General features: G+C 40.8%; 1 protein-coding gene across 2 annotated transcripts; it reads left to right on the top strand.

The window, feature by feature from the left end:
• Nucleotides 1-223: 223 nt before the first annotated feature.
• On the top strand, nt 224-206,983 carry sorcs3 (sortilin related VPS10 domain containing receptor 3). Of its 2 annotated transcripts, XM_035146300.2 has the most exons (28): nt 224-1,124; nt 85,313-85,380; nt 109,791-109,890; nt 119,398-119,556; nt 145,804-145,877; nt 147,066-147,130; nt 148,716-148,834; nt 151,884-151,973; nt 152,416-152,595; nt 160,116-160,262; nt 162,616-162,718; nt 165,407-165,483; nt 166,453-166,544; nt 167,801-167,908; nt 168,860-168,977; nt 169,083-169,216; nt 173,040-173,153; nt 173,842-173,862; nt 175,098-175,269; nt 183,787-183,973; nt 187,718-187,851; nt 189,119-189,242; nt 189,765-189,877; nt 198,238-198,369; nt 198,455-198,554; nt 199,964-200,069; nt 200,874-201,034; nt 203,125-206,983. In XM_035146300.2, the coding sequence occupies exons 1-28, from the start codon at nt 444-446 to the stop codon at nt 203,181-203,183; spliced, it is 3,738 nt and encodes a 1,245-aa protein (XP_035002191.1). In that variant the 5' UTR covers nt 224-443; the 3' UTR covers nt 203,184-206,983. The 2 variants fall into 2 exon arrangements, with proteins under 2 accessions (XP_035002191.1, XP_035002201.1); XM_035146310.2 differs by lacking the exon at nt 173,842-173,862.
• The last annotated feature ends 36,810 nt before the right edge of the window (nt 206,984-243,793 follow it).

The following is a 243,793-nucleotide window of genomic DNA, read 5'->3' as shown; positions in this document are numbered from 1 at the left end:
ATGACAAAAAAAAGAGAATTTTTAAGTTTGGGATTTATGTGCCCTACATAAAGATGTAAACTTCTAACAGTGAGAACGGGAGAAGATCAGCACCACGGACAGCGTCTCTCTCTCTCTCTCTCTCTCTCTCTCTCTCTCTCTTCTCTCTAACTCTCTCACTTCCATCTCACACACTCTCTCTCTCTCTCTGTCTCTCTCTCCCTCTCTTCCGGGCGCACACTCGGCAGCTGGCTGTGATGCAGCTCCTCCCTCCTGTGTGGTGGCTTTCCCGACCAAAGATCCTTGGACGTGAACAGTTTCGCTGAGGAGCACTTTTTCTCCCCTCCCAAACAACCAGACGGACAATCGAGGCGCCACTGATTCCAAATCGAACTGAGAGAAGGGAGTTTAGGTGTCGGATAAGGTCTCTAACGGTCCTTCACTCCCCAAAATCTCTGTCAGCGATGGAGACTTGGGCTGGCTTCTGCCCAGGATTGCACTTATCTCTAGGTATCTGGGTGATGATAGCCGCTCTTACCCTGCAAAATGCCAAAGCGGAGATAACTTGCGCATCTTGCCCGTCGCCAGTTCAACTTCACCTGGAGAAATTACAGACGGGAATGCGCACTGACCCGACAGAGGAGCCGAGCGACTTAGAGTTGAAGGAACTCGGGGTTTCCGGACAAAATGCTGGAGTGGACGACGACCATGAGACAGACATTTCTGTCGAGGATGTCCCCATGTTCCCCCAACATGTCAGTTTGGATGGAGTAAGAACAAAGGGAGAAACACCAGGGCATAGTGGAGAAAGTCATCGCGGCAGGGTTAATGACAGGGAGCCCGAGTTGGGTGAGGATGCTGCGCTCCGGAGAGCGAGGAGAAGCGGTCCTGAGTTTGCCGAGTTCAGTGAGAGCAGGTGGACCGGCCGGACCGGCCGGACCGGCGTGGACGCGGGCGCACCGGAGGATCGAGGCTCGTTGTTTGACGGACAGAAGCAGGGCAGGTCCGACTTCGGCTGGAACAGGAACGACGGGAGAGGAAATACCCGGCAGGATGAGCCCAAGATCACCAGCAGCACTTTCGCTCTGACGGGAGACTCTGCGCACAACCACGCGGTGGTTTACTGGTCAGGACAGAACAGCAGCGTGAGTAAACCTTGGCTTATCAGAATTGTTGCTCTGCGTGTTTGGCTGCTCTCCACGACTCCGCGTTCTACACGGACTCTTCCCCCGAGAGTGGGTTGTTTTCCCAGCAGCTGAGTGAACAAACTCCGTGACGCACGGAGCAGGGACTCTGCGCCGTGGCGTGCCGGCTGAGTTGTGGTTCACTGTTAACAGGTGCACTGGAAGCTACAGATGCGCACCGACGCGCTGCTCTGTGTAAATGTCAGACTTCGTGTGGCGTTTGTGAATCGTATTAGCGCGCCACCTGTGATCTCTCGTATTACGCACGAAATCCTCTCTCCCTGTTGGAGCATCTTTTGTCTCTTTATCCAAACCCGTGTCACTTTCCCGTGTCAGTGGAAGCTCCGTGTTCAATATTTAGTTAACCGTGATTTATGGTCTTGGTGTGAACGCTATTTATGATTTATTTGCAGCGATTTGGAGATGTGCTAATGCATGATTCATTCCTCCCCACTGATGCGAGGTTTTCATCCAAATTAATTGACTGGGGAAGGAGGGAGTCATAAAATATTGCTCAGTCTCTGATAAGCCCTTGACTTCTGTAGATTATGAATTTCTCCTCTGTCTGACTCCTCGTGCTTCCCTGGAATTTTTTGAGTTGGCTGAACCCAGCACCTTATTGACTTTTTAGGAGCTATTTCATCTTTAAACATCGTAGGTGGCCGCCACTGGTGTGTGATACTGTTATTATATTGCACATAAAAAGATGCATTACCACAGCCTTTCCAACGGGGTGTGCAGTGTTTGGAGGTTCAGTCTTTCCCCATCGGCATTATCATCAGAGAGGAGATGCCTCCCAGAAATAATCGTGCCAAATGACATGGACCCAGGGAAACGCTAGAGTAAACTGCAGAGATTGTGACAGCACTGACATAAAATATAAACTGAGGCAAAATATTTCCTTGAATGCTCGATGCTCCATTTAAGACACGGTGAGAGTATACATAATTGAATAGGTTCTCTCTGTGGATAGAGTAGGGCAACATGCAGTTCTTTGAGTATCACAGCATCACTGCACAGGTCCAAGACAAGGGGAAACCTGCTGCTGAAACATCTGTAAATCTTTGCAACATCAGTAGCTCTCAGACACAGACCACATTCAGGCCCGTTCTGCTCGTGAATTGGATGGAAATCCTGCTCCTCTTACACAAAAGGGCCCTCATAGGAAGAGAATAATGAGACAAAATGAATCAAAGTCATTTACACAACCATGTAAGCTCACAGGGAGCCGCTGGGCTCTCTTTGTGGTTTCACAAGCTTAATTTGTTGTTGTGGCTGCTCCACTCGCTTTATTCCATTTGAAAAAAATGAATAAAAAAAATCCCACATATTCAGTCTTGTCTGAGCAGATTATGACATGGTGCATGAACTTGTTTTTTAACCTGCAGTGAAGACTGAGGCGCTGCGAGTGGAACATGCTTGTGTGTGCGTGCATGTGTGTGTAACTGCGTGAGTGTGCACTGGATGGAGAGGGTGAGTGGGGTATTGTGTGCCGCTGCCCCTCAGCTTTAAATCTTTAATAATTATCTTGACAACTGAGCCCTTTATTTCAAAGTCTTTTCTTCTTCCTCGGCAAAAATGAAGGAAATCAGGCATGGCCTCCAGATCGTCCTCCAGAGAGGAGATCTTCGACTTAATCTTCAGTTTGCCGTTGGTGCTTGTTGTTGTGATGAATGGGCTGGTAGGGCGAGAGGATTGAGGATGAAGTCTGCTAATTTAACTGCAGCAGTAGTTAAGTTAGAGTTAGAGTAAGTGGCTGGCTAACAGAATAACTAGCTGATTGGATGGATGACCATCTTGGCTCAGCTACCCTAATCTTATCTGCCTATTGTACACTTGGTGGGTTCCTTCACTTTCAATCCGACTGTGCTGAGCCTGTCCTCACCAGATAAATAAGAACATTGCTTGTTTGGTTAGAGACTTACCAAAAACACATGAGACATGACCGATGTTACATTTGACCTATGTTATATTTGACAGCACATTAGCTGCGTGTTGTAATTAATGACTGTTGCCTTCTATGAGGCAAACGAGGCAGACACATCTTAGGAAGAAAGTCAGGATGGTTGGGTAAGCAAAGCCTCTGACAAGGACTCTGGACATCTGTTCCACCCCCTTGTCTTACTAACAAACAGTGTTGGCTTAAACCTTGATCAGGGGTTAACGTAGGCTGTGATGATCAGAAACTTTAATTATTTTTTTTAAATTAATAACGAGTCAAGAGAGTTCATTCTCCATGCTCTGCAGCCAGATGTTCCTTCCATCTGATGTCATCCAGATACTGTCACCTGATGGCCCCACACGTACTTTCAAAATAAAACATTTTCCTGTATTCATCCATAGTGGTCCTATGGTTGCTGGCTAAGGTTGGAGAAATGGCAATATACATTTATTTATTTTTTTACTTTAATTGAGGCAAAGAGCTGAGGTAAAACACTTGAGTTTGGACTGGAATTCACTGGATGGAGGTAGCCATGGTCAGTCAGGGTTGGTTAAGTTGTGGTATATGCATGCACTCAGCATAGGACAGGCATGCATTTTATGGTCCACCCTCTCAGCATCGCAGCAGATTTGTCACTGTTCGGCAATCTCGAGAGCTCTGGGACTTGATCGACAGTCAGTTGGCATCATTTTTTTTTACAAGATGTAACAAGACCTTCCTATTGATAATGCAGTCTGATGTTTTGCCGTGCTTTTATAAAAGCTTTGAAATTAGGATGTCATTTTGCAAATGCTGTTGTTAGCAGCGAGAAACATGCAGCAGTTAAAGTTATTGTCATATTTTATCATTCTTGTAATTTAACCCTCTGTTTGTTTTTTTTTACCATGACCACAATTTTACCTAAACCCTGAACATAAATCAGCTCCATAAACTTAACTCAGTTGTTCTTTTAGCTGTAATCATGATCAGTTCTTAACCTCCTGAACTTGGCCTTAGCCTCTGGTATCAAACAAGTTGTGGGTGTCATCCTGTCTTCTACACACAGTCTACATTGCTTTCTCCTAACTATAAGCACATTTCCCCAAACTTGACCATGTATTCCTTTTTTTTAACAATTGCTGTGATCATTTACTGACATTAATCAATGCCTCTAGGCTATTGATAACATCTAATTTCCTTCCAGCAGTCTTCAGTTCTTTCTTTTCACTATGACCACTTGTCTTTATTTCCTCAATTAGTCCTATCCTTAACCAAGTCATTTTAATTGACTTAAACTAAATGATGATCGTACAGGTGGTAGATCACAAAAAGCTCATATGAATCATTTTTATTTCTGCGTTTCAAACAAAGCAATGATGTGCAATATTGTTCAGAGGGTTACCAAGGAAACACTAACGTGTGACCTGCTTTGTCCTTTAGGCTGGAGGATTTGGAATATGACATTTTATTTTGGTGGAGAATGACTTATCTGGAGGGTCTGTCACACTGATTGGATGGATGGCCACGTGCCCTCTTTCACTGACCTTTCGCCAAGAAACTGAATTCCTATCTGCTGAACCATTTCAGTTCATGTGGACCACATGCCTAAAATATAAATGTAAATTAATCTTGGTTGGCTTTCTGGTATGCGTTTTGGTTGGCTGCCCTCAACATCAACCATAAATTCACAACCTCTTTGGTCTGGAGACTTTCTCTGTCTCATTTCAGCCAGATTGGTCGGCTGTGTCTTGTACTGCTACAACCTCCGGGAGGGCTTGCCGCTGCGGTGGGTTCCCTGGGGGAGAATGGTGTGTCCTTTGAGGCGTGTACACAAGGCTAATACACTCTCACTGTCTCCCTGTACCTGTCCAACTTGCTGTCTCTACCCCTGAAGCCAGCCCTACCTCTCTCTCTCTCTCTCTCTCTCTCTCTCTGTGTCTTTGTATGGGTCTCAATGTCCCTGCACTAGGCTTATGCAGGTTATGTCGAAATCTTAACCTTAGATAGTAAATGGGAATGTAGAGTTAGCAATGTGTGGACTAACTGTGATTTATCATATTCATGGGCATAATTCCAGTGAAGCATCCCTACAGCAACGTGATATGTTCTTTCCTGAAGTATTTTTGAGGCTGTGGAACCCCTCCACCCTCACCAGTGATGAACTTAATGGCATTGTGACTGACAGCTGGAATACAAAATGAACAGCTTGAGCACTGCCTCTTTAAGTGTGATCTTGAAACATTCATCTGGTAAAGGGAACCTTGAGATATCCTCCCAACAGCGTAATGGCAATGAATATGCTCCTTTAAGAAGATTGTGACCATGAATATATATATATATATATTTAGTCGATAGCACAGGGCAGCTTTCCGGCTGACCACCACATTTTACCCCCTTGATGTTCTCTTCATGTACCATGGCACATCGCGCTGTCTTTGTAGTCCTCCATCCATTGGGTGGGGGCAAAATTAGCATAAGACTGTGGTCTTTAATGTCTTGAGAACTCACGCAGAGGCAGGTCAGCCGAATCTGGCAAGTCATCAATGGAGCTGACTGGGTGTGTTCGCAATTCCCAAATCCCCCCTGAGAACCGGAGGAACACATGCAGACTCTCATGAGCTGAAAATGTCATGCAGCAAAACAGCAGACACAGGTTCAGGCAGGAACCGGACCAATACAATATTCACATTTGTTTCCCACGATGTTGATCAGGATCATTTATTGACTCCTTTATGAAAATAATCTGTAGTCCTATGAAAAATGTTTTAGTTGAATACTTTCTCAACCTGACTGGCTGCATGTTGTAGTCATCATATGCACCATCTCTAGTATAGAAAGACCCCAGAGACCCACAAACACGGATAGAGCCGTGTGCAGCATTCCCCACCATGGTCTTTGCAGAGAGGGGATGTCATTTATTATATAGCTGCAGGTCGTCCTCTTGCTCTTTTTCCATCAACCCATCTCACCATTCAGCCTTAAGTACTGATGGTAATACATTGTAAAGTTGTTTCTTTTCTTCTCTCTCCCACTACCATGGTGGCCCTCTGCTCTGGAGGAAGATAGATAGGGAAAAAAAAAAAAATGGGATATCATAAATAATGTAAACCTTCCAGCGGGCCTTATCTCCCTTATCCCTCAATCTCTCCTCCCTCCCTCCTCCTCTAATTAGTGTCTACAAAATTGTTTCCCATCCCTTGTTGTTTTGCAGTGAAAGTATGATGTCATGGCAAAAAGCCATGTGCCACAAAACATGAATGGAAAATCCGTCTTGACTGGCCTCCAGAGCTAAACTCTTGGCTGCAGTTACTGGACAGTTGGGGTTGGGCTGTGGCTTGCTCTTGACCTTCCGATATCACGCAGTGTGGTTTTAAAAGCATGTTATATCACTTCATGCTTGCACTCTATGGCCAAGCGAAGTGTCCATGTGCATGATGAGTCACATCATGTAGGCTAGAGGTCACTTTTCATTTCTGGACACTTCCAATGTGTTCCAAAGATTTTAGGCGAGCACTTTAAAAAGCAGAATTTGCTCAGATAGGTTTTGTGTGGGGAAAGGAGTACAGCCTTTGCCCTATTTGCTGGTTAGATTTCAAAGCATGAAAAATCAGCCGAACACATACAGCTGTCAAGATCATCTAACCCATATGACAGCATACACAAAATCCAGCCCTTATCCTAACGTAACTAGGTCAGCACATTTATAGGTTGCATTTTATTACTTCACTTAAAGGTCACTGGATGCACTTAGAAGTGTCGCATAATGTTAAAACTCTCCCTTGTGCTCAGCACAGCAACGCCACCACATCAAGGAAGCTATTCAGGAAGCCATCCAATCAGGGTGCATTGCACCTGCTGCTGCAGCACGCCACAGATCTCGGATCACATCAAGCCGTTAAAAGCTTTGAAGTTATGAGCACGCATGTAGCAGGAACCGAGCCAGTCAGACGAGGGGCTTTAAGGCAGCGTTCCCCAAATCTAATGGCCTCATTATGTTTCCTGTGTGATTGCCACGGTGGCTGAGGCCCTGATGGAAGCCACCTCGCTTCGACTTCAGAGAGTATAATCATACGCTTGGCCACAGATCCTGTTTGGCACAAGTGTGTTGACATTATCTGTGCGAGGGAAAGAGTGTGAGGTAGAAGAGAGAAGTCTGTGTGAAAGTATATGTGCGTTAATTAGATTGGTACAACCAAGTGTCAGATTTAATTTGGTTTCAAATGCCTTTTCCCCATCTGGGAGAAACCAGGCGGCATATCTTTGTCCTACTCTCTTGCTGTGCACAGTTTGAACTTCTATGGATTGACTTAAGGAATATCAAGCTTTGAGGGTTTGTGCCTGTGGGACTTCCACGTCCCGGAGGCACAGTGCATCTTGACCCAAGATGCGTTTTTTGTCCCGATCCAAGTGTGATACCTTGTAATGTTGATGTCCCTTGCCATTTCCAGAACACGGGAAAGCCGGGGAGAGCGGCCAGGCGAGGAGCACGTAATAATGTCAGACCACAGTGAAGCGATCGCACGCTGTGTCGCTCTCTCACTCTTTCTGTCTTCCTCTCTCTGCCTCAGCCTCTTTTTGCTTCTACTCTCTTCCTGACTCTCCTCCCTCCCACACATTAATATATATTCACAAGGTCACAAATTCACAAAATTGCCGGCATTCAGAGACATATTTGTTCACATGCAAGCAGACAGACACGAACTTGCACGCATGGACAGAAAAAAAACATGGGCATAGACACGCAGACACACACACACCCTCAGTGATTCTCAGTTTCTTGTCTCACTCTCGGTCGGAGTGAATGGTGTCGTGTCTGGAGGAGTTTGTCATTGATGGAGACTAATGTTGACACATCACACCCCAGGACCTGCAGTCAATTAACACATTGTCTAATTAAAGTGATCTACTGGTTTATCTATGAGAGATTGAAAGTGGCTGTAAAATGGGTCCACGCTGCATTAATTTTACAATCAGGTCTGCTTCTTAATTTCCATTTGTATTTTAATGGTAATAACCTGCTTAAACATCCCCCCCATTACTAAACAGATTGTGCAAGCATCTTTCATTGATGCCAGCGGGAGATAGACGCTCCTGATTTGGGATTTCTATTTTCTGTTGATCCTGTCTCAAGCAGCGTAAAATACTCCGGCAGCCGCACGTACGTGACTGAACTTCTGACTGTCCGTAGCATCTGGCGACGAACTCTGCTTGAAAAGAGCCCTTTAAAGAAATCATCCTGTCATTTTCATCCCGTCATGTCATCTTTTTTTTTTTTACAAGTCATTTTCCTCCCGCCAAGGTTTGCACTTACTTTCTTTGAATGGAAACCGCATTATATTTTTCTATCAAGCGCAGTAATAGTCTCTTACCCAGCTCCCATGCCGAGATGCTTTTTAAATTTTGAATGATGCCGTAAGAGTTGTTTGGACTGCTTGATGGGTACGCTACTAATAGACGTCTGCCTCATAACCGAGAGTGTGAGTGTTCATGGACGACATTCAATTAATAATCCTGATGCTATTTTATAGGTTTGGTTTGCCGTGAGGGTGAAGAATTCAGTGGAACAGAAAGTAGAATGGCTTCTCATAATCCTGCTGTGAGTTATACTGTAACCTACACAGAGTATGATTGGCCAATGGAAATGTTTAGTTATTATCAATCCATTTGGTTGTTCAGTTAGTGGTGACCCTACAGCCCAATTCATGCTTTTGTGTCGAATCTTTGCCGTAGCTCCAGAGTAGCCTACGTATAGAAGTACACCCTATGCAGAACCCTATGCAGAACCCTGACGTGCATCTTCCCAAAAATGTAACTACATGTGGAGGTGACTCAGACCGCAAGAGCTGTGATTGGTCCGCTTGGTAGCATTGTATTTCCAGCAGACAGTATTTCTGCTTTGCCTCACTCCGTTTAGTGGTCGTGCAGACCATCTCCTCCGACGTCTTTCTTTTCCTGTTTCAGTTCTTCCAGAAAAAGTAATTGCTTCAACATCTCTTAGCGCCAACTCCAACATGATCCGCTTTTTAACACTCGCCATTGTTCTGAAGTAAACAGAGACGCTAGAAAATGTGTAAATAATTGGTGAGTAACCGATGGCGTAGCTTTGACGCAGAACCACGAATCGGCTGGAAAAGACTATTACTTTCAATTCCTCCTGAGAACCCATTATATGCTGCAGGGCGTTCAGAAGGTTGTCTGTATCTTGGCCTTTCAAAGATAACAGTTTTCTTGTCATAAAAGGAATACAATATTATTGAGCTTCAAATTCAAACAACAAACTGAGAAATGCAACAACACATCAATAGAAGTAGTCTTGTCCCCACAATCAATGACCACACAGTAAATGAAACAATCAGCTATTACGCCTCTGAACTACACACCCCTGACCTTGATACCGACCAGACACTGATTATAAGCTATTGCACCATTAGTTCAGACTGGTTTTATCAAAGGGGAAATATTTCTCAGAAAACATATGAAGACTATTCAATTAAATTCATCAAAAAAGATACAAAGATAATCTGCCATTATTTTGAGTCCAAATGTTCTTCTCCAACAATTGGATTTGGATGCCTTCAGCATCTACCGTCACCGCAGATAATGGAAAAAAAAATATCTAGATCATTAAATATAAGCAGAGGTAGGGGTGCCCATTATCACCAGTACATTGGCACTTTTCAGAGAACTGCTCTCCTCAGCCATAAGACAGGGATTACTGCAATTCCGACAACTCAAACTGTCATAAAATCAGTGTATATGCCCATGACATCTTGTTATATCTAACAAATCCCTCAACCTGCCTCCCGTCAGACCGCAATATGATTAACAGCTTTGGCAAGGTTTCCAGCTATTCCATTAACTGGTCTAAGTCTGAGATTCTGCCTCAAAGCCATTTTGACTGGGATGCTGAGGTTGGGGACCCGTCCTATAATTACACTACTCAATCAATTTTAACACCTCAGGATCCATGTTTCAACAAACCAGGATGATATATTCAAAGACAATTTTGCCTCATTAATACATAACATCAAAAGAGACCTGGAAAGACAGAATAAAAGCTCCCTGCTCTTTAATTGGCCACATTTCCACCGTCAAAATAAATGATTCATTTGCCGTGACCTCTGTTAATCTATCCCTGGGCTGCTCCAATACATTTTAAAGTAAGGGCAAAAGGCCCAGGACCAAAATCGCTACACTCTTAAAACCCAAACATTATGACAGGCTCAATGCACCTGAGTTTTTACCACATTTCCCTCCCCCGCAGGCTCACTATTCCCAACACTGAACCAACACATATTGTAGTTAAAGATAAATCAGTTAAGACCAGGGGTGAAAGTAGATTGAAGTTCTTGCTGCCACTGCTACCTCAACGTTCAGTGTTTCATCTCGTCGTCCCGCACCCAGCCTCATGAATCCCTGAACACACACATTCTAATGCCTCTATGGAAAGAAAGGGGAAACACTTGACATCATGTAGAGCAAATTATTTATTAAAAAAAAATTTTTTAAAAATCATTGTGCAACAGAATAAATTGTGAATTTTGACAAAACTCTCTCAAAATATTTTTTTTTTATAAATTGAAGAAAATTCAACAAATTCATTGAAATCAGGTAAATAGTTCATTCATCATTCCTCCTTGATTCGTGCCAATGACATCGATAAAGTTCGAGATTTTTTGATGACATGAATCCAAAGTAGGGCTGAAGGCACAATAAGTTAAAACGCTCCCTTTGAAGTACTGTTTGTTCAGGAAGTAAAGTTGCGCAGGTTATCATGCCAGACTCATAGGACAATATGTGGAATCTGTGCAGCTTGTTTACTGTCCATGCTGTTGACATGAAACTGAGCATCAGGAAAGGCCACAACCTTAAAATCAAGGTTTTGAGATCATTTTGATGGTAAAGAATAATATGATACGAAGAATAGTATTTCTGCCATTGTCCCGGTTTCATGTCCAAAAGTGACTGTCTACCAGAAATTGATTGAGCACTGATACACTTTATATGCATCTACAACTGCTTTATCAAACTGTCATAACTGGGACTCACACAATTAACTTTATGTCCCTGGGAATCTTTGTATTTGTGAAATTCTAACGTTTCTTATAATCAAATAATCACATTTGTGGCCAAAGAAATGTTTGCAGTTTAGTCATTTTTTCACTGAGCTTCAATCCCTTTCTGGTGGACAATCCCTTTTCATCACGACACTGGCACTGGTATGTTATGAAGAAGCAGAAAGTACTACTTACTTTCACCCTTGGTTAAGAACCACGGTTGCTTCAAAGTAAACACTGTATAGACAACTCCCAGTGCCTGGTGGAAAGCAAATGGCACACTTAACCTCGAACTGTCTCCTTCTACTCTCACTCAAATCTGCTCTAGCGTGATGTTATGTTTAGAATCAGTAAGAAATCCATCGGCTTTCCTGGATACAAACAGTGAGGAGTATCCAGCCTGGGCCACCTGTTCAATGGCAGCTCTCTCATGACCTGTATCCTTCTCACACCAACAAAAAACTTCCGCAACACTGTTAATTACCAGTAGACTCAGTTGAAAGAGACCATTAAAGACATCCACTATATGTACAACTTCAGTCCTCTGTTAAGTCTGTGATCCCAAAAATTAAATATCACGTTGGGGATCATCTTCCAACATGATAATGACCCCAAGTGCTTCGGGGACGACTCTGTCACAAGGCCTAGACCAGCCAGACTCCTGACAACCTACACGTGTGGAGAGACCTGATAATGGGTGACACCCACTGTCAGACTCTGTAATCACTGTGTAAGGTGCTTCAACCAAGAGCAAATGTTTTTCCTTTTAAATTGCAAAATGTTCCTAACTTAATTAATGGTTTTATTATCAGAATCAGCTTTATTAGCCATGTATGTGTACATAAACAAGGAATATACGAAGACCGTTCACATTTGAACGGATACCGGTGCCGGTGCCGGTACCTTGAATTCGGTACCCAAGCAACTAAGCAGTTGGTTACTATAAATAATTGTGTAGCCTCTGTGAGATAGTCCCAGAACTTGAGGGAAATGTAACAGTGCTCACACACACACCCTGACTTTGCTGCTCTCTCTCTCTCTCTCTCTCTCTGACTCGGTTGACGTGATTTGTTTGAAAGGACGCCACAATATCAACACTGATCGTCACACAATGATCGATACTTTTCTTCAATGACTCAAATCTTTCTTCAGAGCTGCGCATTCAGTCATAATTGAGCTTATCTCTTGTACTGACACACACTCACACACACAAACAGTGTGATTGGACACAATGTGAAAACTCAGATTGGGTAAAAACAACAGACTTTGTAAACTTAGTCAATGTAAGGAGAGCAGGAGGAGATGGCGGTGAGCGCTCGGTTTGGCTCGACCCGGTTGGCAGTGTGCAGTGCGAATGATAGGGACACTGAGAGGAGCAGTAAATTACTGACACAGCTGCTAAAAGCTGTAAAAAAAATTACTATTTTATGGTCCAAACATAGAAAGACTCACTCAGGCACTCTCACAGTCACTGGGTGTCTGCGCCATTGAGTCGCCATTGTTCTGACTCTGTGTGCTCTGATCAGAAATTAGCTCGGCTTGATCACGTTCCAGGGGCGAGTCACATGGTCTTGCTGCCTCTCTCTTTATCTAACGCATTCTCTCTCTTTCACTCTCACTGAAGTATACATACTTTCTTTTCCAAGTGTGTAACTTTCGATAAAAATGAATAACACAGTCTTCCCTCCGAAATGAGAAGCTGTGATAGTAAATACAAAGGCTACAATCTTGCTCAGTTAAACACATCCAGTAGCTTTTGCAGCCACAGCTTTAGGTGGTCTAGACGGAGGCTGCTGTGTAACTGGAATGACTGAGTCAGTTTGCTGGCTTTTGGGCTTTTCTCTAGTTTTGCTAATGTTACAGTATGATTCAGTAAGTAGCTTACTATTATCACAATATAGTCAGCAATTGCTGCGTCGGCTTGCTTTAAGCCAACATGGATGAGGAGTCCTGAAAGTGGTTCACGCTTCTGCTGATGAAAACTGTATGATACAGGGAAAAAAAAAAAATCCACAACAAGCAACTAAATGTAGCTTGAGTAGAGAATTTTTCGACATAAAAAATGATGTTTAACAAAAATAGATATAGACCTGTCCAGGGTGTCAGCTGGGATTGGCTCCAGCTCCCCCGCAGCCCTCAAAGGAGAAGCAGTATAGATGATGGAGGGATGGAAAACTGGTTATAAATGTATTAATATTACTGTTGCAGCTGATTGCATTACAGACACTTTTCCTGGCCACTCTGTTGAAGAACAGTCAGCGTATCTGCCAAATGCTGTGTGATTCAGTACAGTGCGTTGTTTCAGCTGATAATTGCTCTCGAGGATCTTTGAGAGTTGGCACCTGGATCCAACAGACGACAAACTGTTGCCACCTGTAATCAAGTTTGTTTACCCAGTGCACAGAGGAAGCGAGGCTGTCGCTTTCTCCTGCTCGTCGCCGTCCGTCCGGTTTCAGATGAGAGGGGGGGGGCTGCGTTCGTGCGCCGCTCCCGTTCGCTGCCAGGTATCACTGCAGAGAGCCGGGGGAGAGAGTCGACTGCAGTCGCCTCACGCTGTCACATTTGTGGTGATAAATGGCTGAGATGTGCGAAAGTGGGTGTTTGTGTGTGTTGGTGTAGGGGATGTGTGTGCACTTATCTATGCATACTTTATGTGTGTGTGTGTGTGACTGTGCAGAAATGCTGCTTTATGTGTTAATGTGTGTCGCTGCTGATGGCTGCGAGCTGCCAGTAACACATAACAACCTAATGAAACAGGCTGATTAAGACCTGTCAGTTTTGGATTATTTAACTGACAACACAAGCTTCAGAGCCCGAGATCATAAAGTTCTGTCTTTATTCATTTTACCCTAGTGGGTGTTTTTGTTTCCGTCACCTAAATGAAAGCAAAACTACATCACCGTAGCAAAAACATGCTATAAATGGATATATAATCAAACATAGAATAGCCATAATGAAAGAGACAGCACTGGTGTCTCCTCTACTTTACATTAATCTCAACAGTGAAACATAATCTGTCTTTTCTTGCTGCTGTAATGGAGTCATCCTCAAGTGGCCCCACTTCGACCCTCGTCGCTTGTTTTTCCAATTACTCTGTTCTTTCACGCACTTTATTCACGCCGCCGAGGTTGCACTGAACACAAGGAGTATCACACTTTTTACACGCCACAGTTTGCAAGTCTGTTTTTGCCTGCGTCAACAGCACAGTGATTTTCTGCAGTGTGGCACGTCGTGCTGAGAGCAGCACATAAAAGCCGGCGTCAATGAGGGCTTGTGTTGTTGATTTTTTGTGTGTTTTTTTTATTTTATGTAAAGCTTTATCACTTTTTCTCTTGTAGAATTTGTAAAGAAGAGAACCCCTTGAATAGTCACTCATCCTACTGTGTGCCATTTATTGATGGAAGGTTCATTTAGTCCAGCTAAACCTGGCAAACTCCGAGAGCATTTCTTTCCCCAAAGTAGAAGCTTAAACCTCCTAAATCCCAATAATTCTCAGTGCGGTTAGCCACAGTGCTGCCCCAGTCCTGTCATAGAGACTGATAGTGGGCCTTTACAATCAATGGTGCTCAGTATCAGTCCTGGTGTGTCATATACCTTCAGGCTACAGTGAAAATAAGGCGAATAACTATTCAGCCACAGTGAGACTTTTGGCTGCTCCACATCTTTGTGGATTCGAGACAGTATAAACCTACATTTATCAATATTTCTGACATGAACAATGTATCAACTGACGGGAACGTCGACAGGGGTCAGGTGTGGGGCCGAAATCCTGGTGAAGGAACTAACACTCAACTCTGTACAGAGTTTTTTTCATAGCTTCTTTTTGTTTTGGTTCACAGCCCACTTTTAGTAGATGGTCCAATGTCACTGCCAGCCACAGGGAAAGAAAGAAAGGGAAAGAAGTTCTCCGTCACCATGACAGAGTTCTGTCAGTTAGATCCCAGACAGCCCATGTATGAGAGGACTGAAGTTAAAAATACGATGTTACCGTTAGAGGACAAAACCCAGAACCGGCTTCCCAGCACGTTAATCCTCTCGTTCGTCTCATGTCATGTCACGCCTGTGTTATATCAGTAGGTGGCGGTAATTATCTCTTTCATTTATATCTGAAACAACAGAAACGCGGCACAAACAGTTGATTTGAGTTTGTTAAATGATAAAAGGAAAATAACAATATGTCGGCTATTCAACAGGGTATTTGCTAGATTTCCTTGGAGCATTGGCTAGTAAGCCTGCGGTGAATATGTTTCAGTGTTGTGTTGGCTATGTGTCGGCTACATATTGTTTCTTTGTAAATTAAATGAGGCACAATCAGTTTAAACGGCTTTAGTGACGGCTCATTAGGTCAGTTGTGTTTTATTTATAATTTTCATGAACCAAGTGCAGGGGATTTGAAAATTGTCAATTTACCATCTTGTTGCGTGTTCTGTTGTGTTCATTGTGTTTATCTTATAAAGTAGAGTAAGAACCCGCCAGGATATTTGTGTTATTTGTGCAGAAAGTCTGTTATTAATACTGAACACTGAGTACAGAGCTGAGAAATGTTTGCATGGTCAGTATGTAATGATCTATCGTGTGAACATGCAGCGGTTAATGTGTAAGCTAACTGGGATTTGGGGCTTGTATGAGAGTGTGCTGCGTCTGCTAGGGACAGAACTTAACTAATAACGAAATGAAAAAAACCTTAATCTTCGAATACTTTGTTTCCTGATGGATGCATCCTCATCCACAATGGCATCTATTTCTCTTTTTATCCTCCACAAGACCCAACTATCTCCCATTAACTACCACAGCATGCTAGTGAAAGTAACCATATGCCTTTTAATTATCACAAATGATCCCAGAGGTGTCACAGTACGAGCAGCAGCGATAGCTCAGGCTTGACCTTTTCATCAGGGAGTTGATGAAGAACCATGACTTTTCTTTTTTTTTAAATGGACAAAATTGGGATAATCTTTGTTGGCAAACACCTGGATTCAGTACTTAACAAAGGCAGTGGTAATCTGGTGATTTGGCACAAGACTTCACTGCACGTCTCCTACAAAATAAACGGGAGGCCATTCCCTTCCATCCATCATGTCTGGTCCCTCAGCACCACAATGCCTGTTTAGTCTGTGTTGACCATAGCTCTCCCTTTAACAATGAATATGTTATTGTGTAATCATCAAAAGTAAGTCGGTTACATAAAATGAAATGAATTATGAATAATGCCCCATTTTCACCGTGTGGCCTGCAGAGACTCCGGCTGTATCAATTATCTTGAAGGCGATGGATCTCGTTCCAGTTCCTGTCTGAATTTCACCATGTCAGTGTAAAGACATAATGGAATTTAAATGAGACCACTCAAATGGCAGCAATGACTTAATGTATGGAGAGTGCTCTGTGGCAACTTTATTTAATGAAATCTATTCAGTCCAGTGCTCTGAATGTGTGACTCACCTTTTCATTTGTTCTGTCCATGTCGCTCCGCAGTGAGCTACAATATTCATGTATCTATGCAGTCAGCTGGATGCTTATTGGCCTAATCTTCTCTGTTCTGAACACATGGACACGGAATCTGATATAATAACTGACGGATTATTAAAGCAGCAGACCTGGTTGTTTTCTTGCTCACAGCGTTTATCATCTGAAGACGATATCCCACTGATAAGTGCTGGGAATGCAGATAGGACAGCGGAGGCTGTGTATGATTATTAACATTCACCGAGGTAGGGCCACGAGTGAAGGCATCGCTACATCATCCCGACCAGTGAGATGGATGAGGGGAGCGGGTGCTGAGGGGAAAACTAGGCCTTGTTGGGAGCCCACAGAGTATCATGCAGCTCTGGAGAAACACAGCCCAGGTGATTATCATGTTGTGCCACTTAAATACAAATTAACATGCTTTTTCACAGCGAAGAGCAGCTTAATCAAGTGCCCGGGTGTGTGTGTATGTGTATGTGCATGTGTATGTGTGTTTTCTGTCTGCCTGGTCCTGCATGCCTCTTGTTTTATTTGTGTGCCTTCAGCACTTAAGCACACCACATTTCCTGAAACAGAGCGATAACAATAAGGCTGGCCATTTTGATGCGGAAGCGGCTGCTTTTGTGCGTTCTCGTCAAACAAGTGTTCCCGTCAGTCCACCGCTGTGTTTCCCACCGGCAGCCTGGCACAGCATCCAGCCTGCAGCGAGGGAGGCTGGCTCTTCCTGCCATTCCCCTGGTCCCACATTTGCCGCCTGTCTGCCTGCTGGCTGCTCCTTAGGCAGTGCCTTTGTCCATCACTAGAGGGAGTGGGTAGCCTAAAGAATAATGAAGTGTAATATGAGCTGCACGACCGGGGGACAGAGGGAGAAGTGTGTTGGGCCCATGCAGCTCCACTGCACATAGATGCATCCTGCTTACAGTATGTTGTGTATGACGAGTGCGACTGGACGGATGCCTTTGGACAAATGTCATGCTGTTTGGCAGCTGAGAAGACTCTGTGATTGTGATTGAACGTAATAGATCCAGTGTTTACTACGTGTCTGTCTGCCCGTGTTTGTGTGTGATGAGAGTGAGCAGGAGGGAGGCTCACGCAGTCAGACAGACACACTCTGAGTGATAAAGAGACAGCCTTGGACTCACAAAGCAGCTAGTTTGTCGAATGCTAAATATTGCAGCGCATCTCCTGCAGCATCTCAAATCCGCTCCCTCCTCCGTTCCTCTGAAGTAGATCAGGCCGTGCGCGTCTCTCCCCGCTGCAGCCTGAGCCTGTTTGCTGCCCTTTCACAGCTCACTTGCCACACACGAAAATGTTTACGTGGCCCTAATTGAATTTAGAGCTACACGGTTTACCAGATAGAAAAGCATTTGTTGAGCAGGCTGCTACAAGAGAGATAATCCTGATCGCGGAGATTCTTTTCGCTTCTGCGGCCTATCTCTGCATTTAAGGAGCTTTGGTTTTAGTTGTCGCTGGGAGAGGGAATTTGGCAACACTGTCCCTCAGGGTGCAGTGGTCACGACTGTCGTTTCATTTCTTTCCCTGAAAGAGAGAGGTGTGTCAGCTCACGTTTTATCCCCGCTCATCATGTCGTTGTTGGTTAGTCCGTCCATCTGTCTGTGAATGTGTCTGCACAAAGCCAGCACAGCCCACAACATCCCCACAGATGGATGTAAAGCTGTTCATGATCTAGAGCTGCAGCCAGTGATTATTTTCCATAGTTAATTGATTTTTGGAGGAAATAATTGTTGGATTAACTTTTAATTGTTTTGGATATACAATGCAAGAAAACAATTTGAAAAAGTACTTGTTTTCAAATGTTTACACAAGCCAAGTCTTGTTTTGTCCAAAACCCAAAAGCCAAAAAACAAATCCTCACAGAGAGAGCATGATTGTAGTTTCTGATTGATGAATGACTGAACAATTTAATTAGCAGATTAAATGTCTGTGTTCCATCAAGAGCTTTTGATTTTAGTTGATCTGAAATAATTATTATTTACCTAATAAATTAGTCAAGTGGCAACTATTTTTAAAACTGATAACTTTTGTAATTTATCCACTTAAAATGGCAAACATTGTTGTCTACTATACTCAAAAGAAAGGATTGAAGGCTTTGCTGTATTTTCATTATAAATTGACTTCTTTGAAGTTAAAAGCAGAAATAGGAAGATGTCACTTTGGGGTTCAGGAAATTGAAACGGACATTTCCATAATTTACAGACATTTTATACTTCTACTTGATGATTAATGAAGTGAGAAGCAGCGTTTTGTTGTTGATTAGTTGCGGCCCCTCTTCTCAGGGCCACTTATCAAACTTTTTGCTACATAGGCAGACACAGCGGCCACGCAGCAGAAAAAAAGTTCTGGTGTGATTCCGACCTTGATCAGTGGGGCCCCAGATGTGGAATTTACCACTTGACTATCTCTGGGCTGTTATATTTTGAAATGTGTATTTTAAGATCTCGGTGCTTTGCTTGGTAGCGCACGGCAAAGATTGACAGGGAAGGAGAGAAAGGGAGGGGACGATGAGGCCGAGGTCTGATTTGACATTCAAACACAATCATCACTCACTTGTGTCCCTGCAGCAATGAGCTCATCACATACAGTAGATTGCAGATGTGTTGCTGTGGAAAGGTTGGCGTATGCAGAACAGTTGATGTTATCGCAACATGCAATAGTGCTGAATTCTATATATACAGTGATAAATTAATGATCAAAGCAGAGCAATATTGGCATATTTTGCATACAGTCGGCTGTGTCATATTTCCCTGTAGATAGAATGTCAATGCAATATGGGGGGGGGGGGTCTTCTAGTGGATTCCTGTGATATTACTCCTCATGTCATTGCCATGCAAACCAAGACACACCTGAACCTTGCAACTTGACACCGCTGATTTGTCAGTGTGTTCACCCCCTGTCCACCTGCACCTGTAGCACTGAAGTACTAATTGAAGGGGAGGGGTCAAACCAATCACTCACACACACGGAGGGGAGAGTCTAGACCTAGTAGAAGTAAAGCAGTTTAATAAATGATTCTGTAAATTTGTGCAAGCACTGCAACCTAGTTGCGAATGGAAATTTAGAAAGATCTAAATTAAAATCTTCTCTGTTATTCTGCTTGGTAATAGAGCAATTTCATTTCTCAGCACATTTAACATGTAATTTCATTCTTTCCACCGATGGTAATATCCTCCAATGATCTGAATTGACAACAGCGCATCCATAAACATGTTCTGAGCAGGGACTAAATGAGGTTCAAACGCTGCCAAAACAAATGCACATCCTGGCATTTTCAGTCAAATTAACATGCAGTTAGTTGCCTATGAAGAATTCAGAAGTCATGCTAGTTAAGATACAAATTCATTGTCTCTTTCCACTCCTGTGCATATACATGACACGCTGTGTCACACAAATCTATTAAAAGATCCTCGGCATAATTGATATTTTCTTATCAGTAGGATATCAAAGAGCCTTGATCCATAGCAGGCCATATTCCTGACATTGCTCGGGTGTGCAGCCTGATGGGTGGGGGTGCGGGGTGGTCGGGTAAGGAAGCCATTGGAAAGAATCTGAATACATGGGAGTCTGGGGAGCATCATTTTTTGCTCTGCTGCATCGAGTCATCATCGAGTGGGTAATTCAGCCGAGTGGAAAGAGTTCTATCAGGAGGCAGACACAGAGCGTGCCAACATGCCAAGCTCCCACTCATACTCAAACCTTAGATGCAACATTGAGATGAGATTATAGATAATTACAGCAGGAGTGGGAGTGGAGGCACTCTAGAATAACTGCAAAGGCAATAGAGTAATTTCCAGTACCTTTTGTTGTCTACAGCATACAATCAACTCCATCTTCTTTATGTGAAGTTTTCCATTTCTCTGTGTATGGGCGAAACATCATTTTCCCTGCAAGACTCTGAGCGTGTGTGAGCGTGTGTAGGTGTGTGTGTGCACATGTATGTGTGGTCGGCGTAGATAGCATGCTCCGTTTCTGTGTGATAGAGAGTGACATGCAGTGTGGGTGGATTCACAATTTGGACCATATCTGCTCCTCGGGCTCTGATGCTCATGGTGGTGGCTGGGACTGAAATTGCTGAAAGAGCCCACTCCACATTTTTCTTTGCTCGCCCCCTGGGGCTGCCACAGTGGGGGAAAAAAAACTTCTCTCTCTGCTGTGTGGTGTGTTGCAGTACGATACAATTAAGACTCGGAGCAAGTGTGGAGAGTGAACGGCGAGCCCGATGCTGCTGACGCTGATCGCCGCGGCGGCCGGGTGTGAATAATCAGCATTAAGATGTTGCGGCTATTGAGGCTAGTGAGCAGAGGACAGTGCTTAGCTGCGCCAGAGCCGCTGGGAAATGTGTTTATGTTGTTCCACCCCTGTATCACGCCTCCAACCAGCAACACAAACAAACACTAATGCCTTTATTATCTCCTTTCACTTTGCTTTAAGGTGTGTTTGTGTATTGTGTTTGAGGCTTTCCATTTCCTGCTCCTGTATACAAGGGGATTGTGGGGTCTTAGGAAGTCTAAACAAGTCTAAACAAGTCTGAAGTCAATCATCTGAAGAGTCTGAAGTATAGGGGCGTGGAATTTAACATCTCTTCATTTTCTGCATGAACAACGTGAGGTGACATGGTTGAATTACCTCCAATACCCTGATGAGCATGCAACTCCACAGGTTGAACAATCTGTATAAACGGTTCAGATAGAATTAAGAGATAAAATCACAAGAAGCATTTTCTGGAAGAAGTGTTGTTTTCCAAGGATACAGATATCAGGCCAACATGGAACTAATAACTGATAACCTACAAACACCCTGGTCAGAATTTATCTCAGTGCGCTCTGCTCAGCTGTGGGAAAAAACTATGGATCCCTACTATCTCTGCCGGTAGTTTGAAAGATAACGTTTTGTTATGAGGCTTTATTCTCTATTTTGTTACCTCACTTTATCTTCAATTATGTGGAAGTGTCCGTATTGCCGGGACTCTGATATTCCTTCATATCTGTCGTGCTTGACATGGGCCCTGGATTCTTAAACATCTTAAATGTAACTTGCTGAAACCTGCACAGACCATATTCATGTTTCACTACATTACAGCAGGAAACATTCTGCTTTGTTCTCCACATTATTTATGTGACAGCTTTTAAAATATGATGCATTGTTACTGATCCAAATCTCCACCTCTAATGCATTAAAGTATCTACTAGTATACGGATACAACACATGTTTTACCTCAGGCTTGAGTCTTCATTGATAGCTTTTCATTAAATATAAGCAATGGTTTTCAATAAAATCCTACACTACAGGAACATTTCGGTTGTTACCAAAGACATAAGGAGGTTAGATATCTAATGCATACATACTGAGGCCAGGTAATGACAGTATACAGTTACAGTATCTATCTTGATTCTTCATTTACAGCTGTTCTTTAATATGAGCATTTTTGTCTAGAATCTGCAAAACCTTATGCTTCAGGCATATTTCAGTTGTCGCCAAAGACACAAGAAGGTTAGATCCTCCATACATTAGCTGCAGCTGTTTTAACTTTTCTATTAACAATGGATCAAGTGGTAACTGTTGTCACTTGTACTGTTGAACCCAGGAAGAATAATCAGTTCCCTGAGCTCCTTGGAGCATTGCTGTGCATTTCACATCATCATTTTGCTTTTACACTCGCCAGCTTCCCTTTTTTTGTTTCACTTTCACCACTCTCAATTCAATTCAACTCAGGTGTACTTGCATAGTGCCAAATCATAACATACATTATCTCAAGCCACTTTACATATAAGGTTGAGACCTAACGCTATTATAGAGGAACTCAATAGATCCCACAATGAGCAGAGACTGGAGGAAACCTTGAACAGACCCAGACTCAATGTGGGCTCATCTCATCGACCTTGTTTCCTCCATTCTCATCAGTCTCCTTCCAGATATCTGATGACAATAGTAAAGTGTTTAGCAGGTCACCGGAGGTAATTCTGCTTTTACATATGAACTACGAGATATGAGTGCTTCTATCCCCACTGCCTCCTGGTATAATAACCCCCGGAACAGATAAGGATTTGGCTCAGTAATGCTATATGACTTTAATTTGCTTTATCCCCAGACACAAAAACAAAGGGCACTTTTCAGTCATGGATTATATGCACTCTGTTCGAGGTCTGAACTATAATATGCAAAATTCAATAGTTCTTAGTGTCTTGGGCAATAACAGAGAGTGTGAATAAATGACATGAGATTAAGAGAAGCATGGTCAGGAGAGTGTTATGTGTAAATAAGATTATTTATGCCTAATCTAGTCAACCAGCTAATGTCCACCATAACAACCAATTTCTGCCATGTGGACAGATTCCAAAAGGCCTAAACGGTGGCATATGTTTCTCCAAATTAAAGGCCTGTTAGAGCGTGTGAATTGGCTGCGCTCTCAGTGACTCCCCAGATGGATGGAGATTTCCCCAAGGACAAGAACTCAAACCATCTCCTCGGCTCCTCCACCTCCTTCTCTCCTCCAAGGGGCCTTCTGTCCTTCTCCCTCTGTGACCTTCAGAGGATATTTCTTCCTCCACTCCAATGCGTACGATATTCCATTCCATCCGACGTAGAAAGGTGCCAGATGCACCATGGGGAATTTGACATTTCAAAATCAGTCTGTAGAGGTACATTTAGCTCAATCAGATCATTTCCCACCAGAGTGAGAAATCACCTCTTCCCTCAACAGGGACTTACAAGAAATTACCTTTTTTTCAAACCACTGACATCAAACATGCAGTTGAATTGAATCCGCAGCCTTACCTCTGGCACTTTGGGACAATGACTTCTCACCATCAAGACTGAGAATATAAATCTCCCCAGGAGACAGGTTATTCAGCGATTAAAAACAAGGCATTTGTTGCCTATGCTGTGGTCTAATATTAAACCCCGGGAGGTAAAACCATGGTTTATATTTGTTTCAGCACTGTGGGAAGCAATTAGAGCACGACTCCTGGTTTAGATTCATGGTCATCCACGTGCACTCATGAGTGATTTATTGACATACACAAACTAACAGTGTAAATCTTGATTAGTAAACAGCCTGTGTGGCGATGGCGTCTGGAGCCTCCCAGTGTGGATGGCTGATGGCAGAGCTCCTCCGGCCATTTCTCTCTAGGTCTGGCAGCCCCGAGTCTCCGTAAATCCAGTGTGGATGAGGGAAGAATTTTGATCAATTAGAGTACTGCATTAAAGGGGTCAGGCTCAGAGAAGATGGCTGCCATGCCTCCCTGGCACAGCTATGAAGCCAAGATTGAATGAGAATGTGAGCTCTGCTGCCATTTGACTTTCCCCCTGGAATAAAATCTCAATTTAAGTATTGAACCAAGAATTTGTCATAGTAGATTGATTCATGAAAAATAACAGTACAATGAGTTTGAATATACATATATATATATATATATATAAAAAAAGTGGAAAAAGGAGCTGGTTGTGGAGGTATTTTCAAAAAAGTTATTAATTCATTCAGTTTCATATTGTCTGAATGACACTTTATGTTGCGGCTTCGACCATCAATTTGAATTATGTCAAATTTGTTGAGAAATCTGAGATTTCCATTTTGGTATAGCAAACTACAATATCCATGACCATCATGCTGGGTTAAAAGTGCAGTAACTTCAACATTTTTCAAATGTTTAAAAAGCTGGACCAGAAAGAGATTTTTTAAAAAGATGTTTACACTTCAGTTTTGCTACCAAACAGATACAATGTGTCAACTTGTGAACTCTATAGGGGCTGCTGTGCAGATTTAGTTTTTCCAGTCTTTCATATTGAGCATAACATGAAAATATTTTTCTCCGTTAACTCGGCTAGAAAGTAAGATACAACATTCAAGAGGTTTAGTTCAGGATCTTTAGCTTGTGCTCGATGTGAGGAGTAGCCTGAAAATTGACCTGCAATGCCATTTGATTTCAATTTAATCATATGCTGTTTCTTCATTCTAATGGCAGAAGAAAGCTGTGTGCAGTGGTTTACAGGTCTGCAATCAGGCTATGCAACACACACAACATTAGTTCAATCTTGGCAACTGAATATTTTCCCCAGAAATGCTTCTTGGGATTTTTTTCCTTATTTCTATCTGAACCTTTTGTACAAATTAGTCAACCTGTGGAGTTTCATTCTCATCAGAGTATTGGAAGTAATCCATTCAGGTCACCTCACGTTGTTCATGCAGAAAATGATGAGATGTTGAATTCCACGCCCCCCCCCCACAGCTGAAATAATTTTATCTTGTAGAGTTTTTGTATTGACATCAGTTTATATTGCCACATTTATTTTTCTGTGCCAACCCCTCATTGCTACTGAGCAGTATACCGTATGTATAGTACACATACAGAATAAAATCCTGTCTCCAGTTGGGTTTGGTGTGGGTTCAGAGGGTTTCTGGAGCTGGTCCACTCTGTGTTTGCAAGTAGTTCTTTGTCATGTTTGACCTGAGCCTGGGACATGACTGAACGAGTGATGGCAGGGATGAGTGGGGTCAGCTGTAATCTCCTTCCTTTGTTTTGCAGAAGTTACCCCAGGGTAGAGGACAGGTGGGAGCCACTGGGCCCCTCTGCTAATACGCCTCCTTTTTTCTGCTTCACCACAGAGAAAAGGAAAAAAATACCATGAAAAATGACCAAGCAGCTGGTTCCGATTATTTTTGAAAGCATCGGGTTGATGAGACACAGAGTTCCTCAAACACTTAAAGATTCAAACAAATGGTCACGTCAAGATCCAGAATGACCAAAAGAACCAAGTAAACATGTGCTACTTTGATAGTAAAGACATTAGTGCCTCAGTATTGTACACAGCAATCCTCCAGGGACTGATAATGCATCTTACAAACAGCACGTTTCCATCAGAGTATCAAGTAAATCACTATGTAACCTGACACAATGATGATACAGCCTCATGAGAGCTAATTGCAGGGTGAGAGTCTGGGCTAGTCAGGGGTGATGATGAGGATGCGACGCAGAAACGCGGCCCCCGAGCCTGATGAAGGGGCTGCCATGTGGCTGAGGGTTTTATGGGAGGGGAGGGACCCAGCGGGAGGGAGAGAGGGGGAGAGAGATTGTTTTGAACTGTAGCAGTAATTAACAGCCCTCTCGCCGAATGAAGCCCCTCTCGGAGCTTGTCTAATCAAAGTCGCACCCTCCCCCTCCTGTCTCCCTCATGATGTCTCTCTCTTCTGACTGGCTCAGTCATTTGCTCAAGGTCTTTACCTTTATTTGTTCACTTTCACTTTTTAAAGGGCCAGGGCCAAACGAGGGATATGAGGCATCGGCTTTAATTAATAGCATCAATTTAACTGGGCGATTTGACAAGCTGTTATAGTTTGTTCTAACACATACTGTATATCTTAACATCTCCCAAAGTCCCACAACACAGTTGCATAACTATACATTGTGTAAGATATTATTATTTTATACATTTTGTGATTACCATATTGAGTTGAAACACAGATATGTGCTGGGAATGGGGTTTACTTCAGGTGTCCAAGGCTGTGGAAGTAAATGTGATGTTTTGATATATATATATATATATTTTTTTTTTTATTAACTGCGACTTCCAAGGCAACTGTTTAGCACTGTTGCCTCACAGCAAGAAGGTTGCTGGTTCGATTCCCGGGGTCTTTCTGTGTGGAGTTTGCTGGTTTTCTCTGGGTCTGCATGGGTTTTCTCTGGGTACTTCGGCTTTCCTCACTGTCCAAAGACGTGTAGATTGGGATAAGGTTGATTAGAGACTGTATGATTGTGAGTGTGAATGTGTCTCTGCTATAGATGGATGGAATGGAAATATATACATGTGTGTATATGTATCTATAGTTATCCAGCTTCAAATTCGGCTACACGTATAACTTACAACCAACAAAGCTAAAGATTAGACTTGTTAGACGTCTAATAAAACATTTTTAGGTTTATTGCACAGGTTCCCTGAACAATCAGTTCACCGTCAGGGTTTGGTTCGATTTCAGATGAATTCAGCCCGGTCTTTTTTTTCTCCCTTGTAACATTCACAATGGACAAAACATTTTCCACAGTCTCAGGCTGTGTCAAAGCCTCACGCTGCTCGAACCAAAGTGCTTTTCGGCTTGTCTAACGACTTCTGAAACCCCCTTAATAACACCAGAATTTGGGGCTTGTGTCTGACAATTTCTGTAACTCAGACAATCCATCAATCACACCCACTTCACGCAGCGATTGGCCAGGTGAGCGGGGGTGTGGGAGGAGGCCAGAGTTTGGACTGGAGCTCTCTTTTTCATTTTTCACACGACTGTAATGAGTCCCAGCATAACAGGATATTGATCCTGCATGTGACGTGAGACTCTTCCAAAGGGTATTCCCATGTGTAGGATTCACAACTTGTTGAAAGATAATAACTGTGGATAAAGTAATTAGTGTGGATATTGTTAACATAAAGTGATGAACAGGGCCTTGACATAGTGTTTCCAGGGATATCGATTTATTTTTCAACACCACTGATGTAGTAGCCAACTTCACTGCAAACTTTGTCGATTGTCTGTGTCCCCCTGCAAACACCTCTGTTGTCTTCTGTGCTTGTCTTTACAGTTTATTTTTTGGGTTACATGCATTCATGTTTTTTGAATTTGCCTGGTTCTTTTTAATTTGTATGTGTTTTCTTAAATTAGATGCATTACAGGCTACTTATACAAGCTTGCCAGGTAGTGGGATGTGTGATGGTGTGTATGTATCAATCTTTAAGGCTGCAGATTTTCATTTGTCATTTCAATATATGACAAAAGCTGCCACTACACTCATGGAACAGCTTGTATAAAACATAATAATTCATTACATTATGTGCATCACCATTTAATCACATTATAGTCAGTTTATCATCAGATTTTTAATGCAAAAGTTTTCCACCGACATGGAGCACAGAGGAAGTGTGATGTAGCCAGATGGAGGCTGCAGGAGCACGTCCCTTGAACCCCATGCACTGTGAAGAATTCTGAGACGTTCATTGGAGTATCAGAGCCACCTGAAACCACGCTTACAGTGATTGAGGACGTCAACATTATAGGTTCAGTGTGTAGAATTTAGTGACGTCTAGAGGTGAAGTGTCATGTTGCAGTTGAAGACCCCTCACCTCACCCTCACCTTCCAAACATGAGAGAAAACCTGTGGTAGATAAAAAAGGCTGCACACCATTTTTCCACTACACTTTTTTGATGCATTTTAGGCCCTACCTCTTACTTTGTGTGATTTCAACCAAATAAAAAAAAGGCTTTTGCTATTTCGTAACTTTTGTTATATGTGAGCCCCAAATGTCATAATATGATGCATGTAAAAGATAGTTGCAATGATGAATATTCACATCTTCATTCCCGTCTTTGATTCAACAGAAAGGAACTGAAAGTAGAAGAAAACAGATCAAGAATTTAATATTCTTTAATCCTTCTTAAATCCATTATCAAAATTCTTGACTGATCCACAATTATGTTCCCTCTACAATGGAAATGAAACATTGTTTGGAAAGTTTGTTGCAATAGTTGCAGAAGGTCCTGCGAATGTGTTGCACTTGTGTATTGTGGCTCATTATCTTGAAATAGGATAAACACCTGTCTACCTTTTACTTTTTCTCTTCCTTCCGATAGAAACATACAGTATTACTGAACTGTACGAGATGGAGGGTTGTATAAGTCATCGCCACTTCCAAGGCTTCATGTACATCTATTGCTGCAGGAAAGCTGTACTTAGTAGTAATCAATATCTTTGTTTAACCTCGGGCAGTTGGCAGCATATCTTGATAGAATTTAAGGTTATTCACTAAAGGTAAACTTCTGAAATCTCAACAAAACAGGAAATATTTTCTAAAACTTTGGACCAATAGTGTTCCTTTACAACTTTACAGGCTTATCTGCTGACTGCACACTGCAGATTTTTATAGCCAGGTGTCAATAGCCAATATTTATTTTTCACCTAGGTCGAGTATAGCCAATGTATTCAGAACACCCAGGTTTTAGGCTGGGAAATAGAAAATGTTGCATTACTAAGTCTAAAAATATATCAACATTAACTTTCAACAACCTCACCTGACTTCATTCAACATGGCGTTCATAAAGTGACTCACGGCAGCAGGCGTTCAGAATGGCACCTGGTGTATGGTGCATAGTAAGTGGCACGTTGCAAGAATTTGCAAAACAACACGCAATAGGTGGTTGTGATGCAACAATGCTTTGTGTTCGAAGCTGTTTCAAAACAAAAGTCGACACATGAAAATGAACATCAAACGACACAATACACACAATGGTAAAATCCCAGGCTGCGGCCCAGCAGAACCAGCAGTCCCCACACTGGAAGCCTCTCTTCTGATCCCGACACAGGAGATTTTCAAAGAACCTCAATCCACCGGCCAGGTACACCTCATCGATGACTGATCGGTTAACCAGGGTGGAGCTAGAGGAGACACAAGAGAAAAAACAGGGACACAGTACAGGGACACTGCAGCCGTAACAACTGTAAACTCTTATGTCCCTCTCAGATCCATGAATAGTAATTCTGGCTTTCCAAATAGCTGCTGTGTGTCAGGCATTATGCTAAACCTTCTATACAATGACTGTGTTTCATCATCATAGTCCAAATACATTTGTTTGATTTTTCTTCTCGGTTTCCTCTCATCATACTGTTTATAATTTATGCGCTGCCTCGCTTTGGGAACAGCTGAAATAACCATAGCATAATGTGTAAACAAAGCCTCTGTGCTAATTCATTAATTCTACATTGTGCTTATGGTGTTTTTGTTTTCTCTGCCCAGCATCGGCTTAACTGCTCATGGCTGACTTGATCCACTGGCAGACTTGGCAATTCAGATTATTTTCTGAGTGTGCTTAGTTCTTTCAAGTAAAACGTCAGGGGGGGGGGCTCACAATGCCTCTGCCTGGGTAATGTTCCCGGATTGAAGCTGCACTTGACAGAACTTTTTAATGGTTAGAAAGTATAAGGATGTGAAGCTCAGCTCTTGCCCTGTCATGGCCGTGACTGTTACACTAAGAAGAACTAGTTATCACATCCACAAACAGTATCAGTATCCAAGACCATTGAATAATCTCTTCCCACTTATAGTGAGGAGCCCAATTTTTAACCACTAATCTACAAAAGGTAACGCAAATAAGTATGCATGTACATCCTCTGCTAGGGAGTTCTTTATATCAACACAAACAGCTTGTGATCTCTCTTCAAGTGCCTTTGTTTTGGAGGTTTGATCCCTGGCTCCGTCAGTTCGCATGTTGAAGTGTCCTTGGGCAAGACACGCACCTTACATTGTCCTTGACAGCTGTGTGGTGTGTGAATGGGATGTCTGAAAGAGAAGGGCGGTATGAATGGGAGAACATGACTCATAAGACGCTTTGATCACTAAGATTGTGGTCTTTCAGATTAGAAAAACTGCTGTACAGTACATGTGATCTATTAATGGTTGCAACAAGTTGTTGTAAATAAAAGAAGCCAATCATGTTTACATTGTTTGTCTTTGTTTGAAGTTAAGCAAATGGGTGTAGGACACATGGTGGAAATATGTGTGTTATTTGTTATTGTTTTACATATTCATTTGATGATCGGTCTCCTCAGTGTTCCACAGGTACTTTTATGTTTATGTATCCCCTAAGTCACATTGTGATTAGATTTTGTTTATCAATACGCTAACTTTTCCACCTCAGCCAAGCACCAACCTTTTGGCATATTTCTTCTTCTTAGAATTATTAGATGCATATGCATTTTGGACTTTCCTACAGTAGAAGTAGGGGAATAAAAAATCGGTTCCAGGATCACCAAGTTTTGTGTGAAATTAGTATAACAATATCTTCACTAGTTTAAAATACCATCCCATTTCAAATATATTCAAATGAAGTGTCCTGGCACTAAAATTCAACCCCCACATTTCATGTCTGAGTCATTCTGGGCTGTTGAGACAAATCAGAAACTGCTCTTTACTTTTACAGTTAGAAAAATACAGCTGGACATTACTTGTGATGCAACCTGTCTACCTGTGCAGCCATGCATACGCTAGACAACACCTACTCCCCAGTAAATACAAATGCAACTTTTTTGTTTATGCACAACATGAATGAAAATGTCACTATTATACGCTTTTGGAGTGGCCACCCAAGATACTCCATAAATTAGACAGTGCATCCATGTTTCCCCATCTTCTCTTGCTCCGCTGCGGGTTCAGTGTGTCACTTTCAATTTGCCGTCCTCTCTAACCATTGGCCTATTTCTGCCTTGTTTCTCCCACTCACTGCCGTGGCCCCCAGCATCGAACTGACCCAGTAACCCCCCACAACACCTGGCCTGTGGCCCTCTGGGAGCTGGACAAGGGGTGAGACCTCAAACAAATATTAGAAAATAGCGCTATGCCCATGTTACGTCTGAGAGAAATGGGGAATTTTACTTTTATTTTATTTAGATTTTAAGCAAAAGGGGAAAAGTACATTTTGCCCAAGACTATATTGCAATATGTGCGAGAAACTGTTCTCTAAATGTTTATTTCTAACAGAAAATATGCATAAAGCAGAGGGGATTTTGTTTTTAAGACCAGTAAGTTATTCCAGCTTAGATGCTTTTCATCATCAAATCATGATTCTGGTCTGTTCTCCAATCTGTTTCAGGCGTCATGCTGCTTTGTTCATCGTGTGCATGGCACGCTGCAAGTGGATTTGTTGAGACTGTGTTTTCCTCTCTCAAAGACAAACACAACCACAGTAATACAAATGTAGACTTGCATTGTACGGTTTGGCTAATTCTAAAATTTGGATCCTAGAGCATTTTGGCACAGAGAGGGTTTGGTATCCTGATGGGTAATTTGACTACTTAGCTCAGTCAGGTGCTGGATTTGTTTTAAGAAGGCTGCTCTAAATGAGCCACTTGTAAAGGTGCAGGGTATCACGCCCGGGCCAGAAAAAAGACCTATCACTCTGTGACTAGTTCCCCTACCTTGAATCCTAACCTTATCACCCTGTAATCTCTTCATGCCGTGTTCCAATTTTGTCATGTCAACCCCTTCCACTCTCTTCATGCTTGCTTTCCGAGGAAGTTCACATGCTCGCTGAGAACTCATTTACACCGTGTGAAAAAGGTCATGGTTTTTTTTTCCAAAGCGGTGCGTTGACGCAGACTTGTTGTATTCACAATCAGAGCGGTGGGGGGGGAAGAAGGGAGCCATTATGCTGTGAGATGTGAGAAGCGTCAGTACTTGGACAAGCCCCTTCGTTTAGCACGACCTTCCGCACGGCAATATCAGCGCTCGGCAGCACTCTGGGATATAAATGGGCAAGGGCACGCTGGGAATGAGCTCTCAGTACAGTCAGAGGGCATGTTATGTCACCAGATTAATTGACGAGACTAATTGATGACATAATGTAATGATGGCTGTCTTCCACGCCGGTTCATCACCTCTGGGTTGTGAGGTGAGCAGTTGGGATGGAGGGCGTGCGCACCTACACCTCAGAGAGAGAGGAAGTGAGTCTGTCACCCACACTGGGCCTAAACGTACACTCACCGTACATCGTCCATCAGCTTCTCTTGTGTTTGCTGAGAGTTGTTCTTCTGTGTGGCCATTGCTTAATAAACCCACTGAAATCATTACTAGCCAGCACATTATGGAGACTTTAAAGCAAAATTAAACCTCAGACAAGGAATTCCAGCTGATTGTCATTCCAAACAATAACCATAGCCGGCTTCTGTTAAACATAGCACTTTGCCTTTGGGCTTTTTTTTGTCTCGTCTTGTAATTTAATTAAATCTATAAACATTCAGTCACAAAATTCCCTCACCACGCTTAAAGCCTCTCCGTCAACAATGCAAACTTGAGGCTTTGTGTGCTTAAAGCTTGAGGGCTTCTGTGGCAGCTTTTAATTTTTCTCTTTGTTATGTAGACCAAACAAAATGAATGCTCCTTAGAGAGCCTTGGCAGAGACAGGATGTGACACCCCGGGCCCTGAATCCTAATGACTTGGAAATAAATATATAATGTCATCACTTCATTAATTGCACCACGGATCCCGCAGTGAGAGTGTTTCCTCTCACATCATGTCACCCTGTCTGTATCTGCGTGGGGCCTAATGTGAGACGGAAGGCGCGGATCTGGGTGTGTACTACTTCTGGAAGAAAAAAGCAACTCATAAAGTTAGTAGCTTCTTCACTTAAAATCTGTTGTATTAGACTGTTGTATAGCTTCCATCACTTTATCATCAGTTGCAATAATTGCAATACTGTTTGGGACATCAAAGGAAAATAAATGTAATCATGGTTCTTATCACTGGGGATAAAGTATTTGAGTCAACAGTCTATGTGGGACGCACACTGCCTATGAATTAATACTTGTCTCACATACTATATGTGATAGTTGTACACATCACACATAGATACTAAATGGCTTGATTATGGACTGTTTCCATGTTTTTGCCAGGGATGGACAGCCTTTAAATAGCCCAATTAGCATTCTTGGCTTGAAGGCGAGACAATGCTGGCAACGTCTGTCCCTCAGTCTGGAAAAGCGCTCCTCCACTCTGAGGATACAGCCTGGGTCTCATGCTTCAACGGCACAGCAGACTGTACACACACACACACACACACACACTCAGATAAAAGTGGCGATGTGAAGAATTCCTTCACGGAGGGCTGCGGGAGGATTTAATTCAGCCTGATCCAGGGGTATTACACTTGAGGAACTTTGCCATTGTCATTTAGCTCAACTTGATTTTCAGGTATTTAACAGTCTTAGGAGAGAATCTGCATATTTTTTTTTTACGCAATCAGAGAATGTTGCTGTGATACATCCTCTAGAAATAAATGATTGCAACATTAGCATGGATGAATTTAGTTCCAGTAGAGCCGGTTTTCATTTAGGCAGATTCACTCTAGCAATCAGCTGTGATGCTCTCATATTCCAACTGTGGAAAGTGGAAATGCCCTTGCAAGGATTTTAGAAATACTAAGGTTCTGCAGAGCAACTCCTTAAAACAATAAGTCTGCAATTCCGTTTATATTTGTTGGAGTTTTTCTGGAATGAAGGTCTAAATGCTGTTTCAAAATATGCTGATTAAACCTAATGGCCACCTAATGAATACAAATAAATTATTTCCCCCACTTTTATCTCTGCTTTGTTATCCACCACCTCCTGCAGGAAATGACCAGAGAACAATAGTCTTGAGCCAGAAAACTAAAACAAGGAGCTGAAAGACGCCAAAACGTACCATTGTAAAGATGCATTACTCAATCCTGAGTGGTGCAGCTTTTGAGTCAGGAAATAACAGAATCAGCCACTTAAATACCCAGAATGTACATTTATTTTAAACAGTATGATTAAAACACAACCCAAGTTTCTACAACCCCATAGTTCACTGTAAAAATGATGACCTCATGACAGCAGTGCAATAAGTGGTATATATAATCATGATTAATGTTGTTGTCATACAGTGTCACAAAGCCTTGTTGGACTGACTGAAGATCAATTAGAGCCATGTGGAAGGTTTAAGCTTCTATATGTTAAGTTTTCCTGCAAATTAACTTGGTGTCTCGTCGGGAGCAGGTGGTGGTGATGGTCGCTTGTCGCGTGCTTCAGCCATTGTGTTTATATCTGTGCATTCACGTGATACTAACAATGTCCCAGTCCTCGAGTTGTAAAGTCGTTGTTCCATCGCCAGTGTGTTCACGTGCTACGTCTGAATGTGGAAAAAACATCCACCCTGTAAAAAGGATGAGTGCTTAATTAACCCCTTGACACGTCTTTCTAATATATGCATACTAATGAAGAGCAAAGCAAAAGGATCAGATGTAACAGGCATGTAAATGATTGAAAATGTGCACATTAATCATAAAAACACATGTATTGGCTAAACAATATGGTGTTAGGGGTTTGTGAGAGATGGACATGCAGTTCGCAAATGACCAAACTGATCATTTGTCAAGAGGACATAAGAGCTATTTAGAGCTGATTGTAAAATTATGTAAATGAGTTTCTAAGAGCTAGCTCTGCAGCTCTTGTACCAAAAGTTACGCTGATTTACCAAATTGTTCTTCTTGTGAATTTTTCCAGTTTGGAACACATTTTTCAGATTAATCCCACACCACATGAATGCACAATAAAACAAGAGGTTATACTGCACCCTCCGAGTAGCACTACTTTTGGGGCAGACTGGATGCAACAGATGTCAGTTGGACAATTTCGCCATCACCAGGTTTCAGGCATGTTCACCATCAAGAGCCAAAGCAACTTGTACATGTGTGAGTGCTGCTTGAGTGACGAGATGGGGCAGCCGGGCTTGGGCTAGTTGGTCACTATGCTAACCTCAGTAGAATCTAAGAAGTGATACAATTAACACAAGAGTTAACACTGGCATCGCTGTCCACTCCTGGAGACTATTCTTGTTGAGCAACAGAATGAAGTTTGATGCTGACCTCATACTGTTTCTGCCAGGTTAGTAAATAAACAGCTGATGATGTTAACCGTGGCTATGTAGCTATAGCTAAATCTTACATGTAGCCCCCTGGTTTTTTCTGCCTTTTTCTTGGTCACTGATTTTAACACAGAAATGGACTCCTTTATCAAATTAGAAGCCTAGGAACTCAAAAGACAGTAATAAATGAGGAGGAAGCTCTGAAACAATTCAGAACCATCTATATTAAGGCTTCAATACTTTTACAGTGGAGGAAGAAGTTTCAGGTTGAATGTTTCACAGGTAACTCACTTTATTATCCATACATCATCAGCCCATTCTGCTAAGCTGAAGTCATTTAGCTCCATTTGTTCCGGTCCTTTAATCTTTTCTTCTTCTTTGTTCGGTTTATTGGCGGGTGGCAACCAACATCAAGGTGCATTACCGCCACCTACTGTGCCGGTGCACCGTTCCTGGAGTAACTGTATTGCCAGGTCGATGCGTGGACCCTTTAATGATTTTAGCAGCTAGATTTGTTTTATTTAGCTGTTTTTGTTTCAAATACAGCCTCAGTAAAAACCCTCAAAAATCATAACATACCATGAGATTTGCAATCCAATAAAAAACAAAGGGTTCAAGGAATTTTGATAAATACATTAACCCTCAACTTGACAGTGTATACATACATAATTATCTTGGATGTTTATTTGAATTTAATCAGTTTGTCCTTCATAAACCATGCCTTTGTTCCAAATGTTTGTTGTAATTAGTTCTTCAGGTGAACACACATCTTTGGGGTCATGCTTAATAACCACGGCAACTCTTCACAGAGATGAAAAGTTTTTGAATCACCTCATGACTATATTTACTTTGAGGCCACGTCTTACTCCAACTGGTCATTAGTGTATGCAAAATACTGCATGTCGGCTGCCTCAAGGTTGAAACCGATGTTTCCTTTAGTTTCAGCAATCCAGCATACAATAGATGAAAAATATGAAGTGGTGATTTACAGATTTTTCATACTGCTCAATACATAATGCTAACTGGAGGATGAACAGGCTGCTGAGGCTGCCGTTGATATCCCGGTGCACACAGAAGAGCTGTGCCGACCCTGTTTGACCCTCTGGTCACCTCATTGAATTTAGGTATTTTTTCTCATCATGCATGGCAGGGCAATTGCACACAGAGGACTAACTATGAGCGTGATGACTCCCTGGGCTGAATTCTCTTAAATTGAATTCCACTGAATAATCACCCTGCAATATAAGGAGCCATTACCCATTTCCTAGAATTGTCTAATTTGTCTTCTAAAACGCCCCATTAATGTGTCCGTAATGTATTATCTTTTACCATCAAATTTAAAATCATGCATGTGTCCCTGTGCACAGTCATATGACGCAAGATCTTTAAGAAATGAATTGCAAGAGATGTCCTCATAGCTTCAAGCCTCCGTAAGCCCAGTAATCTTGAAATAACATTAACATGGAGAATTTTCCTGGCAAGGATTTATGTTCGGTCCCAATGTTCAATGCCAATGCAGAAAGCATTTAGCATTGTCTCCTAACCCTGTAAGGAATAAAAAAACATTAATAATAATAACAGTCATAGCCCACACAAATACACATCGTGGGTTAGATGAGAAGATAGATATCACTAATCTCTGTCTGTACTCTTACAACCACAGACAGAGAGTTTACAGGAGACTGAGGGAATAGCATAGCTCTTCAGTTCCTCGGTACCAAAATCCATCTACCAGCACGCGAAAAGCTCAGTGATTAACACGCTCTATCTGATTTGTTTCATCCGCATAAGAATGTGTAAAATTGGCCCAATTCATTGTGGCTGCATACAGCTACTTCCTCTTATTTTCTGGTTACTACTAATAGCAAAGAAATCATTTAGTAAACTTGTAATTTTTTGTTTCTGACCAAATTACATGTAACTCGTTTATATGTATATATTTATTTTTAACACAGAGACTGGCTGCTGGCTGTAGCGTAATCAACAGTTATAATAATAATAATTATAACTTTATTTGTAAGGCACTTATCAAAACAAGGTTACAAAGTGCTTCACAAAAATCCGTGGCAAGATGAAGAATGAATTATAATAAAAGGTATTCAATTCAGTTCAATTAAAGGCCAAATCATAATTTAATAAGGTTAAGACCTTAACATTTATAGAGAAACTCAACAGTTCCCTTTGGCGACTGTGGAGAGAAAAAACTCCCTCATTAACTGGGAGAAACCTTACGCAAAACCAGACTCAGTGTGGGCGCCCATCTGCCTCGACCGGTTAGGGTGAGCTGAGAAAATGGGGAAGAGAGCAGAGGTGGGTGGCAAAGAGGGGAGAGAAGAGAGAGAGAGACAATAATAATAATCTTCAGTTGTACCTTGCTGTCATCAGGTGTTTCAGCCTTTTAATCGAAATAACATTAAAAGCTGAACATGAGGCAAAACCTGAGGGTAAGCTGAGGCAAAAGGTTAATGTTATGACACTGGCATCTTCTAACTTAACTCTTTACCAAACATTTAAAATAATGTTTGACTTTAGCGTCAATGTTGAGTTTTAATTGCCGAACCTGAAACATACCTTAATTCTCCAGACAGAAAGATACAAAATGCTGCCACTAACATTGATGTTGGGTTTATGGAAAAATCATTTGTATCCATGGTGTTGGTTAAAGCCCAAACTTGTAATCAAATAGCAACAGGTGCTAGTCGCTATTTCTCAGCAGCCAGATTTTGTGTTCAATTAATTTCCAGGTTTAGGTTTAGGTGTATGTTACTTTCTTTCTGTAAAGTGGTCATACATTCTGTCGTGCAAAATGTAAATTGGTCCAGAAAGAAGCATTTATGTCGAAGTCCTCCTTCTTTGTGTTACCACAAAGTAAGATGAGCCCAGTTGAGTTGGATTATTTTACCATGAAAACTCTGATGCCAGGAGAGCTTTTTTACAAGCACCAGCATCCAGTGAAACACACTTTATAGATAAAGACCTACTGACAACATTTGTGCACTACTTTACATTAACAACATGTTAAATGGCTTATCCTCTTGTTGCACAACACAAGTCAATTTGCAGATGATGGGTCAATTGTTAATTTAATGCAATTTGTGATCAGTCAGCTTTGGAGGTTTTTCGCGGATCATTTTTCTCTTCTGCTCATTAATAATGATCATCCAAATTATAATAATATGAGAAACAGTATATCCCTTAATTTTAAAAGAAGGGGATTTGATAAATGGCTCATAAGTTAAGAATCTAACTGGCTATCAATGACAGTTTGTATCCTACTGTTGGAGTAGATCAACTCATTTAAAGCCCAGCATACTGTGGATCCATGTATTGGACTGTCAGTGCCACAGGGCCATGGGCACAAACTGCTGAAAAAGTTCTCCTCTCTCACCTGTGAAAGAAAGAAAGAGAATGGAGAATAAAAACATCAAAACAGAGACAAAGGCTTACTGAGAAAGATGGGGAAACAGACAGGCAGACAGAAAATCAGTCAACACGACACGCAGAACTTATACAGGTTCACAAGTTCATGGGATCAAATGCAGTTCTCTTTCTCAGACATGACAGAATCTTACAAAACTTACATTACATACTAATAATATGGAGGCAGATTTATTAGGAGATATCAGCTCCTAGCTAGAATGAATCCAACATTATTACTTTGGTTGAACGTATGTCATTTGAAAAATCAATTTTGGTTCACACTGTTTATTGTGTCATTTGAAAAGGTATTACTTCAGTTCCATAAAGAAAGGAGGAGATGAGTTTGCCAGAAAATCTCATAAAATTATATAGAAATAGAAAGCCATTATTGATAATGTATCAGCAGAATACAACAAAATCAAAAACACCGAACTGGAGAGCAAGGAGCTGCCGCACTCCTGCGTGCTGCCATCTTTCCACCTGCTATAGGTGGCCCAGGAAATCAGTTTCCATGAACTCTGACATATGACATTATTCTGTAAATTAAAACACTCATACATTTTTAAAAGCTCCGACTCACGCTGTCACATCCTGTCCTGCTGTTTAAGGTCATTCCAAGTGATGGTCTATTCCTAATGTTCCAGTCTGCCTGTGGTTTATGGAACTGCTTTCTAACTCAGACACATTTCTGTCTCCTGCTTGATGTTTGGATTCACTTCCTCTTTACCAAATCCAAAACTCAAGTAGACATTTTGATCTTTATGCTTTGTCTTTTGAAATGGATTGTAAATAAATTGAACCAGACAATATCAAATAATGCACGTATGCATTTCATTTATTATTGCAAGAAAGATGATGTCAACAGTCAAATGCAGGCAATATCATATAGGCACATCTGACGGAGACAATCAAGTAGCAGCATATGGGTGAAATCCACAATCGAGAGGCCTTGAGCGAATCCAAACCCTTATCACAGTGACAGGAACTGCATCCAATCAAATCCCTTCAAACTAAATGAAAGGCACCTCAAAGGCGTATGACTACTTACCTAAAGAAACATACATTTTATAATTCAATTTTATCGTAAAAAAAACAAAATACATGAGATTTTAATCTAAATTTTATTCTAATCTAATGGTAAAAAATAAATAAAATGAAAAATAGGTCACAATGTTCCTGATTGTTACAATCAATCCTTCATTTTGCCATGGCGTTTTGTGTGAAGCACTTTGTAACCTTGTTTAGATAAGTGCTAGAGTAAAGTTATTATTGTTATTATTATTAATCTATGAGATGAAAAAAAGTTGAAATAGGAATTTCTTTATTTCTTCCCTTTCTCCTCTTCTTCCTCCTCCTTTCCACTCCCTATACTCCTTCCCCTCTCTTTTTCCTTTTCCCTCCTTCACTCTCTGTTTCCTCTGTCTTCCACTTCTTATCTCTTTCCTTTTCTCCTCTTTCAGCAGATATGTATAAATTCTAATATCTGCCAATTTGCTGAACTTCCATTAATTTCAGAGTAATTGCATTAGCAAATAGTGATTAGTTTAATTAAAGTGGCCTTTTTTAAATGAGGTTTTCTTTTTCCCAAAATAAATTTGTTAAAAATGTTTATTTAAAAATTGGGAATTGGCAAAGTTTAAAAAAAGGGAATAAGTCTTGGTTAAATGTTTGTTTTAACAATCTCAATCATCCATTCATTTCAGTTTATTATGAGCTAATTGCAGTTTATAATTAGATTTTATAGGATGTGATATTGGCTGCTCAACTACAACTGCTTCTCCATTTAGTTTGTAGTGAGGAACTATGCTTTGGTGTTGTATCTCTTTCATGACTTTCCCCCTCCAGTGTAGGTGATAGTCATTCGGATATATAGCTAGTTTGTCGTCTGTTGGTCACTTGCAATAGAAACAGATTTTAGTTTGGAAACTTAATGACACTGAATTCAATAAAATGAATCAATAAAACAGCAACTATGATAAAACCATAGAAATCTCCCATTAGTGGTTTGGAGATGTCGATACACCTCATTAGAGGGGAGTGAATATCTAGGAGAAAGCAGAGAAACAATTTGGAGAGTAAACTGACAAGACTTCTAGAGGAACATGAAAAAGTGATCAGATAGGTTAACTAAAATATATCAAATCAAAAAAAAGAATATATCACCTAGATAAGGAACAGCTTAAACTATGAACCAAGAACCCAGGAAGTGTTAGCCTGGAGGTAACAGAGGCAAAGTAAAGTAGACAGTATGGGGTAACATATTAATAAAACAAAACAATATTGAAATAAAAGTAGGAGAAATATCATCCTGCAAATCTACAAATTAAACTAGTACCTGAGGCAGATTTGTCTGCCACCTTAAAAAAAAAGAGAAATGCCCGGGAAGTGATGGATTTAGAAATGAGTTCTCTGTGATGTTTAATTCTTTACTATCGCAACTCTGATATGCAAAGACTTTAATTGGGCTCTGGAGAACAGACAGTATGCAGATATTTGCACTCTGTAATTATAAAAAAATGAGTCAAAAGTAAAATAATTAGCACACTGTGTCTCATATTGCCCAATGTCGTTAATAAATGTAGATCTTAGGTTACTTCATTTCTTGCAAATAGTGACTTTTCATTTTAGTGGCAGCCTCATTCAGGACACATTCCTGATGGTTGTTGAATTCTAATGATCGAACAGTTCTCTTGACTAAAGTTGAACTTTACTTTGACTTGTATAGACTGAGAGTATATTCTTAAGTACACCTTCATTTGTGCTTCAATGAGATCTACAGCAGGGGTGGGAAACCTTGTCCCTACCTATTAAGAACAATTTCAGGTTTTGTAACATCCTTTGGCAGCAATATTAAATTATTGAACATATATATATATATATATATATATATATATATATATATATATATATATATATATATGTACTTGTTTTTGTGTTTCTCTCCTCATTGGTTTGTTGTTGTAGTTTTAATTACGGCTTGGTATTTTATTCTTTGGTATTTTTAATTTGGTTTTTAAGGGGTTATTATTTATTGATGTAAAGCCCTCTTTGATTTTGTATGTTTGAAACGTGCTGGACAAATCAACTATAATTACATAACTTACTATACCACACCTCTCTCACTTCTCTAATGCGGTGGCAGGAAAAGCTTCTCTTAAGTGCATGCTGTAAGATGGGAGTGATGGTGATGATCCACAATAATTTGTTGGGTGGTGTTTATTATGTCTGTTAGAAAGACTTTCCAGTGGTTTTTAATACCTTCTGCCATATCTGAAATCTGCTCTGTGACAGTTCTTTGAGACAAACCGACTCCTTGGAAACTGTTTTCCTTTGTCTGGTCCTTAGAGCTCTTCACACATTATCCCTCTGAATGAGGTGTCAGCTTCTCGGCTATCAGCTCGCTCAACACAAAAATTCCCTGCATAACATTGTCTCTGTCAGCGTGGTCTCATGGAAGCTGCTTGTTGGGAGCTCAACTGATGAAGAGCATTTATTGTAAAATCTCCCATTGAATTAAAATAGAATAAAGAATAAAATAGATTTTCAAATCTTGAATCTTACTGATATAAAGCCTCATTTTTAAATGTGTTACTCATCCCTTCTCCTTGTCTTATTGATTACTCACTCTCTCTTCTCAGGAGACTAAAGATATCTCAGCACCTCTGTGGGCAAAATAACATGCAGAGCATTTTAGCATCTCAGCCTTGATCCGGTTTACGAGTGCTTAAACAGTCATGCTGTGTCAAAAGTGGTGCACGTGCACGTTCCCATGGGGAGCCCCATTCAAGCCTCTGCCATTAATTGATTTCTGAGATAAGGAAGCCCTCCTTCACAACTTGGATGATTCAATCCCTGATCTTGTTAGGAAGCTTTTAGAGGATGGAGAGAGTCTCTGCTACTGGCCACGGTTTGGTTTTTTTGGACACCAACTAGCTTGTAATGGCTCATACCCAATAATGATCGTGGGAGGGGTGGTATTTAGTATTCTGCCTGAGCGACGTGAGAGGAAGCTGGGCATAAAGCAAGTTGATGTTGCAGATAATCTCAGCATGAAACGAACCAATGTCTTGTTGCATTGTGAGCACTCAAGCCCTCTTCCACTCCAGCTTGTATATATATATGGGTTGTTGGTGAGGCTGAAGTCATTATTTCATCAGCCAGATGAAATGCTTACACTCTCCAGGTGAGGACAATTATCGACAGGCTCTTTGAAGGGTTTCTAACCTACAGAAAAAATGTCCTAATTACATCAAAAACAAGACCGCGCTGGGTATTACAACTCCCAGCTTGAACTAATGTCCACGAACATCCAGCACTATATGGCAACGGCAGCTCAGATCACAGGACACAGGAATGGGGGGGGGGCTCCATCTGGGTCTGTACTATTTGGACGCTCTCTTCTAGCTACCTCAGCAATTATATGGGTCATTTAACATACAGTATGATGCTGTGTTCTATATGCTTCATTGGGGTGACAAGTCATGCCCTTGTTGTGAACTATTGTAGAAATGTCTTTTCTAAAGCTGTTGTAGTTAAAGTAGGCAAGATTTGCTCTGTAAGCAGAAACACAATTTAGCTTCTAAACATGTATCATTGAATCTGGAGATAGACTCAAATTAGCCATACTATGTCTTATAGTGATTCTGTATTTATTCAATATTTGATTATAGAAGATAAACTCTGTAACTGACACTTTAGCCGTGCATCTGAAGAGCTACGTACTGTATCTCTGCTCCGAATGGCACTACAAATAAATTCACTTTGTTGTTCATAACAAAGTGGCATACTTGTGTTATACTATCTTTTCATCTGCCTAATGTTAAGTCACGGGGGGGCAGTTTCTCAGGGAGTGCCGTGCACTATACAGTATGTATGGAGGAGGTTTTGTGTTTTGGTCAGTGGTGAACTTGACAGAGTTGAGGGCAGGAGAAGAGGGCACAGAGAAAAAAGGCCGCCATGATAAGTTCATCAGATATTTGGTGGTTTATAGTTAGATGGAAAAGCAGGCATCACTCAACCCAGAGAGATACACAGTGGTTCACTTTGTATGCACAACATCAGCTGACTGAAAATAATTAAATAAAAATAGCTTGAGGCTCCCGCTGGAAAAGAGGTGAGTTCAAGAGATAGACACAAAGAGTTTGCCATTTTCATCTTCCTCCGTGTGTTTTTGTGCAATCATGGGCAACATAATAATTCAGAAAAATTGCTTGAAAGAGTAACAGAAGATCACCGTCCTTGTTTCTAATATTTGTGTCTGTGATCTGCTTTAATGAGCCGTTGTCTTTCAGTTGAGTTAATTACTGTTCTGCAGGTGTCCACTGACAAAGTGTTGAGAAAATGTATGAAATTGTAAATCAGGAAAATCTTAGATCTGCACAGTGCTTCATCGCCTCAGCACCCACGTGCTCTTTTGTGCAGTGTGACTTGTAATGCAAATACAAACAGCGGATTCAGTTGACTTGGTTGGGTGGAGGCAGAAGACATTTGACATCTGTACTTTACGTTTAAATGAGCAGATGAGAGGCAAAACAGCTGAGATTACCATGTAATGGATCTGTTGTTATCACGAGTTTTATCATGTTGCGTGAAGTGGACACAATAAATCAGATGAAGACATTCACATGAATAAATTATGTAAAAGGTTTTTGTGCCTGGTAATACTACTGGAAGCCGTAAGCAGAGCTTTTGTGACAGCCACATTAACTGATTTCTTATTCAGTAACATCCAGTTTAAACTTACAGAAAACTACATTTTGTGCTACAAATCATTTTGAATAGATGATACAAAAAATATAAAAGCTTAGTTCTGTGGAGTTTTATATTATGCCTCTGTGCCGGCAGCAGCCAGTGGCCAGAGGCACTATGCTTTCCCGTTGTCCATTCATCTGTCCGTACGTCCTGAAAACGTCCTGTTCTTGTGAACGCCATATCTCAAAACTGCTTTAAGGGAATTTGTTCAAATTTGGTGATCTCAAGGATTCAAATATAAAATTTGGGTGGAGAAAGGTCGAGTCTGCTGTGATCTCACCACAACACCTGTCTCTGTGGTGCAATAGAGAGTGGTGCGTGTTCGCTTGTTATCCCAAAAGTTGGACGATTTAGCCCAGCCAGGGACGTTTGGTGTTTACAGAACAAGTTAACATAATTTAATCAGTAACGTCTTTCCACAAAATCTTGTATATAAATATGGACAAACTCCACAAGAAGAGAAAAGTGTAGATCATCCGTTGGTGGCTGGCTGCAGTATGAGTCTCTCAAAAGAGGTTTTCTTTTATTCTTAATGTATGGGCTCATGTTTCTGAGGAAGTTGGTTTTGGTAAATTTTTGTGTAATATAAAAACAGGGTAACTGTGTGTATCAGTCCTGCAAAAATAAATGTTACCTAAATTAATCCTCAGTTCTGTACAAGTTATTTATTGTGATACATTTTAAAACAACTCATATTTATCCATTCTCCATCTCCTGTCCTGATAATGGCCGAAGTGTCAATTCTCAGGACAGTGTCAGACAGACAAAATGATCATTCTTCAAATGCAAGTAATTGGTCAGTCATCAATGGCAGTTTACATGCGATATGTCTTTGCAGGCATGTTAGTGTGAATCAAGATTAAGGGGGGTTATCAAGCTCTTCCAGCGTCGTGAATCTGGCTCACTTACAATTACAATAAATAAACTTGGTAACCTGCCTAAAATCTCTTTAGAGCCTGGAAACCGATCAATCAGATCATCATTCATTACAGTTTCAGTGTCCTCACAATGATAATAAGACCTGTCATCTGAATTCCCTCTCATCATGTAATTTCTAGCAGCTAGAATCGTATGAGCGGTGCAGATGTTTCCACATGTCCACTTACTTTGTAAAATAAAATGCGCTGAACATCTGGGAACGGGTGCAACTGTGTGAATGCTCTCATTGTGTTTCCCAACATTTAAACATACAATTTGGCATTAAGCTGCCATGTCAGAGCAGTAGAAATGATATGGGCTGTTAATGCCCAGTTCAGCACGGACATGGTTAGCTTCATCCTGCGGAGAACATGGCAATGAAATGCCACAATGACAAGCTGCTGCTGCCCTCAGTAAGGAAATTAACTAATTGCAATGACTTTCGCAGTCTCACAGCCTCTTGTCCATATGTCCATTTCGAAGTCTCCCCGTGGAGCCACAATATGTAACAGCAAATTACTTTGACTATTACAACTTGACGTCACGCTGGCACATGGCTTATTGACTTAGAGGAAGTGTAACTGATGAGAACTGCGGCATGGTTTTAAATTGAATCCTTGACTGACTCACAGAGGGAGAGACAGAGGGAGGGATAGCTCTGCACAGCTTGCACAAAGGTGACAAAGGTGCATTTTTCTCTTTTAGGGATGCTCTCACAAGAGGTCATGCCAGAATGTTCACGGCCCATTTAGTCCTGAACACATCAGTTCCAATGTGCCATCTGTGTTTTTCTCTAGGAAGAGATGAAATCCCAGAAAGCACAGTAATGTGACAGGGGGAGAAATGTCCTGGCAAAGTTTTGTGAGTGCAGAGCGGAACATAATTACATTCCAGACGTCCACTGGGAGTGACCAAACACACAACTCTAATGTCATCATGACTGGGACCCTGCTGGGGCCAGTAGCGGTGTCAAGAAGCAGTTTGCAAAAAATCTCCTATATCTGTACAACACTGACGATAGTGACCATGCACTTAGTGTCCTGTTATAGGCTAAATACACATACACACAGCATCAATTGCACGTCTGACTGTCCTGAGAGAGGGATCACATGGGCTCTCTCTAAGGTTTCAAAGTTTTATTCCCATGTTAATAGTTTTTTTTTTTGGTCGTTTTTCCTTACTCTAGTCAAGTATTATGGACAGAGGATGTCACATCTTGTTAAGTCCTATGAGACAAATTGTGATTAGTGAATGTTGGCTATACAAATCAAATTTAATTGAATTTGATTGATAGCTTCTACCAACATCACCATGGGTAACTATGCTAGTCGTTTGGTTGGTTTACTGCTATTAGAAGGATTGCCATAAGTTCCCTTTAGACACTTGTGAATCCTACTGAATTTCCTTGATTAGAGAGAGGAAAAACTACCCCCCAAAAACATCTAAATTTTAGCAGGGAAAAAGACGGTAGAAACCTCAGAAAGAGCTGCCGGTGAGGGATCAGTCTCTCAGGATGGACAAAAGTGCAATTCCTGTCACATGTAGCAGAGCACATCAACAAAATAACAATATTTACAACATTCATGACAGTGTCCACATAAATGGAGAGATGTATCAATGTTTAAATGATTAATACAATAGAAAAGGTCTGACAGAGATGAAGGGAGCAGCAATGATAATTGTAATGATAGAGGTATTATACAATAATAGTAATGTATGTGAGTAGGCATATTGTATATCTAAGCAATCTAGTTGGAATCATAATTCATGAGCAGCTGCCACCATGATGATCCTCGATCCACCGTCGTGACCAATTACTTGAGCTGCACTTCAGACCTACGCTGATGGGCACCAATGGGCTAACCAGTTATGGGAAACTGTGAGGAATCTTTGCTGAAGAATACAGCAAATGATTAAAATATTTGAGTTAATGCAATGAGCGCTGAAGAACCTTGTTCAGGGTGTTTCTCCTTCCAAGCGTTTTCATTAGAATGCAGAGCGGCAGCCACAGTCTGGGGCCCAGGAAGTAACACAGGGGACAATAAAGGTAGCAAGAAGAAGAGGAAGGCAGCAATTTCTGTGGAGGATAAGGAAATGACAAAAGTGGGTGCCTGTGATGTGGTGTCAGCTGAATCAGAATTGGGAGCAAAAGACGCGAAGACGGAGAGAGAGATAAAGGCCGTCAAGGAGAAAAGCGAAGTCAGAAAGAAAGAGAAAGTTGTCACGAGTTGATGATAAAAATTTATATCGCTATATTAGCCCTGGAAATAACTCAGCATAGCAGGAGAATTAAACAATCATTTCACTGTGACTTTACAAAATGTAAAACAGGTGACGGCGGATATACCTGATGTATTTTTTTCCTCCGTATTACAAAGTTGGAAAACAATGTGTTGCACCGTATTTCACCTGAATGCATGACTGCTCACAGAGCTTCTCTTAAAAGGCTAGGAGCAACCACGGAGAACAAAGGTCTTCCCAAATGTTGTTATTGTGCTACCTCTAGGGCAGGATATTGAGACCAATTTCATCACATTTGAGTAAAAAAAAAAAAACCTTTAGTTCTGTGACATTCTGCAGCTACATGGGGTGTGATGAGTGGGGACACAAAAGGCTTTTCTGTCGATGTTATGCATTCTTTACTCTGCTGACGTTCAAGCCCAAGGCGGTGTTTAGTTGTTTCATTAAAATGGAACACAAATGGATAGCTGTGTAGCTTTTGCTTCATTAGACCCCAACTCTGCTGCTGCATTGCTACTCTGCGCTAAATATGCATTCCCTCCAGAAAATTAATTAGAGCATGTGAGATTACTCTTGGAGCAAATATATGAATAAAGGATGTCAAAATACATGAGAGTGAGATTAATTACTCCCTCCTTTGACCTTAGTTTTCTCTTCACTTTTCCTCCATGGGTGCTGAGATCACTGAAATTTTACAGTTGTTTTTCACAAGTTGTGCAAAATAAGAAAAGAGAACTTTGTCAGTCCTTATTATCTTCACAATCTGTCCCCATATCCTGTGGAGTGCAAGGTGAAACATGCAAAAACACTCACTTGCACTTATGTTGACTTTAAAGCTGCACAAATTGAGAACGTATTAACTATGAGTCCAATATTACATTTACTGACCACTGCAACTTCCAGCCTTAGTACACAGCTGCATTTCATGACAAGCTCCAATGAATGAACTGCATGCAACCTGGCAAGCATCGTGGATGGACTATGTTAGCAATTAGGTGATAACGATGAACGAGCATTCAGGTATTGAATATGTTCTATTCAATTATATTTGTATAGTGCCAAATGATAATATACATTATCTCTAGGCACTTTACATGTTAAGGTCGAGAACTTAAAAGTTATAGAGCATTCAGACAGACATTAGAACAGTTCCCACAATGAGCAATCACTTTGGCGACTGGAGAGAAAAAACTCCCTCATTAAACTGAAAGAAAGCTCGAGCAGAAGCAGACTCATCGTGGGCGGCCATCTGCCTCGACCGGATGGGCTGAGCTGAGAAAGGGGAAGAGAGAAGAGGTGGGTGGAAAAGAGGGGAGAGAGAGGAGAGAGAGGGATCAGGGGGACATACACATTCGTTCATCATGGACAGAAACACATCGTGTTTTATCAGAATCATTTTGCACGGAGATATGCACACTGAGCCTGGTCGTAGAAGATCTGCTCACTCTTCACTCCAGATGTCTGAGGTGGATCTGACTGTCTATCCTCTGTTACTAGATTGATGTTGAAAAGGTTTTCATCGGTGTCTGTATTCAACTGCCTGTTATCTTTCATGAGTTGTCTGCAAAACAAGAGCCTTATCAGGAAACTGTTTCTATTGAGCTAAATATCATATTTCTTATCATGCTGAAGTAGTGTGGCCCCACCTATTCCTTGGTGTTATCCTCAGTGGCTCAATGGAAGTCAGCTTTTGTCGGTTAGAAACTAGATGCACGACTTTGAGTTAGTTTGAGGATTTGAGTTTGTAGCTGACACTGAAATGCTTACGTGGTTTTCTTTCCCCTGCATAGTTGTTTTTTGGTGACATTCAGCAAATTTCTGTGAGGTCCCCCCCCTTTGAAAGAGTGTCAAAGGAGGGCATATGGTAGAGGCTGCTCAATATATTTGATTTAATGTGCTAGGACAGTGCAGAGTTAGAGGATACCCTCTGGTGGTTTGCAGAGGAGAACAGGAGGACTCGGCAACCAGCATGATACAAACCTTTTATCAGAGGACAGGGGAAGGCAGAAATGTGCAAAAGAAGTTCAGAAAGAGTGATAGGAAGCATTTGGTCAAGCCGTGAAAAGGCTGAGCACTCAGACCCTGACCAACATAAAACGAGCAAATGCGCCCAAAAAACAGAGCCGCGGGGTGTGCGGCACCATAAAGGTTAATGAGCAGAGAGATCCGCTGCAGGAGGCCTGATGAGAGAGGAGAGAGGAAAGATGGCTGCATACAGAATGTATCGCCGTAAGATGACTGGGGAATTCGGCCCATTGCCCCGTTCTCTATTGATTTTCAAAAATAACGTCGGCTAAAGTGACAGCCTTATCACACTCAGCCAAACAAGGTTAACACGGGTAAACGTAATCTCTAAAGAGAGTGATTTGAAAAGCAATATCAGCTTGGTTCAACAAAAAAGGGGGGAAAAAAAAGATTCAAAAATGCTATCTAAGACCTCCATTGACTTTTGACAGTACAAGACAGGAATGCACAATTTGCTCACGCCATCTTGTTCATGAAGCAGCTTCTCGGACGCGAACACACACAGATTACATTTCCTTGTCAATGCGACATTCAAGCTAAATTCAATTTTGCAGTGCTTGAACACAGCATCAGTCACAAAGAGAGTTGTTTCAGACGCGTCTGTGGCGCAACTTAAACAACCTCATTCTGTTTTTCTCCTCTGTGCATGACACAACTAAGGATTGATTTTTTTAAAATACAAGAAAGAAAGGAAGGAAAGAAATTCAGCAAAAAAAAACACAAAACAACCACACATCATGCCACCTGCCAAGATACACAACCTCTCTCACCCTCGCGCGAAGGTTTCCCAACAGAAGTAGTTGCCAGATTGCTGGAGCATGAAGCACTAACAGCTTTGCCCAAGGCTAACTTCAACCTTTTCCAGTGGAATGGAATGGAAGATGTCTGGTGAATTTCTCATTGTTTATAGTCTCATTTCATGAAAAGATTAAGAGTGAGTCTCTTGCTTGGTGAAACAAGGGAAAACCAGGGAAGCGAGAAGATCATTTACTTCTCTGACAAAATGAACTTTTCTCTTAAGTGAAGCCATGTGTGATCCAAGGCCTAGATTTATTCAGTGGTAATGTACAATACAGAGTAATTGCTCTTTACGCATTTTAGGTTTTGCCTTGTGTTATTGACAATAAGACAAGCTGCAGAGCAGATTTGCTGTTATTTTCCATAGGGCGGATCCAGGCTATATGTCACAAAACCTCTGCCTATTTGTGCTGCATCTGAGATAAAGAACCACCAGAAGAAATATGGTAAACATACAGTGGTTATTGATCTGAAAGCCTTATATGATAGAATTGTCGGTCTAAATGGGAAATGTATATTATTTTTCTTTGAAATATAAACTAGAAAGCACAATGTTTTGCCAGAAAAAGCTACATTGTCTTTCACCAAAATGACCTCATCCTCACTGATCCCTGCTCAGCTACACTGCCACTCACGCCCTGCTGCCGGCGACTTGCCTCCACCACCCCAGCCTCCACCTTTTAGCACACAGTCCAAACATGGTCGTGGTAAACGATATTCATCTTGAACAAATGAATCTTGCCTGCTACGCCCACCGGGGGGTTCTGCACATGTTCCCTGTTTTATCTTAGCATGCTGCTTGGCTAATCCAGGGAACATCCAAGGAATGGAGCCATCCGCGCCGAGCGTAACTGTATTCCCATTGTGCAATAAATGGGTAAATCAGGACAAAGTGTTCCTGACTGAGGTTGTTAAAGTTTTCATTGAATTGAAATTACTAACTTACTAAATTAAAATGATAATTTTTAATTTTAACGTCTGAAGTTTCCTTCCAAATTGCAAAGTCTCTCCTGAAAAAGTCACAACATTGTTTTCTTCCTTGAGTCCTATGGTCACCTCACATGATCTACAGGCTACACTGCCCCCCATGATTTCCTGTGGTACTGCATCTGTGTCAGTAAGCTTTCAGAAGACATGCGAAACTAAAGACGAAATGAACGCAGAATACCGACGGGTCCATTTGTTTACGTATATAAAAAAAACGCTGAGAATGGTTGAGCCAACTATGCAGACTTGGGGAAAAAAATCCCTGCCTTGTTTATTATAATTCTCCATCCAAAATATTTTTAAATACTGTTTAATATATTATTCAGAGCCCTATTACACCAAGGATATAATTAAATATGAATGTCCTATTAGCTGAGTCACACCATGCATGGAAAGGTCACCAGTTATCAGCGGACTAATTGCAGGATGGAATAGCTCTTAGTGTACGTCTGGTGACAGCCTGGGAGCCTGTGGCCTGGGTGTCTTTAATCTCAAGTAGTCTGACGGGAAGATGATCAATGCAACCGGTCAGTAAGACCAAGTGCTGGGATATCCCTTGAAGCTCTCCTGGGAGAGGTGTAAGCTTGATGGACAATTCATCTGTGCACCTCTGGCGCTGATCAAGTTGATGTATTCCGCACAGAGCCTGACCTTTACTGCGGTTAACAAGAGACAGGAAAAAACTGCGGAGGATCTGAATTTAGAGAGATTTGAGCCTGTGTTGAACCACAGAGCATCCTCACTCCAATTTAGCCTTTTACCAGATGAAAATCGAGCTTTCATCAGGCATTTGCGTCTGTTTTTAAGGTGATGAAGCTGCTTTTGAATCTCCTCAAAGGCTCTGAGCTGCTATCATATTGCCGTGTACTTGTGGAATGGGCTCTAGCCATAATGATGTGGCGTATTCCTCTTGATGTTGTTGAGTCGCAGCAAATGTTTGCACTCAGCATTGTGAGGCTCCCTGTCTGCCTGTCTCCCAAACGGGGAAGGCCGGTGTTTGTCAGCTGATGGGTCGTACTCTGCTGAGAGCACCCAGCTCATCTCTCCTCTAATGAGCTACATGAGACGGATGGTTTCTTTATCCTTCATTTGACTTTACAACAAAAGTGACTGTCTTAACAAAACTGTTTCTCTGCTGACAGGATATGTTTACCCCTCGGAGGCAGTGGAGAGACAAGTTGCCTCTACAAGGTCTTTGAAAGTATCTTAATGATTTTCCTAAATTAATGTGTTGGCAGTTCCACTGTCTGGCTGCCTGTGCGCTATTATTGCACATTTTAGTTGCTGTGTATTCAGTTTGGAGAATCAGTGGCATTTAGGTAGTGTGTGGGATATTGAGTGTAGATGTTGAAGAAACGTCAAATATTGATTGTCGCTGCTGCAGTCTGTGTCACTTTTGATAATGCCAGAACCTGAGACATGCTGAGGGGTTATCAAGGTTTTGTTAAAGTGCCATACTAACGCTATGCAGAGAAGTGTGGCCCATCATTAGAGCATAGTGGGCCTTTTACAGCAAACAACAGATGATCACATATTGTCAGCGACAGCAAATAAAGCAAGCTCTAATCTTTGCATTAAAATCGGATAAAACAACACACAACAATGACAAGTAGTGTGACTAATCCTCACACATCCCCAGGCAGGAAAATATGATGAGCGCGATACTCAACAATGCATATGTTCAGAAACACCCAGGGATGATCTTCACTAAGAAGGTTTTTCAAATCTTCGTCTTTTGAATGATAACGTGACACACGGTTAGGGATGACCTTCAGATGCAGCCTTACCAAATGCCAATTACAGTGTGTACACTGCATGTTCTAAATGCCAAAAGGTATTATATGCTTCAATTTATTCATAAAATTATTTCATTTAACAACAAATGGGAGAAGTTACAATAACGCTTTTCGCTACTCAGCCTGGCTGTGACAATGGTGTCTGTAATCCTACACCTTTAACATTTAGCTGCAGCAGAAACAAGGTTAGAAAGCCTATGATTGTAATTGCGAAACTCGCTCTCTTAGCTCTGACTTTGGTTTCTACCGACTCCTGAGGGACACATCTGGCTCTTGTGCTTCTAAATGCTCCTCCATGTAACTGTCCTTTGTTTGGTGCTGGAGTTCTGTAAAGCCCAGTGGAACTGCAGATTGTCATAGTTGAGGATAATCCCTACGCTTGACCCCTGTGCACATTGCCACATTGTTTACAAAGTGCCACTTGCATTTTATATCGTAAAAAAATTAAATATAGATCGTTGAACCCCAAAAGATATATCTTCTGTATTTAACATTGTAGATTTAGTGTGAATGAAACTTGTACCTCTCAGTCACTAGCCGGCTCATATCCCTCAGTCCCTGTGTTAAGTTAACATGACTGAGTTAAGTTAACATGACTAAGACCTGTATGTCTGCTGAACCCACAATGGTGAAAACTGTGTCAACTTGGGAAGACAATTGTTTCTCAGAACCGTACTTGCTATGTTAAATCAAAATTTGAATGGTGATTGTTAATATATTATTGTTTTTATTTAATATGTATTACAGAGAAATTTACTTGATATACTGTGATACGTTACTGTCCAATACTGCTATGCATGTGAGGAGCCTGCCTATAGACTACTCTGTAGTGTTCAGTTACAAGTTATTAATCATGAGCACACTTGTATCAATAATGCACAAAGAACTTCTTCGTTTTCTTTCCTTGTCTGGATACAAATTTCCTGTCTACTTCATTACTTTTACAGTTTATTTGTTTATTATTATTTATTTGTTTAATTCTTATTCAGAGCTTTAAACAAAATACATATGCAGCTGTTATTGCCAAACCACCAGTATCAGAAGCATCTTATTGGAGTTAAGACCAGAGCTATTGTGTACAGAACATATTCGTATGGGGAGAAAAAACTGTAATTTGAAGGTGCAACGAAAACTAAATGAAAACACAGCAGGAGGCGAGGGCAGGAAGGATCCCATTATCTTCTGTTTGTTACATCTCTGCTGTGATCTGTCGCGGCAAAACCTGCCTCTGCTTAAGTAGTTTGCTCAGTATCGTGTCTATTAATAACAAGAGGTCAAAAGAACAGGGGCACGGAGAGTTGGATGCAGAGAGGAAAAATGTATAGTTTGGGAAACCATATGGTGCACTAAGCAGCAATGGGACCTGAGGAGACTCAGCCACAGCAGAAGATGATGGATTGTATCAAGCTACGGGCAGGGAACGGTAGAAATAAGTAATAGAAAAGAAAGTGGGGGTGGGAGGTGTTTATGTGGAGGGGTCACTCACCATTTCAGTCTTTTATTCCAAGAGGTGATGGAGCCTGTTACGTTGTTGATGGCATGAGGATTTGTACAAACTCTATCGCCCCCTGGCTCCGGTAGGTGTTTTAGTGGGATATAGTTGAATTATCCATTTACTACCAGAGGGGCAGTTCACGACCTCTACCTCTCCCACTCCTCCGCTCCTCCATCAGCCGCCCACAGTGGCAGCCACGGTCAAGGTTAGCTCTGTGGCTATTCTGCATTTTCTGCACTGATGTGTGGTGCGTGAACTGAGCCAGGGAAGTCTGCCAGACAGGTTTTGCCTGAATAAACTCCAGCACAGAGCTGGATTCAGGGCAGGCTTTCATAATGCAAGCAAATGACCAAGATTTTTTTTCTGTTGCCATGGTGCCTGCACATCTCTATGTACCAGAATATCAGAAAGAGATTTTAAATTGAAAAAAACGGGAGAACGGTTTCAGCAGGAGGGCTGTGGGATTTCAACAGGAACTCAAAAGGCTAGCAATAGAGGGAGTTTATCCGGCCAATAAAGCAGATAATAACGCAGGGAAAAGCTGTGTTTTATGAGAGAACTCACAAATTAGTACCGATAATACACTGAAATGTAGAATCACATTTGGAAAACAGACTCCCCGCTGAAAAGAGATTTAAAAATAGAAAAGAGAAAAGGTAACAGTAGTGTATTATCACTACTGGGGATATAGCTTGTGTTATTAGAGTCTGGCATTCTCTGTCTTGAAATCGTACTTACAAATACGCTGCCGGCAGCTCAACTAGGTGGGATGTTGGGGAGCAAGGAGTTATAGAGGTGTCACTGTGGTATCACAACCCTCAGTGCTTCTGCGAATGGCTGAGCTTTCTTGTTGTTGAAGCCCCGTCCCCTCTCGAACAGCGTATTTGGGTCCATTTTGTGCCTGTGTGAACTCCTGTGTCTCTGCAGCAGCAAGCCACACCATCCACGGAAAACAGGATTGAGAGCTGAAAGTGTTTATACTGCACAGGGGCTGCCTCAATGACCTGGGGTTCAGTTCCCTGCCTTGGTCGTGCACTCTAATAACACTGACGGTGTGATGGTGGGTGGTAGCTGGTTGGTGGTTATGTTTTGTCTGGTATCCCCTGTGGGAAACCTTTTTCTAGTGGAACCTCTTTTTTTCAAAAATATTGTATGGATGCTAATTAAAAAATATACTATTATTGAAACACTAACCAGCCGACCACGAGTTAATGGTTTTGACAAATGGACAATAAAGTAAATCTGGTAAGTCTGTATTTATATTGCACTTTTCAAGTCTTGATGACCACTCAAAGCTCTTTACGGTACAGTTTTGCCATCCACCCATTCCCCCACACATTCACACAGGGCATCTATGTGCAGCACTTGTCTCTCACACATCTATTATACAATGCCGGCACAGGCGTCAGAGGCCATCAGAGACGGCTGTGGGGGTTCAGTATCTTGCCCAAGGACACTTCAGCCTGACATTAGCATGCGGAATGGGGAGACAAAATGCCAATCTTCTGGTTAGTGGGTGACCTGCTCTCCTGAACCACAACCCCCCCCTTCAGGCCAGCTATAGAATATAGAATAGAATAGAATACAAATACTGTGTGTATAGTTTCATTAGTCCTTAATGACGTTAGGTGAGGGACAACAATAAATCTCTTTAATAAAGGCTGTATCATGCTAATATACTCTCTATCTCAGTATGTTGAAATGTCATGTAAAGCGTGATAATATGTCCATGATTTAAGTTTCATACAATTCATACAATCCCTCAGCATGAGGATTCCAATGGTCTGTGTGCCTGTCTGTAGGAAAACATTCTTGTTAATATCAATTAGTTGCTTCTACTAGAACAAATTTAAACTAACACGCAACAAGAGCAACAGCGTTAAATTTAATGAAATGCTATTAATTTCATCAAATCATCAAATGCACAAATAGGCTTTTAGCATAGCTGTTAAATGCAGGTTAGGCTGATGGTTCTACAGAGCTCAACAAAGACCCTGAACAGAGTCTAAAGCAATAAAAAGTACTATCAACAAGAAACTCTGAGAAAGGCTTCATGGTGTTAACAGCATCTAATCAGATGAAGTTCTACCTGTAGTTATGCATAACAAAAATCCCAAAAGGTTCAAAGACTATTTAGTTTCAGCTTGGTAACAGGTGGTGCTGCAGATGCCCCCAGAATTGTTTTTAAATTTTCAACCACACAAATATTCTATGTTCTGTCATTCTTGTTCGGCAGCAGAATTAAGAAAAGCCTTGTTGTAGTCACACAGTTCTATGTTCCTCATCACCACCCCTCCTCCCCTCAACTCACACAAAAGAGAAAAGGTGTGTCGGTCCATCACTGCTACTCTCATTTAATCTGCCCCTTTCTGATCAGAGTGCAACAGCTTGGAGATAGGGGCTTTGAAAAGATGTTGCTTGCCTGCGAGCACAGATGATCTGCCATTAGCGAGCAGAATGATTGATTTCTTAAAGTGGCTGTGTGGCACTGGAAAAGAAACATTTACCCCTCAGGCAGAGAGGCAGCATTAATAAAACATTACAGGGAATGAATCGCTAGCTCCTAGAATCCAGAGTTGTTTAATGACTGTTTTCCTCTCTCTCCCTCTTTCATATGCGCTCTGCCTAAATGCTGTTCATTGAGATTTTCAACTCTGAAACTATGTCATTTGCATGAACCTCTGGGAGGAAAGTAGGTTCACTTTGCTAACTTTCACATTTAACTACAGTAATAGTTGCGATTGTCAGGCTATGTCAGTGTTTATGTTGCTCATTTTCCAGCATGATCTCCTTTCTATGAAGAAATACTTTTAATTCCAGACATTGGCACTGCCTGTATCAAATGTTTCCATTACATTTGAAATGGTAGGAAATTACTGTCAGTTTGACACATTCATTCACAGCAAGGGGCTGATATTTCAAAACTGCGGTACTGTTTACCCGACCATGATTTGAAGTTAATTAACTGCAGTAATATTCCAGTAGTAATCTCTATTCATTGTCCAAGTGGCATCTCATTTCACGATGAGAAATGCTGTGCACCTTGATGTTTTCCTGTGAAATGGTCTGTTTTTCCACACTTGATGTCACTTCATTACTCATGTTTAGATCTATTTTTTAGTGAATGAAAGTGATTAAATTATTCTTTAAGCACTTTTATTGGCTTTCCTAATTTATGATATTTAATCTGGATAATTTCTTTAAATAATTTGTTCAGAAATGTAAGAATGGTAAAATAGGGGGAACTGTTTCATTTATCTATTTTACACTTCTTATCCTGTAGTGTCGCAGCTGTAGGCTAAGCAAAGAAGCCCAGATGTCCTTCTTCCCAGTAACACCCTGCATCTCTTCTTCTGAGATCCTAAAACAATCTCCAATCATATAGGACAAGGTAATTCCTCCAATGAATTCTGGGGTCATCTCCTGGTTGGATGCAGTTGGGACTTCTTCAACAGAGAGGCATCCTGAATAGATGCAAACCTCTTCAACCCATTCCTTTAGATTGAAACATGCAGTGTTGTACTATTGTATTCATGATCTACCCCCTGTCCCCAAGTACGAGCCTTAAAGGAAACTCTTTCATGATCCCACAACACACACTCCCATGTCCCCTCTCATACTCTTGTTAGAGTAAAGAATTAGTTCACTTTTCCATAACCATGTCAGATTTCACATTGGTGAAATGTATGTTTAGCAAACTGTTGGAGTCTGCTTTCAAATACTATGAAAGGCATATGCAGGGATCTCTGGTCCCCTTTTACAAAAGTGGGAACCATCAATCCTGTCTTTTGCTATCAGTCCATAGTTACTGTCCCTGATCTCTACGCAGCAGAGCTGGGCCCATCAGCTTGTATCCTTGTATATACAGTATAAGACTGTGTATCCTTATATAGTCCTTTGAGGGCAGATCTCCTCCACCATTAGCATCTAAGGCTCTAATAGTAACCTCTGGATATAACTTATAACCAGCTCAGCAAAAACAGCATACCTTTCTCTTTGCCTCTCAACATGGACAATCCTCTGGAAAGGAGACAGTCAAATTTAGGAGTTCGGCTCCAGAAAACTATGGTCTATCTAGCCTCCTCCCACCAGAAAGTTCTACATTATTAACACCCCCATCCCATACTTGCAGTTGCTCATGGCCGAGATGATAGCGTCTCATGTTGTTTCTTTGATCAGAGCCTGTCAAGGCCAATGGGGAAAGAGCCTGTGAGCTACCCTGACTCCAGAAGGGAGTCCTGGTTTACATACTGCAGGTGAGGTCACTCTTTCTCACTCAAGCTCATCTATTGAGGTCTGTGAATCATCTGGCCCTTGAGCGTCTCTTGAGAGAACCGATCAGGAGCAATTGCCCCTGACAACACAGTTCCCAGGGTAAAGGGGATATGCAAACAATTCCACCAAGATGAGGTATCTGTGAAAGTGGAGGACAGAATCCTTATTTTCCTCGTTTTAATCCATCATATAATAAGCTTTTCATTTGCATTCATGGGATGCCTAAATTTGTGTTGTGGGGGTCAAGCCACAGTGAAGAAGATCACTACAGGTTGATCACTACATAATGAGTAAGTGCATGAGTTGGGCTGCCAGCCTTTAATAGAGGGGATTTGAGCGAAGCCTGCCATAATATAATTTGGGAAGCATATGGCTTGGTGCCACCTCCATGCATTAAATAAAGTGCACTTGTGTGCTCACTGAGTGGGTTAACAAGGCACTCTCAATTGAAGAATCAACATGCCCCAGAGAGAACAAAGGCCTTTTCATATCCAAGCCTTTCCAAAAACTCATAAAACTTCTCAAAGGGGAAAAAGTGGGAATAAAACTCGGTATAATAATCCTCTCACAGTGTTACAGTCAAACGTAGAGGTAATGAAATGGTTGTACCTCATATGCTTCTACAGCACTATCCTGTCTTTTAAGTAATAGTGGTGAAAGACTGTATCGGACAGAAAAAGAGAAACGTTTTAGCTCTCATGAGTGTTCCACTTATTGGCTACAAGGCAACGTGTCATTTTGTCCTTTACCACAAAATGGTGGCAAAATACATTTTAGAGATTGCATACTAAATGCATATGAATAATCAAGCCACATGTGTGAGACGCATCTCTTCACTACATCCTACAGTGGAGAAGACGAATCAAGCTTTTATTCAATCACTCCTGCACCCTCACGTCTGATTTCCCCTTAGACCTTGGTTATATCCTCTACAACCTTGTAGACTGTTGCAGTGACATATTTGCTTTGAGTTATCAGCATTATTTTCTCATACACATCAGAATTGTAGGAAATAGAATAAATGAAATTGACTGAAATAGGCCATTGTCTTTGTTTATACCAAGTATAAAGCCTAAAAGTCTGCTGATATCTTCGGATGAGGTGCGTTTAGGGACCTTCGGACATGCTAATGTCTGCTAGCTTAGCCACTTCTGGTGGACTTTTAGGCTTAAAACACGATGTAAATGACCTTGTTTCAAGTCGAAAATTAATGTTGGGGCTTGCAGTCACTTGGATGACATCACACGAGCAGTATGGAGGCATGTTGTGTTTTTTTTCTGTTGTTTTATTACGTCTGAAGAAGGACTCACCTTTGACTTCAATTGTATTGGATTCTGCTCTAACTCTGTTTACCCTAACTGACTAAAGTGTTTTGTGGACTCAAACACTTCACCCACACCTCCATCGGCGTACTGCTGAGTAGATAAGGAGTGAATTTTCATTTCTGGGTGAACTATCCCTTTAAATTTAACAGTATTTCACAGAGTGTCCACTAAAGAAGTTTGGACTTTGAACAATTTGGGTTGATTAATATAAAAACGAGTTCCTATAACCAATTTAAATAACATCAATACACATTTGTAGAATAGTGAATGTCAGTTAATTGAGGACAGTGAGCCCAGTGACATCTTGTAGGAAAAAAGTGTATTTGCACTATACAACTGTGAAGTTTTCCCTCATATCTGAGCCTAATTTTCATGTTTATTTGAAATGTATGAAAGTAACCTATTATGTATTAAGAATACATTTTATTTTGTGACATAAATGTCTTGAATTTGTATCCACACAACTATGGTGACTAAGATAGGGGGGAACAAAACGCTGGCCCTTTTACAGGACTGGCACATTGAATATATAGTGGCCAATGTCATAAAATGACTTGGTGTTAAAAGGGTTAAGGTTGCGAGGGTTCACCAACGCAGCTCTGACTCCTTGACACTTTTTGCCTCCCACCCTGACACCCCCTGATTCGACTTGACTGAAGAATTACTGTATTTGGTGCAATTTGATGGACTGCTGAACTGTGAATATGCTTCAGCCCCAGACAGCTGTCTTGCTCAGAGTGAAATGTGATGGATGGGTAGGAGAGCAAGGGGACATATGGAAATGACCGGGCATGGAAGGAAAGGGAAAATCTGTGCGCCTTTGTTTCACCAATCCCCCAACCACACACAGGCAATTGCTTCTTTTTCCTTTCACTGTTTCTGCCAGTAACTTGACAGTGTCGGCTGCTTTATTTCAAATTAATCGATATCTGTGTGGCGAAACGTCTGGCACCTAATCCAGACTAAAATTCCTCCAGCAAATGTTAATGTTTCCCTTTGGAGGTCACTAATATTGATCAAAAGAACTGAAGCCTGAACTCATTGGGATGCATTTATCACTCCTGTAGTGACATCTGCTGTCTCTGCAAGCGGCGTCAGGTCACAGAGGCAAGCTGGGTGGTACTGTGGTGACAACAGCTAAAGATCAGGATTGACAAAGTGGATCACCATCTCAGATAGAGTGGCAGCTAAGCATAATTTCCCAATAACTCACCATATTTGGCAACGCCTTAGTCAGCAGAAGGCCTGTGGGCCATCAATCCAATCCGAGGAGATTGATCCTGCTGAGTGTGTTCGCATGTGACTGTGGAAAAAAAGGAGGGCGAGATAGAGGAACAGTGAGGTGGAGGGAAAAAAAGAAAGCTTGCATCAGAGAGACACGTGACTTCATATATAAGGTTGGCAGCTTTGTGTGCTTTCATTGGTCGTGCATGTGAACAAACCGGTGTGTGCTTTGTTTGTTATGTACAAAGAGAGTTGTGCCGGAGCTGGTGTTTGTCGGGGAGCCTTCAGCGTCTTCACATGCCAAGGTAGAGTGGAAGAGGTGACTGGAGGCTGCCGTGTGCTGGCTGTCTGAAAGGTCACTGACTGCTCCAGTCACTGACAGACTCCTCTAGCCGAGCTGACAGACTACTCCTAGATATACACTAACTCATTTTCTCCAACAAATACAAATACTTCAAAGAGGTGCAGAGATTACATGTGAATATATTATGGTGGATAATGACCTTCACAGCGAAGAGTTGCTGGTTTGCAGAATTCACATTTATCAAAAGAATATAAAAACACGTTGAACCGTTCATGCATAAACAAATAGACAACCAAATGAACTAAGAGATCAACAAACAACACAGCTCTTAACCTCACGCTCATGTTGCACTGTACTGACTGATTTGTTGAAATAGGCTGAAACCTGCTCTGCTCTAAATCTGATTTATGGCAAGCATTCTAGGTTGAAAGCTGAAGTAGGTGATGAATTACATTTTTTTTAGAGCATAATAATACATCATATTTACTATTGAAACCCACACATGAAGGATGTTTTAACAGGTTCACTCTAGTATAATAGATTGTTTTTATTTATTGTGTATAAAACTTTCAGTATATTTCTGTTAATTCATACGCAGAGCCTGTCTAATATCCCTGTGATGTGTGATCATCAATAAATTAAAAGACTGTGGAAAATTCCACTGAGGGTTTTTCAATGGGCAACCTGCCATTTCAATCCATCAAGTGTATTATGGATTGTGGGATGTCTGCCCACCTTGAGCTAGTGGGTTTGAGGGTTTTTTAGGGAATTACCAAAGGATGTGCTGCTCCAACCGACCAAAGGTCGGAGCAAGGCACACATGTGCAAGTCACAAGCAAGCCTCACGTCCTAACCTTTAAATTTCAAGCAGGTCTGTGTTAAGTCAGGCAATACAAGTCATGTGCTCAGATCAAACAAGTCACACATCAAATAATTTGGATATCTACCTGTTTCCACGTATGAATGACATGAATGACAGGATGGGGCCTTGTTTTGTCTCGACCTCCGGACTTTTCTGTTTCCTCCAAAGTCAAGCAACAGGTGTGAAAAGTGCTTTGGACCAAGTCAGTTTGTTTGCAGAGTGAAAGCACTTTATTAGATGGTTCAGACAATCAGACTAATGCAGAAAGATGGAGACGGCATTGAACAGTAGAAGACGAAACAGAAGCAGAAAGCCTTGCTGGTCTCTAGAAACAGAGTTTACCAGTCAGAATTACTTACAGTCTTCACCTTTGACGTTGTGTTTGAATAACAAGGATGTTCATCGACAACATCAGGCTCACACCCGTCTACAGGCCAATCAATCCTCCCCCCACCTCTGTCACCTACTGTGGACTATATGGCATGCAAAAATACGTGGACATCTAAACACTGTTCATGACACCCTTGTGTCACTTGGACAAACATGGATGTGACCATGTTGATTATGGCCCATTCTGATTTCCATAAGATTCTAGAACTTAACTGCAGGGATTTTATCTTGTCAATGTCAAAGTTGTCCGATTGGAATGAAGATTTATCAATAGCATAATTATGTTGTATAGTACACGATGTAAAGAGCCCTAAAATGACATGTGCATCCTTTAGATATGGGCTTTGAAGGTTGGATACACCCAGGAGCTAATCCATTTAACACTTCATAAGTAAGCACTTTTACTAATTTTAAATTGACAACCAGTTGCCAGGTCTATTGTCTCAAAAGCACAAATGTCAATCCCAGTTGCACATCCTCTGTGCACCTCCCGGATGCAAATTGAGTTTCTTTGGTCCCGATATGCACCTATTCTCAGTCACACTGTGTTCAGAGGCAATATCTGACTGTTTTCACTTTGGTGCTGGTAAATATAATCAGGAGGTTGTGGAATGTTTTGTTCAATTAACTGTTGCCATTGGACTGAAAAGGCAATATAGAGATGCTCATGTGCCATACCAGTAAACACCACCTCGATACATGATGTGATACACTGGCTGAATTACTGAAATATGTGATTCATTTATTCTACACAGAAATCATGAAGTGAATGAATAGAGAGAAAAAAATCCCACACTTTCTGGAATATATAAAAAGCTGGTGAGCTTTGATTACAAATGCACTCAGCAGCATTGCAGAGTCAAGCTGTTCAAGCATAGTGGCAAGTAGCAAAACTGAAATCCCAGATGAAGCATTGATTTGTGGGGGAATAGCACTTGTTTCAGTTCACAGACACACATAACACTTTTCCAAACATAATGTAAGTTTAAAAATGTGCACTTCTTAGCTGTCATGGTCCAGTAGCTTTGCTTAATTGATTTTCATAATGAACATAAATTCCTGCCTCCTGGGATTCCTATGAAAACAAGCAGTGCTTCCTGTGTCCTCTATATGCAGACATGAGGATTCTGAGGTTTTTTTCCCCTCCTCTAGCTTTATTAAATGTTTTGTTTGTTTTCTCTTGAAGACAAAGCTCTCCCTTGTTTACCATAATCCATTAAAACCCCTTTGGACTGACAACCAGTAATTTAGCACTTATTTTTTAGTAGTTGAACATAAAACGGAGAAATGCATGGCAATGTCTCCTTTTTCTCAAATATGAAATCTGTGTTTTGCGGCACAGTTTGTCACATGGCAAATCATCAAATATTAATGGTGTCTTTATATAGAAGCCCTTTGTCCCAGTCACTGTTCATACATCTGTCAGAGTGTCGATGTCTGTGGTCTGCAAGGAGCTGTGTCCACCCTCAAGTTGTACGAACAAACTTCAGGTCACTTTCTAAAGATCAATGGCTTGCAACTTTGCAAAGTCACTGTTTGGTCAAAACAACTTGCAAAGTCCAAACCACATCGATTTAAAGCCCAGTTTGTGATTCTGTGAAACAAAAGCCACTATGTTTTGAATGCTGCTTTTTGTTGCTGCCTTGGTTTGTTATTGTGATGTGACCCAGCTGTGTGGACTCCCACATATGCTCCACACCCTCATCCACTTCCATTATCTAGCTCAAGGGAAAGCTGAGTGCTACATTTTAGCTCAGCTCTTTTTTTGCCAAATGGACTGAATCATGAACAAACCTCGCTGCCGTCACCCGTCAGGTGGTGTTACCAAGCTTTGTATTAATCCCAGAAAAGCCAGACCTTGTTCCCCATGTTCACAAAACTAATAGCTATCAACAACACAAGAGACACACTAATGTTGTCTGGTTATGGACCAAGTTGTTGTCTTATTGTTGAGTAGCGTTGAATGTATGGGCTTTGCTCGAATGCCACAACATCAATTCATTCATGACGTCTACCTACACATCAAGCAGCTGGGAAACCGAGTTTTTAAATCAATGTGGTTAGACTTCAGGCCTTTGCACACCAAGTCTGTATTTTTCATATCTGTTTTTTAAATCCGTCATCCAATAAAAATCGTCATGCACAAAGCTGCTCAGAGAAATTGAATGATGGTAAACATGTTTCAGAGTCAGTGTGTGACATGGGGTTGTATTTATTATAACTATTATAATTAATCCCAATCAATATTGAACAGCAGTGCACTGTGGTGTTTCTAGGGAGCCCATTTCAAATAAGTTCACCTTCTCAAAAAACAAGTTAATAAAGCACAGATCACAACACTTATAACATCACCTTGTGAAGCTGATATCTTTTAGCAAAGCTTTCCCTTTACATGGAGCGAGTTTAGCAGTCATTTGTAGTCTGTCTCAATCCTGTCCAATGCCTCTTTGAACTGAGAGGAGCTGCAGAGCTTGTAAAGAAAGAATAATTGTGCTTTTTTTCTCGACAAGCAACTCCTCTCACATCTACGTCACAATCATCGGCCTGACATTTTGTCCAAAGTAAATTACAGTAAGAGCAAAGGAAAAAGTGAATTCCTCCCAAACAACCGAAAGACATAGCACTAAAATTGTTGACATGTACAGCAACCTATGGCCATGCTATGATCATTGTGAAGTACAGTTACTTTGAGTAATCTTAATTTCACTTGTTTGCATAGTAACAGTATCACAAACATCAAATAAATCAACACTTATTTTTACCTGTTGAAGAAGTAGTACTCCCGAACTTAACAACGAGAATATTTTTTTGTTTCAAAATAATATTCTTTACACTGGTTATTGGTTATTTGTCAATTGTCCCTATGCTGTCACCTCACACAAACTGCATCATCACTCTATCCATGTTAATTCTGGCAGCCACAATGTGGCTTATGAATACAAATTGCTCTGCTAGGAACTATATTCATTGAAATCCAAGCAAAGCAGTGTCTGTGTTTCTATATTCAAGTCTGTACCCTGTTACCCAGGACTGAATTTTACGTGTAATTGACCACCCATAAGCCATCGCCATGTGCAGCCGAGGTGCCAGATTTAATTGAGAAGAGCTGTCGGCTGTTGGATTGGTAGACTCAACTCTAGTGCTCCTCAGAGTCTGGCGAGAGTCAGCGAAGTCAATGAAAGCCCTGAACTTTCAGACAGCATGAAAGAAATGAAAGCAGGCGATAGAGATAGGGGCCAGGAAAATGGCCAAGAGGGGAAAGTGAAGGAAGAGTAAAGAGACGAGAAAGCGAGAAAGAGGACGGTCAGAGCAATGGAACACGGGGTCGACATGTCCCTATTCAACTGCCAGCCGGTCTCTATGTTGCTGAATTACACCGGCTCTAAGAGGCACGGAGAGTTCCCTACTCTGTGAGAGTTAGGGCCTATAATCCTCGGAGTTGATAATAAGAGCTCAACCTCAATGATACATCAGGCCAATGGAGAACCTTAACAGCAAAGGCATCATTCTTCATTGCAAAACCCTGACACTTTTATTACCTCGCTTTTCTGAGGGCCGCTATTTATAGCATAGTATAGATACAAAGAGAACAGCAGCCAAGAGAGGCAGCTGAAGAGTATAATACTATACCACACCGCGGAGTTCCACTTTTCACATTTAGATTCGGCTCTGCGGAAAAGTGGAGGGTGCAAAGTGCGTGCTGGCTCTTTGCTCATAAAAGAAAAGCAATATCAAGCTATGTTTGTGTTTTCACAGTCATGAATAAAAATGGATGCACATGCACAAGCCATACATCTTAGTTTGCATTCAGAGGACCCGCTGTGATGCTGATCAAATGGATACTCTGCTCCTAACACATTCTTCCTGAGCTCCCTCTGTCTCTTTTTCTTCCTGTGCAACAACAACAACACGAGAAGTAGAACAACGATGCTCTGCAAGGTGCTGTTTTTTGGAAATTTTCCCCATCTCAGTGGCTTAAGAAATTACAGATGCATTGGCAGCATTAACGGAGTCTCAGCAACTGACTGAAAGAATAAATGTGCTTCTCTTTGTAACGATCACTTCAGGCCTCCACTATCTCCCTGGCACGAGGAATATAAGGGGAAAACACAAAAGCAGGCCCCTGATCGAGTCTGTTAATGAGACCTAATGGTCCTAATTCTCTTTGTCAATAGAAAATCCTTTCTGAATTCAAGGCAGCAAAGTAGATTATATACCGGTAGCAGCCAGAGGAACGGAGCAATCTTTTAGTTTCCATGCTGAGAACAAAGAAGTGAGGTCCGACTGGAGGACTCTGCAGTCTGCTGATTGTGACCTGCATAAAGAGGACGGACTATTTTAAGAAGTTACCAACCAAACAAAGGAAGAAATTCAAGGATCTGGGATTTTCTTTTACCAACAGCAAGGATCAATAATGAACTGAGGAAAAAAAACTCTTATCCGATTGGTATTTTGTATAGTTGATCAAATGTTTTCTTAATACAATATTACAGAATAATTTGTAGTTATTTGTCAGTTTCATCATTTGACACATTCCGTGTCAACATTTGATACAGAAATATCTTTGTTCTTCTTCTCTGGTGCTCACCAGAACCTTCAAGGGAAAAAAAAACTATATGGTGTCTGATTTTGACTATAATCCAATTTTTGTTAATACACTTATAGCTTCTTAAACATGAGTTCGATATACATATCCAAATAATCCTCATGTGTTATCATTATAGACAGGAGTCAGTCAGTTAGCTTTGTTCAGCATTAACAGAGTGCATGAAGTCATTGTGCCCGCCCGCTGGTTGCCTTGAATTTATCAGTGAACATGGACATCTGTCTGTGCAAGCATGAAACGTGTGAAGTGAAGTGAAACAAGTGTGAAGGCTAAACTGTAAATCAAACACACTGCTATATTACAAGCATTTTACTTTCACTTGAAACAGTGTGTGTGTGTGTGTGTGTGTGTGTGTGTGTGTGTGTGTGTGTGTGTGTGCGCTGAACCAGTTTTATTGCTACAGCGCTGGATTTTCTTTGTGCGGCTGACTCCTCTCTCCCTTGTTTTCACTGATAAGCAACTCATGTCTCATGTTGTTGTTATTCTCACAAAACTTCATTATAGATTGTGATCAATTTTCATCTTTTGGGCACACTCTGCATCACACGAACACAGCGATCTGGTTGCTTGCAATCCATTTTGATAAGTTGGCTCTTTTTTATCAGCAGCGGTGGGAGACAGAATGGAATGGTCACATGGTCTCATCTTGTCTCAGCTCCTATGTTCAGTTGAATAACTAAGTGAAAAGTGTAATGGTCAAAATTAGAGCATGAACCAATCCAATCAGGCTTTTATCTCTTTTTCTCCAAGGCTACTGGATGACCTTTTCTTCCTGTAATTGGTTTATGGAAAGTCTCTCACAGCTGCACTGAAGCTTGGCTAGATAAGTAAAGGCCGTTTCAAATGTCTTTTTTTTATTTTTTACTGTGAGAAATGAACTGGTAGCGCAATGATAAAACACAACAACTTCTTTTTCATAAACTGTAAAAAACATCGTCCATTCAAATTCATCGAGGCTAATTGATTGTTCAGCTGTACAAGAATCCCTGTCAGAATTACATGTCTTGGGGAGAAATTTCAAAAGCGGTTTTATCTGGAGCTCAATAGTAATGTGTTTTTTTCATAAATCATCTCAAGGGGACAAATTGTTCTTTTTTGCCAAGGCCGGATTATTGATCTCCTTGTGCTTCACATCCACAGGCCAGGTATGACGATACAGCAGCCCCACGAGGGGCCCCTTTCCTGGGTGTTACTACAAATATCTGGGTTGAATAATGATGCCATGTAATGCCACAAGGATCCACCATTTCTACTGCTTTCAAACTGTTCTCTACTTCATTCAGGAAAGGGATTCACCAGAGGCTGGATGGTTAAAGTGGCATTTTCGTAATACACGTAATTGTTAGTTAATTAATAGTTCAACTCTGCAAGTTAAGCACAGCACAATGTGCTAAGTGCAGAGCTGTGATTGTTACATGCCCTTATAATTTACTGTACTTATTATTGTCATCAGTTTTTTTCAGCCGCCCATGCTAGAAGAGAAGCAAATAGAGAAATGTTTAGAATCTGATGACCCTCACCATCTTCTTGTAACCCTTCATTGTATAACCATTATTATTTGAAATTGCAAAGGTCTCATTATATAGGGCGGTGCATCCTGTGGCAACTCATTACTAGATCATTAGATCCTGAGCAAACCATTTCCTTCGATAAACAGGGTTTTATTTGGGGACCTGCACAACAGAGCCGACTCTCGGAAATGACTCACTTAAAATGCTTTGGCTGTGAAGACGCTGGACGCCAGGCATGTCAGAATGGATCACGCCATGCAACACATGGCACCTCCTGTTTTGTTTCCCCGGTTATGTTGTTGGCACAAACTGATGCCCACTGCCCACGACCCGCGATGGCACAGCATGATGAGTTGAGACGTGCAGACTTTCTGTAGACAGAGACGCAGCGCGGTCTCTTAGGAACTTCTCTGCAGCAACAGTTTTTTGCTTTCTGTGGAACTATGCAGTTTGATGGGCCAATTTCACAGAAATGGACTGAGCTCTTTCTTCCACTTCAGTGCTTCTCTTGAATACAATTTCAGAAGTCCAGGAGTCAGTCTGCAAAACACAATCATAAAGCAGAACATTTAGAATTTTCACATGCATCTGTATAAGCTGCCAATTCTAATTTCCCTGCCTGAACTCAGTATTTAGATATGACAGTGAATCCTATGGTGTCATACTACTATTGCTAACAAAAATCACGTTCACCTTCACATATTATCACACAAATATGTATTTTTGCAATAGGATTTTGAAATGAGAGTGGTTCGGGTATTTTTTTTTTTGCTTTACTGGTGGTATGGCTCTAGGGACTGGGGAGTGAAATATATGTATAACTGTCATGAGGATTGCCATGCCATACAGTAAATATATCAGTGTTGCCCAGAGAGGGAAGCTCATTGACTTTGGTGCTTTTGTAATTACCACATTTTCTCTGTCATTGGGGTTTTCAGTAAGATATCGCTCAACAAAATTGGCTGCAATGCCATGAAATACTTGTCCCCCAAAGGTTAACTTGTAATTCTTTGTGAGTTCTTCCCATTTTGTTGTTTATGACCATCAACAATAAACGCCACCATCAGGCTGAACTCTACTTGTTTTTTACTGATTTATTATAAGATCGTAGAAAAGAATACCTTCTGAGCATCAACACTTGGGCATTGACATAATGATCATGTTAGCATGCTGATGTTAACACTAAGGTCAACGCACAGCCTCCTAGAGCTGCTAACATGTCAGTACTCTGAGGATGTTCATAATTAACCATTAACTTACGATAAGTGTGGCAATAGACGATGCCAGAGACGAACCATTTGCTTTTCAGCATCTTTCTTACTTACACGGAGCAGACATAAATTCAAAACTAAACTTAAAGGTTGAGTGTGTAGTTTTTGGTGACATTTAGTGGGGAAGTTGCATGTTGCAGCAACATCTGGCCCTGCTCCTGATGAGTCGGCGGAAGGTCTCCTGGGGGATCTCCTCCCAGACCTGGATCAGGGCATCAGTGAGCTCCTGGACAGTCAGTGACTGTACTTGGTGGCGTATGATACACTAATACATGACGTCCCATAGGTGCTCATTTGGATTAAGGTCAGGGGAAGGGCCTGTCAATGGAATCAATGCCTTCTTCATCCAGGAACCGCCTACACACTCTGGCCACATGAGGCCGGGCATTTACCTGCACCAGGAGGAACCCAGGGTCCACAGCACCAGCGTAAGGTCTGACAATCGCTCTGAGGATTTCATCCCGGTACCTAACAGGAGTCAGGGTACCGTTGGCTATGACATGGAGGTATATGTGACCCTCCAAAGACAAGCCTCCCCAGACAATCACAGACCATCACCTGCTGGATGATGTTACAGGCAGCATAACTTTCACCACAGCGTCTCCAGACTCGTTCACGCCTGTCCCATTCGCTCAGTGTGAACTTCTCTAATCTGTGAAGAGAACAGGGCGCCAGTGGCAGACCTTCCAATTCCGGTGTTCTCTGGCGAATGCCAATCGAGCTGCACGGTGCTGGGCTATGAGCCTGCTGGAGCACATTTTGTAGGGCTCTGGCAGTGCTCCACCTGTTCCTCCTCGCACAAAGGAGCAGATACTGGACCTTCTTGCGTACGTCCTGGAGGAGCTGGACTACCACTGCAACCTGATTGGGTTGCAGGTAGCACCTCATGCTACCAGTAGTGAAAAGGACACTAGCAGAACACAAAGCTAGAAAAGAATCCCTCAGGAGGGTTAAAGAGAGCAATTGTCTGTGGCCACCATGTGTAAACCCATCCCCTTTCTGGGGGTTATCTTGCTTTTGCCTATCTATTGCACCCGTTGTCACTTTCTTTGCACCAAAGCAGGTGAAATTGATTCACAATCGCTTGTGCTTCCTGGACAGATTGATATCCCTAACTGACCTGGTATCATACTGTGATGATTAAGTGTTCCCTTCCCTTAATCTTTTCGGAGCAATGTGTATATATATATATATATATATAGTATATCATAATGTTATTTATGCTGCTAAATTAACTCCTCAATATAATATTATTATATAATTACATATTATTTATGCTTTTGTCCCCTCCTCGTATCACCACAGCCATTGTTGGCAAACAGTTAATGGCTGGTTCAAGAACATTGGCTGACAGACAAGAGAATTGCAAATGGAACACCCTTACTGCGCACTCTGAGTTATGTTTCTCCACAAATTTTAAGTTTCAGTGACAGAACAAAGACAAGCAAAAAGTTTGCTTTTATCCATCTCATGTTTGCCAAGTTCCTTCACTGTTAATAAAGACTGTCTGCGTGATTCCCCCAGTGCGGTCGATAGGGTAGAAGGAATAACGGTAATGGATGGTACACCAGGGTTGCATCACTACCACTTTCTGGTGTCCGCTAACCCAGCATCGTCACAGCAGATGTCAGTGTAAGCAGCCGCTAAGGCCATCAGTGGACTGGCCCTTGTCAAACCAAGCCAATGGATCAAGCGTTTGATGGATAACATAATGTCCCTGAAAGGACAACCCAGTGCACTTGTTATGCTTTTAGTGTGTCTGCGGTTTCTAGCTAGATACACCTGCATTAGCTCAGGATGTATATTATAGACTGAGCAGTTCTTTAAAGTATACCCCCCCTCCCCCCAACCAATCAGCATGTAGCATCCAGAGGCAGGAGACCGCCAGAGCTAGGGAGAAACGCAATTAAGAGTTTAAGACGGAGCCTGGCGTTAATCAGCTGTCCTGCTGCCTCCGTGTCGTGTCACCTCTGAGAAGATTTGCAATGACATGCGAGTACGCCTGCAGTGAAGGCTCTCTGCCTCACTTCTCCTCGTCTCCAGCTGACACCAGGGTGGGAAACATTACCACAGCTCAGAGAGAGAGTGAGCGAGAAAAAAGAAATAACATGAAGATGAAAATGACAGTCTCCAACTAATTCCTGTCGCTAGTTCGTTGCTGAATAAACAGCAATATGTCCCTCTAATCAGAAATGATGTGCCTGTAGTAACACAAGGAGGAGGGAAAAAAGCATATTCAGACTTGCTGTGCTGGAAGATGACTCTGATTAGATTAATAGTGGCTCATGGGGGAGGATGTGTTTAGACCTTGAGCTGTCAGGCTAATTCAGGCTTTTTGAGAGTCAAAGCCATCAGTCGTCATTGTGAATACAGTACAGTGTCTCTTTCTGACTTTAATAACAGGTAGACAGGTAGAAATGTCCTTATTTGCACATGAGCTGTGGCTGGTGACACCTCCCAACCTAAATCTGACTCCATCGCTCCCTCTCTCTCCCATGTCTCCTTACATTTTAGCCAATTTTATTTTTACGCCATTTTTCAAAACCTGACCAATTTCTTACCAAAGGAAAAAAAAATATGCACAATATTTCCCACCTGTCAGGTGTCACCTGACCACCTGGCTTCTTTAGGCAAGAGGTGCATGATGTTACCATCAATATACGTCTTTTCAACTGAAACATTTATATGACAAATTCCTCTTCATGTAAAATGTACAGTACAACAAGGTAATAGATAGATAGATAGATAGATAGATAAATAGATAGATAGATAGATAGATAGATAGATAGATAGATAGATAGATTACTTTATTGATATTGAGTGAAATTAAATTGTCACAGCAACCAGGTATATCAAAATACAATAAACAAAAGGTAAAGAATACAGTTAAAATAAAATCAGTTTTTGCCTTTTGAGAGAAAGCAGAAAGGACCTTTTTCTTTTTTTCTTTTATATTTGTATTTTGGCCAAAGTATATTTAATTGTATATTGTATGTAATTACACAAGGTGCAGTGAAAGTCCAAATACACACTTAAAATGTGACATAATGAGAGATTAAATAAACAAGGTTCAAAAGAAGTGGCGTTACTGGCGTGCAAAGAATGGTGGTGATAACATACTGATGAAATGATGATAATAATAATTACTATAATAATAACAATAATAATAGTAACAATAATGGACACACGACATAAACATACAGTAATAGAAAAGCAATAACAACAATAATAATGATGATAAGCACAGCATCAATATAACAAGGGTAATAGCAGTACAAATAAAGTAAGAATAGCTTAGTATGACTAGCATGTAAGATGAATAGACATATAGGCTATACATAATTACATACATACATACATACATACATACATACAAGCATAATATATAATATCAATATTGTGTACACAATCAGATCGTTTATCTGATATTTAGAAATGTATCATCCTGTATTTTACATTGTAAATTGTTGAAAATCTTGAAAACTATGTTGTTGGCTGATTAACAAGTTTTACTGCAAAATTGTTTTCTTAATTATTTTATGATGAAAAACCTTGTCATTTGAACTAGACCATAAATATGGTGTTAGTGCCAAACATATCCGTAAAAGGGAACATATAACAAATGTATTACATTCTTCGCTGGGCGATACTTAATTATTGAACATATGTTTTGTACTTGTTACTGTATATCTTTCCTCATTTATTCGTCATGTTATATTTAAATGGTGTATTTCTTATTGCACTTTTGTATCTGTGAAAGGTGCTGTACAAATACATTTTTTATTTACTCTATCGTTCTGACCTCTCGAATGTGATGGCTTGAAGGCATCTGATGTCAGATGGTAGTGATAATGATCCTCACAGCTGGTTCTTCTTCTTTGCACAGCTTATTGGCATGTGGCAACCAACATCAAGGTGCATTACTGCCATCTACTGTGTTGGTGCACCGCCCCTGAAGGCACTGCAATACCAATACCAATAACAACTTGCTTAAACAAATCCTCACCTCCTCATACTCTATATACAGACTCAAGGTTCCCCACCCCTGACCTACAGCAAATTGCCTGGATTTTAAAGTTTGTTTTGTGCCAGACTTGTCTATTAACCTTCATAATACAGCACATGTGCACCTGTATGTGCTGAAATCTGTGACATACAACATAAACTAATCACAATGCCGAGAACAAGGTAACAAACCTTAGAAAAGGAAAAATGAAACATGCAACTGATGTCACTTTTAGTATACTACAAATTTAAAGGTTACACTATACAATATTTTATCTGTGACATTCTCTGCTTTTTCCGGGCCACAGTCCATTTTGCTACAGGAGGTATCATTTGCTTTCAGTGTTCACAGTAGTAGTCCTGTTTTTCTAATTAGTGAACATGCAGGGCTACATTCTTATAATAACAGCTCCCTCAGAGAAAATACATCTCTTTGAACATCTCCCAGATTGTCACTGTGGGCTCCCACTGAATTAACCCTACATGGAGTGAATGATAATACATACAAAAACAGATATGTAGAACAAAGAAAGCCAGAATGCTTTGTAACAGTTTTTATTTTAATTTTATCGTTAGAGATGTATTACTACAGTTTCACGTTCTCTCTTTTTCTTTTCTACAATCAGCGTTGGCTTATGAGATTGTGGGATGTCTTTAAATTTTTTTTGTGATGCGAAGCGAGTCTGTGTCTGTGTGTCGGTGAAGTTCCACAGCTTCCGTTTCTTCCTATCTGCCTCTGTGTTACAGTGTGTGTTGGAGGAAAGACAGGGAGTCCACACAGGCTTTGTCTTTATTGCTCTCTTGCTTGCACTTTGATAAGCTCTCACCCCCAGTGCAGGCTCCGCCGCTCGCCAGATAGTCTTTGCTTCGCTTGACTTCCTCTCGAGCTGGCCCGAGAGACAGATGCACCATGGGACGGAGAAATGAGGAGATAGGAGGTCACAGTGGCTGGTGTCCCGCTTGACCTTGAAAGAACAAAAATAGCCCCATGCAAATGGCGGCTATTAATAACAATGTGAAATGTTTTCCCCTCATTAACAAGAGATGCAATTTTTCGCCGTGTTTATTTAAGACAATGTAGAATTCCTTTTGAGTCTGCAAATATTTTTAGAGTTAGTTAAGCCCTAATTAGGTGTTGGAATGAGGCTGGCGTCTTACCTTACATCATGCAACAAACAACATCCTGACGGTGCTCCAAGAAAGATGAAACCATTGCCAAGAAATTCTAATCTGAAGGACTGAAGCTACTGTTTCTTTATTCCTTTATGTTTTTATGTATCATCAGGCAGGATATGAACATCGTTCAAAATGCTACAGTGTGTTACACCCATTTGCTCAGAAGGCCTATTATGTTTTGAATATAGGCACCGACATCATTGCAGAGCAGCAAAGAGTTGGGCAGCATGTCAGAGTATGTTCTGTCTTTCAGCTTCACCTGTGCCAGAATATCCCTGTTTCTGACAAATTATGAATCCTCTCTGAAGATGTGCGCAGCGGGTTTACTCCACTCTTTCAGAAACTGCGGATCCAAAATGGCTCAAGCGTTGAAGAACATTCGCAGCAGCTTTACAGACAGTTGTCTTGGTAACTGTAGTGTTTCTATCTCAAGCTGAAAAAGTTGGGGTAGGATTTAGTCTCCTCATGTGAAATGGCTGCACCTAAAAACTGTTTTTGGGTTAAAGGGACAGCACATAGCGTAATATGGCAGGTTTATCTCGGCCTGCTGGGAAGGTTATTCCTCCCACTGTCTCCACATCCAACTGCTGTGATAAAGAAGACAGGCTCACAATCTCATTCCTGCCATGCAGGCTACTTGATTGGTTTATCAATTGACCTTCCCCTCACCTTGCAGCGTCATATTGATCCCCCAGCTCTTTTCTGAATGCCATGCCACTTCCTCAAGTAGAAACCTATGTTGTACCAGTCAAGGATAAAGCAATCAAATAAAGAGCCTCTGCTCCAAAAAGGTATCAGACACAAAAGTTTGACTCAAAGAAAAAGGATTTAAGAACCTGAAGTTAAAAAAACTGATTAAATGTTAAGTCCCTTCTGCAAAAACAAATGTGTATTTGCTTATTGTTAATTCAGTTGGATGTTTGAGGTTCTCAGTGCAGAGTGATTTGTGCAGAGTTTGACCCAGTAAGGCTGTTTTTTCACACTCATCTGCTGTGGAGGGAAACGTGTCTCACGGCTCAAAGTTGTTTTTACTGTACATGTGTACGTTTGAGTTGCAACCAGTCGTGGTCCAAATGCATTAATACGAATGTGATATGGAAAAACCTGGAGGCTGTAGGGCACAAATCCTAGGAATGTTTGCATTGTATTGTTTTCAGCCCTCTCTGTGTTTATTTATGACAACTCAACAACACATTGATGGTGGGGTTATTACTTGGGAAGATATGTCCAATCTCCAGATGATTAACTCAAACGATTATATTGATCAGGAATGTACTCCTCATCATATGATGTCATACAATCATCAATGAAGTCAGAAATTTACATCGAACATAGATCAAAATGCTTTTTTCCAGATATCTCTGCATCCTGTAGGAAAATAAGACACAACCTAAAGCTTGTATAGATTAAAAAAAAGGGATGAAAATTAAAGTTGCATTAATTGATTAATTATTTGGGGCAACAGCTAAGAAGAAATTGTAAACACAGCATGTATCAAATTCCATCAACTTTAAATTTGTTTGTTTGGATGTATAAGGAAATCATACATATGAAACACATTCAGTCATTTATGTTAAAACAGAGAACAATGGTTCAAAACAGAGCTAAAGATGTTATAGAACTGATGTAAACTGCAGAGTTGGTGTGCAGATTTGTCGTAGTTTTCTGATTCCTTGTTAATATAAAGAAAATACTGATTTGGGAAGTTTCAGTGTTGCTTATCAAAAGGGTTATTTTCTCAGACTATTTAAAAATCTTTACAAAGGGGCCTCTCCAACTAACAATGTCCTCACTGTAGTTCAACATCCACATACATAAATTACTTTCATTTAGCATCTGCGTCAGGATACTACTCAAAGTTTATGCTTGTTTAATGTATTGGGTCAAAACTAAGTGGTGGGTGAAAAAGAGAAGAGGAAAACAAAACAAGGCCGACAAGTAGAAGTAAAAGAAGATGGGAGACAGGGAGAGAATATGAGAAACATCTGAAAGAATATAGATAAGAGGTAAGAAAAACCAAAGGGGAACAGTGTGGGACGAAGAAGAAGGAGACAAGCCCAGATGAAGAGAAATAAAAGGGGCTTTAGTTGGGAGGAATTCTCAGAGTGGGTAAGGTAATGGTGGGGTGAGATGTGGCTGGCAAGGGAAAAGGGGAACAAGGGAAGACGGACGCATGACTGATGGAATAAATGAGAGAGAGGACTTCACTTCAAGGGGAGGATGGGAGCGGAATCGAAGAAGGGGGGAAGTAATTCACATAGGGGAAGATGGAGACAGACCGCGTGAGAGGGAGCATGAAGGAGCAGAGTGACAGGAAGAGAGTGACAGCGGAGGAGAAGGAGGGAGCTGAAAGGGAGCGGTGGGACTGATGTCCAGAAGGGGTTCAGTGCTGCAGTCTCCTCGTCGGTGTGGCCTTCATGGGACTCTAACACAAACAACCACAGCATACCCTGGTGGACACACATAAACAACTCTTTGAACATCTTAATTCTCTTCCTTCCAACCAGCGACGGCCTTCATCTCTGAAGTGTTGCATGTATTTAATTTGCATGTGATGCTGGTGAGTTAACATTCAGAGCGTTGACTTGTGAACACAATTTTGTTCTTGTATTTTCTTTGTGGTTTGAGGCAGCCATATCCATTCAAGGCTAAAGGGAATTATTTCCCCTTGGAGCCTGTGTTGACATGTGCATAATGTCTGTGCATGGTACATGCACACATGGTGCTGATGCTGGGCATGTTGCCCTTAAGTGCACAACACGACGGAAACGGAGAAGCATTTCAACATCGTCTGTCACAGTCAGACACTAATGCGTTTCACCTAGCTCCAGTTCTCCGAGTGCAATGCTTTTCTTATTCTTAAAGTCATCACATCATTTAAAGCTGACATGGAGGCTTGACATTATCATATTTGTGGGACACCATGTACCGATGGCTCAAGGCGTAGCATGAGATGTGGAACATGATGGTTACACAGACTCCATAAAAGTGCTAAAACCCTTTCTTTCTGTTTTGGGAAATCCAGTCCTTGATTCAACCACTAAACATGATGTAATTCTAGTTTTACATTTTTAGCGCAACTATACTGTAGTGTTTCCCTATAATTACCAAGACTTTGGCAGCCCAGCCTGAACACATTGACCCTTCTGTTAGAGCTGGACTGGCTAGTGGCAGCACTAGGAGTAATTCTGCCACACTGATGGGCTGGAGAAACGTCATTAAGGCTTTAACCTTCCTCAGCAGGTGACCAGAACTGCCTGCAACAATAGGCAGGCGGTTCCTAAAAGCTGACGATAGAGCTATCGTCAGCTTTTATTGTCAGTAACTGTACACTGGGGTACACCTTTGACAGATCACCAGCGAATCAAAGGGGCCAACATACAGAGACTTACAACCATTTACATTCACATTCATACCCATGGTCAATCTAGAGTCCCCAAACATACCTAACCCCAATCTACATGTCTCTGAACTGTGACTGGAGGAAGCCAAAGGGAGAACATGCAAACTCCTCACAGAAACACCCTGGCCTGAACCACTGTGCTGCCCCCTCCATCAACTCGTGAGACCAAACATCTGGCACTGTAGCTTGTATGATGTCACACTGTCCAGCAAGTGTCAGGGACCAAGCAGTCAAAGGACAAACAAGCACAGGATTACTTCTAAAAAAAAAAGAAATACAAAGAATACACAGGGATGACGTTTTTTGCAAATTAAGTAGAAACCTGGATCAATGAAAGATTTCACCCACTCAGAACTCTATCAAAAAAACAAGCCATTCATTAAACTGACTGACTGAAAATGAGACAAAAGGGGGAACAACACAGATTGATAACTGAAACCCAACACAAAGAAGCACCATTCCCCTCATTCGGATGCAGCTCTTGGTCTGGTCCATTTGCTGGGCTTCTTAATCTTAATTCTAAAAGAGAGTGTGTCAGACCATCGTTCAGTGTACACAGCTGATGTGCTCAGAATATTGTAAACATTACAGTGCTTCCAACAAAATACAAAAAAATAATAACTATGCCTAAAATGGAGACTTTATGTATTTCATTTACATATTAGTAAATAGAGTGATTTAATCAAATAAAGTTTTACATATACATGAATATACACATAAAACACAATTTCGAGTGATTTGATGTATTCACACTAACTCAACATGATAGAAAACACGTCATCAAATGTGACCCTTTATATTGAACCTTATATAGGAAAGTTACATGGAAATTAAATATGTTATTGAAATACATAAGTGATAATTTCTTTTAACATGTGAAGTGACACAGGACGACATCTTGACAGTATGGAAATACATACAGGTGTCTCTCCATAGAATGCCTTACCGTACTCTACCCTCATGGTACTAATGGATTGCAACTGCTATGATGAAGAAAGAAAGGAATTCATATCAGTATTTAATGACGGAAAATATACCACTGGGGAAAATGACAGCAAAGAAAATTTGTCACAATGAATTACTTTGGAGCAACATGAGTAATACCAAGGAGTTTTGGGCGGCACAATGATGCAGGGGTTAGCACTGTCCCATCACAGCAGGAAGAAGTCAGTGCAGTGTTTTCATGTCTGCATGTATTCTTTCTGGGTACTGCAGTCCAAACACATGCTTATCAACCATAGGTGTGAATGTGATTATGAATGGTTGTTTGTCTCTTCATGTTGGCCCTGTGATACACTGACGACCTGTCCAGGGTGTACTCTGGCTTTAGCTCACCCCATCCCTCAAAGGATAAGCTGTATAGTTATTGGATGGATGGATGGCCTTTGGGTTGGAAGAAGAGGAAGAAGAAAAAGCCACATGAGTTGACAGATATATATGCAGACGGAAGCAACAAGGAGAAGAGAAATAAGTATGATTAAAAATTATAGCTTGGCTGAGATGAGGAAATAAGGACAGATATTACTAGAAAAGTAAGAGAAAGGAGCTATAGAAGCAATAGAAACAGAAAGAAGTAGATTATTTCAAGGATGAACAAACATGAAAAGAGCAGATGTGAACATTCCAGACCTCAGGAAACAGTGAAGCCTGTTTTTTATATCAATAAGCGAGACATGGTGCTGGATATGTTGCAGAGGAGTTCAGGGGATCAAGGATATAGGCCTATTTTAAAATGTCCATATAAACACTAGAATTGATACGAGTATTTCATGTTTTAACTGTTCTGATCCACACTCACACACAGAAGGCGGCAGTCGTGCACCTAAAAGCTGTCTGCCAACCGCCATTAAACGATTACAAGAAGAAGAAGCCACCTCTTTTGGCCAAACAAGGAAGACGGACTGACACAACCGTCTCAGTAAATGAAAGACAGAATGAAAGGAAAGACAAATGAATCCTACAATGATGACGATATAATTTAAACCAAATTATACTGTTAAAAAACCAGGTTACGTGTGTGATAATGATGTGAGAGAGTGAGACAATGAGCCTCTATTGAAATTCTATATTGAGAATGGTCAGACACAATTATTTTAATTATCTCTTATTTCTGTTGTGTGGTAGTGGATGTGGTCATCACAACCAATCAGCTGCTAACTGTATGCGTCATTTTGTGATGCTGTTCATAACTTCATCACGGCTTTTCCATTGAAAACAGTTGCCTGCTGCAGCTAGAATCATTAATGTGGAGTGTAGAGTGGAGTTTGTGGGTTAGAAAATGAAAGAAACGACTGGAAATAGGCTTAGAAAGTAGAGTGTTACTGCAGAGTTGGGTTATCTTGTTCTTATTATGTGTTTGGTTTATTGGCGGGTGGCAACCAACATCAAGGTGCATTACCGCCATCATTGATCTAGTGTATGTTATATTGAATGGCACAGCTTTATTCCTCTAAGATTAAAGGTCATCTGCCTCTGTGTTGTTCTATTACAGTGTTTTATTTGCTGTACAGCACAGGTTGACCAACCTTTGGACAAAAGTGGGGTTGCGAGAGGGAGCCGTGATCCCCCTCACCCCCTTGGGGGGTGTGAAGTAATGAAAAGGGAAAGAGAAGTTCAGCATTGGATGGCAGTGACGCACCTTGATGTTGGTTGACACCTGCCAATATACCGAACAGAGAAGAAGAAGAAAAGGAAGAAGAAGCAGTGAACCATGGACCCTATAGTTTAAGAGGAAGTTTGAAGAGGAAGAGGAGGACACAGCAGATGTTCGTAATGCACCTTGATGTTGGTTGCCAACTGCCAATAATCTGAACAAAGGAGAAGAAGAAGGACAACAAAGGCAGCAGACGACAGTTGAGCCCTGTACGTCAGATGCACGCTGTTGTTGTCACCCTCTTTATTTCAGCCCTCCATTTGTTTCCATTTACGATCCATACAATCATTGGAAATCATCACACAGTGTGTTTATCCACTTACACTTAAGTGAATGGCTTCATTTTCCTGTGCAGTCATGCCTGTTTGTGTAAAAGGTTTCAGTTTTTTTGGGGCCTGCCTTTGCATCAACTGGGGGCTCTGTCATCCCAAGTTGACATTTTATCCCATAAACAGCTCTTTCCAATTGACAAAGTAATTGCTCAGCTGTTGACATGCTACAGAGAGGCGGAGAAGCTTAATCACTTCTAGATAATGATCAGTTCCAGCTGCCATTTTGTTGTCGACTATCCTGACTCGTGTTTGCAGACTAATAAAAGCTTGTTTTCACTTCTGTGTGCGAGACTGTCAATACTGGAGTAGCAAGACATTTTGCAATCAAAGGCACAGAGAGCTCTTTTGTTCCGAACAGAGCGTAGAAAGTGGACATCTTAGAAACAGTCTGAGCCAAGATACAAAAGTGTCTGAGGAGATGTATTTGAGAAGATTCTTGTGCTTCCTGATGAGGATTCAACTTCTGAATCTTTTGTTTCACTTTGATCAGTCACTTTGATTCCACAAATGCCTTTGAATTGTGTAAAATGAATTATGAAGCAGGATTAATTGATTTGAATTCTACAAACAAGGCGCTGATCTAGTCAGTCTTTGATTTATTGTGTTTCATTTTGTTCACTGCAATAGCTTTCTTTGAAAAACCTTTGATTTAAACCATCTGTGTGGAATGCAACATGTAAATCCACAACACAATTTTTGTATATATATATATATGTCATAAGCTACTATAATGGCTTACTATACTGTGTAGTGCTCGATGTCAAAGGTGACAATTTTTTAAGGTCATGATCGCAGTGAAACTTATTTAAAGCGTATTTAAAGCGTTGGCTGTTTGACTCTGTCTTAAGGACAGGTCGGACATTTAGTCATGCAAGTAATGTTTTCACAAAAGTTGGGTAATTGCTGAGGCAACAAGGCTAATGCAAGTGCACTGTGACTGACATTTGTATTCAATAACTGCAAGTCAAATGGGGATTGAGAAGGGAGAGTGTACTTCAAATAGACACCCTGTCAAACTTTTTCCCCTTAAGTGTGCAGCAGCTTTGTCTGTCAATTACCACCACTGTCTGTTGCACAATGATCACAGACAGCTGTGACCACACATTTAAATAAACAGTGAGAGTATCGGACATGACTTAGTTGAAAAGTCCAAGGCTTTTCATTCAGTTCTGTGGCATTGATGCATCAGAAGTCAGTTTTAAGGTCAGTTGAAAAGGCACATTACTAGATTTTCTTACAAAATTTGAAAGGACAAAAGTAGTTTCTATTTTTCGTAATGTTGAATTTGAGTCTCAGAATGTCATGTTGGGATGAGATGTGTCACACACACACACACACACACACACACACACACACACACACACACACACACACACACACACACACACACACACACACACACACATTATTACTACAGTGGCATGCAAAAGTGCTCTTGCAAAGAAATATGCATCGAGATAAACACATCATCCAGTTTGTATATGTGGTACAGCCTCAGGGCAAGAATCCACTTTCTTGTTATTCAACATTACTCTCCCCACTGGCACTTCATTTCTCGCCTGCACGGCCTGACCCATACTGTACGCTAACAGTCTTAGTAGGAGAATACCATGGGCATGTGGCACATCTTCCCACAAGAGCCATCAGAGGGTCCCTGGTGTGCGGCTGGGCTTCACAGGGCTTGTGGGGATAGTGAGGCTCAGTGAGGTTGATAGGTCCTGAAAGTCCCTGGGCCTGAGAGCTTCAGGAGGACATGAGAGGTTGAGCATGGCAGGACACTGGTTCCTTTCCAATATATGCAGGGACTTGGTTTCTCCTTAGCCGTAATCGCCGATGGCTGTGTAGAGTCAAGGCCAAACCTCCTGCATCCCTTCTTAGCGAAGTGACTGAAGTCAAACTTGTCAGTATTTTTTAAACTGGCATAAGCTTTTTGCAGGGAGGGACCTGCTAAAGAGGGACATGGAGGCTAATGAGGAAGAGCAGCAGTTATTTAGACAGAGAAAGAAAACCGTACAGTTTACAACACATGGACTGATGGATGCAAATAGAAACTATTATGTAAAAGGATGTTTTATCTCTGTGACCTCAGGTCAAAAATGCGTGATGAATGCTGAATAATTGCATGTGTGCCAAAGTCGCTCTTTTTTTGTGGTTTCATTTTTGCTTGACAATTATTTTTCACATTGTGAGCCAGTCGTGGATCTTACTAGATCTCACTTGGATTGCCCCCCCTCATCACAGTGCGTCGGTGTTGTGGTGGACTGGTGGTGCTTCGTTTTCTGCCAGGCACCTCAGTGAAACCCACCTCAGAATCAGAATCAGAATCAGAATTCTTTTTATTGCCAAGTATATTTACACATACAGGAAATTGCCTTGGTGTGAGTTGCTCCTCAAGCTTTCCCAGATTAGTCAAAAGGTTCATTGTGATGAAGGTGCTATGGCCAATTTAGTGAAGTAAAAGTAGAAACTAGGCTTTAAAGTGTACTTGAGTAGAACTACAGTTTAAAAAAAATGTATGCAAAGTAATTGTATGTTTACTTGTGTATGTTACTTGTTTTGTTTTACTACCTACCCCTGGCAACAGAGTTGTGATCGTCCACTCTGGAATGGCGTATCACATCTGTTAAGGCAGACTTGGCCTTCATGTCTAGTGATTTGCTTGGAGGACTTTCACAGTGCTTATCAAAGTGCCCGCCTGCTGATTATCTCTCCAGAAGAGCAGAGACCAAAGCTGAGAACACAGAGACCGTTGGATCCAGCTTTTCCACTGGGGCAAGGATGGCAGAGTGCTCCATCAAGAGAAAAACTAAGTTACAAAGTGGCATACGACTGGCTATAGTGCTAATTATGCAACAAGCTACCTCCCAGCATGCTAATCTATTGCTGCCAAAAACCTGGTACTTTTTCTTCCTGTTGTCGGGGAGAATTCAACGTAGTTATTTTTACAGGCCTCATGGGATGTACGTTTTGTTTGAGATATAGCAAATACATAACTGAGCTTATATCATTATACTTGATGATGTGAGTCTTCTGCTTTTTACTATATATATATTCAGTTTAACAAGAATAAGGCGGGTCCTTCCATTCACTTGGATGTGCAAGGATCATCTTCATAGGGAGGCACCAAGAGGGCATTCTGATCCGATGCTTAACTTGTGATACCTGATTGAAAAGTTATGTCCTGCTCTTTCTTGGCCAGAGATATCTTATTCTTTCATCACCCAAAGCTCATGACCATAGGTGAAGGTGGAAAAGATGGGAGCTGGCTGACTAATCGGTATCGAGTACCTTTCTGACGCAACACCTGCCCATCTGTTGCTCAACTCTACCTCACTTGTGAACAGAAACCATAGATACTCAATGTCTTTAACTTTTAAACATTACATTCTGGTGCCAGGCAAGGGTCATGAGGAGCAAAAAATATATATTTTGATGTTTGATCTAAGTTCACTGTATCACTATATCTCATAAAAATATATTTTGTAATGGTTCGATTCCCTCTCTTTTCAGGTGATCCTGATTCTAACGAAGCTGTATGACTTTCATATTGGCAGCGTCACTGAGAGCACTCTTTGGAGGTGAGTACAAAGGAAATTTATATTCATTAAATATTTGTAACTAAGTGCCTTTGAGTGCGTTAATAGTGCTCAGGATGACAAAGAGTATAATAAGCCTTGCACAATGATTTGCTTGATGTTTCTGTTATTGATAGTTTAACATATTTTCGAGTGACTGAGAACAAACCGACAGCCTCCGACCTGGCCCTTGAAACAAATGCTGCCTCTGTTTTTTCCTACACATTCGCTTGTAGCTATAAACCACCAGTGTCATTCCTCACCTGTCTGCAGACACTGTATCCTGCCCTCACTCGTTCCTCTGGTGCCGTGATCAGTAGGTTCTGGTGTCATACATGGTCAGACAGGGCACGTAGAATGGAGAAGGCTATTTTCCATGCTCTTCTTCTGGTGTATTATCTGATATACCTCGCTTCCTTACCCCTCCTGGGAACAAATTAAACACACAAAAAACACACACACACACACACACACACACACACACACACACACACACACACACACACACACACACACACACACACACACACACACACCTATGAAGCAAAAACCTTGTAAAGAATAAAAAAACACAAGCAAAAAGATGGAAAACACATCCATACTGAGTTGAAACTGCATGTAACCCATTTTAAAATCTGAATAGACAGTTTAACACACATACACGTATTCCTATGTGAGACTTTCAGGAAGATCCCACACACAGGACAGCACTTTACTGAGCTATTCGACCAGTTTTCCCAGTGAGACCATGGACTATGGTGGCAACAAGTTCCTTCAGGTAATTGACCATGCTCCAAAATATACCCCCAACGCGATCATCCAGTCATAATTTAGCAACTGTAACTAAGGAAGGTAGGGTCTGTCAGGCTTTGGATTTTTGTCGACATCTTGAAGTGCAATGCATGGGGCATTAGCCATAACTCTGCATTTAAAGAGACTTTTCCAAAAAACAAAACAAAACAAAAAATGCAGGCAAAAGTGGGAGCAATTAATTAAATGTGGATATATTTCTGCTTTAACATCACTGCAATTGTTAGCATGCCCGCTTAACTAGTTTTCAACCTACATTAGTTACCCTAACCCAGCATTGCTTCAAGGCTAAGCACATCATTTACTAACCACACTAGTTTATAGGATTACACATTAAGTTGATAACAAGCCTTTAGAACTGGCACACTATTCTGGAGTCAGCCAGTTCAGTTCATGTCTGAAAGCAGCTTATAAGGTTATGTTAGAATGTGATAACTGCCTGATGATCTGTATTAATACTAGAACTAAACTGATACTGTTTCTTTCCACACTGATTAAATCAGCTGCTAAGGATGCTGTATTTTTAACAGTCAGTTTATGTGGGTTGGCAGCTGTATATATCCCTATGTGGTAATATAGTTAAAACCTTGCAACTTAAGTGGGAGTCTATAGAGTGTCCTCTCATGTTTAATAGAATAGGAAATGAAAGACAATAGAGAGGAGTCCTGCGGACAGGAGCACTTGAGGAAAGCAGTTGTTTACTTCCCAAGGACATCCGACCCCATTTGAGAAAACAGTTACTGGTTCAATCCCCAACAGCTCTATTTGAAAGGGGGGAACGGTAGTGGAGACCAGGGCTTTAAGTTTGTACTCTGGTAATGTTTTCACCACCAGAGGACACGACTTTAAGGTCAGTTCTTGGTTTTATGCATCTCTTTGGTCTGACATTATATCCTGTCTGGGGAAAGCACTCTTTAAACCTTTCTTTTTTTAAATCTTCCCCTAGTCTCTTACTAGTGCTAATGCTACTCTTGTCTTTGACTTTTGCCCTTTTCTTGCTTTAGGATGTAGCACAATATAGTATAATGGCTAATGTGGGACCTGTACTGCAGTTGAAATAGAAAGTCAGACACACCGTCACAACTGTGTGGGTTCAATCTAAATCTCAATAGCAGGTTTTTAGCGCAAACTTGGAGTTTAGGCAGTACCTTATGAGATCAGCTAACACATTTGCCGTGGCCCGCAAGCTGTGGTGTCCACCAGCCTTACTTGAAAAAGAAAAGGTCGGCAGCAAGTCGTTTAATTTTCCTAAAAAAGTAGCCCACACAATCTCAAAACACTAGAGGCAACTGGGCTTGCCAGGGCGAGTGTATTTAACAAGGAGAATGTCAAGGCTTTCTTTGACAATCTGGAGGAGGTGTTAGGCAAACATTCACTGGGACCAAGGGACTATTGGAATATAGAGTAAACTGACTGTGCTGAAATCAGACTGATTGATGGCCGGATGCATGTTTAACAGATATGGTCACCGACATCTGGTGAAAGGGGTTAGCATGTGCAGTCACAGCAATGGGGAAGGGTACCCGCGCACAGATGGACTTCCGTAATAACTTCCAATGGATCATCCAATTGACTGAAGCAAAATATTTAATGGATTTCCTCAATCATTTTGGTGAAAATGCCAAATGTTCAAAAGATAAGCCAGGCGTGCTCTCTCTGGAGCAGCTGCTATCTTTACATTGATGGACTAAATTTGACAAAGAAAAAGTCATAATTATCCTTTCCCATTTATGGCTTGCTGAAAAGACATGTTACCTTTGTGTCAGAATGCTGGAATATGCTTCCAATATATGACATCAGATGACCCCAGAACCACTGCAGCACTTCCAAGTCCTTCCACCAACCCATTCTTACCAGGCCCCAGCAATAACCCAGCCATATGAACAGCCACTAAAGAGAGACTCAGGTCTCTAAATTCTGACAACAGGTCTGAGACCTGGTTTGAGATTTGTTCGAGTGCTTGACAAGTTTCATTTGAAAGTTTGTTTGAAATGATTTGTCAAGTTGTTGTATAACTAATTTCATGGCCAAGTTCTTGATTCCTTTTTTTTCTTTACCTGAATTTAATCTTGAATTTAAATTTGGAAAATAATCTAAATACTTTTAGAAAATAACCCAAAACCCGACAATTGATATGCTCTTGTTCTATTCGCTGCAAAGTGAAGCATTACGTATCCCACCAAGTGTGACAACTTACTTGCTGATGGGGTGAAGTGTGACAAGATTCCTTGCAAAACATTTGCACTTTTCCACTTTGCTTACTCTGCCCAGCTTGAAGTGGTAGTTTGACAGTGATGAGAGGTGCCAAAGCTACTGCTAACCATTTTTGACATTCAGACAGCCACTTTATAATTTGGACCCTGGGGTGAAAAAACCTAGCAGTGTTTTGGTGTTTGAATAAGTGCAAAGAAAATGGAGTGCCCTGATGTCCTGCAGTAAAACAGGGAAGAGCTCCTTTGGCAGCAGACAATATGGATCATTAAATAAGCTGAATACACTTCTTTAATTATTGATGAACAGTTTAGCCTCTGCAATCTATATCTCTAAACTGCCTGCATGCAAGACAGGCATAACAAATAATTTCATACATCGTACCAACGTTTTAATCCTTTAAATTAAATCTTGCCCATCTTGTTTTTCACACTTACCAATGTTTTCCCCACATTTATTTACTTAAACTTTTCATGACCAAAGTGCTGAACAATAAAGTACTTGATAATTGATGTACCATGAGCTCATAACAGGATCTTACAGTGTGTAAAAGTTGAAATCTGTTCACTTTCGTGATCCCTAAAGTCCCTGTTGCATAAATACCCCCAGACATGCGTCCTCTTTCACAACCACCACAGATGGCAGCGAGATGACACACTGTAGCCTGGAGGTGAGGTGAAAAGCATCATAATGCAAACTGAATGGAGCTGGAACAAACCTTTTCAAGAATAAACTTGTGTTTTTCATAACACAATATTTATTTATCAGGAGCCAAGTTGCATTCCCCTCTTAATACTTTATAACTTCTACATTTATAGCTTTGCTCATGTTAAAAGATAGATACAACCTCCTAGGTTTAGGTTTTTGGTACACATAATGGCGAGTAAAAACCAAGACAGGTAGGTGCTGAGAATAATATTTAATGTGAATGAATAGGCTTACAGATGTTTCTGTAGGCACAGAGCACACAGACACGAAGATGATCAAAACACTAAATACTAAAAAGTGCAAAGTCCATGGCACAAGACAGAAGCACATGGTTAGACTGAAGAGAACAGATGAACTGATCAACACTACTGGGAGACTAAATACACGTAGGGGGCAGGGATAATCAGACTTAGGTGAAACACACCAGGGTGGGGGCAAAATCAGTGTAAACTACACAAAGACAGGAAGTGAAATAACAAAGAGACACATTAGGTAAGAAACGTCAAAATAAAACTGGAAATAACAACAGAGCTCAAACTCAATTTAAAAGGTCACTTACACCATGTGTTTTGCCTAATATAGAGCCCAATTCAGTCAAAGACATTTACGTCAAGGAATTTTCTAGTCATATCAACTGCTTATAGTACAAAAGCATCTGCTCTTTGCAGGAGCTCAGAAAGTACAATATATAAGCCGTGATGTGGGTATTATGTAAAAATATTAAAGGAGCTCAAACACTGAGATATTTCTGTTCACGATGGGGTTTAAATACTTGCAATAATACATGTCATCAGTCAACTGGGAATAGTGCTGCCTTCACATACAACTTGGGAGCTCTTGGTTACGATTTGAGAAGTTGTGTACTTGTACATGCTTGGCCCTCAAGTGGTAAATTTGGGAGAACACAGGTACCATAGGCAACTAATTAACTAATTAACAATTGACTTCCATAGCAAACACGTCACATTTCTGCTGATGAATTAGCCAGTGAGTGAAGCATCTGATGCCACTCATCTAATGCAATCACCTAATATGTCAGTGCTCGGCCTGAGCTAACACTGTGCTCCAATAGTGGCAGACTGCACAGGATGGTGAGTCATCCTGGGTAACGCTGCACTGTCACTGGTACTATCACTGTTTGCTCACTGCTACAGACATTTTACAGGACTGGCACCTGACTTCCTCTGTTGTTTGGAATTGTCGATCCCCCACATCAGAATGTGTGACTAGAAGAACAGAGAGAGAAAAAGAGAGAGAGAGAGAGAGAGAGAGAGAGAGAGAGAGAGAGAGAGAGGGAGAGAGAGAGAGATTTGTAATGGAGTGAGTCTGGGGGTGACCTCCAGTCAGATAGTTATTAAAGCCAGTTCAAGCAGTAAGCACAATCATGCCTTAGGTCCCTTTAGGAACAAAATAATGGTAAATGGTTTGTATTTATATAGAGCTTTTCTAGTCTCGATGACCACTTAAAGTGCTTTACAGTACAGTTTGTCATTCACCACTTCACACAGTGCATCTATTAGCGGGTCTTTTTTTTTTCTATGAGGGGCCATATGGGGGTTTAGCATCTTACCCAAAGACTGGGGCAAGATTGGGAAGACTGGGATCGAACTGCCAACCTTCTGGTTGGAGGACGACCGCTCCACCCCTCAGCCACAGCCGCCGCTTGTTACCACAAATTGTGTTTTCAATAAAATATTGGTGCTGTAATCAGATGATTAGGCTTCGGACTCTAAGCTGCCAAACATGATTCTGTAACCAGTTATTTAAGACACAAAAAAGCTAAACGAGTGCAGTTCAGATATTACTGAAAGCAGCAATTATTATAAAATACAGCTTAGTGAGTATCTATGCAAAGCACAGACTGAATATAAAGATAGACAACATGACAGTTCCCCAAAAGTGAAGCCAAAAGTGAAGCCAAAACATCTTGATCCTCGGGAGACCCCCTGGTGGCTGGCTGCAGTATAGAACATGAACCCCACCCACTCCATGTTAGCAGATGGGACATTTAGATTTAGAATATAGTACAAGATGTTGAATATCCCTTGTGCTTGTGAAGGTATTCTGCACAATTTACTGTTACCAACTACCAGTAGATGTTAGCAGGTGTTAGTGGCCACCAGCAGATGTTAGGGACATAACTTCAAGTGTTTGGGCTTTTGAATCAATGATACAGGCCGAACTTGAGGGTACGCTGAGACTAAAGGTAAATCTGACTGGCTACTGGCTGTTTCGCAGTACTATGCAAGTCATGTGGCTCGCTCAGTAGATCAGACATCATTACCTCTATGCCTTTTTAAACTGAACACCTACTGTCGTTCAGCAGACTCAAAAGCTGTCCCATTATAGAACATAGGAAAAGATGGAGAATATCCCTTGTACACTCTACCGCACTAATTGATGCCCACCGCCAGTTGATGTAATTGGATGTAAGTGACCACTCTTATAAGACTGACATCATGATTGCAGCTGAGATTAGCTCAAGATATTTAAGGCTGGTGTATCATCAAGACTTTAATAAAGTGGCTCCACACCACAATTGATACTGTGACGTATCGGGGTCGAATTTATGTCAGTAGCGCAAGATGTTAGCAACCTTGCACAGGATATTTTGGCAAGGGTTTTGTACAGTGAGAGGAAGTTTAGTCATGCTTACTACCTTTATATACTGTCACAGAAAAAAAGTATTTAATTTAAGCTAAGCCAGCAATATCAACAGCATGTCTGACCTGCTCAGCAGTATTTTTTTTTGCACACAAATAAGTGATGATTTGAATCACATAAACCCTGACACTCATCAGAGTTGAATACACCATGCAGTGAAACTCTGTAGGGGAAACATAATGAGGTGAAGTGACTTATCCATGGTGTGAGAACATAGACATCTCTATGGTTGGAGATCAGCATTATTGGCAGCACTCCCAGCTCCGTCACTCACCCACAAAACCTTCACTGAGGGGAGCAGCTGTCCACCCTGGCCTGACTTTCCACTTTCCAATTTACAGGACGTTAAGGAGAATTTGAGATAGGAATGGTAGAAGAAGATGAAGTTGAAGGAAGGTGATTTGATAACGGGGTAAAAAGAGAGAGATAAAAGGCAAACTAGCATACTACCACACATCACTGAGCAGTGCTGAGCAGCCCGACTGTCGGGTCCATGATTTCGTCTCTCTGTTGCTGGCTAATTGAGATCACAGCTCTGATAGGGTTTGACGAAGAGCAGTGAGAGAGAATCTTTATCACTTCACGGGGGAAACGTCCCGACTAGCAGCTCTAACACCAGCTTTTGTTTTTCTCTCAAAGGTCAAACCAGTGGCAACATGTCAAACGATTGCCTAGTCAGTCTGTCAATTTTAATGAACATCATGACCTTAAACAATGAAAGCTGATCAGTCAGTCTGTGCATAATTTCCAAAGGAGCCTTCATATGTGCTTGGTTGAGGGAAAAATAAATGAAGGCAAGCTCTTCATTGTTGACGATAAATCAACTCAGCACAGAAATTCTTCTTCAAAGTTGCTCAGCCTCTCTCATCTGGCCTCTGGAGTATTGTCCCTCTGTGGATGAAAATGTATCAAATATGACAAGCCTTGTACTCATTTGCAGGTATTCAGACGTGGGTAAATTAAAGCCAACAACACAGTCAGGTTGTATATCCCTCACTGTACATTTTTGACGTATCCTAAACAAAACAAGACCAGCTGCTGTTTTCTCTGCCTAATGTGGTGAGTTTATTGAAGTTGTGCTCACAGCAAGTTACTGAATTACTTAGCTGGGCATGTTGGGAATGAGAGGATTTTGATTTATTTTAGTTGCACTGCTATTTGAAGTGGCAAAAGTCCAGTCCATGTCTTTTTATTTTATGTTTCAACAACTATTTAGTTATGAAATTGGTTCAGTGCTCAAATAAACTCAGAATCCTCAAACTGAAGTGAGTGCACTGAGCCCTTAGTTTCACTCGCAGAACATGTGGCGATTAGCACACTGGCAGCCTATAGTCCACTAAGCTGCGACAAGCAGTGTTACTTCCGAATTAAAAGCCAGTTTCAAGACAACAAAACAATCACATCATACCTTTGTTGTAAATCTGTGTTTTCTGTGCTCATTTTTGGGCCTTGTTTTGAACGGAATGATGTTTAAAGGAGTAACAGGCTGAAATGAAATCATTAAACGCTGACGTCGTGGGATATTTTAAATTAAGTCATGCAACTTAACTTGAATACAAATTACCATCTTTACTAAATATGCTTTAGCTGACATTTTGTCTGAGTGTAGCATCTTCAGTAGATTTAACATGCATGCTGTGCCAACGGGTAAGTTGTGTAATTCAAAGCCTGCAACCCAAGGGCGGATCCAGGGGTGGGGCCAGGGGGCACTAGCCCTTGCTAAGTGGCCCTGTCCTGTCAGTAGCCTTCAAAACCTAGCTATTTACTAACATAACTAACATTAAATGTGACAATTTATTTTAGCTTTTTTTTTTTTTTAAAGGAACCATTTTCAATTTTACTTACACTGAAAGAATGACTTAAATAAGCACCTTACTGAATCAGGAGTTGTAAATGGATGTTGGATGTTGTCCCCTCTGTGTCAATTATGATAGCCCTATGGCCACCACTGCTGCACCCACATCTATAGGACCCATTGTAGATAAACTCAACTAGTAATCCCATATTTGAGACCTTATACCAGCATAAACTAAATATTTTTAGCCCTGCTAGTGGTGGGGCACTACCATGGGAGTATCAGTGTGTAGATTCTTCCACCACTTGCTAAAGCAAAGTGCCAACAAAATCACACTCCCCTCAATTGTACCTCAACTAATCATCAAACAGTAGCATGCTAACATGCTAAACTAAGGTGCTGAGCTTGGTATTAAACATTACACCTAGTTATCATGTTAAATCATCATTCTAAACAAAAGGCACAGACCAAGCACATATTTTTCTCCAAGCCCACATGAGCAAGATATGCTATATGAATGGCAGCAGTACAAACAGCAGGGATGTCAGGTGAGCTGTTCAGGTGCAGCAGACCTCTGTTAGTTGAAGTGCACCACTGCATAGCAAAGGGTGCATTTGCAGTAAGAGGAGCTGGTTATGTGACCAATGTTGCCAGACTGAGGAGTTTTCAGCCCAGCTGAAATTCATGGGAGGGTTACGTAAAAAAGGTTCAGGGCAGCTTCTGAAAGTCTGGGCTACTTTTTATATCACGTGGATGGTTTTTCCTCTGTGAAAAGTTTAGCTATAATTAAATGAATCAGCCTCTTCTTGGATTAGTAGCCGTGAGATGGACAGGGAGAGTTCAACAAGCTCTGCATGCAGTGACTGATATAAAAGACAAAACCAAATGACATTTAAGTTTATCACAACTTGGTAATAGGGTTTGAGGCTGTGACCGGGTCACTTTGTATCAGTCAAATCTGACAACGCTGCATGTTGGACAAGTAGTGGACTTGAATGTGTCTTGTAGGCTGGCTCACAGCTGCTTCATAAACAGTGTCACTGTCCAAATACTTAATACAACTGACAGTTATTATTGTAGATTTGTAATAGATGTGATTTTAAGAGCTTTACAGCCTATACTGCCTCACTGTCTCTGTCCGCAGAGGAAATACTGTACCTCTCAGTTTAACTAATATTATCTTTTCTCTGGTGTCTGAGATCAGTCAATATGAATGCAAATGAACAACTTTGCCCCAGTGGACCTCTAAATGATAACACCGTACCACCAGTAAACACACTGTAAATGTCTGTCTTTTTCATTTGATCCTGCAGGGAACTTTGCTGTAGTCCAAGTCAGTTCTCTGCTCTGTCATTTAGGCACATTTTAACACAAGAGGATCAGCATTTGAGTCTAATTGTTTTGATTTAATTGGTCTCATTCACGCCTTCGGCAAATTACCACTGATCTGATAAAAAAAAAAAATAGCATTCTCCTCACTCTTTTTGTCCCTTATTAACATGCTGATTGCAGTTGTAATGATGTTTGGTAGGAAGAAATGTTCATAATGAGGATAACTGCCTGAAATTAGTGTCACAGAAAATGACAGTGATTATGAAGTATTAGGCAACAGTCAGACAAGTGGTGGGAAGATTTTTGTGCTGCACTGACTTTTGTTAAAGGTGATCTTCACCAATTTTACACACAATAGTCAGTTTAGGCTACTAGGAGAGAACATCACATTCTGTGTAAAACAAAAAGTCACTCTTGAGGAGGCAATCAATTCTATAACACAAAATATTTTACAAAAATTGTTGGTCTGTTTTCACATTTCTTCTTTTTTTCCTCTAAAAATTATAATCACAATCATTTTTGAACATCTCTAAACATATCTGGATGTTCAATTAATGATTGCTCGATAGTTTTTTTGAGAAAAAGGGGAAAATAGTAAAATATTATTTTTTAACAATCAAATCTGATCTGACTGACAAAATCAGTGTAAGTGTAAGATAAGTGTACATGTAATCAATACTGATGCGAACTCTGGGTAACATGGGAAAAAGGGATATATTTACAGGTAAATCAGAGGAAGAACTTCAACACATAACATATATTGAAATCAATGATTTCTTTGAGAACAATTACATAGAATCCATTATTGTATTTATTACCATATAACACAGATAAGTTTAGTTTTTGATAATAATTAAACTCTGTTAAAAGACAATTTCTAAAGGGGAAAAATAACAACAGTGGATCTGCAGCAGCACCTCTATTTTGGGAGGGCCATCATAGCTTGAGAGGATTCCCTTGCCTAGATACAGGGGACCATCACAAAGAGAGAGTGAGAGGAAGAGGAGATGGCTCACCTGGGGGTGACCCCATCCCGGAGTGACATCCTCTCAAATTGCATCATTTTGCTGAGCATGCTCACAGGCTATGTGATATTTCACAGGTCAGTGCCTATAATAAGGGGCCGGCTCTCTCAGAGAGACCCACCTGATGTCTGTGACCTTTTCCAATTGGACTTGGGTATATTCCTCAAAACGTCATCGACCTGGTCTCACCAGAACTTTTTAAAAGCACGTCTGTGGCAGCACTGGGGGGGAGGACATGACCGATACAGCTGCTGGCTCTCCTCAAACACTGCGTATGGGGGAAAATATTGAAAAGTGAGATTAATATTAACCTTAAGTAAAAACAGCTATGTCTACCATATCTGTACGTATCAACTAGACTTTTTTGGCCAATTTGCCAAGTCATCTGATTTCAGCAAATACTTTGAATAAAATGTGAATTACAACGATAGAACGAGAAGGAGGAAGATATCCAGATAGAGACAAAAAATATTTAAGATAACAACATTACACTGATATTAATATTGTTATTAGACAATTAACACAGGGTCACAGGAATTAAAGTGGGATTTTGATTTGCATGTAATTGGGCCCTTAAACTATTGAATAAAACTTTGGTACTTTCAGATTTGAATTCAGATTAGTGCCCCCTGTGACTGTTATACTATAATAAATGGTAAATGGTCTGTATTTATATTGCGCTTTTCTAGTCTTGATGACCACTCAAAGCGCTTTACTGTACAGTTTATATTCATAAAAGGCTCCATTACTCTTATACTTTTTAATTATTTCAAAAGTACATTCCTCTTCTGTATAGATTGGAGTGGATACATTCAAGTAAGGTTCAAGGGATACTTTTAATTTATACTGTCTAGTGCATTCCATAGTTTACATATGTTACTTTATACACATTACTAGTCAGAGTCATACCCACCTACAAAGACACCTCTACACTGATGGAAGCACAGTTTTTCTTAATCAGCTGGACTGTGATGGGACCTTAAGCTAAATGCACTTTTCTAGTCGTATCCACCACTCAAAGTGTTCAACACAACAGTACAGGTTACAGACACATTCAATGCTTCTAATGGCAGGGCCTTTTCTATCAAACTCACATTCACACACTGCCAGGGGCAATTTGGGGTTCAGTATCGTGGACACTTCAAGGACACTTCCCGAAGCAGGCTGGGATCAAACCACCGACCTCCCGGTTAATAGAAGACCCGCTCTCCCTCAACATCAATTCCTGCCTTGACACTGACACTGGGGCTCCAACGTCATCAATTAACGTCGGCATTTGGGGGTAAATCATGTGTTTCAAAAAATCGGCATGAACTTCACTTCCTGTACGTCGAGTTGTGTTATCATCCAATTACAATGCTGCTCTCAGTCAGTGCTTTGCATGTTAGCATCCAATACATGCACCTCACAAGGATCACAAACCATCCGCCCAAAGCCATTAACACACAGAAATTGTCAGAAAAGAACTCGGTCGACTGGGTAAGTCATTAGCAGCTGTCAACCTGGATCAACACAAAGCCAATGCATTTGCAGGTATGACTGTGCATATCGTATATTTTGTGGTAATATAATAAAAATGACAGCACTGAATTATAGGCAGCCTGAAATAACACACCATATATATATCACATGCAAACTAATTTCACATGAATTACTGCCACCTTTTTGTTTTCCCTTTGTGCCTTTACCTTCGAGTTAACACATAAATCAAGCTCACGGTTATTAAAGAGGTCATTTAGTCTGGTCCCTTTCTCACGATATTTAAATTCGTACCTTTTTAATTACACACTCTTGGGCTTTTCTCTCATATCCTGAATTACAGTACATACTCATTTTCTTCCTGTCATAACAGCAATTGGTCGATTTCATCATGAAGCTTTTAGTCTGGAGGCAAACTGGAATTTCATGAAAATGCGATTCAAGGGCTTCTCCCCTGCTTCACCCCGATTAACACAAACTATTCTTAATGTTTAAGAATAAACTAAACGTGTTGCCCATCCACATCACTTGTATTACTCTTACTTTAAATCTAAACAAAAACCTGTCTCCTTAATGGATTCAGAAGCAAACAGAGGAGTATGAGCACACCCAGTGAATGTAAGTCAAAATGTCCTATGTTTGTCGACAGCAGTGGGTAGCCTGAGAGCTCTGACTCCACGGCTTATCTGAAATGACACAAATATTTCCACGGAGGACAGCATTCTGACATCAGTCCCCTGCAGCGTCGTGCTGGACTGTGGTGGCTGGTGATGTGGCTGGTGGCACGGGCGCCATCGCTAGGTACATGTTTTGTTTTTTGCCCATTCCAGCTGCCCGCTGCCTGCACAAGTCAACGCTGAGGCCACAGGCTCAGATCTGTTGCGATTATGGATGGGCGGCTGCCAACGCTGAGAGACGCTGCCAGGACTGTGAATGTGTGAACAGCAGCAGGAGTGGGTTGCAGCACAGGAAGAAAGTTTAGCAAAGGTTGTAAAGGAAAGTTTATTATTAATTTCCCCCCTCCTTCCCCTTACTTAGCTCAGTAAAACTTCACATTCACATGTCTGAGTTATAGGTTCCACATGATTGGCTCCGGAGCTGCTTATCAGGGAGAAGAAAGGTACCAGATAAAGGCACCGCAGAGTCGTGAAGGATAGCTCCCACTCACCCTCCACGAGAGCGGTCGCCCTCCTTCTCTTTGGAAATGGCAGCAAAAGGTGTATTTACCCTTGTGCTCAGCAACAGGAGGCGCCCTGGCAAATGAGCACGCGATCAAACAAAAGACATTTAGAGTGTGCTCAGACTTCTTACACTCCTGCCTGGCTTTTATCACTCCTCCTTTACCAAGTCTCCACCAGGGACACAGCTGGTGTTCGACTAAACACTTGCATTTGCGAGGCGTTCATCCCCGTTAAGCAGTGCTGACAGAAAAGGGGAGAATGATTTAAAACGTGGATTCTGCACAGTGCATGATGAGCATAAATCCAAAGGAGTTATGGCAGATATAAATCAAAAGTTTGTTTGTAACCTTCATATATATTGAAACAGTCAAAACAAGCATTCAAAGAGGTCCCTGTAGTCACTGAGGAACGGATTAAAAAGGGAACTTTTTATTTTTCACTGTGCGCCTCAGCACTTACAACTATTTTATAAAGAGAGCCTTTTATTTTTAGGGCAATTTAGTGAGTTAAGAGACATTAACCTATCTCCAAATACCATGGGATGAATACGTTCAAGGAAATGATGTGTGAAAGCACAGCTGACCCCCTGTCTGAGCTCTACACCTCTAACAATCTCCCTGTAGATCTGCACTGACGGAAAGTGGGACAATGGTTGAGCTTCAGCTCAGGGGAAATGTAAACTTTACTGATGGCGGTGGTTGCAATTGCAGTAATAATTGTTTTTTCGGAGGATGGAGGAACAAATCTGACAAAATACAGTGAAGGATTATTATGAGACACGAGATAATCAAGTAGATGGCATTTATTTTTCTAAATTAAAATAGGGAAACAGTGTGTTTAATGTAATTTTCTTCTACAACATCCAATAATTGATATATTCTTTATTTTCCCTATAGAACATCAAAGCATGCACTGTTCCCGTGTGCCTACATAATAATGAGATAAGTGTGTCCATGTATCTTGATACACAGACACCAGGGCTGCGTCCACTTAGGCACGACTCTTCATATCACCGAGACGCAGTAGTTTACCACTCGTCTCTGTAGAGAGCAGTAAAGTGAGATTTCACTGCGGGATCATTTCCCTTAAACACAGACGAGTCACACAGGAGTTTGTCTTTATTATCGTTTACTGTTGGCTTGCTGGCTAAAATTCTTACTTAACAGTAAAAGGTGAATACACTGAGTCTTTACAACATAGAGCAGACGGATTATTTACGGTATTAAAATGTTTAAATGTTATTTTGATTAAATAAGTTAGGTCAAACTATGCAGAGGGATGTAACAGCTCATAATTAGTGCATTTACAGAACCAACTAACTGTACAGTCGTCTCAATTTGTCCATTTATGTTCCATTTGACACAGACATTTAATTTATCTTATCAACTCATCTAATGATGGTAGAGGAGACAAATCTATTTTTAATTCAACTGGTTAAAAAAAAGTTAGGATGTTTGGATTTTTTAAAACTGCAATTAAATTGAAATTATTTCATTAACACTTTGATTTGTTTGTGTAATCAGTGAAATATTTCATTGCCATTCGCGTCTGCCGATTTTAGAGTTTCATACATTAACAAGTGAGCCACTATTTCATGTTACAGTTTTGTACACACTGTAAGCAGCTAGTGAACCACTCAAACTGTTAAGATTATTGATGTGGTTTTCCTACTTTTTATTGGAAGAGTAAACATACTTTTAATCTACCACCTTTCCCAAGTGTCTTCAAAAGCGAGTGCCCCCACCTCCCCGTTCCCTTGTTAAGCGTGGACTTCCAGTTCTTCCTGACCTCGGCACGTCACTTATTATCACTAACAACACTCTGGAGACCTTGTTGGAGCACGGAGTCGAACCTACAGCCCCTGTGGTGGGCTGCCACTCTTCACAAAGACAGTCTGTAATAATCTAACCATAGAATGTGCTGTTTTTCAGGCCTTGTCATGGCATGAATAATGAATGGAAGCCATTTCTGGGTGTTCTCTGCCCGCCAGACTTGTGCAGTTAAAAGAAGCACATGGGGCTTTCTCCCTCCGAAGCCAGCACTCTGGCTTAGATATGAATCACATACTGTAGAGTAGCATCTGTGATGGGCTGGAAGGGAAGCTGCTTGTTGGATTACCTAAGACTGGACAGAGCAGAAGAGAAAAAAAAAAAGGTTTGGTGAGATGACTAAATCATGAGATGATACAGGTCAGGTCAGCAGTCGACATTTGTGGTGGATGTGAAAAGTGCATTCATCCTTTGTAACCTAAAAAAGTCTTTCTAGACCTCATGAAAAAGTTATCGTGTCTGGGAGGATTTTTTTTTAAAGATTTATTCTATATTTAAAGATTAATTCTGGAAGAAAAGCGTTCAAGACTGTAGCGAGCAGGGACAGGCGTGAAGCAAAGATATTTGCTGTCAAGGTTGAATGGAGAACACGGGCTGTGAGTGGGATACACAGCACATGTTGTCACTGAGAGCGATCTTTGAATGTCAGCACTTCTGTCCCACTCTGGCTGTTCCTTTAAGGTATTTCCTCAACACTGCATTTGTCAGACACGGTGCAATGATGCAGTCAGGGCTATATTTGGTAAGGCCTGATGGCAACATGGGCTACTGTGAGGATTTTTTTTTCACAATTTTTATATCACCTCCTGCTCTGCTCTTTCTGTTTTGCTTGTGGTTTACAAGGATCACACCCCAGCACATGGTTGTTATGTGAAATCTACTGTTCTGCGCTGCAGGAGCGCCTCTGACTCTCGGGGCTTTTTATCAGCGGCAGCGTGGATTCCACTGCAGTTGGCAAACACATTTCCTGCTCTCTGTTTCCTTCACACATGGGTTGCTTTTATATTTCCCGTTCACTGTATGCCGCTAACACAGACACAAACATTAACACACGCACGCAGACGGATATGCACATGAACACATTTTTTCTAAATCGGCTGTAAGAAAGAAAGACTTTACAGTGCTCAGTCTTTCGAGGGTTCCATTATTTTTTCCATGCTTCACCGTACCCTGCTCTCGTGTGTGTGTTGCAGCGGCCACTCCGTGCGCTCCCGCAGAAACACCTACACCGATACACTATCTTCCAATCTCAGTGTGGCAATTCTCCAAAGTCATTTTCAATTATGCTTCAGTGGATTCTGCATTAGAGGAGAGATTTGCAGCAGTTGCCTCAGGTGAAAACATGGAAAGATGCAAGTGTGTGTGTGTGTTTGTGTGCGTGCGCTTGTGTGCCACCTTTCAGTATGTCGTTAGGTGTGTACACTTCAGTTGGGCTGCAAGTTTTCACAAGAGTGCAGCTGAGGGTTGGGTGTATATTCCGCGGATAAACTTCATGGCAGCTTGTGCATTATGACTCCCCTTGCTGAGATATATTGTACTTGCTGATGGTAGCTGTGATTATTAAATACTGCAGGATGTCTGCTGCCTCTGCTCCCGACGCTCAGATCGCATGTAATATCACCATTTTTATTCACCAGGCACACAGCAAATATCAGAATGGCTTTTCATTGTCCTGAAGCTTTTTTTCATTTCTGTCTCTTGACTCAAAACAATTCCATTAGCTGATGAAATCTGATATGCAGCCCTGCATTATGTGCTGTGTTTGGCAAGTGAGACAGTGATATCTGAGACTCCTCTGTCTACACTTTTGTGTTTTTAATGAATTCATTTTGAAGATCACATCAGCCGGCTGGACATTGTTACCATATATGTAAATAAATATGAGTTTATAAAACTCGAATGATTCAGCCACTAGTGGGAAGCATTGTCCAAATTGAATAAATCTGGCCCGTGACTTTTTGTCCACAATTGTAGTGGTAACCATTCCCAAATAGATACTTGCTCCTTTTCAGTATTAGTTTGGATGCAATGAAGCATTTTCAGGCTTGAGTTTTGTCCTCTGTGTAATTTAACCTGTAGGTTTTTTTGCTGGGCTAACACACCAGCACAGGCAGCTGGTGTTGAGACAGCCGGGGCTCAGCCACATGTGAGAAGCATCACGGTCTCAAGCTGTTCAAACCGCTGGCACAGGGTGTGTATGTGTGGCACAAGAGAGGATGGGAGACGTCTCTGAATGCCGACAATGTGGTGGTTTAGGAGTTTAGTTTCAGCTTAGATTTGAAAACGAGTGCGTCTTTCCAGATTTCCATATCTCTTCAGATATGTGGTTTTTCATGAATGTGACTTGGAATTCAAATTCAGTCTCAATTCGTTGTTCTCTGTCCAATACATTTTATGTGATGCTGCTTTTTCCCTTTTAAAGTGTAACACATAAATAATACTACTATGTCACCAAAGTGACAATTAAACAACTGAATAATAACTGAACACCTAAGACATCAATATCTCCCCAAGTTTAACCCCCTGAGCCTTTTGAATGTTTCTGCTCCTGGTGATTTCATCTATCTAATAAAACATACAAAAGCTATCAGAATCATTTGAAAAATGCTACAGATGAAAAAAATATATACATCTATATATATACATATATACTACTCATTACGAGTAGATGTCAATCTATTGCACATTAGTAGTGGTAAATAAATATAAAATTATGTTTTGTGGTTTTGTGCGCCCACTCCCCCTTTCACTGTTTGTCATTTTAGAGTGTAGTCTTGATAAACACTCAAAACACACAACAGCTATGTCATAAATTCTACCTGTATGATGCTGGTAATATAATTATTTTTTTACATTATTATCAGCAGTAGTAGTAGTAAAAGTAGTGGTAGTAGTGGTATTGAGGTCTCAGTTTTAATATACACCAGCTTGTACTACTGTTGTATATGGTCCCCATTACATTTTTCTTTATTTTGCTCCTGTTTTTTATGTGCGTAAGTGGGTTGGGACATTAGAAACACCTCTAAATATAATGTATTCTATTAATTATGACCTCACTGCTCAAACATACTCTATAACTGACAAATCACATATATGATGGTGATAAAACAGTGTCAGCATCAAAGGAGACTTAGTGGCAGAACAGATGTGCTGAAACGTTTAAGTTAACCTTGAAGTGGCCATTAAGTGTATAAAGAAATACAGCACATTTTGATATAGTACATTTTAATGAAAATTTCAATATAAACTCTAAGAAATCAAGAGGAAAGGCTTATCTGACAAATTAAGGAACTCCTCAACTTACAAATTTGTCAGCAATGGAAAAAAACAAAGTAGCTATATACTGTATGTAAAAAATCACCATTGTTTCACTTTGTGTGCTACCAAACCTAATTGGAATTAATATGTAATTGATGTTGTCTTCAGAATGTTGTCATATGTGGATAGACAACACTGAACAACAGTATCATGACTGGCTTTGCTTTCTCTCTATCCCTCTTACGGCTTTAAGGTTTTTTTTTACTAATATGAAATATGAAAAATTATTGGACAAAGAAGCTTGGAATGGATCCAATGTGCCCGAGTGAACTCCACTTGCTTCAACAGTAAACCATGTGTTTATGACTGAATGCTGTCAATAGTCCCGGTTTAGTGTAATGGATTAAAGCACGTCATAATCCATTGGCTGAATAAAGCAGCACAGGGGCTGCAGGAAACTAATTGCTGAGACCAAGCCATGCAGAGGCTCTGTGCCCGCTTTCTACTGCTCAGCCTCACAGAGAGGCTGGAACCTTCCTCTTCATGCTTCACCCGAAATAGCAGGGACACACTCCGGAGAGGTCACCAGTCGCTGCAGGGCCATCACGCAGACAAATGCATTACAATCTAGACTGCGGGCAGTTCTGACCCAGTGAACAGGGATCCTCGCTAAGTCCACATGTCTAGACGAAGAACTAGGCAACATTCAGTTCGGTTAGCCTATGAATTTAGAAACATCTAGGTGAAGTATAAGCAGAGTTTCTGTGCTCATCTGAGACTCAGTTATTACCATTGCACTCACAGCATTTAAGCTCTACAAGCAGCCGCCTGTGATTTGCCCCTGTCTTCTTGGTGGAGGCTGGTTTTTTTTGCAGCATGTTAAGATGACTACTAGAGGCTGGAAGGAACAAAAAAAAAATCAGTTTTCATCTAGAAATGTGATTCTCAAGGTTATCAACAGTAATGCAGTGCTCTGAGAAATAGAAATAAAATATGTGACTCATTGCTGACATGGAAATGCAAATTGTCCATGTATTCTGTATTTTTATTAGATAACAAATCAAAATGAGATGACTTGGTTATTGTATTATAAGGCAGAGATTTATGTTGCTTATTCTGTTTTATGTGAAAAAATATTTGCTATACTGTACATTTATATAAATATATACATTGATATTTGCTTTCAGTGTCAGCGCTCCTGTCACGGCTCGTCAATCAATCAGTGTGAGCATAAAGGTCACAAGTCCTGGCTCTGCAGGACGGCTGATTAAAATCTGCAGTTTAGTCTACATGTTTAATCAAAGCATACAGGGTCTGCACAGCTGAACGCGTCGCACCAGAATCTCCCCTAGGTGTTTTTTAAGATCATTCCTAATGACTGTGAAGGCCTTTGAAATATGTTTCACATCACCAGGATTCCTGTCAAACAATTCACCAGTTGTGGCGTGACACATGTATGTTTGTCATGTTTCTCAGTATTTTCCTCTAATTCTTTGCCCTCACTAAACTTGCATTTGCTATGTTTTCATGTGAGGTAGATGGTTATGTAACCGAGATGCTTTTTTATCACAGACAAATAAACGTCATGTGACCCACGAATGAACTACTCCGTTCTTACTGAGAAGGTTTCAAACCAGCTGAGTTTCATGGCTTTGGTGTGGGAGGACGACGGAACATCAGGAGAAAGCCCACACAAAGAGAACACCTAAACTCTTTAACCCAGGATCGTCTTGTTCTTTCAACTCTGCACTGCTTGCACATAACTATATATTACTGAATGAGTTCAAAGCAATGTAGTGTGGAGGGAGACTTTCAATGCTCAGCAAACCCTTCGCTGGGTAAATGAAGGTTAATGGGAACATTTTCAGTATGCCCAAATGTGGTCTCTCCTACTTTGTCATCAGATTCTCTGACATTTGTTCTGGCGACAGTTCTCTTTAGTTCTTTTCTTGGTCACCCAAAGTTCCCTGGATTGTATTTAGAGAGCAGGCTCGGGTCGAGGACCTGTGGCTGGAGCAGAATTGGCTTTGTCATTGCCCTAGAGTATGTCCCTGGAGCAAAAGACTGCGACAATTCAGACGATTGCAGTTGAAATGTCTGCGACGCATTCGGGCGTCAGTACCTCTGACCCCTCAGCACTGCATTGAACGCTTTCGGTTCACCGGTGTTCAGAGTGTTTTTTAAGCACGTCAGTCAGCGAGCGCTCAGTCTGGAGGCTTGATTTTGCCGCAGGGTTCCCTGCTCAGAAACCTTTCCCTCGCTGTCTCTCTCACTCTCCGAGCGTCCCTGTGTCTCGGTGCGACTCTCTTTCTGACGACAGACAATTGAGCTGTTGCCGCTTCAGTTCGACTCCAACAACCACCTGATGATGCTCTCATCTCCAGAGCCGCGATGAATATTGATTGGATTTTGTTGTGTCTCTTTGACAGTAGTCTGTATGGTACGCATGATCATGCATTCACAAACAGCTTTTGCTCAGCAGCGAGCAAGCCAACGTCAGTTCTACAGTCAGAAGCGTTAGATCGGTAACCTTTTGTTTTCCTGGAACAATATTGCTTCATTTCTCTGTAATTCCTGTATATGGTTCCGGGCGATGGGCTTTGTTTGTGTAAGCTTGACACACGAAGATGATTTGGTTGGAGTTTTCATCCCTTCCGTCTTTGAAGTGCGTGGCTTTTTCCTTCCTCCCTCCCCAGAGCATGGTCAACAGTGTTGTACACCAATGGTGAATTGTTCTGTCTTACTGGCAGCCATCTGGCAAAACTTCACAAACATCCCCTAATGCAATTTCGGTCTGCCTGTTTTCCCCCCCAATCATTTTATGCTCCCACATTGCAATGCACTGCACAGCACTCCCTCGCTGGCTCTCCATGAGAAAAGAAAAAGGAAACCTCATCTCCACACGTCTGTGTTAAACAAAATGGATTTGTTTTATTGGAAGAGGAAGTAACATTTTTGAAACGTCACACAAATGTTAATGTTAAGTCAGAGTAAAGAAGCAGCCTTTGCATGTTCTGCAATAGATTAAGTTCTTTAAACACTCCTAGAACACAGTGAGCCAAGTCCATGGTCACAGACGTACTGAGAGACTGATGCAACTCCCTGAGTCGAATCTGCCTTAATCTCTTTTGCCTACAGTCATACAAATATTTCCACCTGCTATCTTTCAACACGAGCCCGAAATAGCCAGTAATTCTACAAGTAAGCTCACAGACTGCTTGTCTCAACAGAAATGGAAACAGGTTGCTTTTTTGCAAATACACTTACTGGTGTTGGGCTTCAAACTGAAAATTGAAGCAGTATTTTCTTCCCTCCTACCCTCTTCACTTCTCCGCACATAGCGACAAGTCAAAATGAGAGGTAAACAAACGTCACATTGACCTTTGTTGCAATGACATACTGAAGAGGGGGCTCATTTCTCTGCAGACATTCCTGAAAATGTGGTTATATAACTATTACCCCAAAATTATAGTTCTGCCTTATAACCTTAGTTCCATGGATGCAGGTGGAGCTCTCAAGCTGGCATGTCCATCAGAGTAAGGCCATTCAACCAAACAGGGGATTGGTCCTTTATAATGACTACACTTTCATTACTTCTCACATTCAGGGATCCATTTCCAACCCTTTAATTGGTGATCATCTATTAGCCTCACTGTTTGTTGCAACCAACACAAATGGCAGTGACCCTCTGTTCTACAGAACTGACGTAAGGCACAGTTGGGTTGCAGACTAATTGCATAATGTTAAATAGGACGTTGTGCAAGCATCAGGAAATGTAACTCTATATGTCTGGTTTCAGTGTAACTAGTGAATATGTAGACATTGTGCTTTTAGAGAATGCTTCCTCGTGCCACAATGTGGTGGAACGTTACATTTACAGTTCTGTACGTGAGAACCAATTTGTAGTATTTCCATTTTATACCACCTCAAAATACCCTTACTCCACTACATTTAAGAAGAAATCTTGTAATTTATTATAAGCCAACACATTTATCTGACAGATACTTGTACAGATTTAGATATTGAATTAGGAAAAAGTATAATGATTTTATAAAATATTAAACATGGTTAAATATTAAACCAGTTATTTTCAGCAATTTTGGCTTGGTACATTAATAGGTACTAAACATTAGGTAGCTGGTGCTCCTGTCAAACTTCGATGTCTGTGCGCTGTCAGCAGTTCGAAAAAAAGATTTTTACTCTGTCCTGGAAAAGCACAATTCTGAACCCTTCCCTGAGATTTCTGTTATTTTGTGACCTCTTCTTAATTTGTGAGCTCGACATATTGATCAAGAAAAAACACACTAAACCACCTAACTGTTAAAAATGGTCAAACATAGATAGCAGGGGACATTGCTGTTAAACTGAGCTAGAGAATGTTAACTTGTCCAAATCAGGATAACTTCAGTTTGTTTGCCCCCGTAGGAAACAATCAAAAGTTGTCTTGTCTTATTCTTTGCTGTATGCATTTTCAATAGGACACTAGAGATTTTTGTTTTTCAAGTCACTGTAGCTGACAGCAATGTGATGTCTCAACATGCCGGTGATGTTTTCTATGCACTGTCCCTTTTCTTTTTTTGCACATAGATGCTAAATAAAAAGGGGTCCACTATAGATCCTGTAGAACACCACAACAATGAGATGTGCAAGAGGGGGCTACTCATTCCAAAATAGTTTTTTTCGGACAGCTAATTCATCATAAATGATTTTAGAAGGAATTGCAAGCAGGAAGTCCAGTATCTAACATACACACAGCTGCGTTTTCTATCTCTTTGCTTTGAAATATATTTAAGTGTGCCTATTCTATAATGTCCATTTCCCATGGAAAAACCAGTCCAAAAAATCTGATGTGTCATTCTGTCATCTCGCCTTATAAATGTTTGTCATTTTAATTTTCTTATTGACATCTTCTTGTGTAGGGTCAGAGTGTGTTTGAGGGGGCCCGGATTTAATGTTGGTCCACATCCAAGAGCTGACAGCTCCCTGCTGTATGTGCAAAATATCACCACTTGTCATTTCAGAAATCTAAGCATATGCATTACAGTGATTGGATAGGTACACCTGGCAGAAGTGTTTGCCAATGTCATGCCAGAAACAACATATGTTACGTGTTATTAATAAAATCTCATCTCTGGAGGCTCCAGTGTCTCACTGAGACCAACAGTATAGATTAACGCCCCTGCTCCACATCAGGATCATACTCCCCTCATCTTTAATATGCTGCGGATATACTGCTTTCTGTCCGACTCATTATTGTGCTTTTTAATCAGAGCAACTACTGTGTTTCTCTGAGGCGTGCAGGAATGAATTTGAATGGGAAAAATCTCTGCAATTCCTCTGAATCACTGTTCCCAAGGAACAAGGGCACACCGCGAGGTCTGACTAAAAAAGAGGAAAGAATGGATATCATCTTCACTTTCCTCATAACACCATGAAGTATGTGGAAAATCCAAATTGGAGTCATGCCACAGTCGTGCATGGGTGCTTCTGTCCCCACAGAGAGAAATATTTGAAAACCCAGGGCACAAGAATGCGGCTCTGACAGAAAAAAGACAGGAAAAACCAGCAGAGGCCTGTAAATGCTGTAATATTCTACTTGAAGGCGGATTTGGTAGTTACTAGTGATGATGGATTCATGTGGAGTTTCTGGGGACTGGGCTGGCTAACAGGCTCATTCCCACTGCTAAATTATTAAAGCCCAAGGGTTCAGGAACATCCACATGTTTTTGCACTCGTCATATTTTATTTCATAGTAGTCATGGGGAGAGAATTAATTATTTACAGTGCCAGGTCCCCAGATATTTCCGAATGGTTCATTTTGCTGGCAGCTACAGATGATTGGTTAACCTTCTCTTGTTCTAATGCCACAGGTTTCACTCCCACACAGAGTAACTGTATACAGTACATACAGTACAATACTGGCCTCTCTCTGCTTCTTTCTTTGCCGGGTGTGGTATTGCATTGTTTTTCATCACTGTGAAATATCATGTGATATGTATAGCTCAATCCTTGGTTACTCATGAGAATGTTACACAACTTTGAATGTGTTCTTTGAAAGGTTTTTCTTCTACAACATCTTTGCCTGTTTTTCACTGCTTTTCCCTTCATTTGCTCCATTCAGATCCACTGACTATGGCTCCACATATGAACGAATGAACGACAAAGTCGGATCCAAGATTGTCCTGAGTTACCTCTACGTCTGTCCAACTAACAAGAGGAAGGTGAGATGTTATGTTGAAATGTTTGGATTTCATTTCATTTACTTTCCATTTTCATGTTTCTATGCTCGTTCACCATGGTGGAAAAAAAATGAAAACAGGCTTATTTAAAAGGTGGAATTTGTCAAAGGTTCCTCTGTCGTGGAGTGTGGTTTCTAAGCAGGAGGTGGTGGTGATGTTAGACTAGAGCTTCAGCCATTGATGTGTTTCCAAGACAACAGGTTATCATACACCCTCTGAGCAATGCTTCCTCTTAGGGCAGACTTGACAATACATTAACGTTTACATCGACAGCAAATGTAGAATGTGGATAATGTAGACATGTATACACCTTGTTTGAATTATAACATCCTATTGACGTCTTCACAGCATTTTCAACATTAACATGTGTGGCAGTTGCCAGTTTTTCTATTCATGTCGATGTAACTGCAGAAGTAACTGTAAAAGCCTCAAATGACAACCTCAAATGACAAATGACCCCCCCCCCCCTTAGTAAACGTTTGAATTGGTGGTTCTAGTGTTTGCACTTCCTAACTCTGTACGAGGTGTGCAGGCAATAAGGTAAAAACTCTAGAAAATATGGTACCTGTTCACTGACTTTACTCCCAAGAAGACTTGACATTATGATGATTATATTTACTTTCTACATTATTACAATGGGATAGAAGCCTCTGAGTTTTCCATGATAAGTATTGTAAATAATTTGGTTTAACTGCTTCGACTTGGGAGTCCTACCTTTATCAGGTGAAGCCTGTGTATGGACTATCTTGTTTACATGCTAAATACTACCAAATGAAAACATGTCAAACGCATCTTATTTGGGCTTAAAGGGATAGTTCACTGAAAAATGAAAATTCACTCATTATCTTCTTACCACTATGTCGATGGAGGGGTGGGTGAAGTGTTTGAGTGCACAGAACACTTCTGGAGTCTCAGAAGTAAACTTTGTAGCAGCCGAATACGATGCTGAAATTTTAATTATGCTGGATTTATCACGTTAACATGGAATATACAGATAATGCCACAGGTAATCCCAATCCCCCTATATTTATTTATTTATCTTGCTTCAGTCATTATTTGAATGCTGATCTTTATTTAAAAATAAATGATTTTTATTTGTTGACACCATGAGCATGGTAACAGGGATAAGTCTAGAGCTGAGTTCTCTCTGTCCTGTCGGAAGTTTTTTTCAGAAACCCTGTAAAGGTTTTGTTAAAACAGGCCAAAATTGAGAAAGACAGAAGAAAAAATTAGCTTACAACCAATTGCCAGTGTCACTTATCTGCCTGACAACTATGTCAAATGAAGGAATAGGAAAAAAAACAATACAATACAATGAAATACTTTAGCACACATTTTAAAAGCTATAATGATAAAAAGCCACAATATATAGAAGAAGAAAAACAAACAATAAAGAGTGGTCAACATATTTACGAATGATATTAACAAATAAGTAAATACCTAATGTAAGTGCACATTCAACTTTTATGTTAATGGAATAAATTGTGCTAGTAACCAATCACCCTAAAGAATATGCCCATGGATCATTTGCTCTGGACTGGTTCACAACTCACTGTATTAGGCAGTAAATCTGATGTGCCCCCTTGTGGTGAACTTCACCCTTATGGTGCTCTGAGCAACAATTTGATAGACGGAAGTGGAAGTGTAGCCAAGACGTCAGAGTTCAGGAAGCAGTTCAATTAGAGTAGGAGTCTGGTCTCTATCTGTCTATCTGCAGACTAGACTGCCACAAAGCCTTTTCTGTATCAATATGTTCCTAGTCCTGTACAATAGGAAAAAAAATACTTTAGTATTGAAACATATGAATTAATCTTGGTCTCATCAACTTCCCACTGCTAATTACACTACAGTGTATGCATATGGAGAATATGAAGTTCTGTTCCTCCTCATCTGTTCCTCTGGTAAAGGCAGAGAAGTAGACATTGATTATATAGTTGTACAAAGAGCGAGACATGACAATTAGAAGCAAAAAGTCATTCAGTGAATATTTTCATTATGTCAACCATGAAGTATCTAAAGAGTCTGAGTCAGTGTAGTGTGGGCAAAGGAAACTGGTATTTCAAAGACATCATGGCCCATTAACATTATATAAAAAAAAACGTGACAATATAAACCTTATTCTTACAGTACAAGCAGATAAAGAACTAATATATGCTTTAGTATGAACACATGTACGTCTGCTTATTATTCACGTAATCAGTCAATCATGTGTGTGCAGCCTAATGCACTAAATCATAAAGATACATGGCAGAGGTTTAGGTAATGATCATGACTCCATGGACCCAACCTGCCATATGTCAACAGTACCGCCTGCTGCGGCTGCTGCTGGTGGTGGTGTAATGGTGTGGGGGATATTTCCTTGGCACACACTTAATACCAAACAATCATGGTTTGAACAGTTCATTGTTGCTGAAAACGTTCATCTCTTTATAGACACCGTTTACCATGTTCTCATGGCTAATTACAGCAATATAGTGCTCAATGTCACAAAGTCAAATTCTTCTCAGAGTGGTTTCCTTGACATGACAACGAGTTTAGTGAACTTCAGTGTCCTCCCCTGTCACCAGATGTGACTCCAGTAGAACCTTAAGGATGTGATAGACCTGGAGATTAGCAACATGACTAAGTGTTAGGAATAATGAGATGCAGTCATGTCACGGAGCAGAATCTCCAACATCTTGCAGAATTACAGCCACAAAGAACTGAGGCTGCTTATGGGAGTTAAGGGAGGAACGACCCAGTATTACAGTGGTGTTCCCAGTAAATTGCTTGAGTGAGTGCAAATGATCCGATGAGCAGTCAAACGACAACTATATAACTTAGTATGGGTCTTCTTAATAGAAATATATCTTACAAATGAAACATTCACAAATTATAAAGTGCACTCATGCTTAATTCAGTACATGCAGAGATTTTATACAGCTTTATTTGTTCTGTTACACCCAGTGCTTCGGTTTATAGTTGGTACTGTTGTCCAATGGAATCTAACATAAGACGGACACCACCGTGTGTACCACATCTCTGTGAGGTCACTGCCGTATGGACTCCTTTGCTTGGCTACAGTTCCTGTACATTTTAACAAGAGACTCACTCCAATGGTTTCATCTAAAAAAATAAATAAACTAAGAAGTAAACCTACAGTAAGTTGACAGGAGAGGATATTATCTTCTTGTGATTCCAGCATTGAGTTTTTTCTGCTGACGATGTGTCTTTTTCACTAAGCGCCTTCTTAAATGAATAAATCAATCAATAAAAAGTATCACGTTTATATACAATAACTTTATAAATGATACGATTTTCAAGTGGTTAAGTTTTTGACCATATCCAAAAGAAAAAAAAGCAGATTATATCATCAGCTGAAATGCAAACAGAATGACAAACAGACATATTTTGTTGGAAACAAGTTAAATACTGTAGCAAGGTATTAATATATATAACTATTTATAACCTTGAATATCATCCAGTACTTGGACAATCTTTACAAGTTAAAAACATCTAGCTTCCAAACACAACTGTTTAGTATCAAACTTGAGATCATCTAAGACACTTACTAATTTTAACGGTTTACAGTTTACTTAGTTACTTAAATAGACACAATCTCCAGTATATGATGATAATATAACATAATATTAAGAGGAAAATCACATGTACATTCAAGGTACTGCAGGTCTACTCAACAGAGCAACTGAGTTAACATTTATAAATATAAGGTTTGTTGGAAATCAGCATCTTTTCAAACTGTCAGCATCGGCACGCATAACCCTGCATGTTCACAAGTGCTTCACGGATTCAGAGCATTTTGTCCACTTTATGTGTCAGGTTGCCAGGCACAGCCTGGACTATTAATGTAAACACGACATGTGAACGACCTGCTAACTCCTGAAAATGTGTGTGCACATTTGCAATCGTCCTTGTGCCAGTTGCATCCTGGATCAGACCTTCTACCCTTTTATTTCTGAATGGCCGCTGGTATAATACGATTGACACATCTTTGAAATAGCACATCTAAGATGGAGGAGCCTCTGTCTGGCATCACTACATCACCAGAAAGGTATTGTCTCTACATCTGCCTCTGTGAGCAAGAGGAATTAACATAACAAGCCTACAAGGAGCAATAGCAGCTAAATACTTGAAGAGCATTGCTAGAACAATAATGGTTGTATGATCCGCCTCTCGAGTCTAGATGATTCAGGTGCTGTTGGGAAATGTATCCCTGAAGCAGTGAGGCATTGTGGCTGCCAAGAATTGTACATCCTCGCTGTGTCTATCTAGTAGGAAAGGATCCTGCTCCCTGCACCCTCAGGGACAAAGCAAATGGTTCTACAAGATCAGGCTGGAGTGCATTCAACTAAAGCATGGTCATCAATATTTGATATTTGACACACAGCTCGTGTCTCTTTTCAGGAAGGCATAATCAAGGTTCTTCACCAGCAGCATTGTTTTTCCCCATCACATAAAAGTTCCCTCTTTTCTCTGAAAGCCACAGCTTTAAACCCACTAACTAGTTTTAAATCCACGGCCTGTTTTGAAATAGCTCACCGAGCATCAGTAATGTGATATAAAGCTTATTTTGTAGTTTTTTCCATTGGTTCATGGCTCGACTGAGTCATCCATACACAGCATTAAAACCAGTTCCCTGTACCTGAGCCTCCTCAGCCTCAACAACAGTTGCTGTCATCATAAAAGCACAACTAGTTTAGCATCCCAATTAAAACATACTCATACTACTCACTAATAATTATTTTTTTCAATGCCTGCAGGAGTGACCCTGCAAATAATATTCTCCAATGAATTTAGTCCTATTTTGCTGGTAAATGCCCTGTGGTATCAGCAATAAGGAACACACAGTGACATGGGAGAATAAACTTAAAGAGAGTTGGCATGTTTTCTGTGAGAGCATAATGCAATGTCACCAACTGAGACTACTAACAAGAGTCAACATTAGCTGAGGCCGCCATTCAAATGTTTGTTGGCTGCAGCTGCTGATGTCTTGATTCATTATGGGGCTTCGTCACCTCTCTGGTATTGGGTGGTTTTCTTTAGGTCTTGTGTCAAGGAAGGGAAAAAACACATATGATCATATGGTCACAATTCAAATGTAAAGCTTTTGAACCAGGAAAGAGATTCCTCATTGTTTGGAGGGCGATGACGAACATAGGGAGCCTTGCATCCACATTCAGAGCTTGTATTTAGCTGATGATGAAAACAGTACTGCTCCAAGTTAATCGTTTATAACAATAAATAATCTGGGTTTAGTTTTCTAAAGAGATATTGTGTTGTGTGGGCTGCTGCGGCGAAAAGTGATACAGCTAGCCAATGGCCCACATCTCACTAAAAAACATAAAGAAGCAGCATCCGTGTGCCCAGTGAAAATTAAGAGGTTGTAAAAATGAAAGTTTATTTTTAGTATTTAGACTTATCTTCCTCCAATACACATTTAAAAAGGAGCAGGAAGAAGACTGAGGTATTCACAGATTGGATCTATGAAACTTTTAAACTACGGAACATCAACATAATTATGTGGTGAACAATACCACCAGACGGGTGCTGAGGTGTTTTCCTTGACAATAAGTGTTTTGTTCAGGTGAAGCTGCCTGGTCTGACACATGTTCAATAGAAAAAACAAAAAATCACTGACATGGAGGTGCTCGGGGTTCATCAGCCTCACTTGATCAAAGCCAAGCCAAGGTTCTGACCCTCAATGTGTTTGCATGGAACAGGAGAAAATAGGATTCTGCAACTAATCCACATCAGGGTGACGAGCAGAACATATAGCTGGTGGTATAGTCCATAGCAAGAGCATAGTCCCCCAGGTTCTCTTTGTTGCTGATGTGACCCTTTATATTTTATATTTTGATTATATAAGTTTAGATCAACTTGTTTTAAGACCCCAAGGAGCCAACTGATTCGACTCTACCACACAAATCACACAATATACAGGATGTACTGGAGCGGCGATGGATTAGTGGTTAGAAAAGAGGCACATCAGACGCAAAGGTCGCTGGTTCGAGGCCACGGACCTGGACAGGAGGATGGACCAGACCTGGATCTGTTCAAGTCTAAGAGGACAGATGGACTCACTGTCTAAGTGCCCCTGAGCAAGGCACCTTACTCCCCTAACATCTGCTCCCTGGGCACTTTCCATTGCTGCCCACTGCTCCGTGTGGTCACCGTGTGTGTTGTGTTCCGTGTGCTGTGTTCACACGGACGTGTTAAAAGCAGAGGGCCAATTTCCCCATTGCATGTGGTGCTTGTGTGTGCATGATTGCGGGACAATAAATTAATCTGAATCTGAATCTTAATCTAATGTAAACAACACATATGAACTTTAGGTTACACCAAAATTGTTGATATTTTCAAAATCCAATTATAGAGAAAAAACATTATTTTATTGCAGGCATATTACTGTGTGGTAATCACAGAAGAGTAGAAATCTCATGAGAATATTTCACCCTAATGCTTGACCTCTGGCTCTGCCCAGGGGCCAATTCTTTCTCTGCACCTTATCTCTGATCTAATTATTTCGATTTGCCATCCCGTAGATGGATGAAAGTTTGCCTGTATGCTGGCTACGTTCCTCCGCTCCCTCCTTGCATCTGAGTGGCCTTATTTAGCATCTGCCAGTGTTCTACCGGATAAAAAGAGCCCGGGTGCCTAATCACTCACTGTAAGATATAATCGTCTGCTGCTCTTTGAGATATTTCTTTTCAACCCCAATAAAGGAATCGTTACATATCCACTGGGGCAATTCTGGAAGCATATGTAGATTTTTTTCTCTTACAATGTGCATGAAGTAAGTCGGAGCTGTGACCTTTAACAATGTCGCATTATAGATTTGAATGATAGTAATGACATTTAGCACAAAGCATCTAAAAAATGACACCTCACATGAATCATCTTGGCTATATTTGAATGTCTCTTTTTGTTCCTGAGCAGCCTGCACTCAGGCCTGGAATGGTTTGATTGAGCGGCTGGTAGATTTGGGTTAATTTCAAGAAAATAGAGGCATGCACAGTGGAAACTCCAAAGAGGAAGCAAGACAGAGAAAACATGATCGCTAAATGTGGGTGATTAAGTCCTGATCCATGGTTAATGAGCATATTTCAGCAACAACTCTCTGCTAAAACCTCCTGTCAAAGACAGACTAAGCCCAATTGATCCGGCGCGACGTGATTCATTTGCTGCAGGGTGTCTCTTTCCCTCCGTCTCTGATCCATACCTCCACTTACCACATGATCCGACAACTACCGGCTTCTATCTCTGTGCTGCACAGCTTAACACCAGGCCGATAAAACACAAAGGTTATCCTTCCAACCTCTATCGATTTAGTATTGTTACCCTCCTCGCTGGCTGGCTTCCTCACAAGAGCTGAGTGGATGCTGTGAGGAAAACCCCCACAGATACTGGCAGATATCAGGAGGCCTTGGCATTGCAAAGTGACAGGTAATGAATGGCGAGTTCTTTGAGCCCCGGCCAATGAGAAATCCAGGTTGAAAATGTGCTGCCTCTTTATTGGTGCTTAATGAAAAACAATTAATCTAATCACCACCAGGGAGGGTTCCCCGCTAAAAGCTCCGGAAAGAGCGTGAGCATATCTGTCAGTGACAAATGTGCTACTGTTTTTCCAATTCAGACTGAATTGACGTGAGATAACAGCCACTTCGACCACAAGTGAGGGCCACTGGCCACAGTACAACCACACCATTCCTGGAGATGTGTGAGTGTTGTAGTTTAAGCCAGATTAAAGGCTCCATTCTTCAAGATGCACATTTAAATATATATTCAGTCGATTTCTTCATATTAAGAATGGAATAAATGAAAAAGTGTAATGTGAAGGAATGCACGCACAGTAAAGAAACAATAAAGGATCATCTCAGGACTATGCCGTTCCCCTCAGCTCTCTTTACTCATTATTTTTGGTCTTTGGGCCAGAAACTGCTCTAATCAGCATTGTCTCTATATTACCTTCATTTTACCTTCAAAGTGCAGACAGACAGTTGAACAAGGGTGAATATTTCAGCGACGTGTTACATCAGCATTATTTACCATGTTTAGATATTTTCAGTTTTCATCTAACATCAAAAACATGTCCCCATTCCTGTGTAATGGACAATGACGCTTTTCTAAGTTCAATTCTGCCTCTGAAAAAACTAGGAGCAGGCTACGTTGCAGTCTTCTGAGGAAAAACATGACAGAACCACACATTCCAGCAAGTGTCCCAAAATGATATATATGTTAACATTAAACTGGCAAAGCCATAGGAATTATGACGGGAGTGAAGGATTAAGTCAGGTGACAAATGTCTTGTGGAAATGGAATTTTTTTAACCACGTCCATGATTGTTGACCTCACTTGACCTTAATTACATCCGACCTGCCTATAGAGGGCATCAGATCAGACAAGGCATTGACATCATTTTGAACATGCCTATGAATTAACAATATTTTGATGAATTTTTAAAATATGTCAACATCTAGTTAGAATAATCCCTTCAAATGAGTACATGGTGTACTGTATTAAGTGATCATTTATTGTAAATTAAATAAGCCTACTAACAGCTTAACCAGGTAAATGCCTAAAATGTTTTAACCTTTAAACGTGAATAAATGTTTTCAGTAGCACTGTCTAAGTCAAAAGAATACCACATCCTTAAAATATATTACACACCTATTCAGACGCCTCTTCTTTAGTCAAGGGGGAGTTCATTTGATCATTTTATCTCCTTCCACAAAGACTCTAAATGTCATTAGCTGAAAGAAATATGCATCGTGGAATTCCTGGTCTTATTGAATTTGGTAATAACTGTGATAGCTCTGGCGGAAATATTCCAAGCATGAAATTGAAAGCTTCTACCACTGTGGCACTGTTAAATTTGAAATGAGAATTTTTGTTGCAGGGAGAAATGCAAAGAGATGACACGCTAAAGGACGGGCTGATAGAGGAAATATCGTCCTGTATATGCAGATTTATCCATGGCTGCTTAATCCTGTGTTTTTACAGCCCTTAATTGTCACTAGACTACAAGCTCTATCACCTTTCTGTTCTATATCAGGACACATGGTTTTATGGTTTCTCAGCCCACCTGTGTGCTTCGGGGGCACGCTGTGGTTTACGCACTTTTTCACTGCTTGTTTCTGTGAACAGGCTTCATCTCTTTTCGGAGAGATAAAATGCCTCCACCGCGGAGAGCGCAGACAGAGCCGTGGCTACGGAGTCGCAGTCATGAAATGAAGCTGGAAACATAGCAGAGTAGTTTGCCAAGCATTAGTCTGACGCGTGCCAAAAGCCACGACTGTTCCGCTGACACCGCTCCTGCCTCCAACGTCTTTCTTCTACCTCCTCGCATCTTCCTATCTTTCCACCTCATTACTCAAAACTCGCCCTTCGAATTCTTTCTTCTCTCATCACGAAAAACTCATACCGACCTGCCTCACGTGTGTGCACGCTCTCCTCCTCTTCCCTTCTTGTATTTCTTCTCCCCGCTCTCAGATTATGGTGTTGACAGATCCGGAGTTTGAGAGCAGCGTACTCATCAGCTCTGATGAGGGAGCCAGCTACCAGAAGTACCGTCTCACGTTCTACGTCCTCAGCCTTTTATTCCACCCCACTGAAGAGGACTGGGCCTTGGCCTACAGTCACGACCAGAAGGTGCGTTTTTTTGCTTGATGTCATCTCCTTTACTGTTCTTGCTGCAATTAGCCGCATGTACTTAGAGTCATCTCTAGCTTTGTGTTACTCAATAGAACCTGTCGTTCATTCTCGATGATTAGCTGATGGTAAGGCATTCACTCATCTTGAATATGAGATTTGTTGAAACATTGAAATTCTAAAATAGTGCTCTGATAGTGCTCTTATTATATTTGATTAGAAACCTTTTTTATCTGCTACAACCAATATATGACATTCTCCATTGTTCTACATCAAAGACAATGGATAATAAGGGTCATCACAGAAGACCGTAATATCCATTACGGTCATTTTGCTTTTTTGACCTTTGGAAACAGCTGTTTCATTACTGGGTGTTATCTGTATTAAGATTTATATATATTATTTTTTTATATATATCTGAAGCAGAGGTTTATACTATATTCGCCAAAAAAGATCAGTCCCTTCAAGTGATTCTCAGACTCCCATTTTCTTCTTCTTCATAATGGTGTCACCTTCCCTGGGGTCTGTTGCACAGTGTGAGGCTCTGCACACCCTCCTCACACAGTGCTCTGAGATTGTTCCCAGCACATCTCTGCCATTAAGGTCAACGGCGGCGACCTGTGAGCCAGCGATTGCCCTTGTCGCTCACAAAGCTTTGGAAAGGTTGTCACTGTGTGAACAGATGAGTTACAGTGTCTGCCAATGATTCAATTTATAAATCTTCTTTTTCTCCATTTAATCTAGTGCATTATATTCGGGTTATCCCATACTTCTCTCTAGATTTGCATCTACCTTCTAAATCATATTTCCACACATTAAACATTTGATCAAATTTGGTCAAAACTTTAATTTGAGCTCTGCTCCACTTGCTGCAGCATTAAAACTCAGCATGGAAATTCTGCTGCTGCTCTTTCAGACTGCGAGACTAACTGTTAAGACGAAGACGGTGGCCAAGTTCAACAAATCCAGACCTCTGTGAAGTGTGGGTCGGAATGAAGTTGAAAGAGGGAGCTGTCCTGCCGTCAGCCAAGGTTGTGGGCAAAACGTAAAATTATTCAGATGGATTGCCGGTTGTAAAAACCACTCATCAGTCACCGCTGTTGCATTATTCCAAAACACTCTCACTCCCTAATGTTAATTAAAAACGGCCCTCAGCAGCTTACATTATCTATAAGAAATTACAGCGTATACAAAATATGAGGTGTGCCTCCCTCACCCATGAAATAGACTCGCAAGATCAATGGCGGTAACAGCTATTGATCTCACTGATTAAATACATCTCAGTCATGAGGGCGGGATATACATCAAGCAGCAGGGCCCAAAGTTCAACAAGGCTGAGGCAACGGAGACTTGGATTTTGGCAGCTCAACATTAACAAGGCAGCCGGGGTCAGCGCGTGCACTGATCACAGGTATTATGAGGATGTGACTAATGACACTCTAATTTGTGTCATCATCGGGACAAAAGGCTCGGGCGTCATTACCACCTGTGCTCGAGTCCCATTCACACACCGCAACCACCTCCCCGGGGCGGTGGTTGCAAATGCACAACAACAAATGTTCTTCATCTAGTCCATTAAAAGAGGTAAACACAGATATTGGACGCCTAATTCAACCTGATTTCCCTTGCAGCCATGACGCTTCATCTCCACCGTGGCGCCGGTAGTGAGAAGCCTTTAATGTGCTCATTTTCAGCCTGCAACTGGCTAACAGTTTTCAGACTGGGTCACTCAGAATTGAATCAGCTGCTAGTTGGTGCTTATCCGTGGCTAAGTGCAGCCCCGGGGACCTAACTTGGAGGCAGGAGTGAAACCCTTTAGTGAGACATCAGAATCCATGTCAGGACAAATAGGCTGGGGTGGAGTGTTTGTTCTTGAGTTCTTCTTTTATGACTTACAAAAAAATTAACATTCCGGTCGTTCTCCTCCTAGAGTAAGTAAATGAAGACGTTAGATTTAGACCTCTTAGTGACCTTTCCAGGCTCTTATCTCTTGACTGTGAGGGGTTTGTGGAGACAATTAGTCATTGATGTGGTCCCAAGTTGGATTCTGAGAATAAGGCCAGTGTTGCCGCTGCCAACTGAGTGAGTTATGTAAACAGTCAGATACAGGCGAACAGCAGAGAGGAGAGTTGTCTTATTTTATTCCCTGTAAACTGCCTGAGCTCCCAGTAGACGGGGCGTTAGGGCATCTTGCCTAAAACTATTTTTTTCTCATTTTTTTAGACAAAAGCCCAGACAAGAACAGGCTGTTTTTTCTAATTCCCTCACTTATTCATGAGAGACCCTTGTGCACTTTAGCTGATGTGAAAACTATAAATATTTCTGATGCTCTGTTGGCAGATATTAAGTAGCGTCTGAGGGATGCTGCAGGGAAATACATTTCTCCAAAATCAAAAAAAGAGGACGATAAACATTTATTTCATTTGCCGTGGAACTGAGGGGATTGGAAAACAGAAGGTTTCTATCAAGGCAATAAATATTGAGATACGTCTCCCTACGCCTCAGCAAACATAGCAGACAAAAGGCCATGGCTCTCTAATGGACTCTGTAGTGATTAACTCGACCAATAATTGTGTCAGAGACAAGAGTACAGGACGCGACACTGTAATCAAACAAGGTTCAGCCATTAGCGGATGTGATTTTCTCACCAATGACGGAATATTATCTTTTTTGTGTGTACAATTTGTCATAATTCATTTTTATCTCTTCTACATTATTATTAGCCTATTCCTGTGTTCATTGTGTTTTAATTATAAAAAGTTTGTAGTATTGCTCTTTAATAAAGTGAGGAGACGTCTGAGAGAGTAAAAGAAGAAAGGTCAAAATGTGTTACATTTTGGTCCCTAGTAAGAGTCAAGTTCCAAAGACACCAATTCCCGTAATGCAGCTAAGGGGTAAATGGATGATGTTTTTCTTACATCAATCCTTCCAACCTCATGGTGGCGCTAGAGAAAGAATTAAGGGATAGTTATTCAAATAATTCAGAGTGCATCATCTGAGAACCATAACGTTTGTTGTAACCCATGTGGTAAGTCTTGTTATATGTTTGTTTCACTGGATAAGGGAAAACTTTGACCTGCTGGTGGCACTAGATCAAAAGTCATGTGACTGCTGAAGGCAGTAGGATTCATCCTGCGGGGATCACGATATCGCTTCTAGACATCTCTACTAAATTCCATGACAATGCATCCAGTAATTTATGAGACATTAAAAGATAATAATAATGGCAATTTCGTGGTAGCACTCTGGCAATAACCAGGCACTCATCAAAGTGAGTGTATCTCATCCTCTGGGAGAATGAATGCCTGCACAAACTTTCATGAAAATCCATACAGTAATTTCAATATTTCTTCTATGTCATATTCTTGAAGTTGTTAACGATTTGGCGTCAGCTATTCCACAAACAAATCAATGACTGACATATTTTTGTTTTGTACTTAAGTTCTAAAAATGTGCCTGTCAAATACCTTCTGCGACTTCTCAGCACAGCGCCTGTCAGTGGCCTGCCACACAGAGACTCACACAGTGTCTGCTGCAGTCGGACCAGCCTGCAGAAGTACGAGCTCAGCACTGAGATTCCAAATCCTTGCATTTCCTTTGAACTCCAAGCAACAAATAACCAAACTGGCACATTCGAGAAACAGTGTATATATTAACACCGTTGAATTTATCAAGGACAGAGGCTTTCAAGGTTCAGCTCTAACCTCATAAAGAGTCATCCTCATGGAAATGGAGAGCGTATTCATTCTGCACTGCGACTGCATTACCCTAAGATAGCACACAGCAAACCCCAGGTCCAGGCAAACATTTAATTTGTGTGTGTTTATATTTCCACTGGAGGGGCGGCGATCCATTAAGGCTGAGGCTGCTGTAGCAGGGAGCTGTTGTCTCAGTGGCTATGACAGCGATATTGCTGTGTCTGAACTGGAACACATGGGACTCAACCAATGCTCTGATCTGGCATCCCACTACAAACAGAGGGATTAATGTCATTAGTGAGGTGATGGATGGCTCCAAATGGAGCAGTGATATTACAATAGATCATAACAAAATGAACAGGGACCATGGGGGGAGCTGTCTTTGACAGGTTCATTCTAGACAGCACAGAAAGTATGCTTAGAATTGGGAGGACATTTTAAAAAAGTATTCCGTTTGTGAACACTGTAAAACAGAGAGTAAAACAAAATAAAAGCATAATTTTGATAAAAGTTGCAAGCAGCACCAAAGGGCCCTTCACCTTCCTGATGTCAGGGGCTGGTGCAGATGCTGTGAGCTGCAGCTCAGAGACCTTGGGCTCAACATCGCCCTCCGTGACTGGATTCTGAACTTCCTGACGGGCAGACCACAGGCGGTGCGGATAGGCAGCACCTCATCCTCCACCCTGACTCTAAACACCGGTGCCCCCCAGGGCTGTGTGCTCAGTCCTCTCCTGTACTCCCTGTTCACGCATGACTGCGTGGCCACCCACAGCTCCAACACCATCATTAAGTTTGCTGATGACACGACTGTCATAGGCCTGATCACCGGCGACGATGAGAAGGCCTACAGAGAGGAGGTCAGAGCCCTGACATCTTGGTGTCAGGACAACAACCTCCATCTCAACGTCAGCAAAACAAAGGAGCTGATCGTGGACTACAGGAAGAGACAAGGAGTAGAACACGCCCCCCCTCTCCATCAACGGGACTACGGTGGAGCGAGTCAGCAGCTTCAGGTTCCTCAGGTTCCTGTTCTGCCTGCTGCCGTCTGGCCGACGGTACCGCAGCATCCGGGCCCGCACCAGAGACAGTTTCATCCCCCAGGCCATAAGACTTTTAAACTCCTCCAATCTGTCATAACTCTGCACCTTAGCATATTTGCACTATTGCATATTTGCACTATTGCACACACTTGCACTATTGTTTTTCTTTTTTTCTTTAGGTGTATATATATATTTTAGATATGTATATTTTATTTTAAATTTTAAATTTTGATTGAGCATTGTTATAAGAGAGCCTGTGACCCAAGCATTTCATTGCAAGCAACTGCTTAATGTTATCGTTGTGCATATGACAATAAACTCTTGAATCTTGAATCTTGAATCTTGATGCAGACATGATTCAGAACCTTTATGATGTTTGGAGTCTGCACAAATGGAGCACACTGTTCTGTTGTGTGAGTGTGAATAAAATATAATCACCTCCCTGGTGGTGATTAGAAATAATATCAGAATAATGCTTTGTTAGTGGAGAACGAGATGCTGTGTAACATTTCATGTAGTGTGACAACTGAATGAGTAGAAAGATACAAATATCGAACAATATCAGAAATCAAGAAGCCTCTTTTAGTGCTGAATGATAAATTATCTTTACATGCACAATAAACGCAGTGCAAAGGCTGCCAGAAACAGAATTAATAAGTAATAATGATTTTATTTGATGATGGTACCAAAACCTGGTATTAAACAGACCTCAAGTTTAAAGACGAGGTCTTGTATTGATTGGCTCCACACATTGCATTCTCTTCTCAGCTGCTGTCTGTCATACACACACTAACACACATACACACACACACACACACACACACACACACACACACACACACACAGGGAAGGCGGAGACAAGGAGGGGATCACAGAAAACAGGGAAACACTAAAGTTACGACATAAGCCGTGACACTAATACTGGCACCAAAACCAAACCAATTGACAAAAACTAAGGAGATTCACGGTCTTAAGAGTTATCAGACAATATTTATGAAAGAGCTGAATAAGCTGAGTGGTAAAATGTAAGTGTGCAGCCTATAACTTCCTGTTGTCATTAGATGGTATATATAAAAACAATATTGTGTAAAATTGGCACACCACTTTGGCGACAGTTTGTCATGCAGATGTGTGCAGGCCAAGATTCCTAATAGATGTGAGGTTTGACACAGATTTGACCAGATACAGGCCAGAACCTTACCATCCAAGAACTGATTCTTTCTGTACCTGCCATTCAAGAAAAACAAAAAAATACTTTGAAATGAAACTGACAAAATTTGAGGTTAATTGGATTGATTCCATTTTCCCAAGTTCTTCAAAGTGCAAGAAATATTCCCAATGAATTCAAAATGGTGGACTTCTGATTGGCTTCAGGGTGTGGCTCTACCCTAAGTCTAACCTGACTAAACCTGACAGATGTGCCGCCTGAGTTTCAAACATCTAGGGCAGTGTGAAAGGGGAAGCCTCTGAGTTTCGTGCCAGGCGGAGCATTTAAGCCATTTTGCCCAACACACATAACATTTCACCATAGTGGATGTATATACAAATCTTTTTGAGTTTGCATGCAGTATGTGTAGCCTCTCAAAAGTCTCAAAGGAAATACAAAGCCTTAGAAATAAAATAGTGTCCTTATGATAACTTAGTCATATAAACTTGAAAAAGAGCTTGATAGAAGGAGGATGTCTTCAGGCCAAGAGTGGCTTGATGATCAGGAAATGTTTGATTGTGGTTTTGTTGCTCCCGATGAGACAGTGAAATGAACTCTGATATCAAAGGGAAATTATGGATACAGTGAAGTAGTGGTGCCTACATGGTGAGGAGAGGCAGACCGAACAGATGGAGTAACTTGTTCTGATGGAATAGCAGATATGTATCGTCACTCTGTTGTCAAAACAGCAGATGGGGGTCTGCTGCCAAGCCGACAGAGGAGTGTGTCAACAGTACTGAGATGGAGAAACTTTTCTGTACTCGTTGGCCCTCACTTAAGATTATGCTTTAGTCTCTAAATGTAACATTTCATGGATGAAAAGTCACGACTGAATTGCTCTGTGTGCTCTTCTTCTCAATATGATTGTATTTTTGTCTGTCTCAATGCTAAAAAAAGTTAAAGGGGAAGCCTCTGGTTTTTGGGCCAGGGGGAGCAATCTAGCTATTTCACCCCCGCCCATGTATGATTTTGTGGATGTGCATGCAACGATTTGTAGGCAACATGTTTAGCCCCTTTTTCACAAAGGGAAAAAACACAATAATCATTCAAATATAACAATAATAGTGCATATTTTCATACAGTTTCATGCAGTATTTCCTTTTATACTATTTTATACAATCCACTCAGCTATGTACTTTTTCTGCACTTTTCCCACATCCAACCTACTTAAAAACTTATATTTTGACTGAGTTCATCCTTATTTTCACATCATGTTTTAGATTTGAACCTGACTAGCAATGGTGGGATGTAATGCACTATAATTACTTTACTACTGTACTTCAGTGCATTTTTCAAGTATATTTACTATACTTAAGTAGAGTACTATTCTTGTACTAAACTAAATATACAGTAGGTACAATAGTAGACCGTTGCATTATGAAATAGGCTCCACTTGGCAAGTTCTTTTTATACTTTAAATATTTTCAAAAGCAAGTACTTACTTTTACTCGATTAGAACATTTAATGTGGTACTTTTACTTTTACTTGAGTACATTTTTGAGTATGTAAAATTAGCAAGTCAAATGAGTACGTCCTCCACCGCTGCTGGTTATAGCTCGGTGCTATCTGGATTGTAAGACATCTGTGTTATTCTGACAGTATAGCCTGACAGTAACTGACAGTAACCATGGAACAGAAAACATCTCACCCCCTCATTAGGCTACATCGCTGTATATCTGGACACATTTTCCTGCTCCATGCTACATTACGCTCACTTGCTATAGGCTTGGAGAAGGTGTACTTCCTTACTGCAATTTCCTCATTGGATCCAAGGATCAGGTGGCAGTTGTTCTCTTCCTTCAGAGATAAAGCTTCAGAGGCAAGGTTTCTTTCTTCTTCTTTGTTTGTTTTATTGGCAGTGCAACCAACGTCAAGGTGCATTACCGCCATCTACTGTGTCTTCTTCTTCTTCTTCTTCTTCTTCTTCTTCTTCTTCTTCTTACTTCTTAGTCCACTCTACTCTTCTCCACCCGAAATTGGAGTTGCTTTGCCCTTGATAAACTCTCTGTGTCCTTTTAAGATGTTCTGAATTTCAATGGCGTAAAAAAATAGGCTTTGATAATTCCACATCCATGGTAACCTTCTTCTTGCCACTAATGTGCCCCGTGCTCTCTTTTGTTTCTCTCTCGTTTGAGCCCATTAGTCCAATTTTAGTTGCTCATGAAAGACAAACATATTTGTCTGGGGCTAGGGATGGAGAAAGGAGCCTGAAGGTGAGGGGGGCTATTAGCAGGCATGTGTGCATGAAGTAGAGAGGAAGGTGGGGACGTGGGAACAGAGGGGAGGAAATGAACCATTAAATGACAGCAAATGAAGATTGATGGATCATGCTTGAATTATTATTAAATATCTAATTTCTATCTGTTATAGAGGCTCCGCTGACATTCTCTGTTGGCGACGCAACATTAATAGATATCAGTTGGTGCGTTGGCTTGTTTATCAGTTTTCAAACAGGCCTGCGGTGTACTCCCTCTTCGTTGGCCCCAGCTGTAGCCAAGCCAAGCCCTAATATGACACACTAATCAGTAGAATCAAACCAATTCCTTTTTATCACATCAACGGAGGTAAGAGAAAGCACTTTAATGGTTTTTAATAGTTCTGCTCTGTGGGGGATGATTTATATTTATTTGTATCATTCACTCCTTCTGTCCCTGTGGTGACTGGCGGCCGAATGGAGGCAAGGTCTTCTCCAAGCTGTTCTCTCACTGCGAGGAGTCAAGGTGTATGTTTTTGGTTTACAAGCAATCATGACATTTATTTTAGTCAACAGCATCCCACAAGTGAGCCTGTCAGAGTGTGGGAACACGGGGCTGAGAGGGCACCAAACATCATTTACTAAACCTTGACTGGAAAGGTCTTGTCAATCTTGTGAAGCAGCTCTGCATGATTCAGGACCATAGAAATCTTTAAAAATAAGGGCTTTTCGTTTGAGTAGATTCTTGCTCCTGAAAGACATCGGTTTACTTCCATTTGCAGCTCAGGTGTGATGCTAAAAGACTGACATCAATACACACAAGCAAAAACCTTTCAAGTTAAGATTGTTTTATGTGCTTGCTGCTTGTCCTTTTAGCTGATACATTAATACAGTGGTGTCTTAGTGGTTGGGTCAAATGTAGCTTCTGCATCTTCTACATCTGTACTTGTCGTTACTGTCTGAGACTTTTAAGATAAGATAAGATGAGATAAAACTTTATTGATCCACACAGGCAAATTCAATTGTTACAGCAGCAGGCAAGTCAGAGTCTGTACATAATATACACCGTTCACTCTAGAAGTGGTTTCTATAGAAATGTTATGAAGTAAAGTGCAGTGGCACAGGATGATTGCACCAGCAAGTAGAACAACCGTAACATTCCATGACGTGTAGAGGACACTAATGTGCAAAATTATATTTTCCGTTAATAGAATAGTGCAAGTCATATAAGTAGAGTGCCATGAGAAAAACCAGTGCAGTATTTTATTTTCCATTCCGGATGGTGTTATAGAGTCTGAGAGCAATGGGAATGAAGGACCTGCAGAAGGGTACTTCCCTGCACTGTGGGTGCAGCAGTCTGCTGCTGAAAGAACTGCTCAGGGCCCCACAGTGTCATGTAGGGGGAGAGAGGTGTTGTCCATGATGGAATTCAGCTTCGCTAACAACCTCCTCTCACCCTCTTCCTCAGTGAAATCCAGAGGGCAGTCCAAGACTGAGCTGGCTCTCCTGACCAGTTTATTTAGTCTTTTTCTGTCCCTCTCTGTGCATCCGCACCCCCAGCAGACAATGGCTTAAAACACTGCAGAAGCCACCACGGTGTCATTAAAAGTCCTGAATCGTGTCCTGCATGGCTTTAACTTGTAATGCAAGAAGTATATATCACTATGTCACTATTTTCAGGCCTGCGAAGAGTGGCGTGACGATACATACAGTATGTGCTATTATTTCAGACGAGGTTACTTATCTTCTTAGTGTGTGCATTTGACAGCATTCCATCTTATTCACTTTTTCTGGAGATGCTGCTTCCTCGGCTGCTTACAGTTATTATCGGTATAATTGTTGGCACTTATTTCTTGTTCACAAAGTTTGAAAAGTAACATATTGTAGTTGTGTGGGCCTAATTTGCAAAGAAGCTCAGATTCCGCAATTTTCCTCTTGTCTGATGCAGTATCAGGAAACAAGTCTCTTTATGTCGGGAACACAGATTACATGGAAGACTGTAACATGATGTAATGGGACTATTATTTGGTATTAGGTAAATATATATACCCAGACGTGGATACTATACAATTTATATCAATGTATAGGCACCACTACATCTCTGGTTATTGTTAAGGTAAATGATATAAGCAGAACAAAGAACTCCAGAGAAAACAAAGCTTTAAAAGGATTTACTAACATGAAAGGTAAACAAGTCCAAACCGTTATTGTTGAGACTCTTGTGAACAGGCAGAAGGTGGGTTTGTGCGAAATGTACCAAACTCCATTAGGCTATTGGTGGGAGATGGGTCAGGCGGATGTCTGGGTTGGCAGACTCTGCAGTCAGAATCAGCAGAAGTGGATAAAAATGGACATGGTGGCGAGCAGACAGATGAACCTGGAGCACGGGTTCACGTGTTCTTTCACTGAGCAAACAAGCAGGCAAAGAAATGATCTAAACTAGTAGAATTGGTCTTGGTACTGCCGCAGTGTCTGAGGGATGGCCTACTGCTTGAGTACTGCAGGCAGCTGAGTGGTTGTCGTCAAAGACACAGAAGCACACAGACAGGACTGACAATCGAGGACAGACAGGTGACAAAAAGGAACGGGAAAACAACATAAAACAGGAAAAAGAGAAATGTCCACTTACAATAACTAATAACAGCAATATTTATTCAATCCATGGTTTGGTGTTCCACTCCAACAAACGTAAGCAAAAAAACTGAACTGATCTTAAGGGACTACGAGTCATCAGAGCAACACTGTTAGTTATTTTCTATTCCAGGTAACATAAAAGCAAATGTTTCTGTTGACTTAACTTAATTATGTAATATGAATTATTCAACGTGTTCCAAAAGCCTAATGACTTCCGTTCATTCAGTTTTAGTGGTGGTAAAGATTTTGCTGATGTTTGTGTAGCCCCTGCCAGAGAACCACCTCTTTGACTTGTTTCTACTCTTCTACTTGCTTGCATTATGCAACAACAACAAAAAGAAAGAATGTTCCATGGTATATTTTTTCCTTTGAATGTTTTTTTTTTAGTGTTACTATAGTTTGTGTCAATCTGGAACAAAAGCCACTCGTGCTTGTTAGCCTTGTGTAATATGTTTTTTTTGTTAACCAGGTTCCCTTGGGACATGACCCGTTTATTACCAGGCCAAGGCATGTATTTTAGGACAACATTAGTAATTTACTAATTGGATGTGAAATCATAGCGAGTTTTCCATTATAAAATGCTGTTGCACAAATAAAGAGGAGAGGATCAAAGATTTATGGTTCAAAAGTGCTGTGTTACCAGAAAAAAAATCTCTATGCAATTTCCACCTCCTCCCAAGCCCATATAGGCTCAACCCCATTTCCCCTTTCCTTTCACAATCCCCCTAATGATTGCAACAGGCCTCGGAGCCCATAAATCTGAACAGTAAGGAAACTAAGTGTCTCATCATTATGCAGCCTCCACCTATCTGCTCAAAGAGCAGCCACGTAAGGCCCCCAGGACAGCGGCAGAACTTGTTCAAATCCAATCTCATTTCAGTGAGCTCTTCATCAGTTTTCCTTCCACTCCTGCACCTAATGACGTCCCCATGCCATACTGTTGTCTTGCGTGTAATGGGGGTGAGCTGATTTACTCTTCCACTTGACTAATGGTGATGACCGATTTAGGTTGACAGAGTCATTTTCAGTTGAGGTAATGTTGTTGGTGGCACTTGTTCCCTGATGAAGTTCTGAAGTCTTCCAGGAGGTTTTTTGTTGGACAGCCATCACCTTGGCATGATTAGGGTTCACGTCTACATCTGTTCATGTCTGTAAATAGATCAATCCACAAAATGTTACATGACAACATTGATCTAAATAAGTCACAACTCAGTCCATCAACAGAAGGTCAATACTGGTTTGTGCTCTACATAGCACACAGAGATGATGCCTTGGTTCATTGCCTCTGCTATATGTTCCTCCATATAGAGTATAAGGTAAAAGAATAACACACACACATGTAACAGTTGTTGGAATATGGATTATTTATATTTTACAGCCACTTCAGTGCAGAATGACAAAAATGGACTAAAACTATAACGAAACCTATCTACATTTTTGTTGATGAAAAAAAAAAATTCGACTTGAATGGAATTCATTTCAACACGAAGAAGCGATGACAGCAGGGGTGGGGTATAAAAAGACTGCCGTCCATCTAGTCGGCAGATTCTACTTCCCGCAGTGTGAGTGAGCTCAAAACAATGGCTGATCCTGCTGGGTGCACAACTGTTCTATGTCTTTCTGTTGTTTCTGTGTTACCCTCAATATATCAGACGTGTGTGTTTCAGACATACCAATAATATGTAATATTTCCATGCTACAAACTAATATACATATGTCTTTAGAAACACAATTAGTGTCTTATGAAAACATCTCAGTCAATGGGTTAGGGTGCTTTACAAAGACATGGAAAAACAACAAAATAACATATTAAAGACATTAAAAGTAGCACACAAACAAATATTAAAGTTTCATTCAAAAGATAATAAAATAATGGAAAGTGTTTTACAGGCATAGAATAATTAAAACATTTAAAATCAAATAATAAGAACACATTGCAATTCAAAGTAAAAGACAATAAATAAAAAACAAAGACAACAACAATGTAGTTTAACATTAAATAAAGTTCAAATGAGCTGACAGTTGGATCAGAACTCAACAGTAAAAATAATATAGTAGAAGAATAAATAGAAGAAACATAGCCAGACACAAACATTGCCCACGTTACATGAACCGCGCTCTTGGTCTGCATGCGTCGGCAAAAGACAGGAAACATATATTGTTAATATGTGGCCTATTGTTTTAAGTACAGCATGCATAGCATGAAGTTAAAATGCATGTATTTTCCTCTACAACTGAATGGATTTGATTCTTTACAGTAGTGGTGCATCCATAAACACACCACCAACAGTGCTGGCCTGGACCTGGCTACTGTATGCAGTGCAGCTGTAGGAGCACAGACAGATGTGATGACAAGAAAAAAAACATGACATCGACAGTGGGGCCTGGTTAGAAAAGAAGATTTGACATTTGGCCAAAGAGAGACAGAGTGAGTGCTGAGTAATATTGGGAGAGAAGGCCTGTTGCTGAGAAGCAAACCAGTAACCTTAAGAAGCACCACATGGAAATCCAGGTAGTGTTAAGATGTTGAATAATGTAAAATGATATTAAGCCAACTACGAAAGGCGGTGATGTAAGATTTAGTAGCATCTCAAAACAATGGGACATTGCTCCATTGCTTACAGATGGGGTTCAGCCTCACTAAAGTTGAAGTGAACTTAACTAGCAGTTAAGTTGGCTAACCTTGTTTCTTTATTTTAGAATGTGACACATCCTATCGATGCTAAAGCATGGCCAACATACTTGAATATGACTAAATCACTACAATATTCAATATTTGCTGGTTAGGTTTGAAGGTCTCCATTTACTCTTAAAAGAAGCATGCATATATGTATATATGTGTGTATGTGTGTGTGTGTGCATTCAAAACTGGACGGTGAATTAGACAGATGTTTCACGGGCAACAGTATATTTTCTCTCCTCTCTTTTCCTTTCCTATATTTTTTTTTAGGAAAACTCTTTGAAGGGATTTACAGAAACGGGTGCAGACATATCTGGATAAACTGTCCAAGTCTATAATTGTCTTAGCTTTTAGAGTGGGTCTTAGGAGTCAGCAGAGTGATCTTGGGAAACAGGGAGAAGTTCTGTTAAGGAAAATGGGCACATTACTTTAGTTGCTCAGGTTGTGACTTGAAGAGGCTCGTGGGACGACTAAAACATGCTCTGCTGCTGCTGCCGGAAACTGCCATTCCTTTCCATCACTGATCCCGCACACATACACGTAACAAATATACATGCTCAAGCAAGCTCTTTTTACTCAAAGAACCAAACACAAATAACAAAATGATAAAAATGTATTATAATACCTGCATACATACCCAGACAAAGTAGGGATATTCTCCACTGTATACTCCCATGGGAAGTCAACAGCCCACCTAAAACGGGGAAGGAACCAGCACAACTGCCTCTCTGATCAAGCTGCACAGTCCCTTCACTCCTTCAGTATGCAAACACTGTTTGATTTAATCCACCCTAATGATGCAAATTTATGCTGTTAATTATTTCTAGCTGAATCATATCCTGGCTAAATGTTTTAAGAAATGCAATGGGGACATCCGGCTCAATAAAGTATTCTGGGAAAAAGGGAGAAGACATTATTCAGGATTATATTTTTCTTCTTTCTTTCATTCCTTTTTTTCATTTGCATTAGCTCCAAAAAGGAATTAGCATTTTTCATTTTGTAACATGCCTAATGTGGGTGATATTGTTGTCTGTGGCTATAGATTCTGGTATTGAAGAGACCCCTTTAGATAAGCTCTTTTAATTCAAACCGTATTTAATAGGAAGCAGTGAGTCTACGTCCCTGAGTGCTTTGCTTTCAGGATCATTTTTCTGTCATTGTAATCTTCAGCTGACACCTTTTTGCCTGCTAAATGTGATTCCTCAGTTAAACCTCCGATATATTACATATACAGACTCTCAATGGGTGTTATGACGTCATACACAGTAAATCAGTTTGCTGGGGGAGGTTTGAAGATGGGCCACTATCTTTTGTTTTCACTTTCTCTGTTACAGTCTGTTATGTGGCACTGCTAGAATTTAGAAAAGAATGCATTTACATTCCTGGACATAAGGTTAGTAATTTATTTTATTTCCATTTGTGTCATGGTTTAACTACAATCATAGAAGAAATCCCCAAATTGTTGTTGTTTTTTATCAAATAAACGTTTAGTGCAATGGCCAGTGTTTGCAACATCAGGTGCAGAGAGTTACAATGTAACCAACTTCCACCAATAACTGAAGCATATAAGCTAAAAACCTGTTTTTGTTACTTCTGCATTTAAACCCACTGGGGTTGACATTATCTAAAAGACTTTTAAGCGGTTCCATGAGCTGCAGCTACAAGCTATGAGATAATTAGCAACCAAGCATGCAAACTGACATAAGCAATGTACCTTTACTCTAGTGGATGTCTGGTATCTTCTTCAGCAAACCAAGTGCAACACAAGACACAAAACCTTTTGTCTGGGTTGGTAGACAGGCGTTGGAATACCATGGCGGTCTACAAGCCGTTAATTTTGCTCTAATTAAAGGCAAAAAGCTAAATAAAGCTCTCTCCAAATTCAGCAGAACCAACAAAGACTAGCGTGGACTCTTAGGTGGGGAAGGGGGGTGGTTTATAACCCTGAGACGCCGTGAAAGGAGACAGACATATGTCCCACTAGGATGAGCGATGGTGAACAGTAGCAGAGCACAACTCAAGATCCAGATTGGCTCATTATGTCTGCCCATTAATCTGTGGATGGTATCCTGCATGAGGAGGTACGGGCAGTGGCCCTGACAGAAAGTCACAACCTGACACACTGACCTGAGGTATTTCATGAAACTTGAACACATGGTGAACCAGGAGGTCCCAGTTTATGTGGCTGAAGGCAACTTAGGCCGGGGCACAAAATGCTCAGCTTTGGAAAAGTAATCATAAGAGATGAATGTTGTCTGTGTTACCTTCAGAAAGGGGGATGTCCAGTGACAAAACCCATTGTATTTTGGGAGCATCTTAGAGTCAACATGTTTTCTGTTTTGCTGGAGTATACCCATGCAAATATATAAAAATGAAGTGTTTTATTATGTCACAGAGGACATAGGCTTGGGAAATGGGATTTACATTCATGTCCTTCTTGGATGGGAATGAAATGGTAGGTGTTGTGGAGGTATAGTTGACAAAAACAATGGCCTGGGGGAGAGGCTCAAAAGTGGAGTCAATGAGGGGGAGTGGAGCATTTGTTTGTAATGGATATGTCGTTCAAACCATGGAAATCAATATAGGGCTATAGCATGTGATCTTTCTTCTTAACAAAAAAGCAAGACACTCTTGCTGAAGAAGTGGGTCCAATCAAACCAGCAGAGAAGGAATCATGGATGCAGTTTCCATAGCCTCTCTTTCAGGCCATGGCTGGTTATGAAGGGAGCTGGTGGGCAACTGAGCACCATGGAGCAAATCAATAGTGCAATCATAAGGTCTATGTGAAGGCAAAAACAGGCACACACTGCTCACAAAAACTTAAGCCAGGTCATTAAACATTGAGGGAACAGATGACAGAAAAGATGGCTGACCTATGGGGACCTCATATTTTGGACTAGTAGCACTATAGCAGACGGAAACTGGCTCCAACCAAAAACTGAACATGTAGACTGATTGGATAACTTTACCCCAGTTTGTCCTAAAGCAGCAGGAGCATTTGGTGGGGCAATTACCAGTGATTTAATTGATCCACAACGATGACCTGAGAGAATGAGGTTTAAAGGGGCTGTGTGATGGGGTGATTTGGGCCAGCAGCTTATCATCCAAGGCATTAACATATTTGCGAGCAGATAGTACTTCAAGGAAGATGCCAACTTCAGTCATGAGGATGAATCAATGAAATTGTCATCAGCTTCAGAGTCAGAGGAGAAATAGATCCGTTGTGCCAGAAGAGGGTGGCATTGAAGTGCATGCGAGAGTGATTTGCTGATGTGGTGGTACGAGTCATTAGGACCTCCCCATTTGTGAGCCTAATACTTTGGCCAAAGAGGACAGGAAGAGAATGGCCATCAAGGTCACAAAGAATCCACTACTTAATGAATAGCACTGTCATCTGTCCAGCTAATGCGCCCTGAGTGGCAAGAGCTTGGCAGAAGGACTCTGTGTCAGCTGAGTCCATATCTTGCAAGTCATTGTTTTGTTTTGTATACCCAACAGCAGATAAAATGAATAAAGGATTTGGAGGAAATTGGTTGTACAGGGATGATGGGAGAGAGTTTGGACAATGGAGAGGGGCATACAGGCTATGGGCTTTTGGAATGGCAAAGTCTGGCAGGTGGCTGGAGTGTTTGCCGTGGTATGGCACGCGAGTGGTTCTGCAGGGAGATAGATGACGTGGCTGGAGAAATGGCACTGGCCTCCATTTAACAGGCCATACAATCTCACGATGAGTGGGAAAAGAGCTGGGGTGCTTGAGATGAGCTTGATGTTGTAATTGCAGAAAGGGAGATGAGCCAAGAGCCAGGTGAGCTGCATCCACAGCACAAACAAAGAACACACACTTGCACACTAACAGGAGGAGACACAGGGGAAAACAGGGAAAACAAAAGGAAGACAACAAATGTGTGTCATCGCAGAACAGCAAACATGAAAGTTCAACAATGTATAAGAATCAGGGGTGTGATAACCTGACACAAAATGGCAGTCCCTAATTCCCTTTCACAAACCGAACCATTCTTTAAAATCTATCAGAGTGTGTCTATTTGAACAGATATACTTTTAGCCCCTTCCTGGACCAAACTGAAAGATTGCGTGAGCTTGAGCCAAAAAGGCTGCTCAGCTGCTGCAGTGCATTTCTCAACCCAATGACTCTCCAGATGGCAGGTATCTTTAGTGCTCAGTTCCCTTGTCCTGAGCTGCAACAGCTCCGCCGCGCTCCATCAGGCTGCAGCGGGCCTGCCCCTCCCAGGGCACTTTTAATGGACTTTAATTTGAAACACATGATCAGGACAATACATACAGTTCACTTGCTAGCACAATGCAGAACAGGGCCCCTTTTATTGGGCTTAGCAATTTACAGCATAAATATTGCTAAGTGGAGAGAAGTGATTGCCTGAAGGCCCAGGTTGAAGAGAGCAAGTCTTTAGTATATATAGCTTACAGGGAACTGGCTTATGCATATGAGGAACTATAGTACTATAGTACATGGTAGGCTAAAATTGAAAGCATTGTGGGAATTTCAATGGGATAGATATACTGTAGGTAGCTGGTTTTCTAAGCACATACTGTTACAGTGCTTGGTCAGCTTATCAAAATTGCCTTCATTTGTTATGTACCTATAAGGCAAAAAGATAAAGTAACAAGAAATCTCAGAGGGAACCCAGAAGGGGGGGGGGGGCAGTGTGTTAGTAAGCAGAAAGCCGGAGGGAATCCATTTATTAGACTTGACTGGGTAAACATTAGTGTTTGACACTAATAATCACACCGGGTAATATTTTAACTTGTTGAATGTGTACTGGCTGAAGGGGCTGCAGTTCAGGCTGCAACGTGCTTTTTAATTCATGATGTACTTTTTTAGTCTGAAGATTTGTTCTTGACACAGAAGTAAGTATAGAACTGCACACAGTGTGATTAAGATGAAAGCTGTGAAGTGAACAAAGGTCACAATCACATATATTACATCTGTGGTTACCTTTAGAAATACGTATACTCTTAATGGAGGGGGGGGATTGTGGCTCAGGAAGTACAACTGTTTGTCCAATAATCACAACGCCTATGGAATGGTCTCCAGCTCCTCTGGTCTGCATGTCAAGGTGTCCTTGGGAAAAATACTGTGCCACTGGTGAGTGAGCGTATGTGGGATAGAGTGCTGAATGAATGTGTGGGTGAATGTGTGAATGTGACCTGTCGTGTAAAGCACTTTTGGTGGTCGATAAGACAAGCGGTATATAAATGCAGTTCATTTACCATTTAATGGACTACGCCACATCAGTGTACAGGATCAGTTTAATAGCGTGAACGCTACAAGATCAGTAAATGTGTTCTAAGCAGAAGGATTACATTGATGTGCTGTAAGTTCAAATGTCACTATTCATACAGTGAACTTAATATCTTGCATATTATTAAAGTGAACATGTAAATGATTCTTGAAAGTTCATAGTTAGGTTAAGAAAAGTATTAAAATAATTTATTGTCATCATTCTATCTCACTTACTTGCATTTTCCCGAGATTTGATCTGCATCCTCCAGGCAATTTGGCTTATAACGTTCTTCACAGACGACTGATGAAGACCATTAGAAACGATCGAAAGCAGTGGTAAAAGTATTAAGTGGACCTTGACTCAGGATTATGGTGTCAAAAGCTAAATTGGCTTTCGATGAATAAGACATAATTATCTGCTGATCATTTATTAGTTCATTAATTGATTTATCATTTGTCTGTAAAAATGCCAGAAAATAATCCCTCCTTCAATTTCCCATCCATTGTGACATCTTTAAATGTCATGAATTATCTGACCAATCGACTTCTCAATCAAGAGATTAAACAAATAAATCGTTTGTCAACTAATCACACGATCGATTAGCTCTTACAACTCTGACGTTAACGTTCACATGTCGCTCGATGGTAAAATAGACAGGAAATCCATGTGCTGTGAAATATCTTCTCGAATGGACAGTTGTTGTTTTCTTCAGAGATACAAATTGCAGACAACGAGGATGTTATTTGTTCTCATGGCTTCTCACTCAGATCCTTCCAGACTGTTGAGTTGCATATAGCCCTTTTCCTTTGTCTTCCTCCATAGGAGCTTTCTTTGTGCTGTGTCTTTTGCAGGCCTCATAAATTGTGGGGTATAAAACCAGTCCTCCTCTCCCCTTGCATACTGTATACGCCAAGGCGATGCCAACAGGAGCTGTTTGATTTACAGCACTGTACATACATGTAGTACGCATGGGGAATTTATGGGAGGGTTAATTAGGAGTTGTAAAAGTGACTTATTGTAATTGAGTGGGACACAGGGTCCTTTAATGCAGCAGTTATCATTTCCATGACTTCCAAGCACTTGATTCTTTTCACAGAACTTTTATGTGTCGATGGAGCCGCTTGTGCTTTGATGTGCAAAGCTTTTCTTGGTGGCAGAATGTTGCCGCTTAAATGTTTCTGAAGAAGGTGTGCAAAATGAAAAAGGAAAAACCTATGCTTTGCTCTCAGTTACCGCAGTGAGTTATGGCAAAGATGTTATTTAGTTTTGCACACATTATCCCAACAATGGGGCAGAAGCCGCGATGAAACTGGAATAAATTTGAGGAAAGGAGAGAATGTAGAAAATGTCTCTCAGTCAGAAGACGTTCTCTTGGGCTTTTATTGCCTTCTAGTTAATTGGTTTTTATTATGTTGGAGCACAGGGGATGTTTTTCCTTTTTCTTCTAAGGAATCAGTAGGAAGTAATTTTTTAATGAGTCAACTTAACTGTTGACAGGAGCAGTTATCTTCACTTTTCAAATTATCGCGACCAATTTAAGTTACTTTTAATTAAGTAACTTAAATCCTTATTTTTCAGACGTCCAGATTGTTTGTCTGACTTGGGGAAAAAAAGAGATGTGGCCAGTGATTCAGAACTCCTCCCCAATTTACCTGAACAAAAAATAAAAAACAACAACATTTTATTTATGTCTTGCGGATTCCTCAGCTAGCTTCAGGCCTCACTGAGCCAAGGTGTGGGAAGCCAGCCTATGAACTGATGTTATCTCACTTTTACACTTAGTTCATGTCATCCTTTCTCCTAAGTGTCTCACCGTTTAAGTTTATCAATATAAGTTCTTTCACCTTTGCACATTTAAGTAACTTTCCTGCATGATGTTTTCTTTTCTTTAAGTCAAATCAACAGCCAGCTGATCAGAGGAACAGTGCATAAAATGCTCATTTTGTTAAATAACTCTTTTAAATAAATGTTTGTAGATTGTGCATTGTATAACTAGCGCCATTTTTCATAACAAAGTTCAGCATAAAAACTTGAGGAACCAGCGCCGGTTCCAACACCAACCCATCAGAAACATGCTGACTGTGCGCCTGCACACACGCGACTGTAGATAAGGCCGCTGGGACACCTGGTAGTGCAGTTGTGTCTTTAGGAGGAGAGAACAGAGATCGGAAAATTCTCGTCTTTATGATCTGAGTCAGATTATCAATTAAATTATATAAATTTGCTCATATAGGAGCTGGTGCAAAGTCATCATCACGCTACATGATATTTTTACCCTTACTAAAAAGAAATAGTCCCTGGGGTAACTGCTGATGTTGTAGATCGACTATCTACAGTGGCAGATATTGTCTCTGCAAAGAAACGCTGCTGTTCATTTTTTTAATCAATTCAGTTTGCATCACTGATGAAGCTCCATTAATCACGCTTGCTTTGCAGTAGGAATTTGCGTAAATTAAACACATTGCATGCAGTCACAAGAGGTCAGGGTAAAAATATGCTATTTTTGTACATTCAATGAGCACTCCCTGTCATTCTACACAATATTAAAGTCTGTATTGTAAATCTGATCCTTAAAATAACATTACTGCTTTTGGTTTGAAGTGTCGCAAAGGAAGGATTTGGATTAGAGAATTGGAGAAGTATGGCCATTAGCCTTTAGATTTTTTTATCCACTTTCCCTCCCCACTGCCTCAAACTAAATCCCAACTTCCATTGCAGAACGGAGCAGACACACTGACCATACAGAACATTTGTGTGGGCCCATGTGGTCAGAATCTCTGCGGGAGCGGGCGGGAGTAGCGTGGTGCATCCAGTAATGGTTGGAATATCCTGTGGGAACCTGCTGTTGCGGACTAAAAGAAAAAGTCCAGCACAGGACTCCTGCCACTAATTGGTTGCACAGGTCCAACACATTTTATCATGTGCTGTGAGAGTAATGCTTTGTCTCCGTCTCTCCGCTTTTTCACTGCAGGCTTTTTTGACAGTTCACAGTGAGAATTTGGCAAAGCCAAGATTATGATCATGGCCAGTTCTGTCTGTGACAACCAGCAGATTTGGTAGCTGTCTCAAAGCTAACGAATGGCTTGTGCTAGTCAGCTGTGTGTGTGTGTGTGTGTGTGTGTGTGTGTGTGTGTGTGTGTGTGTGTGTGTGTGTGTGTGTGTGTGTGTGAGTAACATGGGTGTTCCTTAAACATTGAAAACCCATGTCATTCTGTCTACCGCACCGCCACTGCTGCAAACACTTCTTTCCTTACGGATTTCAAATGTGGAAAGCCACTGTAGTGCAGTCATTTATCTTTTATTCTGATTCATATTTTATCTTGAGCAAATGTGCTCTCATACCACAAATAGCTGGATAGTAACATCAGATGCGATAATGTGCATTTCCCTCAAGGATGAAAGAAAAAAAGAGGTTCATATTTCAGTGGTCTATAAGTAAACTCTTATTTTAGATTAATCAGTTCTCATCTAAGTTCCATATGTGTTTGATGTACCTTACTTCCCTGTGTGGATGTGTTTCCTTTAAAGCACAAGTTAAGGCGACAAGAAGAAAAACCTAATGTAGACCAATACATAAACCATGGGATTTATTCGCTATACATATAAAATCCAATATCCCTGCATAAATCCTAAACTAAGAGTAGTGGAACAAAACCTGTTTATTATGCCTGCATGCCCGCAGCACAACTTAAATTGTTAGATGGCTAAATGTGATAAAACCAGAGCTGCCTGGAATGAATTTCTTATGAGACATGGCCCTCGAAGACCTTAACTCTGATCTAAACCGCAGAGTGAGACATTTGTTTCGGCTTTGACACACCTCATGTGTAAACAGTGCCGGGGTGTGTTTCCCTGTGTGTTGATTAACATGAATTATTCCTGAGATAAGGAAGCTTGCTCACATATGCCCTCAAGCTGTGCTGCTGTACTCTGCATGGATCAATTGGTTATCCTGCCAAATGTTGAAGAACTGTTATTCACATGTAGCTTTGTTCTTTTCACAAATTTCTCGTGTGTTCCATTTTCCAGTCGTCTTAGCGTCCTGTTATGAAAGCAGTCGCACGGCCACGTTGGAGGCTTCGACTGAAATTCACTTTGAACCGTGTGACGTCATGTGTTGCTGAACTTTATTCTTGCACATCTACTTTGCTTTGCTTGAGAGCATGTGGGAGAAGTTAGGATAAGCTCACCTTCAAAGCAGCAGTGCAGGCGCAAGTCAATCGAATGGCCTTGATGCAAATACAGGTCCTGTCTAACATCGAACCTCAAGATAAGCCGGGAGAGAGTTGAGACAGAAGTAGCTGGTGAATCTAATATGGGGCAAGAGTGGCACATACCAGTTGAGAAATTGGGATGGGAAATTGTAACTGGTTGTTGCTGACGATGTAGCAGAGAACGCCACTGTCTGCGGCCACTCATTGGGTGTCTTGGTCCCTTTATTAGTGCAGCTACCCATTAATACTATATTTTCAGAAGCTCCATTCAGTCTTTGGGTGCGTTCGGAAAGTCAGAATAATCTCCTTTCCTAACCACTATTGATGGAAAACGTCAAGGAGTCAAGGAAAGATGTGAAGGAGAAGCCGTAAGAAGTTGGGAAAAGAGAACCACTGTGCGGAGACAGTCCGACTCCAATTACACTCCACGGTTTACAAAAACAACAACTTTATAACAGAAGATACACACAAAATGTTCCACAACACTCTGTGCTGTAGGCTGTGCGCTGACAGTTAGAATGAAGTTTACTGTTTAAAACAGAATGACACATCTAGAGAAAATGTGTTTTCAGTTGATACAAAGGGAAAAATTAATCATTACCCACTCACAGGAAATAACATCAAAACAGATTTAATTGAAAATGAAAATACAACAAAATGGACTGAAGTGTTGAAATTATATAATTATGTGAGGATGACACATGGAGAAAACCTTATATAAGTGGAGAATAAAAAATGATTGTGTCCATTCAACAATCCTGGGGTTGAAAATTACTTTTATATGTGTATTGACTTGAGATGATGATGTTATGATCAATAAGTTCATTATATGGGTTGTTCACTGTGACTCCTGACTGGAGAGATGTGACAGAGAAGAAATCAGACGATCATGTGAGGATTCAGTTTTGGGTACGAGAATTAAACAGCTCTTCTATTTTTTTTATATTTACGTGGGTGTGTCCAGGTGCCACTATGAGGTTGTATCACTTTAAATGTTGCTGCTGCACTGAATTGTGGGGCAACATTCTCTCCTTTCCTTTCATAAAGGATGGTCGGATGTTTCCTACTAAAATAGATGAGTTAGGAAGCATTGAAGCTCCTTTCCTAATCATTTAGAGAAGTCGAACAGCTCTTTGACCCTTTGACTTTGCTCAGTATAATGCTGCTCCATGTCTGGTATCAGCCTGAGACAAGCAGCTAAACCCTTCAACAATAATACATGAGCCAACACCGTGGGCAATGTTTATTACATTCATTCTGCATTCATTCCTACTGAGAGTATAAAAATACCATACTTAAAGTAATGATAACATCACCATTAAAATACAGTAAAAATATTACGTTTATATTAGATTACTCAACCCTGAAGCTACAGGAGCACCACCATTAAATTGTCAGCTGAGAGATTTTGGTTGGAGGCCCTTGCAGGTTTTATGATTCTCAAGCTTTTGTTGTGCAGTATGATGGGCACAGATCTTTGAATACAAACAATAAAAAGTAATTAGTTAATTTCTCTTTCTTTCACAGCGCTCTTCAGTGTAATTATTGTTCATTTAGTCACAGATTAAAATGTGAAAGTTCACCTTTTTTTTTTGTTTATGTCCATTTAAACTAATTTGAAAAATTTCTGATGAAAGTAATCCTGCACAAGTGTGACAGTGATTTTCTTCATCACAGCAATGACCAGAGCTACCTGCACAATGATGCACCAGTCAGGGCAGAGCAAATGTTTTCCAAAGCCTTCACCGGTGTAAAAAGACGACTTTAACAAACCCGCTCTCTGCAATTCCTCTGTCACCATTTAAGCTCCCGTCCTTTGTCATCTCCCGCGGCTGTCACTGACTCCATTGGTGGCGTGGCAGCTGGCTAGCCGTGCTTTTGATTTATTGAAGTGAGTGGGAAACTATGAAGCTTACTTTGTGACAGCTCAGAGGCTTTGAAATTTAAGATGTCATTGAACTGACGAATGGTGAGAGGGGCGACTGAGCCTGCCCGCTGGCATCATATGTCACTGTCCAAAGTGATGAGGGACCCTGCTCGCCGTCCTGATACACCAACACAAAGTGTCCGGTGGGGAACTTTTTTACCGTTTTACTGAGGTTGGGAGAATTAGAAATCAAATTGCCTGTTTAAAAGGTGCCTGTGGGTACTGTACTGTACGTTCGACGGTTCAACTTCATAAAGGTTTCGACAAATATTTGCCCCAAGAATATACTTCATTCCTTAACCGCACAGGGCACACAGAGATGCTTTGGTTTCCCTCATTGTTTATCTTTGTCAAGCACTCCAAACCAGACACATGGCTTTCAAGTGCTGATTATGTGACGGGATATTCCCGAGTTAGCATTTTGACATCCAAATGTGAAATCCACAGAGTGAAATTTAAAGACGTATTATTCCTGCGGCCTGCACATGTATGGTTGCAACTTTTCAGATCATTGCTAATGTACTGCGATTTTTAAATGGAAAGCACACCTGCTGACATAGATAGATCTCCCCGTGCGGAGCTGACGAATACATTTAGAGCAAGTGACAAATGTGTATCCTTTTATCAGAGTAAGTGTCAGATTTGCCGTGATAAAAGGCAACAAGTAGGAACATTAGCATATACTCAACCGGGGCCACCGACTCACTGCACCGCGAGGAAATAACACTGCAGAGATACAGCGAAGTGTAAGGCTGCTGTTTCTGTGACATCAATCAATACAGTGTTGGGAAATGCACCTGGGTTATTAATTGTTTGCCCGAGCACCAGAAAATGTAATTAGTACATTGAAATTGGGCCACTGGCTCCCTGTTGTACAATTCCGCGTCAGCACAGCCATTTATCATCAGTTGCATTCACGGAGGCTCATTCTGTAGGACCTTGGTTCTGATTGGGTGCTGAGCAAACAGTCATTTTTTAATACTACAGCGGTCCAACACCTAACTGAATAAAAGTGAAGTATCTGCTGATCAAGCTAAAAGGGGCCAACATTAATGTCATATATATTTCAGGTTTCATATACTATACTTAGAAAGTGCTTCCTCTGAACCAAACGCTGCCATTTGTAACGGGCGAGGGCAATAGAGATGCCCATGACAATATGTTAGCTTGAATGGCCAGTGGGTAATGGTGATAGCCTTTCAGCACTGTGTCAGCCTGTATCTCCCGACTAACCTCCACCCAGGAATTATGTGGCCATTCCCCAAGCTCACCCATCTCCATTCAAACTTTTAAATCGGCCATTTTAATTAAAGGCCGAACCAGTGGGGAAACATGCATTCATCTCTCTAACAAGTCTAACAAGGATTCATTTCCACTCTGATATCTCTGCAGTTATACAGCTCGATGGACTTTGGAAGAAAATGGCAGCTCATCCACGAACGCGTAACGCCAAACAGATTCTACTGGTGAGTCACTCAGTTTTTTTCTTCTCTTTAAAAAAAAAAGAAAAAAAATCTGCTCCATTTCTCCTCCAAAAGTTTCGTTTACTCGGAAATGCAGAAACCGTTGCTCGTGTTCTGCGCGACTGGGCAAGTGATATTGATGGCTCGGAACAAGGTGTGTGACTGACTGGTGGTGCTACTAAAATTCTGCACATCCTCCACCCCTTGATACGAGCAGGCAGAGATTAATCTCCTCCTCAGAACGCACTTAACATTCAGCGTCCGAGGGCATGTTGCATTCCACTTCATTTCTCACACAGGCCCCGCTCAGATCGGTCATATTGCACATAAACACCAGATTATTACTTTTGCATCAGCAGTAGAAGGAGAGGTTGGTGCTTTTTCTACAGATGCAAACGTACAGATACAGATACAGAAGTGCACATACAGAGTGAGGAACTATGACGAATAATGGATCAAGGACGTCCCTGCCACTTCATATCCAGTTACGTCTGCTGCTCCCCCCCCCACACTACCCCCAACTCCCCAGAAGTGTACCTACAATCTGAAAGTGCACACTCATCATTAACGAAGGCTTGGATGTATTCCAGCTCATCGCTCCTCTCCATCGCTCTGAGGTGACTGGGGTGCGCCCGGGATTGCCCGTCAGCTACACCCGCCGCACCTCGCATTAATCTGGGCCTGCTTCCGTGCCGTCGTGGTGTGATCCTAAATAATGAGCACGATCCAACAGCTGGCTTTGCCCTTCACCTCCAAAGCCCCTTCAAGGACATCTCATCACTGGTTTTGTTCCTCTAGCAATAACTAGGCTTCATCAACCTCCCAGGGACAGGAAATATCCCCACAATGGAAAAGCTGAGTGTAATCCACAAGCAGTAAAATGAGCAGGATGTTACCAGGTGATAGACTCGTACTAGGGGAGTGTGCTGACCCTGCACCACCCGGGTCAATTTGTTTTGTTTAAAACTTGTCAAGAGCTGCTGTGGGTGTAATTGATATCGATAATGTGGCATTTAGAATATGGGAAAAAAAAGACTTTCCTGTAATCTCCTTATTAACTCTAAGAAAGCACCTGGAACTGGAACAAAATCACTCTCCCTTTCTATTCGGTCTTTTTTCCCACTTCACGTGCCTTTCTATTCTTCATCATTATGTTTATGTATTCTCCCATGGTCTGTCATTCTCTCCAAGGTCTGTCTCGGGCCTAGACAAGGAGCCAGATCTGGTCCACATGGAGGCTCACACACCAGATGGAAGTGAGTGTCTCCTACACACACACATGCACCTCAAAGCGAAGTAATCAACAGGTCTCTATAGGAGTGCAATTCTCCCGGACTACAGAAGTCGTCCCCGGGGAAACGGCACTGCTCCATCAATAAACCCGGTGGATGATTCTTGATTAATATGGCCTTTCTTCTCCTCCCTTTCACTCGCTGAATGTCAGCTGCATAACTCTCTCCAAGGTCTTCCATAGGTGACATAGGTGAAACTGTTTTTGCCAGCCTGGGATGTTGGGAGTAGGAGATATAAGCTGAGATACAAGCATTGTTTTTTTCTCATATAACCACTGTATGATTGACAGGCAGAGATGATTGTGATGATAGAGGTATCTACCAGAAAGAATAAGGATGAGGTTCAACAAAGAGAGTTCAATTAGTTGGAGAAAATGTCAGACTGAATGGATGAGGAGAATACAAGCCGACATACAGCGGATTCACAAAGTCTTAAAGTGTCTTCACTTTTTGCAGACTTTATTGTGTTGTCATTTTAACTTTAAATTGAGAGAATTACTTTTCTTGCCCATCAGGCAGAAACATGGTGGCTTCAATATTGAGAAGTGGAAAAAGTTTGGAACCACCAGGACTCTTCCCACAGTTAGCCACCGTGCCAAAATAAGTAACTGGGCAAGAAGGTCCTTGGTCAGAGGGTCGAGTCAATAGTCCCTCGAACAGACTCAGAGGTCCTCTTCAGAAAACCTTCCAGTATTCCATTAAGCAGCCATTATGGTAGAGTGGTTATACAAAAGTCAGTCTTGGGTAAAAGGTGTATACCAGCCTGTTTGGAGTTTACTCAATGACATTTAAAGGACTCTGAGAGGATGAGGAAAAAATATGCTTTATTAAATTCAACGCTTTGCAGAACTCCAAACACTACATCTGAACACCACCTGGCTAACACCACCTCTACACTGGAGCATGATTGTGACTACATTATTTGGGGCATGGCTGTCAGTAATAGGGACAGGGAGAAAGGCCAGAACTGAGGGAAGGATAAATACAGCCAAGCTCAGAGAGGTCCTTGGAGAAAATTAGCTCGAGAGCACCCAACCTGAATCTGGGGTGGTGGTTCGGTGTTCAGTATAGTTTCCATAGACAATCTGTGGAGAGACCTGGAGACGGCACAGAAGAATGAGATAAACTGGCCATATCCAAGTGTGCTAATATTGTAGCGACAGTTAACTCGAAAAAAAGGATAACTGCCAAAGGAGCTTCTGCAAGGTTTTGAATACTTTGCCAGATTTCAGGTTTGATTTTAACAAGTTTTTTTTAAATGTACAAACTTGTTTTCACTTCGTCAATATGGGTTATTGTGTTGAGAGGTGTTGGCAGAAATGGCAGTTTTACAAATTTAAAACTAAATCCATACAATAAAGTGTGCAAAAAGTGAATAGCTCTTTAACATTTCTTAAAACCACTGTAATTCAAGTAGAGAACATACATTGTTAGATTGAACAGAGAAGATGTTCTTGCTTGTTACAGATAAGGTTTTGGTATGGCTCGGTGCACCAACATTTCTACCCATAAACCTCTCATGCATCCCATGTGTCTTCCTATGTGACAGATGTGCAGTATGTCACATGCAGAGCTCAGATGTGCACGGACGCCAACAGGAACTACCCGTTCCTCGAATACATCGACATCAGCTCTTTGGTGGTCCAGGACGACTACATATTCATACAGGTGAGGTTCAACCGTATGCACAACATTAATATTATATCCTGGGGAGTCTGTAACTATCTTATTGTAGCTATTTTGTATGAAATGTGGGCGAGGATTTAATCAATGTCAGGACTTGTGTTGCAGAGTCTTAATTTCCTGAGCCATGTTAAGATACTTCTGAACCATTAAGGGACATAAGCAGAAGCTATGAACAGCTTCAAATCATTCTAGCTAACATATTCATTTATATATTAATATTCCAGGTTGTGTATGAGGGTGCTTGCACGGTAGTTGAATGGAGCCCCATGGAGCTGTAGCCCCACAATGTTTATGGGGTAAAAAAGAAAGGCAAATTTCTTTATGGTTTTCGTAGATATAGTTAAATTTGATCAGATTTTATTCTACATGAGATAATTTCCATCACACACAGCTATTGTTTAGATCATTTATAATTAATGAGTGGAACATTAATTATAATAAATAATTATTAAAGGGGTTTTAATATTAGACAATATTTTTTGGGGTTGTTGCTTTCTTGCTACTACTTTTAACATGACTGCCACGGAAATCAGGTTCCAAGTACAATAGCTCTGTTATAAAATACTTTGCTTACCGAAAAAAAGAAAAATGTAAAAAACGTTTTAGAATGTTTGCTTTAACCTCAGCTGAACACTTGAGCTTTGTTTATTAGTAAAGCCAGGAGTACTTTTAATTATCATCCCAGCCACTGCCCAGTGTGTCATATTAATCATGATTTGTGAGACAGAAAAATCTGAAATGGTAATGTCCTGAATTCCAAGTAACACAGATGCAATTTATGGGTTGTATTTAAATTTTCTCTGCAGCGTGAATATTATTTACTTTGACATTGTGTAAATGAGGTTTCATGCATTTAAACGTTAACAGGAAAAGTCAGAATAATTACGCAACTAGTTCACGACAACACCAATTTGATTCAAATGTACCTTGAGAAACTGTTATGGTGCTCGATGTCTGTTAAAGGTGCAGCACCCGTGTTTGAGTGGGGAGGATGCAGTTCTGTTTTCTGTTTATCTCTTCATCAGTTCAAAATGTGTCTTCTTGCAAAGGCAAATATGTTAAAACACTGACTACAAATACCTTCACTATTTTCACAACAGGCTACTCCTAAACTGGTAATAGACAGAGTTGCATAGTCTGACTAGGTTTGAATAACTGGAACAGACATGCACTGACATCCTTGGCAGTTTCTTCTGAAGAGGTGTATGTTTGAATGCAAATGTCCAAGATCCTCCAAACTGTCTGCGGACTTTCTCCACCTGGCCCCCAAGTGTAAAGTCTGCAGAAAGTCGTGCTGATGTGAGAACAGAGCAGGAGATACCCGATGTTGATGTGCTGTAAACCAAGTCACATGATCTCCGCGGTGGAATTAATAAGTAACATCCGGTCTCTGTCTGCTGCACCACCCCTTGCCTGAATCCTGCAGATAATTTGTTGTAGTTGTTGTGAACGCATCTGAGCAGAGAACCCACTGCTGCCTTGTGGATGTGTGAAAGACAAACTGTGGAGAAAGCCTGGACCCAATTCTCGAAAGATCTTCCGCAAGACATGTCTCAAAACGGCTTTAGTAATCGTTATTTATAAAAATCCTCTGCAACTTTGTCCCCTCAGCTCTCCACTACACCAAGCATGGTGATCTGACATCAGTCTTTGCTAAACCAAATCACTGAGCTGTGTCACAAACGTACCAGTATGAGATTAAATATAGCAATAATATGCTAACGTCGTCACATCAATAAATTCTACATTTTAATAGTATTTTCTGTTGTAGTAGTTTTTCATAATTTTACTCCTCTAGGTGTTGGATGCCACCTACAGGCAAGTCCTTCCTTCGAAAGCCTCACTGCCCTTGGCAGTATATTAGATTAAGAAATAGAGTTGTTCTTCAAAGATCTTTCAATCCTGTTTGACCTCTCTCAAGTCTTTCAACTAAACTCACAAGCACTCAACCTAAACCTCCCCCTCAATTCGAGAACCTCCACCTTTTAACACATATGCGTTACAGGCGAAAGATTCTGAAAGGGATGGGGGAAATCAATCATACCAATTCCTTTTAAAGTTCAAACTGCCTCTGGTTACCCCCTCATCGATCTCCTGCTCCTTCACTCAAATGTATGTGGGTCTGTTCCGCAGTGCCTACTGCTAGGCCTCTGTATTTCCCCTCTGAGCTTGATTTCTCTCTTCCGAGTCATTCAGAGAACTTATGAGATCAGTGAAAAAGTCCGTCCTGTCATACAACATTAATGGTGATATTGCTTCTCTTTGGTAGAGAGCCAAGTTTGATTTGAAGGTTTTCCTCGAATGGATTTCATTTTATTATTGAAATGGGAGAACTGTGGATTATGAAGTTGCATTATCACTAGGCTAGTGTGTCTCGCTGTGTGTGTGTGTGTGTGTGTGTGTGTGTGTGTGTGTGTGTGTGTGTGTGTGTGTGTGTGTGTGTGTGTGTGTGTGTGTGTGTGTGTGTGTGTGCTAGGCGTCCATAGCCCCGAGGCTAATGACAATTCTTCAGCAGTCCCCATCCCTGTGTTTTTTTGCTGCATAAGCTAACAACCAAACAGCACAGAGTGTTTGCAAAGGGTCCAGATCATTAAGGATGACTTTTTTTTCCTCAACAGCAGATGAGGCTCTGTTAGGCAACATAAAGATTTCTCTTGACAGAGAGTAATGAGACTATTGATTGTCCTACGAGATATTTACCAAAGTCCACTTGGCAACCAAGTGCATTGACACCTGAGGAGGGCAGTATCATCTGAATGCAGGAGGAGGGCCGAGGGCAAATAAAAAAGTAAATAGAAAATCAAAAAAATAACCTCTGTATCCAAGGGCACCTTGAAAACCAGCAGGACAAAGAGAGGTGGATTGATGTGCACTTTCACCTGCAGATCTCCATCACAGCAGTGCTAAGGGACATTGTGGAAATCTAATGTCGCCAAAAGCATGTGAAATTTAAACCACAGCTCCAGATAATAGGGGGGGAGAAACACTGCAGTATAAGCAATTCATTGTACTTGATGTGTTCTTTGTGCAGGTTCCTACATCGGGTCGAGCCAACTATTATGTGTCCTACAAGAGAGACTCGTTTATACAAATAAAACTGCCAAAATATTCCCTGCCTAAGGTAAGTTGCAGCAAAATTAGCTTGACGAGTACTTACTTTTTTACATTTTATGACTCACACACATTTTTATTTCAAAAGGCTATGAATTGAATTATTTAAACATTTCCATCTTGTCAAAAGCATTTGAATTTGATACTGTCGTGGGAAAATGCTATGTAGGTTGGTTGAAAACAATATATTAAGTCCTGGGTATGTCACCAGCTCTTTTTTGTAGAGTTTGTTTTTCCTCAAAAGCTGGAAACCTTCTAAAGTCATACTTCTAGTAGAACGACATTCAGAGCGAGCCCCGGAGTGAGCTATACCTTACCGTATGTCACCAACCATTTATATTCGCACCACAGCATTGATCTCATGACCAGTCCCACAGGGTCAGCATGTTCTAATCCGTCACCTCCCCGCCTCCAGTCATAACTCCTCTTCATCTCTCCCCGCTCATTGATAGGATTTACACATTGTCAGCACTGATGAGAAGCAGGTATTTGCGGCGGTGCAGGAGTGGAACCAGAACGACACCTACAACCTCTACCTGTCGGACACCAGAGGGATCTACTTCACCTTGGCCATGGAAAATGTTAAGACCACTAAGGGTATCGGAGGGAACCAGATGCTAGACCTGTATGAGGTGGGTACTTGCTGAAATTGGTTGGGCATGAATACGCTGAGGTTTCCATTGGCTGAATCTATGGGAAGTTACAGGGACTATTACTCCCTCACTGCCTCATAAGATGTGCAGTAAAGTACAGATACATATATGTACCAAACACAAACAGTGGAGCAAAAGGTTTTTTTTCTTTGTAAGCTTGTGGTTAATTACGCAATAAATTCAGATTTTTATGTCCCATTGCACAAAATGAGAATGTAGTGCATTACTTGGGCTGTTAATCGATACCAGTGACCCAACCTTTAGTTTCATGCGCCGACATTTTCTGGCTTCTATAACTCTGCAGTATAACCCTGTTTGGAACCAGGACTCTACAACCTCACATTTTAAAAACCCACCTCTGATCCGAATATGAGCCAAATATTTGCCTGTAAATAAAATTTTCGAACACGGATTTGGAACCTGCATGTTGCCAAAGTTGACTGTCAGGTCTTTGAAAGGGTTCCACTAAACTTTACTTTGGGCATCAAACAGGCAGACAAAAGTAAAAGAAAAAGTTATTATCAAGCTCCACAATGGGAAGTGGACAATAAAGACTTTGGGTTTTTGTGATCCATTTAAGGGACTTAGGTCAGGATATTTAAATTTTTTAGATGTAATTATTGTTCATTAATATAATGAATAAAATTGCAAAATGATCTAAATAGTTGATGTTGTTAAAAGTTTGTTTTAACAAATAACAGTCAAACAAAAAATGTCACTCTTATCAGTTATTACTGAAAAAAATCAAGCTCCAACTTGATTGATAATTAAAAAATAAGGACTGGTTCTCGTTCATATTGTATTTCCTTCTCGAGCAGAAGCAGCGAATCACAGCATTTCATTAGAATATAGAGTGTGTCTTTTACCTGGTGTTTCTGTGGGATGTCTCCTCTAATTAGCTGGACCCATGACCTTGTTTTGTTTCTTTATATTTTATTATCATTACTAGCATTTAAATATAATCATCAAATACATGATGATCTGCTGATGATCAAATCTGATCTGACCTTCAGGTATTATTTCATACTACTTGATTTGGTTCAACACTCTACAAGCACTTCATTAGGACACTGGGTATAGGGCTCCCTTTGCTCTCAGCCAGTTCACTGCGTCATGGGTTCCAGATGGTGGACATGTTTGGAGATTCTTCTCCATGTTGACATGACTACATCTCAACATCTCAGCTGCACACTCATGCTGCCAAACTCCTGTTCAACCATAGGTGTTCTCTTGGATTCAGGTCTGGTTAGAAAGGGGTGGCACTGAAATTCACTGAACTCACTGTCATTGTCAGGAAACCAGTTTGAGGGCAACTTTTGCTTTGTGACATGATGCATCAGGTACATTTTTTGCTCTATTTTTATCTCCACCAACGACCTTCCTCCAAGGAAAACATATGCCTGGTTACCAGCTATAATCACAAACCTTGTCTGACAGTTGCTTGGTGATGTGCGGGCTGTGTATTGATGTCTTAACAGACCTTTAATTCTTGAATCGAGGTTGATGTAAGCAATATGGGAATTAACCAAACCATTAAAGTATTGGGTCCTTAAATCAGAAGAATGAGCTGGGAAACACTAAAACGCTCTGTAGAGCTGAAGGGAACTGCTGAGTCTGCTGATAATATTCAATTTAATATTCATGTTGACACTACTAGCCAAATCAATTTGATTTAGAGTTAACATTGACTAAGCATGTGTGAGTCATATATTTGTCCACATTACAACAGGTATTGTTGTTGCTTTACATGCAGAAGTGCTGTAGAGTTTGTGTTACAGGAGGTGGTTGTGTATCTTCTTGACAGCAGACACACAGTATAAACAGCATTCTTAATGGGGCTCACTGCCTTGCACCTCTGGACTCGTAATGACCTTGTTAGCTTACTGGCTAGCTATTGTATGTGTTTGCATTAGCATTCATGGCAGGGAAGTAGAATTCCCTCCTTCTCCACTCCCTGGTGAACCCAGTTTATCACTCCCACACTGGCAGGTGTGACTGAGAGAGTGAAAGAAGTGAGATATTGGCCAGCAGCAGTGGCACTGGTGAGGTAATTAACAGTGCCATTACTTCTTCTGCACAGCATGGTGTGTGTGTGTGTGTGTGTGTGTGTGTGTGTGTGTGTGTGTGTGTGTGTGTGTGTGTGTGTGTGTGTGTGTGTGTGGGTGGCTGTGTGCAGCTCCTGTTACCATGCCGCAGTAGTTAAGGCATTTCAGCATGCAGTATGAGATGATAAGGCATTTTAATTGCATTTGTCATATGGTCACAGCTCTGTTCTTGATCTGAGGCTGAACAACAGCTAGATGATACACTGCTGTGTCTGATCCACCCGACCCATTACACACGGGAAGATGGAACTCACCCCATTTATTGCTGTTAGACCCTGACAAACTGCACTTCACAGACCTAATGTTCCAAAGACGAGGCACGGCTCAAGTCAGACCAGAGGGGAATCAGCAAAGTACGTGAAAGTTGTTTTGTTCTTCCACTTAGTTGTCATGTCTTTTCCCAGAAGGCCCCTGTTCTCTTTGCGCCCCCCCCTAAAATGAATAGTGCTATTCCCACTCAGAAGATTTGACAACTATTTCCTAAATTTGCGGGGATTATTTCATTGGTTAATCACATTGTATGAGGGCAATTTCTGTAATCACACGCCTTTGTTGTGGAAGCTAATTTTCTGTTGACATCAGGGCTCTACATCACCCACTTAGCTTTCCCTCAGTCTGAGAGGTGATTTAGCAGGTGGCTCTCTGACAATTATCCCTCTGATTGGCTTGAATTCACTGTATCAACACTTATTTTCCTCTCCCTCGTCTCACCATGAACAGCTCTGAGTGACTGACTGCATGATGATCTTGATGAGGCTGATGCTCATGATGATTGTGTCATGTTTGTGTTGTACTGCCAGAAATCCTGATTCCACAGAGCTGTGATTTAATAATTAACCCATGTAATATATCGTGGAATGTAAAATTGCTTCACATTAGATAATTGGCTGATCCATAAAGACACTCTATACCTTCTATGAATTGACAGCAATGTTTTAATCTATTGCGTTTTTTTAAATGAGTGCATGCGGTCTAATTCTCCCATGGGATCATTTCCTTAAGTCATGAAAATATCAGGTTTTTAAATTAGAAGATGGTTTATGGTGATTGTATAGATGCTGGCAAACTGTATTCTGACGTATAAATCCACTTAAATCGCACTTCCCACAGCTCCACTCCCCTTTTTTTTTTAAACGTAAGCTCTTTGGTCTGGTTTTACGGTCTCCAAATGTTGCTTGCATCATTATTTCAATTATTTATAGCAGTTTTCAGGAAAAAAAAACTGCCTACACAGCATCAAACAGACGACAGTGTTAAAAGTGCCACATTTGCCATGTTTTTCTGCTGCTGTGTTTTTGTTGGATGTGATGGTTGCTTGCCATGTCGCTACTTCTTTAAGGCAGACTGTACATTAAAGTGACAGGACAGGACGACCGGTGTAGTGGGGAGTAAACCCACATAAACACAGTTTACATACCTTTTTTAATACAAAAGAGCGTTTATGCACCTTTTTATGGTGGTTTACTTACTTGTTATTGTCCGGGTTTTAAAAGTTCGGGTTAAATTCAACACGATTGTTTACTGAGCATTAAATGACAGTCCCGATCACAACCTCCCCCTGCCCCCTGCCCCTTCTCTCCGTTGCTTGGCACCCGAGCCCTGCTCTCTTCTCTCTCGCTGCTTGCACACTCTCAAAGTCCAGTCTCTCTTACAAACTGATCGCGTTTCTGTGGGTCCCTCTATGCTGCATGAACACTTCCATGTGATATAGCAGCTCATCAAAACGGGTGAAAAAAGAAGGACGTTCCCCTTTTAACAGAGAGAATACTGCAACGACCAGATAGGCCTGGTGTTTTTAGCACCAGTGATGTCATTAAAGATTTCGTGCAGAAGTATTTAAACGCACAGTGACAGGGAGGAAAAAAATATAGGGATAACATTATAGGTTTCAAATGGTAAATGATGGTCGCTTGTTTATCAGTAAGTAAGATTAACAACATGCCTGTGTACATTGTGATGATCTCAGTCAGGCTTAGTGTTTAAGACTTTGTTTCCAGCCACATTGCTCGAAGCTAACTATCTGAATCGTAATTACATTTAAACTTAATTTCCAATGATGCTGACTGGACATTAACTTGGCCATTTTTACAATGAATGTATGGTATTATGTATTTTTATTACACATGTATTAGCAGGGTTTCACTGTTCTCTCTTAATATATAAAAAAAAAAAGCACAAATATTAATTCGTAAAGTAACTAGCGACTAATGCGAGATAGAAAATAATAGTGGAGTTAAAAATACAATGTTTGCCTCTGAGATCTAATGGAGTAGATGTTTAAAGTAACATGAAATTGCAACACTCAAGTTATGTAGCCCCTCAAATTTGTATACAGTAATTGAGTACATGTACTTAATTACATTCAATCATTGTTTACCACACACCAGTACAAATAAACAATCACAATAATAATCATAAAATGCTTTCCAAGCTGATATTCCAGATTTGTCTGAATGCAGATCACTGTCTATGCAGCCGAGCTGAGTTATGAACTCACTGCCATCATTACTTCATGTTTGTTGACCTGTATTTCATTTTCAATTTCAATCAGTCTCCTGTCCATCAAACAGTGCATTCAGTGCAGAAAACAGTAGCGCTGCTTATTATCAGAATCAAATATTAACTTTCAAATGTCTGCTTGTTCATGTTTTTTTTTTATAGTTCTAAAATGTAATTTTAGAACCCCTTTCTGACATATTAGCCATAACAACGTTTTAAGGATCTCTAGTTACAGCTCTGTATATATGGTTGCTGTCATTTTGAATTAAATGTCTTTGGGTTTTGGGCTATTGTACAGACTAAAGCAAATTGAAGCTGTCACCTAAGGCTCCAGGAACTTGTTATCATCTTTGAAAAGAATAGCAACAAGAGCGCTCCGGGTGCCCCTCACACTTACTCTTGCTCTGCAAAGGTGAAAAATAATACGGCATGAAAAACTTCCAGACACCCAAAAACCCTTAAATAAATTAGAGAAATACCCCAAGGCTTAACAGCGCTCTTGCCTTCTCAAGGGTGCCATGAGTAATGATGAACCCATACTTTATACCCTGTACCTGTAATGACTGAGTACGTGAACTGAGGACCCAAAAGCACAACTCGGAAACTGTGTCCGGTTTCCAAAAAACAGTGGTCGTTTATTTCCAGTCAGGGTTCGGAACACAGAAGGCAAACAGACAAGGCAGAGGTATCCAAAAACATGAGGCTAAGGTTAGGTTGCTAAATACAAAAAGGTGGTCAAAAGCAAAAGACAAGACGTGGGTATAACGCTGGAACTCTACGTACAAGACCAGACGAGCTGGCACAGGACAGGGGGAGACGCAGACCATATATACTAACAGGTGAAACATATAAGGGAGGGGAAGACAATCCGTGAGACACACAAGGGGCGGGAGTGATGTTACCTAAAGGAACAGAGACAAGCGTGAGTGTCAAAGTAAAACAGGAAGTGACATATCACATGAAACAGGAAATGCTGTGAGTGAGTGTGTGTGTGTGTAACCATGACAGTACCTGTGTGAAGATGAAACCAAGCAACGGAAAACATATTGTTCAGGAAACAATTGATATACCAGCTGATAATTGGAATAACCCGCTTCATTGGAAAGTACAATGCACAGATTTGTTTTGGGATAAAAATCCAGTATTGAATTCACATTGAAATACAAAAAAATCCAATGATTTATTTTTATTGTATTTTATCTTATATAGATTAACCTAAAGAATTATAATAAAGAGCTTATGGTTAGATCTTACATGTGCAGTAAATGCTTACCAATCAAATCAGCCTCCTTCTGAACAAATCCCTATTGTATTATGATTACTCACCTGGATACAGTATCATAAATGAGGTGTTTTTAAGAGCTAATTATTTTTCAGAGGTTCAGTGGTTAGGGCAGGGTCATCTGCCTCAAAACAGACTGTGTGAAAACATCTTACAATGAAATAAGAAATGTAAGATTTTAATCTGTTCACCACTTGATGACTCACGCTTCACTGTTGGTAGCAGAGATTATTTAAACCAGCTGGATGTTCACTGTCTTTGCTAGCACACTGTAACACAGTGATCACACTTTATTCTCTTTCCTATTCCACTCAGTTGCTGCTGCTGCTGCTGCTGCAAAAAGCTTTAAAACTTTACTGCACAAAAGAAACCCCTAAATGTGCTTGTATCCCTTAATATGGAAGACTAAAATTGCCAATATAAAAAAAGATATATATTAAGAAAAAGATAATTGACTCAAATTATTTATGTGCCTTTAAATGCATGGTAAATTGCATTAAAAATAAATGTAGGTATCCTACTCTTCCTACAAAATAACCTGGTATAAATAGGAATAATTGACATATAGGACTTAACTGATAATGAAACCTTTTTTTTTTTTTACTTTCATTTTACTTACATTCCCCTTTATTTATCTATTCATTATATATACGTTGACCTGGCATAAGCTGACCTGAGATTGACTATCATAACTTATCTGGTATGATGCTGCTGTGTTGATATATATGAGTCGTATATATAAGTCTGTCATGGGGTGGGGTCAACTTGATTGACATCAGATCAACATCTCTCTCTCTCTCTCTCTCTCTCTCTCTCTCTCTCTCTCTCTCTCTCTCTCTCTCTCTCTCTCAGTGTGTTTGTGTGTGCATGTTGGCTCATGCATACATGTTGAGGAGGTGGATGCCATAAATAATTACTGCAGTGATTGACAGGTCTGGTTGGATAAGGATGGGGGGACCCTCGTTAGCCGCATCCATCCAGGGCCCCAAGTTCCTACGACAGTGTCAAATGTGCTGCCTATTAGTGCCACTTATTACAGACGTGTTCCTTCAGGGAGAGAAACACATCCAACTGGAGCCCCTCACTATGGCAACCATTAGCTATGACTGTCCTTTGCATTGCATATCACGCTTTGCTTTGGTTGAGAAACATGTCGAATCCCTGGGAGACAACTTGCCGGGAATAATTTGGAAAAGTGTGAGTCTGTATGAGTGTGATGGTGTGTTCAGTCTGACTGTGAGAGAACAGGTAATATGTCACTTGTCAACAATAAACATGTTGGTACTGTCTGGATGGCTGAAACATGTAGGGATACACAATAATTACAAACCACACTCAACACTGTGTAAAACGATGCAGCCGACTCTGCTGATGGTGTTTGCCAGACTGTCAGACACAGCCAAACACAGATAAGCACACCATTTGCATTTAACTGGCGTTGTGAAAATTGCTGCCTCAATACACAAAATGCCCTTTCTAATGGTATGCTTTTTCATCCGCAACCGAGAACTGAACTGTTATGGAGCATTAAAAAGATATAAAACACTCACTTGCACACTTGCATTAAGGGAGAAAAGATAAAAACTCATTTTTCATGTGTCTACGTCCATCAGGTGGCAGGAATTAAAGGCATGCTAATTGCTAACAAGAGGCAAGACAACCAGGTGAAGACCTACATCACCTACAACAAGGGCAGGGACTGGAGGCTGCTGCAGGCCCCTGCTGCTGACCTAGATGGAAACGACATCCACTGTATTCTGGTAAGAGACTGTGTTTGTACTATAGCTTGAAAGAGTGTGTGGTTGTGTAAAACATAGGTGTTGAAGCTTCAGGGAGGATGTGGACTTGAATAATAGAAGAAGATGTCAGTTACACTTTTCAGGTGATAACTTGTTGATCTTCAAAAATGTTTCAATTTTTTCCAGACCCTTGACTTTTTACACAGCATACTCACATAGCTGAAAGCATTACAGTCTAAGTGTGAGTGTGTGTGTGTATGTTCATATGGTAGGAAGGACATTGATATGAAGTCAGAAAATGTCACATAGTGTAGTATTGCATTCACTTGTGCAACCAATGGCGAAGCCCAATCTACAGCTTTAATAGATTAATCATCCATTCTTCTTTTGTCCTCATGCGGTATAAATTATGTTTTAATGACTTCAGTATGAAATGGTATTATTGTTATTATTACAGCATTAAAAAGTATGTACAGTGGATGGATTGTTTGCATCGCCCCTCCAATGCTTTTCATTTCTTCCTTTCTTCTCACAAGTGTTAAGTTTCAAATGGTGCATGTACTTTTATACAGCCCTTTTCTATTCTAACACACAGACTGTCATTCCTCACTTCTATATCACACACCACATTCACACACTGCCAGCACAGCCGCCAGTGTGGTTCAGGTTCTTACACAGGGACACAAATGGGGAGTGGAGTAGCTGGGGATCAAACCACTGACCTTAAGACACGCTACCTCCTGAGCCAAAGCCACAAAGTCCCAATGTCAGTGCTGCGTCATGTGATGCACAAGACTATCACGAAAATTCAATCTCATATTCTATTGCATTGAGCTGTAATGAGTAAAGGTCATGCATATGTAATAATAACAATGATATTATAAACATGAAGCATTTATTACTCAGTTAGATGTTGGTTACCAAGGTAAAGGGTTTGGTTTTAGAGCTTTCAGGTCAGCCTTTTAAAAAGGACATTCAGAGAAAAAGAGAATATATGATTCAGAAGTCATTGTCAAGTTTGAATAAGGCAACGTAAAGAAGTGTTTCACTGTAAAGTCTAACCACTCTGACAGTAAAATAGTTTTATGGTCAGTAGGTGGTGTTTTAGTTAGTGAGCTATGTAAAGCAGGAAAGTAAGCAGGCTCCTGCATCGACAAGGTTTTGGTGTGAAAAAAACAAATTGGATGATTCCTTAAAATGTCCCCATCTTTAATTTATCCTGCCAGTCAGAAATCGAACCAGCGGCCTTTCTTCCACGTCTGAGTCTCTTTTGTCAGGGGAATCTGCTGAACTGTCGAAGAAAATGTTTAACCAACAAGGCCATGCCAGGCTGTACACTAATCAGAGAGGTTTTTGACAACCTGACAACCCAGAAATTGCCAGATGCCAGAAGTTGCCTCTAATACATGTAAAATGTAAAATACTAAAAAAGTTGTAATAATGCACTAATCTACCTTTACCTGTCTGTACCTTTTATAACAGATAGTTATTTGATAATTGCTGCATTTCACATTAGGCTAAATAATAATAATATTAATAATAATATGTAATTCTATAATCATAAATATTCTGGCAAACCCTAATATAAGTGTTTTATGTTGGTGCTTTTGGAATGGCATGCTCATGGAAGTTCCTGTTGGGTTTGAGGTACATAATGCGCCAGATTTACAGCATGTGTTGATGACACCTCCTCCCTCATTAGAGAGCCTCCCTGCAACTAAAACTAACTAGGAGGAATTCTGTTTGAGACATTAGGAGGACTTCATGCTGCTGAGGACGTGATTTTCAGGGCCCTGCGTTGTGGCTTACAGGTTCCCTGTGAGTGTGCATTCATTTGTTTGCCATTTTAATTACTGCCCTAGACTCCTTTTGGTTACCCTGTTCAGTCCCACTGCCCTTGATGTCCTTGCACCAGTGACATGCTGTCTGCTGCAAAGATGAAAGCAGACATTTTTTTTCAGCTCCGTGAACAGATGTAATTGTCTTCTGTTGTGTGCGTGCCCTGGAGACTTGGCGTCATACTTTAATGCAAATTACAATCGCTCTTTGTATTAATGACAGATTAAGTGCAATTAGCAAAACGTATGAGGGAGGCACAGTTGGTTCTCTTTGGGAGACTAATGGAACCTTTTTTAATGCTTCCCTTTATTGTACAACAATTTAGTTTTGACTCTCATTTTCAAATGAGAATTTTCCTCTGCTGTTACCTGGTAGTTAATTGAATTAGCTGATGCGCAGTGACCATATCATTTATGTTTATAATATTTACACAAAATATGACGCAATATCTTTCCTGGTTGAATATACAGTTTTTTTATTTGAGTCTTTCCTTCAAATGAGCATTCACCTCTATTGTTTTATCTGTCTTTTTCAGCCTTTCTGTTCACTTCATCTACAGCTGCAAACGTCAGAAAACCCTTACTTGTCAGGAACCATCTCCACTAAGAACTCGGCACCAGGGATCATAGTTGCCGCAGGTGAGATGAAACACAGGAAGTTATTTACAGTGAAAAAAAGCCTCAAATTGCTATCTGCAAATCATGGTGGTTGAATATTTTTTAAATATGAGTTAATGCAGGAGTGATGTCAATCAATCAATCAATCACAAGGTTGAAAAGGAAGGGAAAAAATACATATTAACAGGGAAGACTATGAAGAAGCCTCAGAGAGAGCCACATGTGAGGGATCCCTCTCCCAGGGTGGACACAAGTGCAATAGATGTTGAGTGTAACACACATCAACAAAATACATATATTCACGACATTGATGAGAATAGACAGTGTTGAACATAAATGGTGAGATGTATGAATGTTTAGTGTGTTAAGTATATATACATAAGAAAATATCTGACGGAGATGAAGGGAGCTGTAATGACAATTGTATCAATAGAGGTATTTCCAATAATAGTAGCATCTGTGAGTAGGCATATTGTTAATTTAAGCTCTAGTTGTGTAATTTGGTGTTAATCCTAATCCACGATCAGATGCCCCCACGATCACGATCCTCCACGATCCATGATCTACGATGCATGATCCACTAAGTGGCTACAGCAGCAATCCCTGATTTGCAAAGATGAAGCACAGGGACTCCAGGGAAGAGGTGAAGTTGGTAACATCACTTGGATGAGACATTAATGTGACGAAGATGGAGAGGTGGATAGAGAAACTCCTTGAGTCATTTGTCCCCCAACAATCCAAGCCAATATCAGCGTAACTAAGAGCTGGTTCAAGACAGACCTGAACCAGTCCAAACTACAAGCTTTATCAAAAAAAGGAAGGTGTTAAGCCAACTCTTAAAGACCGTGTAAAGCAATCAAAAATGTATTTTCTAAAACTGCTACTGCTTTATGAAATATGTTGAATTAGTTACACCTGTATCATTAAAAATAATCATCAGTGTTGTGTTTAATTGCCAGATCAACGCTTCCTTTCCTCCTGGCATACTTAAACTCATCACCTGCATGTGGGCTTCCGTACAGGTGCTAGTGTGTGGCGCTAGCTCCGCCGCTATTCATCTTCGATAGGCACAGAACGGCTTGGTTTTCATTTTGAATAAAGCTGGATGCACCAGAACCATTGATGTTACTTTGCTCTAGTTGTTAAATAGTTTGGGGGTGGGCTATGCTAATGAGGGCCACACTGCCATTGTGCGGTCACCCTCTCAGACTGTCCTCAAAATCAGGAACCAAGGAATGCTGTAAAACGCTCAAAGTTCACAATTCACCACTACATAGCTCCCATTCTTTTCACGTGTTTTCAGTAGTCACTTACTGACACGTACAGCATGTTAAGAGACAGCTGACTGGTTTTGGTTCACACAGTCTTTAAATGTAGGGAGGGTGTCTGCCTCCTGAACTGTAACTCCTAGTACAGGAGAAATGTCATCTCTTATCCTGGTTCTTATCAGGACACATGCTGCAGCATTTTAGACAAGCTGCAGAGTCTGAATAGACTTAAATTTCAATAATAAGGAATTATTAAATATGTCTGCATCTTTTTGAGACGGGACGTGCCTGATTTGTTAATGTTTGTGAAAAAGGCAGTCCTTAAAATTAGTTTTGAATGAGAATCAAAGGACAAATCTGCATCAAAATGAACTCCCAGTTTCGCAGGAAGCAAGGGCAATGCCATCCAGAGTGGCTGTATCAGTAGATAATGAGGTGTTTAGGGCCAAGCGTTAGAACTTCTGTTGTGTCTCTGTTAAATAGGCAAAAGTTGCAGGTCATCCAGTTAGTAGTTGTAGTATTTAGTTGAATACTTTGTTCTGTTTTAATTGATAAGTAGAACTGGGTGTCGTCCGCATACCAGTGAAAGGGTTTACTGAAAGTGTTTCTTAATTGAAGCATGTGTGATGTCAATAAAATTGGGCCGAGTACAGAACCCTAATTCTTCCACAGCAGACGTGTTGCAGATCACATGTCCACCTAATTAGATGATAATGTGTTTGCCTGCAAGAGCTTTCAAAAGACCTGAGGCAAAACAGGAGACATGAGTTAAGAGCGAATAGATGTGTTAGCAGCAGTGGTCCTGTCAGCAGAAAAAAAAAATCGTGTTTGTGTGAGTGTGAGATCATTCATGTGTAAGTTTGTGTTTGTCTCTTGATCTGTTTGTTTTGTCTTTGGTGAGTGAAAATGCTGAATAAACCTACGGTACGTCTCTGCTGCCATGCTTGCACAGTGTGTGTGTGCTCATCGCTGGCCGAGCCTTTGCCCGCTCCGCCTTTTAATACGTCAGCTGGTGCAGGAATCAACTCACCAACATGACAAACACCATCCAGATCAAACACGAGCCTATTTGCTGAGCCGCCGCCAAGATAGTGGAGCAGGTCGACACAAGAAGCTGGTTCAGTCGCTGCGCACTCGAAGGAGACTTTGTGTTGCAACACTGAAATCTGCTGAGGCGAAGAAGGCGCCCACCCTCCTCCACATCTCACATTATGTTGCCTGAATAATGCAGACATGCATAGGAATCAACCCCAGGGTTTTCTTTGTATTATTCACATGAATCAAGATAAAGCAAGCAGATCTGGGAATTAAGCCATAGGAATGAATTCATCACAAACGTGGTGTGATTGGCAGTTTAAAGAACATACAGCCCTTTATCTGCTTGATCTCACTGTGCTTTTCTTTTTTTGTAACACTTATTCTGTTGGCATTCCCACTACAGGAAATATCGGAGCCGAGCTGTCTTACAACAACGTTGGCATGTTCGTATCATCTGATGCTGGCAATAGCTGGAGACAGGTGAGCTTCACACCTAGATCAAGCCAACTGATAGACGTGTACAACCATTTGAAAAATGGATCTAACAGCCGCTGTGAAGTACCAACCTACTAAGTTTCCACTTCAGAAAGGCAGTTTGCATCAGGCCTGTTTCATGTTGCTGCACAGTTCAGACTACACGACTTGCTGTTGTGTGATCGGGAGTCTTGCCGCCATTGTGACTTTCCACTGTAAGACTGAGTGGCTACAGGTGGTCACAAACTTCATGAGCTTTCAGCAGAAGATGAATTAATCATGAAAACACACACGAGAATAAACACTGTGAACCGGACTGATCCTCACCATGATCATAGGATGACACATCAAGCTGGAGGAGGTGAAACGCTTCAGTGAACATCCATTGTAAAGAATAAAGAGCGACTTGGGCCACATTTATCCGTCCAAACATTCACTTTTTTCTGCCCAACCAGAGCCTGGTTCCTTGGGCACCTCACCACTACATGTACCTTCACCACCTTCACCTAATCCCCCGCTCTGATTGGCTGGAGCTGGCTGGAGTTGTTGCCAACTCTAACTAGATTTCCAGCAGGTTGTAAATCAAATCTGGGTCCTAATGCATCACGAGCCTTTCTAATCGCCTTCACACATGGACATTGAACAGTTCTCACATGGTGATATGCGACTGCCGGCTGAGTGCCGATGGGGGGCTTTGTCAGTGGCTTGCTAAACTCATCGGGCTAAACATTTTGAAGTCTGAACTTGGCTTAGGTTGTAAGTGTGTAACTGCAATCTTTAGCTTATACTCTGAGGAGCATTCCATAGAGTAGAATGCATGTAATAATGTAATGTGTAATGTAGCTAAGTGAGGATACACTCTTTTTTTTGTGAAAATTCATTTGCTTATCTCAGGATTCCTTGTAGGTGTTAGCGATAATAGTTTCTGGTGTTTTCAAATACTTTAAGGGTGAATTTCTGCATATGTCTGTTCAGATTTTTGAAGAGGAGCACAACGTGTGGTTCATGGATAGAGGAGGGGCCCTTGTCGCTGTGAAACAGCCCTCCGTGCCAACCAGACACTTGTGGTACGTCCATTCTTTCTTAAATTTCTTTCCATTTTCTAAAAACTATTTTAAGGTTTACTCCATCGATTCCAGCACTATGATCCTAAAAAAATGAACCTGTATATATTATATGTGGCACTCGATCCATTTAGTGATGCACTTTGACTGTGGCTCTTGAGAAAATACTCGTAGGCAATCTAAATTGAGAGATATTTTTTTCTAGCCACTTATCATTAACAGTCTGAGCCCCCCCAAACACACAAACACATACACACTCCTACCCACCCCCCACCCCCCTTTTAGTGTATTAATTAACACGTTGCCTTCCTCTTGCCAAATCGGGTGTCTACGCTTTGCCTCAGTGCAGGCTAATCCAACTGAGACCAGATCTGTTCTCCAGTTGCTTTTGCAACCATTTTGAAATTAGTTTCAGAGCCAGTGAAGTGTATCCTGCTGGTTTTTTGTCTCCCAACCAATTTAAGAACGATGGTAGAGAAAGTGGGGGGAAAAAGACAGATAGGAAGAACCCTGTGTATCTCCACAGTCACTGTACAAGCAGCTATGAAACAGAGTTGCTTTTCCAGCCAGTGTTAAGTTAAACACTTCCCCGGCCTGAATCTCATAATAGGTTCATGTCAAAGCCTTTTCCGTTAGAAGTGCTTTTAGCCAAATGAAGTCAGTGGGGGGTTTTAAGGGGAAGGGGGTTCTTTTTTTCCCATGCATGGGGCTTAGTAGTGTTTCAACCCATGTCACACTCAGGTACTCCTAGTTGTTCCCATATCAGCACAAACGTTGATAAGCTGTCAGAATCAATAGAGCCCACGCTTCACTGATGAAAGCTGTCCAATTTTTTTGCTATCTCCTTCTCCCTCTGCAGTTTTGTAGTCAAACATGAAACAGTTCTATTCTGGTCTTTTAGCTTTTTTCACGCTGGTGTAAACTTTACCCAGGGCCCGTGACGTTGCTTTTTCTCCTCTTTGACACCAACACATTTCCTGTCTTCATACACTCTGAAGTCAGTTTTGTGCATCTCTGCTTTGATAACCAAACACAGTGCTTCTTAAATGCCCCTTTTGATGTGCAGCCTTTTGATATTTACCCAAAGCTACAGTGCTAATTGCACAGGGCCTCTGAGACTCGTCTGCTGAGACAAGCCAGTCATTCTGATCTCGACCTAAATCCTCCCATGTGACCAGCTTTTAATACAGAGGGTCTGCTTCCGTGTTATCATTATTGCTGGATTTGTGATGGGAATGTCTTCTGACACACATACACAGGGTCAGCTTTGACGAGGGGCGGCAGTGGACCCAACATAGCTTCTCCTCGGTGCCGCTGTTTGTGGATGGAGTCTTGGTGGAGGCTGGGGCCGAGAACCAAATCATGACGTAAGTCCAGAAAAAGTGAAACGGTGTCAATCTTTGTCATTACAGTGGGTGTTCTGGGCTGATTGAAAGATGAATGGTGTTTTCTCTATTCAGTATTTTTTTACAGCAAAGGGCTACATGGATAGGGAACTTTAAAAGAAGGGGCACATTCAAACCTTTGTGTACTCTTTATTAGGTCACATTTCTGAGGAGCAAGTAATGCCTGACAAGTATTTCCACACAAAGCTGTTAACAGGATGTGTTGTCGGATAACTGAGTTGGCTAAACACCATCTGAGAGCACAGGCACGAGCACTGACCATAGACTACACAGGGACCAACCCGCTGAAGCAAGACAGATCCAATGTAGTAGTGTGCTCAGCTAAAAATAATAAACGTTTTCTCAGAAAGTCACACAAACCAGACAATGAGGTCACTATAGCCTGTATATCAATCAAATGCTCATCCTTCCTGTTGTAGTATTTTGCACACTTCCATCTATAAGGTGATATCAGTGGGAGAGGAGTCAGTCACCTTTTTAGTGGTTTTCCCTGCATTTGAAAAACCTGCATATTTGCATTGTGATGAAAATACGAGTTTTGAATCAGTGACCACTCCTGAATTTCATCCACATGGGAAGATGCAAAGGACTTTGTTAAATAAATATCAGGATATTTTATAACTTTTGAACATAACAATTATAATTGGGAAATAGGTTGGAAGTAGATTACCAGTAATCCTGTTTCCCAGGACTGAACACGTATTGGTAACCACTGGTGTAGAAAATGTGGCTTAGAGCCGTTGGCTTGTTTCCAAACAGTTTGAACCATAGACTGGAAATAAAGATGCCACCATCTTGCACTTTTGACCGTATTTGGAGTGAGAGTCTGAGTAGTAGTGATCATGGAGTGGAACAGCCTCAGTGCTGTTGATTCATAGTAATTCACTGTAATTGTGTTCTTTGCCTGTGTAGTTTTTTTGGACACTTCAGCCACCGTTCTGAATGGCAGCTCATCAAGATAGACTACAAGTCCATCTTCAGCAAGAAATGCACGGAGGAGGACTATCAGACTTGGCACCTGCACAACCAGGTGAGAATAAAAAGCATTTCACACATGCATCTGGCAAACTGTTAAAGTTCTCTCCATAAAGGGAAACATCACTGACAGTAATCGTGGTGTGTTTTGTGACCGTAGGGTGAGCCATGTGTGATGGGACAAAAACAGATTTACATGAAGCGCAGGCCTGGAAACTACTGCATGCTGGGAAAAGACTACTCCAGGATCCTCTCAGCTGAGTCCTGTATTTGCCGAGCTCACGATTTTGAATGGTAAGATGAACACTGTCTTTGTACCGTAGCTCTTTTCCTCACAGTCGTTAGGGGGGGATTATGTTTCTCTCCTTTGTCTGCAAAAGAACGTCATTAACAGCAGTTTGCTGTGTAACGCTGCCACACATGTCGAAGCACCACTTTAAATAGAATGTGTGTCATTTGTATCCTGAGTTAATAATTTAATTATTTTTCTACTGGGCAGTTAACATATCTGAATTGTTTGTAATAGTATGAATGTGACTCAACGGGTCATTTAATTGAATTCCAGGCCCAATTATAAGCCTCAGACTTCTTGAGACACAGTGTAGCCATTTGTTTATTCCAAGTGCATCCATTCGACCGCCATTAAATGCCTCGTTCAGTCCACTTAAATATGCTCTTTATGGTTGGTCTAACCTTACCGCTTTAGCTGCAAATGATCTCACCCACACAACCCTGTAAATTTATAAGCTGAATTTGGTGCAAATCAGGTAAAAGCAGATTCAACACTAATGTTTATAGCTGTAAGGCTCTACTTTTAGTCCACTGTGTTCTTACACACCTCCTACTCCTAATGGTTTTCACAATTGCGACTCAATGAGTGGATGCAGATGTATCATGAATGAAACTAGCTGAATGAATATGGGCCCTTTCAAACGGGGAAAACTACAGATGTGTTTTTCTCATTAGAACAATGACCTGGTTTCTTTCACAGCAGCACAGACATAATTCAAGATAGAGATGGTCTCTACCATTTGATAAAAGAAAAAACACTGTCAGGGAAAAACTAAATGTTTCAGGTGGGGGATTTATTCCTTACAGTAACCGTGGTGTGTGTCACCTTCTGTCATCTGTGCCATAACCGAAACACACATACGAGGCAAGAGAGGAGTTCTTCACTGACACTATTTCCACTGTTCATCACGGAGGTCTTTTTGTTTGCCGTTCAAGTGAGATCAATTGCATATGCTATTCATGTGTCTCATCAATTTGCTCCATGTGCGTGTGCGTTTTCCAATAATCTGATAGGTTTGGGGCCGTTTTACACAATTTGCTCATTATGTCTGTGTCTGTAGCGTCAGTCTGCTGTGCTTGTAATTCTGTTGAGACGAGTTGGGGGGAGGGAGGATGTAAATAGTTTCAATTTGTATGCAAATCCTAAAAGGTTGTATTTTGTTGTTTCGGAATGACAGGGAACCGAAAAAAAAGCAGCCCAACATACAGCAGTTATGTAGATGGGGATTTTAGCAGGTCAGAGATTGAGTCCTAATTGGTTCCCGTTGAACTAATGTAAAGTTAGACTTATTTTGTTCTGTGTCTTATTTTATCTCGGCCTCTATGTCTTGCTTCATGTCTCTCTACAGGGACTTATTAGGTGCATGCTTAAAATTCTAAAGTGAAGATTTAAAAAAAACTATCAATGCGGAAAGAAGACCAGATCCTTTAACTTAATTTGAGGTGTGAAGAGCCTGTCTGCCATATGATCTGCTCAAGTGCACACTTATTAGACTAATATGAAATGACTAAGCTATGCATGGCAGACACCTGCTTGCAAAGAATATAATTTTGTCATTATGTTGGATATAAAGTGCAGGAGGCTTATGCATCAAAGCTTAACGCTGAAGAATAAACCATTAAGGCTGTTTGAAAAGTTATTCAAATTCAGGGCCTCTGGGCATTCTGCAAAGTGAGAGTATGCATGTTCACATCAGTCTGGAATATTGTCACTCCAATATTTCTACCACCGCAACACAGATTGTTGACATTGTTGATTTTTCAGGTAAAGTAGTTACACCATATTGGTGGGTCGTAAAAAAATCCCTTTAGTTTTCACCAGACATGTCATTCGACTTGGGAAGTGAGCCATTCTAACATTTTAAGGCTGACTAATCTGAAAAGAGACTCATTAAAGCTGGACACTCACTAGACTAAACAACATAAAAGGCTACAAATAACCCATAATCCAACATTGTGTAAAACATTGCAGTTACATGGTACTTGCTCCATTGAAGAAGAATATATGTTGTAATGAACAAATACATTATTGTCTTGTGCTGAAGTATAAGACAGCCCCAATTTTTAAACCTAAGTTTTGGTAAAGAAATTTAAAAAGTCTTATAACACAATGGGAGTGTTTTTTTAATTGTATTCATTTGTTTTTGTTATTGTAAAAATCCTGAGCTGATGCACCAAAGTCTTACTATGAGGCCTGTAGCAGTTCTTTTTGTGTGGGAACCAGCCGCAGCCACAAGTCTGAGTTAATTCAGTGTCAACAGCGTTTTTAGTGATAGTGGATCCTTAACTGTTGCCCACAGACAGAATCAGGGGACTTGGAGCTTTCAAATAATGTGTTATTTGTCAAGGTTGTGTAAAGCTTGAGTCTAGATCAAACAAAACATTGTGCTACCAAGAATAAAGTGTCCCACTGGTGGAACACTTTAGATTAAAAGCTAAACTACTGTTAAATCCATCTGCTGATCTTGACCTGTTGAAAAAATATACCTGTGGATCCTGATGTTTTTATGAAACATTATGTGGTTACCATAGAATAATATGATTATCATTAAATAAGGAAGTGAAGAGGGGATCGTAACATGTGCGTTTTTCTCTTGTTATCTTCCATATATAATAAGTGAAGTATAGACATTTTTCAGGATTCCTTGAAGAACACAATTTGATTTGTGTTTACATGCACATTACTATATATGTTTCCTCAGTCGAGACAAAATGTACTTAATAAGGGTCGCTTTCTAACCAAGAGTAGGTTGAACAGATCAATACCAGTCTTGTGCCCTTGCAGTAAGTAAAAGGTTTGTATTTATATAGAGCTTTTCAAGTCTGGATGACCACTCAAAGGGCTTTACACTACGGTTTGCCATTCACCCATTCACACACACATTCATTCAGTGCATCTATGGGCAGCACTTTTTCGTCATTTAGCTAAAATAAGCTCATCACCTGCTGGATCTAGTGCCTCTATTCACAGTATACAGAAATATAAAATATAGAATATTATTCAATACATTACACAACAAATGTTTTGTATTTATTTTTTTAAACTAAGATATTGAAACATGAATTCAAATGTTATAAATGACCTCTCATCCTGTTGCTGTTTTTGTTTAAACAGATTTCTTCTACCACTTAATGGTTTCCTGGTAACTAAGACACATCACCAATCAAAAGAGCAACTAGGTAATGATGTCATGAGGCTGAGCCGTGATCCCAACTCTGCTTTCACATTTAGCTTCAGCACTGTGCTACATGATGCCAATTTTAAGATATGCTCCTGGCTGTTTTGTCCCAAAATGGACTCCGTTCTGACCTTTTACCTCATTGGCCTGATGCGTCCGTGCAACCAATCAGTCTTGACAGCTTGTTAATGGTATAGTTCACACTGTTGTAATCACAGAATCAAACTGGACTGATCGGCCACAGGCCTGTTAGTTTTGTTTATTTGTTCTGCCCTGGTAATTAATTGATAAATCAATGTCACGGCCATTATCAGAATGGGCACTTGCTTACCTTGCTTTGTTGGATGTAAATCATGCTCTGATTGGAAACACTAGCAGGCAAGCGAGAGCTAGTCATCCTTGTGTATGGTGAAGAGAACAAAACCCTCCAGGGTGTGTTTCGGTACACAATGCTTCATACTGCTGTGGCAACAGTGGCCTTAATCGATACATATTAACCATGTGTTTGTGTGCCAGACAGGCCCCTAGTCACCTGTTATACAGAGACAGATAAGACGTGGATGCGGGACACATTGTATGACACTATGTCCCTCTTCGCATGCTGATATTGATCGGGTGCTGTTTGCTTGTGCTTTGTTGTCTGACAGTGACTATGGATACGAGCGGCGCGGGGATGGGAACTGCCGGCCTGCATTCTGGTTCAATCCCTCTACTGTGTCCAGAAGCTGCAGCCAGGGCCAAAACTACTTCAACAGCACAGGGTGAGGACTTGTTGGTTTACTGACAATTCATATTCATACAACATCATGTTATATACTGGCCATTCATGTGGATTATTAATCTGGCACAAACATTTGGTTTGGAGGATTTGTTTTGGATGCTCAATCAGGGTTTTAAAGCAGATCACAGGCATAAGTATTTCCAATCAATGCTAACTTTTTACGACTGGAATTTATGAGATGTGTACTAATATGAGTAATAAAGTTTTAACCTCTGCCACGAAACACTAACAAGAGAGTGACTGATGTCAATCAAGTCTGTTTGCACCAACTCAGCCACGAGAAAAGGTGTTATCAGGCAAAATAAGTGAAAATACCAGGAACAGTAAAAATGCAGCTATAATATTTACGAATTCATCTCAACCACTCAAAGAGGTTCACAATACAAGTCACTTTCACCCATTCACACACACACAGTCATATGAGTCTACCTGTATATGCAGTGTCTTTTCTAACACACACACTTCTTACACTGTCAACACAACCGTCAGAGTGATTTGCCCAAGGACACTTTAGGATGCAAACTGGAGGAGCTGGGGATTGAACCACTGACCTTCTGGTTATTGGATGACCCTGCTCCCTCCTGAGCCACACGTGTGTCATGTCATGTTTGCTAACTTTGGGTTAATATAAGCCACTAAAACATCCTCTTTTTTTCTCTTTCTTTTAGACAAGATGTTGAATATTCCATGTACGTTTGAAGATCTTCTGCACAATTTAAGTTACCAACTACCAGTAGATGTTAGCAGGTTGTAGCGGCCACCAGCGGTTGTTAGGGACATTACTTCAGATGTGCACCTTAGCATCATCAGTGTTTTGGCCTTGTGATCAATGATACAGGCCGAACTTGAGGGTACGCTGAGGCTAAAGGTAAATCTGACTGGCTACTGGCTGTATGGCAGTACTATTAAAGCCATGTGGCCCGCTCAGTAGATCTTCATTTTTGGAAAGATTGTCCATCCATTAGCTATACCACTTAACCCCTGAGGGGCAGAGAAAGGTAGCTAAAAGCAATTTATAGTCTCCATTTAATCAACCTGCATGCCTTTGGAATATGGAGAGAACCTGCAGAGAACGTGCAAACTCACATGTAACAGAAAGGCCCTGGTTGACTGGGGTTTACACCCAGATCCTTCTTGCTGTGAGCAGACAGTGCCAACCACTGCACAACCGGAGGGATTCTGTGCTTATTCTTATTTTACATAGCCTCTCACTTTAACAGAAGCATCTGAGTATTGCTTCCGCCTTTGACGTAAACTGCCTCCATGTGGTGAGATAGAGGGGTCATAACGCCATGATGAAACTTTGCTTGAAGATATTGTAGTGATGTTTATTTTTTTGTTGACCTATTTCACAAATGTATACATAATAGATGTGGGACCAACAGTCACGTTCTTTGCAATGAATAGGGATAATTTCCTGACGCTGGTCGTTTGATTAGAAAATCCATACTTTCTTTACACCTTGTCATCACTTAACTGAACTTGCCATAATAGGCTACATTATAACCACAGCTGTATACCTGGTTTGGTTTAGACATAGTTGATAATAACTGGGGGGGCAGTGATTTACTTTCTATTAGATTTGCCCTCTGCGTTTGTTCTGCAGAATCCCCAGGAGACAAATTCCTTGCAAAGCTTAATCACAGTGTGAGTGTTTTATTCACCACTGCTGTGATTAAGCTTCGCAAGTTGTCCGAGCCACAGACATGGTTTATGTTGTCAGTTGTCACCCAGTTTTTGCACAGGCTATACAGACACAACAGCTGCATCGACACCACTCTGCTGAGTTCAACTAAATTGTTCATGAGCCACAAGCTCATGCATGTGGCTCATGACTGTGTAGACTAACGTGGATTTAACAATTTAAAAATTAAACAGAATTAAATTAAAGAAAATCTGAATTCTAACTTGTGTTTTTCCAAAGGTATCGTAAGGTGGTGTTGAACAACTGCACTAAAGGAGTGAAGGAAATGTACACAGCAAGAAAGCAGCAGTGTCCAAACCGACCTCCTAAAGGATTGCTGGTGACCACCAAAGACGGCAAACTCACGGCCAACCTGGGCACCAACATCACCTTCCTGGTGCATCTGGATGAGGTAAGAACACACAAAACATGGCACCTTCACTAGACTAGATCAATACCTGTTCCCCTAAGGCACTGATCTATTAAATGGATTTTTACATAAAGTAGGGTTAATTATTTGTTGGCTACCTGGGACCAGAACAACCTTATGACACCATAGCTTGCAATTTAGAATAGACAATTCCTTGTCAAGCAGATCAGTAGAGTTTTCTTTCATTCGTGTTTTTAGACACATGCTGAATGTTCCGTGCAGTATTCACACTCTTCATAGCTCTGGTTCAGTCTTCCCCATCTTCTCAGTGAAATATTTGGTTCTGTATCTGGTGTATACACCACAATGCTTCGCTCTTAAGATCCAAGGTAAAACTGCAGAGGCAGGTGATAATTGGCTGTGGGTTTATCAATGTCACTGTCAGATTTCCCATTTCTGCTATGTTAATATAAAAGGCATGTATTAGTGAAACTTAAAAAAAAAAATCTCAGAATACATGGATGTGCTCAAAAGGCAAATAAATATATATATTTATATTTTGCACAACACAATTTCAGACCTCTCTACTTGCCTCATTGGCTCATCTAAACAATAAATTGCTGTGACTGTGTTGAATTAGAATGTCTTGTGTGAAAAGGTCAACATCATATGTGGCATCACTTAGGGCTCGAAGCTGGGTTCATTTTCCCTGAGTTTTTCCATAATAACTCTTGATCACTTAATTAGCATGTATATGCTGATGACACATTATAATCCATCATTGTCTTCTGACGACCTAAACCCCATTAAATCAGTGGTTCAACGCCTCTTTGGATTAAACAGTTGAGGGCCTGATCTACTAAGATCCCAAATAAAGAGTGCTATATTGCATGTGCATTAAAGCAGATTGCACGTTTGGATTGGGGGGCGTTTTGCGGGCGATCTACTAAAAATGATTGTGCAAATGCCAACAGATGCAAACATGGTAGAGGCAGTAGTATTTAAATGAGTGTTTTGCGTGCGTTACTGGTTTCCGCCATGGAGCATTATGGAGAGCAGAGTGACCGGGAGCGCAAAGTGAAATTGAATGCCATGGAGTTGGAGGTGTGAGTGGAAGAGGCAAACAAACATGTTGTTGAGCTCCAGCAAAGAAATATTAATATAAGTCAAAGAAACGCGATATTGGAAAGTATCTGCGAGAAAGTAAATGCTGTGGGTAAAACAAAACGAACAAGCGCTGAAATACAGAGAAGATGGCAGGACATAAGAAGAAGAAGAAAAGAAAAAAATAGCTCATAATAAAACCTGGGCAATAAAACAGGTGGGGGGAGAGATGCCTCTGACCAATATTACGTAGCAGGTGCAGTTCACTCTCTGTGGCACGAGTGCTCAGGCGTGACTCTCGGACCATTGTAGCGCACACAGAGCGCACACCAGGCTGAGGGGCTGTATCTGGACGATGGTCAGTGCCCTGGCAAGAGAGGGATTCTTTTTGCTTCTGTCAATCCAAACATGCTGACATGAGCAGAAAACAACTGTTCTTCCTACCGTCTCCTCCTCACCACAGTAACTGCAGCCATCTGTGCGTAACACTGTGCCGATTAGCACCTACCTTTCAAACGTACTAAATATAGACGCAGTCACAATCACCGCAATTATTTTCATGCTTTGTAAATCACATTGCGTGTGCTTAATTAAACATTTCCATCTACTCCTCACAATATTTTGCACACGCGGGTAGAAACGCCCGATATTGCATATTCATTAAGGAAACCGTACTAAATGGACAGCGCGTGTTATTCTGCACGCAATCCTCAGTGCGCACCGTTAGTAGATCAGCTTGCATGTATTTATTACGCTGAAATCAAGTTTGCACACTTTGTTACACGTTCAAACCTTTAGTAGATCAGGCCCTGAATGCACCAATCAAAGTTTCACCGAAGTCAGTTTACTGGACCCTGAAGCACACATGCTTAAGTACTGTCTGGTGATCTGTAGGAGAGTGACTTAGGGCCAAGACTCTCAAAGTTTAATAGAGTCAAATTGTTGCAGCTCACCCACAGTCTGTGAGAGTTCTGAGCCAGAGGCAGAAGTAAAAGACCTGACCAGAGACCCTGTTAGTGAGTGAGAGGCGTTACGTCCAGAGCGGGACAGTCTGGTCACTAGGATACTGCCTCACTTGTTTCTGAGGCAGAATGTGGTCCATTGGAATGAACTGCAAGCTTTTTGGGGCTTTAGCAATAGTGTTTTCCCCTGAGGTGTTGTCCAGGCCCGGTTGTCATATTACTGTGTGATGAGTTGAGGAATGGAAGCCTGTTTCTTTCATTAAGAGGGGGATTGTCTGGTGGAAAGGGAGGAGGGGGGGCGATGGAGGAAGGGAGTCGGGGTGCTCAGTAATGTTATAAAAGAAGGATGCAGTAAAGAATCCTTGTGGCATCCACCCTCTTTGAGGAAATTCTCAAGATGAATTCAAAGTTTAATTTATATTCATGAAGCCTGCAACAGGGGGAAGGCAAGCAGCCTTAAATATTTAATGGGTAAAGAGACTGGCACACATCCACATTTAAAAGCAAGGAGGAAATCTAAGTAAAACGGACCCATTCTTTGGTATTTGATAAGACCAAAATGATCACATGGTACAGTGGCTATTTTTTAACTGTTCAGGAAAAGTGTTACGCAACACAGTAATTACAGCTACAAATGAGCTTTTTAAAAGTGACTCACTTTTCACTAAGCATTTGGCAGAGAAGCGATTGGCTTGTGCCTAAATGACATCGACCAAATCTCAAACAATCCAAATGAAGAATTTATCCGCCGTTCCATTTTTGGCATCAAAGGAAAAAGACAGAGGGAGTTTGAGACACTTGCACATTCACTCTGCTCTCTCTCCGCCACTTTAAACAGTGTTGTGTTTGCAGAGTACAGTGTATGTGTGAGTGCAGGTGTTTGAAAGCTAATTCATAGAATGCATGAGGCTGATTAACTGCATGATGACATTGTACAATTACCTGCACTGACCAAAAAGTCAAAGTCTGCACCTGTGGCTCAGTAAAACAACTCTCCAGTCATTACTATTGTCAAGACTCTTCCGAAGGTTGAACAGCATACAAACAAATGCAGCCCTAACAATATACTAACCTTTACAACAAGTACTGACGTTTATCCTCTACAGTTACACAAAAAATCGCACATGGATGGATAACTTAAATATTTGAAATATAAGGACAATGAGTAGATCATTTTACACAATGTGGAAGGGTTCAAGCCTCTGTATATCGGGTGCTGGCTCTCCCAGGTAAGCTTGCGGGCACCCTGGAGACACATACTAATGCCAGGTGTGAACTGACGTACTTAGCGCTGCGCACCTCTCTCTCTCCACCTCTCTCTGATACCAGGTCTGGACAGGGCCATAGGCGCATTCAGCACATTCATCAAATTAAGCTTTTTGCGACTGATTCCTTTTTAAACTGAGGAGGCTGCAACAGACCATATGGCGACATCTAAGCCATTTTCAGACATGACTTCTGGGGAAACTCCAGAGAATTGGGTCCGGACTTTCTCCAGAGTTTGCCTTTCACACGTGAACATTGCAGCAGGAGGTTCTCTGCTCAGACGTGTTCACAACTGCAGCAAATCCTCCAGAGAGTTCAGGCGAGGGGTGGTGCTGTCTGCAGAGGCTTCCTGCCTCATGTTAACATAACATATAAATTCTGCTGCGGAGATCACGCATGTTTGTTTACTGTACATCAGCACCGGGGTCAGCTCTTATCACCACAAACTGTCTTGACACCTTCATGGGGTCTTCTAGCCCTGTGCCTCTGCTTTTTTATCGTTACTACATTTGTATTCTTTTAGTTGTTTTTTTTGCATTTTTGCATATGTTGCATGTTAGAAATATATCATTAACCCCCCCACTTGCTCGTGGCAAATCCTGCAGAGGATCTCCTGCTGTGTTCGCTCCTGGACTCCTCCGGAGTTTCTGCAGACTAAGGGGCCAAAAGGAGACAGTTGGCAAAAAACTCATGAGGCTCTCACTCGGACACACGTTCACACATACAGCCCCTGCAGAGAAGGTTCAGCAGATCTCAGGAGTTTAGTGCATGTTTGAAATCAGCTCTAGTGAGCACTGACTTCCTGCCTGTGGATAATCTGGCCTCCCTCTTGGTTCAGGGATGTCATGAGTCAGATTTGACTCTTTTTCTGGCAGAGCTGAAGTGACTAAGGCTTTGCCATCTCAGTGCTTAAGTTGGAGAATAGATGCTGGCAACAGCATGCCTCATTTTAGTTTTTTCATCAGAGAGATACTTCTGTTCTCCACAAAAAATTGGGGATGTTCTTCAATAGATTTTTTGGGGATTTTTTGACATCTTTTTAATTGTACCCTTAAGGCTTTAAAATTGTATTTATTTATAACTGTTGAAATGTCTTATTTGAGTATTTTAGTGTTCGTCATTATGTGAATTTGTGGTCCCTTCCCAAAGTGTCTCCAGTTCAATCATCAGCAAGTTCAACAAGTTCAAAGACTTGAACACTGTGTCCTTCTTGCTTAACACACGCTCCTTGTGATCTCCCTAATAATTGTTTTGCCGGTTTGAATTTTTATGAGCCACTTACGTTTTGGCACTCCAGTCACATTTAAGGGAAAATGTTTTCCAGTTGTTCTTGCTCATGTTATCTTTTTGTGAAACATATTTCTGCCCCAGTGGAAAAGCTCTGTGGAATCTCCTGCCAATGAACATTGTGATCAAACATGACAGCCACGACTACTGAGGATTCCCAGATAAAATATTAACTGCAGAGTTCATTTTCAAACTCTGCCACATGATAATAAATGGATTTGTACAGACTCATTTGGATATATGTAGAAATTAGTCAGCAGTTAGTTTAACACCCTTTAACTTATATGTCCCTTTTTTGTGTCAAATAACTATTCCATTATTTGACTTTTGGGCCCAAAAGACAAACCAATTGCCACAGGATGCTCAGTTGCTCCTTAGAGCTAAAGGGGGCTGCAGTTTCATGTGAGAATTTATTCATCCATCCATTGATCCATTGTTAATGCAGAAATATTGAGCAACACGCTTATTTAACTCTATTTCACAGACACAGTTTGATTTGTTTCTCTCACCCATGGTGTCTTACAACAATAGGATGCTCCAAACCATGAAAACAATACTCTGTTCATTGACAAACTATCACAGTAACTGCATTTAATATTGACCGTGAATGCGAAAGGGAAAAATGAGCTCTGCTCTGTCTGCTGGAGAAATAACCAGGCTGACATTCCAGAATTATTCACAGCTACAGTGATTTTTTGTTGTTGTTGTTGTTGTTGTCCCCCATCACACTGACATTGTGGGTTCAGGTTTGACACGCACGTCTACAGACGCCAGCCTTGTGTAACCAAACCCTTGTCAGCCAGTACAACTGTGCTTTCATTGCACAAGTGACACTGATGTCCCGAGTCTCAAGGCTCCAGTCACAATGCTCTTGGATCTGCTCAGCCCGCAGAGATACACGCACACAAAGATTGACATTTAGAGACAGGTCAGCCTCAGCCTCATGCAGATGAGTGAATTCCATTGTGGCTGATACTGAGAGCAAGCGTGAGCACAGAATGGACAGCCCATCGAGCTGAGTAACATTGGCGCCACCGAGCCCAGGTCTTGTTTTCATGCCAACTCATTACAGCTCTTAACAATGGCCGCCTTGACAAACCCTGTTCTTAGCTGTTCTCTATTCTCTCCAGCCAATCACAGATATCATTCTCCAGGCAAAGTGGCATGAAATATCCCCAAAAGCCTCAAACAAACCTTCTGTGTTTTCACACTTGGAAGCACACAAAGACGGGACTCAGGTAGAGGGGGATGGAGACAGTGAAAGAGAAGGAAAGAGAAAGAAAACAATTGGTTTATTTATTATGTTTGATTGTGCATTTTGGTGGAGCTGGCATGCTAATGCAGTGTTACAAATGAAGATCCCACCAGCCCAGCGCTACGGTGTGCCAAGGGGAGTCTGGGAGTTTGCTTTCATGGGCCCGATGAGGGGGGGGTGAGCTCAAATTTGGTCGCCGTGGCAGCTGGAGCCACCAACACTCGGGCTGAGTGCTGATCCTCGCATAGCGCCAGATGTGATTCCCTGAGGAAACGCAGCAGGCAGCTGAAGACTTACACGGCATGCAAAGGCAAACATGGTGGGATACACAGACGCACACGTGCACACTCTCTCTGACACGCATACAGAATATACACTGAATGACAACATCTAGATAATTAGTAATCAAAGCTGACTTTCAACTATTTTTCATAACTACTTTACTGCTGCAGGGGCTCCTTGAGCTATAAGTTATATTTTCATTTAATTCGTATTTACCAAGAAGATTGATATTTGTCAAATTTGTGCAAAACAAAGCACATTATTGCCTGTTAATTTTCTGCTAAATTTGTCAGATTTAATAATTGAAGGAACAACTGTAATTATCTAACTGTGTAATTATATCTGAGTACTATCATTATATTTTGTAAATATATACTTGATCAATGATCAATGAGCAAAATGATGACAGGTTATTATCTAAATTAAGTAAAATCACACTGATTAACTATAAAACTACATTTATGCATTTCATGGACGTTTCAAGTACTAATGCTTCTAAAACACTAATACTTCTCTGCCATTTATGGATTTTAACTTTTACTTCTCAGTGATCCATCCCTGCCAACTCAGTCTTACTGTAGAGGCAAATCTGTGTCTCGCCTGGGGTTATGACCCTCTACTTGTATCAGTGTGAAAGGAACTACTGAAAGATGAAGTTACAGTAGTCTAATACATCCATCACATTTACAGTAGGTGATAAAAACGTCTGTTTACCTTGAATCACTGTGCAAGAGCTTTACGAGTTTCACTGTAATTGTTGTCCACTGTGTAAAAAGCATTTTCAGATTTTTTTTTACAATGCAGTAACCTTTTGGGAAGGATACTAATAAACAATGTCAGTGGTTATCAACTATCGTGAAACATTGAAAGTGTTCAAAGTTTCATTTTGGGAGCTGAATGTGAGCGGTTGGTCAGATAGTGATTCCTGCCAGGTCGTGTGTAGTGCTCCCAACAAGGCCCATGAATCAGAGGGTGGGATTTCAGTATTTGGGTAAAGATTCATTATGAGGGTAGAGGTCACAGGGATTCACAATGTCCTGCTTAAAGCTACAGTGTTTAACCAGCCACGGCCTTAAGCATTATGGTTTTAGGTTAGTGGTCCGACCATCCCACTCTCGTGAACTGGACCGCCGTGATGGCATTTCTTAATTTTGTTACTTGAACCCAAAGGTGAACTGATCAAATTTTGGTGGACAAAGGTCATCAAAGTGATCTTTTTTGCATCGTCACCATTTCCCCAGCAACTTGACTGATGGAGACGTACAACCTCTGCCCTGGTAACCACTCAGTGAAGTTCAACGTCATGAATGGGACTTCACAGCTGTCAGTCAATAAGTGAAAACTTACTGTGGCTGACTGTTTGGTGGTGATTTGCTGAGGCCAAGCTTTATAACCACCTATCTGTATTGTTTCATGAAGGATGACACCTCCTCCAATTGCATGGTTTTGTTGTCGGGATCACGAGATTGCAAATTTCCAACTTTCCCACTGGGGGGGAAGTAGTTTGGTCACTTATGCACAATAACAATGTGCCATAACAATAGTAACACTAATGCACAAACTAACACATGTTCCACGAGAACATTAGTGAAGCTCATGAGCATACTTTGAGCCAAAATTAATAAAATAAATCAATTAATAAATAAAGAGCTGACCAAATTAATGCAGATAAAATAGTCTAATTCATTTAAAATGAATAAAAACAGTGAAGCCAAAGAGATGCATACAACATGTGACCATACGAGTCCTTTTGAAAACAGCAGCTGCCTCTGGCAGGCAAATGCCACATGTTCAACCTGTGAATAGCTCTGTGGAGTTTCAGCAGTCACTCAGCACAAAGGATGATCCTTCTTTTGGTTTTTAATGAATTTGTTGATCATGCTTCCATCAGTGCAAGTGATGCTGTTACTCTAATGAAAGCATATAACTACACCCTCTTTAACAGTAATGTTACAGTCATAATACTTCATATATTAATAATTTGGGTGGTGTGTATTGATATCTGGAGTCCTGAGTATTAATATGTGTGGTTCTGGTTGTTAATATGTGGCCTGGATTAAATTTGTGCCATGCAACTTTTAGACTTTCAGAGAAAAACTGTTTTCTCCTCAGACAACTTGATTCTCCTTTTTGTGGATATGATTGTTCAGCACTGAAACCCATCTGAACTCCACCGACTCCATTTCTTCTCCTACTTACACACTGCGTCACATTCTTCTTTCTTTCTTTTCACTCATGCTCCTTGTCAACAAAACTGCTGGTTACATTAACATGCAATCGCACTTTGAGTGTCAGCGAGTGATTGAGATAGAAACAAGGTTTGTGATATCACAGGTCACACTGATGTAACAGTCCATAATATCCATCTGTAGCTGAATGGAGCTCTGCTGTGCTGTGTTTCAGGGGGATTCTTTACGGACCAACATCCAGCTGGATTTCGGTGACGGCACAGCCGTGTCCTATTCCAACCTCAGCTGGACCGAAGAGGGAATCAAGCACGTCTACAAGTCTGCTGGAATATTCCGTGTCACAGGGCTGGCAGAGAACACGCTGGGTTTGGACACCACGACGCTCTTCCTGCATATCACATGTAAGGGCCCTCACTGTAAACACCATGGTGCCATTGGTTTTTGTAGAGGGCTTCATTTCTCTCTGGGGATTATTCGGAAGATGTTCCCATCACTTTCCAAAATTCTATTTTTGTTCCCCTCACTTTTCTTGTTTCAGGTTTTCTTCCTAATATCTCTCTGAAAACTATTCCCTCACTGTCTTGCCACCGCAGTCCAGATGACAGCTCCAGACAACAAACTTAACAAGGGTGGTATAACAAGTGTTTGTGTTCTTGTATCGCCCTGGGTTTCTCCTCTCAGGCTTCATACAGGCGGCTGTTCCTCTCCGGAGGAGGTCGTTGGGACTGTTTGCAGTCTAAAACGACAACTCATCTGCCAACTTTGTTTTATATTGTATATATTATATAGGATATAATGATAATATATGTTTTCTATTATATATCTAGATATTATGCTTAAAGAGGCTTTTAGATGAACACCAGAAATTACTGTACCGTAAATTAAAAATGATTTTTATGCTGTGCTAGGGTTTGTGCTTAGTCAGTCCTTTTTATATATATTATTAATGCACACACAAAATGCAGTTGCAAAACCAAAATCCAAAGTGTCCTGTGCACAGGACTGTGTAATTCAGTGGATAAACACATCTTTTGGGAGAAAGGTCATTACTAACTTGTCTCTGTGAGATGTCAGTGTGGGCAGAGGCAGACACGGTGAAGTGGGCCTTCTGGGCCACTGCAGCTAATTGCCGGTTACCTGAGGAAACGACTCCAGCCCAATGGATTATTTTAAAATAGAGCAGATTTTACAGAGCACCTTACATAACAAATTACAAGATCCCCTTTTTTCCAGCTCGACTCAGTGGCAATAAGTTCCTTTCAGTGTTGACTGGTCTCTTTGTCTTGTTAGTTACTCTTTCATTCATCTCATTGTTCAATCCGTTTTAATTCAACATCTTACCACCCTGATGTGTCAGCCAGTGTGTTCTGGATTGATATGTTTCTGGCAGTGATCATTTATCTGCATTTATTCCAAAGTGTGTGAGTTTCTTTACAATGATTTCTCTCTGCTGAGCGTTTTTAGTGCCAAACGACTGACTCTCATTGACACACATAAGCGCACGAGCACACACACACACACACACACACACACACACACACACACACCAGGCATCTCAAACTGAGGATAAAGATTAGTTCTGGTTAAAGAGGATGAGAACTAACCGAAGCCCTGGCGAGACGAGCACCCCAGACCACAGCACGACACCAGGCTTTCGCTGCAGTTTTTCTATGAAAGTAGTGAATTACATCTGAAACTTCATCCCTGAGATTAGTGTAAAGCAACCTAGACCCCTGTCAGGTCCTGTTAGGTTCTTAGTGGGGATGTTTTCAAGCATTACCCAGAAGGTATCATGTCAAAAATGATGGCGTTGACATATTTTCTGTGTCAGAATGGGACTTTTTTAGGTGAAATCACCATAGTTACAGAGCCAAAAGCAAAATGTGATCATCAGGGAGTTTTACTGTGACCACTTCACACTGTCAGACATTGTCAGAATATCGTTTGATCATATGTCACTTTGAATTACTCAAGACAAGTTTTTGGCGATCATTTCCCAGGAACTCATTTGCTGCTGGGTGCGCCCATAAATCTAACGTGTTTGCAAATAACTGGTCAGGATAGATTGGAATAACTATGATCTACAGTCTCACAGAATCTACATGTATATGACCTAAATTGTCAAAAGCAATGTGATCTTGCCAGGATTACAGTTTTTATCATGATAATGAAATGTGTTCACGATGGACGTGTCTTCAAAAGGTTCAAATTATCTCTTTTCTCGACAATATCTGCTGATACACCCAAAGCACGATTAGCATTTCCATGGTTTCAGGCAACCCTGAGCAAAAGGTCAGGAAAGGACTATGGCCATGGCTGATGTTGAAAAAAACAGCAGTGACTTGACTTGACTTGCCTGGTTTTAGATCTTGCTAATAACATTTCTTTTAGGTGAGTACCGTGCACATGAGATAGCTGTTTGGAGAAAGAGTTGAGCTATCGTAGCTGGGAAATGTCCTCTTTTTAAAAAACAGCACCCATAACTCGTCTGTGCTGCAGTTGATCATGACCCATAGTTCAGTTTTATTGTTAAGCCGGCCAGAGTGGCTGCAGTAATTATGGCAGGAGCAAAGTAGCAATTAGTATAAAGAGCAGAAAGTCCACATTAGAGGGAGGCTGGGATAAATGGATCAAAAGAATGCAGAACCGCTGTTTGTTTTCTGCATGAAACAGTCTGCGTTCTTTCTTTCTTCCACAACCTCAACCACATTTCTCTTTTTTCATTGTAGCTATGACAACAAACATCCGGCTATCTTAAGGAAATACTTACTTTAATCCAGTCCAGTCAAGAAGTAACCTAACTGCTCCATCAGCAGAACAGCGTGTTTATAATTGTAACTGTGATGACCTAGATCTCTACACTGGGGCACTATTTTAGGAGATGCTCCAGTGGGTCATGGCGCAGGAGGGACAAAGCACCTACAAGGGACAGTTCACCGAAAAATGGAAATTCACTCATTATCTACTCACCACCATCCGGGGGGTGAGTGAAGTGTTTGAAGAATCGGTGCCCAGTTACTTCAATTGTATTGGATTTGGCTGCAATGCTGTTTTCCCCTGAAACTCCAGAAGTATCTTGTGGACTCAAATACTTCCACCCCTCCATCGGCCTAGTGGTGAGTAGATGCTGTTACAGCAGACAGGAGGAAAAAAAACGAAGAAAGTCTATCATGTGAGGATTATTTTCTCTCCACTATAAATGAAAGAATAATGCCAATTTACAGTCATTATTAGTAGTAATAAATGTACCGTTACATCTCGATATCTTCAAAAACAAAGTGGAATCTGACACCAAGAAAATAATCACATGAACATAAAAGTCTTTCATCGCCTGCTATCACAGCATGCACACTGTTAAAAGGCTTACCATATGGTGTATTTGTTACCTATGAGGCAATCTCAGTAAACCTGCCAGCATGAGGTTCGGACGCGGTAATTGGACGTCTGTCTGACTCATTTTCCATTTGTTGTAGTCTAAAACAAAACTGACATTAAAGTGGAACAATTCTTTTACAGTATGATTAAGATTTAGTTTGTGAGCAGCCTTTGATATTTTTTTTTTATGTATTTGCTCCTATTCAGTTTTATATAACATACTATTTCGGGCCAATGAAGATAATCTTTATCAAAATGGTCGTACAGTAAGAGGTCATATTATTTAGAATTTTCAAATTCTGTCCATCATTTCATGTCAACACACTCTGGGCAAGAACTCTTTCCCCCTCAGGGTAAATCTTTTCTAAGGGTTTTTACTGTTTTGATCCATCCACCCATCCATTTTCTTTATCCACTTTGGATCCATCCACCCATCCATTTTCTTTATCCATTTATCCTGTTCATGGGGAATAAGGTGCGGACAGGTAGATGGATCCTACCCTTGAATGCAGGAAGACAACCTGGACAGGTCACCAGTTTATCACTGGGCGAAGACACATATACACTTTTGGAATATTGTTTTATTTCACCCAAGGTGCAGGTCTTGGACTGATGGAGAAAACCATTCGAACGTGATGATGTTTGTTTCTCTCCCTCGGACAATCTTTAACCTCCTTGTACTTCCACAAGTCTCAAGCGAGTCTCATAACAAGTCGCCATGCACATGACCGTGACTCCTTTGTTGTGTTTCTTTTCTTGAACTCTTTTAGGTCCAGTGGAACATGTTCAACTCCTTGCTCCCTTTGTGGTCATACGAAACAAGGAAGTGAACATCACAGCCGTGGTGTTACCCAGTCACCCACGTACCGTCACCTACTTCTGGTGGCTGGGCAACAATACGGAGGTAAATCTTCTAGGAGATGACCCATTAAAAACCCATAAAAAATCACTCAGACATAATCGGTCTGTAGTTGCTCCTTTTGTTTTTAGCCACACTAGTGTTGTTACGGTAAAAAGTTCAATGTCAAGTTCAGTCTGGTTTCCATTACTTTGGTAAATACTTTAAATATAAATCACAAAAATACATCAAAAATGCTTTGATGCAAACAGGAACTGCAGGAGCCACTAAAGTATAGTGTTGCATCTCCTCCTCTTGATGGTGTCCAGAGCAATCAAGCTGTTGGAGACCCTTTTCGCATTTTCAGCAAAAATGTCAGGGTCACAAGCATTAAATAGATTCGTATGATAATTTACAGACAGGAGTTTGTACATACATTCATGGTCCTCAGAGGATCCTCCGAGAATGATGCCGACACCTTTAGCAGCAACCTGAGGTTGACATTTTAGTTTTTCAAGTGTCCTGAGAAATGCCTGCTGGACTGTTGTGAAGTTGGTGCGAATATTCAAGGTTCTCAGAGGATGAATCATAAAGCAATTGTGGATGGTCTGACTAAGAGCCATCAACATTTGCACTCATCAAGTGGAATATATCATCTACAATATGAACACCCTACATATTTTGGTAAATATACTCATGTTTTCCAGAGGATGAATTGTAATCCCTATAGTAAACCCACCTTCTCCGCTAGTACCATTTACACTTGGGCTGATGATACTGACATTCCCATTGGCCTCTGCCGTGCTGTCAATTTAGTGCAAAACAGCAAATGTCAGCGTGTTGATGAACTTGTCTACCAACTTATCCACAACTCTTAACTAAGATGGTAAACATGGTAAACAGGGTAATGTTAACCACCAACCCTTACACAAAAGACAATGGCAATACAATGTTGAACCTCATTTTTTACTTTTGTAATGTCATCAAAGTCAAAAGTTGAAGTTGCTCATTGGCCAATGCCATACACAAAAATGTATGGTACATTACTTTAAAGTGTGAGCATTGTTACCATAGATACAATGGTTGCCTTTCCAGAATAGTAAAACCCATATGAGCATTATAAAATATCCACCTGACAATGATAAACAAATCTTTTCCTCTTGTACCTTTCACAACCTTTTATTTTGTCAAAGTACATGGGCTAATGAGCTACATGGGCTTTTGTAAAGTTATATATCCATATGTGTACTAAACAAGGCATGGTGTAGTGTAGAACAGTTGTGCCATGTGCAGTGTAACAGGATTTCTTAACCTCTTAATTGTGTGCTTGCAGCCAGTGATAACGTTAGACGGGAGTATCTCATACACCTTCACGAATGAGGGAATGCACACCATCACAGTCCAAGTGGCTGCAGCCAACACCATCCTGCAGGATACCAAGACCATAGCAGTCAAAGGTCAGTACTTGTTTTCTTATTGTGCCCAAGTCTGTGATAGTAGCAACTTTCCAGCTTTTAATGTGTTCAAGAAAATTCAATCTCATCAAAAGCAGTTAAGTACATTGCAATTCATCGTTTTTAGTCAGCGTTATTCTGCCTATTCTCTGGGTTGTTCCTTTCTGAAATGAATCTGCTGCTTGAGTAAAATACATCACATTATTGTTCAAACCTCTAAAGAATATGTCTTCATTTGAAATGTAGTAATCTAGTCGCAAGTATCTGTATAATGCAATGATTTATGACCAGCGGATGGGATGGCATAAAGCGGAGACATTTTCTAATTATCTCGAAGTGCATCTGGTACATTTAGCCAAAGGGAAGTGCAGGGATATGTGAAGCCCTCTTCTTTTCATCAAGTGTTAACTACCTGAAACTCAGCTTGAGCAAAATGACAGTTGGCACAGCTCCATGAGAATAATGCCCCGAGAGCCGAGTGAATTAATGGTTGATCCCCCCCCCCCCTCTGACTCTCCTCGACAGAATTCTTCAAATCTCTACTTTTATCTTTCTCACCTAATCTGGACGAGTTCAACCCTGACATACATGAGTGGAGACAGGATGTGGGGAGAGTAATTAAGAAGGCTCTGCTTCAAGTGAGTGATTTTCATTTTCTCTGTCCTTCCATCTCTCCTCCTTCCTTCTACCCCTCCGTCTCTCTGTCTTCTTTCTTAACTGTCTTTTCATCGCCCACTCTCTCTCTCTCGCCCTACTATTATTCAATTATTTCCCATAACCCCATTGCCTTTGCTGCCCAGCACCGCGGGCTCATTGCTGTGGCAAGATAACACCCTCGGGCAACTCTGTGATTCATCATCAGACAGGTGTGAAGACGCCTCTGCTTTCCTTCTCTCCCAGGAAGGCTTCATTAGCACCGATTCCTTCATTTTAAAAGTCACAGTTAAAATTATCCTCAAAACTAAAACCATTAATTTTGACAATACCTGTTACTAAGTCTAGTGTGTGTGTGTGTGCGTGTGTGTGTGTGTGTGTGTGTGTGTGTGTGTGTGTGTGTGTTTGTGTGTGTGTGTGTGTGTGTGTGTGTGTGTGTGCGTGCGTGCGTGCGTGTGTGCGTGCGTGCGTGTTTGTGTGTGTGTGTGTGTGTGTGTGTGTGTGTGTGTGTGTTGTGTGTGTGTGGCGCACGTGCTTGCACACTTGAACGTAGGAGGGCTGGAAGTGCTCTTAGTGTGTGTGGGAAGCACACACATTATTTAAAGGGCTACCCATCTCCTCATTCACAGCTCGTGAATAGCGGACTGCATTTGGCGGTGCTGTACTTTTGCCCATCATATTGGCCATATCGAGAGTTAGAGCTGCAGGTGGGTGCTTTTGGAGGAAGAATTAAGTGGTTGAAGGGGATCTCATGAGTAACCTGAATAACCCAGACTGAGGCCCGTTTTTTTCTGAGCCAATTGGTCTATCTTTTCCTGGGCATATCATTTAAATTCAAATAATTTGACAAATAAAGTTTTTTTTAACTTCTAAGTTTATGACAGACATATTGCTCCATCTAGAAGCAAAGTAACAAGTATGGGGTAGATTATTTAGACAGAATCAATATTAACAACCCTGTAGCCACACTGGTTTTGTTTATGTGTGAACTGAACTCACTCACCTGAAGGTGTATATTTCACTCTAAAATGCACCACCAGGGTTATTGATGTGTTCTCGAGCCATTAAAGGCTTGTGCACTTCACTAATCACACAAGTCAAACAGAATTGTGTGTGAGAAAACAAGGATGTTGTGAGTATTAGTAGCATCACAGTTAAACTCTTGTATTATGTCTATGTGCCAAAGATTTTAATTGTGAGGGGGGCTGACAGGCCTACAGTACATTCACTATGTGAGTGGGATGTTGTAGCATTATAGGATTTATAAGGTCCTGCAACTTGTATCTTTGCAAGTGCCTTTATTTCAATTTTTGTCTCAGGGCTGCATTGTTTAGCAGCAGTTAGCTTATTCCTATTTCTGTGTCATATTACAGCAGGCAAAAAACAAGACTAGATAACTAATCAGACAGAGGGAGCAAGTGCCCTGAGGCCCTGGAGCTCCATGGAGCTCAGAGGCTCCACGTTCACATTGTGGAAAATTAGTTTTTAATAACTTGATAAATCACTCATTTGTTTGTTAATGCTGCATGCACAAAATACACCCCAAATAATAAGGCTGAACACTGTTGTTGATTTAAAATCTTTTAACACAGTCATTTCAGTTTATATTTGGTGTTTTTTGACATGATGCAAAGTAAAGTCTGTTCTGAACATGCTCATCATACTCATATTAAATATACATTATATTATTTGCTAAAACACATACCACTGTTAATCAGAAGTCATTACGAGGTTTCAGCAGAATAAATTAGATCAATTCATTATCTTGCGGAGTTGCAGTCTTTTTCTCACAAATCTCCCCTTTGGTGCTCCCCTGGACGTTCAGGGCTGCCGTGGAGGGACAGTGACACAAAGACTCTAAAACACTAAACTTTAAATGAGTATTTGAAAAGAACCAGGGCTGTGGAGTTTTGTCCTCCATCGCTTCTGCTGAAATTGATTTGAGAATGGATTGATTTAAGGTCAGTATGAAAAGAGGAGTGATAACAGTAAGGACATGGGCACCTGACTATTTATAGAGTAGGATTAAGTGGCAGCTGCCAGTGAAGTTTGCACATAGCAACCAACTGAGTACCCCTCACCTTCACCTCCCGAAGCATGGAAGAGAATCTACAATGGCCTTCACAAAACTTAAAATCCTGAAAGGTCCTCTCCAGAGCCAGTGATTGGTTTGTCCATGCTGGGCTGCTGTAGAAACATGGTGGACTCCGTGGAGCAGGACCCGCTCCCTGTGTGACATAAAAGGCTCCAAGCTGACAAAGAAAGGAGTCTTAGTTTCAGGTGATGGTAGAATAATGAAAACACACAGCGGTCCTTTGAGTCTTACTTAAAAAATACTCTCATCAAACATGAATCCACAGGTCATGTTATGCTGAGAAATAGATTCAGATTCTTGATTGCACCACAGCTTGAAGCTATATGTTTTTCTTATCAATTACATCATATTTACCACTAAAAAAACTGTAATGTACCAGAATCACACATTCCAATTTGTGAATTCATTCAGAATTGAAGAAAGAAAGACTCTCTACCTTTACCTGATTGTTTTTGTTTCCCTCTCACACCTAGCTTGCAAATTGGTCAATAATCCTAATAATAAGCCTTTATACAAGAAATGCAGCTCAAAGTGCTTTACATACAATATTGATGAAGAAAAGAAAAAAACATGTTAACAAAAATAAAAACATTTAAAATGTGAATCATAGAAGAGAACACAAGTAAGATAAGAACATTTATAAATAGAAAGAAAGTAATACAAAAATATTTAATAGCGCAGGCGTGCAGGCAAGTTAATGGCTGAAGTAAAGAGAAATGTTAAGTTTTCTTATATATATATATATATATATATATATAAAACTAGCTTCTCTGAGCAGTCTGTTCCACACCTTTGGAGCGTAGTTTAAAAAAACTGCATCTCTGATTGTTGTTAGGACCCTCTAATAGATTTGATGCAGATGATCTCAGTGTTCTCGAGGGAACATAGTTAACTAGAGAGTCAGCTATGGAACTCGGTCCTCGACCAATCAGAGCCTTGTATGTAAGGAGGAGAACCTTAAAGTCCATCCTCTGTGTAACAGGTGACCAGTGCAGAGCAGCTGGAACTGGACGAATGGGTTCTCTCCTCTTGGTTCTGGTTAACAGCCGAGCTGCAGAGTTCTGGATGAGCTGGAGTCTCTATTGTTTTCTTTGTGAAGCCTGTAAAAAAGTGCATTACAGTAATCAAGACGATTAGAAAGGAAGGCATGAATCAGCTTTTCAGCTTCTGTCTGATCTATAAATGGAGATAAGAATAATTACTATTATTTTACAGGGAAAACTGCATTTTACTTATGGAATGGAATAGCGTATTAAAATGGTGTCACATCCGTTATGTGTTTTATTATTATATAACACGTGTGTAAAATTGCTTATGTGTCACTTTTGTTTGTTTCCATCCTTTCCCATTATCCTGTTAGCTTTTAGCCCCTCTTGATATCAGTTTGATATCAGCTGTAGATCTGTTTATGAGGCGGGAGCCGACACAAAGTTCATTTCCAGACAAATATATTGTCCAAGTGGTGACAGGAAGTGCTTTTTTTTAACCAGCTATTCGTTACGGTTGAAAAACTCCTGCTCGACACGGAGGCCAGTCCACAGCTGATGGTCTTTTCAGCATAGTAAACAACTCCCCAGCAATAAAACAGGAGATGAGAGAGGGAACGACTTGCAATTAAAGTTAAGGTCCATTTAACTGAGGTGCGGTGTGTATTGTCCCATAGTCGAATCTTTCAAATCATGACTTTGCACTCTTCACCTATAGGCTCATTTCAGTGCCTTTTGTCTCTTTGTTCTGAATGCATACTCAGTAATGGAGGTTATTTCATTCCACTCCTTCTAGAGTCAGCCATTTCCCTCTCACAGTGCCATAACGCTTCATAGCTCAAACTCATACAGTTTACAGCGTTAATACTCCCACGTAGCTTCCCTCAGATGATCATACAAACTATGAAGCTAACATCTCCACATTGCTTTCCCAAAGGCACCAATACAATTTATTTGGTAAATCATGCAGAGTAATGTGATCTTTTCATCTTTTCACTCAGTTAAACAATCGTGATGTTGATAATTAACTCTCAGATGACTGAACGCACATTAGATTCTCCTTCCTGTAGCTGAAACACAATCTGGATTTATTATGCTGAAGGTAGTGATTGGTATTGGTTTGGTGGGTGAAGATCAGGGGTAGTGTCTGAAGTATTAGTAAAACAGTGGAATGGGTCCACCATTTTGGTCGTGACTGAAATATCCCAGTTATTGGATGCAATTACATGTACAGACATTCATACTCCTCAGAGGAACAATATCAGTTTCCTCTCACTTTTCCTCTGACAGCAACATGAGGCCGATATTTTAGTTTTTTTATTAAAATATCTTAACTTTTGGATTTAAGGTCTTTGGAGGATGAATCCTGCTGACTACCTTTCATATTTAATTGACCACCAGAAGCACTTTAAAGTTTCTAAGCCGTCATACATATACATTAAAGATTATCAGAGTGATTATTGAGGAGATTTCATGCAAGTGGTGTGACACTGGGACAACAGGGTGGGCCTGATGATGGACAGTTGGTCCACCAGTTTGCTCCGGAATAAAGTATTTAATAGTTATTGCACGGATCGAAATAACATTAGGTAAAGCATTTATTTTCCCCCTGAAATGAATAGTTATAATGGTGATACCTTAACTATTGCCATCATTAGTTTAAAAATGTAACTAGCCAAATAGCCTACTACATTCTCATCATCCTCAGCTGTACTTTAGGTTTAGTGCTAATTAAGAAGCATGGTCATATGATAATTTAAGATGCAGTCAAGCAGGACATTGTACCTATAGACATCAACATTCAAGCATCATTATTTTCTGTAGTAAATTGAGCGTGAGCACTTGATTATCCAGATGAAGTATAACCTAAAGATCATCATCTCAGCCTATCTTCTTCAAATAGTATCCCCTCAAATCAACTTGGAACAGGTAACTCACAGAGTGCCTCACTTGTCTCAATCAGATTCTTTTTTTATCCAGCAGTAAATTTGCAGAGCATCATAGGGGAGCGTTCCAGTCAGCTTTGTAAACTAATGACTGACTGCGATGAGAACAAACATGGTCTGAGTGTATTGATTTTCTTTTTTCAGACCCCATTGCCTCTGCTGCCACCCTATTCACTCCGTCTCCCCCACCACCACCCCTTCTCATTGCAAGTCATGCCCATGGCTATCATTTGTCCACTACTTTGGTACTCAAATAGCAATTCCTGTGCTTGATAATTGATGTGCTTTGGCTCTACCCACTCCATTGTCCACCCGGGCCACAGAGAAAAAGATAAAAATATCACAGGCTCTAAAAATGAAGAATGATCACCACACAGGCCCTGAGTTCTTTGGTTGTATAAAAAAAAAAACGATAGGCTTTTCTGGAAACAAAAACAGAAGCATTTGCTGTGCTTCACCCTTGTTTATCAAAAGAAAAATAGGCTTTGAAAAATGAGATGAAGCCAGAAAACTTTCACCAAATGGTTTTCTTTATTTGTTTCAAGTGAAAAAAATGCTATTTGACTGAAGGTAGTCTGGATTTTGACATTCAGTAATTAAAATATTTCCATGCCTGCCTTAATTTAACACTTTACTTACATTTGATGTTCAAGCTTCTTGTTTAAGGTTATTAATGGTCACTTGCTTTATTGATGACTGAACAATGTCCAAACTAAACCATTAAAAACCTGTGTGCTAACATATGTAAGCAGTAATTCCTAATGTTGGTTATTTGATTTCGAGAAATTCTGCCATGAACTGAAATTTTCGACGTGCTAATGTGCAATTGTACATTTTACTAGAAGAGAAGCCGGCAGAGCATCGATGTAATGAGGCGTCATTCTCTCGGTGGAGTCTATATATATCTCCAAATTGCACAGTTATCCAAACCAAACCATCTACTGGAAGCAAAAACAACGAATCATTGCTCCCATGTTGTTTACTCAATGGCTAGAACCTGTCTCACTTTCCATGGGTGGGGATGCCCTTCACGCTCTGCTTCAAATCACATTGCTGTGCAGCTATTGTGTTTAGCTGCGGCATTGCGGAGAGTAGCGCAGGCTTTATATAACACAGAGAATGTAGATGTAGATTGTTGTATAAGCATCTGCAGAATGACAACAGAAGACTGAGGTGCTAAGGGAATCAGACTGCACATCCACCAGGCTTCTCTTCAAACCATCTTTATTTATAACGCGACGAGTACAATGACAAATGCAGCATCCTACACTTACTATTCAAGAAAGGATGTTTTCAGTTCATGCAGAGTGGAAATGTAACCCTCACCTTCTCATAGGGAGTAACAATAAAGTATATTTTAAGACATTAGATGTCAAGTTCAAGAGGCCAGGAACATGTTCTTGTGAGGCCCCCGTGGCCTTTGACCACCCAGGTCTAATCAGTTCATCTAAGTGAGCATTTCTGCCAAATGTAAAGAAGATTGTTTAAAGGCTTTCTTAAGATAAGAGTTTAACAAGGCAATAAGGGATTTTGTGATGTTGTGGTTTATGGACTTTGAGGCCACTGTGCTCTATGGGGAACTATAACCAGGAATTGTCTGACAGCATTATCTCCTTTCCTGCTGTAAAGGATGGTCCAGTATCTGCTAAAGGAGATAATATAGGAAGCATTGAAACTCCTCTCCTTCTTGCATTCAGATACTCCAGGTCACTATTCAACCACAGCCCTGGCGTTAATGCACCGAAGATTACCTGCAATCTTACCACTTAAATCAAATGGGAAGGCGGTCTAGGCTGTATATGGCCAGCAGTCTGTATGCAAATGTGTGTGGCGCTAAAGTAAAAGGCCACCTACGCAACTGACGTCCAGAGACAAGTCGTACTAATCACATAAACTGGCTTGGTTCATTGTATCTGAAAATGTCTTACCTGGAACAGACCAAAGAAGAGACTCAGTCTGTTTTGCTTTGGTGTCTTTTTCTTTGTCTTCTTTTAATAATCAGACACAGCAAGTGGACTGCTGCTTCCTGTAAGATAAATACAACTCAGGTTCATTTCATATTTGGCTGATTTATTGTATCTACTGATACTTATCTCAATGGATTTGGACTGTTTCATGTCTTTAAAAAGTCTTTATCCATAACCAGATTACAGAGGTATAATCAGTGTCATTCTTCCTGAACGTTACCACTTTAAAATACCGATGCAGGAACTTGTAGTTGATGCAGTTTAACTGCATTAATCAACTTTTGCATGTCAAACCAGCCACAAGTAACAGTTGGACTCCAAATACCACAAGTGTCCATTCAACCTTGCAGCACTAACGTAATATAAGCTTGATTGCCATGTCCGTTTATTCTAACCACAGTTTTGATCTTTTATAAACTAAAACAAAAAGTTAGGATAAGCTAAATATTTTTGATTTAGTTTACATGTTTAAATTAGGTTTTCTGAACTATTAACTCAAAACGTGTTTTGATTTGAAACAAAAAGTATATTCCCTTCTTAGTTAAAACAGAATTACACATACACTCATTGAGTATAACCTTAAAGGATTGAAAATTTGAGGAGGAGGTGAAAAAAATTCTTCAACTTGAAAATCATCTCTGACGTGTGAACCATCTTTTTCTCTTTTTCTAACTTTAAGTGCTAAGTTTATGTGACCACTTAGAAACCAGCAGGGACTCGGCAGGCAGGTATCTGTATCTTGTGTGAGAGTTATGGTTATGGTATTTAACTGGAAGTGCAAGTGCTGAAGGGCGATGTGTTCCCAGGACTGTGTGTCACAAAGGATGCTTGCAGCCGAATTGTGGACAAACTTATTTGTGGACTTATGTGGACAACGATTAGGACAGAAGTACTAAAGGAATGGATGAGAGTCTATGCAACAGACAGGATAAAAAGAGGGGTGTATTCTGGATATGTTGGTGATGTTTTCCATGTCTATCAAAACACAGCGTAGGATAATACCAATATTTTTTACTTTTGAGTATATAACCAATGCAGGCCAAATTCATATAATATTGTAATTCATATGAGGGAAGTATGGCTGGGGAGGAAATCTGTTATTTTGATTGTTGATGTCTTCTAGAAATGAGAAATTGTCATCGTCACTTCACGCTCGCTGTTGTGCTTAGTCTCTTTTCTTAGGGAAACTCAACATCCTCAAATAAGTCACCGGATGTTTGTGTCAACTGTACACATGTGATTTTTTTATTTGTGCGTCCAAAGTCACACATCTGTAATTCACGAAACTAATGGTATCCATCACCTGTCAGAGCGTGACCGCTAATGAAGCCTGTTTCTGCCTTGCTGCAGGTGTCCGACTTCCCGGAGGAGCAGCTCTTGGTAGCCGTGTTCCCGGGAGTTCCAACAGCTGCCGAGCTCTTCCTGTTACCTCACAAGAACCAATCAGAGGGCAAGAAAAAGAGCGAGGACGAGCTGGAGCAGGTGCGTGAGACTATGAGTTGATTCTGCATGACAAATCATTCAAAAAGCTTTTAAAACACTTATTATTCTGTGCCTTATTTAACAGGCATCTGATATTATTGTAAGTGCACTGAACCAAAACTTGGTGGAGTTCGAGCTCAAGCCTGGAGTGAGGGTGATTGTGTACAACACACAGTTAACGCTGGGTAAGAAACATTTGCTGTCACAGCTTTCAGCACTGCCATTTATTTCTCAACCATAATGTAACGTGCACGTGTAATTAATTTGCCCGTTTTCCATTTTTGAAATGCCAAGGAACAGAACTGTGTTTTGACAACAAGGATTTTTCTTCGGTCCACCGATTAAAATTCCTGTCAGTCTGCCGCCATCCGAGGCAACGGAACACAGGGGAGCATGGGAGGGGTTTGATTCTGAGTGGAGCTCCTTGAGACGAGGGATCTTTTATGCCTGCCATCAAAAACTGAACATCTGTTCCATTTCTTTTACAGCCATCCAAGCACAAAATGAGTGTTACACTGAGTATAATTATGTTGATTATTTAGTCCTTGAGAAAGAACACTGTACATTTTGAGGGCAGGAGCAGAATTGAGAAATGCTTCGGCAGTCAACAACAGAGTTCAGTTCCTAACTCGTGGAGATGGGGAGGTGGGTATGACATTTAACGTCCTCCTGCCAAAAAACAAATTGCTGTTATAAGTATCAAATCAATGCTGGATTCGTGGAGCCACATTGATTGTAAATAATGTGGCTGTTCTGGAAAAATTCGACTTTTGTTTTACTGGCTCAGGCCTTGGCAGTCCTCAGCGACTCCAGTGCCCCATTGCTGGACAGATCTTACATTGTTTCCAGTGCTCGACTGGTTTCATTAGACACACAGTCCCTGGAGGCACACAGCCATGAGTTGTCTGGAGCTCAAAGTGTAAGGTATTATCAGCCTGGCATGTGCAGCGCTGTGCGTTCTGTGGTGTTCTGCACTCTACTGACACTGGAGGTGTACCCAGCTGGATCCCTCTTTATATTTCACCTCGAAGAAAAGGTATAAAGACTCGTCAAGCTGCTTTGAGAAAGGTCAGGCTCACACATGCCTCCATCTCTGAGCAGAGCGGCTCGGCAGTAGCTTTAAAACTTTTGGAAAATACTCTGTGATTTCCCTGCAGTGACAGACATTAATGCACTCTTAATAATAATGAGGAGAATTCAAGTCAGATGCCTTGTGAGCAAAACCACAAGCTGTGACATTAATCGGAGTAAGTGGCCGTTTGGTTGGGCTCTTGTTTTTCAGATAAATGTAAGTGTATTGTAAGTGTATTTAACCATTTCAAATCCACTTGAAATATTCAAGCTACCTGCTGCGGTCACATTCTCTGACCAGCAGTAGAAACTGGGATTTGAGAATCATCTCCTCATGCATGTGTCTACATTTATATCCTGTGCATACAAAAGGTTTTCAGACCCCTCCTTCTTTTTATCACATTTTATGTTGCATCATTTTATTTTGGACGAGTGACTGTTAACGTGTAACCTTTAACCTAACAACACTGGAGCACATGTACCAACATCAGGATCTTTACTGGGCTCTCCTCCTGTCCCACAGCCCCCTTGGTGGACTCCAGCCCCAGACACAGCAGCTCGGCTATGCTCATGCTCCTATCGGTCGTGTTCCTGGGCCTAGCAGTGTTCCTCATCTACAAATTCAAGAGGTATCTTTATCTTTGCGATTACTTCCACCTGCTGCACATCCAGCAACGGCCATATATCTATTACCACCTTCTCCATTATTGATGATACCAGATGAGCACAGTCCGTACCAATCAATTACAGTCCTGTGTGAAAATCGTATTGGACGAGTCCCACTAAAGCGTGTAGATGTACTTCTTGTTGGATTCCAGTGCGTGAGGCTCGCACACACCAGTCAGCGGTGAAATGCAGAGAAAAGGACCATTGAATGGTTTAATATGCGCTTGCTGTTCCTTGCCCGTTATTTGCTGAATAAATTATTCATACTTGAAATGATTCTCTTGAAAAGTCTGAGGGAAATGGAAAAGCTGTCATTAATTATGGATATAAATTTTTCTCCCATTTGTCTGAAGAGGATGCATTTTTCACAAAGTCTTACAGTTGACAAAACAGAGCAATTAATAACCAAAATGAATAGTAATTGGAAATAAATTGGTTAGTGACTAAATAAAGATGTATATTATGTGTTGTAAATGCAGATGCCAATATTTCTGTAATTTGCCCATAAATTATTAACTGGGGTATAATTACAGAATAGTCCCCACACATTTTAAAGTTGCGAGGCAACTATCAGCATCCAGCAACAGAAGAGTTTCCTTTGAGTTTAGTGTGTCTTTAACAAATGTTGGTCTTCTTCAAGTTACTGTATTTCAGTGTGGTGAAAGGAAAATGTTAGTTCTTTAACCCTGAGAAAGAATGAATACATTTCCAGATTCTCACGTTGCTCTGAGGCTCATTTGGCAATCTCTTCTTTCGCAAATCTTAAGAAAAATACCTTGGATCAACATATATGCTGAGGTGAACCAGGAGAAGGAGCAGGAGATGATTGGTTCGGTGGGCCAGGGCGACAGCACGCCAAAAATCACCCTGAGTGAGTTCCCCACTTCCAAAGAACTCATGGAAAAGGAACTGGATGCCAGGGTCAAAAGTAAGTGAAGCGATCCATAATGATAGCAAATGATGTATAATCTAAATGTGTATCTGCTCTCATTACTCTCAGTGGCATAGACAGTTCCTTGAAAGGGACTTTGTTCTCCTGATGATTTCTGGTTTGTGTTGGAGATAAAAGTCACCCTGCTGCATGTACAGAATAATTGTGTGCAAATTCAGTCCTCAGGCATATTTAAAATAATGAACTTGAATTATGTTTCAAATAGACAGTTGGCAACTGAACCTCCTTTTATTTTTCATTCATTCATCGAAGAGGCAGAGGCAGCCACAGAGTAGAGACACTGCTTGGAGAGGTTTAACATGGTAACGAATAGATTCCTGCAAGGCCTGCAGTACTGAGGAAGATGAATAATTAATAAAAGCAACATGTTTTAGAATGCAGCCTCGAGATTCCAAAGCCCAGCAGGAGCATGAAGAGAGCAGCATTAATCACTTGTCTGTTTGGTCACAATATGACTTGTTTAGAAAGAATACTTCAGGCCACCATGAAAGCAACAAGGTTGTCAGTGGCCTATTGGGTAAATCCTGCCGACCCTTACCCTTGTCTGTTCTGCAGTATTACCAGCAGAAAACGGCACAGGTTGGCAAGTGCAGTCCCTGGACTCGTTTTGTTTCTCGTTTGTGTGTGGAAATTCAGCCCTGGAGAGAAATTGAAACATTAGTCAACCTCCACAGAGTATTTTCAGTCCGTTGTACAATGAGCTGAGGTTTTGTATAGATTAGAGGATAATATAATAATTATTGCTGTACTGAGAAGATATTAAATAAAGTAGACTCATGAAATCCAATGAACATATTTGTACATCGTGAAAAAGAATGAGTTCAATAATAGCACTAGAAGAAGAGGATTACATAGTGAGGGTTGAATTTGGTTGATATTTCCATTCAAAATGAAAAGTATCCTGTTGGGGGTGTTGACCGAAATAAGCACCGTGGAGCAATATCTTGATGGGTGGGTTCCTGTTCTGTTGGTATGGATGTAAATCCTGAAAACAGCCACTGATCAAAAACTATATAAAATGTGTCACAGTAACACTGGATGCAAACATAACTTGACAAGAGATATACACACAGCAGTTCTAAGGTAGATGTTTATCTACCAAAGGCACAAGTGCTTGAACGATAAGAAGACTGATCGATATGGAGTGACAGAAAAATATTATATATTGTTGAAGCCAAACAAAGTTCACATATAACCTGGATTCTAACTTTGAAACTGTGGATATCTTGCTCTCTGGATTTTGGATTGTTGGTCAAACAAAGCAATCTGAAGATTTAATCTTGGATTTGGGGAAATTGACATTTTATAGATTCATTTTTTTACTTGTGGTCCTAGAATGTTTATTACATTAAAGGGGTTCACAAGAGGCACAAAAGACTGGTCAGTGCAGGAGATTTCCTGATGATAAGTCCTTAACATGGGTGTCACTGGATACCACATTTACAATGCAACTCAGTGATGTTGTTCATTAGACCCTCTCCAATTGGTTAAAAGGACACCTTCATTGAAATTCTGACCCCAGGCTTTCTGTCATACATGTGCAGTGTCCAATCCCAAGCTGAGATAACCCAACTGACATCTTAAACCCCTAATGACATCATCAGGGTTCATTTTTGGAATCTAAGGACGCTACTCCAGAGCCACTTCAAATATTACATAACTGGCCCCACAAGGTGAACAGTAATCTTCATCAGCAGCCTCCCCTTTATGTGCAAAATCAGTGGGGTGGTCCTAAATGTACTATATACACTGATCTCTGATTCAACTCATGTACAACTAAGCTGCTCTCTCATGTCTAAGTGACATGCAGTTCATTAATCATGAATTTCAAACCTGCCCTTCATTAAATTATAAGTTATCAAAGACTATTTTTTATAATGGGTCACTTAATTATCCCCGTGCTTCTTGACAGCCTCAGAGCCTTTGATTATACAGCACATTTGAAATTCAGTAATCAACGCAAATGTGTCGCTATCAAAGCGGCTGTTTGTTTTACAGCCGTAAAGTGACAGCGCTGAACTAACCATCTTTGTTCTTGGCTTGTTCTTCTTCTTCTTCTGTTTCAGGGGGAGTTGGAAACGCCTGCGAGAGCACAAGGGAGATTCCAAACTGTACGAGCGTGTAAGGCCGGAGAACACGTCGGGTCCATGTACAAAGCAAAGTATTACCGTGTCGGGGTTCTCTTTTTCTGTTTTGTAATTCAACACAGCCGATGTTAATAGTTTTCTAAGGGACCTCATTTATACAGACTTGCATGGATGTCTCGTTCAACAACATCCATGCAGCAAATGTCAATTTCCTCAATGAGATTATTGTAATTACTGGCAAAACGTATTCAGTTTTGTGGATGTATAAGCTACATAACGAAATTCATTTGCAGAGTGAAATATCTTTGATCGACACCCATGAAAGGTTATGTACATTTCCTAAGAAGTTTGCTTTTAAAAATTATTTCTGCTTATATATAGTCTTCAGTCAAACAGAGAATATTATTGAAATGTACAATATTATCATCTGTTAAATGTATATATTATTACTTTCTACATGCTCATAGTCTGATTACCATGGCAATGACAGGAGGACTTACGATGGTCTGTTTTTGAAAGTGTGGTAAAAAAGTCAAACATTACTTAAAGAAAATCAACTTTGTTTTGCTAAGGTCCTTGACTTGTGCATGTTCTTACTGAGGACACGGTTTCTGTGTTGTAGATAGGCAAGTGTTGTAAATAGTTATTTTCTAATCATTCATCAAAAGAGCCCAGTCGATTTTGCCTCGACTTCAGTTCTGCTCTTGTTTTCTTCATTTACTGTTGGGCGGTATGTATCTAGTACAAAGCGTTTCTCTGTTAATACAGGTTCATGCAGCAGAACTGTATTGGCATATTGCAGATTTAACTTCCCTCCATTTTGGCGGAAATTAAATGAAAAGGATCAATGTGAACATGATCATGTTCAATATGTTTATATTTTCATTAGACAAATAGACTTATACTTATAGATATTCAAACATATTACAACGATTACTTTAAAGTCTGGTGAAGTCATTGAGTCTGAAGTATGTGCACCAAACATCATCTGCCATCAGCATCAGTGCATTACAGTTTTTCAGTAATTGGCTGTTAGAGTTCTGTGGTTAGGCTTCAGAACAAAAGCTCAAATACAATGAAGACGTTATTATACTGTGGCTACCAGGGATCACATTCACAAGACTCTAATGTTAGGAGGAAGATGACGATAGAAAATGTGACATTATAGTTGATATTTACATCCTCTAAAATACCAGTTAGCCTAGTGTTGGGTTATTGTAGCTGCTGCCATTTTGGATTTGATTTCTGTTCGGCAAAAGGACCAATTTTACAAAGCTGATGCTCTTTTTTCTAATCCTTCCTCTTTTCAGCCAGTGAGTCGTCACTTTGGTCCAGACCAGTGACTGTATAGAAAGATCAATAACAGGACAGCTCCCTGAAGTGAAGCCAAAACATCTTGATCGCCCCTTGATTGGCTGCAGTGCAGGTCATTAGCCCCACCCCATGCATGTTAGCAGATGGGTCACACAAAAAATCTATGTACATATCAAGTATGTTTTTCCAAAGATGTTTTTTTGTCATTATAGGTAATTATTATCATATTCATATATATTCAAGTGGTCCTGTTTTTAATAAGTTTAGTATTAATGCTTTGATTTCCTCGTGATTGCTTGAACCAGTGTAATGACTGGACCTCAATATCGCGGCTGCACTCATTGATCCAAGATGGCAGCGTCCATATCTATGATATTTTGGTGTACTTCATTGGAAAGAGGTGTAGACTTGTCGTCCATCTTTGTGTACAGTCATTGATCCAGACTCAAATATCTCAACACCATCTAGATGGATTTTGACCTGCACAGTGTCCAAGGGACTAATTCAAACGTTGGATGATCCCGTGATACCACCTAGCACCACTGTCAGGTCACAACAGATGTTTTTGATTGAAATGTCTTGTATGGACTGTCCTGAAATTTTGTACAGACATCTGACTTCTTCGAAACGAAGCATTGTGACTTCCGCAATCCTTTCTTTTGCTCACTCGCTTGTCCAGTGCTTTGGTTTCCCATGAGCCTCAGGTGCAGTTTATATGCTATGCTAACAGACAGTCTAATTACAGTTCTTGTCTATTATCTAGCAAGTGTGTGAAGAAACATTTAGGCAATGTTAGCACAATTAGCAGCCAGCACTGGCAACTTTGTTCATCGATGGAAACGGCGTAATTGTCAGCAGCTAACAAAATATGATTACAGGTCAAAATTTTTATTACGAGTTTTAGTTATTTATAAACGTAGATACTTGTAAGACATTTAAGTTCATTTTATTGAATCAAACCCTTGGTAGGCCTATTGGTATTTTAGAGGATCTTGCATTGCTAAATGTTATATTCAAATGAGCATAGAATATTTTAAAAAAGTGCTTTAAATTTGATAGCTCATTGTTGCGTTCACAAATGAATATAACACTGGTTTGGAATAAGCCCTTTCTTATTTGGTGCTTCGCTCAGGGTCTTGGGGTATTTGCTTCATACATCACATTGTTGCTTTTTTAATTTTAGTTGGTTGTTGTGAGTGTCGTGATTATTTGCACTGCTCCATCTGCCACAGCTTTCACGCCGACTCACAAATATTCTCATTCAGGTGACATAATCAAAATATTGTCCCCAAGTAGAAAGACTGAAACAGTTTATGATAATGTCTGGCAGTGCGCAAACAGAGCACATACAGGCCAACTGAGATGGGCTGATATCATTAACCCACCCTCCCTAAGGCCATCAGGCCACTTCCACAGCCCAACTTACGATTTTGCATTTAATTTAAAGTGAGGGAGGTGTGTCCTCCCAGCATGCACCTCTCCACCAGTGTTGGTTTCTCCAGTCCTGCGAGGTGGAAGTCGACTCGTGTCGACCTCCACGTATTGAAAATAATGGTAATCAGAGAAAGCTGGACAGTCGGACAGCCGCGCTGAACGGCATACTGTGCAGAGCTTTCCCACAATGCTTTTTCAAAATTAAAGTCAACAGCAGTTGCAGGAGAAGCGAGTGGGCTGCCACATCACATATGCATTACCTCAAACAGAGTGCTCTCATCTCAAAGCAAACAGCCAAGCCAAGCCTTGTTACCGCACACAGACACACACTGAACAAAGATTGTTTTATATCTTTGTTGTATTCAACACATGTCATAAGTAAAGGGTTGTTTGCTTGGCTGGATGTTGTGGATGTTGTTTGGGTGGGGGCTTTGATGGTGTCACTTTGTTCTGATTCTTAATAGCAAAACAGGATTAGGAGGGACAGAAAATGAAATATGAAAAAGTTTGCACTGCCCACATCTCTAATCATACTTGTAGTGCATTTTCTTTCTTGCCTCATGGACCCTTTGGATTTGTGAAGAATGTATGATGACTGGTCCATAACCAGGCCATAACGCTGTGTAGAAGCTGTTGCCGGGTAAGAGTTTGGAACTCCTTAAAAGTCTGTAAAGAAAGTAAAGAATGGCTGCTGAAAATGTTGAGCTTTGGATCTGCACAGACAACTATGGAACTGTCACCAGTGAAAGAAACCTTTGTGTTTTGGGTAATTTCCTGGTGTTTACTTCCTAATTGTTCATCCAATCACCACCCTGATCACTGGAAACGGCTGTCTCATCTGATATCTCAAATGCCACATTACACTGTTCGATCCAGACCTCTGAGGGAATCCATACTTGAAAAATAAGAGATTCTTGCGTTTGTGATATTTCAGAAGGCAAAAGCATTGTAATGTTCTTCAGTGCACAAAAATCTACAATGCATGCATGATCTGTAATGTTCTGTTTCATCTTTATTTCGATATTTCTACGGTAAAGAAACTGTCATTTTGAAATTGTTTCGAATAAATGTATTTTTGTACATCAACGCATTCATTCTCCGGGTGATGAAATTCTTGTGTCGTGAACGGTGCAGAGACGATGATGTCCGCTGCAAATTACACTGCCAGTACCAGTCTGCAGCACACAAGCACACAGAGACAATAGACTACCACACAGAGCGCTGTCCCTGTCTTGCTGCCACACCAGCACATTGATCTCAGATTTCTGCCAGTCACTGAAGTTACAGAAAGTAGTAACTGGAATGTTACCAGTTTGGGTTTGTTTGTGTGTGTGAATGTGTGTGTGGTTAGTTCCTTCTGCTTACCGTGCAGTCACACCAGATAAACAACCTGAAGTAGATTCTTGTGTTGTGTTATTTATCTGTAGCAGTTTGTCACAGTGGCTCTGAGAGCTCAATACTCTACGAATTTATAAAATACAAGTCAGAGCCGGATGCAAACGGTCTCTCCCACTTTAAACTATTTAACATGTCATAGTATGCTGTATGCTAACTACATAAATTATCTTGTTTATTGTAAAAACCAGAAGAAAAAGATCCAGATAGCTAAATGCTCTTTAGCCATGTAATCAGACTAAAGTATGTAGCCATTTCAAACTAAATGACATCATGAGGAGTCTAGGGGTCAAGTAGACTCTCATTTATATCGCATCACTTTATCTCTAACTGTGCATGGCAATACATTTGGATAATTTTTCAGCTGAAGTCTCTCCTGATTGAACTTTGTTGGTGCAATCAATGCACATTTATAAAGTGAGATGGCTCCAGCTCCGACCAGCAGAAATGGAAACCTGACGCCCATGTGGACGCCTCAGTGCTGCGGAATTGCAGACGCCGCAGCTACACCATCATTTTACACAATATATAGGCTACGCACGACATGGATATGCCAACGAGGCAACTAGCTGCTAGCTGACGTTCACGTCCACTGAGAACATGCTAGGCCGAGTTTTAAGAAGCTTTAATGATCCATTATGAATGAATACCTCTTGAGGTGCAGTCATTTGAATGTTGTAATCAGACAATCACTGCACTTGGGGGGGTTAGGACCAGGTTCAGAGTCACTCTTACACATGAATGGTTCAGGGTGCTATGGCCCGGACCTTCTAGACACAGCGTCGTGAGGCCTCAACCACAAAACGATATTAATTGGGGCTTTAATTATGACTGCAGTGGTAGTATGACTTCACAGTGTTCCAGTCAAATCCATTCTTATATCTCTTCACCCTGAAGTAACATCTTTAGTTTTGATGGCTACTACAAAAGAATCTTGCAAACCAATGTCCACTCAGTCAAAAGCAAGACGATTGAAAGCAAGATATGCTGGATGACTTTTCTCTGGAGAGAGGACAGGATTGTAATCACAGCTCCCACCCGTCCTCGTGAGATTACTTCCACTGGAGTATAGAAATACCCTGTCACTTAGTAAAAGCCACCCACAATTACAGTTTGCTTCTCTTCTTTTGCTGTGTTCTGTGGCCATGGTAGGTTAGAATTAGACATGAAATGGAATTATTGGAGGTATCACTGCAAGATGGCAAAGCTGGCACAAACAAAAGCCATTTGTCTTTATTCACCAGGGAAGTCTGAGAGCAGCCTCATTATACTGTGGCTTGAATTAATCTCGGGCCCCTTTCTCTCCCTTTCACCTTGGGAGCCTGATACAATGGATTTCAGGGCTCTTAGAATCCTGAACACATACTCGAAACCTCGGTGCAGGTTACTGATAGACTTGTATGTCAGGTGGAGGACAGGGATACAGAACAACGGGGCAGTGCAGGTTTAATGTGGCAAATACAGATAAAGGTTTGATTCCACAATTTATTCTGTACTGGTAAATAGTTTTACTACAGGACAGTAGAAAGGAAGTCAGGGAGAGATATAGTGAAGATCAACATTTGGATTCAGCGTAGAACAGCATTCATTTGTTTTGAATTGTACTGAAAAGGATTCCGGTCCAAGGCTGTAGTAAACAACACAGATAATAAATAGATCCATTAGAATAAATAGTGAAAAGGAAGTAAAACCTACTTTTTGGCTGAACCACTCACCCTCACCTTTCATAGGCATCTAAAGAAAAAGGGTGCAACAGATCACAAAGGTCACAGTCTCTGATCAAACAAAACAAAATTTAAACAAAAATTACTAATCTATTTATTAAAGAACAATTATACCAAGGAACTTTTGGAACATTCCAGGTGTACAATGTTTAAATAAAGTTTTAAAGTAAACTATTTTTAACCAACTTGTTAAATTGAGGTACTATATGATCAGTAGTGAATAAAAAGTAATCTTTGTTGTTGTTGTCTTTAGCGTTTCACATCTTTCCTAATGATCCCTCCCCACACAAAAAATGTACATAACTTATAACATTATAAGATATTTCTTAGTCCGTGTTTTGCTTTGTTGATTCATTGTAGAGCTGTCTTCAGCTCTGTGGCATTTGAGAGGGAACTAAGTGCAGGTGCCTCTGTGCTACCACTGCAAAATGAGTTAATTGTGTGGGAACCACTGGTCTTATGTCCCAGTCCCTCCACAGATGTGGATGTTGCTTCAAATTAGTGGACATCCTAGATGCATTTCCATTTTCTTGTGGCACAATGCCTACATAGCGTAATGGTTTCAACCCTTCTTCCGTCATCAGTCCTTAACCAGAAAGTCAAAATGGTCCCAAACATTTCACTTAATAATGTGGGAGGCTTCTCCAATTCTTCCACTCCTCCAGTAGCCATGGCTCTCATCATCGACTGCTTTAAATACACACACAAATGCTTTGGTTTAACACAATCTCTGCAATGAGTATTACGCCGTTGTTGGACAGGGACCGCGAAACTGTATTTTACACTAGTATGTCAACTTTGCAATTAATCTGCGGTTCACATGCATTCTGAAATGTGCGGGTCGATCTGTATGAATCACGGATCAACCATGGTTCATTACACCAACACTAAAGAGCCTCTACGCTCTATTCCACCCGAATTTGGATTTCGAGCAAATGGTCGAGAAAAAAAATCTGAATCCAAGTGCACATATATACATATTTATGTTTTGAAAATAATAATAAGATGGTTGCATGAACAGCTGGTGCTAATTCTACAGTTCTACAGAGGAAGAGGAATCAACGACATGATGTAACCAAGAAGAGCTCCAATCCGTCCTGAAACACTGTAATACTATTTACAACATGTTAAAGATAATCTAATATAAAAAAAAAATGAAAAACGTTTAGATTTTTTGTGAAATCAACTTTTTATCAAGTATTTGTTGAAACATTAACAGCATTACATGTCCAGGTTGCACAGCGTGTTTGTTTGATACTGACTGTGAGACCTGGTAAGAACATGACGAATATCATGAAAGGTATTCTGCTGATTTCCATATCCACTCCCACCAAGCCACTAACTGCATAGAGCAGTCTGATTGTTTTGGGAGGTTACCTCTTCTTATTATTGTACCTTCAGAGGGAGGCTTTTCAGCATATTTCATTATAGATATTGTTGTTTTGCTCTGGTATTACAAATGCAAAAACATCAATGTCAAGTTTAAAACCATCAATAGTGAAGGAACTGTTGAGGTTATATGCTTGATGGCGTGTCTCAACAGCAGCTGCTCCACAGTCAGACGCCTTCCTCTGAGCTCCCCAGAGTCTCCCAGGTTTCAGTTTTTTAAGTAAAGCTGAGCTTATTTTCAAAATGATTACAGTGTAATCGACATGCCTGTTTAACTGTCTCTCACAAATGAAGACCCTCATGTCAATCAGGGCTGCAACGAAAGCTTATGAGTTCTGCATTAAAATCAATCATATGTTCAAGTAGGTATAATCTGATTGATATAAACTGACTGAGAGTTTACAGGTTATTTGTAGCATTTAACTGATCTTTGTTGAATATTTTAATGTTACACCAATATTCACCCAACATCTAGTAAAACATTAAAGGGTGAGGGTTAGCCAAACAGTCTAAATTCTGTACATTTATTTGGACTATCCCCATAAACTGTAATTCCATTCTCCTTAATTACCGCTTTAAATTACAGTTGAGTTATTAAACATGGAGCTGGTTACAGCAACTCAATCTGAAGGAAATCAATGACTTTGAGCTATTTTCTAAAACTGCTAACAACAGATAGAGGGGACATCTATGTTGTTTTGCAGTGCAGGATTGGGTTGCACGCACAAGCCATCGGGCAGGGCTCATGCATGTTGAACTTCTGTAATGATAATAATCAATGTATTAAATCTACCACCAAATCACATTTGGAGAGCAGGGCACATTACATGATCAGAGGCACTTAGTGAAATCAAAAGCTCTTTGCTTGTCCAGGAGCTCCACCAACACCGAGCCAGTGAGGCAGACAGCAGGGACACTGACCTTTGGTAATGCTGTCACCAACAAGGACAGGTTACATCAGCAATCACCGAAGCTGGGTTTCACAGAGAGGAAGCCTTACCTCCCTCTGCACCAGTTACCATCTGAAGATCATATGAGCAATGATCCCGATCTAACAAATTTCCGATTTCTTGTCATTGTTCGCAATATTGGACGAAGACAATAAGCACTCGGGAGTGATCTTTGAAGCTGTCATGATCTTCCCCATGAGCTATTTCAGGCTCACTTTAGGGTTTCCTGAAAATGATTTTACTCACTTGTTTGCTGATGTTTTACTTCTTGCCATCTTTGTGATGCCCTGCTCCTAATGTGCTGTATCTGCGACTTGCTACCTCCACCCCTTGTGCTTATTTGTTCCCTGTAATCTCCCTCATTCACACTCCATCAACTTGTTCAGTTCCCTTGTGTTACCTGCTTCTGCTCAGTTCCCTCATGCCTCACTGTGTCTTTTGAGTTTTTATCTGTTTTGTATCCTGTTCTGAATTCACCTTCCTGCCAGTTGGAGAAACTGCAAAATAATCTCACCGGCACCCATCTGCCTTTGTGTGTGTGTCTGCGTAACAGACCTCTAATCTTCTGCTGAAATCCTCTATCACTACATTCACACAAAATGAAATGCGACCTCAGTCTGAACAGCCATGTGACCTCTATCGGAATTCAATGCGACTTTTACGCCGCTCTATATCAACATTCCTCAGAATTTTGGGCAGGTGAGCGGGCGGGTCTCACAGCTGAGATGAAGGTAGTCAGTGGACAGTGATGTTTTAAACCTCATAAGTACTTGGGGTGACACATCTCTACAAGCAAAACCTGAGGGTTCAGATCATAACCGATCTGTGTTTGAAAGCAAATTGAGAGATACACCATATGACCTCCATGTTTAGTACCGACTTCTTCTCCTCGTTTATTTCCATACAAAGCGTGCTGCGTGTGACATCTTTTTATTCTGCGCATGTAAGTCACATCATGGCCTTGATCGGCTCACATTGGAGTTTGATACTGGCCAAATTTGAAAAGATAATGTGAACAGCTACATGAAAAGAATCGGATCTAGAAACAAATCAGCATTGAGCACTAAGGCTTTATTTTCAGCCAGTCTCCCAGTTTGCTAGCCGCCAGTGTGTCTCTAAGACGACTCGGCACTAGTCTGGTCCAGAGTCAGCTCTCTGCCTAGTTCTCAGTCTGTAATTGCACAGTTATGCTTTATGCTCATTCACTTTAATGGGGTCATGCATGGCTGGACTGCAATGTGGTTAAGTTGCTTGCCTCTGCTTGTGTAAACCCTGCAAACCCTGCTTCTATTCTCCAGTCAGTGGCCTGGCTGACAGCTTCACCTGGTTCCAAATGTGTCAGCCCTGTCAACACTCTGCCTGACTTCCTGCCTGTGTCACCAGTCTTCAGGCCATTCACTAAAGTCCCTCTGACTGTACAAGATGTCCTCCAGGTCAGGATCCGGAGAAATATAACCTATCCCGTTAACTTCCTGCTCTGTGTCCAGAGAAGCTATTGGCCACCTGAATGACCTCTGAAGAAGTCCTTTCTTTATTCTTCCCTGAATTATCCTGTGCTTCTGCTCAGTTCTTTTGTGTTTCCATAGAGTTTTGATTACCTGTTTTGCATCCTGTTTGCATTTGCCAGCCAGAGTAACTGGTTATCCTTATCAAAACCTACCTGCCTTGGTATGTGTCTTCGTTTGGATCCTGAAATCATTAAACAAAACTGTTAAACATGTATAAATGAACTTACTGTTGGAAAATAATTTTGGTTAGTTTATGATTTCATAATCGCAGATCTACCTCATGTCTAAGCTGTTAGAGAGGTCAACATGTTTGATCAGTTAGAAAGACACACGCCCAGAGCCATTTATCATCAATTCAAACTCAGAATATGTATCATTGTTCTTTAGTGAGCTAAACTGTGCAAAACAAATAAATAAATCCTGTCATTATGATCGACACACCAAGGATACTGCTTGCTCATTGCTCATAGCTTACTATGAGTGGTTTACTAAAGCATGACAGCCCACACATCAAGATTTTATTGTCTTGACAGTTTGTATACACAAAGTAAATACAGAGGACACACTGGTGGACCCTCAAAACTCTCCAGGCAAACACAATTTTTGTGTGTTTTCTGTACCAAAAAAATAGACATCCCCTGAAAAAGTTATTCCTCTTGCAAAAGTGTGTGTGGGTTTATTGCCAAGTAGGTTCTCACATTTGCCTTGGCATTTGGGTGCATAAAAATGGTAGCTATAAAACATTTTTACAAGTCAGGAAGCATAATTTGAAAAAGGAAAAGATATAAAATGTAAAATATTAAAATTAATAAATATAAAAATACGTATAATGTTATTTATATTAACAATCTGTTTAGACTATTCACAGAGGAATCTATTAAAACATTTTTCTAGTGTGAGTTCCTGATGGGCCCCAGCCTCCTGCCAGAAAGGACAGTCTCAATAGGGTTGAGTCAAAATCTGTCTAGCTTGAAGGGTTTGCCTGCAGCCAATCATCAGTGCACATCATATACTGCAGTCTCACGGCCAGACCCAGTATTATTTCTCAACCTGTGCCTTGGGCGACTGGACCGAGATTTGCAGAGGCTAAGAAAATAGTCATTGTCAGAGTTACTTTAAAAGGACATATGGCACACAAAACATTTGATTTATTTATCGTTTTTGATTCAATTTGGACAAAGAATATTCAACAAACTATTAGTGACAAAAACATCTTTCAGCACCGGACAGCGCCCAAGCAGCCACATTTGACAACACATTCAGAAGCAATAATAAAATGAAGTGCATTTATCCCATATGCATAACAAGACAACTATGCAATTTAGTAATAATGTTTCAGGAAAAAGAAATGCGGCCACGAAATCAGTAAAGACCATATCCAAAGTGCAGCCACCACGACAACCTAGGCTTTTTACATATTTATTAACTTTTTTAAGTGGTGTTTGGTAATTATATTTACTAGAAATATATATAAATATATATATAAAACCTACTAAAATGCCTGAGGGGGCTTGACTGGGGCTGCATAGATTTGTGACATGGCTCCAGCCCACCTTAGCCCTGGTGCAGTGCCGTGCTTGTGCAGTCTGCACTTGTCCTCGGAGACAGAGTATCAGATGGTGATGAAGGGGGTGAGAATTAACTCTGTGGAAACAGTGCACAAGTCCACATCCATGGTCTTTGGCAGGATGAACAACATCCACAGGAAGTTCATCCTCATCACTGCCAGTGATGCATCTGTTGAAGGTGTCATTGTCCATGAACTTCGGGAGTTTGATAGACTGATTTACTGGAATTGCAGCTGTTGATGTACAGGGAGAAGAGCAGAGGATACAGTACACAGCATTGGTGGGGGGGGGCTGCTGATGGTCCAGGAAGCAGAGACATGTTTCATCAATTTCACAAGCTCCTTCTCTTTACACGTGACTTCAGACACAGTAAGCTGGTCCTGTCCTGCAGCAGGGCTGGATGATAGCAGCTTTTGAAGGCACAGCTTCTGAAGGCAGAGCTGTTGATGGCATCGTCTACAGATGAAATTGAAGATGAGGATCATGTGCAGCTGGAGTTCAGCTTCTGAATTATAAAGGAAACCCTGACATTTTATGCACCATTTTACCATTAGCTTACACAGGGTAATTATTATGTATTCTGGTCACCAACAGGACTTCAACAGTTCAGATTCCCAAGACCAAATCAGACATGCTTAAGGCAACACTGATTGAATTTTTGGGCAGCACTATAAGCTGAAAACGTTCACATTCTATCACCATATACAATTGATTCTGGTCAGCATGTTTGTCAAACCTTGACTTTATACACGTCCAGCAGACAGAGGGCAAAATTGGCTTTCATTTGGAGTCTCCTCCTCTAGTGTCTGTCCACTGTAGAAACACCATCAGGCTTTTTAGCAGCAAAATGCTCCACCGTGTTCAGCAGCTGCTTGTTAACGTTGTCTGCCTGCTGTTTGAGGGTGGGCAGGTAGCGTACAGTGTGGTTATTGGAGCATGTTTGCGTGAAACAGCTGCCTGATGTGGCTTGAAATGAGGTGAAGAGGAGAGAGTGGAGTTTTGGCCAGCATTAAGGAAAAGATGCTAAACAGCCGCACGGACCATTACACACAGACGTTTGATACATTGTTAATATGAAAGACAACTAGTGCAGCTTTAAAAAATAATCTTGATGTTTACAAGTAGCAAGACAATAAGAATCCTCAACAATGTTAACTAACCCACCGGCAGATCTTATATGTCAGTCGTAACATTCAAATCAGAAATACAATGACTCCAGTATTTTTACATACGTGTCTCCACCTCAAGCAGTGACTGTTACACTGAATCCTTCTTTGCTATTTTACATTTAATCAATGTTCCTCCTGATACCCTGTTTGATTTGAAATCCCCCAAAACACAGTGGAGCCAGGATAGTGAATACCGGTAAGCTCAAAATGTCTTGTGACAGCAAGTCTCGTTTCACAAAAATGTGTGTTTTTCAAGTGGCAGCCCCCCAGAGGAGGATTCTGTGCTGTAAATGGAAGGTCGCACGGGCGAATCACAGGGTTCAGCATGGATGCAGAGACAGATGAAGCAGTGATATCAGATGCACGCCGATGAGTCTAACATCAATACGATTGCTGTATCTTGATAATAATTTAGATATTTGGATTAGCACCAACCTTTAAAATAACCCATTAAAAGATAAGTACAAGGGATACTGAGGCATGTTCTGAGTTTGATTACTTTAAGAGGGCTAAATGGATTGAAACTTATTAAAGCCTCTAATCAAAAAGTACTTCATAAAGCTGATTATCTATCTGACAGCGAAAAACACTTCACACTGTTGCCATAGCCAGCGGATAAGAGCCATCTCTTTATTTTTGACTGACATGTGAAATATGATAATTTGGCTCCCATAAAAACAAGGGATGATGCACTACACTAAGTGAAGCTGTCAGAAGGTGCGTCTCCTCGGTAACACGAGTCAGAGTCCTGTTGCCACATCCTGACAGCTCTAAGACTCTTTGTTGAATTGTGATCCCCCGATGTATTGCGACAGCATCTGTGCTTTCATTTTCAATTTTACTGGCTCCAAAGCCCCATATGGAGACTGTCTGAAGCTATTGTGTCACTTTGTATGCAGATCTTTCAGCTCTCTACACTGCGGCTTAGGTCCCATCCCTGCACCTTGTTGCTTGGATGCAGATCTATTAATAATTGATTATGAATCCTTTCTTTTACCAGAATGATAAAGGAAATTGTCCGTTTACTCTGTGTTTTTGACAAATTGGAGACAGTGCAGCAAGTGGATTTTAGGTGGATTTTCTAATGTGAAATACACTGTAATCCCATTCAGCTGGCCCACTGGAGATAAAGACAGTAGGACGTCTAGAGGTTTATTTATGTCCCCATAAACTTTGAGCTACCTGAGGTTTGTGGCAGAACTACATAATTTCCTTGAATAAAAGTAGGGCTATGATCTCTAAACTAAATGCCAGCACTGTACGGTGTGTAGCCATGCATCCACTGGTGCTGCAATAACAATAAAAACTGGATTCAGTCAACAGAAAACCGATAGTGCTTTTACTTTGAAACGGGTACAGGAATGGTTTCAAATATTTATGTTTCGACAGAAAGTCATCGAAACTAGGGTGAAGGAATATTTTCACGACCTATTTTGCTGTGAACTGAATGTGCAGACAAACAAGACCAGTCTAGACCACAAGTCTCAAGAAGAGCAGCGAGGCTCACACACAGAAGACGGGCCTGACACGGGCATCTCACACAGTGTGGCCGCTCTAACCTGATAACATGGCTGCCGACATGAAAAGCAAGACGTTCCGCTCACGCATCCAGTGTGGCCCTGGCGCTAAAGCCCCAATTGTAGAGTCACCTCACAGCCCACCCCCCAGCCCAGTGGAGCAGACGCACAGCAAACCAACCCCTTACACTAAGCCTGCTGAACATAGAGGCGCATGAGAGCAAAGCAAAGCTAAAAGGAGAGTGAACATTAGACTGACATTCTTTCGGTGGCCAGAAACATGGCTTCAAATGAATGCTCATGTTCTTCTGTATCTGCTGCAACAAGCTCGAGCCGATATCCACAACAGCTTGTTAAGGCCACAACATGTCAGTTGTGGATTTAAGCTTTAAGCATTACCTTTTGGTACTGTCCTGAAAATGCTGGGGATGAAGACAACTCCAAGCATCTGTATTACAATACTAAGTAAGTCAAAGAACTCGACCTCGAGTAAGGATTTTTCTGGTGTTCTTGCTTGAAATTAGAGAGTCAGATGTTTTGGCATTTTCATGCTGCAAGTCTTTAGCACTTTGGACATTGTAAGTGTAGTAAATTAACTGTGCAAGTTCCATTCATGCAGACATAACATATACCATTCATAAAATGCTCTGTATGAATGCGGGCGCATCACACACGTTTCATACAATTTGGTGTTCGGTATCTTGGGAGGAGCCTGGGATTGAACATCTGACCTTGTAGTTAATGGTTGATCCTCTGTACCTCCTGTACCACAGTATGTGACCTGTAGAATCACGACGTGTTTAGTTATATTTCCAGTATCAGCAAATCAGTTCAGGTTTGTTTGAGAACTTTCTCTCCCTCCTCATAAAAGCACAAAAAAGAATCAGGAAGTGATCGGTAGGAGCAATGCAAATCATTCTGAACTTTTCAGAGTCAATTTTTACATTTCTTGGTAATAGGTTGAAAGAATAACTGAACAAGGAGGAATGAAACAAGATAAATTGTGATTACAAGAGCCTGCAAATGGGATATCTTAAATGGAAATGTGTGGCAGACACCTGCTCGAGTCAGTAAATGGAAAATGACAGCTGGTGTTTCCGTTCCTTGATTGTGGATGTTATAAACTCCTTAGGATCGGGCCGATGTTGTCTGTTCACCTTGTGATTCACCATTTCGGGGTTTTTTTTTTCTTCCAGAGGATGTTTATTTGCTTTTTGATGAAAATGATTTACATAAATAACAAACAGTGTGAGAAGAGTGCAGATGCTGTGTGCTACAGAATTACATGAAAGAATAATGATGAAAGACATCAAGCCCTAATGAGGCATCTGGAATTGCATATAAAAAGGCAACCTGGTGTATTCCTTCACTGCCTGGGAAATTGGTCCTTGTCCTTGATGCCTTTCACCTCACTAAAAGGGTGGATGCTGTGATTTGTTTGCCAAATGGGACATTTAGTTTTTTTTTTTTTGCTGTATTTTCATAGTTTTCTCATGGTTCTCCATGACCTCTGTGCTTTTTCTGTCTTCTCCTTTGTTTGTCTCTCTCCCTTGTGTCTCTGTGTTGTTTGTGTGTTGGGTGGGCGTGGCTTCTCTCTCTCTCTCTCTCTCTGCTAAGCTGCACTCAAGTAGTCTCGCTTGCATCTCATCTACCATCGACGCCAGGACTTAAAGGGATAGTTCAACCAAAAATTTAAATTCACTCATTATCTACTTACCACTATGCCGCTGGAGGGGTGGGTGAAATCCAATAACTCGAAACGGCATCATTTACAACATGTTTTTAGCCTAAGTGTCCTCCTCTGGCGCAGCGTTCACACGTGGATCAGCGTACAATAAGGCTGAAAACATGGTGTAAATGACGCTGTTTCGAGTTGAATTTGAATGTCGAGGACACAGCAGTAGCAGTATGAAGACAATTTATGTTTTTTTAATTTTGTTGTTTTCTTAAGTTTGAACAATCTTACTTTACTTTAACGCTGTTTCCCCCTTAAACTCCAAAAGTGTTTTGTGGACTTCAGCCACCCCTCCATCGGCATAGTGGTGTGTAGATAATAAGTTGCTCTCTGGCTCAGTTTGAGAATTTGCTACCTGAAACATTGAACCCGCTTCGTTGTTCTTGCCTTTTATCGTTTACCTCGCACCTTCACTTGCCGCAGACTGCTCGCCTGCCTGCCAGCTCTCCAGTCTTCACTCCTCAGGAACTCGGACCCGAGTTGTCTGAGTCTGCGTTTGGGTCCAGCCTTTTGTCATATCATAACAAGTTTGTCTTTAAAAGCTTGAAGTCTTTGATGATTTCAAGTACAGAAAACTCTGAAGTCAGCACTGGACTAGACAAAGATGACTCACTGTGAAGAGACACTTTAATTTATATCCTGAAATACAATGGCAATGAGATTTGTTACACCCAAATACTCGAGGACCCACAGTGAGATTGTTTTTTATACAGCTGGCAGTATAGAACGAGGCACCAACAATAGTCTACGGGATGTGAATCAGAGCCGATACCAGTTTTATAGGCTGTGTTGGTTATTTATTGTGACTCAAACTGACAGCAAGCAACAGGGTCAGAGCTCCTCGAACGGCTTCGCTGCAATTTGGCAAAGATTAAATATCAGTTTAAAGGTCAATTAAGCCGGATTTTCACTCTGACTCAGAACAAAACGTGTCTCACAGGAGCTTAGTAGGCAGTTGAATTAATTACCAAAAAGGTCTCGCAGATAAAAAGGCTTCTAGGATGAAAGTGGTGTTTCACTGGACCGGCCAAAATCAGTCCATAGAACTCTGGTAATCGTTGAACTCTGCCCCATTTTTATTGAGTCCGAGGAAGCTACTGTATCTTACTCAAGGTACAGGTTGCGATGAAGTGAGTGGATATCCAAGGTCCCCAAGTGATTAGTCTTGTTGTTTTCATGCCCCCCTGACCTTTCCTCCAGCCCTGCAATTAGCTAAAACGTTTCACTTATGTTCATCATGTATCATTATGAGAAAGGCAGATGGCCATAAAATATACTGCACTGCATATTAATGTAACCAATGTAATCAACCCTCTTCATTTGAAACTTGCCATGTTCTTTTCAACTTGCACCGTGCACCATGTATTTTTCTACTCAGGCCTCACGTAATATATTGAAAACCAACAACATAACAATATATATCTACATGAAATTGTATGAAGATATTCACATTATTGTAAAAGCTTGTGCTAAACCCCAGATTTTTTTTCTAGCACCACAATTAACCCAAAACTTGAATACAAGATGTCTCATAGTCAAATTTGCAGAGGATACTCCCAACCCCAAAAACATCCTTATCCTCTCTTTACGACTGAAGCCAACTTTATGTGATTTTCCTATTCCGATTTTATCTTGAAATCAACCAATTTTAAAAACTTTTGTTATGTTTTACTTCCTGCCTCTGTGTTTTTCCAATTGTTTTTCTGTGTGACCTGTATCCCACGAGTTAATTAGTTCCCACTTCATTTTTACAGCCTTGTGTTTCCACCTTTCAGTTGCCAGATCATTATGTTTTCTCACTCAGTGCATTTTCTCTTTATTCTCGTGTCTGCCTATTGTACCTGAGTTTTGGACTATAGCCTAATTTTGCACTTTGACTGCCTGCCCATGCCTTGTTGGACTTGCTTTGCTGCCTTGACTGTCTTCAACCCCTGCCTGTGACACCCTTTTGTGAATCTTTCATTTTACATTGTGTAATGAATCATTCAACTGTGTGTTCCTGGCCTGAGTTGTTAAAGTACACTACTTTGGTCTGCACCTCAGCCTGCACTCCAGCTGACTAACTTCCTGTCTACTCCTAGTGATGGTTTGATTTTAGAGATGTCAAACCCTGAAGCTTGGCAGCTGAGACGCCACAAAGTCTCAGAGTCCAGAGACTCATCTGCCCTGTGACCCTGGGTCTCTGCAGCCCAGCTCAATGATTGGTCCTGATGACTCTGTCATCTACAGTAGAAATCAAGGCCTCCCCGAAATTTTGTGATCACTCATAACGTATGTGATAATGTTATAATGACCCAATATCCACTTGTCGATGCTCTTAATTATAATTTTTAAAACACACAAATGTATGTTATCTTGCATTTAATATAAAAATGCAGAAATTGTTGCACATAAGTAAATGAATAATTCAAAATATGATTTAATTTATAGAGGTCGGCCTGTCAATACCTGATTGCCGTTTTACTTCAGGCTTTCCTGAAGCAATAAGGCTTCGCAGCTAATTGTTTTGCCAAAACGTACAGTTCTGTCAATCTAACCTACTGGCAGCAAATCACGTTCAATCATGCGCTGCTGCAATATTAAAAGTGTTCTAGAGAATTATTTGAGTACAAAACTAATTTTCATCAAAGTTATTTTTTTTTTTGACAGTCAGTGTCCTTTTTAATTGTTCTGAGCATTTGCAGCTGCAATGTTTTTCTTATTAAATATTTGTATCATCTTCAGGCCATTTCTTCTACTGTTATTATACAACGTACATAAGGGTTGGTTAATTTATATAATTTAGCCTACTACAGTAAGTAGAGTAAAACCCTTTTTGAGTTGGGAAATCAGTTCAATGTAGCTGACAGCCTAATGTTATCGAGAGGTTATTGAAGCATGATTTACTTCTGGTTGACACCATATCACACTATGTGTGCCGTACAATCATGGCTTGAAAGTTGCATAACACCAAACACTGGAAAATTGGAAATTTAAACTTGGAGTAAATAATGTTTTTTGACCACTTGGGGCAGGATGAATAAGTTGTGAATTAAAAAATGTACCTACATGCAGCAGTTACAGAGCAAAAACCATCATACCTTCAAAGTTGTGTGTACCTGCTGAGTAAAAGTCTAAAGTAGTTTAGCTCTGTTTTTTTGGAAATATCTGTCTCTTTAGCTGCTCAATGCTCCACTATGTTCACCAGCTAGTCACTGAAGTAAGTCGGACACAGTGGGGTTTCAGTGCGTTTTAACCTCGCAGCAGTGGCTGAAATGATACTTTGAGAGCAGCGAGGGGGAATCAAAGCAATAAAGTTGTGGGCCGGGCAGATAATCAATGGACTGAAACTATCTATAAAGCTCTGTAAAGCCGAGGAGAGCTGCAGCGTCGAGTGATAATTCTCTGACACTACAAGAGACCTCGTTCACAAAAAAACTACTACACATAAACATGTAGTGCACAAATTAGTGAGGCTTCATAACTTGCTATGTCAGCTTTAATTTTGTCATCAATAATTGCTTCCTTTAGTTCACGTCCCCATAAATACCCCACCTTGTGATACAAAGTGAAATTGATGTTGGGGATATTTTTTTTTTTTACATTTAAAACGTGCTAAATGAAAATGAATTAGTCTTGTGAGTTATCACTGTGGCCGCGCAGATAAGAAAGACACAGGGCCTGAATTGGTAATTTATGTCAGTGTTTGAACGATGCTGCTGGGTCAGCATATGCATTTCCATTTCATCAATAGGGTGCCTCCCATATTTTACAAGGTGATTTGTTCATTAAGATGAGAATGGGCTGCAGCTTTCAGGAGGTAAGTACCCACTTCAAAGCACCTGGAGACACATATCAAGATGAACAGTGAGATACACATAAAACTTGCCGAGCTATTTTAGTTGCACTAGGAGGGAGACGGCGCTGGAGAAAAGCACTCTGGTGCAATAATTTGTATGCCTACTACCTGCAGACTGCTAAACAGAGCTGGAGCTTTGAAGCTCCTTCACTCGCACTTTCCCTCCACTTATGGGAATAGACCGAATATTTATTAAGTTCATTTTTGGAAAAGTTCAGATTTCCAACCTCCCTTACTGTTGTCCCATATTTATCCTTTCAATGACAAAGCCTCATAGAGGGTCTGTGGAGAAACTCAATGGATAATTTTGTCTGGCTCTTCCTCACTTTTTTTGCCCGGTTTTGCTAAATGACTATAGATCCCTGGTCACTTCATCAACCTCAATTAACATACCAGGAGAATTCCTAATGGGACTTGAATTACTCCCAATAACTCCAATGCATAGCAGGTCACTCTACTCTCAGGGCACTACAAATTAAAAATTCAATATCTGGTCCTCTCTCGCAATTATTCCCCAAGTGCAGCAAGATTGCCGCAACAACAAAGAGGAAGGGAGAATATTAGTGTTCCCAGTAATTATCTACATCATCATGAATTTTCTCCCAATCAGCATTTAATTATAGTAGTCACTCTAAGCAAATAATATGACTCTCGATGGAGCACATAAGGCAGTAAAATTGTGTTTGCGCTGCGAGCAACACTATCAACAGATCACTGGAAGTCCATTTGTTTCCTGCAGAGCTGAGTGAGCACATCAGCATGTGTGAACACTTGTCAACTTTTAAAGCCGAGGAAAACTTTGGTTGTTTCTACAAACAGTGTGAATGTGCTTTGTGAACAACATTCTCAGCCTGATAATGGCACGCTGGGTGAGATGTTGTTGCTCAAAGTGTCTGTGCTCTCTGCTCAGGTCATCAAATTTCTTTAATTTCTTTTCAAAAACATTAAATTTCATCAAAGACCTTACAGAAACAAAGTAAGCTAGCATTTCAAAGTCAGGTAACCAGCTATGATACAGAGAAAATGACTCGTACTCATACTCACTGTCTCATCTTGGGTTTTATGACAATAAACTTTAATTGAGTGGAACTAACCTTCAATCATTGTCAACAACATGACTTCAAAATATCTAAATGCATTAGGTGCATACACCAATGGGACCTGCATACTTGACCAATCCTGGCACATCATTCATCTCAAATCTGAGTTAAGCAATCTGGCATGTCGTATTTAGTCTGATGTTGGAGAAGTCATGTCGGTGATGAGGTAGCTTTGATTGTCGATTTGAGAACAGACATAGACAGTAAAAAAATATCATGTAAGAAGCTCATCGTAGTCTAGCACTTAACAAATCAGGTAAAATTATTAAACCAGGTCCTATTATTCTGTCATATAATTCAAATGTACCAAATTCTCTCCTTTTACCATCAACTATCTCAGTGTATGTGTTACAAGAGCAAGACCGAGAGATAATGTCCACAAGACACTCACACATGCAGTGTCCAAACCCCGAGGTCCATACCCGAGCAGGTGGCCCGGATGCAACAGGTATATTTTAATGCCAGCCTATATCCACACATTGAGAGTAGGAAAATGTGTGAATAGATGGAGCATTGAAATGTGCGCTCTGGTGAAAGGGAGCAATACATGAGGCAGTAGCCAGTGATTGTTTCACAGAGCGCAATGTAACAAGAAACTGAACATTAGGACAAGATTTTCTTTCCTTTTAAATGAGGGGACTGGCAGAAGTTTGGGGTTCATGTTCAAACTGATGAGTTCATCAGAGGAACCTGCTGGTGTTTTCTGAAGCACGTCAGAATGTCCACCCTGGCCTTCACTCTGACACAGGACTCCTGCTTGTTTGAATGCAGTCTTGTTTGAGCTTCCAACACAGGCTCCTCTCATAGATGTATTTTTCAGGGGGGGATTTCTCAGCCCTCCCCGGCCCCGTCTCTCTCTCCTCCCAGGAGACAACATGGCTGGACTGGGAGGTGCGACAGCTGGAGGTGAGCTGCAGTCGAACACTGCAGGAAGACACGACTGGTGCAGCTGTAGAGCGACAGCTCCTGGTAACTGAGAAACTCCGGGGTAGTGTTTGCTATCTGCAGCATTCTTACGTGAGAGCAGACGTTTTTAACTACAGTGGCAATTGGATAGAAAATAACTGGAATCTGTTCTGTGATCCTCGTTGTTGCTGTGAGTGCTCATGGTCACCGACAGCTGGACCTCACAGTTTGGGCTGGCAGATGATGCCTCTTTTTTCAAGGCTCATTTTGGCCTGGATCTACTTAGCTGTGCTGCATTGGGGATTTGTGAGCTCCAATAAATGACTAACATCGTGTAATGAGCACATTTACATAAAATGTTGTCAGATTATAATAGGCCTGGACAGATTTGAATTCATTTTCACATTATCGTCAAGGTCTTTATTGTTCATCGTACTGCCTTTCATTAATCTGGGATTAAATGCTGTCCTTTGCAATTTACTTTGGAAAAGTGAGTTGAGGAAATGAGCAGCGATGTTGCTGACACAGACTCATCATCTGAGCAGGAACCATTTACACCCCATTTGTACAGCAAGAGGTAGAGAAGTTGGTGGAAGTTGTCCAATCGATCGCTTCTGGATTCTCCCTCAAGCAATGCATCCACACTATAAAATATAAATACTCTTCCTAAAGAAGTCACAACTTTTTTTCCACAACAGCAGTTCTTTGAAAAGACTAAATGAATACAAAGCAGGACACTATGGTACAAACTTTAATTATTGGTGTTGGACTGTTTCTTTTCAGATCTTCAAAGTCATGATAATTATGAGGAAATCTGGATTTAAAAAGGTTCCCTCAAGCTCGATGGTGTTTGTCAGAACTTAAACATGTTGGGTGAAAAAGCATTAGTTAAATTGCAGCGTAAGTGGTTTGATTGTTAAATTAACTACAGTGACATGGCATGGTCTCACTGGTCCCACCCAAGTACTTCTTTGGCCTTGGTCTGGATCAGATGTTGTTTAATCAAATTTGTATGGGGTTAAAACAGTATACCATTTGTTATACATGAAATATGAAAAAGACAATAGAGTTGTTGTTGTTTTTTTTTTTTACTTTCCTACTGTGAAATGACGAGCCTTTCTTGGGCTCCACTTGTTCAAACTGTGCTGCTCATGGATTCCCACAGACTCATTTTATGCCTTATAACTGCTTTCATCTAGAGATGTTTTTCAACTTCAAAAGGGCCGGATTCAAAGCTCATTAACAGAAACATGCAACAGCTACCACACTGCAGCTGTTTTGCTTTTGTCGACTTTGCTTCTCAGGATTCCTGCAGAGAGTTGGGGCTCTTTGGGAGCCTGAGCTGCTCCCTGAAAAATCCCTCGAAATAACGTTTCATTTTCAGATTTTGCATAAAACATATCTGAGGTTGACGGAAATGTCATTGGATTTGCAGGTAATTGGTCGGAAACCAAAGTATTGGCCAAAATTTGAATTTAGACTAGATGAAAGGTTGTGGGGTCTATAAAGTTAGAATACATTCTCATGGTTCATACTAGTCTGAATCTAATTTATTGCAATCATCTATTATTGCAAAAATGTCTCTATGTCAATCTCATGAAGGTACTAGAAGAAAATTGAAGTAAAATCAGCTGAGCACCAAATTCATTGGGATTTATCAGGGAATACTAAACCAGCAGATGTGTGTACAGCACCAGTTTGTCTACTATAGGTTTATCCTGTTGAACCGAGTGACGTGGCTGCATAGGTTAAAATCATGTTCATTTTATGAAAAGAGATTTTGATTATCAACCATAATATAGTAACCATCCAAGATAGACTTACCCAAATCGACCACATTGTGAGACAATGTTGAATGCACCTTTAGAAGGCAAGTTTAGTCAAGGAAAAGTACAACACTACCCACAATTGTCAGCAACCTCTCTGATTGGTGGAGCTTGCTGTTACCATGAAAATGTTTACCACGAAAGTGAAAATCATGCCGGCTAGGATCTGTTATGATCTGCAATGACTGGATCATTCAGGGTTACTACACTACATTACTGTGCACTATATTAAACACTTTATACATACATGCATACAAGATACAAACTACAATATATTGCAACAATAAATTGTAGTTTGTATCAAGGTTGAGTTCGAGAAGAAACACCGGAAGTCGTTGGAAAGAGATCATTCTCAGTGGCCTATGGGATGCGTAATTCCTTCACTCAAATAATTCTGTACACAGTCTTCTACCTTTGCCTTTTTTTTGCTTTCCAATTTTTTTTTGCTTTGAATCAAATGTTTTATGGTCACGATTAATCTCGTAGTTGGTCAGCCTGGTTAGAGGCTTTAAACTCTTCTTACAAGGATTTCTGAAAAGTTAATCGAGAAAATGAATGGGGAAATTCCTGCCAGAACCAGAGCTCTTCTAAAAGTGGCTGGTCACTGTTTCGCTCTAGTTGTGGAGATACAGTATCAGTCTGCATCAAACATGAGAGAGATGCTTTGGTTTCGAAGGTCGTGAACCATGGTGCTAAAATAATGTCATGTAGACCCAGTGAATCAATCAAATATAAAGAGGGATCCTTCCACAACAGTCAGAAAGTTTAATCCAAGTATGTAACAGTAGCTATAGAGCTGGACTACTGCAAAGGCATTCAACCAAACCATTTTATATACAACTAAATTGAAGAATAACATGAAAAAAAAACTGAATTAACATGCTATTGTTAATTTAAATGGCGAGTTTGTAACATGGTGCACTTTGAAAGAGCACACCCCCATGTGTGTGTGTGTGTGTGTGTGTGTGTGTGTGTGTGTGTGTGTGTGTGTGTGTGTGTGTGTGTGTGTGTGTGTGACACCCGGCTGAAAGGAGGATCAGAGGGATGAAGCAGATGTTTTTGTGCAGGTGAAATCAACAGGGAGGCTCACCATCTGTGTGGACCGGATTCTTTTCCACACACAGTTCAGTGTTTCACAGGTTGAGTCAGACAGTTTTCTCTGATGGGTCGACGAGGTGGCCCTGAGTGAAGGGACGCACATCCACAGCATGCAAACCAATCAGGGACAAGGACTTTAGTTTCCCTTAGTTTCCCTGCAATGAGTCACACTGAGTCAAGACCTGCTCGACACGACTCAGCTAAGTCCCCGATACCATTCACATGGAGACCAAAACCTGCAGGAAATTAAATTAGTCCCTTATTGTATATTTCAAGTTGTGTACAAATAAAGTATCTATTGAATGATGTAAAGCCTGATGATATACTATAAGAGCTACTGCAACACAACATCTTTGTACCAACACTCCTAGTCTCAAAATGTGCACACGCAAAAATAACACGCTCGTGCATATGATGCAAGTGTGAAGAATAGTATCCAGGGAGCAGAAAGGCACACACATTTCTGTTCTGGGCATTATAGAAGTGGCAGGCTCAATGCATTTTCTCGACATGTTCTTGATGAATCTGTCCCCAAGAAGGGGGTTAGCACTTTAGAGACAGGCTGGGGACTGGAGAATTCAAAGTGACCAATTGAACGATGGGAGCATCAACCACTGTCCCCGCCTCCAAAAGTCTCAAAATTCAATTTGATGAGTGAGCCGCTGTTGGGGCTTACCTCAGCTCTGTGCTCATGGAACTCCAGTTGTGCACAGATCAGAAATGCTCGATAGCTATGCCTTTCTGTTCGTGGATACTGTTCTGTGCTCTTGCAAAGTAGAAATGGTCCTTCACGAGTATGTTTTTGCGCTTGCAGATATTCTTCTGTGTAGTCATAAGCTGCTCCACAGTTCCTCCATATATTCTCCGGAAGAGAGACATGTGTGAACGCAAATGACCGAGTGAGATTTTGGACTTTCTGCCTGGCCTCCAAGTATAATATCCATATAAAATCCAGGAGAATTGGATGTGTGAGCACAGCGGGGGATCCCGGATTCAGCCTGAGCAGGTGGGGGGGTGGGCGGTTGATGACGCTTCTAACTGAAAAATTGTTGTCATACATGTAGAAGACACCGACGAAGATGTCAAGAGAGTGTATGGTGATAGGAGCCGACACCGGTGTCGGTGTGTCAAGAATATTACGTGATCTCTGCAGCAGGGTAAATACGTCACTTCCTGCCTCTGTCTGCTGCACCCGGCTGCTCCACCTCTTGCCTGAGTAATGCGGAGGAGTTGTTGCTGTTGTGAATGTGTCTGTGCAGAGGACCTCTCACTGTGTTGTGCATGTGTGAAAGGCAAACTCTGGGTAAAGTCTGTGGCCAATTCTCTGGATTTGACCTGCAGGTCATGACTGAAAAACGGCTTTACAGTACGCAAGGGCACGTTTTTACGGGAATCAATTTTAAGACTAAATAAACACCATGCAGATCCTGCCACCTTCTCATTTGGAGTGTGAGGAGAACAGTTACTGTATACTGTACACAAGTACTATTCAGGCTGGCAAGACCATATCTCATTCTTCAAATAATGTTCTCCTTTCAATTTCTATTGCTTTCTCTTATTTCTCCAACCTTTCTTTGACTAATATCGGCACTTATTCCTTCTGTCCCACTCTTCCTGTCATTTCTAAATTCTGATTTGATTATACATTTAATGTCCTTCATTTCTCATCTCATGTCGTAGTTATCCGCCATCTCATTTTCTTCAACACCAATAAGTCCTGAAATCCAGGAACTTCCCTCTTAATTACCTCCATCGATGTGTTTGATTGTTCCGAAGAATATGCCTGGATTTTCAAAATACTTGGTAATGCACTGCTGAATTAAGGTCCTATCAGCACATGCTTGATTTGACTTCCTCTGTCCAAAGTAAAGCAAGTAGATCAGCTCGTCACTCCGTATACTTCTAAAATGATAACGCTGATGCTTCAGATGCAGCTGTATACATTTTGAATGACTTTTACTGACTTCATTTTGTCACAATCTTTTGTCTTTTCCTAATTAACATGTTGCAATCAACCCTCACTTTTTTAGAGTCCATAGAGGGACAATAGAGAAAGGCACTTTGGGGCTTCACATTTTATCAGCTACTCCTATGACCTTATTCTCTATTGTCCACCCGGAGCTCATTGTCTGTCCTGTTCCCTTCTCTTTACGTGGTTTTAATAGACTCTGAGCCAGATGGTTCCCCTTTTGTTCCTTTACATTTTCCCAATATGTTAATGCTCGCTGTGTTCTTATTTCCAAAGGCATTCAATCCATTTCAACAAGCAAAGCTGCATGCACAGTCATAGTTTTAGCCCCACAGCACAGTCTTTTAGTTTGATTTTGGATTGTATCCAATTTCTTAAATAAAGTTGCTGATGCTGAATCATACAATACACATCTATATTCAAGGTTGGACCTGATCATATCAGTGTAAATGGGTTTTAAAGCAGATCTATTTGCTCCCCACTCTCTGGTCCATAAACATCCAATAATATTCAATATCTTCTTACATTTTCCTCTCATTCTTTGAACATGTATTTTCAACGTGGGCATCTCACTAAACCAAAGCAGGTGGCTAAAGGCGGAGCCTGCTTAACTACAGAGGCAATAGACCAGGCCAGGAGCTGCATCAGTGTGTGGGAAATGTTGTTGTTTTCAAATAGTCTGATCAGCCAGTACAGAGGCTGTATCTCCCTCGTGTCTCATTTCTACAGTCTGTTAGTTGACTTGATGGCTTCTTGTGTTACCAGTAGTTTTTGAGTAGAGCTCTGTTTGCTTGACCTCTTTTATGGCCCCAATCTCCAATTTTGCTTATTAATTCATTCATTTGTATTGTTCGTATTTTCTAGGTGAAATAAATCCCATTTTACTGAGTTTTACAAAGTACTGACGGCATGAAAGACTCATTTATTCCAATTCACCCCATAGCATTAGTGATATGCTGAGATTTTTACTTACCCTCTGGAATATTTTACACATAATTAAAACTACATTTAATATCAATTAAGTTCTCTAATAATAGCTGTATAGATCCTGAGGGATTGTATCTTCAAAAAGTGAATGAAAAAACTGAATCTATAATGATGAGGACACAGCCCAACACATTGTTGCTTTCCCGCATACAAGGATTGAATTGACAGCAAACTCTGCCTAACTATATGAGACAATGGAGTGCGGAGCACAATAGAGGATTGAATGCTGCAAAGAATTACAGGGGCAGCTACTCTATGCATGGCAATTGCATCTGTTCATTGATTTTGGGGCTGTCTGGAGTTCTTGCAAGGTTGAAAGTGAATCAAAATGAATGAAGACCTCTGGTGTTGGCGACTCCAGTAAATAGATAAAGACATTTTTTAGATCAATAAAGTTCTTTAAATGTGATTCAAACGTGTAATTGTGGTCGCTGAAGTGACAAAAGCACAACTCCAAAAGAAAAGGGACTGGACCCACTGATTGGCCAAAGTCATATTCTCCAAGGATATACAGTATCATCAACAGTTTTGTACAAATTAAAACAGTACCAGAACACAACAATCCAGGTCATTGCAGTTGAAGCGCTGGAACCAATCACACAATTATGTAGCCATTGTTTTAATTTGCTGGCTGACTGTAGCTTCAGTGATATGCTCCATACTGTTTTCCAGTGGAAAGACTAAAAGCCAGTCTGTACACCTTCCTGAAAGAAATTAGGAATTTCAAGTGAATACAGTTGAGGTATCTGCACACAGCAAACGATGGAAGCCCAGTATTCCTGTTAAATTGTGTTTTAGGCCCCACAGTAATAACACGTTATGTCGTCATCAAGCTGCTGGGCCCCTTGACACGCGGCACCATTCTATAGCCCTGAACAGACTTACCTTTTGTCTTTAACTTCACTGTCACCTGAGATCTCTGTGGATTTGTCACCTGCACATTCATGTCGCTGACTCCTCATTGTGACTGTTCCATCTGCAGCCTCAGCAGACCAGGCTCCGTCTTTCAGTCTTCAACTGTCCAGTGATGGTCTGTGTCCACTGCAGCCACATGCGTGTGTATCTGAGTAACCGTAGCCTTTCCATGAGGGTTAGAAGATACACAAAAATGTTCCAATCGGCCACCTTCAGCTTAACAACCATCTATTGACGATATGTTCATATGAGCTGCACACACACACACACACCGTCATTTGATTTCATGAAGACCAAATTATGTTATTTTCCCCAGTCTGAGTTTCCAGATTTGTTTATACTATGTTTGTGAGTGTGTGTGTGTGTGTGTGTGTGTGTGTGTGTGTGTGTGTGTGTGTGTGTGTGTGTGTGTGTGGTGTGTGTCTGCATGTGTCAGAGCAACAAAGAGAGAAAGCGAGGGAGCGGAGTCAGGATGGGCTGAATGAAGCTATGAAGAAACATTTGATCCATAAAAAAAAATATCATTCATTATGAGGTGATCAGTGTTGATAGTGTGGCGGTCGCTTCAATCAAGTTGATGTATTGACACAGAGAAGCTAAGTATAAGCTTTAACTGTAGCAGGTTAGAATCATGGAGAGAGAGAGAGAGAGAGAGAGAGAGAGAGAGAGAGAGAGAGAGAGAGAGAGAGGGAAAAGTGACTGAGCAGAGTCAGGATAGACTGAATTAACCAAGTAATGTTTACAGTATAATATATAATACGTGCTGGTTCCAAGGTTAGAGTTAAATATATGGAGGCCGGCTATTATAAAACGCAAATTACCCAAAGAATTACACCCAAAAAAGAAATTGACGTTGGACTTAGCCAATCGCAAATAGATGATATATTTGTCCAATTGCCCAACTCTACTTTCCATCAGCTTTAACCAATCTGTCCATTCTTCGCTGACATTTCTCATCAACAAGGTGTTTCCATCTGTAGAACTGCTGCTCACTGGATACCACGTGTTTGGCTCCATTCTGAGTAAAAACTCTATAAACTGCTGTATGTGAAAATACTCAAACCAGCAGATCTGCATCAACAATCATTCCAAAGTCAAACTCACCGACTTCACGTTTTCCTCCAGTCTGAGGTTTGATGAGAGCATTGAGATCTACAAGCATCAGACTGAAGTTGTGCGCAGGTGAGTCTACCTGCTCGTCAGCTGGACACCCTGAGCCTCTCAAAAACCAGTGCTTTGTTGAGTTGGACCACTGACACATTACTGGCTGACCCGAGTATTTTTTACTGAGACAAGCCATGTTGAAGATAAGTGAACCAAAAAATAAGATGTAAATTGTTCATGATGAGCTTTCATGTCTGGATTTTGAATGCATAATAATATTAAATATGAATCTGGTCATGAAAATATGCAATTAAAAAACTTCCATCAAAAGCAGACAATAAAACACTTAACCTTCCCCAAATTGTCCCTGCTCTCCCCCCCTAATAACTTTCATATTATCCCTTAAGTAATGCTAGTGCTAGTAAGGAATAATCTCAGGATCATTATATCATGTCACCACAACACGTGACTGAAAGCTTCAGGTTTGAATCCACATCCAGTGTTTTACAATACGCAATGCAACAGGGCTAGAAATGATTGGGAGAATCTTAGGAGCAGAATGACTGGGCAACCATCCAAGTCAATTAAGTCAGGAAGTGTGAAGGCGCACATATTCATGACTGTCCTTTGTTAGCCCCAGTAACAGAAAAGGAAAAACAAAACCACAGTAATTGTTTTTGTGCAAAGATATACTTGTAAACAATGACAGTGTTGCAAATTGCTTACCATGACGTGCAGAATACAATTCTTTTCTGCAAACAACCCATCACGGAGCCAAGAAATCACTGTCAAGACGAGACGTGTGAAGTGAAACTCTGCCATCCACTGGGTAGTTCAGAGGGTTTCAGTGGAGATTAATAGCAAGTACTGTTATAGATGTCCTGCAGAGGACCCGTAAGGCCATTCCAGCAACTATCTGTTTCCCTGCTGTCAGGTGAAAATATTAAATTGAGGAGATTAATCTCTGCTGTCTGGAGCACTATAAGGTTTGGCTCGCCTGGTTTTGTAAGCACAGATACAAAAGCAACAAATACAGCCAAGTGTCACTCGTGATTTGCACTATTTTTGAAGCCGTTATCTATTCAGGGGTTGTTTCTGTTCTTCCAGTAATGCCCTACATCACTTTGTTGCATTGACATCAGCACTGCTGTTCACTGAGCAGCTCCACCAGAGCCCAATCATGTCTCCAGTTCAGTAACAATCAAACCAGCAACCACTGCTCGGAAAAACTGTGTCACCATCATGTAAGTACAGTTTTTGCTCATGAATCCAACTACAAATGTAATGCATATATGGATTCTACATGCATGAAGGGGGGGATTTTATGCAACTTCTACACCGCCCCGGTGCTACTGGCCAAAATCATATCGGAGTATTTTACATCATTGTAAAACTTTCCGTTTAGATCTAAACTGTGATTAAAATCCTTCTGCACACTCATTTTCTGAAAATACATGAGTCAGTCAAAATAAAAATAGCAACCATAGGAAGCGGTCGTCTCATAATAAAACAACCTCATGAGTTCTTTGTGCAAGGAACTTTCTGTCTCAATCTTTTCAGCACATATTCAAATGCAACATCAAATTTAATTCGGGTGTAATTATTGACAATGCTACGTAAGCAGAAGGGGCATCTGTTGTCAGAAATAGAATATAATATACATTTTTTGTAATTCATTTTTTAATCGACTTTTATCATTTTATAAACAATGTAATTCATATAGTATAATGCACAATTATGTTTTCATTAGTCATTCAGTCAGTAAAAAGTGTTTTAATGGGAAGGTGCCTCCATGTTGCACAAATATACAAAAGAAACGATCAGAGTGGACAGTTATAGTGATGTGAGTATAAATCTTTGTCATTGGGGACAGTTTTACTCTCTCAGCACTAGTACTATGGCCTTATGATGTCAGTCTAATGTAATTACCTGATTTATACAACATCATTTTTTGGGGGGCACACACTAATGGGGATTATTGCTGATTATCGCGAAGATAAATTTCTCTGTCAATGTAATAATTTGAATAACAACCAATAATATGTAAGGGTCTGATCTCCCATTGACCTCACGAGTGAAGTGCAAGTGGAAGGAGAAGATGGAGAAGAGCAGCGAGCAGGACTGCAGGACATCACTATGGCTTACTTGTAGCCCAGATCTGGCAAAAAGGAGCGGACAACACAAATGGCATCATTCCGCATGGTATGTGGGCCACATGAGGATAGAATATGACCAGTGGTCCGGACCTGGGCACAGATTTAGGCCAGTTCTAGTTCGTTTGATCCATTCTTGTTTGCTATGCGCTATCACTATGGCTTACTTGTAGCCCAGATCTGGCAAACAGGAGCGGACTGCAGAAGGGCCATCATTCCATTCGGTATTTGGGTTAGATGACAGTGTTCAGTGTGGGGCAAATCTGGACGTGGTACTGTGAACTGTGCAGTGCCTTTGTGAGAGATACGTTGCTCACTCTCATCACTTTTTGCCAGGTAGTGGAGACTGTGTTCAGGAGGAGCTTCACTGGTCATCACAGAGGATTTGCCCAGCGCAGTGGAAGATCTGCAAGGGTGTGGTCCCTGTGATTCAACACTAGGTGTTTGCCTCTGTGTATTTGGATTCCCTGGATTAACTCGGGGATTATACCAAGTGAGATACTGTGATTGTGCTGTTGTTTCACATTATGCATAACTGAAGTGGTTAATTCCTTACATTTCAGAGGCAATTAACGCCTGGGAAGTTTTCCCTTATCCTCTCATGAGTTACTGAAGGGAGCGAGAGTCAAAGTTATAAACCTTGTTTTTAAAAAATATCCAAACAGCCTGAGCTGTAATTTGTGTTTACTACCAGTGACACATATTTGCATACCAAGCATTTTTATATTGGAATTATCATTAAGACCACGTTGCGCTGACAGTAGCAAGTGGTTAAGTGCTGCTGTGACTCAGAACAGCCTCACAGAGCTGCTAGCTGTAGTCTCTTTGTACTGTTTCCATGAGTTTCCAAAGGCACTGGGAACATATATATGTATATGTATACTTTCTGCAATTTCCTGATGTGGTTTCTGCTGGTCAGTGTTAAAGTCTGTTCAGACTATCACAATGCAAAGCTCTGATGCTAATCCTATGCACCCGCAGCTGCCTGTGAAATGTGCAGTTCATTGCTTTACTGTAAAGTGCCACAGTGTGTAACAAACATTATATTGATAGTGTGTGAGAAATGAAACCCCTGATGACGCAGAATCCCCAAAACTTTGATCTTACATCCATCTCCCCAGTCATGCCCACGTTTAAATGCTAAGAAGACGGGATACAACTGTGCTATAAATGTGCTGGGTAATTGGTGCACCATTTTGTCACTGCATGAATTATTCATTTCTGGTTGTTGCTTCTCCAACTTGTAGTTACCTCGTCTAAAACGGTCCAAGGAGAGATTTATCACTTTGCCTGCTGTCAAATGAGAATATATTAAAGTGAGGTTTGAGCATCGCTTCTGAGATAAATGCCATATTTATAATGCCCTCGGAGAGATGATGGCAGCTGATAATTTGCCTTCTTGATATGTGTCCCCAGTGCTGACTTTGACTCTGGTTTGTTCAGAGATAGATGTAAGGAAGAAGTCTACCAGCAGAGCATGGGTGATTGTAAATGAATAATGGAGGTGAAATCCTACCAAGACAGGAGGATGTATTGTTTAGGATCGGAACAGAGGAGGCAGGGTGCATTTAGTGACTCAACAAAAAATCCAAAGAGAGGGTGCGGACACTTATTAAGTCATTTGTAGCGTCATTTGTCACTGTTGTCTCACAGACGCAGACTTCTTGTTCACCTAAAGGGCATGCAAGTTGAATTTGTGGTGACTAATGAACTGTAATAAAGCTGAAGTTTGCTGAGAGACAAGAACTTTTGTTGTATTGTTGTGTTAAATGGAATTCATTAAAGTGGACAGGGCATCTATTCCCAGCACTGTTTTCCTTTCAGCAGTGCCGTGCTGCAGCTTGTGAATTTCATAACCTTTAGACAGAACCTAATGTGTCGTACGCTTCAGATATGTCAAAATGAACGTCATTGACCTGTTTGTTTTTATCAGTGCTCTGGCAACATGCCCTTTTGTGTCCACTCATGACCAATCACAAGGTTTGGACTTTAAGACACATCTTTGCGTTTCTCTTGATACACTGACATTTAACCTATCACAGTGACAGACTCTTTTTTTCTCCCTGCCCTCTTCACTGCAGAAAACATCCACGTCAACTATTGTGCGAAACATTTTAAAGATTCAAAGCTGCACTCCGCCCTTTTCCCAAGTGAATCCAAGAGCGAATACATTGCTCCTTTATCAGCCGCCACTTTTCAGAGGATCCGAGGCTGAACTATGTGCAGTCAAATGCACACTCGTTAGACAGATATGAAGTTAGAGCATGTCACGTAGAGGAAAAATCGGAATACAGCCTGCAAAGTTATATCAGTCATGGACCTTTGTCAGGGAATAATAGAAAAAAAACATTTTGCCAAGAGTGATATGAGAAGATTAAACACACTGTGCTTGAGTAATATACTGCACCCAGATAAAATTATATATAAATATACAATCATAAAACCACAAATTGTTGTTTTTACACTTTGGTCATTGTAAAAACAATATATTACTTAATTAGCTTTGGGTTGGTGGAATTTCTTACCTTTGATTAGGCCAGGCTAGCTTTTCCATCCCCTGGTTTGAGTCATTATGCCAAACTAAGCTAAGCTAATCAGACATCCAACCCTATCTAACTTTTTTGGGAGGTGTTAAAATAGAAAGCTGACTAACAGTATATGTAAAAAAAAAAAATGTTTTTAAGTAGTAGGAAAATGTCAATGACTTTCTATTCTAAGTAAAAATGAAGTAAATAGATCAGTAATACTCTTAATATCTAGTTAATATTTCAAACAACATTCTAGTGTTAGTAAGTTTTATGTTAGACAGTCTGGCTGACATTATATTGCAACAGTAATGTAATGACGTGAATGTAAAACTTGTGGAAATACTTGTTTTAAAGGAGTACTTCAACAGTATGGGAGACGTGGTTTTTCACTTTGTTTGAAAAGTAAGATTAGAAGATTCCACTGTCTGACATTATATAAGGATATACAGGCAGCAGCGATCAGGAGGATACCTCAGCTTACTGACTAACTGTAGTCCATCACACAAGCCCCAGAAGAGGAACAACTGTTATTTTGTTTTTTGTACAACTTAAACAAATAACAAAATGTGTGGATAAATGGGCTTTAGATATATGTACATAGAGAGTTTTGCTATGTTTGGGCAGAGCTAGCTTATTCTTATAACACTATGCTAAGCTTACTGCAGAGCTGGCTCCAGCTAGTGAATGCACAATCACGAAAGTGGTATCATTCATATAACTCTTGGCAAGAAAGTAAATAAGCATAGCCCCCACAATGTCCATTCCTTTAAATGTAATATCAAGTAAACAGCCAGAATAATTTATAGGGACAGTAACTCAGTAAGATTTCAAACAAAAATGCAACACAGCTCCACAGTCTATGCTGAAGGTTGCACCATCACACTAATAATTGCTTTTTCTTACAATTCTGCCCTCTGAGTTCCCAAACACAGCAAAGAAATACAAATAGTTGAGATCTCACTGCTTCTTCGTGCACATGAAACTTCACTTCTCCCATTTGTCATGAGCCTACAATCACACTGCTAATTTAGTGACTTATCCTGCTTGTTGGTGTAATAGATACCAGACTAGTTCATTTGGCCACCATTCTCATGTGGGAGGATCCAGGTTACACAATCTTAAAAAATGTGACTGACAAAAAAAATATGAAAAGCATTATGACCAATATATGTATGATTTTTTAAAACCATTTTAGCAATTACATGTTATTACAGGAGAAAGTGGAGACTATGTGCATAGTCAAAGCAGACACTATCAATAATCATTGCATCAATATACCCAATAACCCAAATTGTCAATAAAATGTTGATACAATAAGGTGCTCTCACTCTTTCGCTCTTTCTTTCAAATGTCTTTCAGATCATTCAAAAATCATGATACTGCTTCCTGATTACAACGTATTTCTTTTCCAACTTTGTATCAACAATGAATATTATTAATATTGTTTTTGATATCCATTGTCAAAGGCAAACTCAGTGTAGAAAGACAAGGCAGGCAGCAGCAGCAGCAGCAGCAGCAGCAGCAGCAGCAGCGGCGTGGACACACGCTGCGAGCCGCACCAGTTCAGCGAGGTATTCATCACGCACACGCCAGAGGTCCATCAAGTCCTCATTGCTGCTTGTTATACCCTCACTGATCAAGTTGACTGTTTACGGCACAAGCCAATACAACCCTCAGGTGATGGGGAAATGGCCCAGTGCTCCCGCCATTAGACGGACGTCCTCCTGCCGGCCGCTAGCGATGAATTAAAATCACTTTATGCTTACGATCATGACATGCCGGTTTATTTGCAGGGTTTGCCTTTGGGATGATGAGTTACAGTGGCAGACAGTTCAAAATGACCGCGCACATAAATCATATTATCGTGTAATGAGAACTCATTATGCAACCCAGACACAACTCAGGCTGATAGAGTGGGGTTTATGGGTGAAGCTATTACATGGCAGGCAATACCTTTGCTTTCAGCCACAGTGACAAGGAATACATTGTAAGGTGCGAGTGTGAGAGAGAGCTGTGTGTGTGTGTTTCTGTCAGTCTGTGTGTTCCATGCTTCTCATGTATGTTGCTCTGACTGACTCTCGTTGCAAAGAACCTCATGTTTAGTCTGCCGTGTTTCTGCAGAGCTTAAGAAAAAAACAGTGGCTTTTCTTTTTTGCTGATGTGGAACAGGCCTCGTTGGCTCGCCTCCTACAACATTAATTAACAGCATAGCTCATGATGGACGACCTCAGCTTTAGCTACCTAGCTCCCATTCATCATCAACACATTGGAGGATGGAACTCCAAATCTTTAATTTCACTCCTTTCTTTTGTTCTCACAGCACAAGCAAAGTCGTGTTTCCCCCCCTCATAATCACAATGTAAAGATGATCCACTGTCAAATTTCAACAAAAAGGTTGTTGCTTAATATTTATGTGGCTTATCAGAAGACATTTGATCTATTACTAGCTATAAATCATTCTTCTGCGACTTTATAAATGTGGCTTTTTTTATCACTGTTGAAAAATTGGCTCAGACAACTTTGACATGAAAAATAATGTAACATTATATTAAACTTTTTCAAAAAGCTTTGAACAACATTTGTATAAGTCAAAATTTGCAAAGCATTCATAAGCTGTAACCAATTGTGTCTTTAAGGGGTAATACGTCACTGACAAAGACGAGACAATATCCAGGTTGTGAAAACGTCTGTTCCCTATGTCAACGCACCATTTGGGTGCAGGCAGCTTTTGATATGACACTACTGCAATTACTCAAAAGATGCAATTTGAATTTCATTCAAAGTCTTGGATAATTTGTAGTTCTGATGGAGAATATAAATACGTTGGTCATTAGATTGGTGTGATATCAGTGTGAATGGTAGTTTGTCATGTCACTTATCCGGGTGGCTACTCTGTACAATCCCTTAGAGTAAGTAACTGTGCAGTGATTCAACTTACTGGGTAACTGGTGGGTTTTTAAAGTCAAAATGCAACTTGTTAATGTGGCCTGATGGTCATTTAACTTCAGGACATATAGACTGATGAAAGAAAGAAAATCCATATTACCCCTCATTTTATGATGCATTACATAGAACAAACAAAGCACTGATTGTACAGCTTCCTAGTTTCCACTTCTTGATTTGAACACAAACTGCTGGATGTTGTAATGGCTGTGTGGCTGAAATCACAGTAAATACAGAATGAGTGGGCTTTGCTGAGAAAAGACATGAAATAGCAAGTTGAATGGCTTGTTGTTAGGATGTACATCCACTGTGACACACTGGTCAGAGGAGCACCAAGCATCTCCAAGCAACGCCAGTTCAGTTCTCAGTCAATTGCTGCCATGGGAAACGTCCACCCACAGAAGATAATACAAACAAATACACACCACTGCCTCCAGTGCAGTGTGCAAAATTAAAACCACAATTTCAACTTTGACTACTTTAGGAATATATTTATAATAATTGCTGTCTAAAGAGATTGTGGTTATAACTCTGAATGACAGGCGCACCAAGAGGGCTGCTAAAGAGACTGACAGTTCCAATAAATTCTTGGATGGTCCAGCAGTGCAGGGTTTGATAAGGTTCAAAAAACAAAATTTGTCCCCCCCCAGATCATTAAGTAACAGAACTTACCTTCTTGTGTATTTAAAATTCCAGGAAACCGTTTTCTGTCTGTGGCTCAGATATCTCGAAAACCATTCATCCTTGCACGAGTGTGGCATGTGTATTGTTCAAACGCTGAACAAAGGGACGAGCAGGGCTCTGTGGCAGTAGCAGCTGGGATTAATTCACGAACGGGACCTTGTTGATAATGACACTGCATTCACAACAAAGGGCTCATTCACAACAAAGACAACTGATTCTCCAGTTCAGGTTCTGGGTACTGAGTCAAGCTTCACTGAACTTTGAATAAACAGGTGAACAGCTCTTTGTGCAGCAGGGGTGGCGTGGCTTCAGAGTGTGCCGCTCTTTACTTGCTGCAGGTCAGTTACTGCAGGGCACCTTTATAGTTTCAGAGAGAAACCTGTAACCAGTTTAACCACAGACCAAGCAAACGGCTCATTCCCAACAGGTATGATTAGAAGAGGCCCTGCACTAGTTAATACAATCAGGTCTTTGACTCTGCCTTTAACATCGCACTGAGATCAGAGTTTCTAGCTCAAACTGGGATTTTACGATGGTTTCTTGCTATGATGGTTGCTAGGCTGATTGCAGTGTCCATGTTGTGACCCGTTCTTTCTTACAGCAGCTCCAGCAGTGCTACTTAACGCCAGGGGGGAAAGTTGTCGGCATAAAAGTAACACATACGCAAAAGAAAAACAAGAGAGTCCAAAATTCAGAGAGCAGTCAGATTGAGAATATGGCCTCAAACTTTTGGACCCCACTGTATATCACAAATATATAGCCTGCACATCACTCTGCATTACATGCTCACACTTCAGTAGGGACAGACTGCACACGCTCCAGTGTAAGCAGCCTACTTGATCAACACAGAACCAACCAACTGTGTCATTTTTAACTTATAAACTTGTATGCACCATCTGCACACTTCCCTGAAAATAAACCCTAAGTGATGGATTCCTATACGCCTCAGATCCGGCAGCACAGACACCACACTGAGCAAAACGTCAGTTAATTCAGTCCCTGATTGACATTCTGGCACTCAGTTACACCAGGCTCTGCAGGGAGTCTGTTTTTATATGTTGCTTTCGAACAACTTTCACATAGTTTCCACAAAAGGGTACCCTCACCTTCATTTGGTATATCATTTTAAATGGTCTGGCTTTTCCATGCTATTCAGGTTAATGCATTTGCTACAGAAAAACTGGAGGATATGAAAGTTCCACTGAGTAGGAATTCTGGTGATATGAGGAAAATACGCAGGAAGAGTCTTAATAAAAGACTTGGCTTATCAGGGAAGCGTATAGAGAACATACCAGGATATAAAGAACATACCATCATAGTCACAGGTTGTCATTTCTAATTTTAGCCTACCAGATGGCAGTGTAGATATATGGAAAACATGAGGGCAGCCTTCTATGGAGGAACAACACTGATCAATTTATGTGGTAATCAAATTCCCTGAATCCCAGTAACAACAAAACCTTCTACCAGGACAAACTATGATGGACTGTAGCTTATCTGGGACATGGACTTGTGTTAAATTATACGTTTTTGTATGTCAGGGTTGGTTTCGTCAGCTAATGTTGCTAATTCGTTTTAGCTTAATATTGACTATGTGCTATTTTGTCTTTTTTCAGGAAAATCTTTGATTAAACCTTTTAATATCTGCCTTGGTCATGATCACCAGTTAAAGGATATTCTATTCACCAAAAAATGAATTCCTGAGAATAAGGGACCCAGAAAAATCACCACAATGTCATAAAAAGCAAAAATATATATTGTCTCCTTTGGAACTGTAACAAAAAGTGAGTCAATATATTGATAGCACTGAGAGGCTAGAACACAACTGTAAGTGTGAAGTCTGAACCAGAACACCACTCTGAAAGTGTATTGCACATTTAAGATGAACAGCAACATCAACATGTTGACATTTTGACCCATGTACTTAGTGGTCATTACTACATTATTATGATAGTGGTGGTGGATCATGCAGATGGTTTGTGGATCATGGTGGCAGCTGATTGTGGACTATGATCACACCAAGGCTGCTTTATATACAATATGTCTACTCACATATTCTACCATTACTTAAAACAACTCATCAATTCATTTGTCATTGCAGTTCCCTTCATCTCTATTAGACATTTTCTTATGTATAAATACTTTAAGCATAGGCACACCTTCCATTTTCTTACAAACGGTTTCTTCTAATCAATGTTGTAAATACTGTTATTTTGTTGATGTGTTCAGTTCGATGCAGCATCTCTGTCTGTCCTGGGAGAGGGATCCCCCACACCTGGCTCTCTCTGAGGTTTCTTCGATTTCTTCCCCTGTTAAAGGTTCTTTTTGGGAAGGTTTTCCTTACTCTTGTTGAGGGTTAAGGACAGAGGATGTTTTGTGAATGTGGCCTGTTGCTGTGATCTGATCATTGGCCTGTAGTGTTACATGGGATACAGCCTAACTTACAACCTACACACATGTTAAAGTTTTTTGACTTAGTCTCTCCACACCTGCCACAGTTGTAAAAACTGCATCCCTGGTAGTGTCTGTTACAGTTGTCTCCAGGAATATATTTAGCCATTATGACACAAGCACACACCATGACAAGCCTAAGGCTTATTCTATCAAATACAAATTCATCTTTTCAAAATTATAGATATGGAAATTCATTTGTTCCAGAGCAAATTCCCCTTTAATTCGGTCTAGGCTACTCGTATCACTAGCTGATTCACCAGTTTCTAAGTTTTCCCTGCTGCTGACCGTGGTTTCTGGCCAGGAGCAGGTGGTGGTGTGTTGGCCAGTTTCCAAGAGCTCCAGCCATTGTTGCTTTTGCAATTTAAGAGGTCGTAGTACAGACTGGAGGCTCTCTGCAGGTGAGGAGAAAGGTCAGCCACACAGGGGCTGGCTGGATAACA

The sequence above is a fragment of the Hippoglossus stenolepis genome, chromosome 2, assembly GCF_022539355.2.
Source record: "Hippoglossus stenolepis isolate QCI-W04-F060 chromosome 2, HSTE1.2, whole genome shotgun sequence".
Lineage (NCBI taxonomy): Eukaryota > Metazoa > Chordata > Actinopteri > Pleuronectiformes > Pleuronectidae > Hippoglossus > Hippoglossus stenolepis.
The sequence above is the reverse complement of the archived record's forward strand: the minus strand, read 5'-3'. Positions and strand labels throughout refer to the sequence as shown.

What these genes read in the sequence shown, in the direction of transcription:
- sorcs3 (XM_035146300.2), top strand. Translation starts at nt 444, where the DNA reads ATGGAGACTTGGGCTGGCTTCTGCCCAGGATTGCACTTATCTCTAGGT. An exon ending in GGCTCACACACCAGATGGAA is followed by an intron (nt 147,131 to 148,715) that starts GTGAGTGTCTCC and finishes CCTATGTGACAG; the next exon opens with ATGTGCAGTATGTCACATGC. An exon ending in ACGACTACATATTCATACAG is followed by an intron (nt 148,835 to 151,883) that starts GTGAGGTTCAAC and finishes TTCTTTGTGCAG; the next exon opens with GTTCCTACATCGGGTCGAGC.